Source organism: Vipera berus, assembly GCF_964194415.1.
Source record: "Vipera berus genome assembly, chromosome: 4".
Lineage (NCBI taxonomy): Eukaryota > Metazoa > Chordata > Lepidosauria > Squamata > Viperidae > Vipera > Vipera berus.
The window spans coordinates 51814510-52102867 of NC_138206.1; the positions used below are offsets into that span (position 1 = coordinate 51814510).

General features: G+C 37.4%; 2 protein-coding genes across 3 annotated transcripts; one reads left to right on the forward strand and one right to left on the reverse strand.

Moving 5' to 3' along the window:
* The first annotated feature begins 1572 nt into the window (after window positions 1-1572).
* Window positions 1573-28565, forward strand: BACH1 (BTB domain and CNC homolog 1). Its single transcript, XM_081327001.1, has 5 exons — window positions 1573-1714; window positions 12534-12831; window positions 18163-19530; window positions 23033-23239; window positions 25063-28565. Exons 2-5 carry the CDS (start codon window positions 12592-12594, stop codon window positions 25531-25533), a joined length of 2286 nt encoding a protein of 761 aa, XP_081183127.1. The 5' UTR covers window positions 1573-1714; window positions 12534-12591; the 3' UTR covers window positions 25534-28565.
* A 26636-nt stretch (window positions 28566-55201) lies between these two features.
* On the reverse strand, window positions 55202-214649 carry GRIK1 (glutamate ionotropic receptor kainate type subunit 1). Of its 2 annotated transcripts, XM_081326437.1 has the most exons (17): window positions 214395-214649; window positions 139776-139943; window positions 129029-129286; window positions 123059-123240; window positions 119172-119225; window positions 114754-114927; window positions 109216-109359; window positions 104282-104389; window positions 92974-93018; window positions 86654-86767; window positions 84899-85102; window positions 83421-83644; window positions 75341-75459; window positions 71240-71457; window positions 68999-69224; window positions 62764-63014; window positions 55202-55633 (listed from the first exon to the last, which is right to left on the reverse strand). In XM_081326437.1, exons 1-17 carry the CDS (start codon window positions 214477-214479, stop codon window positions 55478-55480), a joined length of 2730 nt encoding a protein of 909 aa, XP_081182563.1. In that variant the 5' UTR covers window positions 214480-214649; the 3' UTR covers window positions 55202-55477. The 2 variants fall into 2 exon arrangements, with proteins under 2 accessions (XP_081182563.1, XP_081182564.1); XM_081326438.1 differs by lacking the exon at window positions 92974-93018.
* Between the last annotated feature and the right edge of the window lie 73709 nt (window positions 214650-288358).

A 288358-nucleotide genomic window follows, 5' to 3' on the forward strand; every position in this document is an offset into this window, starting at 1 on the left:
GTTTTAGATTTAGATACCTTTTCTCTTTCCTCTTTTTGTCAACTGCCTTAGTTTTATGGCTGTTTTCCTGATAAAGTAGTAGGCAATAAACCCTTTATTGGTGTTCTAATACAACAAAGAATGTCTTTTTATTAACTTGCAGAAACCTGAACAAGTTGAAACTTTTATTACGCTTGGATCACAATCACATGCTCATGTTAAAACCAGGTTTAAGTATGCTTATATAGTAGTAGAACTAGTGTGATCCACGGAGACTTATATTAGTCATGGAATAGTTTTCTAGGGCTATAAAATTTATACTGCATATATTATACTGGCTGTTCATCATCAACTTGCTGTTTGTTAATGGTTTTGCAGTTTACTACTGCTACAAAACAATAAATATTACTGCATTCATTCTGTTACATCATTTGTATGCGCATTTTTATTGAGAATTCTGATAATTATGAAAATAGGAATTATGTTCAATGCTTCTACAAAAGCTGATCAGAGGCAGAGTGGTATAATTTTTCAATAGCTACTGGTATTTGGGAAACTGGAACCCCAGTTTAACACAAATATATTTAGACAGACATTCGAAATTGTATTAATACTGTTCCGTCATTTCACTGCAAACCATCTTATTGATCCAGATCTACTGGAATCAACCTCCCTCTTGATCTGCTGGAATCATATAGTAGATTGACTTCAAGTACTTGAAATCTGAGCAAGCCTTGGTCCCTAAAGTGTTTGGAAAGGCAAACTGAAACATAGGTAGTCCTCGACTTACGATCACAATTGAGCCCAAAATGTTTGTTGCTAAGCAAAAGATTTGTTAAGTGAATTTTGCCCTACCATCTTTCTTGCCACAGTTGTTAAGTGAATCATTGCAGTTGTTAAGTTAGTAACGTGGTTGTTAAGTGGATCTGGCTTCTCCATTGACTTTGCTTGTCAGAAGGTTGCAAAAGATGATCACATGATCCCAGGACACTGCAACCTCATAAATACAGCTGAATATTGGTCATGTGACCCTGGGGATGCTGCAAGGGTCGTGTGAAAAACAATCACAAGTCACTTTTTTTCGGTGCCTTTGTTAACTTTCAGTGGTCACTAAATGAACCATTGTTAAGTTGAGGACCACCTGTACAGTTGTAATGCCCTTTGGCAGCACTTGAAACATTGACAATTGCATCAACACGGAACAAACCCTGGGGGGAAAAAAGGTTACAGTACTGCTGTCATAGCTTTGGAATACGTTTTCCCAGAAGAAAGCTCTATCACTGATTCTTCTGCACTGACGGACAGGAGCCAGGAATTCTGCATTTCCCACACTCGAGGAGAAAGGCTGCCAACGCACTCCACAACCCCAACCGACGCGTTTACGCAGAACTGGCAGAGCATCCCCGCCCATTCAGAAAAAAAGGCTAGGGGGTCTCAACCACGCCCAGAAGGCCAACCGGGTGTGTGTGTGTGGGGGGGGGGAGGACGACGCGGGAAGCCAAAACAGGCACATGTGCGCATGCGGGGAACTTTAGCGCCAGGGAAAGGAAGGAAAGGAAGGAGGAGGAGGAGGAGGAGGAGGGAGGGAGGGATTGAGAATAGTGATGTCAGCTGGAATCTGCGTCCAATCGGCTCAGAGAGGGTGGAGGAGGCTGTGGTGTTGTCACCTGACTCTAGTCGGTTGGCCGAGAGCGTAGCGAAGGCACGGCGGAGCTGTCCGAGGAGGAATGTTTAGGTAGGAAACGCTCGCTTGGAGAGCTCGGGCTGGGCCGGAATGGGGCGGGAGGGGGGGGGGAGGAAAGGGGGAGGGAGACGGACGTGGGGTTTCGGCGCGCGGGCAGAACGGGCTCCCTGGATGGCAGAGGGACGGAAGAGAAGGGGAGGAGAGGAGCGGTAGAGCGCAGGCGCGCACGTTGTCGGATCGCTATACTGCCTGTCCGTGTGCCCCCCTCCCCGCGCCCCCCCCCCCCCGATTGGCTGGGAAAGGTCGATCCCGTTGCGGCCCGCTGAAGATTTCGCGCGAGGCGGGTGGCGGGGAAAGGCGGCTCTTGGTGGCGTCGGAGGTTTTGTGCGCTGGTGGTCTTTCGCTTGTGTCTAGCGGGAGCAATGACACCCACCAGTGATCTGCATGACAGCGCCTCAATTAAAAAAACAAACAAACAAGAGTGCCAGGATTGAGTTACCGCGCGTAAATTAACTTTACTGTTACTGTTGAGGATCTATCTATCTATCTATCTATCTATCTATCTATCTATCTATCTATCTATCTATCTATCTATCTATCATCTAGCAATCTATCTATCTATCTATCTATCATCTATCATCTAGCAATATCTATCTATCTATCATCTATCTATCTATCATCTATCTATCTATCTATCTATCTATCTATCTATCTATCTATCTATCTATCTATCTATCTATCTATCTATCTATCTATCTATCTATCTATCTATCGTACAAGCCATTCTAGTCCTCTTTGACATAACCGCGGTATAGATTCCCCGGGAGCCCTTTCGGCTATAAAAGAAGCAGATGTGGTCACTTGTTTTTGTGTGTAGTCTGGAGAAGTACCGGTAGTAAACCTGCCACTTTACAACCAGAGGATTAGTGAAAATCGCTGTCTAAACAAGAAGTTTCATTCAGGCCATTTCAACCAGCTTTGGGAAAGAAATACCATCAAATCAAGTTTTGATGGGCATGATCCTAAACACCTTAAGTTTCAATTCCTACAGAAGAATTCGGCTGCTTCCAAGGGGGTGCATGTGTCAGGCATGAACAGAAAATATTTTTTTTAACAGAAAGAAGGAAAAATTTAAATTCTTGCAGTTTTCTTAAAAGTTTGAAAAGAAAAGAAACAAATTACCATCATACTAAATGAGCACTGTGCAATGGGACTGGAGCTTGGAGATTTTTCTGAGAAATCGGTATATAGTATTACTAATTCAAGAACGTGGGTTCTAATTTAATTAAACTGTGAAGAAATTAGCAAAATATCTGTAGTGGGAGAAAATCTTTAGTCTAGCTGAAATGTGATTGTTTAAAATAATCTGATACTGTATGTTATGGAGATATGATCACTTGATTTATAATTAAGTGGAGACTGTCGAAACTTAATATATATGATCATTGCTTGGGCCACAAAGTTTCAGAATACTTTGTAAAAAAAAAAGATAGCAGATTCATAGAAGATTTGTCAAGAAACAAAAATAGGGCCCACTTCCTTGCATTTCTCCACTTTTCTATATTTAGCAGTTTCAAAAAAGCACTTAATTCTGACAGACCATATTTTGAATGATGTTCTCTATATTTTATTGAAACAAATCAATAAATACCATCTTGCTTGGCAATCCATAACAAATTCTTTTTTTGTTTACCAAAGAATCCTAAGACAGCAAGAGTTTACTTGAATTGCTACTGACGTTGATTAATGTGAAAAGAGTGATGATTCAAGATTTCATTTTGAATTAGCGTGTCAGCTTGGCTTGTATCTTGAATGGATGATACTGGAGGGACAATAACTTCTAACTTCTAGCAAGTGATTGATTGTACATAGCAAGCAAAGACCTGGCCAGCAAAACTGATTTGTTTGTTAAATTTATTTGCCGCCTATCTCACAGTGGGGCTCTTCTAGATATATTATAATTTCATTCTAGTCAGGTGAGTGTTAACTGCTGACTAAACTAATTTTTAATGAGTGTATCTGAAGGTGGGTGCTGGAGACAGTCTGTTGATATACCACCTGCCTCATTTAAACCTGCTCCCATCCCAAACTGGACAGCATAATCAAAAGACAAAGAATGTGTTTTGAGTAATTCAACATAACAAATAGCAATCCTTTTGTGAATAGCTACGCATTTCATTGACTTCATGACATTTCTCACTCTATTCTGTTTATTATTCTATCAACTTATATTACATATCTCATAATTGCACATTTGGATGATGCACGTTGTATTAAAACCAAACAAAAATACAATGAATAAAACAGTGGCAGCAAGGACAAACCCAAGTCCAGTCATAAAAGCACAAAATACAAAATCATAGAGTGCCCTTAGGGCACACATAACCATAATTTCAATTGGGAAAATGTGACTATCCAAGACCAAGCCAAGTCCAAAAACGCCAGGGATAAATCAGCCATCATTAGACACATAGACATTAACAACATCTACAGACTATCCAAAAGGGACGCACCTCTCACCCAGCAATTGGCACCCAGATCGGCACTCCAAGGTTAACATCAGACCAATCAAGTAAACAATACCCCAATCAAGACTCCGCTGTTTTTGGTGACGCTTCTGATCAGCTGCAGCACGCTATGGAGAGCCTAGCTCACAGGTCTGCAACCTGCGGCTCCGGAGCCGCATGCGGCTCTTTCAGCTGTCTCCTGCGGCTCCCAGTCTTCTGCTATGTGCAGTCCAAAAAAAAAAAAAGAAAAGAAAAGTGGGACTAAAAAAGTTCAACCAATCAATTCAAATATGCAGGGTAGGTGCATATCTCGCCTTGGCTCCACTCTTCAGTCAAACCTTGTTCTGCGCATGCGCGCATGTACGTGCATGCACACACATTTTTTGCGGCTCCCAGTTTATCCTTTTGTGAGGGAACTGGTTCCGAGTGGCTCTTTCACTGTTTCAGGTTGCTGACCCCTGGCCTAGCTGATACAGGCAAGGCAGGAGCACACACAGAGTGCGCTTTTTTTTTTTTGGACAGCGGTGGGTTTAGGGTTGCTGCAGCTGATCAGAAGTGCCGCTGAAAACAGCAGAGTGTGCGCATCTGCTATGCATGCGCTCACCTGTCAACTGTGCTCTCCATGCCTTGGATCAGCCGCAGCGCACTGTGGAGAGCAAGGCTAATGCGGGCTAGGCAGGCTATGCGCCTGCCCGAGGCACGGGGAAGGGGAAGATTTTCACTGCCAGACTCTTTAACTTCTTAAAAGTTTACTTGATGCAGAATGCACATCCTTTCCTTTTTGCATCAAGTTAAACAGTCTGATAGCGAAAATCCGATAGCGGGGAAAAAAATCTCAGTCTCATGCATGGGGAATCTGCACCAGCTGCCTCCCCCTCCCCCGCGTGCCTCAGGTCAACGCCGCCAGCTGCTTGCGCAGATCTATTAGGCTGCTGCTGCCACCCGGAGGCCTGGCCCACCCAGCACAAAGGAGGCGAAGCAGCCAGCTAGCAAGCCCCGCATAGAGGTGCATGCCCATGCCCAGCAAGCAAAAGGCCACCCCGAGTGAGGAAAGCCAGATCCTCATTGGCACCATGGCCCTGCAGTCCCAGCCAGGATTGCGTGCCTCGCTCTTCTGGGCCTTGGCCGATGGGGATCCGGCTTTCCCTGCTCGGGGTGGCCTTTTGCTTGCTGGGCGTGGGCGTGCACCTCTACGCGGGGCTTGCTAGCCGGCTGCTTCGCCTCCTTTGTGCTGGATGAGGCTGCCGCTCTTAGCGGCAGCGGCCTAATGGACTGCGTGAGCTGCTGGCAGCAGCAGCTTTGTGCGTGCCCACAGAAATGGCTCTGCATGCCACCTGTGGCATGCGTGCCATAGGTTCACCACCACGGCTGTAGGGTCACAGGAAACAAGTCTGCTTCTGTGACAGCATTTTAGATATATGAAGCTTACTATCATGGCTGTCTCCTCAGTAATTTCTTCTGGAGGTTAAACATATCCTTTAATAGTTCCTCATAGGTTGCCTTTAGTTTAGTCTCTTCACTATTTTTGTAGCCATGAAATTACTCTAATTTGTTTAAACTTTGGTGCTTAGAACTGGACATGTTATTCCAAATGGTGCCCAATAAAATCAGATCGGAATAGGGCAATTAATTCCTATGATCTAGACTCTTACGTTTTTAATGCATCCTTAAATAGTTTTTTTAGCATCTGCATCACACAGTAGGTTCATACTCAGCTTATAAACTATTACAGTATCCGCATCCTTTTCATAAATATGACTGCTAAGCTAGATCTTCCTCCTCATACACTCTTTCCTTTCATTTTGTTCTTTCTATTATATGGAAACTTTTACTTTTATCCCTATTAAATTTGGTTATTTTAGTCCATTATTCAAACCCAGCTAGATCTTTTTGAATCTTTTAAAGTGTTAGCTACTGTTCCTAGTTTTCTATCATCTGTTATCACTTCAACCCATTTATTCAATAAATAAAATACCAAACAACATAGGTCCCAGGAAAGAGTCTTTTTGCAGGCCACTTGATATTAATGTTGGACCTGATGTAGAATCATTTAGGATATATATCTGGGTGTGGCCATTCACTCAAATATGATTTCACATAATCATGTAGGTAAGGTTTACTATTTTATTAGTGGGGCACTTTGCTGAGGTCTATATACAATGCCTTTGGAAGTCTGTGGTTTATGAAGCTCGTAACTTCATAAGATAGGATTGTCTGACATTTGAGCACCCATTAACTGACGCATCCTTATCCAATATTTCCCATATATATATTGTTTAATAATCTTGAGGACCTTGCCTACCATTGACAAATTGTCAAATTTGTAATTTCCCCAGTTGTCCTCCTTTCAATTGGGACCATACTTATTCTTTCGCCTGTAAAATAGGTTAGGTTGAAAGTTTTAATGCGTATTACAGCTGAATGAGATTTCCTAAGCATTAGTAGGAGACTTTTAATTACTATATCACACCGGGTTTTTCCATGAATTGAACACATCTGATCTCTTAAATATGTAGATAGTCATGTCTAAGGAGAAATCAGATATTTTAAATCCATTAGTGTATTCTAGACCTTGCAGTGTAGATTGCAGTCATGTAGTGACTGCCTTTCAGTAACAGAAGGAATTTATTAAAAATATGTTTTACATTTTAAGTACCGGTATAAGGAGAAAAATAAGCAAAAATATTCTTGATTTCAAATTACTTGTCATATTAACTGAGTGCATTTAAATGTTAAGATGGTGCACTAGCCAAGTCTATTTTTCTTTTTAGTAAAATGCTGTTTCATGCCATGTCAGCATAACATAATGAATCAGCAATTCTTAGCTACTGCTAGCACTCAACTGGAACATATCTATTTGTCCATAAAAGGGAAGGTGGTTGGAGGTGGGGTTAGTTATTCAACAGTCATTTAAGGCTAATGCTCATTGTTAATCTTGAATTTATAAAGTGAGTATTTTTCTTTCATTATGAAATTAATATGCCGTGTCTATTATGGGAAAATAAGTTGTATCACAAAGAAAATATTTTTAATTTGGACTTTAAAAAGCAGGTAAAATAAGTATTTTTTTTCTTTTAATTTTGTAATTGTTAAGTAAGATTTCTTAACCAATAATTTCTTGGGTTTTACACAATTTGACAACGAGAGAACATTTTTTCCCTGGGCAGCAGTACTAAAAATTCATTAACCGTAACATCCAGTTGACTTTTGGGCAAACAGAAATGTAAAAGGTGAAAAGAAAATCAATTGCAGTACCTAGTATGATCTGGATGTCAAGCTTTTGTAATTAGGTTTATTGAAATATTAAGTCCTACTTTTCATGAAAAACATTGTGGAATATCTTCACAGAAACCTATGTATTATTAAATATAATTTGAATAGTATTTTTTAAATGTAATAGTCTTACAAAAGACTATGTTGAGCTTTGTAAAAAAACAAAAGAAAACTGCTATACAGAAGTTTACAGGATGAAACTGCTGATAATTGTTTAATCTTGGCAGAATATCTGTTGAGGATTTTTATTCAAAATATTCCTGGATTTGTATCATCTGACCACTGTTTATTTCTTTATTATTTATTTCTGCATTTTCTTCTCTGAATAACTCCATGGGGAGGATCTAGGTGGTTTATGGATACTTTTATTTATAATTTTGAATGCTGACACCAAGCAGTTGATCTCTTACTAAGTGATTATTTGATTTTAATACTGCATGATTGGGATTTTCTTCTGAACTGAATGGTTTATGGTGAATATATGCATGATCTTGCAATGCAACATGCTTGTTCAAAAATAGAGGTTAATATTTAAGCTTTCCAGTAGTAGACAAAATGTACAATACTTACAATAATCTATTATCAAATTTATATAGCTGCCCACATCCCAAAAAAATGACTCTGGGCAGCATACAACAATGAAGTAAAACAATAAATATAAAGCATTTATTATTAAAAATATAAATACAATCATTAAAATATTAAAAAACTAAAGGCACAGACGGAGTGGCAGTGATGAAACTATCTTCATGTTACTTATCCCACGGAAGCTACCGATGATATATCTAGATCTTGAGGGAATTCCAGGACATTAACAGGGATGGAGTTAGCCTCACTTTGGAGGAGAATGTTCCATTAGCCCAGACATGTCAAACTCGCAACGTCACGTGACGTTGTGCGACGTATCGGAACTTTTTCCCATTGCCGGCAATGGGATGGGCGAGGTTTCTCCGTGACACTCCAGCCCGTGGGTCGACAGTTTGACACCCCTGCATTAGCCGGTGGCATGACAGAGAAGCCTGCCTCCCAAAGCCCACCAAGTGCAAGTGTCTAGCCAATGCAATCTGCAGCATGCCCTCTTTGTCAGATCTAATGGGATGGGCAATTGTAATTGGGAAGAGGCAGTCCCTCAGGTAATCTGGTCCCCTGCCATGAATGGTTTTAAAGATTAAAACCAGCACTTTGAATAGGAACCAGAAGCAAACTGGGAGCCAGTGCATCTTACATTGTTTTGGAGGTACACATAACTGCCCTAAAGCTGCATTCTGCACTTGTTGAAGCTTCCAGATACTCCTCAAGGACAGACCCATGTGCATTACCGTAGTCCTATCTGGAGATGATTATGGCATAAGTGGTTGTGAACAGAACCTCTCAAACTAGAAACGGGTTCAAGTGGCTCATCAAGGAAGCTGTAAAAGCCCTCCTAACCACGTACTCTACCTGCTCTTTGAGCAAGAGTTGTGAGTTAATCCCCAGAAGCCCCAGATAGTGCATTGGATCTGTCTGGGCAATGTAACCCCATCCAACACCACAGATGGCATAATTCTAGAACCATCAGGCTGCAAAACCCAAAGCCATTCAGTCTTGTGGAGTTCAGCTGAAGTCTGTTGTTCCCCATCTGTATCCTCACAGTTCCAGTCACTGCGACAAGACATTCACGGGTTTGCTTACTTTGCCAGCAGCAGAGATGTACAATTGGTTATCATCAGTGTACCGATATCTCGCCCCATGTCGATGGATGAACTCACCCAGCAGTCTCGTGTAGTATTAAATAGGAGAGAGCACCAAATCCTGCAGCACTGCCGATGGGCTGAGTGTTGAATATCTACTTCCCAATCACCATCAATTGCAGTCAACTTCAGAGAAGGATAAATCAGCACAGCACGTGCCTCCCACCTCCAGTCTTCTGAGCCAATTCAGAAGGATACCATTGCTTGATGGTACTAAAAGCCAAGAGGTCAAGTAGGGCAAAGGTGGTTTCACAACTTTCATCTTACTCTTGTCAGGGGTCATCCAAAATTTATCCTGTGTCTGGACTTTTTCTTAACCTCAGGAATGATAACTGCAAGATCTCATATTTTTCTGGATTCTTCTTAGCCTTTTCTTTCATTTTTTTTATTTCCTGTGTCTTAGTAGAAGCAGTATAAAAATACAGAATACATCAAACCACTTGAGAATATGTGGTTAGCAAAGCATTCAAGATGGTTTCTCTTTTGCATCTAAGAGACTCTGAATATTCAATTTAAAGCAGGATGTGGGCACATTCTAGATTTTGTACATTACAATTATCTTTAATAATGATGGCAAGGAATGATAGGATTTGGAGTACAATGTCATATGGAGGAATATAAGGTCTATCTGAGGATAAGCATGAAAGTTGCAGTGCTCCAACGTGGCTACATTGTGATAAAACAAAATTCAAAACATTGATAGAACAAAATTCAAAACATTGAATTCGTTCTGTTTTATCAGAACCTTGAAATGCTTCAGAGATTCTGGGAAGTGAAATTCTGTTATACCTTGTTCTTAAACTTAGTAGTATAGTTATAAATCCATGCTGCTGATACCAGCTAGTAATATTGCAAAACAAAAAATATTGGTGAAAGGTCAGTTAGCAAGAAAAACCACACTCAGTCATATAAATCCTAGGTAACGCTGATAGAATAGAGAACTCTGGTCTCAGAGATGGAACCTAGTTCAATTTATTGATATTTTTGTATCATTGAGACAGAATCACAGTGGTTTGTTGTTGTTAGTTGCGAAGTTGTATCCGGCCCTTGGCGACCCCATGGACAACGTTCCTCCAGGCCTTCCTGTCCTCTACCATCTTCTGGAGTCCATTTAAGCTCACGCCTACTGCTTCAGTGACTCCATCCAGCCACCTCATTCTCTGTCGTCCCCTTCTTCTATTGCTTCTATTGGTTTACACTATATTATATTCTCATTCTTCATTTGTTCAGATGTTTAAAAACCAAGCCTGTGTTCAGATGACTGTTATCTCCCTAATGATTTTTCTTTCCATTTCTATGGTATAGGGTTTCTTTTGATGTTTATAAAGGGATTGCTGTGCTGGCAGGGAAAAGGAATCCATGGCATGACTATGCAACCTGCTCTCACTGGGGGCCAGGTTATTAAAAGCTTACTAACATTTACTGGCCAGTGTCCTCTCCATATGTACTGGGCCCAGCTAAACTAACACAAATAACATTTTCATTTTTTAAAAAAAATGTATCCCTAAACTCCACACCAACAAGATGCAAATGCATACCCCCCCACCTGCCAAATTTCTCAGCAAACCAACCAGTTCAGTATGAAGTATTTGCAAATAGCCGTACTGTGTAATAATCCCCAAGCCAAGAGCAAGAGAAGAAATTTGTTTTTTTAAGCTTATTTGTGCATATATTTAAGAGAAGTCATTCTGCTTTTTTTCCCTTTTTCCCCCTTGACAAACCAGTTTGTAATGCTGCGTTGTAATTCCACTTGCACAGTTTGTTCTGCATCAGCAACATTTATTTATGTAGATGATGCAGAAGGAAGAAGTGGTTCAACTGGCCTATAAATTGAAATACGTGTTTATAATTCACGTGATGAAAAGGCACACGCAAATTTCTCTTGATGGGAAAAACACTAGTGTTATTCCATGCTTGAAAGAGCAAGAAAGAAGATGATTGAGTATGGCTTTTATATATCTTCACTAGAAAACAGAGCAAAAGTGCTATTCCCATATCCGGCATTTGTTCAGTGACATAGTTTAACTGAAATGACAGATTTGTGTCTCACTGATCTTGATTTAGATTTAGAGCATTCTATCAAGTGGCACAATTCCTGATTAGGTTCTGCAATTCTGTATGGCAATATCTGTTCCTGATGAATAGATGGAAGAAATGACATTCAAGTGGCTTACATTCTACAAATGAGGTTCAGTCTTATAACATGCTACAATGACAATCGGCCTACTTACTGCCTGTTTCTATCAATTCTATCAATGATGCACCTACACTGCACAGGATTATTATTTCCCACATAGCTTTAGCCATTTTGGTTAGAAAATTCTGCTTATATAAAAATGTACTGAAGTAGAACTAGATATGAAACATTACTTCACTTCTCAGTGTATTCTCACCCAATATTACTCAGTGCTGCTCATTCTGATTACCACTCGAGAATTGTGTATAAAATATTGTGTCTGTTTGCATCTAAGTGAGTGTAATCTGCAGAATGGCAATACGTACAAGCATATCTTATTGCTGCACAGCTGATTTAGTGCAGAGGGTGAACAGCTGACAGTATTAGATAAGGTAGTTCAAAGACAAGTTGGGTTGCAAATGAAGGTTTATAAAAATTTATCAGACTTTGGAGATGTTTAAAAAAACAAGCCTGTGTTCAGATGGATTTAAAAATGGAAAACCCAGCATGCAGTTGTTGTTTTTTAAAAAAAAATTGAATAGGTTAACATTATTTATTTTATTTATTTATTTATTTTAATTCCATTTATATCTCGCCCTTCTCCGAAGACTCAGGGCGGCTTACAAGCTTAGCAGTAGCCTTCATTCTATGTATATGCCTGCTTATTAGGGCTTTCACACACACACCCCCAAGCGGCATTATTACAAAGTCAGCTTAATTGCCCCCAACAATCTGGGTCCTCATTTTACCTACCTCGGAAGGGTGGAAGGCTGAGTCAACCTTGAGCCTGGTGGGACGCGAACCTGCACTAATTGCAGGCAGCTGGTGTTTTTTATTATGAGGAAAGGACACCTCATAATTAAATAGAAAATATTGAAGCAGAATAATAAAAAGTGCACTAAAATAAGTAACAGGATACAATCTGATTAGGTACAAACAGCAGCAAGATTGAAACTGTTTCAATTTTAAAAAGCTAACATTACCAAGTTCCTACAATCCAAAGAAGGAAAAAAATAGTGGTAATAAGAATGAGAAGTTACTCCAGGCTCTGTATTCAAAGTGAAAAATCATATGCTTCGACTTGGGTGATATTAAACTTCTGTGAAGTGGCCTTCACCGTCAATTTGTCACACACTTTGTTGGCTTAAATATATTTAACATTTTGTAAATTTTATTTATTTCAGATCCGAAGAGGCGAAGCATGTTTTCCTCTGAGATCTTAATCAACATTTGTTATACAGAATGCCTTTAAGTGAAAGGAACAGTGTTGTTTTTGCATATGAATCTTCAGTACACAGTACCAATGTTCTGCTTAGTCTTGATGAACAGAGAAAGCAAGATCTTTTTTGTGATGTTACTATCTTAGTAGAAGACCAGAGATTTCGAGCCCATCGTTCAGTGCTTGCAGCCTGCAGTATCTATTTTCGTTCAAGAATTGTGGGTCAGTTAGAATCAGATCTTGTAATAATTTTACCTGAAGAGGTAAGAACATTTGCTTGTACTTATATAATCTTACTTTCTGCTACATTTAATGTTATTCAAAATAATATACATATTATTAGTAACTCAAAAGTCCACAAATTGTGCCAGAACTGAATAGGCAAATACTATTTCCAGCAAAACACGATAAATGTTCCATCGAAGCTAGACACTGTTCCCCATCTATCACAGAATTAAGGAAAAGAATTAATATTGTCGATAGTATTGTTATTTGTAAGATGTAAATGCATACTCCACATGTCAAATCTCTCACCAAATCAACCATTTCAGTATAAAGTCATTGAAAATAGCAATAAGTATAATAATCACTAAACTGAGAGCAAAAGAATACATTTGGTTTTTTTTTAAGCTTATTAGTTCATATTTCTAAAAGGGGTCATTCTGCTTTCCCCCCTTTTTCCCCATGACAAGGTAGTTTGTAATATTGCATTGTAGTTCTGCTTGTATAATTTGTTTTGCATCAAATCTCTCTCTCTTTTTTATATTAAACAATGCCCCCAGTTTCTCAGGCAAGTTCCATCAGAGCTAAGCAAAGCACTTGTGTTTTCCAAATCAGGATCAAAATAGGTGGGAGATAAAGTTGTTTCCTCTTCCTCAAACAGTTTGTTTCCAATTTTGATTCCTTCCTTACATTAGCTTCCTTTCACCAACCAGCTTTTGTTGTTGTTTTGTTTCTGTTTTTTCTTTCCTAATTGAATAATTTGCAAACAAAAGAGAGCTTATGTGGAAAGGAAAACCACAAGTGTGCCTCAGGAATTAAGAGAAGCTAAAGGAGAAGAATTACACAGAAGAACTATACAAGAATGAGCTTAATGTCCCTGATAATCACAATGAGTTGGTCACTGACCTCGAGCCAGACATCCTAGAATGTGAAGTGAAGTGGGCCTTAGAAAAGCTGAGCAACAACAAAGCTAGTGGAGGTGACAGTATTCCAGCTGAGCTATTCAAAATCTTAAAAGACGATGCAGTAAAAGTGCTACACTCAATTTTCCAGCAAATTTGGAAAACTCAACAGTGGCCACAGGATTGGAAAAGATCAGTTTACATTCCAATTCCAAAGAAAGGCAGTGCCAAAGAATGTTCAAACTATCGCACCATTGCACTCATTTCTCATGCTAGTAAAGTTATGCTTAAAATTCTACAAGCTAGACTCCAGCAGTACGTGGATCGAGAACTACCAGAAGTACAGGCAGGATTTCGAAGAGGCAGAGGAACTAGAGATCAAATTGCTAACATACGCTGGATCATGGAGAAAGCTAGAGAGTTCCAGAAAAACATCTACTTCTGCTTCATTGACTATGCTAAAGCCTTTGATTGTGTGGATCATAACAAACTGTGGCAAGCCCTTAAAGAGATGGGCATACCAGACCATCTTATTTGTCTCTTGATAAACCTATATGCAGGCCAAGAAGCAACAGTGAGAACTGGACACAGAACCACTGATTGGTTCAAAATTGGGAAAGGAGTCCGGCAAGGCTGTATACTGTCGCCTTGCCTATTTAACTTATATGCAGAGCACATCATGAGAAAGGCAGGGCTAGATGAATCAAAAGTTGGAATTAAGATTGCCGGAAGAAACATCAACAACCTAAGATATGCAGATGATACCACTCTAATGGCAGAAAGTGAAGAGGAACTAAAGAGCCTCTTGTTGCGAGTGAAGAAGGAGAGTGCAAAACTTGGGTTGAAACTAAACATTAAGAAAACCAAGATCATGGCATCTGGCCCTCTCAATTCCTGGCAAATAGATGGGGAAGAAATGGAGGTAGTGACAGATTTTATTTTCCTGGGCTCCAAGATCACTGCAGATGGGGACTGTAGCCAAGAAATTAAAAGACGCTTCCTCCTGGGGAGGAAAGCCATGGCAAATCTAGACAGCACACTAAAAAGCAGAGACATCACCCTGTCAACAAAAGTGCGTATAGTCAAGGCTATGGTCTTCCCAGTTGCAATGTATGGCAGTGAAAGCTGGACCATAAGAAAGGCTGAGCGCCAAAGAATTGAAGCCTTTGAACTATGGTGCTGGAGAAGACTCCTGCGAGTCCCTTGGACTGCAAGGCGATCAAACCGGTCAGTCCTAGAGGAGATCAACCCTGACTGCTCTTTAGAAGGCCAGATCCTGAAGCTAAAACTCAAATACTTTGGCCACCTAATGAGAAGGAAGGACTCACTGGAGAAGAGCCTAATGCTGGGAAAGATTGAGGGCAATAGAAGAAGGGGACGACAGAGAATGAGGTGGCTGGATGGAGTCACTGAAGCAGTAGGCCTGAGCTTAAATGGACTCCAGAAGATGGTAGAGGACAGGAAGGCCTGGAGGAACATTTTCCATAGGGTCGCAATGGGTCAGACATGACTTCGCAACTAACAACAACAACAACAACAAAGGAGAAGAGTTGAAACTACTCTTCGCCTTCCAGATAAATTTTTAAACTCTTCTTGCCCTTTGATTTAAATAACACAAGAGTACACTGAGAAGGAAGTATTTGCTGAGTCTTCGGAGAAGGGCGGGATATAAATGGAATTTAAAAAAAAATGGGAGGCATTAACTGTTGCTGAATTTCAGAAGAAGCATACCACTATGAAAAATAGAAAACATGAATCTATTTGGGAAAAGCAGTTTTGTAGATGGAAAAAGGGAAGCAACAGGAGCACTAAAAAGATCCTGAAAACGTATAAACTTACTTTGCTTTATTTAGGATTGAGTCAAGTAGTATAGAATTCTGAAGGGAAACAGAAAACCATATTGGATTACTAATATTCAGCTGTGTTTGTGTGAATGTATTTCTGTCTCTCTGTTTCTCTCTCACACACACATTAATATATACATCATTCTTAAAGCATTGTAGGTAAAACTATGAGTTACAGTTTTAAAAGATGAGGTATCGTAATAAATGAGTAAGTGCTACAACATCATCAGCAATAAATATTTGTCTTATTAAAGGCTGTTTGGCAGCAGTCTAAATCAGAGGTCCCCAACCTTTGGGGCACCAGGGACTGGTTACGTGGGGAGTGGTTTTGCCTCAGACTGGAGGGGGTGTGGTTTTGTGTGCTGCCTGCATCCTGCAGATGGGGCTTTGCTTGTTTTTGTGTGGCCCGGTTGCTGGAATGCCGTGGCCTGGTACTGGTCCATGGACCGGGGGTTGGGGACCCCCGGTCTAAATCAAAAAGTAGTTCTTTTCCACACACAATTTTCAGAGTTTTCTTTAGTAAGATTTTTTTGTGATTCATGAGATATAGATACAGGAATTCTGGCAACTTTTCAATTAAGAAAAAAATATCCCCATATACATTGAGAGATTTTTTATTTATTTATCAAATTTCTATGCTGCCAATCTTGTCAAGGGGCAACTCTAGGTAGCTTACAACCAAATAAAGAGAACAAGATAAAATATTAAAATAATAAATATTAGCGGTAAAAGTTTTCCTTCATACAAAATTAAAATAAACGTGATACTCTAGGCCAGGCTTTCTAGACTTCATGCAGTCCTTGACTTTATAAGCATTCATTTAGTGACTGTTCAAAGTCACAGCTGCACTGAAAAAGTGACTTACTATTGGTCCTTGAACTTACCACCATTGCAGCATCCCCACAGTCATGTGATCAGTATTTAGGTACTTGGCAACCAGCATGTATTCATAACATTTGCAGTGTCCTGGGATCATGTGATTGCCACTTGCAACCTTTCCAGCAAATTCAATGAGGAAAGCCAGAGGGGCTTAACACCCATATTATTCACTTAACAACAAAGAGATAATAAAAGAGATAATAAAAGAGGCAAAAGAGATAATAAAACCAGGCACGGCTGACTTAACTGCCTTGCTTAGCAACAGAAGTTCTGGTCCCAATGATGTTCATAAGTGGAGGATTACCTGTATTTAAATGTTTTGGCTCAGAGTTTCCATTTTAATCTTGTTTTGCATATCCATGACTAGTATTTTGGAGCTAATGTATAATACAAAATACATAGGCTCCAGTCTTTGGATTGTACAATTTATGTATTTGAAACACAGTTAATTTGTGTTCTGTACTTATAGAAGCTTTTCTAAATAAAAGTTTTCTCAGCTCTCCTCCATATGTTGTGGAGGAACCTAGTGAGGAAGCCAACTTGAAATGTCATTTGAATGTTTATTTGGCTTTAGAAAGAAGTTTGAATTATTTATTTTGGCAAACTATTCTGAAGAGCCTTGAAACAAGCATAGTGATTTTTTTTAGAAGTATCTTGTTTTGTGTTCATGTATTTTTATTAGAGTTTTTATGTAACATACAAATAGAAACAAACATAATAGGGAAATAGGGAAGGAAAAAGAAAAGAGAAGTAAAATACAAAGTACAGTTACAACCTTAATTTTTTTACTATATATTTTTAGTAAATTCCAACCATTTCTATAACAACAAACTAATCATCAAAACCCAAAATCAAAATTTCATTTGTTTCTGTTTCCAGCATAAAATCCAGCATAAAAACAAAACTGGATACATTATTTTCTTTAATTAAAGCGATTAATTTTCCCATCTCTGCCACTGTGATCAGTGTTTCCATCCATTCTTCCATGGTAGAAATTGATAAATCTTTCCATTTTTGCATATATACAGTTCTCGTTGCAGTCAACATAAATAATAACAAAGTTCCACTTTTTTTCAAGCTGTTTGTCCAGTAGTCCTAAAAAAAAACCCTTTTAGTTTCAATTGTATACGTTTTAAAAACCTTCTGAATTAAAACATAAATCTGGCCAGAATGTTTTTTGCTTTATCACAGATCCACCAAAGATGATAAAAAGTACCTTCTTTACAATTAAACTGTGTAACAAACGTATGAAATACTTTTGTATGTCGTTGACACTTTCTCAGGCATTAGGTACCAATAATGCTTCATTTTATAAAAGTTTTCTTTTAGATTATAATTCAGTGTAAGTTACAGTCTACTCATTGACACAGTTTCCTACTGTTTTTGCATTATATTGTAACCAAAAAATTTAGCTGTGGAATCATACAGTATTTTAATGTACTCATTTTCCAGGTTCAGAGTAGAAGAATCTAATTGGAATAATCTATAAAATGTATAATTTATTTTGTTGTAAGCTTCGGTCTCTGATTACTTTCTTGGATTTCTTCATACTAATATTGGTCAGAAATATGAGTAGGTCAGTTCTGAAATATAAAAGAGGTTTTTTTTTAGCTATACTTAAGCTTAATATGAAACAGGCCAAGACCAAACCTATCCTTATTTCTGGACAATTTTAATATTAATGTATTGTATTATATTTAACAATATATTTTTTCATTATGCACATGTCTTTTCTTCACCCGAACAGGTCACACTGAAAGGATTTGAACCTTTACTTCAATTTGCTTATACTTCCAAACTTATTTTAGATAAGGACAATGTGGCTGACGTTTGCAAATGTGCTGAGTTCTTGGGAATACATGACATTGAAGAATCTTGTTTTCAGTTCCTTAAATTCAAGTTTCTGGATCATAAATCAGGACAGCAGGAATATCCAAAGACAAAATGTTGTAAACCAAGTTGTCAGAAAGAGTACAGTAAAATGGGAAGTGTTGATGCTAGAGAGTTAGAAATCGATGAGTATGAAATCATACAAAATGAATGTGCTAAAAATTCTCAGCTGAAGGCATGCAGTACTGAACAAAATTCAGCAGTATCCCTACTGCAAGACAGTTCTAATCAAATCCATGACCCTGTATCAGAAAAGGATCAGTTTTTTAATGTAGAGTCCCTCTGCCCCAAATACAGGAAATTTAAAAAAGCTTTGGAAACTGATAAAATCCCTGTTTTAGAATCCAGTCCTGGTATTAATGAAATTCAGGTATCATCTGGTACTACTATTCATGAGGCTGAATCAAATATTACTGGTGCTATACAAAAACCTCTTGAATGTACAGCTGTGCATTCAGATGCAAAATGTGAAGATACTCAGGTAGCAATGGAAGAAAATGGAAAAGAAGACATCACAAATGAAATGGCCCCTCCAAATAAGAGTACTGAATGTTTAGTAGAAAAGATAGATTCTCACTTTGTTCACCATAATTCTTCTGCGGCTACTCATGGACTTTATTCTGCTTCTTTCTTAAATGCATATGATCCATACTGCAATTTAAGTGGTATACAAAGCAATACAGTGGTTGAAAAAAATGCCATTGCTGTGGGAGCCGAAAATTGCAAACCAATAAGTGAAAACACTGCTGAGGATCGAACTCCAAAATCTAATTTGTACGAGCAGGGAAATGTGAACAGTACATCGCCTAGCCATCGAAGCAGTGAGGAGAGAGAGATAGCAGAACAGTTAGCAAAGGGATTTTGGAGTGATGTTTACAACACAGATACAGCATATCAAATAAACCTGTCTCCTGCATTGCCAAAAGAATTTTCAGAACAAAGCTGTTCAGAAAAGAAAATAGAATGTCCTTGGTTAGGAATCAGAATAAGTGACAGTCCAGAGAATGGCCCTCCAAGAACTTTTACAACATTGAGCTCTGTCACTTGTCCCTTCATCAGTAATCTCAGTACTGAAGGCGCTAATGAAGTTACTGGTGGAGACTGTATTCCAGAACAACAACCCGAGCAATGTCCGTATTCGTGTGTGATAAATTTGGAAGAGGATTCTGAAACGGACACAGAGGGTGATAGTGAATCCTTTTCTGCAAGAGAACAGGAATGTGAGGTGAGACTGCATGTTATTCCTTTTTTCTTTGTTAAAAATTGTGCTTTTGAGATGTATGCAAACTGAAAAGAAGATAGCCCTGAAATTACGATCACCAACACAGTGGAAATTGAAAAAAATACCATGAAAAAAAAGATCAGAGATTAAAAAAAAATCAATTCTTATTTAGGCTGGGTTCTCCACTACATTTGCAGGATATAACATCACTATGACTCAAACTATCCAATGGAATAAAATACCTGTTTTTCAGTATTTTTGCTGAGAATTCTTGTACATTATCGTATCAATGTACTGTACATATTTATTTGAATATTGAAATATGCATTGGTTGTCTTACAAGAATCTTTCTATATAACTACAGGTGAAACTCGAAAAATTAGAATATCATGCAAAAGTTCATTTATTTCAGTAATGCAACTTAAAAGGGGAAACTACTATATGAGATAGACTCATTACATGCAAAGCAAGATAGTTCAAGCTGTGATTTGTTATAATTGTGATGATTATGGCGTACAGCTCATGAAAACCCCAAATCCACAATCTCAGAAAATTAGAATATTATGAAAAAGTGCAATATTCTAGGCTCAAAGTGTCCCACTCTAATCAGCTAATTAAGCCATAACACCTGCAAAGGGTTCCTGAGCCTTTAAATGGTCTCTCAGTCTGGTTCAGTAGGAATCACAATCATGGGGAAGACTGTTGACCTGACAGTTGTGCAGAAAACCATCATTGACACCCTCCATAAGGAGGGAAAGCCTCAAAAGGTAATTGCAAAAGAAGTTGGATGTTCCCAAAGTGCTGTATCAAAGCACATTAATAGAAAGTTATGTGGAAGGGAAAAGTGTGGAAGAAAAAGGTGCACAAGCAGCAGGGATGACCGCAGCCTGGAGAGGATTGTCAGGAAAAGGCCATTCAAAAGTGTTGGGGACTTTGACAAGGAGTGGTGTCAGAATCCATTTATATCACATTCATAAATGTATGTTTAAAACATTATCCCCCCCCCCTGGATTCTGCCATCTCCCGAGGAAGGAGGAGCGGATGTGGATTCAGCCTGCCTTAGGTTATTTCAAAGACCAAGGGAAACCTTTTGAACTGGGGGAACAAGGGAGGGTTAGGGAAGAAGGCATCTGGCCCGTGTCTCCATTTGAATCTGTAAAGGAAGAAGGCAATAACCGTAAAAGATCCAAAGTTCCCTTTTTTCCCACGAAAGGGATGACACGCAGTAAATGATGGGGGGCTGACCAAATAGGGTTGAGGGAAGGGGGGTTGAACCGGGAACTCTTTATAAAGTTTCAATCTGTAAAACGATACCAGGTCCTGTCTTGTATTTCCACAACCAAACATGTCCTAGTAAAAATTCCTTTTGGACTAGAACTGACTCCAAGAGTTTTTGTTTTCCTAAGACGTGAATTGGGGTGGGTCCTGACAAATGGACTGAGGCTGGAGTCAGTGCGTCAAGAGCCACCACACACAGACGGATCCTGGACATGGGCTTCAAATGTATTCTTCTTGTCAAGCCACTCCTGAACAACAAAACGTTAGAAGCGTCTTAACTGGGCTAAAGAAAAACAGACCTGGCCTGTTGCTCAGTGGTCCAAAGTCCTCTTTTCTGATGAGAGCAACTTTTGCATCTCGTTTGGAAACCAAGGACCCAGAGTCTGGAGGAAGAATGTAGAGGCACACACTTCAAGATGCTTGAAGTCCAGTGTGAAGTTTCCACAGTCTGTGTTGATTTGGGGAGCCATGTCATCTGCTGGTGTTGGTCCACTCTGTTCTGTTCCAGCCTACTACCGGCCCTGCAGAAAAGGCAGGGACAACCCCTTTACAAAAGGCAAAAGGCTGGAACTAAGCCTGCCAAATTTATTGACACAAAACAGAGCAAACTGAACAACACACGAACCACAAAACAGGAGCTATTCAAACGGTTGCCTTCAGCAAACCAGCCCTCCCACACATTCCCCTTTTAAACAGTTCAAGGTGTGGCTTCTCTCTGCCTCCTTCCGAGGTGCCCCATTGCCTTCCTCTGTTTACTCCTGATTGACTGCCTCCTGCGTCAGGCGTCCTTGAACAGGGCCAGCTGTGGGTCATCTTCATCCACACTGTCAGGCTCACACAGCTGGGTCTGCGTAGTAACCAGATGAGAGGAGCCTGGCTGAGAGCTCTGCGAAGCCTCAGAACTGTCCTCTGCAGGGTCTCCAAAACCCTCCTCCTCCTCCTCCTCTGAATCGTCCGACCCAACTGCCGAACCCACAGGCTGACCCTGAATCACAACACTCTGTGCTTCATTAAGTCCAGGGTCAACGCAGCCGTCTACCAGGAGATTTTGGAGCACTTCATGCTTCCTTCCGCAGACGAACTTTATGGGGATGCTGACTTCATTTTCCAGCAGGACTTGGCACCTGCCCACACTGCCAAAAGCACCAAAACCTGGTTCAATGACCGTGGGATTACTGTGCTTGATTGGCCAGCAAACTTGCCTGACCTGAACCCCATAGAGAATCTATGGGGCATTGCCAAGAGAAAGATGAGAGACATGAGACCGAACAATGCAGAAGAGCTGAAGGCTGCTATTGAAGCATCCTGGTCTTCCATAACACCTCAGCAGTGCCACAGGCTGATAGCTTCCATGCCACGCCGCATTGAGGCAGTAATTGCTGCAAAAGGGGCCCAAACCAAGTACTAAATACATATGCATGCTTATACTTTTCAGAGGTCCGATATTGTTCTATGTACACTCGTTTTATTGATTGCATGTAATATTCTAATTTTCTGAGATTGTGGATTTGGGGTTTTCATGAGCTGTACGCCATAATCATCACAATTATGACAAATCACGGCTTGAACTATGTTGCTTTGCATGTAATGAGTCTTTCTCATATAGTAGTTTCCCCTTTTAAGTTGCATTACTGAAATAAATGAACTTTTGCACGATATTCTAATTTTTCGAGTTTCACCTGTATATATTCAGCTTTCATAGTACCCTTGCATGATTTTTCAATGTTATGTTCTTCATTCAAACATTCTTTTAATCTATCCTCCTCATTTTTATATCTTTTATCCATAATTATAAACTGGAACAACTGTTCTTAATGTTTGTGGTGGCTTTGTTTTAGGACTTTGCAAAGATTCATATAAATAGAGGCAGGCATATTATTTAGCCAGCAACAACATTATTTCTTTCCAGTTTTGGCTTCCAAGGTCAGGGAACAATTCAATGTGATCATTCTAATAAGCAGGACTTAACTACTCATCTGTGGCAGGGAGATGGATTTTCACAAATCAAACATTTAAAGATGTACTAATGTGTTAATTACCTGTTATAGAATTGAATTATTGTTGTAAAGAAAAAACTATTATTGTGTTATGGAATGTTAGTGATATGACTTTGGAAATGTTTTGAGAGATAAACACTAAGTCTGATTGCTAAAGAATATGGGTTTAGAATTTCAGATTTGAATTCTACTAAGTTATGAAACTTTAATCAAATATCTGTATCTTCCAGGTAAAGCTGCCATTTAATCCACAGAAGATAATTTCACTCTCCAGAAATGACTTTCAGTCATTTCTGAAAATGCACAAATTGACTCCAGAGGAGCTGGATTGTATCCATGATATTAGAAGACGAAGTAAAAATAGAATTGCAGCACAACGCTGTCGTAAACGAAAGCTAGACTGTATACAAAATCTCGAATCAGAAATAGAAAAATTGGTATGTATGGATAGTTTGGGTGTACATTCTGACGTAGTTCTCTGAATTTGCCAATTTGTTTATTTCCCTTGCATTTCTATTCACTTTATTTGTATTGTTTTTATATTACGAGCTTCCATACTGGGATTGGAATTAGTAGGCGCCAAAGTGAAATGAATAAATAAATACATTTAAAAATTCAAATAAATCCTCGATTCTTTGTTATATTGGCTACATATATGGTTATCTTTAATTATGATAATAAACATTTTGGTTCTTTCTTCCCTTCCTTTTCTTTTCTCAATTTATAGGAAAATATTGAATATATTTTGCTTAACTGGCACTAGCTGAGTGTATCTGCACTGATTTCATTTGCTGTGGCCTGACTGAAATGAAATAGCTTACTTTGCTACCACTGTTTTTATTATTTTCACTTGCCACGACGTTTTTCAAAACATTTCTTGACTTGTAACTCATTTATTGACAAAAATCTGAAAAAACTTGCTCTGAGAGCAGTTTCTATATATAATATGTGTAATGTTGTTATTCTTTTGTTGAGGTAAATAAATGCTGCCTTTCACTAATATTTTTTGAAGAAATTGCAAGATTTTCTGGGAAAACAGTATTTTCCCTACATAACTTTTTTAAAAAAAATTCCATTTATATCCCGCCCTTCTCCGAAGACTCAGGGCGGCTTACAAGCTTAGCAGTAGCCTTCATTCTATGTATATGCCTGCTTATTAGGGCTTTCATACACCCCCCAAGCGGCATTATTACAAAGTCAGCTTATTGCCCCCAACAATCTGGGTCCTCATTTTACCTACCTCGGAAGGATGGAAGGCTGAGTCAACCTTGAGCCAGGTGGGATGCGAACCTGCACTAATTGCAGGCAGCTGGTGTTACTTAAGGAGGCATTAGCCCACTGCTCCACCAAGGCTCTTGTGGACCTGATTCCATGGGGCTGACAGCAAAGTGACAGCTTTGTTAAATAAAGGGGTGCTGATGATACTTGCCACCAGGGCTTTTTTTGTCATAGAACGCTCAGAATGGAGTTCCAGCACCTTTTTTGGATGGAACCTTGTAGGGTAGGCAAGGCGGGTTGTATGACGTGTGAGTTCCGGCACCTTTTTCTTTTACAAAAAAAGCACTGCTTGCCACATTATATAAGTTATAGTAGTTAAAATAATCCCCATATCAAAGTTAAATATTGATTGTCCAGAAAAGGAAGCAAACACAGGATGGAAGGCTGAGTCAACCTTGAGCCTGGTGGGATGCGAACCTGCACTAATTGCAGGCAGCTGGTGTTACTTAAGGAGGCATTAGCCCACTGCTCCACCAAGGCTCTTTCCTTTCTGATTTCATTATTCAAGGGCTACAAGAGACACGGTAGTGATGCAGTGATATCATGGGAAAGAATATTCAAATTTTTGAGCCCTTCTCTCATTTGGGGGTGGTTTTTTTGTTAGTAAATGGCTATTTAAACCTGTAATATTATTAAGATCTGGTTCACCTTTCATTTTGAAGAAAAATCAGAAAGATTGTTCAATAATTATTCGGTTAACTTGTCACCAAATGTTGATGACCAGTGAACTGTATGATTTATACTGCCGAATATTTACTTGGCTTTCCTTTTCTATGGTTAAGTTGTGTTAATACTGTGTATTCTTTTTGTGTGGTTAAGTTAGATTAATACTTATGTTTGAAACTGAATTGGTATGTACTCTAAGCAATCTTTATTGTCGCTGTTTTCCAATCCACAACAAACTGTAAAATATAACTTTGCCTTAGTAGAAACCCACCCCACTCAGTATTTCTGAACTCAGAACTTCTCTGTTTTCTTGCAGCAAAATGAAAAAGAGAACTTACTGAAGGAAAAAAATCACATTTTGTCAACACTGGCCGAGACAAAACAGAATCTAACAGGACTTTGCCAGCAAGTATTCAAGGAAGCAGCGCTGAGTCATGAGCAAATCCAGATTCTTGCAAAATACTCAGCCTCTGAATGTCCACTTTCACTTTTGGTTCCCGAGAGGGATCAAGTAGCACCTTCTGATATCTCATCTTCAGTACCATTATGTGTTGAATTATCTGCTGGTCTTTCTGTTATATCATCTAATGATCAGAATTCTAGTTATCAACATATCAAAGGAGGCTATGATGCAGGATATGATCAAGCACAAGAATTATGTCCAGTTCCTGTGAGAATATCAGAGAAAACACTGTGCTTGGAACAGTGTGTGCAGAGTGGTAGTGGTATCACAGATTTTTGTCAACAAATGACTGACAAATGCACTACAGATGAAAATTCTTTTTAAAATTCAGCCTAGCATGATTGAGGCCTGAGTCATCATCTGAGAAGGTAGAACTGCAGCTGCATTAATTTTGCATTTCATATCCATCATCCTCAATCAAACCTAAATGTAATTATGGGCTTTTCTCTAATGACATGCAAAACTTATGCAATATACTTAAGTGTAAAAGAAAGAAATCCACACAGTTTTGTTATTTCAGATGTCCAGTGCCATGGAAGGCAGTAACATTTGTTTCATCCACTACTTCACATTTATTGATAATTCCAATCTAGGGGTGTTAAAAATTTGATAGTAAAACAAAGCACTTCAAGAATCTAAATCTTTGAGAAAGTTAGGTCTCTGTGCTACAGCTGTACTTATTCTTGATAGCTTGCTGTCCTTCCATGAACTCCAGATGAAAATATTTATAATAGACTATGTTAATTTGTGCTTCCTACTTAAAGTTTGATGTGGTTTTCATAAGGATAAATGAAATGATCACATATTCTGGAAGGATTTTAACTTTTGTTATTAACTGTGGGACCAAGTTGGGTGTATTGGGAAAATCCTCTTTTAAATAGATTACTTTTATGGGTAAAGCTAATTGTAGCTGTTCAAATTCAGTAGCTTACAATTCAGTTATAAAAATAAGACACTTTAAAGCTTCAATAATTTAACTACTAAAAAAAAGCAATTAGAACATTTTACTGTAGCCAGTGCTGCATTGTATTAATTACAGAAAGTCTGTATAAATTCTGTAATAGTATAGTGCTCTTAATAATAGAAGATTTATCTACTGAACCTCAAATACTTTTCCTGGTTTACAAAATATAAAAGCCAATGGAATTCTTTGTTTCCTACCTCAGAACATATAAGTTTTTGTAACTGTGTTTGGAACACAATCATCTTTCTGTGACAATTTTTGCCTAACATATTTACTATTTGAGAACCCTGCAATCTTCTCTGGTATTCTGAGATATTGGTTAAGTTTAGCAATCAATTTAGCCTCTAGAAAAGTAAGTTTGTATTTCTAACATATAGCATCATTCTACATAGTAAATATTTGGCCAAATATACCATCCAAACAGTGCTACTAACAACCAGTATGTATTACAGAAAACTACACTACCTCAGAGTGATTTCAATATCATTCAAAGCTGCAGTGATGTTCACAAATACTTGTCACAAATTAGCATTAAGAATTACAACGCTTACAAACTTTTAACTTCATTGTGGAAGTTTCCTCTAAATATGCATGAATTCTTTTGCATGTATTCATTTCTCTTTTGATCATATAGGGAATGAGTCCTTAAAAGCCTTTAGCTGGCATTATATGTGTTGTGTGCATCTAACGAAACTCTTACTCTTGAAGAGTACAAATGTGTTTCTTTTCTGGGAATCACATTTTGATTCTTCAGGTCCACCTCATTTTTTTTTTGACAAATCAGTTAACAGTGCCAAATCTGTTGGGCATACAATATGAAAAACTATCCTGGAGAATTAACTTAAGCCTATTTTGAAACAATTGATACAGTTGCTTCTAAAGAAGTATGCGCTGTAAATTCTAAATTCTATGTTTATATAACTGGGTTGGCTAATTTTGTGACTGAATTCATACAATCTGGTGTTTGGGGCTTCTGTCCCTCAGAAATTTATTGATAAGGTATATGAAATAATGGGTCATTGATCAGGAAAGCAATGAAAAGAGCCTTTATTGCATCTTGATTTAAAAACTTCAATGCTTGTGAATGAGACTCCCAGGTTTAATTCCCATTTTTACAGGAATTGCCTAATTTCTACTATCTAATTTTGGGGTGGGAGAAACTGAGGTAGCTTAACACCTAAACAGCTATCTCTAGGAGATTATGTAGAGTAATATTTTTGCTTTGCGTGCAAACATTGAAAAAGTGAATCATCAACTTGAAATACATCAGTTATAAGAAACTCAGGTAAAATTTGAGCATTCAGTTCTGACTTTGAACAATATTTGCATCAAGGCATGTTAAAATAGTTTTAAATATTTTGGGCAGAACGTTAGAAATTCTAACCATAAAAGCATGAAGATTGTATAAAAACAACTCTTAATTCCAGTTGATTTTTTAAAAAAACTTTTCATAGTCCAGTGTTTTTAATGCAATAAAACTATCCTTTCTGATATCTTCATTTTTGTAAAAATTTGGCATTGTAAAATTGATGCATACCAACTGATTCATACTATTAAAGGAGAACTCTGGAAATGACGTTATTTATACATTTATATAATATATTAAAGAAACAAATATTGACTTTGAATAAAACTCTTTAAAAGTTACTTTCATATTTTGCATTTATCGTTTTTTAAAATAAATGTGTATTATTATGCTATCTGGGATTTTAAAGATTGTTTTGAAGTTGAATATTTACACCACACATAAATATGTAGGTGCTCACACAAATCTAAGCATGCCTATTTCATACATTTCTTCCACTGTTTCCTTTGGAGGTTATAAGAAATTTGGACATACTTTTAAAGCGACAACAGCTTGAGATATCATGAATTGCTTATTCCATATTTAGCAATGTGAGATATATGTTGATTTATTACAAGTCTCAATTTTGAGTCTGATTTGTTTAACAATTAGAAATATCTGGAGAAGAAATGAAGCATGTGTTTCTCCTGGTTCATGCAATGTGTAATTGTGTTAGCTAAACAAGTGTGTCAACGCTGCTAACATCGGATGTTCTTTCTTTGACAATAGATGGAAATGCAGCCATTTTCTCTATTGCTTTTAGAATTAGTTGCTCCTGGGAATGTGGATGAGAATCCAGCTAGTCATGACAATAATAACTTAAATCGTGGGAACCCAAGGACGTTGGGTCCAAAGCTGGCAGGCTGGAGAGCTGGGGAGAAAGCTGGCGCTTCAAGCTAATTGGGGAATGTGATTTATGACTGTTTATTGGAGGAGGGAATTGCACTTTGTTACTTTGTATCCAGCGAAGGGGAATTTAGTTTTGGGTTTCAACCGTGTAGTGCCCATACTTTGTTTCTCGAATAAAAGATTCTTTAAGGTAAACAATGCCTCGAAGTTCTTTTGAAGAGTTTCATCTGTCGGAACCATGACAAAAATTGCTAGAAGCAATTTTAATTTCACTTGGTCAACCTGTTACTATTCTTTGGAAACATTGCTGTTTAAAAGTTTTGACTGAGCTGTTTCATAACCTGCTTTTTATTACACTGTTAAACTCTTGTTAAGATGGTTCAGAACTGGTTAGTTGAAAGAAGTAGTGTATCATTTCATATTACAGCTTTTAAGTTAATATATACAGTGAGTCATAGAAATATTATGTACCAAGCAGGTAAGTTTCATATACTACTATCATATAGTACTGGTATTTTTATGTAAAGGTCAACATATGTAGGTCATATTTAGTAAGCAATATTTTTTTAAAAAAGCCATACTACTTAATCTCCATGAAGCATAGCAGTTCTGAAGGGCTATTGGTCAATGATGGAACTGAAAGATTTTATTAGATTTGTAAGGACTTTATTAGATTTGTAAGAGTTGTAAGGACTATTTAGTCCACAGAATCCAACTTCCTGCTCAATGCGAAGTCCAATTTTAAGCATCCCTAATAGATGGCTTTAATGTACCCAGTGCCTGGGAAAGAAAATCTGGCAAGGTTTTTTTCCTCCTTGACTAATCCATGCCAGCTTCTGGTTATAATTATGCTGTTCCCAGAATGATGCACTTGCATTATAATTGCAGAAGATCTTAGCACTAAGCTCAGCTTCTGGCATTTGATAAATTTCAGACCAGAAGTTAACCAGCACTCTCTTTTCTCCACAACGATCCTGCAAGCTAGCTATGCTGAGAGAGACTTGACTGTGAGGTTTAATGGCTGAACTAGAACCTGCGTTTCCATTGCCTTCTCCTAAATCAGCACCTTCACAACATACAACACTGTGTCACCTATTGAAACAGCAAATTTTGAAAGAAAATAATTCAGCCTGAATTTTAACATTTGAGGTGTAGTTTGATGTAAAAAATTCAGTATCTGGTAACGGCTGAATAAATACATATATTTTAAAAATATATGAGACTGTATATATATATATTGCATTACATTAAAACTTTGGACCTCAGTCATGGTGGGTTTCAATCAGTAAGAAAAAAAATTAGAGATTAAGGATAACTAGGTAACACATAAAATACTACACTTGATAAACTTTCAAAAGTAAGTTCTGTACTACTGCTTAGCTTTACAAATACTGAAAAAAGTTAGTTAATGCAGCTTAAATCTATGAAGAGTATATGAACCAGAGATTGAATTCTTTTGCTGCTCGACTTAAAGCAGGTATCTTTGTTGTTGTTGGTTGTGAAGTCATGTCCAACCCATTGCGACCCCATGGACAACGTTCCTCCAGGCCTTCCTGTCCTCTACCGTCTTCTGGAGTCCATTTAAGCTCACGCCTACTGCTTCAGTGACTCCATCCAGCCACCTCATTCTCTGTCGTCCCCTTCTTCTGTTGCCCTCAACCTTTCCCACCATTAGGCTCTTCTCCAGTGAGTCCTTCCTTCTCATTAGGTGGCCAAAGTATTTGATTTTTAGCTTCAGGATCTGGCCTTCTAAGGAGCAGTCAGGGTTGATCTCCTCTAGGACTAACCGGTTTGATCGCCTTGCAGTCCAAGGGACTCGCAGGAGTCTTCTCCAGCACCATAGTTCAAAGGCCTCAATTCTTTGGCGCTCAGCCTTTTTTATGGTCCAGCTTTCACTGCCATACATTGCAACTGGGAAGACCATAGCCTTGACTACACGCACTTTTGTTGACAGGGTGATGTCTCTGCTTTTTAGTGTGCTGTCTAGATTTGCCATGGCTTTGCCAAAGCTTCAGGATCTGGCCTTCTAAGGAGCAGTTAGGGTTGATCTCCTCTAAAAAAGCCTAGAAAAGAGACATAGAAAGTTGTTATGGCTATGTTTCACCATTTCTGGTGAGATCAGCACAATTGCATTTAGCCACTATGAGTATCAAATAACTTTAGTTAATGCTAAAATCTCAAGGAATTCTCTAAACTTACATGTTGCGTGGGAAGAAAACAGGCTAATTCTTTCCCCATCAATAGCATCCAAGGCCAGTCTTTTCTTAGATCTGCTACTATCACTGAAGTTTAAACATTTTAAACAATTTATTCTTCATGCTTCAACAATTGAAGCCAGTAACTAAGGAAGTAACGTTCTGGTATTTCAAAACACACACAACTAATGGGAAATGAGGTTTGTTGAGTCCCTGCATCCTTTTTTCTATGCAAAACAATGTTTACTTCAATTGTATGAAGTGTATTCAGAGGAGTTCATCCTTCTAAGCACAATGATGCAGTGCAAATTTTTAAAATGTGGTTCTTTAAATAGATGTTTTTTTTGTTCACTTCCTGTTGGGCAAAAATTATATAAAAGACTTCAGAATCTATATTTCAATAGGAGAAATCTCTGAAAACAGACAAAGTAACCAAACTTGGTGTGGCAAAAGAGGCTGGCAAAAGAAAGATCAAATTTGAAAATGAGTAAATCCAATCAGCTTTTAGTGTTTAAATAAAAAACCTAATGTTGTTTCCTGTGCTATTCATCATCTCCATCTAATTCTGAATATCTGAGGGAATATGTGTTTTAACAATGCTTAATGAATAATAATTTATTCCATGCATATGCTGCCCCAAATCCAGCAGCATGTAAATATTGCACAGCTGCGGCAGGTCTCCAAAAGGGACGGCGGCGGCTTGGGAGAGGTGCGTGCGCACCTCTCCCAAGCCGCCGTCGTCCCATTTGCACAGCTGCCGCATTCGTCCATGTTTGACGAACGCGGCAGGTCTCCGAAAGGGATGGTGGCGGCTTGGGAGAGGTGCGTGCGCACCTCTCCCAAACCGCCGCCGTCCCGTTTGCACAGCTGCCACGTTCGTCCATGTTTGACGAACGCGGCAGGTCTCCGAACGGGATGGCGCGCACCTCTCCAAAGGGGAGACCCGTTGCCGCACAGGTGCCTCCCATTTTGCGCGTGCGCAATTTTTTTTTTGCGCATACGCATGAGTGGATGCACGCGCACGCACTTTTTGCGGCTCCCACTTTTTTCTTTGTATGATGGAACCGGTTCTGAGTGGCTCTTTTCCTTTTTCCGGTTGCCGACCCCTGAGTTAGGAGTACCTCTCCCAGGTACTTGCCATTGGAACAGATTTAATTTAAGACCTGTTTGTCTCAAAGGTGCTTTTTCAAAAGGCAATTGGATTGTGTTTTTTTTCCTTGAGCAAAAAGAAGTTCCTCAAGAAAAAAAAAGTCCAATTGTCTTTTGAAAAACACCTTTGAGACAACTTTGTCCTGGATGACTGAGAATCTCCATAGACATTAAGACCCATTTGCTTCTCTGTAGGTACAGAAAAGAGTCTCATTGTTCAGGTTTCTATTAACCGTGGTTCCCTGTATCTGTAACTGATAAATGCAGAGCAGACCATGTTACATAGAGAAAAAGATTTCATGTATTTCATGTCTTTGGTGCATGGTTCTGTTTGGAGGAAAATGTTTGGGTTATTTTCTATATTTTATGCAGGTATAAATTTGTGGTCAGCCTTTGCACATGTACAAAATGGACTGCTGAGCTTTTAATTTTCCACAGTTTGTCTGTGTTGCTAATCTAGAACTCCATGAATAATGAGGGTCCTCTCTATCACACTAACATGACTTAAAATTTTGCTGATAGTAATTGGATCCGGTTGTAAATTAAAGGATGTCAGATGCTCCTTTCTGCCATGCCTCTTTTGCAACTCTGCTCATTTGAACAGGATGCATAATCAGGTTTTTTTTTAAATTTTGGCATAAGATTTTACTAAAAGCCTTTTCATGTTCATTGGCCCAATATCGCAAGCATACAAGAAATTGTTTCTAGAACCAGACAGATGTACTGTGTATTTGTTTGACTGTTTTAGCCAAAATACATGGCTTTTTTTTTGCAGTTGTGCCAACTTAAGACAATAGATGGCAGCAGACACTTGCTACAAATCACCTGGCAAAAAGCTCATTAACTCTGTTAGCTAAACCCAAGGGAGAGAAGCATTTAATCTTAGAAAATGCATTAATGAAATTAGCAGTTAAGCCGGTTTCCTATAAAAGCAAAACCATAATAAATTTTGATAATGTCATATCCAAAATTAGGAGAGCTGGTCTAGATTTGTAGCCTTCCAGACTGAAAGCAATATCTTTCTGGTTTTAGTGGAGCTGAGCACAACTGGAGACATTTAGATGATTTATTATTGTGCTTTTATACTCTATGGTACAATTACATGTTCAAGACAATTTGCAATATGAAGCAACTTAAGTTGTCAGCTTAGTATGCTATTTGCAAAGAATGTAGAAAAATACTGAGGAACAAATAGGGAAAGGAATGCTCGTTTTAAATTCAGCATGTCCTTTGCACATGATTGAAGGATCAATCACTTGACATTTTATTTGATTATTCAGTTTAGTAAAACATACATAGCATCATCACATTCCTGTGTACAGCTACACAAAACAAAGGAATTACTTGTAGAATTAAAATTGTATGCTTTTTGTGGAAAGTGGAAAGACTTTATCTCCGTTCTTGTTACAGCTAATCTCAAGCTATTAATTAGATTTGTATTTTTTGATTTATGTTCCAAAACTGGGCTGGTTTCCAAGTCATGAGCTAGATTGATGCAGACAACTTAGCTTGTTCTTCTGAGAACTCAAAATCAAGCAACCAAATCTGATTCTTGAATATGGCTTGTTAAAGAGGGGACAGATCAGAGATTCCAGTTTGAACGTACTGTAACACTAATCAAATCAGTGATGTTATGGTCTCATCTGAATCCTAGGAGTCAGAGGCTGAAGAATCAGACCTGACAGATTATCATCCTGAAGAGATAAGCAGGAGCCACTGAGGCTGGGTTCAGATAATGAAGAGTCAGCTTTTGACAGGGCACCTAGTCCAACAGCACATTGACAGCTATGGAGCAAGGAGAAAAGGTGATAAGCAAAGGTGATAAGCAGGTGTCTAATCATAGCAGTAGCTCCCATGTTTTACCATCTGGAACACTAACAGTACTCTTGCACAGCTGTCAATAGCCTAAAGATATTTTTTAAAAAAAAAAAAAAAACCTGATATAACCCATTTGAACAACCACATTCTTCTAAAAACCCATATATTATAAGACTTTCTTGCAAAAAGAACATAAGAGAGACTTGTGCTCACTGTTAGACCAGAAAAAATGGCCAGAGATAAATCACCAGTAAAATCTTCTCTGATGGAAAAATTGCTCTCTGAATCTGGCTCTGAATTGTCTGCTCTTGTTTCTCCTTGCCCTGCGTTTGGCCCCTAAATTTAACCATGGAAAACCTTTGTGGCTCTACTGCCTCCATGTACTTGCTCATGGCTCAAGTTTCAAGTGACTTGTGGACTTTGTGAACTTTCTAAGCCTTAGGTGTTGACTGGCTAATTGCTCATCTTATTTATGGTTGTTACCAATACATTTATCACATGGTAATAAAACTTTTAATCTTGTAATTGTTTGGTTTTCTATTTTCTTTTGCTTGTTATAGGATAAGTGGCAGAGATTTTCTGTATTCCTGAGCTGTCAGACCATCTACTTCAACCCCCTGCTCCAATAAACTATCCTGGACAGAGAGCCTTCCAACTCTCTTTTGAAAACCTCCAGCAAGGAATCCACCTCTATTTGAATCAGTTTGTTCCAAGGCTTAGGAATTCTGTTTAATTACGGTTTTTCACATGCCTGAAATGGTTGTGTTTTTAGTTTACCACAATGCATTAACTAGAATATTATCCTTTGAGATTTTTGTCTCCAATTTTTCATTTGCCACCTGATTTGTCTATACTTCTTGGACATAAATGCTAGTTGGTCTCCATAATATTAGACTTTTTTTTGAATAGAGTGAATTCCCTTGAAATTCCCTTGTTTTAAATCCCTTTGGTTTGAATTGTGAAAGCCCAACCTAAGACAAGTTAAAAAAAAACCAGAATGAACTTCACCCCTTCCATCTGGTATTGAACAAATAATTACTGTTTAGTGTTAATCTTCTCACTTAGATTAATTTTCAAACACATTACTTTGATGAAAGATTACTGAAGTTTGCCTTTTTTGTGAGTGGGTTGGAGAAATAAACTTTAAAAAACCCTTTTTTAAAAAAAAGAAAGAAAGAACTGTTTAGCTCTCTTTGTAGCAGTTTTCCAGTTTTAACTTTCCACAGACAAGAGACGTAATTGTACTTACAGTGAAAGGCTACACTTGAGAAGCCCAAGTATTTTGATTCCTGTATAGTTATTGCTACTTAATTTAATGAACACCTTCTAAGAAGTACCTGGTATCTCTATCTTCTCAGCTTCAGTAGTAAACACCTGGCCATTTAAGCAAAGCTCATGTTTTCATTTGTCATTAGGGAATTCTTGTATTGTTCAGCAGAGATGCTTACCTTATTAAGTGACATTTATAAACTGGAATGTTCACCACAGGATCACACTGGATAACCTTCCCTAAACTAAATGCAGTCAACTTCAGTTAAATGACGTTTGCTTCCTGCAGGTTGTTGTGTGTTCACTGCGACATTGTGCAGGAGAAAGCCAACAAGAAGCCTATAAGCCTATACAAGCCTATACTTGCATCCCTGTTGATTTCCATGCAAGCCAACTCTCCAAATTATCAATATATTGACTCATTTCAAAGCCAGCATGGCTTCTTTCCTGCAGATATCATTAGAGAAACATTGGTTGGTCTGTGTTCTCTAAGTCATTATTGATTTGTAGTCATTGTCAGAAACAATGAGCTTTATTCCTAAAGCACAGATGGCCACAAGAGTCAGTCTCCATGGGGACTACTGTCCATTGTTCATAACCCACAGAGGAGTTCATCTGCCATCTTTAAATATGTTAAGAGGTGTTTATGTCTACTATATACCAGTGGCTCTCAAATTATTTGAAGGCAGGCAATTAACACAACTTCTCTGATGGTGATGGACCTTTATAACTTATACAATCACATAATCTCAAAACAACCTTTCAAGTCCTTAATAATGTCCCTAATGGCATCTTGTGACTAAAAACAGGCTTCATGAAATAGAGGCAAGTGTATGAGTGGCCATACTCAATTATTGGCTTTACCCCATTGACTATAAACAATTATTTTCAATTTACATGGAAACAAGCAGTGGCATTTAAAACCTAATCCTTGGGCTTTTCTCCATGTCTTTCTAATACTCAGCATGGGTTATTAGGCCAAATCTTGTTAGACTAGTAGTGGGATTCAGCCAGTTCACACCACTTTGGCAGAACCAGTAGCTAATATTTTGTTACCCAGGCCCAGAATGGACTTCTGGAAGAGGCAACCACACAGAGAACCAGTTCACATATTTGAATCCCACCACTGTGTTAGATCAATGCATACCAGACACAGGTCCAGCCAGGGCCCCAAACTTTATTGCCAGTGAATCCAATACTCACCCTGAGGCATAAATAACTAAATCCTGAGGCATAAATAACTAAACGCTACCCAAGCATGATGCCATGCTTTCCCCTCAGGTGGCCTTGAAGACCAATATAGGAAGATTGCCTAACTGAAAAGGTAATATTTCAGTTATTCTGGACACATAGAAATAAAGCATGTGACCCTCAGTGCTTATATTACAGAGACATTCATGCTAGTCTCATCTTGCCACTACTGCATAAATACCCAGGGTGCATAGACAATTTTACCCCACCCTGTTACTTTCAGATATCAACCCTGCTATAATATGCAATGCTGTCAGGTTCTGTGAAGCAGTGCTCAAAATTTGTCACATCATGACTTGTGCTTGTAGCTCAACTTTATACACTCAATCTAGATAATGCTGCTAACATTGGATGTTCTTGCTTTGACAACAGATGGAATGGAGCCATTTTCTCTATTGATTTTAGAGTTAGTTGCTGCTGGAAGGGGGAATAGGGATGAGAGTCCAGCTAGTCGTAACAATAATAACTTAATCATGGGACATTGGGCCCAGAGCTGATAAGTGTTTTGGTGGGCTGGAGAGCTGGGGAGAAAGCCCGCGCTTCAAGCTAATTGGGGAATGTGATTTATGACTCTTTATTGGAGGAGGGAATTGTGCTTTGTTACTTTGTATCCAGGGGAGGGGAATTTAGTTTTTCAACTATGTAGTACCAATACTTTGTTTCTCAAATAAAAGAATCTTTAAGGTAAACAATGCCTCGAAGTTCTTTTGAAGCGTTTCATCTGTCGGAACCATGACACTAATGAGCACTGAGTTCAACATATTAGATTGCTTTATAACTGGACAGATATAGGCTTTTACATATGTTTATGCTTCTACATACCAGCTAATGCTCTTACCACTTCTTTTAGATACTCATCTTTTATAATACCTTTGGTTTTTAATTTATATATTCTTTATATCTTCTGTCACTTTAAAATTATTTTTAGATTTTCATTGTATATATGTGTCTGTATACAGTATGTATAAAAAGACTACCCTCCCCATACTAGTCTATAACATACTGAATATAGACAAATAGTTTTTGGTGAGCAGAAAGAATGGAAACAGTAAATTGAGAGGTGGCAGTAAGAATTACATATAACTCTTTTCTTTAGCCCAGAATGATTTAATACTGCTATTTTATGTAATTCCTTTGCTTTTGAATTGCTTCCTTTATATTGATGATATTGGGTTTTTGTATCTCAGAGAACTTAAACAATTTTGCTCTGGTTTGAAGGTATTTCCAATATTTGAAATCCAGTATAGATGGCCCTTGGTTAACAAGGATAACAGACTAGAATTTCCACTGCTAAATGATGCAGCCATAAAGCATGATATCACATGGCCTCATTACTTAATAACAGCAATCTCCATTTCTGCTTTTAAGTGAATATTGCAGGTTGCTAAGCAAGTCCCTTGCAGCTTGCAAACAGGTCAGCTATCAGATAAAGCATGATGTTCTGTCCCAGCCTACGTGAGTCCTTGTTATACTCACAAGGAGAAACCTCTCTTCCAAGAAACAGGTAGGAACCACAAAAAACAAACAATTCCTTTTATTCTCACAGACCTGAGTCAATGTCCAAGGCAAACAAACACAGTCCACAGAAACTCAATCCTCAACACAAATGGTTGCCTTTGGCAACCAGCACCTCCCACACCTTCCCTTTTATAATTCAGCCAAGGCGTAGCTTCCTAATGCCTTCTCCTTTGCCTTTGGAGCTGCCCCATTGCATTCCTCTGTCCTACTCGCTTCTCCTGCTTACACATTCTTGCATCCGGGATTTGTCCTAGCTGTTCTTCATCACTGTCCAACTCAGGCTCCCAGCACAGCTGTGTCTCAGCCTGAGCATGAGTAGAGGGGCCAGGCTCCTCGTCTGACTGTAAGTCTTGGAGCTCCTCAGAGCCTTCCTCTGACTCTAATGTCACTCCAGGCCCCTCCTTCTCATCTGATTCCTCAGACTCAGCTGCCGGATCCACTGGCTGGTGAGGAATCACAGCACATGGAGTGATGTGCAATGTGAGCAGAGTAGGCCAAGGGGTGAAGTGTGGGTGACCTGTGTAGCTTTTCTGTTCCAGCCTACGACCGGCCCTGTTGGAATGTCAGTGACAACCCCTTTTTATAAACAATAGGCTGGAACTAATCCAACCAAAGTTATTTGCAAAAGCTAAATGAAACAGTTCAAACAAAAGTGAAACAAATACAGACCAAGACTTTTATCAAAAGCTCTTTAAATGGTTGCCTTCAGTAATCAGCACCTCCCACACATTCCCCTTTTAAGCAGCAGTCTCAAGGCATGGCTTCTCATTGTCTTCTCCCGAGTTGCCTCATTGCTTTCCTTTGCTCAGTTCTGCTGGATTGCCTCCTGCTCCTAGCGTCCCTGAACAAAGCCAGCTGTGGATCATCTTCTTCCAATCTTTCAGGCTCACACAGCTGGATCTGAGGAGGAACAAGACAGGAGGGGCCTGGCTGAGAGTTCTGCGGTGCATCAGAACCTTCCTCTGACACCAAAGGCTCTCCAAACTCCTCCTCCTCCTCCTCTTCAGAATTGTCTGACTCAGCTGCCGAATCCACAGGCTGATGCTGAATCACAACAGTAGCATGGAATGACTGTGGCTGAGCTGGATGTAGCTGCTGCCAGGCAGGGCACAGTGCAAGTGACTTGCAACTTTCCATGGCAGCTTCCATATTGACTTTGCTTGTGGGAAGCTGTCTCAGAAGGACTGCAGGATACTGCATTATCTCCGTTCTGAACCATTCTTATAGAATTAATGTGTGCAAAATATTGTCTATTAATGTAAAAGAAGTTACAGAATTATTTATACAATAGCAAATTTAGTAAAAAAAACTTTAAAAGGCAACTTTTCAATATTTTATTAAATTTTCAGAATTAAGTGAATTTCACATTTTGTAGTGTATGTTCATAGTGTTAAAATGAAGCAGAATTGCCATTTAGCAACATACTGCATGTTACATAAAAGGCATTTAGCATACTTTAAATGTGACAGGTACTAAGCAGCGATGATCTTGCTTTGCCAGCTTGTGTGAGCATAATTGGTGCATATGAAATAAGCAATGGATTTATATTAATCAGATCCTTTGTTTTCAATTTGTGTGTGTGTTTTAGGAACAGCATTAAATTAATATTATATTTGAAATGGGTTTCAATATTAGTAGCTCGGGATGGTAGTTGGGCTATTCGTTAGATCACCGAGCTTCGCAATTTGGCTGCAAATGTTTTGTTTCCATTTGGGGGGGGGAACATCTCAATTCAAAGCACACTGAAGATGTCTACCCCCCCCCCCCCGAATGAAGATGAAACATTTGCAGAACAAATCGCCAAACTCGGAGATCAAATGGACAGCCTAACATTGTATTCAATTTTAGCTATATATTTATGAAAAGCAAATTCAGTTAAATCAGAGACTGTGGATATTAGCTTAAAATTATAAGAACAGGGTAAAAATTCCAACACAAAACAAATGCGTAAAATAAATTTTCATTTCTTTAGTGTTTTGGTTTTTGAACAAGTAAATGCTGGACATTCGATAGAAACAGCTTCTTTTTTGCTTGAACAGGATGGAACACAGATATCAGTAGCTGAAGTGATGGATCAGCAGCATCAAAATGGTGAGTGTCACATGTAAGAGAAGAGCAGGCAGAGCTGGGGGAAGGAGTAAAAAGTGTCGTTAATTTATAATCCTTACATTACCTCGACAGATCCAGTCCACCCCCTCTTGAATTCCATTGACCCTTATCTAGCTTCAATTTAGTGCTGACCATTTAGCTGATCAGACTCTTGTGTATTGTTTTTTTTTAATCCCATTTATATCCCGCCCTTCTCCAAAGACTCAGGGCGCCTTACAATCTAAGCACAAATCAATGTGCTTAGCAATAGCCTTCATTCTATGTATATGCCTGCTTATTAGGGCTTTCAGCCCCCCCCCCCAAGCGGCATTATTACAAAGTCAGCTTATTGCCCCCAACAATCTGGGTCCTCATTTTACCTACCTTGGAAGGATGGAAGGCTGAGTCAACCTTGAGCCTGGTGGGACTCGAACCTGCACTAATGGCAGGCAGCTGGTGTTACTTAAGGAGGCATTAGCCCACTGCTCCACCAAGGCACTTGGTTTCAATAAATCCTTAATGCTGCAATCTACGCAAATGGTCCAGATTCTTTGGGTTGGACATACTGAATGGTGACACCCAATTGAGCCTCGAATATTGATTGTAAGTTGTTGCTGTCAGAAGTTGAGTCAGCACATGATCAGACTCCATTTTTCAACCATTTTTATGATAGTTGTTAAGTAAGTCATTATGGTGGTTGTAAATTCAATCCAGCTTATCCAATGGGTGTTTTTGCTAACTTTTGCTTGAAAATGGCAAGAAATGTCATAAAATGTTATTTTTATATATCTATTATATTTTTAATTCGATGAAGAACAGAGTTGTGTTATTTGGGGGATCTCAACAACCATGCAATCATTGGAAGACAGGTGTGCAAATTATTATCATGAACAGTCCAAACTAATCCTTTGCAGAATGAAGGGGTCTTCATTAAAGGCTACAAATCCTAATCCAGAGTGTGAGTTAGAAAATAGATATTTTTCGAATTTCTTTGTCTAAAGCTGAAAGTGTGTGACTGGTCCAAAGTCACCAGACCAATTTCCAATCAGTGGCGTAGTGTGGGGGGTGCAGGGGGGGCGGGCCGCACCGGGTGCAACATCTGGGGGGGGCGCGCTCGCACTGAGCTGCTCAGGGAGCCCCAAGGGCTGCACAGAGTCGGCTTGGCTCCGCTCTCGAGCTGCTCTTTCTTGCAAAGCGAAACGAGTCCGGCAGGTGAGATGGGCGGCCACATAAACTGAATAAAATAAATAGAAGCGCCCAACTCTCCGCCCAGGCTCAGGCCAACCGCAAGCACCCCGCAGGCACCCCGGCAGGCTTGGCCGAGCGAAGACGGACCCGCCGGCCGGCTGGCCTAGCTTCGTGCGCATGCGTGGCTTTATTTAGTGGGGCTCATGTGCGAGCTTGAATGCAGCGGCTCTTGCAGGTCGGAGACCTGCCCAGCCGCCCTCGAGAGGGACCCGGAAGCATCCCGCATGCGCGCAACTCTTCTTGGAAAGTCTACGTCGCTGCGGGGCGCGTCTTTTCGGCGGTGCCATGACGTCACTGGGTTAGGGGGCGCAAATTGCCCCGGGTGCTGACAACCCACGCTACGCCACTGTTTCCAATCCTTTTAGTCCAGAACTTTGACCACTATACCACACATGTTGCCATGCTTTCTGTGCACAGATGTACACATGCATACAAACTAAGAATTCATATGTAAGTACACATGTGTCTAATTTAAAGTCAGTTTTGACTCCTGGCGACTGACTGCCTGACAAGCCCCTGCAGTTTCTTGGGCAAGGTTTTTTGGAAGTGGCTTGCCATTACCTTCTTCTAGGGTTAAAAGAAAGTGACTGGCTTAAGGTCACCTAGCTGGTTTTCGTCACTAAGGTGGGACTAGAACTCATGGTCTCCAGGTCTTTGGCATGGTGCCTTAACCTCTTCTTCAAACTGTCTGTCTGTCCTTCTCTTTCTTTCCTATACATCCATATACACACATTCCACAAACACACACAAGGCAGCCAGCATTTTTAATTCTTTCAAAACTAGTTTTTCCCAAATAAACAGTCATGAGTATGTTTAATATTCTGTAAGTTTATCATATGGAGACTAATAGATTTTTTTCCACTGTGAGGGGGAAAAATGCATCATCTTTTTAAAGACCCAGTGCTCATTTGCCCTTTTTTGTTTGTTGCAGTTATAGCTGAATTGTTATTTTAGAATCTGCAGGCTTTTTTGTAGGATAAAAAAAAGGCCCGGAGTCACCTTGAACCACAAGATGGGTGGCAATTAAATTTGATAACAATAACAATAATAATTTTTACTGATAAAATAATGTTTCCTAGTTTGGGTAATGAAACATCTGCAAGAAAATAACCAAGCTCAGAGAGCACCAAAGACCCCTGGAATTTTTTAACCAGCAGATGCTGTATTAAAGATATCAGATTTATAAATCTTTAGGTAGACAGTAGAGCTAACATAATAAATTATCAGTTGTTTAAAATGATCCTTTTTATCATAGACTTACAGAAAATAGGTGAGCAAAGGTGGTTCCTTCCACCTTTAAAGTATAAAATTCTCTGTTAGAATGTTTAAGATATGGAAGGTCTAAAATACAAATGAACAATATGAAGTATAAATGTAACAGATAATTTTTTAAGTCCGGGGGTTGCTTTTTAAAATGACATTTCTTTGATCTAGAAGACGTCTTGCTGTTATCACTGATATCAGTTGGTGAACTGATAATTTTTCCCATTATATTTTCATCATTTGCATAATATTACATTTATGATTTCTAATGATCAAAAGTAATATGCTATCTGCCAAATGCATAAAAAAACAAGAGTTTTCCATTACTTTGTGTGACAAAGTGAGCTTTTTTAAAAAATCCCATTGGCACTCATTGGAAATTTTGATAATGGTATCTCTGACACACGAAATAATTTTTTAAAAGAGTCTTATCTGAAGGGGGAAAAAAAAATCAAATCTATACACTGTCCTGTTCTGGTTTGGTTATTTCTGAATAAAAATAAAAAGACAAGATTGCACATAGCATAAAATTAGGTATTGATCTCCCCTTTTTACATACGAAAGAAATCACTTCTACTAATTGCTTAAATTATATGAATGAACTTCTGCAGTTATGTTGAAAACAATTGAAGGAATATAGAAATACAGCTCTATTAGCATCCACCAGGCTTTTTTGTCCCGCTAACTTTATTTTGCTGGCATAATAGCATCTGCTTCATTTCCAAGAGAGAGCCAATATGGTGCAGTGATTAAGGCAACAGGTTATAAACCAGAAGACTGATTTCTAGCCTATTGATTTTAGTCCTATATTATACACAAAGGCAACTTTGGGTCAGTCACAGTCTCGCAATCCTAGGAAGAAGATAAGACACTTCTGAAATCTTGCCAAGAAAACTACAGGGGCTTGTACAGGCAGTCACCAGGAGTCAGCACTGACTTAAAAGTGCACATTTACAACATTGGCGGGATGATTTTGGAACAGAGGCCTGGGCTTTGCCCGTAAAAAGAAGATTTCTATTAACTGTTGTGATAGAAAGCTTTAGAGTGGAGGTCATGCTAGGGCAATCATAGGCAAACATTAAGTATATAATGGCCGCAATTTTGTTCGCTCTTCAACAACTCATACCAAAGTTTCAAAAGTAGCAATAGCACTTAGACTTATATACTGCTTCACAATGCTTTACAGCTCTCTCTAAACAGTTTACAGAGTCAGCATATTGCCCCCAAGAAACTGGATCCTCATTTTACCGACCTTGAAAGATGGAAGTCAATCTTGAGCCGGTGAGAACTGAATTGCCGAACTGCTGGCAATTGGCAGAATTAGCCTGCAGTGCTGCATTCTAACCACCGCACCACTGTGTAGTCTGAAAACACAGCCTATTTTGGCACTAGAGCATAACCTTTGCACAAACTTGTACAGGTAGTCCTCATCTTGTGACCACAATTGAGCCAAAATTTCTGTTGCTAAGTGAGACATTTGTTAAGTGAATTTTGCCCCATTTCATGACTTTTCTTACTATAATTGTTAAGTAAATCACTGCAGTTGTTAAGTTAGTAACATGGTTGCTAAGTGAATCCGGCTTCCCCATTGACCTTACTTGTCAGAAGGTTGCTAAAGATGATCACATGACCGGAGGACACCACAACTGTCATAAATATGAATCAGTTGCCAAAATGAATTTTCGATACGAGACCATGGGGATGCTGCAATGCTTGGAAGTGTGTAAAACGGTCATAAGTCTTTTTTTCAGTGCCGTTGTAACTTTGAATAGTCACTAAATGAACTGTTGTAAGTCAAGGACTAACTGTAATTTTGTGCCTTGGGCTGTGCAATGACCTGGATTCAGTTTGGAAGATCTACTTTATGATGAGTTGGAGTTCAGTGCCTGACTGCAACTCACTACATTTTTTCCCCTGGGATTATTTTTTCCTGTTTGGGGTATATAGTGTGGAATGGAAACAGGCACTGCAGCTTTAAAGAGTCATATGAAAATTATAAAAGATGGAAATAAAACCTGACACATCACTTCAGAGAGTTACAGAGTCCTAATTATTTCTATAATATTAATATTCTATAATAATACAAGGGACGCGGTGGCTCAGTGGGTTAGAACGCTGATCTTGTCGATCAGAAGATCAGCAGTTTGGCGGGTCGAATCTCGAGTGCCGCGTAGCAGAGTGAGCGCCTGTTACTCATCCCAGCTTCTGCCAACCTAGCAGTTTGAAAGCACGTAAAAATGCAAGTAGAAAAATAGGGACCGCTACGGTGGGAAGGTAACAGCGTTCCGTGTGCTTTTGGCGTCCAGTCATGCTGGCCACATGACCACAGAGATGTCCTCGGACAAGCGCTGGCTCTTCAGCTTGAAATGGAGATGAGCACCGGCCCCTAGAGTTGGAAATGACTAGCACGCATGTGCGGGGCAACCTTTACCTTTACCTTTTATAATAATACAATATTAGTTTATCTTGAAAAGCTCGACCAGCTGGAATATATTTGGTGCTCTGAATTAAAATACGGTACCTTGTAGCCTGTCATTAAACAACATGTTTAATGAAAGAACATCTGACCATTTTGCATGAGCTTTCAATTACTTCTTCCACTTGCTTTTGCTTTAAAGGAAAAAAAGCGGAGCAGTGAAATTGCCTACTACCGGTAGAAGCAGGTCAAGGGGCTGTAACCTTCTTATGCTATACTGTAAATGTGAATTAAGGTCTGCTTTGAATTTTGATTAAGAACTCACAGTTCAGAGATTATCAGCAAACCAAGATTAAAATGATTTTAATCCATTCTTGAAAAATATCAACATACGAAAAAAGTTAAAGTGTGTCATTGCAACATAGCATTTGTGGAAGACTTTCTTGAATCTTGACTTGATGGCTTTAGTTTTCATCTTCTTTTTGTTTACCTGAGAGTTACTGTCAGGCATTTGGATTCATTTCACTTATTTAAATATCCAATTCTTTTGGTGAATTACCAGTTTAACAGCAGTAGTAACAGAATATTCTTGATTGTGATTTCTCTCTAAAATATATTAGAGCTTAGCTACAGGTGAAACTCGAAAAATGAGAATATCATGCAAAAGTTCATTTATTTCAGTAATGCAACTTAAAAGGGGAAACTAATATATGAGATAGACTCATTACATGCAAAGCAAGATAGTTCAAGCCGTGATTTGTCATAATTGTGATGATTATGGCTTATAGCTCATGAAAACCCCAAATCCACAATCTCAGTAAATTAGAATATTGTGAAAAGGTGCAATATTCTAGGCTCAAAGTGTCCCACTCTAATCAGCTAGTTAAGCCATAACACCTGCAAAGGGTTCCTGAGCCTTTAAATGGTCTCTCAGTCTGGTTCAGTAGGAATCACAATCATGGGGAAGACTGCTGACCTGACAGTTGTGCAGAAAACCATCATTGACACCCGCCATAAGGAGGGAAAGCCTCAAAAGGTAATTGCAAAAGAAGTTGGATGTTCCCAAAGTGCTGTATCAAAGCACATTAATAGAAAGTTATGTGGAAGGGAAAAGTGTGGAAGAAAAAGGTGCACAAGCAGCAGGGATGACCGCAGCCTGGAGAGGATTGTCAGGAAAAGGCCATTCAAAAGTGTTGGGGACTTTCACAAGGAGTGGACTGAGGCTGGAGTCAGTGCATCAAGAGCCACCACACAGAGACGGATCCTGGACATGGGCTTCAAATGTCGTATTCCTCTTGTCAAGCCGCTCCTGAACAACAAACAACGTCAGAAGTGTCTTACCTGGGCTAAAGAAAAACAGACCTGGTCTGTTGATCAGTGGTCCAAATTCCTCTTTTCTGATGAGAGCAACTTTTGCATCTCATTTGGAAACCAAGGACCCAGAGTCTGGAGGAAGAATGGAGAGGCACACACTGCAAGATGCTTGAAGCCCAGTGTGAAGTTTCCACAGTCTGTGTTGATTTGGGGAGCCATGTCATCTGTTAATGTTGGTCCACTGTGCTTCATTAAGTCCAGGGTCAACGCAGCCGTCTACCAGGAAATTTTGGAGCACATCATGCTTCCTTCCGCAGACGACCTTTATGGGGATACTGACTTCATTTTCCAGCAGGACTTGGCACCTGCCCACACTGCCCAAAGCACCAAAACCTGGTTCAATGACCGTGGGATTACTGTGCTTGATTGGCCAGCAAACTCGCCTGACCTGAACCACATAGAAAATCTATGGGGCATTGCCAAGAGAAAGATGAGAGACATGAGACCGAACAATGCAGAAGAGCTGAAGGCCGCTATTGAAGCATCCTGCTCTTCCATAACACCTCAGCAGTGCCACAGGCTGATACCTTCCATGCCACGCCGCATTGAGGCAGCAATTGCTGCAAAAGGGGCCCCAACCAAGTACTGAGTACATATGCATGCTTATACTTTTCAGAGGTCCGATATTGTTCTATGTATACTCCTTGTTTTATTGATTGCATGTAATATTCTAATTTTCTGATATTGTGGATTTGGGGTTTTCATGAGCTGTAAGCCATAATCATCACAATTATGACAAATCACAGCTTGAACTATCTTGCTTTGCATGTAATGAGCCTATCTCAAAGATTAGTTTCCCCTTTTAAGTTGCATTATTGAAATAAATGAACTTTTGCACGATATTCTAATTTTTCGAGTTTCACCTGTATTTTGAGGAATTAAAACTTTCTAATAATTCATGTCCTTATGCTATGTGCCTTGAAATAATTCCATGGGTTTAAATATTTTAAAAATCTGTCAAGCTTTGAATCTTAAAAAATTTAAAATTTTTAACTAGTATGGACTTCAACTCCCAGAATTTCCCAGCCAATCTGAGAATCTTGGTGGGTAAAGTCTCTAAAAATTAGAATGCTGCAAGCCATATGTCTTTGAAAAAATGAATGTATGAAGTCAAATTAATTTTTTACCAAATGTTTCTCCTATTCCATTGCCTCAGCTGTCATGGAATATCAGCAGCACAAGACTGAATGCAAATGTTAGCCTTTGATATGTGCATTTCTGTATGGCTACGTAAGAGAAAAACAATTCAGCTGGTAAGAAAGTCTCTGCCATCACAAACTCAACTAAGCAGTTGCTAACGATAAGGTCAATATTGTGTAGTGGGTCCGATGCAAGGAAGAGACGCCAGCTGGTGTGTGAGTTCAGCTCTTTATTGGAGGGGGGTAGTGAACTGGGGAATGAGGGTTACCTGGCCTCCTTAAATACCTAGCCAGGTAAGCGAACAGCCAATGGGGTTGGCCCTAGGTTTCCCGCCGAAACTGGGTTTCCTGCCAAAACCGTTCAGGCCAACGCCCCCTGGTGGCTGTTGCTATGCAGGTGCCTGCATACATAACAGTCAAGGCTGCTTTCTGCAGTCCTGGAAAAATCATTCTACTCACTGCTTGCCTTTTTGCCACGAAACATTTTACAAAATAAATGGAATTGTTAGTTTAGTTTAAGGGTTATACAACTCCATCTTGAGATAATTATCAGAAGACCTCTTTAAACAATTACATTGTTTACTTTGCCTCTTTGTACAAAAACCTGCAGATCAGATTCTCTATTGTTTCGTTGAAATTCTAGTCTTTTGAGTTAAATGAAAAACTGCCTTATATGAATTTGACATTTGTCTATATATTGCATGTACATAATTATATATTATTTTAAATAGCCAAATATTTAGGATATTTATATAATTTTCAATGTCTTATATTCATATTTAAATTTAATAGATTAGTTTGCTCCAAGTTTCTCCATAGGTTTCTTGCTTTTCCTTTATATAACGAACAACATTTGTCTTCATTTTTCAAAAGTTATTTTTCAGGCAATCACATTTCCCTCTAAATAAGGCATAGGAAAGAACATTAAAAAAGAAGTAAGGATAGACAAACCATACATATTCTGTCAATGGTATTTTAGGAAAAAATGTCTAAAATAAAGTTCACCCTTATAAAAGAACAACAACCAAAAAACCAGTTATATTATGTATAAAGATCTTGGAAGAATCTTCTTGAGACAATTTGTAATAGTCTTCCTTTTTAAAAATTACCTTTATCTTCATTTATTTATGGATAAATGAAGGGGGAGGGCGTTCTCTGTGGGCGCGCCAGAACTGTGGAACCGCTTGCCGGTTGAGCTCCGGATGGCCCCCGACCTTCGCTCCTTGCGGCGGGATCTAAAAACTTACTTATTTGAGCAATCCAGCCTGGTTTGATGGGGTTGGGGTTGGGGTTTTAACATGGTTTTTAATTATTGTATATATCGGGCATAATATTTAATTGTTTTTTAACTTTTGTACTTTGTCTTTTAATACTTATTGCCCTGTACGCCGCCCTGAGTCCTTCGGGAGAAGGGCGGTATAAAAATTTAATAAATATAAATATAAGTATAACAAATATTGGAATCCTTGTGAAGCCCAACTGTTTTTATTTCTAAAGCAAATAAAGTTATATGTAGAGACATTTACATATAGTATGAACAACTCTGGCAATATATACTGTAAGTGCAGGAAGCTACATATCAGAACAACAGTTCAGTTGCTATGGAGTTTGGATACTTGCAAAAATGAATTTGCCTTTTTGGTTTGTTTGGCACTGTTTGCATAACTATATAAAACACAGAGAGAAACATAATTTTTTTAAAGTTTTTTTTTAAAAGGAAACTTTATCTCAAGCTTTAAAAGATTCCTATCAACTACACTCCTTTATCTATGTAGCTTTCTTAGCAACATTATGGAAATACAGATTTTACAGATCGACCAGCTAACATCTGCTATGTGCAACTAGTTGCTAAGACACATGAAACATGGAAGAGATTCCAATATATCAAGGCAATAATTTTATTAGTCCAATTCAAATTTTTAAAAAAGCCAGAACTGCACTGGACAAGTTATTAAATTAAACAGAATGAAAAAAGGAAAGAAAGGTAGACACTTAAATAATGCTTGAAGTGAATGTGAAGTAGATCACAAGGCAAGTAGAAATTCTCATATTATATCAGAATACTCTGGACAACCATTGGAAAGAAAGCAATGCACTGATTGATCTGCTGTTTACTTTTTCTCCTGAAATTAGCCTAGATATATTTTATATAATGACATGATACAATTTCATGTAACCAACTATTTTTTAAGAGTTGTACTATTAGTATTTTTAAAACAATAATAAATCAAGAAAGCTCATCGCTCAAAATATATCATTACTTTTTTGTTTATGAAGTTTGAGGTAGAAAGTAATTACAAAGAAACACCCTCATTTATACTGTTTAGGCCAAGGGTGTCAAACTTGCAACGTCACGTGATGTGTCGCAATGTATCACGACTTTTTTCCATTGCCGGCAATAGGGTGGGCGTGGTTTCGGCATGACACATCCGGCATGCAGGCCGGCAGTTTGACACCCCTGGTTTAGGCCAATGCAAAGCAATTCAATTCAATTCACCTGCATGAAGAGGTTTACACTATGGAGATGATGAAATGACTCCATAGTATAAACTATGGAGGTCATTTATTCAAGAGAAGAAATGACATGATTAGCCCTATTGCTTAATCAACAAAGTTAGTACCCAGAACAGGCTTCTGAGTATGTTTTTAAAACAAGAAGCCTATGGTTGCTCAAAGTTATTTCCCAGTTTAGTTTAAATAAACATGCTGTTTCATTATCAACCAACAGGAGAGTTTCCCTATTCCTACCTGGGCATCTTGTAAGAAAAATATCCAACTTTACTATTTGTACTTTGCATCAAAACAATTCTACATTCAGAATTTTTTTCAATGCACTTTTGAAACGCATTTTTTGGGGTGTTGTTGTATTTTAAATAATTTTGAATAAAAATTTAGAAAAGAAAAACAATTCTACAGATGGCATCAAAAAGATATAAGAATAGCTATAAACAGCCACAATCTACTGAATCCAATGGAACTAATCTCTCTGTATCAGAGGAGCTTGATTGGCATTTGCACTTCATGCGGAATCAAAGAAGCAGTTTCTTAGAGATCAAATGCACAGCACATTTCTAAGAGACAAAAAAACTTTCCTTGCTTCTTTGGGAAAAATATTTGATCTGAACTGACGGGCATCACCATGAATAGCAAAAAGATTAGTTGCTTTTCTTGAGCTCTACCTTGTCAAAGAAATAACTGATCATGTGTTGTCAGCGGTTGTGAACTTTTCTCACAGTAATGGACTGAAACAATGAATATTCAAAGTGTTTATTCAAGAAGCAGAAACTGAATGTAATGACTTCATTTACACAGAAATAAGATGTTTGAATTTATGCTTCAGCATTTTCTTACTATAAAAGACAAAGTAACAAAATAAAGATATGTATTTAATAGTTTAATGAAGAGAAGGGTGAGGGGTGACATGATAGCAGTGTTCCAATATCTCAGGGGCTGCCACAAAGAAGAGGGAGCCAAGCTGTTCTCCAAAGCGCCTGAAGGCAGGACAAGAAGCAATGGATGGAAACTAGTCAAGGAGAGAAGCAACCTAGAACTAAGGAGAAACTTCCTGACAGTTAGAACAACTAAGCAGTGGAACAACCTGCCTCCAGAAGTGGTGAATGCTCCAACACTGGAAGTTTTTAAGAAGAGACTGGACAGCCATTTGTCCGAAATGGTATAGGGTTTCCTGCCTTAGCAGGGGGTTGGACTAGATGACCTCCAAGGTCCCTTCCAACTTATTATTATTATTATTATTATTATTATTATTATTATTATTATTATTATTATTATTATTATTATTATTATTATTATTATTGAAACTGCTGCTGTAGAACTTACATCCAAATTATGAGTAGTTTATAATATGGAAAACATAAAGGTCCCGGGTAAGATCAAAATATGACACTTTTATGCAAGATATAAAGATATAAATCAGTATATCTTTATGTATTGTTGAAACATAAACTGACTGACTTTCCGAAATCAAATCTTGGCACCATATTGTGGAAATTGAGGAACGTATTAATTTATCATGTAGCAACAGTAAGGAGTGCCAGTTCATTACTAGTAGTTCTTGAAAAAACAATTGAAAATAAAAAAAACCCTGCATCATTATTTTTTAACTAAATCTACAGTGTTTCTGGAATATTGTGCTTACATTTTTCATCTCAAAATACATTGTGTAAAACTATAAAAGATAAAAAAAGAATGAACAGTATATTTCCAAACTGAATATAACTTTTAAACAATATTGCTGTAGGCTTTGAAATGAAATCTATTGGTGACTGGTTCAGCAGATAAAGAGGAAAAAAACCCTTCTGAGCACAGTTCATTGTCACAAGATGTAATGCAGCTATTAGCTTAGAGAGTTTTGTAATGGAAATTAGATGCATTTTTTACATCAGGATCCATCAATTAAGGGATCTTTTTAATGCCAACTGACCTACTTTACAGACTAAAATACAATTATCATTTGTTAATCATGCTTTGTAATAAACTCTGTGTGTGTGTGTGTGTGTGCGTGTGCGTGTGCGCGTGTGCATGTGTAGTAGAAGTAAAGTTTACACACTGTAAAAAAACCTTCAGACTGATCAAGAAGCAGAAGGGAATTAACTTAAAACTGAAAAAAGTAAGCCATACATATTTAAATATTTTACACATTTGTGCATTCCTGGATATTTCTAGAAAAAAACAACAGTGGAAGTTGTCTTTAAACCCTGTGGCATGAGGATTATGAGTGCTGAAATCACCGATCCAGAAAAGTCTGAGTCAATATGCATAAAGTTAGCATATATCAGCACAGATGTGCATAGTTCATGCCCATGAGATAAGAAGGAATAATAGGACAGCATAACAGATATCTTGAATGTTAAGGTGGAGTGGATGGTTAGCGGTATTATCTGTTTTCATTCAATCATGTACTAATGTGCATAATGCATTACAAGAGCGTAGTCAAGTATTCAGCATCCTGTGAATAGGCTTAATCAGTCCTCTGTGATTTTTAGTAATCAACTAATACATATCATTCAAGTGCATTAATCCGGGGAGGGTGGATGCATTTTTCTTGAAGTAAAATGTCTGAAAATAGAATTGTGCCATGAATTTCAAAATGCTTTTGCCATCAGAATCAACTATTATAAAGCACACTGATAGACATATTGTTCCATGTAATGCACGTATAAGAGGCAGAATGCTAAAAATAAAGAGCAGAGTTCTCTGCCCAAAGTAGTCACTTTCACTAGCATAAATAACTCATATTATTATATTATATTATTATAACTCATTATATTATTTGGATATATATTTTGAGCAAAATTCTTGCCTTTTTAGACTGGACATTGTACCTGCGATTTACAAGTAGAAAATACAATAATTGTTGAATGGAGTATACGATTCCTTAAATCATATAGAAAGGGGTGATCATGGGATTAAAAAAGGCAGAGATTTATACTTAAAGGAAAAAAAAACTTTCAGTTTGGATCAGTGTAATTATGGTGGCAATAAAACAAACTGCTTCCCAAGGAAACGTTTGATTATAATAATATGAGAATGATATGGGAAAAATACATTTACTACAAATAGGAATTAAAAAATAATTTCCATATTCTATCAGGAATGAAACTGATTCAGTCAGGAACAATATTCCACTTAGTTTTTTAAATGTGCAAGGTATCCAAATTAGAAGAGACGCTTGTTCACTTTATACATTTTATCAATTAAATGGAACTCATGATTGTTTACCAGCTCCAGATTTTCCATTTGGAGAAGGAGGGTGTTTTTTATAAAAGAGTAATAAAAATGCCCTAGATCTCCTGTCAATATTATACAGAAAAAAATTACCAGATCGAAGCTGGTTTGCGGTTTCCCTATCAATAAATTCTATACATTTTATTGGTTACTTACAAGCAGTATGTCAAAGAAGGGGAACGTAATTTATATTTCTGTATGAATATTTATTGTTTTAAACAGAGATAACTATGTTAAAGTAGAAGATTCTTTTCAGGCAGTACTGCAGAAACCCACAGTGCTTACAAAAAGCAACGTAAGTTCAAATACTGGATCAGTTTCTATTACCTGATTTTCTGGCTCAATTTTGTTACATTTACTTAGTCTTCATTTCTTTGAAATTGCTGGATGAATATTTTGGCAGCACAGAAATGTTTGAACTCCTCTAAAAGTATATTTTTTGTGGCATAAAGGTCCCAACAAATAAATTTTTATTAAATATCTCTGTGTTTATTCAAAATTGCCTTGATAAACAGAAAACATTAATTTTGTCTGATCAAATTCAGTAATAATTTTATTGTTTGAGACATTTTTAAAAAATTAAGAAGTCACTTTCCTGTATTATAGGAAATATAACAGTATTTCCTATATAATAATCATTAATGAATATTGATAGACCTCCTGCCCTACTTTGCACCTCCTCTCATCTGTGGACTAATGAAACAACAAGTGACCAAACTCATCCATTTAGGGCAAGGGTGTCAAACTGCTGGCCAGTAGGCTGGTTGCATCATTCGGAGGCCGTGCCCACCCCAGCTCCAACAATGAAAAAAAAAGTCGCGACATGTCATGACATGTCACATGACGTGGCAAGTTTGACACCTGTGATTTAGGGGGTGGAACTGACCCTCCATGCTGAACAATTATCAACAATTTGTGTGGAAGGTTATAGGGAAAGTGATTAGGTAGCAATTGTAGAGGATCTTGGAGGAAATAGATTATCTGGATGTATTCAGCTGAATTTCATGTTAGACTATAGTACAGAGACTGTTAGTCATGCTTGCTTATAACCTTTGCTGTAGAGAATGGTGCATCCATCTTTGAGTTCCTTGACCTCTTACCAGTTTTGGGTACCATTGACTATAACTGTCTTCTGGACTAGCTGCAGAGGTTGAGAATGTGAGGTATTCTATTGCTGCCATTCACCACCTTTCTAAGTGGCTGCTGTCAGTCAGTGTTGACAGGTGTAGAATTGAACTGACATCCCTACACTTGTGGAATGTCTCAGGGCTCAATATTCTCATCACTTCTTTTAAGATCTACATGAAACCACACCTTATGGACCTCTTGGATTTGCAGCTACTGCTTGAAGAGCAGGTGGCAGCTGTGACTGGGAGACCCTCTGCACAGGTTTATCTTGTGCACCAATTACACTTTTTCCTCAAGTGGAAGGCCTCTTAGATAGTTACTTAGGCCTTGATTACCTCACAGATTTGATTATGCTTTCTACATGGGTATTATTTGATTATTGCATTGCACTCAATATGGGCCTGGCCTTGGAGACCATCAAGAGGCTACAGCTGGTTCAAAATGCAGCAGTGTGAGAAGTAATGGCACTTTTGCTTATGTTCATGTGTCACTGATGCTATGGAAGCTGAATTAGTTGCCATTCAGTTTCCAGGCACAATTCAAGGATTACAGATACTTGTAAACCACCCAGAGTTGCTGGGATTATTATTAGTATTATCCATGACATAAAACCTGGTACCTGAGATTCCATTTATGTCCAGGACAGGCACCTATTAAATGTTGTCATCTTGTGGGACTGGGGAAATGTATCATCTCCGTTGTGATCCCCACTTTCTGGGACAGCATCCCCCCCAGACATACAGACCACAACCTCTGTCTTGGGATTCTGGAAAGCTTGTAAGACCTGGCTCTCGGCCAAAGCCTGGGGTTTGTGGAGTTCCTGTTGTATAGTTATGGTTGTCTTAGTCTGGGTTTTCTGTTTTGTGTTTTTAACTATTTTTTACTATTTTTGTAAACTCCAGAGACTGCTGGGATGGGAAGTCCTAAAATATAAATAATGCAACAATAATTAAAGCCTATCCCGGCCCTGAGAAGCTCACAATCGGTGAATAAAAATGCTAAATCAACTCTAGACAACTGGGTGTCTGAGGAACCAACCATAATAATAAAACAAGTCTTGGAATCACTGAACTAATCTAATTTAAGATACCATTAGAACGTATTAAAAATGATTGCTAATGGGGATAGGTGGGTATATAGACACACATATATGTGAAGAAAGTTTCATGTATTTATATGATAAATATTTATGATTTCTGAAATGAAGACATTGATACTCCAGTCCCCAAAAATCTTTTTATTTATTTATAAACCACATACAGCAAAGAATAATGAACAGCAAAGGGATGCAAAATAGGTGATATTATTCCAAAAGTAAAAATGAAATGCTTTGGGGTGATTAGTAGTCTATGAGTCATATGGGAAGACTGAATTTGTTTTTTTATTTTCTCTGGAGTAAAAAGAAGAAAATCAGACTGTAAATTAAAATAGTTGTCTTTTCACAAGTGGGCATCAAGGTTTGTTTTTGCCTTTTATTGTGATATCTCTTACAGGGAAAATTGCATTTATTCAAGCCATGGTTTCTTTTCTAAGAGTCCGTCTCTGATGACAAGTAAGGATATTTGTGAAAGATGTACGCCCTTTAGTTCTTGATCTTTTCTTTAATTTCTTCTGATGTTTGAGTGAAATTCCAAGTTCCTCCATTATGGCATTAAAGGAAAGACACTGATAAAAGATAGGAGAGAAAAATTTATTGAAGTTAACAACAGATTTCCACAGTGTATTTATTAGAATTTAAACCTAGCTGTAAATGTGACAGTCATATCTTGTGGAAGTAATTATGGATCTAATGCTGATTAATTTGTTCACTGTTATCAATAAAAGAACCTCCTCTTAAATACAAATCATTATTTTGGTGGGTTGCAGAAAACTCTGATTCCTTGATCACTATTTGATTATCATCTTTATTGTTACAGATTGATTATATATTACTAACTTTTGGACCAGAAAATATAGGCAGTTCGTTCTTCAGGCTTCAATAGCTCTTGACTTAGCTATGATTTTCAGTATAGCTAAATTATTTTCCATCCTAACAGATCTCAGAATGTATAGTAAAAAATAAATAAAACCAATATAAATAAATAAAAAATAGCAGTACAACCATTAGAAAAACAAAAGAAAATTAAGTATATCAAGAGTACTTAAGACCAAAGCAACAGTATTACAGCAGTGTGGAAAGAACGTTTTGCTTTAAATCTGTATCATTCTACAAAATACAATGCAGGCCAGATTCTTGTTTCTTTGATAAACAAATTAGGAGTCGGTTTCAAGTTGCACTGCTCATTTTAAAGAGAAATTTTGAGATACAGCTGTATCTTAACAAGATGAATAGTTGTAAACAATTAAAACCATATATTAACTATAGAGATAGTCTTTAAACTGTAGGCCTTAGTTTTCCACACCACTTTTTAAAGATCAGAGTCCTGATCAATTAGTGCAGGGATGTCAAATTGGCAGCCTGTGGGCCAGATGTGTCACGTGCAGGCTACGCCCACCCCAGCTCCACAAAGGCAAAAAATGTCACAATATGTCATGATATATATAGTGACAAGATTGTTCATTGCCAATAGGGAATTTGTTTTTCCTCTCTTCCATCTGTTTTATTGAAAATGAGTTTTGTTGTTCCAAAAAAACCTCCAGTATGACTGTTTTTGAGGACTGGAGTAAAAAAAAAGCATCTTTACAGCCTATGGCAGCAAGTAGACAGGTACAGTATACGTACATGTATACATATACATATATGTATATGTATGAATAGACATATATATGTATGAATAGACAATTCTCATATTTATCTTCAAGAAAACACCTTTACTGTGTAGCACTCAACATGCTTTGCAAGCAATAATCCCAAATTCAACTCCTAGCAACTGAAAATAGGATAAAAAAACACTCTGGAGAATTGCTGCTTGTCAGAGTAGCAAGGCTTTTTTCCATGTTCCCATTATAAGTTCTGTGTAGAAGTCAATGTTTGTGAAAGTAGAAACCTCCATGGATTATTTTTTTTAAAAAGTCCTTATTGTTTTTGATAAGGTCATCCTCCCAAGAACATTATCAAATAATGTAAAGACCAGAAATCTGTTACCATCGCATAGTAAGACAATATTCTTAACACATAATAAGGTAAAAATATAGGACTTTCAAAATATTCACATCAGGGGAATGAAAACAACAAGAAAAGAACAATAAAGGAAAAAAACACCTAGGCTGCCTAGAATGTTCTAACAGCTGTGCTTTCTTGGGAAATGAAAATTGTGGTCTGACACATCTGAAGATACAAAAGTTGGGAAGGCTGCTGTAGAATACAGAAATATGCAATAAATGAGTTCAATGATCTAATGGTCAGATTCATGTTATACATATAAAATATGCAAAAGGTCATTCTTCACCCATATTTTTATTTATAGAAAATATTTTAAAAATATAAAAGATTATGACTTAACGATACATCTTCATTTACTTGAATAATGGTTGTATTTAGAATAGTTAAGATAAGCATGAAACCAGTACAGAAACTCATTGTAAAATCAAGCATAATTTAACACCTCAAGATAAAAACATAGATAAAAGGAGAAAGGGCACACAGAGAATAAAAAATAATTTTTTTTTTATTGAAAAGTTTTAACATACAATTTTTCTTTAAAAAACCCCCCCTCCCCCTCCCTTCACCCTCCCCCCCCACCTCTCCCCCCTCCCCCCCTCCCCCCCCGACTTCCCAGAGCTAAATACAAGGTATTTTTTTTTTAGAATAAAAAATAATTAAATGACTGAATCTGAAGACTAAAACAATAGAAATCAACAATAACATTTTTGAATGTTATTTCATATATTAACAAACATATTAACAAATCAAAGGACTTAATTATAACCTGAATTACCTTAAGTTATTACATTCAAATTCACACAAAGAGGAGGATCTAAACAATTTTATACCTGAGCAGTTGTGGTTTTTTTTTACCTAAAATGACCCTGAATGAATGTTTGGCGCTTGCTATCACATAAATTCACAATGATAAGCAAGCAAAAGTTGAGTTCATTTTAAAAGTTAAGCATCCTATTTACAATGCTGCTGAAATGGGCATGTTTACTTATTTGCAAATGTACTGTGCTTCCCCAACAATTGACAACTAATCATGTCACGAAACCATGAGGACATCTGCTCTACCCCCATCATTTTGTACCACAAGATAAATCCCTTTCCACTTTAAAAATAAATTTTAAAGATATATTGTGTACTTTCATACAATCCACTTGTCCTCATTTCCTGCCACGAGACTATGGTATTGGGAGTTAGAAGGTGAGTGAGCCGAAGATTTCCAGACTATCCACCACAACACAATCTCACACAGTGCTGCCGTTTCTGCTATAATCCTCACTGTGAAAAATGGGAGTTCCTCGTTTAAAACAAAGTCCTACTAAAACAGACACAAGGCCCGGGGGCCGGATACGGCCCGCGAAGTGGTTTCATGTGGCCCGAGAAGCCATCCTGGAAACAGTGAGGGAACGGCCCCCACTGTCTTGGCCCTGGTCCAGAGACCCTCCTTCTGCCAGAGACCCTCAGATCTGTCCCACTCCTTCCCAGGGCCCCAGAGGCACCCTTGATGCGAACAATGTAGAGCTGGCCACGCCCACCCAGTAGGCCATACGCACTCTAGCCACACCCACCCAGTAGGCCACGCCCACCCTGGCCATACCCACCCGGCCCCTTGAGGGCAACCGCAATGCTGATGCGGCCCTCAGTGAAATTGAGTTTGACACCCCTGTACTAAAACATGAAGAAGCTGGGCAAAATGCTATTGTAGATACAATCTATCTGTTGGGATTCAGTTTGATTTAATGTTAACCTATCCAGAAAAGTCTTTTTTCTTAGATTTTTTTTTTAAATTTTGTTCTTTTTATGTTTTTCTTTTCTTTTGTTCTTCCTGTTCTTTGTTCTTTTGCTAACCACCCAGTTTGAGAACAACATTATAGACAAAAGGAATCCATTTACATTGGCCACAACATACTCAATCACTAGTTGTACCATCATAAACCTACATTCCCAACAGCTGTGATTTTGGATTTTTGAACATAAATTTCTAAGTGCTGAGCTCCTGGCTCAGAGAAGGGAAAACTGTAGGCAGCACCAAGTTATCGATGCACTCTGGCGTCCTGTTAAAGATCTTACACATTGAAGCCGGATCCAATAAAATAGTTTCCTCGGCTAGATTTTAGGGAGGGTGTGTGTGTATATCTTAAAATGTGTTTGCAAGGCCTTATCACAAGTGTAGAAACAATAGCTTTTTGACAAAATGAACTGAAGCAGAACAAAAGAATGGATTACAGTATAAAAATAAAGTAGGTTATAAGATTCTCTGTAGAATGTTTTAGATATAGGATTAATTCTTGGCTCATCTAGTCTGTTTTAGTTATTCCTTGTCTTATAATCAGTGCAATATATTGGATCAGATAGCTATGATTCTTCCTCCTCCCCATTACTGCATGTATCCCTGGGACCATTAACAGGCTGCAATGTTAACAGGCTTTTCCAGGCTCTTGCTTGGAAAATAAAAAAAACCAACTCATTAATTTATTGGTAAAGATAAAGCTATATTGTTTTAACACCTCATTGTTACATTTACTCCAAAGGAAAAGTATGATTTTAATTAATTCCACCTGGAAAGTAAAAATGAAGGCAAATTATTCAACTTTGAAAAAAGATGAATCATACAAAAATAATCCACAGCAGTGACTGATCCCAACGGAAACACGGGATGCAAGCAGCAAGATACATAACTGTAACTCTGTAACTGTAACTCTGTGGGCGCGCCTGCCCTTTGGAATGATTTACCGGTGGAACTTCAGACCGCCCCCATCTGCGGTCTGAAGTTCCACCGGTAAAACCTGGTTTTTTTGATCTATCAGGCCTGGATTGAAGGGGTTTTGGCTTTTAATATTGTTTTAATTGTTGGGCTTAAGTAATTTAATCTATTTTAATTTTATACTATTTTTATATTGTATTTTATGCTGCCCTGTAAACCGCCCTGAGTCCTTCGGGAATAGGGCGGTATAAAAATTTAATTAAATAAATAAATAAATAAATAAAGTCCTGCAAGGCCAGCAGGCATGAGCATTCCCACTGGAGCAATGGAACAAGATTGGTATTTCTCTCCACATGGTTAAATAAATGATAAGGTGAACCTGTGCCCATGCATTGCATTACAGATGAGGATTCTATCTGATCTCTATTGGCTTTTTAAAATTCAGAGAGTTTCAGGCTATCCACGCTCACTTACACTTGTTCTGTACAGATTTTTCCATTTGAGGAACTATTTGGCATTTCCATGCAAGACCCAACTACCGTATCTGTACAGAAGTACAGGACGATGGTTGCTGCAGCACAATCAAAGCCCCACCGCTTTTAATAATTTTATCAGTGCACAGAGTGATGGGATTTTGATCACATTGCCCCAACTGTTGTATTTATTTCTTTTTATAATTGTTTCCCTTATCCCTATCCTGCAAACACCACTGCCCTGTTATTCTGGAAATTGTCATATTATATTGTCATACTATATACATAATGTTCTACTACAGTATGGAGCATGTAAGACATTTACCTAGATTTTCTCAAACAGGCTGAAGGATTAACTGTTTTATCTCTTCTTCCTACCCTATTTCACCTGCTAGGCTTCTATTGGAAGTACAACCCAAAAATCCTTGGGTACATGAAGAAATAGGTTATTTTGATCTCAGAGTTTTCTCCCCTTAATGTATGTTGTCGACAGAATTTGCTCTTAGCTAAACACACCTTTCCTTTATGGTAACTATACAGTATGAATTGAGGGTTGCGTTCGAATCCCTTGTTGTTCCCGAATTAATTTGCCACAGTCTAACTCTGTAGACAAGGTAGTTCCAGAAGTGGAGTTGGATGGGTGAGTTTGTTTACACTGTTGTCCATAAAAGAAACAAAAGGCCTTGTTGCATGCAGAAAGGAAAAGATGGAAGAAAAAGAAAAAATAATATTAACCAATGTAACAAAATTTTAAACAGAAATATCAAAACTTATAAGACAATATACTTATGGAAAATGAAATTTGTGAAACATATGTAATAATATAGAAATTCTCTAGGGTACATATGCAGATTTTACTGTATTATATTAAATGTGTCAATCTATTAAACTTTACCAACTTGTATAGCAACTACCTTCATATTTCTCATATCTTTTATTAAAATTTCATTGAAGAAAAGAATTTGAATTTTTACTTTTTTATTATTTTATTGTCTGGCAAGAATCAACCCATTTTCTCAGGGATACATGTACACAATATTTTAATCAATTTTGTTTTAATGTTGATTTCTGTCTGCTCCAGACTATTAAGAGGGTAACATTCTTGTATCTCATACAAGTCTGTAGCAGATTCAAACCAACCCCAATATGTAGGCATAAAAATAAGAGATCACTGCAATGATAACAAGCACTTATATGGAAAATTTTGAGGGCGACCCCAGGCTTTGCATGTTGAAGGTCAGATCCTCAAAAAGGCAGGAACAGAATGCCTTTTCCTGGAGGTGGGGAAGAGGAGGATTAAGGGATATTTAAGCCTTTGCAAACAGTTTGCCCCTTAACTTCTCCACCTCGAAAATAATAAAAAGAGCCAAATGGGATTTAGTGATTTCAAAGAGATACTGCAGAGACATGTACCCTGCTGTAAATTATGATATTTTCTAGCATGGTTTGGCCAAACATGGTTGTTATATGATTGGGGGCCGCACTCATTAATTCATCTTCATGCAAATGTGCACATTGGGACCCATATTATCATAGATCATAGTACCCTTTATATTATTTATTTATTTATTAAATTATATATATTATATACTCCCTGCATTCCCTCTCACATAAATATTTATTTTTCCATTCCACCATTCCAATGAACAAAGATGTTGAGGCTTCATTCTTTGCATCCTTCACCCTCCTAGCATCAATCACTTGGACAACAAGTGAAGACTGTACATCTTCAGATCAGTCTCCTGATATGTCTCTCTTCCAACTTAAGTTGCAACTCCAATGTTGGAGGAAATTGCTCATTGGGAGCATCATTCCTATGTGTCAACTATTTAAATTATACTTTTGCTTGCACAAAGAGTAGTTTGGGGTTTATTGGTAAAGATGATGCTTGTGTCCTTTTTTACTTAGCAAGGTCATCTGTTAAACAGAAAGGCTTGGAATCCTTTGTAGAAATACCACAGTTCCATTCCTTTTCTCTGCCTCACACAGATAATGCCAAAATATTTAAGCAGTGGAGGCTGAAAAATGCCGCAGTCATATCCTCACTTTGACTCTTGAAATTCTATAACTTCTTTTCAGCTGACCCTTAATTACTATCTAGTATGCTCCTGCAGATAAAAAAGCATGAACTCTGGATTTGTTTCACTGCGCTAGGCAGAAAGGTCTTATCGAGATTAACACTATTGTTATAATAATGATGATGATGATGCAATGACACGTCGACTTTGCTGACAGTTATAGCCTTATAGAAGTGCTCATAGCACCAGCAGGAACCTATTGTATAGGGCTGATCCTATCATTGGGAAAAGCCTGCTGTTGGGCAGAGTGGCTCATAAAAAGACACGAGTGGTTAATCATTACTCATTTCACTTATCTTCTTAGGACAAAATGCTTTAGGCCAAATCAACAGAAGGCAGCTTTTCTGGAACTCAATAATAAGGTAGAAGTGGGTTTGTGTGCTTGGCTGGATCCCATTCTTTTATGTGAAGGTATCTCCCAGACTGAACTCAGCTGGTCTTACCTGTTCAATGTCACTATTTTTCCTTGATTTGTAAAAAAATTCTCCAATAGCTACAAACACAGAAAGAACTAGTCCTGCTGCAAGTACTATGAAAATGCCCCCAATGTTTTCCACTCCGAGGGCACTAGCTTCTTTACTGTCCTCCTCTGGGCAGCCATTGCCTCGCCACCACTTTTCCTTCATCATGTGCAACTTTCCTTCCTCTTGTAACTGGAGAATGGCAATGGTGATTTTGTCTCTGTAAGGAGAGCCTGAAGGAAAAGAGAAGGAGTAAAACAAAATTGAATGTGGCAGGCTATATAAGACCATAGTGAAAAACAGAGTCACACAGAGGCTATCTTCCCCGCCCCCCCCACACATTTATTTGGTTTGTTTTTTTCTTTTTAATTTAGATTATAAATTCACCCAACTCAACACTGATTCTGGGCTGCAAGCAGTAAATTTTTCAGGGTTACAGTATTCGATAAGTACGGTAGTAGTAATAATATTAAATTGCTTCCCTTTGGAATAGTGAAAGTCTTATTGATATCTTATAACAATTGCTTTATTTACCAACCAGATTTGTAATCCAGTTACAAATGTACTTTATGCAGAAGTAAAACATAGGAGTGCCAGAGTTAGATGTTTAGATCTTTATCTAAGAATCTTACTGAAACAATTTTAATTATTTTTTTTCTACAGAGACAGGTTAAAAAAATGCTTTCTCACAAACAGATTATGCATATATTGACAAAATCTGGGTTGGTGACTTTAAATCAATTACTGTGTAATTATTACTTTAAAGATTTGAATTTGGTCTTTTGTAGTTCACAACAGTGCCATTATTCCCAGGTTAAGCAAGTTTTAATAGCTCAGTTTGGGCCACATGTTTTGGCCATTTCAAAGGCTCCTGAGATTCATGACAGGAGTTAAATTCTCAACATATCTTTATTAAAAGTTTGAGGATATTTTTAAAGTGGATAGTACCATAATAGATCAAACACGGACCACAGAATTGGAATCTTCACTAATGCCCTGTAAATGGTTTCAAGTTCTTAAGAAAATTTAAATGGTATTGATGGATTTGAGATTAAAACTGATTAATAAAAATATATATTTAGATTGTATTAGACTCCCCTAAAAATAGATTTAATAACAATAACAATAATAGAGTTGGAAGGGATATTTGAGGTCTTCTAGTCCAACTCCCTATTCAGGCAGGAAACCCTCTATCATTTCAGACAAATGGTTGTCCAGTCTCTTCTTAAAAACTTCCACTGTTGGAGCATTCACAACTTCTGGAGGCAGGTTGTTCCACTGATTAATTATTCTAACTGTCAGGAAATTTCTCCTTAGTTCAAGGTTGCTCCTCTCCTTGATTAATTTCCATCCATTGCTTCTTATCTTGCCTTCAGGTGCTTTGGAGAATAGCTTGACTCCCTCTTCTTTGTGGCAACCCCTGAGATATTGGAACACTGCTATCATGTCACCCCTCATCCTTCTCTTCATTAAACAAGACATACCCAATTTCAGCAACTGATCTTTATATGTTTATCCTCCAGTCCCCTAATCATTTTGGTGCTCTTCTCTGTACTCTTTCTAGAGTCTCAACACCTTTTTTACATTGTGATGACTAAAACTGGATACAGTATTCCAAGTGTGGCCTTACCAAGGCATTGTAAAGCGGTATTAACACTTCACATGAACTTAATTCTATCCCTCTGTTAATGCAGCCTAGCACTATGTTGGCTTTTTTAGCAGCTGCAGCACACTGCAGATTCAAAGCAAGGACATCAAATTTTCCCTATTGGAGGATTTGACTATGGCTGAAGAATGGTGAAGTAGTACTGTACATCTTTGAATAAGCAGACACAACCTCATAGTCTTGACCAAAATACCCGTAAAAAAGACCATTCCATAGTACCTCTCTGGTTAAGGAGAGGATGGGAGATCATTCACTGGTACTCTGGATGGCTGTTCCTCACAAGGCAACTGCAGGACAAAAATTTTCTGTGGGTTTGAGCACTGGGAACAAAGGAGAAAATCATGCTCTCAAACACAAGAGAGCCTTTTTAAGGACTCTGAGTCTGCTAACCTCACTTACTAATTACTTTTGGAAATTACCTGTTTAGCTATTTTAAGGCTAATGGAGATCTTTAAAATGACATTTCTGATGAATTTACCATCATCTAGAACAAAAGAAAAATTATAAGTATTTGAATTAAATGGCAAAAAAGCTGAGTTAGACTAATTTGAGAAAGTTATAAACAAATTAAGCAATCAGATGAATTTGGAATTTTAGGATTTTTGCTAAAAGATTTTGGAAATAATTATTTCCAATTATAATTATATAATAAATAGTACCTTTGTGGGAACTAAATTATTTAGTCTATCTTAAGTAAAAACAGAAATTTGAGATAAAGGCAAATTTGAGATTTTATGATTTTATATTTTGGACACTAGAGGAGACTAAGTATTTAGGCACAAAAGAAAAGAGAGTCTTGACTTTTGTTTTTGGTCAGCATTGGGACAAAAATGACCAAAAATGATATGACATTTGAAATATTCCAGGAGATATTTGAAGTAGGGGGACAGAAACTAGCAGCTCCAATGTCAGCAATATTGTCTGCTTCTATGGATAATTGATGTGGTGGAATGTAGTCTGGATTCACAGGAGGGAGGGGCTGCATTTTAGAGAAGAAAGATGCAACTAAGGTTATGTAGTTTGAGAGAAAGAAAGTTAAGAAGGCTACTCCCCAGCAATTCATAGTGTATATATATAGTGATACAAGTAGTTGGTTTAGTTGGCAAAATTTCTGTTTACAGGTGAGAAGTAATAAAGGAAACTGCTGAGAAGTGATTCCATATGTCCCTCTTGGTTCTTGAGGCCTAAAAGTTTATTTCCAAAAGATGTTAAATAAGAAATGATAAATGTGAAAGAGAATGTTCTAGAAGATTTATGGGATCAAGAACTAAAATAAATGCAAAAATGTTAGGATATAAGAAGTTGTTGAAATATTGGAAAATTTAAAAAATATGGATTATAGCAGTGCTTTTCAACCCGTGGTACATGTACCACTGGTGGTACGTGAGCACCTGGCTGGTGGTATGCAGCGTCACCTTCCTCCCCACCACCCGCTCCGCTCCTTCCCAGATCACTTGTTTGTGGGGAAGGCGGCAGCAATTGTTGTGTTGAGCCCCGTGGGCCCAACACACAAAGGAGTGGGGGAACCCCAGCACTGGGCTGCTACCTCCTTCCCAGCCTCCTCACCAGCTGGGGCCACCGTCAGGAAGCCGTCGACCCACGAGGAGCTCTCTGTGGACTGGAGCCCATTGGCAGAGGTCAGGCTCAGCCATACAGAGTTGCCAGCTGATCAGTGACCCTGGATGCAGCCTCCCAGGAACACGGAGTCGATGCAGCAAGGATGGTGCATGGGTGTGACTTTATTTCCTCCTGGAGGACACTCCCCAGGGCTGAAGGAGCAACCATGGTGAGGTGGGACCACCGATCTTCCCAGAGGGAGTGGAGGGGGGGGGTTGCAGGGGAAGTGTTTCTGCCAGCCGGCTGGCAGGGCCCCAAAGAGAGTGGGCCTCACCCGGGATGGTGTGCATGTCTGCCCCTGGCATGCCATGTTCAGGAAAGCAGGGGCATGAGACACAGTTCCCTGTGGCCGGGGTCCTGGGAAGGCTGCAGCAGGCTGGACTGCCTAAACAGCCCGCCTGTCAGCCAGGAAGGCGAGAGGCTGGTGGCAGCTCTCGGTGCAAGCCAGTCTCAGCTCTGCCTGCCTGTAGGTGAACTTTACATCAACCTTCCTCCTGCCCCCGCCCCACTTTGGTCTCCTTGTCAGGCACGCCACTTCCCTTCATCTTGGGGGGGAGAGCATTGGGGGCCCACCTCCCTTTCTGTCATTGGAGTTCTATGTTTACCTGGGGTGCCTTGAATGTGTGGATAGGCTTTGGCACCGGCTTTGCTGCATCAACCCTGTGTGCCTGGGAGGCTGCATCCGGTGGAGCGCAGGCGTCTTTGCCTCTTTGCTTTGTTCTGCTAGAGAAATGCCTGTCTTTCAAGAGAGGCAGAAGTGATCACCCTTTTGCAAGCAGGAAATCTTGCGGGTTTCCTCAAGAGGAAGGAAATCCCAGATGCGGAGGCAAGCCAGGGAGAGTGTTTGTGTTTGTGTGTGTGTGTGTGTGAGAGAGAGAGAAATCCCCGGCTGCAATTCCCAGGGAAGGAAGAAAGGAAGGAAAGAAGAAATGTAGGGACAATGGGAGAGAGGGAGGGAAGGAAGGCACCCAACCAACTCCCACCCCCCTCCAACAGAGACCCACAGATTTCCCCCCCCACAGGCACCCTGCAACCTGAGTGATGAGCTGGCCACTCCCCCCTCCAGACATTGACTTTGCTTGAAAAATTTGATCACATGACCCTGGGACACAGAACGTCACAAGTATGAATCAGTTGCCAAGCATCCGAATGTAAATCACATGACCTTGGGGATGCTGCAACAGTCATAAGTGTGAAAAATGGTCATAAGTCACTTTTTCAGTGCCGTTGAAACTTCAAACAGTCACTAAACAAATTGTTGTCAGTCGAGGACTACCTGTACTTTATCATTTTTTCCTTTCTTTTTTTTTGGTCATGTTTTTGACACCTTGCTGGGCGACTGATGGTACTTGGATATTGCCTTGTCCTAAAAGTGGTACAATGGGTAAAAAGGTTCAAAAGCCCTGGATTATAGCACAGAGATGGCAGTTAAAGTGGAAATATAAATGATAAGCCAAAAGTCATTATCTGTCTGGACAGTGTTTCCTTGGTGGATTTACAAAAAAGCTTTCCTAAAGCCTCGAAGAAGTCTTTGAAATGGGAAAAAAATGGAAGAGAGTTCAAATCATAGAACAACAAATAAATTAAATATCAAGCTTGTTAGAAGCAAAGGACGGGAGTACAAACTTGGTTTGTTTGACCAAAGTTAAAATAAAATATGTTTTTGTAAAACTCTGGGAACTCTTTAAGGACTTTTTGCTGACATCATGATTGAAATGTTGATGTGTATGGATATTACTGAATCAGTCATCTATATTTCTATAACTGTCTGGTTTGGTACAGCTACAGGACAGGTACAGACTTCAACGGATAGTTAGTACTGCAGGAAAAACACTTGCAACCAGCCTGCCTTCCACTGAGGACCTGTATACTGCACGAACCAGAAAGAGGGCTGAAAAAATATCTACAGACCCCTGACATCCTGGATATAAACTGTTTCAATTCCTCCCCTCTGGATGCTGCTATAGGGCACTTGCATGTCAAAACAATTAGACATAGCGACAGGTTTTTTTTTGCCTCGTACCATCACTCTGCTGAACACCTAATTACCACAGCACTGTCTTATGTCTAATGATATTTACCCTTGTAGTATGGTTGTATTACTATTATCTTTTTCGTCTTTTCTATTACCTTTTCCTATTAGCATCTTATGATTTTATTATTTTGTTGTTTGTATGTACACTAAGAGCTTATGCACTGGAGACAAATTCCTTGTGTGTCCAATCATACTTGGCCAATAAAAAATATTCTAGTCTAGTCTAGTCTAATTTAATTTGAAATTATAAAGGTTATAAAAGTATAAAAGTTATTATAAAGGTTAATAAAGAATATTAGTATAAAAATTATAGGAAGAAAAGATATTTGCAAGTGACCTTGTTGCAGTGCTTTTTTTGTAAAAGAAAAAGGTGCCGGAACTCACACATGTCATACAACCCGCCTTGCCTACCCTACAAGGTTCCATCCAAAAAAGGTGCCGGAACTCCGTTATGAGCGTTCTATGAGAAAAAAAGCCCTGCCTTGTTGGGTAGGTGGGGTGTGTGTGTTAAAGAATCACTAAATTTTTTTGTACTTGTGATGAAGATCAAACTCATTTCTTTAAATATTTTTTCCTCTTTTTCTTTTTTCTTTTTTTATTGCATGTTGTCCGTTTTATGAAATATATTTTAAAGATTTTAAAGAATCAGGATTAAAATTAGCAGCAGTGATGATGCTTTAAACTCTTAGTATTAAATTGATTAAACATCAGGGGGTAGCATAATACTGTGTGTGACCTATCTGCATTTATTTATAGGACATAATATAATTTTTCCTGCTTCTTAACCCACAAAACTCTTGTTGACACCATGTTAAATAGAATACATTTTATATTATGAAGCATTCCAAAGTGCTTACCATCAATTACCTTCCAATTATTATATGTATCACATTTCTTACCAATGGGAGTTCCTACGCCATAACCTTTTGAATCAATGAGTCCCCCAATCTGGGTGAGATTACAATTTCTCTGAGTGACGTATTCTATACTGGTTGATTCCATCAGCAGAGCATAATCAGTAGTGAGCACCCGTTGGATGCCTATATCATTGTTCTTCACCAGAGCCGTCAGTTGCCTGCTGCTCATAAATGCCCACATTTTCTCATAGGTTGATATTTTGGATTTCTAAGAAAGAAAGAAAGAAAGAAAGAAAGAAAGAAAGAAAGAAAGAAAGAAAGAAAGAAAGAAAGAAAGAAAGAAAGAAAGAAAGAAAGAAAGAAAGAAAGAAAGAAAGAAAGGAAGGAAGGAAGGAAGGAAGGAAGGAAGGAAGGAAGGAAGGAAGGAAGGAAGAAAGAAAGAAAGAAAGAAAGAAAGAAAGAAAGAAAGAAAGATTAAAATTGAAATATGAGTTTGGAATAATGAAAGAGAAACTTTTTTTCATTGCTAGAAACCGGCCTATGTGTGTTAGTCAAGCACAGGAAAAAACATAAGTTCCTTTCTACAAATTTTCAAACATTCAATAAAAGTGAACTGAGAAGTATGCATAGGAAAAGCTTCTAGGATGATATCAACATTCCTATGTTGATGCCTACAGTATATTTCAAGCTAGTGCCATTCTACAGCATATCATGTGAAGGAATATTCCTATCTGTTCACATTATCTTTAAATCACTTATTAATAGAAATAGCTATTTCAATCTGAAGTCTTTTTACAAATAAAAAACGATCCCAAGGCAGAGAATTGCTACTGGAATGATGAACATTTACATGTATCTTTAAATTATCACTTAACTGTAGAATTTACTGTACTTTAACTTTTATTGTGGTATTTAATCAAATTAATTTCAACTTAAATATTGTGTCTTTTATACAGGCAGAATATATAATAAGCATGTCTGTCACCATATTACCACATGGTAATATAAAGCACACATACACAAAGAACAACATACAGTGAACATTTTGATAGTTAAATAAGTAGTGATAAGTAAATAACAAAAGCAAGAATTGAGTCTTTATGCTGAACAGCATTGCTGATAAATAAGTAAATACAGTAGAAGCAAACCAGGAGAGAGAGAAAGAGAGATAACCTCTTCCCCAATAAAGCACAATATGGATTATCAGGGATATGTTAAATTCTGAAAATCTACTTGAAGACATTCATATTATCGATTCCTTTTTCATTATTATGGGATTCTGTATCTCTGGCCAGACTATTTACAAGCTCCCCAAATCTCTTGTGCTAAAAAAATTACACAAGGTAATGGCAACGGTAGTTCACAAAGAAGAAGCCTGTGAATAATCTGTTTTTGACTAGAAACTTTATGACCATGAAAATCAATCCTCTACTCAGATTTGAATCTGTTTTTTTTAGAAAGCCAATCCATCTCATTTAATTCCATGTTTAAATAAAACACTACTTTGCCCAAAGATTTTACCCAGCCTTTTCTCCCTATCTGCATATACAAATCTCAGTGAACTGGCTGATTGCAGTCTTCCAAAGTTCAGCACAATCTTTTCTTATTTCCAATTTAATGCAGTCTAAAACTAAAACCGTACTAAATAGAATATTAAATGCTTATACATTTTATTAGCAATATTTGTTAATGGGATCATGAGAAACAAGCTCTTAAGTGAGACTTTCTTGTAAGAAAGAGAATTTTCTACTTAATATAAAAATACAAAATATATGCACTTTCCAGATTTTAGGTTCAGGCCCTGAGAAATATAAATATAGAGAAAACTCTTGGTGAGACTGCATATTTCTAAGTGTATTTAATATTCTGAAAACTCAGAAATATTAAAATCAACCGAGATAATGAACTTAAAGAGCTGTTGTCTAAATATAATTTAAATGTGACATATTAATACAGTATATATATTTTAAACAGCTTATTTAACCTCTGTTGGGCTTTTTTTTCAAACTACGGCTTAAATCCCAAACTGATATTGGCCATGCCTCTTTATAAGGGGAAAGAGAAAAAAGTTGGAATTTTCTTTGAAGGCTGAGCAACATAATTTTGAGTAAACACTTTTAATTTTAAGGATCCAACAATCAAATATCCAATATGTATATCCAGGTTTGACTTACCTGAGTAATTTATTCTCATTATCCAAATGTACTATTCAGTATATAATGAATGATACAGTATAAAAGGGTCTTAATAATTCACTGACAAAAAGTTTTCACAGCATCTTACCTTGAAAAATGTCATGGTTGATCCATCTCTAACAGCTCCATATTCTATCCTAGTTTGTTTTGCTAAATCATCTGCTGAATCAATAGGTGATTCCATCCTCTCAACCGTTAAGAAGGCAGCCAAATTAGCAGTGTAGGATGATATTATGATTAAGGTAAAAAACCACCATATTCCTCCTACTATTCTGGTGGAAAGAGCTTTTGGCATCAGCTCTGATCCTGTGTGACACCATCAAAACAATTGTATTACAATAGGAGGGAAAGGAATTTGAAGATCATGCAATGGAATATTAGTTTCAGAAACATCTTACATTACAAATACAGAACAAAAAATGATTTGATGCTATCATTTAGATGTGTAGAGTAATGATAGACTCAGCAAATACTTTTCATAAGATGAATGCAGGACTAGATGACAAACAAATAGATGTCTTTGGATTAGAACTGCCATTTTCTTTTCCTTAATGATTAACGTGTCCCTTAATTGTTTTTTGAAGAAAAACAGCTGAACTATGATGATGGATATTCTTATCTGGTAGTAAGTTTTATTGGTGTAATAAATAGTACCAGGATCAAAATGAAAGAACTTTCAATATAAGGATATATTGCTTTTCCTTTATTGAATTCCTCAAAATATATAAAAATTAGGCAACATTAGATATAGCAAGGTCAGAAAAGTAGGTCAAGATAAATGCATATTATTTAATTATTAAAGCACTATTCCCCCACCCCACCCCTGAGGAAATATCCACATTTGTTCTAAGTATTCATATTGCTTCTTTCACCCCATAATATTAAGTGAGAAATTCTTTTGTACATACATTTGGGGAGAACCTCATCGTTTCTTTATTCTCAGAAAATATTTTCAATAAATGTTCAGTTTATTATGGGTTACTCAGGCATCTCCAAAAATGTTCCGGTGAAATCTTCCCAAATTGTCCCATAGACTGTGTCTATTTTGTTACAAGTGAAAACCGACTTAATATTACTGCAAACTAGAAATATGCAAAATGTTCCGAACTCAAGACACTCTGCCCCAAGCCTGAAATATTGTTTTAGGTGCAGGACATTCAAGCATGAAATGGGGAGTTTATATCATTTGGGAAGTCTTTGACACTCAAAATTTTAACTGGAAATTGGGCTCTGGATTTCAATGCAAATTTTTCAGATTTATATCTTTAAAATTGGATATTAGGAAGAGTATAAGCAAATCAGTTTGTCGAAGATGCCCTTGCTACCTTTAAATAAGCTTTCAACTTTCCTTTATTTGTTCCTCATTTCTCTGTTACATAGAATGAAAACTACCCTGCATCATATAACTTAGATAAAACAACACCCTCCAAGCTGCATCTGGAGCTGTGAGCTGAATATGGAGCATGATTTCTGATCTGTCAATTACAAGTGTAGAACCTGAACAACCCTTATATCAAGGGAATCAAAAATCCTTGAAATTGTTATTGCATTTCCAGTGATGCTAGAAATAGCATCAGCAATTAAACTTCCTCCTCTTCACAACCACCTCAGCAGGTGGTCAAACTGTTTATATGCTGACTACCATGCAAGTGTAAACTGCTCTGATTTGTTTACCAAACTTTGTTGGCACTGAGGTGCTATAAGTATGCCTTCTAAAACAGAGGTCCCCAACCTTTTGGACATCAGGGACCGGTTCCAGGTTCCGTGGAAAGAGGTTTTTCCATGGACCGGAGGGGGCATGTTTTTGTGTGCTGCCTGCATCCTTTGGATGGGGATTTCCTTGTTTCTGCAGACTGGTTGATGGCTTGCTGTGGCCTGGTACTGGTCCACGGACCGGGGGTTGGGGACCCCTATTCTAAAACAATATATCTTTATTTGTAAACTGAATATTGTATTTTCCAAATTAGATATTTCAGATCAAATCCTGTGTTACGTATGGTTTAAGGCTGCAAATTGTATTGATATAAGATAGTCAACTTGCCAAAATGATACGATTTCTGGTTCCAAGATAGATATTTTACACTGGGAAGTTCTGAAATTCTTACATTCATTTTTGCTAATTTTGAATTCCCTTTGATTTATAAGAAAAGCCCTTTGCTTGTGTGAAAAGAAAGAATGCATTTAATTTAGACATCTGTTTGTAGCCAACCATACAAGGTATCAGAAGATACCAAGAACAATCACTTCAACCACAGAAAAGCTGAAACCATACCATTGGCTGACAGAATGATATTTCCCTGGTTTTGATTAAATCCAAAATAAACAAATGCTTGATTTTCAGCAGAATGCAGACTTCTTTGAAAAATGAATGATCAGATATAATTAATCCTTACCATTGCTATGTAAGCATCCTTCCCAATTCATATTATGGGGAAAGAGGATTGATACTTTCTACATGCAACTCTCTTGGCATCAATTTATCTGCTAAATACATGAAACAAATTTGTCTGTCCTGTATGTGCATAGTTGTAGTATGTGCAGAAAATTGCTGTGTCTGATTTTTATGGTTCGTTATGGAATCTGATAAACTTATCTATTATTCTTAACAGGTTCATCACTGATTCTTACAAGACTGCATTCATTGGAGTTTGTAACTCTACTAATTTGCATGCTGAATATTGACGAGTAAGTACGGTATATTTACTGACATCTAAGCTTCATTGAATTCAAGAATGTTATCCTTGAATTGGGAATTGGGATTAATCATAACAGCTTCCTGGCTTAGAATAACAACTTCACTGTGGTTATACAGGCTTGTAAGGAGAAGATTTTAACTTGTTTTGTTTTCTATTTTAATTAATCTCTAATTATATTGCATGTTCAAAGAAAAAAATGATCTGATTTTAAAAATCAGGGGATGGTGGGGAAATAAATGTTACAAATGAATGACAATACTTGCTGAAGACTCTCTAGTGTCTGTTTTGTTTTGACAGACATGACAGCCAATCCTGATCCAGACTTTGCTCAACCTCTGTAGAAAAGAGAAAGTCTGATGATCACAACTTATAATTTAATAAACAATGCTTTTATGATTCAGCAGCTTTTGTTAACAAGAAAAGAGTATACCAACAGGTGCAGAGGTTAAAACCATTCGTCTCTTGTTCAAATTCTTCATGTTAATGATGCTGCCCTTATAGTCCACACGTACCACAAGTTTGTACATGGAAATATTTGCTGCAGTTTACAAATGTTTTGAGTTTATTTTTCCTTTTTAATGCTTCTTCAAAGACAAGCAGAGTCTGGTTGGGGCTGACTGTCATGTATCCAAGGTAGTGGTGACTTGAAGACACGACATCCCACAGTTTGTTGTGGATGTTGGTAAACTCCAAAAAAAAAGAAGATTATTAAGAACACCAAATTCAAACATAAAGTACTGTGAAGTATACACCTGTCCAGTAGTGAGAAACCTTACATGCTTTATTCACCAAATGAGAAAAAGAACTTACTCTAATGGATGAAATTAGATTTCCTCACCCTGTGTACAATATACTTTGGTACGTGTATCTTCCTACATATGCCAAAAAAGCTAGATGAATACAAGAAAAAAATGGCTTATTTTTTCCAGATTATAACAATGTTTTATACTAGCAAAACTTTTAAAAAAGTTGTCTGTTCTTGCAATTTGCTTAATGTGTGATCAGTATTGAAAGGATTCACAGTAACATAAACTTTATATAAATGTATATGTCATATGGAGGCAAAAATGCATTACTTCCAAGTCTCCCAGGGAATACCATACAGTATCAAAGGCATCATATTAATTTCACAGCCAAATGGGCCTTTTGTGCAATTTCTAGAATCAACTGCAATTGTGTGCGTCAAAGATTGGATCCATTTAGTAGTGACAAACATCTTAAATATCTGCAGAGAAGTTTTAATTCTGTTTTGGTAAGTAACAGAAGTCTGACCAATATTTTCAAACGAAGGGCTCTTTTCAGTAGGGTTCCAAGTTCATTCTCCCCAAGTGCATTGTTAAATCATCAGAACATAAACATATGCAATTGTATCTTTCCTTCCAAATTAGGCTTTCGGTTTTTTTTGCTATAGCTACCAATGGTGGAGTTTACCAGCACAGCAGCCCTCCATCAAACTGTGGGATATGTGCAGGAGTGAAGGGTAGCCACTGTACCTTGCTGCATGAGAGCTCCAACTCCAAACCAGAAACTATTAAGTAAAGTGAAATTGTTTTCCACCACATCTGAGTCAGGGTTGCATGGGTGGGGGTTATACCACTCGTAGGGTGTAAACCTGTGGTAGTTAACAGAAAGAGTAGGTAAACATCACATTAAAAATATGCCAAATACTGAACAAAATCCAAAGATTAACGAGCAAAAGAAAAAAAAGGAATCAATTAAGGCCATATTCATAAATATGCAATCACAGCATAAGAGATTCAAAGCAGATTTGCAGCGCAAAGCATTTTAGAATACACATTTCAATAAATGGACTAATTCCATTAAGTCTATTCGTCTTTGGCTCATAGCCAGCAAGTCAGTCCAAGCATCATGTAAAAATTAGGAAAATTACTTTCATATGACAACCTTCTACAATGCCCTTTTTTAGACTAAAAAAAAAGTAGACCAAGGATTGTAATTTGGAAGACACTGATAAAAGTAAAACCAACTGCAATATATCCAGAAATCAGGTCTTGATAAAAGTGCTCCAGTTACATGTCACTTATTTCCTCTGATATGAATTATTTTCTATGTCAATAATATGTGTCTGTATATTTCTGGAGCAATAAGAGCCTTCCATACAATAATAGTATTTGCCAACTATCTGTCAGTATTGCTATGTGCGTGGGTTGGATGCATGAAAGCAAACCCACAAATGGACGTGGCCTGTGTGCTGTTTGCTGCACATTCATTGTAGCAGATACTTTTCTTATTCTATTACAGGTAAAGTGAAACATGCAAGGTTTGATTCAAAACAATCGGGCAGTTTCAGTAGGAAGGCAAAAGACAGCAAACTATTCAGTACATGCTTGTCCTCTCAGCTGCATTCCATTTATGAATCCACAAAGTTTACGTGATCTCTTATTGTTAATGTTTTTTTAAAAAACCTAACAAATAGCACTCAGAAGTACATTTTCCCCCATCTATGACTTCCTTTAATTTATATTTCTTTTGAATGGAAATTATACAGTAGAACCATATTCAATGGAAATTATAGAACCATATTCGAACCATTTATTAGAAGAAAAAGCCTCACAATGATTTTTCACTCTATTTCAATTTAACACCGTTATTTTAAAACAATTTTAGCTTATACCACCTCTAAAGTATAGAAATGGGGAAGATATATGAATCAGGATTCTCATAGTTCAGACTTTATGTCTTATTTAATTATTAGGGTTCTTCAAACTTGGTTCTTGGGAAGAATGAATCAGTGCCATTCCAGATGCTACAATTCCCACTATCAATCATAGTTAACCGGACTTCCTGGTACAGTTCTTGTAGAAATAGCCAATGAATGACAGGCTCCCCATACCTTCTCTAGTTTCTTGAGATCCATTTGCCTGGAACCAATCATGTAAATATGGTTGTATTTGTCAAGATCAACTCTTAAGCTGCAGTATGACTTTGGTTTCCTGATCCATTAGCTCATCCAATTCCATCAGTTCTTACTAAGGACTTACTACAATTATTAAGGACAGAGCCCTTAGATTAACAGGCCTTCTTGGAATAAGAACTATAAATGTTTATGGCATTAATAATTTGATTGAATTTTTAGAATTGTTATGCAAAATTATTTTAAAATCAGCAATATTATTTTAAATTCTTTACCCACGGGTTATTGCAGACTAACAATTTCACAGTTGCAGGACATATTTTTCACAATTATAAATATAGCCTTAATTGACAATATTATGCCAGTACAATAACTAACTACTTTAACTATATATTTAAGCTTTGAATATATGCATTCTTGTTATATGCATTCTTGTTACTGAGCATTGTGTTAGACATGAAGCAATGAACGTAGATAATAACGAAGGTACTGATTGAAACAGTTTGTAGTTTAGGATGCTGTTAGTTAAATAATATAATCATCAGTATAATAGCTAATTAAAAAATCAAAATGAGATGGTTATTCAAGAAAACATGTCTTGCATGCATAATATGGCAAATACCATTTAAAAATACTCCATCAAGCTCCTGAATTTGAAATTCAAAATTAAAATAAACATTTTAATTAACAACATGGGATCTAATTATGGTAACAACAGGACTGTGCCAGCATTGAGGCAGAATATGCTTCAACTTAAAAGGCAATGTTGAGATTTTTAATCTATCCACCACCATTTACAATTTTATGTGCTCAGGTTTCCATGTCTATCAAACAAATAGCACTACAAGCAATATTGTGACTGGCTAAGCACGCCATGGGATCAGAAGACCATGGATGGATAAAATAACTAGTGGCACTATATATAAGAGTACCTGGGAAAGAAAATTTCATCATACCAAAATCCTGAAACTGAAAGTGAGCCCAGCTCTTTTGCAGAAGACAGGGACTATGTAAACTCTAGTCTGTAGGAGCAATCTTGTTAGATAAAATATATAATCTCTACCAACCAACTTAGGTGTAATCATAATGCATATATAGGGAGTCCTTGACTTACAACTGTTCATTTAGTGACCATTCAAAGGTACAATGGCACTGAAAAAGGTTACTTATGACCAGTGGTGGGATTCAAATATGTGAATAACTGGTTCTCTGTGTGGATGCAGCTTCCGAAAGTCCATTCTGGGCCTGGGCAACAAAACATTAGCTACTGGTTCTGCCGAAGTGGTGCAAACCAGCTGAATCCCACCACTGCTTATGACCATTTTTCAGACTTATGCTCGCTGTTGCAGCATCCCCATGGTCATGTGATCAAAATTCAGACACTTCTCACCAGAAAAGTCAACGGAGAAGCCAGATTCACATAACAACGTTATTAACTCAACAACTACAGTGATTCACTTAACAACCGTGGCAACAGAGATAATAAAATGGGGCAAAATTCACTTAACAAATGTCTCACCTAGCAACATAAATTTTGGGCTCCATTGTGGTCATAAGTCAAGGAGTATACAAGGGGACATGCTCAGTAGCGTTTTATCAGTATGTAGTATTTGAGGTTTGTGGAAGAAATTATTCAAAAACCTACAGTCTGCCTTTCATACAGAGAGAAAACAAATAATACCTTAAGTAAGAGATAGATTCTGATGGAATATTGGGTTTGAATGAAATTTCTTTTATTTACTGAACTCCCTTATATACTAAGTGAACTGTTGGCCAAATAAGGAAATTAAGAAAAACTAGGCAGAATCACCAAAGCTCAAAGAGACCCAAAGAAGAAAAGAAAGAGTAAAAAGCACTGAAGGATAAATGGCTACCCAATTCCTCAGTGGCCACATCTGTTGCGAAAATAAAATAGGAAATAAAACAAAGCATCCTGACAATTCCAATGATTTATTTGTTTGTTTGTTTGGCAGGAGAGTTCTTCTGAATACCATCTTGGTGCAAAAGCCTAAAGAAAGTAGAAAAAGTGCTGCAGTAATTCTATGCAACTGAGCTGGCCAAGCCTTCAGATATTGATATGTAATAGAGTAGTTATGCATCCATCCGTCCATCCATTGATTCATTGATTGATTGATTCATTCATTCATTCAATTTCTATAGCCATCCAACTCAGTCAAGTGACGTTAAACAGAAAAGGGAAAAAAAAGCTTGTTGAAGCAAATAAAGCAAAATAAAATAACGCAAAGCACAATATACAATAGTATATGATAGAAAATAATTGTGGAATTTCTGTGCATAATTAAAATCCTCTTTCCAACAGTTTTTTAAGAACTCAAAGAAAACATCCAAGTTCAAATTATATTGAAATTACCATTTTGCAGTATAGTATTTTATGAATTATTCTGCTCTTGACCAATATTCTGTACTTACAAAGTGTGATGCTGAAGAGGGAGACATTCCTTTCAGGACTTGAAAGGATGGGAACCATCTACTTTTATTATGCATATATACACATATACACTACCAGAAGTACAGGCAGGATTTCAAAGAGGCAGAGGAACTAGAGATCAAATTGCCAACATACACTGGATCATGGAGAAAGCTAGGGAGTTCCAGAAAAACATCTACTTCTGCTTCATTGACTATGCTAAAGCATTTGATTGTGTGGATCATAACAAACTGTGGCAAGTTCTTAAAGAGATGGGAGTACCAGACCATTTTATTTGTCTCTTGAGAAACCTATATGCAGGTCAAGAAGCAACAGTGAGAACTGGACATGGAACCACTGATTGGTTCAAAATTGGGAAAGGAGTCCGGCAAGGCTGTGTACTGTCGCCCTGCCTGTTTAACTTATATGCAGAGCACATCATGAGAAAGGCAGGGCTAGATGAATCAAAAGTTGGAATTTAAATTGCCGGAAGAAATATCAACACCTAAGATATGCAGATGATACCACTCTAATGGCAGAAAGTGAAGAGGAACTAAAGAGCCTCTTGTTATGAGTGAAGAAGGAAAGTGCAAAAGTTGGGTTGAAACTAAACATTAAGAAAACCAAGATCATGGCATCCGGCCCTCTCAATTCCTGGCAAATAGATGGGGAAGAAATGGAGGTGGTGACCGATTTTATTTTCCTGGGCTCCAAGATCACCGCAGATGGGGACTGCAGCCAAGAAATTAAAAGATGCTTGCTCCTGGGGCGGAAAGCCATGGCAAATCTAGACAGCACACTAAAAAGCAGAGACATCACCCTGCCAAGAAAAGTGTCTATAGTCAAGGTTATGGTCTTTCCAGTTGCAATGTATGGCTGTGAAAGTTGGACCATAAGAAAGGCTGAGCACCAAAGAATTGAAGCCTTTGAACTATGGTGTTGGACTGCAAGGCGATCAAACTGGTCAGTCCTAGAGGAGATCAACCCTGACTGCTCTTTAGAAGGCCAGATCCTGAAGTTGAAACTCAAATACTTTGGCCACCTAATGAGGACTCACTGGAGAAGAGCCTAATGCTGGGAAAGGTTATGGGCAAGAGAAGAAGGGGACGACAGAGAATGAGGTGGCTGGATGGAATCACTGAAGCAGTAGGCGTGAGCCTAAATGGACTCCAGAAGATGGTAGAGGACAGGAAGGCCTGGAGGAACGTTGTCCATAGGGTTGCAATGGGTCAGACACGACTTCAGAACTAACAACAACAAGACATTTCACTGCAGCTTTCAAACCTTGGGGCCTTCAGTTCTCAGTTAACGTTGCTATAACTAAGAATTTAGAAAGTTTAAGTCACCTCATCTCTGGAAGGCACCCAGATCAGGCATTTAGCACATAGAGAAAGGAGCAACCTGCATTACCAGCTTGCCAACTAGTTAGCATCAGCTATGGATCTACATTTGAAATTGACTGCAGTCCATACCAACCTATGCCATAGTTATGCAAAATTTTAGATTTCAGGGTATTTCCAAATGATTTATGATATTTACATTGCACCTGTTCCAGTTGGTTTCTAACAGCAAAATGGAAGGATGGAATGGAGAACTATCCAGTTACACCAAAAGAAAATGCCTCTTTGCCATAGGGCACAATTCTGAAGCCGACTATAAATATCAGGCAAAATTCTTCTAGGTATTGACTTTTATACAGAGATTATATTTCTCTATCAATTATTCCTGTTCCCAGCTGTACAAAAATGAAATACATTGCTTATTTAAAAACAGATAATCACCTCCTTTATAAATTGCAGGAAATATAACTTTAAATATTTTTAAAAGAAAAATAAATAATATTATGTGAGCAGCTTTTAAACGTGATGCCTAAGCCTATTATATTTCTTTTATTCACCCTAGTGAAAGCCTGAGGATGTTAGCATATTGTATTGAAGTTGTTATGTGGGAAACAAAATTGGATTAAAGTCTAATGCTGGTCACCAGTTGCAGCTGTGCACAAAATTATGCATATATAATTTCTTTTGGAGGTATTAAGAAAATGTCAGAATGAAGTTTTGCATAGGGTGCAGGATGTAATAAATTCTAACTTTCACTTGTAGTTCAAGGCACCAGGTAAATTATCAATTAATGTCTCAAATTGCGATACATCATGTGCTCTAATTCTGCCGTTTTAAAATTCTATCTTCTAAAAATATTTCTAATTCTATTTTTTAAAACTAATTTCACAGTTACTCATTTATTCTCCATAGTAGAGCCTATTAATCCATTATAATCTTGACAACCTTATGTAAAATGAAATGTAAAGGCAATTTGAAGGTATGAGTAGAAGGCTACTGCTTTTTATATCATTTGAATATGCAATCAGTAGATATATTTGTTATTAGTAGAATTACTTTTATTTTCCATTTCTCGATACATTTTTTATACATAGAATCCAAAATTCATATAAGGCGCTAGAAATTAAGGACTTTCAGAAAACATCTTCCACAGGAAGGATGAGAACATTAAATAAACTAAGAAACTTAATGACAGAGAAATCCTTGAACAAAAGTATCATAAACTAAAGCTGCCTTGTTTGTTTTTGTAGCTACATCATATAAATATAAGTGCAAATCTTTAACTATGAAGATAATTAAAAATAGCATTTAGAAATAAGAATGAAAATAATGTGAAGGCTTCTAATTTGACCTCACTGAATACTTTGCTCATCTAGTGAAAACTGTAAAGTGATCAATCTTCATCCATTATCGAAAGAAAACACTAAATATACAGGTTTTACTTTTTGGACAGTAATTGCATATCCCAAAACCCACTCCATGTCAGAGATATGGCAAGTGGGGTTTTTAATGAAAAGTTTATGACCGTGCCCTGAAAAAAAAAGTCTATCTGGGAAATTCCTATGTTTACCAGGACACACTTTGTAAGAAGCTATTTAGATGTTTAAAGTGCTTTGCAAATTGGCATGGCAACCTTTTGAGATTATTATTCATTTTAGACTTTTTCAATGTGGAATCCAGCCCTTGTTAGCAGAGGTTCCAGGTAACTGATTTTTATCCATCTTTCTCACAGTAGGAAAACAGAATAGTTTTCGGTCTTGCCTCATTACACGGGAAAAAAAATCTGGCAATGATGATCAGATGGTTATTAGTCATTGCAAAGCTGTTGATTTACAAATAGTCAAATCTGTGATTCACAGTACAGTGATCATAGTTCATAAGCATTTATTGCTGCAAATGGTAGTTTTCAAGAGCATTGTATCAGATTTACATGAAAATCAAGGCATTAATTCACTACTTGCCTTGTTTTTGACACATAGTGCTAAGCAGAATATCGGTCTAAGATATTTTGTTACCAATGTTCTTTCATTGCCTTACATGAAATATGCAATTTGGTCTGCCAAAAAATAATAGCCTGAATAGTACCTGTGCTTTTTAGAATCATTCAGTGCTACCATATTAAAATTATTTGTTCACATTTATTCAGTAGCTTTCAAACTTTTAATCTTCCAAGATCTGTACATGGCAATAGATTTTCAAGATGGACTCTACATTGCTGGAGATTCTGTCAAATATTCTACAGACAGTTTATGAGGATCAAATGAGGACCCAGACTATTGGGGCAATATGCTAGCAAACATGGGATATGTAGGGAGAAGTAAGGATAAGAAAGTAAGGATACAAACATCTTCCACCTGAGCTGGCATGATGTTTTTGTTCTTTTCTGTTATGAGAGGCAAGAATATCTAGACAAAACAGGAAATATCACAATCTACCTTATTATTATGGGATGTCTCTTAAGCTTTGTGTTAGAAATCTCTGTCATCCATCCATTTGAGCCTAAGGGTTCCTTGGAATATAATTTGAAAACCATGAACTAAAGTGTTAACCTGAGAAGGTAGTAATACAAAGAATGGAACCCAGACAATGGTGCAAAGAAATTAACTGAACCTTTAGTTGTGTGCCTGCTTGTCCATGGCAGGTAACGAAATCCTGGACTAGCTACTGTAGCTCCTATTACCTGATCCAGCAGGCCTCTTTCCTTTCTTTCTGCATGGATTGCAGCCATTCCAATAGCTTCCCAAATTCTTTATCTTCCATTACTTGCTTTTACAGTATCCAGCTTGGCAGATCACATTATTAGAGGGTAGTGGTGCAGAAAATGTAACTAGATTATCATTTCTGAACCAGGAATAATTTACATGCCGAGAGGTATCACTCAGAGACTTGGATGTGTTTTGCTATTACACACGTGGGGCTTTTAAACTCACCGTGCAATGACAAAGAGCACACAGCTGACTCCCAGGCAGGCTAGCAGCACATACATCCAAATATCAGCAGAAAGAGGGTTTAGAAAGGAGAATACCCCAGGATTTGTACCATTTGGCTTCCGGTACAAAATACTGATTCCCAGCGTCATGAATGGCTTTGAAAAGTCTATTACTTTTTCTCTTACGTAGGTAATAGTGAGGGGAGCAACTGCCAGGTCAGCTTTCTGGGAATACAAATTAAAGAATTAACTACTCATTTCCACTGTAGAAACAAATAAACATATTTTTATTGTATCAGTTACTCTCTCAAGCATCAGTATAGGTCAGACATGTCAAACCTGCGATGTCACGTGACGTCGCGCAACGTATTGGGACAGTTTTGGCATTGCCGGCAATGGGGTGGGTGCGGCTTTCATGTGACGCATCCGGCCTGCGGGCTGGCAGTTTGACACCCCTGGTATAGGTCAATAAATTTCAAACAAAAATGTTTTTCTCATTAAGGATTGTTGAGAAAGGAATGGAAATGTGTAAGATTATTGTATTCATGTCTATTCAGCAGTAAGTTCCATTGCATTAAGGGGCCTTACTTCCAGAAAATCACTGTAAGAAGGCACACTTATCTTGCTTTTATTTATTCAAAAACATATAGAGCAAGGATGCTTTGTAAATAATGTATTTTTATGATTACTGTATGTGATTTAGTGTTTCATCCTTTTAGGTGACTCTCGAGCGGCTATGATGAAGTGCTGCCGGTAAACACTGAGTATGCAGAATCCATTAAGTGTAATAGAAAAAGTGAAACTGAGAGATTCCAAAGTGATCTTTTTCAAGGGAAATTTTCACATAGAAATATAAATTTAAACTACAATTTACTTAGATTTGATTCTACAGCTCTTCATGCCTCCCAGTCCATATATAAGCTGGCTGTTTTGTCTGTGTTCGAACAGCACATAATGTTCATGTTGTAAGGAATGGGCTAATACAAAACATGATGCTCAGTGAGTGAGTATAGCCTCTCCTTCCCAAATGTTAACTCAACTATAAGGAGCACAGTCAATACTGATGGATAATAGGAAATATTGTCCAGCAAGATAGGAAGGACAACATTTTGGTCATCTCTAATCTAGAGAAGCAAGGAATATAAACCATTAAGGTGAATAAAATTATAAGAAAAAAAGTGGCCATCAGCCATTTCTTCCTCCTATATCTGCAGTTAAGGATAAAGAATGTTCAGAGTTCTTAAAATACATGCTTGGTTCACAGTAAGAGAATTGCATTGCATGTAAATTTTTAAGATTGGAGTTTCTGTGGGGGAAAAAAAATCTCCATTTAAATTTTGTTCTTGTAATCTATAGAGGAAAAATGGTATAGAGGTTAAGTATTTTATGTTTCTGTTAGTGATCGGTGTAAGTTTATGTGTTTCAGCTAGTGATCAATGCAAGCTGAAATGAATGACCAAGATGATGATTCAATCTTACGTGATCTATGAGTTCTTTGACCATCCCATTCCATTCTCCTTTGTCATTCTGGGCTCCGTATTTTCCATCCGATACTAGTTTTACTTCATAGATGAAGCCTAAAATACTTGATAACTCCTTCAATAAATCCAGGCAGTAACCTTCAAATCGATCATTACCATAAAGAGGTTTGTCAGATTTCCTGTACATGACATAGGGATCTTCCTGTATAAAAATACATGAGACATTCATATAACCAGCTATTTTTGAAATACAGAAAAAAATTAGTCATATGCTAAAATGTATAGATGCTTAGCTTAATATCAACATTTTATCTGACTCAATTATGTAAAACATTAATGCTGGCTTGATTTATTTTCTGAGGTCATCACATAACTAAATCTGATTAAGATAGTAAAAAAGAAAACCAGCTTTTCACACACTAAAAACTAACAACTGAAAATCTTAGTGTGTACTAAATCATACAGTTACTAGGATCATAGTCTGGTAATTTGGACCCACGTTATTAGACAAGAGCAAACTCAAAACCACCTTGAGGTTTCTTGCCTAGTTGTATATGGAACATAATGTAAGATAATTAAATAGAAAACACTGAGATATTGTTTTCTAAGATTAATATTAGTATTGTGGTATTAGGACATATTGCTGCCCAAGATGCAGCAGCAGGTGGCGACTCACACAGGTTAGGGTGCATCCATGTCACTCTGATAAATAACATGGAAAATCCTATATTAATCTGTCAGTTCCTCCAGTCATAAGAAAAAAGAATATTAAGAATTACTGATCTTTCATGAAAGATCATGTTGTTTTAGATCAGGGGTGTCAAACTGCCAGCCCGCAGGCCGGATGCATCATCAGAAGCTGCGCCCACCCAATTGCCGGCAATGGCAAAACCATCCCAATACGTTGTGTGATGTTGCATGACGTTGCGAGTTTGACATGTGTATTTTAGATGGATTCATCATTTGACATTGCAGAAAGTTATGTTTTTAGGACCTAGATACTATTGAGTGATTTCATTCATTTTAAAAACATAATAAATAAAATAAATTAAGTTCTAAAATAGCCAAAATTTGATGAGAGCATACTATATATGAGAATCATTTAAGAGTTGGATAATTTATGTGTTATTGACCATCTTAAAATTCTTTGTTGTTTTTGAAATGGACATAGCAACTATAGATATTCTTGGGCATCAGACTGTCAACCCCAATTTTATATATAGTGTACCACTATTGTTCAGAGGTACAATATAGACACATCTATTTCTTTTCATTTTCTTCTCAAGATTGCTCTCTCAAACTTGTCTTTGAAATAAAACATGAACACATTTCATCATACTCAAACTCTCAATGTTATAATGCATTTGCTTTAAACAAATAAGTGAACTTGGCTAAAAATTATTTGGAAACACAAGGAGGTTAGGAAGAAAAATATGAACAGAAATGTGGGGTTTATAAAATATAGAACAATTTCATCTGTGACAAGATTTAGATGATTACCTCAGAGTATACAGTATGTGCTGTTAAATTGTGTGTGTGACACCTACAAGTAATGCTTATGCTTACACTATTTAAATCCCCAGTTCTTGTGACACCATTACTATAGTACATTTTACTGGAGACATCTGTAATACAAGTTTATGATTAATAAAAAATGTTTTTAATTAAATAGGCTGTTAGCAAAGCAAATATTACGTTTAAGAAAAATAAAGACAACTGACAGAAAATAACCAGAAAATATGCCAAAACTTACCAAAATAGTGGTGACTATGAGTGTTCGGTTTGCCAGTGAATCTGTTATATTGGTAGATCGGTCTTTATTGCTGTTAGTCATATTAAGGCCACGGTTTGAGTTCCAAACCCCAATCTATATGGAAGAAATTGGATATATGACTGCTAACCAGTAATTTTAGGAAAATGTCTATACAAATGAATGTGTATTATGGATCTATTGTGGAAATTTTATTTATGATTCATATCACAGCAGCAGACTAAAACAGCAGCCATGACAGATACTAAAGGCATGGACCAGACATATTTGAAACTACCAATCTACAAGAATGATGAATTATCAACATAATCGATTACATGAAATACATTGTTGAGATGGGATTAATTATAAGGGAGTGATGTTAGTTGCATATTAGTTACCAGAATTACTTTTATCTCAGAATACACAAGTTTTACATATTGCTTTTGTCTTTTTAATGAATATTTTGAAAATGGAAAAAGAAAACCTATTTTCATAAAAGACACTAGGAGTATGCTAACAGGCATAATCACTAATCCTTCTTCTCTGCTGAAAGCATTATTGCTTCACTATTCTAATGATGGAATTAATAAAACAATCACTGATCAATGACACTTGGAAAATTGAAGCTGAATGGAAAAAAAAGAGAGATGATTTCCCAACCTCAGGGTCTTGAGCAATCTTCACAGAATATTATAAATAATTTGGCCCTTAAGAATTTCAAGGGAACATGACAATATCTAGTTGTGTGAATTGAAATTGCAAAATGGGAATGGCATAGTCATAATTTCATCTTTAAGTTTAATGGTTTTGTAATGAAGTTTAATGGAACTGTAGCAGAGGATCTATACTATAGTTGGCAGTTATTCTTTTTGTATTGTAAAGACCAGCTTCAGGGAGGATTGAGTAACATTAAGGGGAGAGGTGATTATTCTTGGCTATACAGTAGATAAGGGAGATCCAGCCCAGGCACTATTTTCATTGGCAGGGGAGCCTCCATTAAGGTTATTTACTAATGCAAATAACAGGACTGGAGGTCTTTTTGTTCAGATGAAAGTAATAATTTTCCATGACTGATATTTGCTTTGAAGATTAATACTATGATTTCATTAATGTCATATTTCAGTGAGTGAGTGAATTTTTAAAGATCTGATGCAAATACAAACAGGTTGAATAACCGTTTGTTATCTAACAAATAGGCAAACTACATAAGAAAGGGCAATTAATCTGTCAAAATTATTCCTAGGTGTTAAGCATTAGAAGAAAAACTGGAGCAAGGTATAAAGAAAGAAATCAGAAAAAGAGAAATGTTTTCAAAAACTTACAGTGAAAAATGACAATTAAATAGTTCATGATTAACCATTGAAGCAGATCCATCAAGGATCAGTCTATAGCAACATCCAGAATAGATTAATGAAATCACTTTTGGGAGGCAAATGGTAAAATTAGACAATGGACATATCTCTTACTCAAGGACCTTGTCCTCTGCTGACCGCAACTATGCTCAGATTGGCAAAGAGGCTCTGGCCATGATTATTTATATGGCAGGGATTTCACTCTCTACACTACTCACTTGACGATGTTTATAGTTTATATGTTTAAATACTGCATGCCTAAGGTCTTTACTGACATAGCCAGTTATAGACAGACTCATTTCTAAGCTTCCAAAAATTATATTTAAGTCTATCAAATAAGACACAGGTGAATCTACATTTTGTTGAACGTAGCATAGGACATTAGTAGATCTTCAAAAATATCATTATTTAATGTTTTCACCAAGAAAAGCACATAATGGCTGTCTTGACTGATCACAAAAAAGGTTCAGTATAAATCAAGTCAAATAAGAAAACCATCATTAGAAATCAATCAGATTATACAATGTATGTATAGAAGAAAATATAGTTTTTAACCAATTATTAGAATAAAAGAGACAGCAAAACTGCAAAAAAAAAATTACAGTAAACTTTTTAAAAAATAGGAAAGGGATGGAAAGGGCAACACAAGGCACAATGAATATAAATTAGAAAAACTAATGAAATGATTTCAGAATGCTGGAAGTATATTAGAGATTAGCAAAAGTGGAATTGAAATGAATTCTGTAAATGATAATGGCAAAACAAAATGATGAAAATATTCATAAATATTATGAGAAGGTTAAAATAATTTAAGGATGCATGTGTTGACAGTGTAACTGGAGACATGTTAAAATATGGGATTGTTTTTGCTTAAGGAGAGATTGTTCAGCACGTATGTCAAGGCTGTATCTATGCTTGATGCCTAGAAGAATGCTTTTATTGTTCCCTCACACGAAGCAAAATGTCACAAGGTTGAATGCATAAACCATAGACAGATTTATTTATTTTATTTATACAGTATGTCTGCTAATGAAGTAGAGTTTGGGCAGCTTATAGAATTTGCATAATAAAACAGAGTGCAAAATCACAATAAAGGTAATTAAAATAATGAATAAAATAAAGTCTGAAATTATAGAAAGTAGGGGCATAATATATAAGTTTTTACCTGTTTCTTGAAAGCTATGGAGGTGGGAGGGGACTTCGGAGGAAAAACTACTCCAAAGGGGAGCAGCTACAGAGAATGCTCAATTATTATCATTTTCTTTAAGGTGAAGATGATTGTTTAGTTATACCAGGAAAAAGATTTCTTGTTTGATGGTACCAATTACATCTGAGGATCAGTCTTAATGTGAGGTTGACCTTAATGACGCTTTTCACTCCCAGTAGCAGCCATCATGGTTTTACAAAGTTTAGGGGAAAAATACACAATCTCAAGATGGTGAACATACCTCCCATTCTCCTCCCATTTTCCCAATAACAGCAATCCTGTGAGGTAAATTGGGCTGAGGAAGAATGACTGGTCCCAAACCACCAGTCAGCTATCATGGCTAGTGGGACTACAACTCACAGTTTTACTGGGACTATCACCTTGTTCACAATTTAATTTATTACAAATAGACCTGACAGTGAATAATCCTGAGTCTGGAATGCCTAGCGATCCAGTAATCTAATTCCAAGATTGAAGCTGGGAGGCCAGAAGTAAGATTGGAATAAGATTTTGAATTTCTTTTCCACTGGAACAGCTTGCACTCGTTAAGTTTGGCATAATTTTGACTGAACAAAGTACAATCTGAACTGTGTTTTTTGCTCTTCAACAAATGATAGATAATTGAATTAGTTTGATTTAGAGCAAGTATATGATAAACAGGATTAAATAATGGAATTTTTTTTCATGAAAATGGAGTTGAAGGATTGTTGCTAAACAGCATAAGAGTAGTATATAATGGAAGTACAATATAAATGAAAGTAAATTGCACTTTTAGAAAATAATAAAACACTGACTAGGGAGAAAGACAAGGCTTGTTTAATGTATTTATGGATCAATGTATAAAGAATGCTTGTGGTGATGTTATGCTGGCAGGAAATGTGAATGTGTGTGTATATTTGAACATAAACACAAGTTATACATAAACTGGAACAAGTAAATAAATGGCCTGGAAAAGTGTCTACTAAGGATGGGGATATGGATAAAGACCTTTTAATACACTATGTGCAATTTTTTTTAGGAAAATAACAAGTAAGTTTGTAGTTTGATGACATGGATGAATGTGTGTCAAAGTTAGTAAAAAATTCAAGATATATAATTGTGTGCTTCTGTCTCCCTTGTTGCTGGAAGTGAGGCTTAGATATGTCACAAGAAACAAAAAAAATATTGTCAATGTGATGATAATGGGTGTGTCATCCATGGTTAAAAATGAATGGATGATGAATGAATATAAATTATGTAAATATAAAAATAAGTGGCCAGTGTGGGGAAAAATGGGATGGTTTGGTCAGATAGACAGAAGTTATGAATACATGAAGAACATGTGAATGAACTGAGGGGGGAAAAGAGAATATTTAAAAAAGTTGTGACTGGAGAGAGATGATGGGATTCTCAAAAGGAGAAAGCGGAGCAATGCACAAAGGAATACTTGGTCAAGGAGGAGGCCAAAGATGGTTTGCAAAGGTAACAAGTTATGTGGAGATGTTTTTTTCTGAATTAGTAAATGGTGTTATAAATAAGTTTAAGCTATATTTCATCTGTTAGTTGGCCTGTTAGTATCAAAATCTGATGGCAAACTCAAAGCAGAACTATATTTATTTTCTACTTCTACAAATCCAGAATAACAGTGCCATTGTTTCAGATAATTATTATATGCATTTATAAGAAATCAATTCAACAACCTGATTCTAAAACTAAGAACATTGTTATATCATAAAGTGGGTTTATTTGAAAGGAAAAGATACCCTACAAATATGTTCATTTTTTTTTCCAGAGAAGTATACCATTATACAAGAACCAGGCAGAAGAGAACCTCTGGAATCCAAGTTTCATATATCCTATCCAAAATGGCCAGGAAAGGGAGAATTGAAATGATAGTCCATTTATGAATGATAAATTAATGGTTGTTCTCTTTCTCTGAGCAGCAAAGTCATAAAAATAAGCAGATGCTGCATACTAACCTCGACCAATCTTCTAATTTCTTTGGTGCTGACCACCACAGCAAATCTCAGATCTATGCTTCCCAGCTACTTGAGATATACTGACTCAACAAGATGACTGGTTATTGAGAATACTGGGAAAATTATTTCCTCTTTCTCTCCATCCCTGGAAGCTAGATTTCTACTTCCCTCCATTTCTACCCAAAGGCACATTTTTTAGTATACCTTTTCTGTCGTGATCTCTTAAGAGTCTGATTTGCTGTTCTGCTAGGGATACCCTGGCAGTGATAAAACCACAATCTTCTGCATGTAAAGATTCTATTCTTTTGCAAATTGCCACCTTGTATTTTAAAATATTTTAGAATGTTTGAAATATGGGCAATGAGAAATTATAAAAACACCGCTATAAAAACAAAAAGCACCGGTATAAAAACTAAAACCAACCAGCACAGTCACAAACCGTAGAAGATAAAAGATAGAAACACAATACATTAACATTAGTGGGATCACAGTGTTGGTTAGTTTTACAGCAATGAAAGATCAGAATTGCGTTTGAAGGAATAACATCACGGATCACATCACTAGGGGGAATTCAGGCTTATTGCAGTTTAGTGACAATTCAGAGTGTATTATGTGAGAAATACTTCCCAACGCATGAATTGAATAAATACGAAATTAAATTAATTTACATATATTATTACATGTCAGATTATGGACGATAGTTATCACTGACAATAAAATATTAAGAGTATGCAAATTGGTTCTGATTCTGAATTTAAGGCTTTGCCTCAAGAAACCAGACTTATTTGCCTTCATTAATGACTCAAAATGATCTGAATCATTTACCAATTTGAATCTTTGCATTCGGCTTTAAATAATATTTTGTTCCTTATTATTAATTAGCTTCACAGTTTAATAATTAGGTATTTTATTAGGAATACAACTCAAACTAAATACAGTATACTGAGCCAATAGGTGCATCATGCAAAAAAACTTTTATTTTTTATTTCCTGATTTATTTATTTGTGGTACAAAAACATGTGATAGAATCATTCTGAGATTTAAGAAACAGGAAGTGATTCTATTTAATGACACCATTTTTCCCCCCAATATGCATGGGAATTTATTATGGATGCATTACTTTTCCTTCTAGTGAACAGCTCTCAATATGCCTCTTACATGGACAGAAATGTTCTTTGATCAAAAATAATTTACATCTATATTATAACTGATATTGGTTTTTATACACACACATGCATATATATTATATTAGTCCATAAGAAGCCAAAAATACTATTCAGTATCATCTACAGCTATGTTGCACTGATCAAAACATTTTTGTAGCTGCATTCAGTGCTCACCAGAACAAAAGGTGGATTATTAATCAAAGGAATCTGATCAGATCATTATAAGGTACAAATTGATGGTTAATCAATATCTTGAAATGCATTTAGCACCCTTTTTATTAAATCTTTCACTAACCATTACAAATCCTTGAAAGAGGAATAAGTTTATTCATTCATAAAAGCACAATGAAAAATTAATTTTGATTTTTGGCAGTACAGCTAATACTTTGGTTGACTAGGATTTGGATTAAACCAGGTTGATAACATCGTTTTCTAAATTGTAATAATCTTTATTATGTATTCATCCCAGTCTAATGTGTAGCAAGACTTCCTATAGGCTCAAAAATCTGTTTTGCACAGGAAAACACATTCCAATATATTGTCTCTAAACTGCAATTTAATACCATTTTTCAAAATCCCAAGGAACAGTTTGAGACTTGAAGCAACAGTTCCTTACACAGCTTGTCTAGATACAAACCTTCTTCCAAACTTTATATAAATGATTAGAAACTTCACCAGCAACCTTAATTTATAAAAGAACAAAAAAGAACACATAACAATTCTTCATTAAAAATAAAATGCAAAACTACTATAGTTGTATACTTAGATTGTCATTATAATTTTCTAATAGCATTAAGATTTACTGAGTTAATTATTGCTGGATTGAGACAATATTGGATTTAATAATTAATAGTACTCAACTTTCATGTATCTAAATTAGAAATGCCTTCATATTGATTTTATTTCAATTTCCCATATTTCTTCACATGCATTTTTCTTTCGGCCCTTTCTTTCAGAAAACTTCACAAAATGCATTTTGCTTATAATTAATATATGGATCTGCACTGGATCTGAGCATTTTTTTCTGTTCTATTCTTGTAATATATAAGTACTACAATACAATTATCATATATGGTAACAGGAATAATTTGGACAATTCTTTTCACTTTATAGTTATATAGTTGCTGTTGTAAACTAGAGCCAGATTTTGACATAACTGACTAATGAATGAATTCTTCTATTGAAAAAAAGTTGGCTGATCAATAAAGTAGCTAAATGAGGAGATGAATCAAACTAAGGAATATATATCAGATAGGGCTGAAATTGAAATTGAATTAAGCTTCCATTGATTATGTAGTTCCAACAAATTTGTATGTACCACATAATAAAACTTTGTGAGAAGTATAACATTTGAGTACTGCGGATATACAGATACTACTGTATGTATGCTGAAAGATCCTACCCTTGTCTGTCACTTTTTGAAAATAGGGAGGGAAGGGGATAAACAAGTAAAGTTGAATCCACAATGCTGAACTGGGTTCAAACTGGACTATATGGTCACTATTAATTCCAAAACCAGATCTAATCTTATGGGATTCTAAAGTCCATCTTGATAAAATAGTATAGCCTGGAGGTTTTGCTTATATATGGACCTCTTATTGAAAAATGTATGAACATCAACATATGGCATGATGTCACCTCATGAAAATATAGTATTTGTGAAGGATGTATATTTAAAGGGTTTAAGAAAGACCACTGTCCACTCAGCCTATACACACAGATATACATGCAGTGATTTACCAAAGTAATTTGGTAAAATAAAATATTTGTGTCTCTTGCCATGAACACATATCTTTTTCTTCTTCAGAGATTTCTCCGTATTGTATATAATTGTGAGCATTAGCTATGTGTGTATTTGTGAGGGATGTGGAAGTGGAACTGTATAAACTCCAAAAGAGACTCCCAAACCCTTATTTCTTATAAGGAAAGATGAAGTCTATAAGATCATTTTTACAATGCAAATATGCCAATAAAGGTAGTTTGCATAGGAGTAAAAACATGTATGGTATGAAATAACATAAACCAGACCTGATGCTTCCATTTCAAATATGGAGCTATATGTGGGCACGGCCATCTATTACATTAATCTGTGCATGTGTTACATAAATTGTACCATTACAATAAAGTGGCATATCTGAATGATATTGGTTTCAAGATTCAAATGTAGATCCATATACCTATTATTCAGTTTATATACATTTGACTGATCTTGGGTTTAGATTGTCAAAATTCAGTACGTGCCTCCAAGGTTAAGGATATGATTTCAAATTTGTAACCTTTGAACCTGAGCACAAGATCATGGACAACTCCTAGTTTCAGCTATTGTAGATCCTTGTCTACCTACACAATATATGCTGTGGCTTTGATAATTAATTAGAATTTTACACCAATTCTAAGATATAAAGGCATGTCAATTAAATTTACAATATATTTATGCATTTGGGCAGCTGTAAATATAAATTATCATAGACTGGAAGAAACCATTTTTCGCTTGTACATATATTATTAAACACTTAGATGTAAGTAAAAAAATATTGCATATCCATTTCCTTTCAAACACATAGCACATACTATTTATTAAAATTAAAGCATGAAAATAAGTAAATAGACTGTGTATTGCTAATACATTTATTTCTTTGATTTATGATTGATTTATAGTTTATATAAATCTTTGTATATTCCAATGCTCAAGGTAGTTTACAAGAATCTACAGGTTACCTATTACACACCGGGTTTGTGTTAATTTCAAAGGGTCATTTTTATTAATTTTTCCATATTTGTTTCAAAAGAGATTTCATTATAAACATAATACAGATGCAAACAAGTTTTGCTTTATTTAGCTGAAGGGAAATAAATGTCACTTTGAAAAAAACCAGGTATTAAATTATGACATTCAACAATTCAAAGAATATTTAGTGTTAATAGTATCAGTGGCAATAATATTCAGCCAGTGGCATATACTTTGGTTGAAATAGCAAGCACACAGCTCTTCAAAACTAGTTATAATGATTTGGATCCATTCTTTGGCAGTGAGAGAATAATAAAGGGCCAAAATATCAGCATGTTTGTAACAGGTTTTACAGGAAGACGTGTGCATAAATGCTTACATTGAGTGAAAAAAAGTCACCTGTTTCAGATTTTTTTAACATTTAGTTCCTAGTCATTCTTGCAAATTCATAAAGCTTTTAATTATGTAGGAGCTATCATATTTAGCTCCTCATTAAAAATAAAAGTTACACGAGCTGTAAGAAGTTCTGCAAGGTTTATATTAAAGACAAATGTTACAAGTAAACAATTGGATAACTTCACACTAGTGCTGTCAATTGGTACAAACCATGAAGTGTATATTGTAACAGAAATAGTGAAGTAAATAAGATATTCATAAGAGTGAAGAGTGTCCTTGCAAGTAGGGAGCAAGGCGGAAACCGTTCCAGACTGCACATGGTCTTTTTTCTTAATAAAAAAAATCAGATTTATGCCATATATTCAAGTTGTAGTACACCAAGATCAGGAACTTTTTCCGTATTTTGCAACTTCCCCCACACATACCATTTACCTATTATCGGTCCATTTACTTATTATCACTTCATCAATATACACTCTGATGGCTTCTTTTCTCTAGGCCTGCTTGAAAGACAAATTGCCTCAGAGTCAGTTCAAGAAGCTTTCCATCCTTAACTAGCCTACAGAATGCTTGCGGAATCAGCTAAAGTTTGTCTTTTTAAAATAGAACCCCCGGTTGAAAAAGCTGATGTTCAGAAACTATTCAATAAAAGGAAAAATCACAGAAATAGCTCACTGTCTGGGATACGAGGTAGAAGTGTTTTTGAAATTATTCTTTTGGAAATCGAATTGGCTACTTTTACAGTTGAGCAGCAACAATGAGAACTATACCATTCTCCATCCCAAAATATGTGAAATAAATTATCCCAATAAGTCAGCAACAAAAGTAGAAAGTGGCTCTTCTATCACATCTACCGTAGATTCCGGCGTATAAGACGACTTTTTAACCCATGAAAATCTTCTCAAAAGTCAGGGGTCGTCTTATACGCCGGGTGCTGAAACTTTAGGGACAGGGTTGGCTGGAAAACCTGGAGCGGATCTTCCATTTAGTCTGCGCAGGGAAAGCGGGACCAATTGGAGTAGAAGCTGCAGTCTGTGATTTTTTACAGGCTGGGGTCTGGGCTTCTTTCCTTCTAAAGTTTAAGAGCAGCTGTAGGCAGGTGGGGAATGCAAGAGCAATTTGAAAGGCAGGTGGGGAATGCTAGCAGAGCAGCAGCTTAGCTCTAAGGACACATTTGACTCAGGAACTGGGTGGGCTGGCTGAAAAACCTGGAGCGGATCTCCCATTTGGTCTTTTTTTTAAATCCCATTTATATCCCACCCTTCTCCGAAGACTCAGGGCGGCTTACAATTTAAAGTACAAATCAATGTGCTTAGCAATAGCCTTCATTCTATGTATATGCCTGCCTATTAGAGCTTTCACCCACCCCCCCCCCCCACAAGCAGCATTATTACAAAGTCAGCTTATTGCTCCCAACAATCTGAGTCCTCATTTTACCTACCTCGGAATGATGGAAGGCTGACTCAACCTTGAGCCTGATGGGATGTGAACCTGCACTAATTGCAGGCAGCTGGTGTTACTTAAGGCTCTGCACAGGGAAAGCTTTAGAGTGAATTAGGAAAAGTGAAAAAGTGAATTAGGAAAATAGGAAAATAGGAAAAGGGTTGCTGGAATTGGGTATGTGTAGTTTAACGAAGAGAAGGGTGAGGGGTGACATGATAGCAGTGTTCCAATATCTCAGGGGCTGCCACAAAGAAGAGGGAGCCAAGCTATTCTCCAAAGCACCTGAAAGCAGGACAAGAAGCAATGGATGGAAACTAGTCAAGGAGAGAAGCAACCTAGAATTAAGGAGAAACTTCCTGACAGTTAGAACAATTAACCAGTGGAACAACCTGCCTCCAGAAGTGGTGAATGCTCCAACACTGGAAGTTTTTAAGAAGAGACTGGACAGCCATTTGTCTGAAATGGTATAGGGTTTCCTGCCTTAGCAGGGGGTTGGACTAGATGACCTCCAAGGTCCCTTCCAACTTCTTCTTCTTCTTCTTCTTCTTCTTCTTCTTCTTCTTCTTCTTCTTCTTCTTCTTCTTCTTCTTCTTCTTCTTCTTCTTCTTCTTCTTCTTCTTCTTCTTCTTCTTCCTCTTCTTCTTCTTCTTCTTCTTCTTCTTCTTCTTCTTCTTCTTATTATTATTATTATTATTATTATTATTATTATTATTATTATTATTATTATTATTATTATTATTATTATTATTAAGTTTAATCCACTTGCACTGTTTTATGTTTACATGTTTGATGACAAACAGCCTTATGTTTATAAGTGACAGTTTTCCTACTAAGTACCTGCATGTCATAAGCATTTGAATTAAAATTACCATATTAAAATCAAATCTGATGTTTTTAAATTTTTATTTGGTGTGCGTTGGAAGAGGGGTAGTCTTATACGGCGAGTATAGCCCAAACCCTATAATTTAACAGGAAATGTAGGGGGTCGTCTTATACGCCCAGTCGTCTTATACGCCGGAAAAATACGGTAATCCTATACTGTAGATTTAAAGGAAACAAGGCTAGGCTGTCCAAGAGATTATAATTCTACACTTGACTCTGTCTCCAATTAGTTTTGATACACATAATTCTAGGCTAAAATTTTAGTTGCATGAAAATTACTAGCAGACTAAATCTAAAAAGTCTCAAATAACAAAACAAACAAATATTTCCTGTATTTATTGAAACTGTGCTACCCCCTTAAAATTCCTGCTTGATGTCAAATTGACCAGCAACTGTTTCCTCCTGTTTTGAATTCACTATCTCGAGATCAGATCAACAAGCTTCCTGAAAACATCAAACAATAAAATATTGATATGGGTTCTGATTTAACTTTTAGGACCTATTTGTTTCTTATCTTCCTTCTGTGGCTGGCTGATGAAGAGAAACACACACACACACACACACACACACACACACACACACACACACACGTCAGTATTTCTAATACTTCATAAAATAGGTTACACCCCATAAATCTTCAGATTACTGGAAAAATGGAGTAATGAAAAACAAAGATATGCCCCCCAAAGCAGTACAATCTATTAATCTATTTGTAATTAGCATGCTTTCAAACTGCTAGGTGTGCAGGAACTCAGGCAAGTAACAGGAGCACGGAGCTTGGGTTTCAAACCCAGGCTTTCAATCAATGAAAAACCAAATATATCAGCAGAAAATATTCTTATCTAATCTTTGTAGACAAAAATCCACTTAGGTGGCCTTTCATAAATTATTAAAGAAATGCAAAATGCAAAATGTATTTGTCAATAGAAACTCTCAATATCCACGAAATCAGAACAGGATTGAGTAGCACAAACATATTCAAAAACAAAGCATTGTTTGGCATCCTCTGAACTGGTCTGAACATTAGATAGTAGAGAGAGATGTAGCTAGAAATGGTTGCTAAATCAATAGGAAATATTTTCTGTTTTATCTATACTGTAAACTTCCACTGATTCACAACTATAAAATATGCTTTTATAAAAGGGGATTTTTAAATGGAAAGAAATATGAAAAGGTAGGAAATACTGTATTTTGAAGGGTGTTATGTCCTAGCATTTACAGAACAAATATGCAGAGAACTCACATATTAGGCATACATAATTTTTATTTTTATTTTATTACATTTATATACCGCCCTTTCCCTGAGGACTCAGGGCGGTTTACAGGGAGTTAAAAGACCAGCAATACAAAAGTTAAAACCAATTTAAAAAAGATTAAACTAACCCTGTGCAATTAAAACCCCGATTAAAATAAATTACTCCTCAGCCTGGGCCCGAGAGCTCGAAGAGCCAGGTCTTCAGGCCCCGGCGGAATGACCGGAGGTCGGGGGCAGTCCTCAGCTCCACTGGCAGCTGGTTCCAGAGGGCAGGCGCCCCCACTGAGAAGGCCCTATCCTTGGGTGTCACCCGCCGGCAATTAAGTATGTTACAAAGTTTCTTACAAAACAAGCGGCTCCATTCCACGATGAGATCCAAGTTTGGGATCACTCCATAATGGATCTTACCTTAGAACACTGGATCTTAGTGTCCAGTTGGATCTTATTCTTGGCCAGTGCATGACAGAGCATGAAAATAAACCTTTCACATACCTTTTCACATTTCTGTGGTAAACAGATTGAACTAAAGATGAATATGTATAACAATAATTCAGGAAATTACGAATGTGTAGAACTTATAGCTTATTAATCCTATACCTGGCATTTTTTTTAAATAAAGATCAGTTATACATCATTTTTCAGTCCTGCTTCATTGAAGAAGTGACTTTTATGTTTTGTGCCAATTGACAGCCCCCCTGGAGAAGCCTGTCAATGACCTTGATATGAAGAACTGCATACAACACAAATAGGTGAGATAATGCAGAGCATATGACAGTAATATCAAGTCTTGCAACCCCATCTAAAAAGGATGAACAACACACCATGTTGTGCCTTGTGTTGGATATTCTCTGAATTTGGTTGGGTTAATAGTATAAATAACAACCTTTGTTTAGAAGCTTTAAATACATTGGGGCATATTGGACCAGTTGAGGAAAAGCGCTATAATATACTAAAAAGCATCTTTTTTAAAAAAAAGCCACCATCAAGATAGGGCTGCATGGAGGAGTCTTATCTTCTATTACAATTGTTTTCTTGAAAGCCTTGTGAATAATTTCAAAGAGAAGATGGTGAACAATGGCAAAACTATAAAAGTGATAGCTTTTGAATATAACAAACCAGATCATGGCCTGCTGTAGCCAGCATAGAATAACTTCAGTATTTCCTTACATGGCCCAATGAGTGTATCAGAGCACCAGGGGGAGCCAGTAAACAATAGCAAAGAGATACCTAAATGCTTAACTCTTTGCTGTCAGTTAGTGATTATTAATTCTTGCACACCAGACCTGTACTGTGCCATCATTGCTTCCTGTTGTCTCCAGGAAGGACCCAGATTGTTGGGGGCAATAAGCTGACTTTGTAATAATGCCGCTTGGGGGGGGGGGGGAAAGCCCTAATAAGCAGGCATATATATAGAATGAAGGCTATTGCTAAGCACATTGATTTGTGCTTTAAATTGTAAGCCGCCCTGAGTCTTCGGAGAAGGGCGGGATATAAATGGGATTAAAAAAAAAAGCAACTTGTCTATGCAAGCTTCAGGCAGAAGACAGTACTGCTCCTCAAATATAGGTACTATTGATCACATACAATGGAATGTGGGGTTTACCATGAGCCCAGAGATGTCTCCTTCTAACCTTGGTAGAGAATATAGAAGGAACACTTTGGTAACAAATAAATAAGAAAATAAGACCATAAACCAATGTCCTGTCTTAGATTTTACTGTGTTAGCAAAATACTCCAAAAGTCATTTTCTGATCTTGGAAGAGTAAAAAAAAGCCTTTTGTTTTCTTATCATTTTGTTTATGATAGTTATAACAGTTTTGAAAATTTGAGGGGGAAAATATGCCTAAGATGAAAGATCAACAACATGAATGCACAAATCAATTTCTCCAGATAAAAAGAGTTGCAAACCAACTAGAAAAGATAAGTTTAGGTTGGAAATCTATTACATTACATTACACATTGTTCAAAAAATGTTCTCCATATATAGAAACAAATTTATTCGATTTGCTGATCTTGCACAAAGCCTCTGAAAAACAGGATTCTTTCAAGAGGATGCCAATGTTCTTGGGATAGCTTGATACAAAGCTTATCAAATTTACTTTTCTTTAAAATGAAAACATTTCCTTCTTTTTTAGGATAACAGAAATGGATGGGATAGTTCTATGCCCATGCATAATACTTTGAAAATTGTTCACAATAAGGCAGTTGTGAAATGTTACTATACCCATTTCAAATTGGCCCTTACCCACAGCCCAGTTGATGCTCTGGTGGATGCCTGGGAAAGGGCGGCCGCCGGGGCACTTGACTGCGTTGTACCCTTGCGACCTCTGACCCGGCGCAGATCCCGTTGGGCTCCATGGTTCTCTGCGGAGCTCCGGGAGATGAAGCGTCGGAGACGAGGTCTAGAGAGCGGTTGGAGGTCCAGCCGATCCGAATCTGACCGATTGCAGTTAAGAACCTTTATAAGGTCTTATCTTGCGGCGATAAGGACGGCGAAGTCTAACTACTTTGCTGCCCTTATCGCGTCCGCAGATAATCGCCTGGCCGCCCTGTTTAGGGTAACTCGCTCCCTCCTTAATCAGGAGGTGAGGGAGGATCCCTTGCGGGGACGAGCCGAGGAGTTTAGTCATCATCTGGCGGACTAAATCGCTCAGATCCGGACCGGTCTGGACTCTGACTGGGCAGAGTCTGATGTGGAGGAATCGGACGGTCTTGAGCATGTTATCTGGACTGAGTTCGACCCTGTTTCCCCTGATGATGTGGACAGGATCATGGGGAGGCTGAGCACCACCACCTGTTTGTTGGATCCGTGCCCCTCCTGGCTAGCTTATGCGGCCCGGGAGGGGACACAAGGCTGGTTCCATGCAGTAATAACTGCTTCTTTGAAGAAGGGTGTCTTCCCTGCCGCCTTGAAGGAGACGGTGGTGAGACCCCTCCTCAAGAAGCCTGCCCTGGACCCGGCTGTTTTAAATAACTATCGTCCAGTCTTCAACCTTCGCTTTTTGGCGAAGGTTGTTGAGAGTGTGGTGGCGCACCAGCTTCCTCTGTTCCTGGCGGAAACTGATTATCTGGACCCGTACCAATCGGGTTTCAGGCCCGGATACAGCACGGAGACGGCATTGGTCGCGCTGGTGAATGATCTCTGGAGGGCTAGGGACAGGGGTTGCTCCTCTGTCCTGGTCCTATTAGATCTCTCAGCGGCTTTTGATACCATCGACCATGGTATCCTGCTGCGGCGTCTCAGGGGGTTGGGAGTGGGAGGCACCGTTTTACGGTGGTTCTCCTCCTATCTCCTGGGCCGCTCGCAGTCGGTGTTGACGGGAGGGCAGAGATCCGCCCCGAGGCCTCTCATTTGTGGAGTTCCTCAGGGGTCGGTTCTCTCGCCCCTCCTGTTCAACATCTATATGAAGCCGCTGGGTGAGATCATTCGTGGTTTCGGGGTGGGGTATCATCAGTACGCTGATGATACCCAACTTTTTCTTTCCACCCCGAACCAACCCAGCAATGCCCTCGCCGTGATGTCCCGGTGCCTGGAGGCGGTCCAGGTCTGGATGGGGAGAAACAGGCTTCGTCTCAATCCCGCCAAGACTGAGTGGCTGTGCATATCGGCATCTCGGGTCAACCAGATTATTCCATCTCTAACGATGGGGGGTGAGGTGTTACCCCCCGTTGATAGGGCTCGCAACTTGGGCGTCCTCCTGGATTCACGACTCAATTTTGAAGACCATATAGGAGCCGTGACCAGGGGGGCTTTTGCCCAGGTTCGCCTGGTGCGCCAGTTGCGACCCTATCTGGACCGAGATGCCCTACGCACAGTCACTCATGCGCTCGTGACCTCCCGTTTGGACTACTGCAACGCTCTCTACATGGGGCTGCCCTTGAGGACCACTCGGAGGCTTCAGCTGGTGCAGAATGCGGCCGCGCGAGTTGTGATGGGGGTCTCCCGATACTCCCATGTAACACCTCTACTCCGCGAGCTGCATTGGCTTCCGGTTGCCCTCCGGGTGAAATTCAAGGTGCTGGTGATGACCTATAAAGCCCTACATGGCTTGGGTCCGGGATATCTGAGGGAACACCTGCTGCCGGCATCAAGTTCCCTTCGTCCAGTGCGCTCCCACAGGGAGGGTCTTCTCAGGGTGCCACCGGTAAGAGATTGCCAGCGGACGACACCCAGGGATAGGGCCTTCTCAGTGGGAGCGCCTGCCCTTTGGAACCAGATGCCAGTGGAGCTGAGGACCGCCCCCGATCTCCGTTCATTCCGCCGGGCCCTGAAGACCTGGCTCTTCGAGCTCTCTGGCCCAGGCTGAGGATTAATTTATATTAATTGGGGTTTTATTTATACAGGGATAAATTTAATCTTTTTTAAACTTGGTTTTTTAACTTTTGTATTTTTGGTTTTTAATTACCCTGTAAACCGCCCTGAGTCCTCCGGGAAAGGGCGGTATATAAATGTAATAAAATAAATAAATAAATAAATAAATAAATAAATAAATAAATAAATAAATAAATAAATTGTGAATAAGATAGAGCCATCTCCAAATTAACCTGCTTAAAAGTATTATGGTCTATAATGCTGCAGGGAATATATTTAAAAAATAATTTAAAGAATGATGGCAGAATGTAGGCTCAATTTAAAATAGTCGTGGTCTCTACCTGGCATAATGGTAAGTGTTAAAGGAAGATATTGTCCTTATATCTAAACTTGTTTATATTAGTATATGGAATAAGAAAAACAACACAATTTGCTTATCTTATCTTTTGCAGAAGAAAACAATAGCAGTCTTCCAATTTTATGGTATTTCATTTTAATACATTATTCTTGTATGTTTGCTGCCAATATAAATGATTTTTAATAATATGAAATGGGTCCACAGCAGTATTTTTTTCAATCTGAGAAAAAAAATAAATTTACATAGTATGCTATGAGAAGTTAGTGGTGGAGAAAAGCCTTGAATGTTCATGTCAATGTGATTTGGTCAGCTTATGGTATAGGTAGCAATATATCCACCTGTAGTCCACTAGGCCAGGGGTAGGCAACCTCGGTTCTTTTATGACTCATGGACTTCAACTCCCAGAATTCCTGAGCCAGCTATGCTGACTCAGGAATTCTGGGAGTTGAAGTCCATGAGTCATAAAACAGCCGAGGTTGCCTACCCGTGCAGTAGGCCTTTAAATATCTAAAGTCTTGCTGACTGTACCATCCGAGACATATTAGGAATACAGTGGTACGAAACTGGTTACCTTTTCCATTCCTTCTTCCTTCAGGCTGATGATATCCAAATCAAAATCTTTTCTTAAACCATCTGTTTTGTTGAAAGAAATCCGTCCTGTCAAACCATTCCAGCGGCCCTAAAAAAAAAGATAAACAGGGAGATAGAAATATGATTATGTGCAGTACGTATGTTTAGCCTCAGCTTTTATGAATCTATCAAAAATAGATGGGTAACTTCTATTCCTTGCTATAATTACTTTTGAAACTGATAAAAGTACCCTTGTTTGATTAATTCAGTACTTTTCCTTAACTTATCATTTCATTAATAGCTACGTAGTTACCCACACCATACTTTGGCTTAAGGGCTGCATTACTGTCTCTTACAGTTGCGGCTGTTAAGTGACTGTGTAAACAGACAGAACAAAAGAGCTGCCTGCCAAAGGTAGCCCGGCAGTTCCCTTCCATGCACAGAAGAACCTGAACAGTGCAGGAATGGAGCTCAGATCTTCAGAATCCAAACTTTGTTTCTCTAACCCAGTTCAGGAATTCCCTTCCCTTCCATCCACAGAAGTGAAGTTCTGCAAAGTTCCAAAGATCCAAACTTTCCTTTTGCACTCTGACCAAGGATTTACACACACCCTTCCTAGTGTAGGGAGGGGAGTGGAAACCCTTCAGCAGGTAGCAACAGTTTGGCTTTCTCGAGGGTGGGAGAGTGGGGGTGGGAAACCACATGTTCACAGGGTGCTTGGTAACACGTTGCCAAGCAGCTAGATCACCTTGGTAACAAGTTGCCAAGCACCCAAGGGGGACAGGGGACATTTTATGACATTGGAAGTGCTTTACAAATTTTTCCCAGCCGTTGTAACTTCAAACGGTCATTAAATAACTGGTTATAAGTTGAGGACTACCTGTAATAATGATATCAAACAATACAAACATTGAAGCCAAAAAGAAGATTATGGACTGATGAAATTGAAAGAAAGGAATTTTAAGGAATATTAAATTATCATTTATCACAATATTATTCAACTCTTGGAACCATTAGCATAATTTATGACAAAAAGTAATAGTTTTTGAAGTGACTTGAGATAATAATATCTCCATCTGCACCTCATTTATGGTAACATTACTACTGTACATTTTATATATCTAGTTTGATCTCAACCTCTTGTATCAAGGATTTTTATATTGATCCCAAATTTTCCATTTCATGTCACTAATGTTCAGTATAAACCATATATAATACTCATTCAATCCACATAGGTAGGACAAGGCACATACATGCCTTTTCTATTATTAGTTAGTCAGATATTTAGACTGAATTTGGCATTTTTATCCACCTATCAAGTCCTTACCAAAATCCTGGGATAGGAAGAGGTTCATTGATGGTGTTTTAAAAACACGATGGTTACATCAATGTATTAGAAATGCATACATATTTGACTAATATTTTTATTAGAAAAGTATATATGGAAGTATATATAACTGTGTGTTATTGTAATGACATACTGTATTTTTTTCCTTTGTTGTATTTCTATCACTTTTAGAGCACTTTTTATGTATGCATCTCCATTACTGTAACATTGTTTTGTATTTTGCTTCCCTTTTCTTCTATTATTAATTAAAAACAATTTTATATATATTTTAAGCATCGATGAAATTGAAAGAAAGGAATTATATATATGTATATAATAATTAAAAAAAGAAATTGACTCTTATGCTTCCACAAAGCTCTGTCACATCACAGCAATGTGATGTATCCCAGTTAGGTTCACACACAGAAAGACACATATAACGCACTGAAAGTTGATTTGATGATTACTTTTTGTTAGACAAATGGTTGTTCTAATACTGTTTAGGATGGATGTTCACTGAATTTCTGAAAACAAGGATATATAAAAATGCAGCACCCATACTACCCAATGTGTAAATGTGTGTCCTTGTTATTCTGACATGGAACACACAGAAAGCAGCTATGCACTTATATGATGAGAGCATAAAGAATGCACTTGTATTCACAACAGAATAAACTCTGCCTATATGTGTGTAGAAAGTGAAGAGGAACTTTACTCATCTGTGACCTTGTAATACTGCAACCTATTTATTCTGTGTAAGGGTCACAAAGAGCCTGGCAGCTCCTAATTCCAATTCCAAATCTTCATATGTTCATTAATTAAATAATCATATAAGTGTTCCAAACAAACAGACAAAATGACTGAATTTTGTCACAAACATGGGAAAATTGATTTCAGTATGGTTTTAAAACCAACGATTTGTTACAAATTATAAAGATGGTCTTGAAATCTGTTCTGCAGCCTGGTGTTTCTGTTTCTTCGTGTGTGGTGGGTTGGTGTTTTGTTTGGTTTGGTTTGGTTTGGTTTTCAGCATTCAGCTTTTCTTCAAAATCTAGCAAATTATCTTGCCATGATAAGAAAAAAATAGCCAAGTGTAGATCAAATGGTGAATATGATATATATCTTTATGTACAGTTTGTTTATTATTATTCCTCATTCAGCAGCTGTTTTAGGAAAATATTTTGAAGGGGACACATTTAGGAACAATTATTTAACTAAATGAAAATATTATACAATACACTGAAAAAGATGGCCAGTGACCTTATTATCCTGACCAATTTTCTGAGGCTAATTGATTTGAAAAGGAAAATAAATGTGAGGAAAGAGATTGCTATATTTTTCTTCTCAAAAGTGCCATCAGTTCCTCCATTTGTTACTTGGGGGGGGGGAAGCATGCTTGCTTTTGCAAGAAAATTACTGCTTTTTCTTAAGGAATATACTCATTTTCAAAGGGAGAGTGAAGCATTAAACTACTTTTAGATATCAAATGACATAAGACTCTGGGGAGGGGACTTTTGGGAAACGATGTATTCCCATGACTGATTGTATCTGAATATTGGTCTTAGGCAATATACAGTACATCATATCAATCCACATGAAAACTAGTATATGACCTACATATACACATTTCTGAAGCAGTAGGCGTGAGCTTAAATGGACTCCAGAAGATGGTAGTGGACAGGAAGGCCTGGAGGAACGTCGTCCATAGGGTCGTGATGGGTCGGACATGACTTCGCAGCTAACAACAACAACAACCATACACATTTCTCCTACATATACCAGAATGTTTCATTTGTACTATGAAATAATTGTAGGGTGTTTTGATTTTTTGTTTGGGGACTTTGTTTTTGTTTGGTTTTTTTTGGTCTTTTTGTGGAACTTGGACATTGTTAGATATCTGCAAAGCTACTATTTAAGTATATGTTTTCTAAAAGTTACAACTAATGTTCATGAGATGACCACTTTCTCTCAGCCCAAACCATCTCATGGTGTTGTTATGAGGAAAATAGGAGAAGAAAGGTATGTTGGATATGTTTGACAGCTTGAGTTATTTGTAAAAAGAATAAAGGCAGGAAAAAGATAGATGGATGGATGGATGGATGGATAGATAGATAGATAGATAGATAGATAGATAGATAGATAGATAGATAGATAGATGGATGTTTTCCAACCCTGAAATAGTGATGGTGGTGATTTCTATCAAGAAAAATCTATTAAGTCAGAATTTATGTTTTTAATATTGTGGACTTTATTTAGAAATATAAAACTTTAAAACAGATAGACTATTTTCAGCTAGGAAAATCAGCTTGCTGTATTTCTTGGAAGTTTATCAGGTACCCAGCAAATAATGAGTGTCTTCATAGAAATTGCAATTTAAAAAAATATAGATTCCTCTTTTGGTATTTCCTGTGCTGCATAGACAATTACTTTGTTCAATCTCTTCTATACGCAAACCATCAAAAAAGGTCAGTGAAAAATTCTGTGGTATTTAAAGTTTGTAATCATTCTAAGATATGTTGCTGCTGAAATACAGATCTGATTTATATACATTTGTCAAGTTAATATATGGACCTGTTAATAGTAAATATAACACAAATAGGACTTAAAAAATAATCTTTTATTGCAATAGAAATAAATGGATTACCTTTAGATCAATAGTACAACAGTACAACATACAATTTGAATGTGCCATTCTGTTTCTCAAATTTTCCAAACTGTATCCATATTCTTAAAATAGGAAATCTAGCCTGTGATTATTCCACCTCGTTATTCATAGCATCTGTAAAAATTTTAGTGCTAATGTGAAGAACTGTAAATTCTAAGGTCAGAAGGAAATCCATTTAGCAAAATAATATGCATTTATATCCACCCAAACACACACTTATACAAAATGAACTATCCAATTTCCCTCCCAAAAGTCCCATGGTATGAAAAGATTCTGAGGTAATCAAAAGAGGATCTAGATTTTAGCTCTAGGTATCCAATTCATCTGTAATAGCACTCAGTTGTCTATCTAGGTGTATAAAATCTAGTTGAAAACACTGCCATCTCAAAAGAGAAGGAAGGAAGGAAGGAAGGAAGGATTGAGTTTCCCTGTATGATATAACATACAGGGCAATTGATGGCAATTCTAGTACATAAGAATTGTAATACAATTGTAGACATATGCTGCATAAATTTGAATATTGCCTTCTTTGTGAGAAAGAATGAATGAACTTTTAAGAAAAAGTGATAGTTGAAAACAAAGCATTCATTTTCTGCATTTCAACAAATACATTCTTTTGAGGCAATTCTGAAAAAAAGAATACTTGTTTCAGTTTCTCAAGCTCACAACAAATAGAAATTTACCAGAAGTTGAAATTCAATAGTTTCTTGATTAATTCTGAGATCAGGATTACTGATGTTTTAAAACTTAATTCTTCTTTACTTTATAATGAACTAAATTAAATTTTGGCAATGCTTAACATGATGCATTGTCAAAGAAGGAAAATTGAGTATATCGGGACACTGAAAAGACATTGAACATTATGAAGAATATAGACCATATTCAGTAAAGGTAAAGAAAGCATCATTTTTGATGCCAAGAACCCATATATATGTATATATACCTCTTTTATCAGATTCATAAAATGAGTTCCAAACCGCCATGGCTTATGCCGGTGACACTGGAGGGAACTGACTGTCATTTGGAAGGCCCGTTGGGACGCTACTGCTACCATGTAAACACCATCATACATCAAAGCTGATTCTGTCTGTTTTGAGGAAAAGACAAACAAAAAACAAAAAGCAGGTGAGGGGTAGCATAATAATAATATTAATGATAATGATGATAATAATAATAATAATAATAATAATAATAATAATAATAATAATAATAATAATAATAATAATAATAATAATGTTGGAAGGGACCTTGGAGATCATCTAGTCCAACCCCCTGCTGGGGCAGGAAACCCTATACCATTTCTGACAAATGGCTGTTCAGTCTCTGTTTTAGAAATCTTTTTTTTCCCCTATGCTAACTATTCCTCCTAATTTTGTGTTTTCTGCCAATTTAATCTTTTGGGGTTTTTTGTTTGTACACTGAAACCAATTGTAAGACTTTGGGAAGTATACAGGAAAGCAGAAATAGAAAAAGTAATTGAAACAGCATACAAGAAACAGAGGTTTCCTAACTTTTACACTTTAAAACTTTACACTTTTAGCCAAACTGTCTTCAAAACCTTAGGAATGTTGGGGTCAGCTGTAGTTCCTGGCCAGTCTTTTTCATGTTATGAGGGCTGAAGAGTAGCTCATCTCTTCATACAGACAATTAATAAAAATGTATTAAGAGGCCTGGGCTTGTGGCACTTGTCTCACTGCTATATCCAAGTTGATATGGAGCTATCTATGACAACTCTCTGGATGTTGTCATTCAGCCAACTATGAAGTCATCTAATAGTTGTATCACTGCAATTTAATAAGTGATGCTGAGTGATTTTATTGAATAGTAAGTTCAGGCGCACAATATCTGTCATTTTTCAAAAATAGTAAGCTAATAATTCACAAAAAGGAGATTGGATTAGTGTCTCAAGTTGTGGCTTTTGTTGCATTCCTATCAAAGTATTCCCAAGTATGTTATTTCATAATCTGCTGGAGGAATTTGTCCAGTATACTGCAGATATCAAGCTGATAGGAGTGTAATTTCCTAAACTGGTCCTTTAGGATAAAATTCATCTCCCCCACCTCCAAATTTGGTCCCTTTGAGTTCTTGTAGACTCTTCATGACTGCCTGGACTTGTCCAAGCAGTTTTCTTGACAATAATTTCAAAGTGGTTTGCCATTGCCAAGTTCAGAGTGTGTGACTGGCCCAAAGTCACCCAGCTGGGTCTCCCAGTTTTTGGTCCACTGCCTTAACCACAATACCAAACTGGCTGTCTTTCATTCGGCTGTAATGACCTCCCTGAATTCATGTAAAGTAATTAAGTGTTCTTTTCACTTTTCTTTGTTTTCAGTTGTACATCTCTTCTTCACTACTGGCATAATCATGGCTAACTATGACTTCACTTCTTTTATGAAAGAAGACTAATGTTAAAACATTCTTCCTCCCCACACATTACCAATACAGCCATTTCTCTTTATAATAAGCTTATGTTTCCCTTGTTTTCCTTTTGTGTCTGTCATACCCCTTCAAGCCTTTGTTCTTTGACTATTTTTCAGAAGATATCTAAAAAAATATTTCCTATACATTACCTTCTCCCCACCCATCCCAAATTTTAGAAAGCCCTTTATCAAGTGTTTCCCATTTTTTTCTATTACAAATTTTGCAACTGTCCTTCAAGCATCTTGTTTAACTTTTTTAAACCTTTCAAGTTACTTTTCTCCATCACCCATTCAACTATTAGATCTGGCTTACCTTCCATCCAAAATATTATAAATGCAATCTTGAAATATAATATGGAAGGTGATTCTTCTCTATTGTTTCCTTCCTTACCATAACATGGGCAAGTTTTCCCAAGATTCCTGTCACTTCCTTTAACAAACTCCCTCTTTTGATGACAATTAGGTCAATGATAACAAACCACCTTAATCTCAAGAGTTTACGACCACAATGGCAACTGTGGATGGGCTATTTATCCACCCTTATAAATAAAGGGACCCTCCTTTAGCCACCCTTATCAAATCCACTAGACAATAAACTGGTGGTCTTATTTGTTAGTTTGTTGAATTTATTTGTCACCCATCTTTTAGCAAATGATTTTATACTGTGATTCATTTCTTGCTAGAAAAGGGTAAGCTGCTTTGGAGAGGAGTATTCTAACATCTGATGTATAATGTTTCCTAGATTCTTGCACAGTTGGACTTTGATTGGGCAGAGTTTGTATCCTGTCAGATAGAAAAGTGATCTTGTCTGATTATCTGGGAAGAGACTGAGCTTGACTTCTGAGGAAGTGTTCAGAGTCATTATAATAGTATGTAGGAGGAGAAGGAAGACAGGAAGAAGAGCCATGGGCAGGACTACCATCATATAAAGGCTATATTAGTCCAGCAGCCCCCCAACCTTTTGGGCACCAGGGACTGGTTCTGTGGAGAGAGGATTTGCCATGGATTGAAGGGGGCATAGCTTCATGTGCTGCCTGCAACCCATAGATGGGGCTTCACTGTTTGTGAAGACCAGTTTCTGGCATGCCATGGAACAGTGCTGGTCCACAGACCGGAGGTTGAGGACCCCTGTCTTAGTCCACAAAAAGAGGCATGCATGGGAAGCATTTCAGAAGGGGGCCTCCCTATTTTCTGGAAAGTAAAAAGAACAGGAAGGGGATGAATACTTTCAATCTTGCACAATCATGTTAATTTAATTTTAGAAAAGAGTTAATACTTATGAATGTGCTTTTTGACTGAAGTATCTTGAAAGGCTAACAGTTCTTGAGCTGATGAACCTGGTCACCTCCATATTAAATTCATGTACCTCCTGACCACCCAGAAGATGATACTCCATGTCATCCCTACGTAACACCTCTGTTTTGTGAGCTGTATTAGCAGTCAGTAAACTTCTCAGTTAATTCAAAATGTTAGTTGTAAAGCAGTTCATGGCATAAGGACTGGTTAATTGAGGATTCAAATAGTATCAAATAGTATTACATACATTCTAAAATAGTTGTCATTGATTAAACAAGGTCACCTGGTAGGTCTCAGAAATGGCCTTTTTCAACCATTCTCTCCAAGATTCTCCCCAGTTCTATTTAAGCAAGCCCTGAAATCTACCCTAAATTGAGTATTATAATCTCTTGTGTGATTTTTTTTGATCTTCTGAATGGTGAATGAATGAATATAGAGCCTTGGTGGAGCAGTGGGCTAATGCCTCCTTAAGTAACACCAGCTGCCTGCAATTAGTGCAGGTTCGCATCCCACCAGGCTCAAGGTTGACTCAGCCTTCCATCCTTCCGAGGTAGGTAAAATGAGGACCCAGATTGTTGGGGGCAATTAAGCTGACTTTGTAATAATGCCGCTTGGGGGGTGTATGAAAGCCCTAATAAGCAGGCATATACATAGAATGAAGGCTATTGCTAAGCTTGTAAGCCGCCCTGTGTCTTCGGAGAAGGGCGGGATATAAATGGAATTAAAATAAATGGAATTAAAAAAAATGGTTGGTGGCTTTTTTCCAGCCTTTTTTCCATGTGATTTCTTATTTTTAATCTTTTGTTGTTAGTGTTGTATTTCGTAAACCACCTACAAGCTGAGGCAGACTGTAGATCCAAACTCAATCAATGACTTTTTAGTAGAAACTTTCACCAGATGTAAACTAAGCTGAAATTTCATGCTATCATATTTGTCTTTGAAAATCTGGTGATCTTATAGAGAATAATCTTACCAATACCTTCTGCTGTCCTGGTAGATAACTTGCATGAAGTTATCCCTTGTGTTTCTCTTTCAATTTATTCTTACCCAAACATTCAGTGCAGGATTTCCTTCCTATGGTTTGTGAATTTCTGTGTAGGCATATGATTTTTTTACGCAATACATTTAAGGCTTTATCATAAATTATCCATGATAAAACAGCTGTAGGCCTAAGTTTAGACATTTGTTTTCTGGACCAGCAAGTCCCTGAATCAGGTCACTAATTAAAATTCGCTAACATTACATTGTTGAGATGAGAGCTTTACATTGTTTAATTGGTCTTTCCTTGTGATTTGGTTAAAAGACTAAAACCTGGAGTGAAATGTAGCATTATTTATTATTAAGCTTCACAGTTAATTTGAAAATTAATTGAAAAAGAAAAATGGCTTTGTTTTTTTGAGGCAAATTGTTATATAACAACCTACTGTTGTGCTATTCTGATTTTTTCAATTCTGAATAACATTTTCCTAAAGGGGAAAAATGTGGTAGACTACAAGTACAAAATAGTGTCATTTTCCCTGACATACAAAATTTAGTGAAAGAAGCAGAAAAGCTGCATGATTATCCTGATGAGATAATAACAGTATTGTGTAACAGCTAAGATAATCCACTTTGTAGTTACATGGCTATGCTAGCCTTGCAAATCCTTCCGGGAATTAACAGATTACTTCTCTGTTTCATTAACCTACATAGATCATTGCAAACATAGGTGATATGAATTTATCAGTTATCTTTAATTGCAGTACAACTCTGGAATCCCTTTGAAGTCTCAATCAATACAACAAATTAGTATTACATGTGAGCTATTCCTGTATTTTGTTATATCTTGCCTTTCCTCTAGAAGCACAAGGTTGAATTTGAAGACTGGTCCAAAGTCATCCAGTGGCATTCCATGGCTGAGGGTGGGCTTGAATCTTGATCTTCCTAACTTAGTCCAATATATTATCATCACACTATCAGCTCCAAACTTCTCACAAGTAAGCACAAAGTTAAGCATAATCCGTACACTGAGAATCACTTTGAATTGTTTAACAACATACGGTAGTTTCTTATTCTTTTTTTCTTTAGAATACTGGATGCAAGAGAAAAGACTTTAGGATATAAGAACAACATCAGACAGATGCATCTGCAAGTAGCCCTCACTTGCTGACCACAATTGGTACCAGCAACTTGAGTATTAAGAGGCATAGTCATTAAGTGAAACATCATGCACTTATGATAACAGAAATTCTTGGACTAACATTGTTTTCAATGCATTTGCAGGTAAACACTGCCTTGTACTCTAAAGAGCAGATTCTGGGTTGTCTCACTTTCTACAGCACTGCTGAAAATGCAGAACTGTTCAAAGAACTACAGAATTGTTCAAAGGCATTAAGGCTACTTTTTGCAAAATTATTTCCATTTATGGCTCAATTGTAGCCATCTATAAAAATACAGCATGAACTTCATCTACCTGAACTAGCCTCTCCTAACTTTCTTTCTGTACAAAACACTTTGCCCTATAGAAGTTTTGGACTAATTGCATCTTAAAAGGAATCAGTTTGCAGCCTGATTTCAATTGGTTTAACATGACTGCAATTGCATTGGTTCCAAAGATGCTCCAAATCCTATGCAGCTCGTTAATATAACCATATCTTTGCCTATGAACACAGAGCAGCTGCAATAATCTTCAAGTTATTGCTTTTTATCTCACTAACTCACTTAGAATTTGCTTGTCACTAAAGTAATATAACTTCTTGTTTCATTTCAGGTAGTGTTTTGTCACTTACAGTCATCATGCCATCCAGGAGTCCAGTCTCTGGCTTGGGTGGTGCCTGTAATCTTTCCATTGACCACTTATCAACAACAGAAGCCACTTGTGTATTGTCAATGTTGAGCAGACGAAATCCAGTCATATTGACTCCACTGTACCTATAGGGTTCCAGGTCTAGTGCAAACAAATCCTTTTTTTTGGTGATACAACAACAACAAAAGAAAAAAAACCAAGGTGTTAAAGATAAAAGGAATAATTTTGTATTATTTCAATCTAGTAGTATGAAAGTACCACACTGGGTTAAAAAGGTAAAGGTAAAGTTTCCCCTGCACATGCGTGTTAGTCGTTTCTGACTCTAGGGGCCGGTGCTCATCTCCGTTTCAAAGCCGAAGAGCCAGCATGTATGAGGTTTTAGGCTATGTGTATGTTCTTTTCCTTGATTTCTTGCCAAAGTTCCACACTCATCTTCTTCCAATTCATGTTCCCTTAATAATTTTCAACATTTAGGTTGAAATAATAAGAGGAAAGTACACAGTCTTGTGTCACTGCTTTGCCTACCAGGATGCAATCTATTTCACCATGTTCTATTAATAGTGTGACCTCTTTATACATAGATTTTACATGAGATGTTCTGGGATTCCTCTTTTTCTACTCACATTCCACAGCTTGCCATGGCCAACACTGAAAGTCTTTCTATAAAATGCTTCAGACAGAAAGCTACCCCTCCCTCCTGCAAAAGGCCAAGTCAGAAATTATTTTCCAAGTACTGTCAGCATGACAAATTTTGGGCAATATACCCTCAGGCTGACACCCACTGATGCCAGTGATGGTGTACTTGCCAATTGGGCCAGGTTAACCAAGCCTTCCTGCCAACTGTCTTGACATCACAACAAACCAATTGCCTGAGGCAGCAAAGCACGTCACCCAGAAGAGGAAATCAAGTTCAATACTTTTGTGAGATATCTTATTAGGAAAAGGTGTCTTCATTGAATCTGAAAATCTTATCTGTTGAAAATGTTCAAGGTTTAGAAATACTTATCTCAACTGAGCTAATATTTGGATATTGCAACCATGCTCACATCACAGGAAATGAACATTGACCCTTTGATTAAATTAATATATCATCACTATTGACATACTAGCCATTAATTTCTGAAATGATAAAAACGTGGAACTGAGGAAACCTCAGAGTGACCTCATCCAAGTCAAGGGTTGCTGAGACAGGATCCGATATATTTCTAACAAAACTACACCAATTACAAAAAAATAGATTTTTATGGAGGTTTGGGTATTCAAGTAAATGTAAAAGCAGAAGGAGCTGGCTCATCTTTCCTGCAGTTCCTGTGTAATATGGAATAAAAGGGTTATAGATTTGTACTATTGGAGAAGCATCTCCTAACATTTCATCTGGCACTTCTCAAAATATACATGTATTTCCTCATCACATGAAAGTCAAACAGTTGCAAGGCTTCCTCCATTAATCCTAAAGTAAAGGTAAAGGTTCCCCCACTCATGTGTGCTAGTCGTTTCCTACTCTAGGGGCCAGTGCTCATCTCCGTTTCAAAGCCGAAGAGCCAGCGCTTGTCCGAGGACATCTCCATGGTCATGTGGCCGGCATGACTAGATGCCAAAGGCGCACAGAACGCTGTTACCTTCCCACCGTAGTGGTCCCTATTTTTCTACTTGCATTTTTACATGCTTTCAAACTGCTAGGTTGGCAGAAGCTGGGACGAGTAACAGGCGCTCACTCTGTTATGCGGCACTCGGGATTCGACCCGCCAAACTGCAGATCTTCTGGGTTAGTAGGGCTTTATATCAATTATGTAGCTTCCAATTAATTATCCTTGTATTATTCTTTGAGCAGAGAAACTGAAATTGTCCAAAATAGAAAATACTATTTTCTATCAACAAATACCACCCATGTAAACTTAAAGCTGAAATAATACAGCTAAATGTGAAATCTGATCTTTGCCTTTCACAATTTCTGCCAAATCCCTACTGATATTGAATATATATTTTTGACCAAGTTTTCTAGACACTGCATATATTATTAAATCTAAATAATGATGAGCTGAATATGATTTATTAGATATCATAGATATTTGTGTTAACCCGGAACTCCAGATATTTGCAATATTATATTCTAAGCAAGGTGCCCTGGAATATATATGCCAATTTATAACATTTTTATAATAATGTTTCTGCTACAAACACACACACACACACACACACACACACACACACACACACACTTACACAAAGAGAGAGAGAGAGAGAATCATGACAAATTGATTGGTTCATCCCTTGAAAAAGTCAACAACATTATAAACAATATAATTTTACAATTTAGAAGCTCAGCATTTCTCTTGCCTGCTACAAGGGTAAATTATTGTCAATTTATCTGATGTATGTATTAGATCAGCAAAGAAGCAGTTCCATGTGATTTAGAGGTGAGCAAAGCAGGAATATAAGGACTAATTTATGTGATATTAATTTGTGTGACACATTTCAACATCATGTCATAAATAACACAACATGAAAAAGTATAAATCATTTGTTAGGGTGTGAAATTTGTTTCATGAAAAATGTCTTGTTATAGTAAAAATCTATAGTTCCAGTTATATTAATTTTCATGAAACAATATTATCAGTGTTGTCTGACAACTGTTTAACCATTCCCATTGTTTGGAATATTGTGATTGTTTAATAAATTATAATAATATATAATAAATTATAGTAGGCAAAGCACATTTTCAGATGATGGAAATCAGGCTTTCCCAAACTGTAAGGTGTTCCTCCCTTGAGGAAATGCAGACTTTTAATTATACTGCTACAACAAATCCACCTTTCTCAGGGTTTCATTATATTGTATTCATTGTTCAATTGTATTCATCTTGGTGTTGTGTATATTAAAATTACACTAAAGGAGCTCTGATGGTAAAAAGTTTAGGAACCCCTTCAATCTCTCTCTCTCTCTCTCTCTCTCTCTCTCTCTCTCTCTCTCTCTCTCTCTCTCTCTCTCTCTCCATCCCCGTCCCCACTCCCCCCTTCTCTCTCTCATCTATCTAGAGCTGCTCTGAGCAGCATATATTTAGCATTTTTATCCTTCATAGGCAAATAATACAATATGTTTAGTTTTGTTCCATCCATCCATTTATCCAGATACTACTGTATGCTCTGGCTTTAATTACAGGAAGCCCTCAACTTACAACAGTTCATTTATTGAACTGAATGGCATTGAAAAAAGTGACTTATGATGGTTTTTCACACAACCATTGCTGCATCCCCATGGTCACATGATCAAAATTCAGATGCTTGGCAACCGGTTCATATTTATGATGGTTGCAGTGTCCTGGGGTCATATGATCACCTTTTGCAACCTTCTGACAAGCAAAGTCAATGGAGAAGCCAGATACACTTAACAACTGTGTTACTATCTTAATAATTGCAGTGATTCATTTAACCACTGTGGCAGGAAAAGTCATAAAATGGGGCAAAAGTCACATAGCAACAGAAATGTTGGGCTCAGTTGTGATCATAAGTCGAGGACAACCTGTAGAACATTCTCATTTTTCACAATGATAGAAATAATTCAGTGAGGAAAGAAAAAGAAAAAAAAGAAATGGTTCTTTCTGTTTATTTTAAATGTCTTCTCAATGTGAGAATGTAACATTTATGAAAATTATTAATAATAATTTTAAAAGATATTAAAATAGGTTTTTGTAACAATATTGGTTTTTATAGTCAACTTTTGTTCATAAAAGATAACCCACTGATATGTACTAATTCTTTGAGAAGTTGCCTTTACTTTCATTTTGAAACATCTCTGCCTTCATTTACTAAAACTCTTGAATAATATGGATTGCTCTAAGACAATAACATACTGAAAACCTAAACAATGGTAGTGTTTTTAATCCAGTTAAAATATAAACAGAAACAATTAAGGATACTGGTCTGATTTTGTGACCCATCCCTCAATTTTAAAGAAGTCCTATGGAAAACCTAAGGAAGGCTAGTTCAGCGTTCACCCACTGGACATACTCCATCTACGTTGATTATAAAAGTGTATTGTTTAGAGCCAACTTGATCACATGTTCCTAGAGTTCCTAGTTGGGGATAATTACTCTATGACCAAATCATTACAAATTTAATAGACCAGTAACTTTGGTCTTTTCCTCCTGCCCAATATTTTCAAGGATATGCTACAGTATTAAAGTGTGAGTTCTTCACTGAATTAATTAGCAGATTGAAGAGAGATGAAAACAGAGTGAGTGAATTGCTGATTGTGATGGATATGCCAAGCCAAGATCTGACTACAAGCTGCTGTCATTTTTTAGCAGAATTTTATTTTTTGAAATTTACTATGGCTGTACATAAAAGAAGCTCTTCAGCTATTTCTGTGGTAATGGTACAAAGAGTAACTGAAGTATCTTACCAGAGTTGTAAAAAAGTAGTGATAATATTCAGTCATCATTCCCATGGAGAGAATCTGAGAAAGAACAAAGTGGGGAGATGAACCAAAGTGAAAAACACAGCACAGGTAATAATAATTGATTCTGTAATGCTGCAGTTTTTAAACTCTTTCAGACTGCAGAATCCATCAGGTGTTTTTTTAAAAAATTCTTCTGAGCCAGAAGTAAAGCTCTAATCATAGAAAATTGTCCACATTCACATTATTCTCTCTCTCTCTCTCTCTCTCTCTCTCTCTCTCTCTCTCTCTCTCTCTCTCTCTCTCTCTCTCTCTCTCTCTCTCTCTCTCTCTCTCTCTCTCTCTCTCTCTCTCTCTCTGCCTCAGTCTAAAGAATCCCAGTAAGTGGAACCCCAGGGTCTAATATATCAAACAACACTGTTACATTATCCTCATAGACTATGGAATAGCGCAAAGGAGTAATGCAGGGCAGTATGCATGAAGCTGAAGAATCTATGCCTATTTATTTATATTATTAATGGCTTTGCAATAATTATGATAACCACAGACAAGTCATCATCACCTGCTGTCCTTTGGATGAGGACTTTTTGATTTAACTTTAAGGTAAATAAATTGACCTGGAGTGTAGAAATATCAAAGTAAAAATCTTTGATGCAGTTCATGGTCAGCAGAATAAAACAGCTACCTGAGGAAGTGGCTTTTGAATGTCAGGATATAACAGCAATGATTTTAAATTTATTATCATTGCATTTACACTGCCAGGAAAAAGAAAGGGTGTCAGTGGAATTCCTTCCCCTACCAGGTGCTAAATAATTTGACTGGCTTTGTACAACAAGGGAAGCTGCCATTCGCTATTCTTCAGGTAGTATACATGTCTTGTTTGCTCTAAATTAGAGGCATAGAAATGAACACCAATGAAATAAGACAATATTTGAATCCTTAGCACATGTTGTATAATGTTCTGTATTATACTAATAAAATCAACATGAGAAATGTAAAACCCACAACAGGATGCTAACCTCCCATTATGTATGATTAAGTTAAGATTTGGAACCAGCTTTATTTAATACGTCAGTCAGCTATTTGCTGTTTTGAGGGTTACAACCGACTGCTTTCCCCAAATTAAACATTATTACTCCAATAAAGCTTGCTTATTTTTAGGTAAAGCTTCATCAAAGTAATAATGTTTAATTTGGGGAAAGCAGTCAGTTTTAACCCTCAAAACAGCAAATAGCTGGCTGATGTATTGAAGTCTGGGCTCCATCTACCGTGCAGACTGACTGTATTTTCATGATGACAGCCTTATACTGTTATCATGGAACAGTTTTTTTATGTTCAGGCTTTTAATGTAAATATATGGTAGTCCAGTTGACAGAACAATCAGATATTCTGTACAAAATACATAACTGGATAAGCCACAAAAAGATTCAGGAATATTTATAGCTTGGAACTCCAAAGGGTCCCTTTGGGTACTCATAAGATAAAACAAAGCTGAACGATGAGGTCTACATTTTAATAATATAATAATGATATCATGAATCATGCATATGCTTCAGGTATTATCAATCAATCAATCAAAGTATCTACCAGCATATACAGACCTTTCCTACTTTCTAAGGTAATTACAGCAGGTCACTGATTTTTGCGGCATTCACTTAGTAATCCTATATCCCCATGTAATGAAAGAATAATAGAGAGCATTTCTTTATTATCTACCCAGAGTAACCAATTTAATATAGGCATCCCATTTGCACTTTGTGGAAAGAGTAGGAAGGAAGCTGCTGTCATTCTAATGCACATAGAAACATCTAGCGATTGGCTTTGGGATGAAGTCACATTTTTCAGAGGTATTCTGTCAAGGCCAGCATGCTAATGATAAGCATGAACAATGCCAAATGGAGCAACATCGTCTTTACTTTCTGCCAGCCTCCATTCTGATAAAACATGTAAGTCTCCTTCCCTATATGGCTTCCTCAAAATGTTGCTTCAAATATGTTCTATATTCTCCATCTGAGTAAGTTTTGTGAACATACTATGACACTCAGTCATGAATTCTTTCTTGAATGAACATTCATAATTGAGTGAATTTTCACTGTATGCACTATCAATAATCTTGATAGCAACTTTTACCTGGGCATATGTTAAGATTACTAAAGGTTCGGTTTTTCAACATCTCAAGGTATTTTCAACATCTCCCTAATTGTTACAATATATACTATGAAATAATATACCGTATTCAGTCTGAGTTATCTTGAACTTTGCCTAACAGTTTATGGGAGCAAACATCTACGGAGAAAGACTCCATATGCAATGTATGCTGGTGTTGCAAAACAAACATGTAGACCAATGAAATTTAAAAATAAAAAATGTACATGAGAGTTAAAAAGTCTAGTTATACATGGTTTATATTAGTATTTTAGAATGATTGGAATTATTTATAAAATTAAGGGATAAACTATTTATTAGGTGATTAGGCTAAACAACTAATATTTGTTTCAGAATTTAAAATATACCAAAAGCTGAATACTGCTTTCTGTAATGTATAGCTTTGCTTATTTTAGATATCAATCATGTTATTGCTAACGCTATAGAAAATTCAATTCCTTTAGCTATTCATATTACCTTGAAAATGTACAGAACAGGTTAGTCTTGTCTAGATGATATATAACTTCGACACATTATGATAACCTTGCATCTGTTTATAATCACTGTCCGTAAAAAAATTCAAGAAGTTTCTAATGAGGCCTCTATTCTAGTTTACATTAGATAGATAAATCATTGCTGTTTATATGGGTTTTTATGTTTTTGATTAGCTTGATTTAAATCATTAATAATATTCTCAGCAGGCGTGTGTGTGTGTGTGTGTGTGTGTGTGTGTATACACACATCCCAAATGCTAATATTAATTAATTTCTTCACTAGTAATTTACAGCATTTTTTCAGTCATCAAACAACATCATGTGCTGACAGAACATCAGTGATGACACATGTTGCCTCAGCCATGCCTGAATAACTGCTTTGTGTACAAATAGCTTTAGTTTTTTCCTACAAATTCAAAGGTTCAAAGGATTCTAATAATACAAAATACAATAGGATTCAGTGGAGACAGCTAAACATTTAACTGTAAACTATCTGAATCTCAGAGACATGGGTCTTGACACTTTGATCTAGAGATAAGATTTCAACCACCTGTCAACACTTATTTGACCAAGAGGCCTCCCATTTTAATTATTGATTTTGCCCGCATCAGCCTATTGCAGTTGTGTTTATGTCGTTGATTGTTAACCTGCCACAATTTTGAACAAATTTGTTTGCAGCCTTTACCTTGCTCACACTAGCAGCTCCCAGGCAAACAATAACAAAATATAATTCTTCATAAAACAAGAAACTGTATCCATAAAATTGAAACCTAGGATATAGCTTTGGCAAAAATACATGTTAGGAGCATGCAACAAATTCTGGAATATTTTTAAACTTTTCACTGTCAAGCATGACCCCATGGGGGAACAAGTTATATATTAGGATAGCTGTCACTAGCAGTTGGACAAAATTAAGTTTGTTATTTATTGCCATCCATCATTTTTTATATCAGATGTCTGCCATACGAAATGTACAGAATCGGGTATTTAGATAGTGCTTAGGCTTATGACACGCATAATCTTTATATCTGTTGTGATGAGTGCTATCCCAGAGGGCAATTTTTCAGTATCTTCTACACACTGATCATAACTTTTAAAGGGATTTCTCCTTCAGTCAGGAAGACTGAAAGAATTTTCATGCTCTCAGAGAGCGATTATGGTAGTCAACAGCAGCTTAACACCGTCCCCGCCAAATAATTCTGTGCTTTCCCGCAACTGCAAACCAGATGACATGGGCCTTTCTCTCCTGCTTACCTGTTTCATGATTTCAGCTGCTGTTTCATGTGAACAATCAAATATCACAAAGAACTCTCTGCCCCTCTTCATCTCTTTGAGTAATGGCCGAGCATCTTTATTTCCAGAGGGCAATTGGCGTATTTTGATTTTAATGTTATACCTTGAAGGGGCTTTGATGAGCTCTTGCAGACGAATTAGACCTAGAAAATGACATCCAATCATTCATTTCTGGTTAATGAATTTTTGCTGCCATTTATATTCAGCATTTAAATTCACTGTCCTGCAATAAATTTCAGGTTTGCACCAACTAAAAGCTTAATTTGATAGACTGATCACATCTTTCATTGAGAAAATTTATAGATTCTTTTTCTCCCTTTTCTGAACTTTTATGAGATATGCTTTCAAACAAGGTTTTTGGGAAAGCTCTATATCACAGAGTTTTACTGGGGTTGTTGGAAATTTTTTTGTTTGGCTTTCTATATATTATTCAAAGTCTACATGGGGATTGGCCTTGCACACCCCTGTTTTAAATAATAAAATTCATTTAATAACAACAAAACCCCTCCCACTGGCTGGAAAATGCATCAATTTATTTTAGGGCTATATAGTATTTACTCTTTTTCTACATATAGACCTTATAGGACTATCAGACAAATACATTTTTTAGCTTTCCCTCTTAATTTATTTTTTCCAGCCAGTGGGAGGGGTTTTGTTGTTGTTGTTAAATGAATTTTATTATTTAAAACAGGGCGTGCAAGGCCAATCCCCATGTAGACTTTGAATAATATATAGAAAGCCATAGCCAAACAGTGGGAAGGACTATGACAAATTTGCTATCTTTGCATTAGGAATGGTGATTATCTAAGTTGTATATTTCATAATTTTATTTGACATAAAAAAATCAAAATTTAATGACAAACTTTGGAAAAATATTTCAGAAGCTCATGTGTTTCATATAAGTACACCCTAGTTTAAGTATTACAATAAAAAACCCTCTTAAATATCCAAGATCAATTAAATAGTAAATAAATGGAATAACATTTCATAAAAAATTCAGCAAGTGAACTGTTGCAATACTCAGCAATATTTTTTATTTTTTTAATTTTTTTGCACTTTTTTATTTTAATAGGGACATATAACTAACAGAAAGTGATAGCAAATAAAGAATTATCTATTGATTAAAATAAAGAAAGAAAAGGGGGAAAAAGGACCTAAGGATAGCAATGTAAAATTAATTGACTCTTAAACATTATTAATTGCATACTGTTAATATGGAAATGTTTTGCTTTCAATTTCTTTGCTGGTCAGTTTTCCCGAACACTGGCATGTTCCAAATGTTGTCTTTAGTACCATGGACAATGGCCCTGCTGCCTAGGGAATTTTGGAAGTTGGAATTGTATACACCTTGAAGAGGGCCAGGTTCGGCAATACCAAGATAGGCTGTAAGATGAGGGAGTCAGCCAAATGATGCCCCAGAAATCCAAGGTTCAAAAGGAGATATCAAAATGAAGGAGACATAATGGTGGTGGTTTTAGCAAAGGAGAAGTGGAACAGTCACTCCCAGGTTATAGAGGGAATGAAACTCAGAAAGATTGGACTTATGCGGTGGCTCAGTGGGTTAGGACGCTGAGCTTGTCAATCAGAAGGTCGGCAGTTTGGCGGGTCAAATCCCAAGTGCCGCGTAACAGAATGAGCGCCTGTTACTCATCCCAGCTTCTGCCAACCTAGCAGTTCAAAAGCACGTAAAAAATGCAAGTAGAAAAATAGGGACCACTACGGTGGGAAGGTAACAGCGTTCCATGCGCCTTTGGCGTCTAGTCATGCCGGCCACATGACCACGGAGATGTCCTCGGACAAGCGCTGGCTCTTCGGCTTTGAAACGGAGATGAGCACCGGCCCCTAGAGTCAGAAACGATTAGCACGCATGTGAGGGGGAACCTTTACCTTTTTAACAAGGTAAAGGATGGGACGTACATTTAAACTATGGCACAACTAGGTTAGAAATCCCTGATGTTTTGCTAGCTTTGGCCAAGGACAGAAACAGAGGGAATAAGGTGGTCTATACAAGGTGACTGTCGGTACCAGAGCTGACAAACAACTTCCCATTTTATGCATTACTTCTGTGAAATTTCTGTAAACAATTAAATAAGAAATGAAAACATAATGAGGTGCTACACAGGAAAAATAGTGCACAGGTATCAAATGCAGAAATTTAAAGTGGAAAGGATGCTGGAGAAAGTACACACAGTTGAATATTCTGTATATTTCCTCAAAAAGTAAAGTTGCTACCAAAAGTATTACTATTGCTATTACATCCGAATGCACACCTTTTTTTCAGATTGAGAAAGCTACTAAACCTAAACCTAAATGATATTCCAGTCCAAAAAAATAGAAGCACATTTAAAATGGAATTTGATTTTATTTACATGATACCTGCAGTTTCTAAAATGATATTTAATATTTTAATTTTATTTGTATCCCACCTTTACTATTTTTACAAATAACTCAATGCAGTAAACATATTCAACACACTTTCTCCACCTGTTTTCCCCACAACAATAACCCTGTAAGGTGAATTGGGCTGAGAGAGAGTGACTGGCCCAAAGTCACCCAGCTGGCTTTTGTGGCTAAGGTAGGACTTGAACTTACAGCCTCCTGCTTACTAGCCTACTGCCTTAACCACTAGAACAAACTGGTTCTTCTTTATTTTCTTCTTTTGCAATATTTAAAATTAAAATCTGATAAGAACTTTTGCAGAATTCTTGGGGTCACATTCAGTATCTTGGGCAGACAGATGTAGTCTAGAATCTCAAGCTGAATATTTCTAGCTTAACTGTAAGGAAGGGTGAACAATCTGGTTACAAACATGAATGGATCTGGTTTGCTAAATTCAGTGACTATATATAGGTAGTCCTTGATTTATGAGCCTAATTGGGCCCAAAATTTCTATTGCTAAGCAAAACAGCTGTCTATGACTTTTCTTGCCACAGTTGTTAAGTGAATCACTACAATTGTTAAGTTAGTAACATGGTTGCTAAGTGAATTAGGCTTCCCCATTGACTTTGCTTGTCAGAAGGTCGCAAAAGGAGATCACATGACCCCGGGAAACTGCAACCATCATAAATACATGCCTATTGCCAAGCATCCAAACTTTGATTGACTATGGGGAAGTTGTTATGGTCGTGAGAACAATGGTCCTAAGTCACTTTTTTCACTACCATTGTAAGTTCAAACTGCCACTAAACAAATAGTTATAAGTCAAGGACTATCTGTATAGAACTCTTTGGTTTGTTCCAACCATGCATGGAAATAATTCTTCCTTTGTGCATATATGTGCACATACATATTTAAGATTTTTTTCCTATTAAGTCAAAAGAGAGCCTGCAAAGAAAGAGTTTGAATACAAGCAAGAGTTGCCTAAAAGAACCCTTTAAAAATGGCAATTATGGCAATGAATCTTCAGCAGATTTGTGAATGGACCCATTTACTTTGCTTTGTATGGTTCCCTTTAACATCTGCAGCATAAGAACTGCACTAATAGAATGCAAACTGATGTATAAAACAGCATAAAGTATCACTCTAGTTACTCTGATGTGCCGGAGTGATTGCTCTCCTGCCAGCTATTGTCTTTGCTCAAGGCCTCAGACTGAACTGATAAAATTGACTTTTTTCCTGGTAGGCTGATTTTCTTCTTTCAGTTTTTAAACATCCACAAGCTAATAAAAAATACAAACCATTATGACTATTGAAGTGAAAATTGTAGAAGCACTAAACAAATCTGGTTTTGGCTGGATCAGGTTTGTGGGGCCCCTGAAAAGACTTTGAATATAAGGGGAGATATGCAAGTTGGCTGCAAATCGACAGCTTGGCTAACTTAAGCTTCTATTACCAAAGAAGCTCTTTAATCATTCCTGAAAGTTATAATAACAGAGAAATGCATAGTAATATCTGCTGTAATTACTGTTTGAGACTTCTTGGCTCAAAAATATCCTTTATCATATGGTGTCCTCAGGAAGAAAAATACACATTATAGCTGCTGGTAAATTTTAATGGGAGAAAATGGATTAATTAAGGAAAAGTCTAATCCATAATGCCTACAGATCTCTTTTCATATCTACAAATGTATTTGGTGGGGTGGCAAGAAAATACATTAAAAGGAAGAAGAGATTGTATTACTTTTCAGCCTCCTCCCTTATCCTTTTGGGTTTTTTCCCCATTTAGCTCCAAAAGTAAATGAGAGCCCGTCTGATGCAAATGTGATCTTGTCATTAGGATTAGAAGGGATCTATCCCTTTGCGATATGCTCTAGCTTTGATTTGAACAGGGCTTCCCACTCCTATATGTTGCATGCTGGGAAGGGAGAAGGTAGTTAATATCATTGGGTGGTTTTTTTTCCTCCTCCTGATAAATTTCAGACATGTTGTCCCTTGATATGGTTCCCTGATATTTCATAGCTTCCCGTTTCAAGAATAGAGTCTGAGTTTGGATTCAAATCCCTACTTTGGACTAAAGAAAAGTAAACAAACAAACAAATAAATAATATATAAGTGCTATGTAGGGAAAATATCATTAAAAGAATTTGATATTCCTAAATTAATCTAAGATTTACAATAGATACAAAAATGGGCCGACAAACCTTCAGGAAAAAAATAAAAATAGAACCTATGGATTACTTGATTGAATGTCTATTCCACTTTCCTCTATTGGCAGTGGTTAAGTGGTTAGAATGCAGTATTGCAGGCTAATTCAGCTCACTGCCAACAATTTGATTTTCACCGGCTCAAGGTTGAATCGGCCTTCCATCCATCTGAGGGTTAGGGTTAGGGTCTGAGGTCAATAAAAGGAAGACCCAAATTGCTGAGGGCAATTTGCTGACTCTGTAAACCACTTAGAGCAAACTCAATTTCATTGAGGGCCGCATCAGCATTGCGGTTGCCCTCGGGGCCAGGTGGGTATGGCCAGGGTGGGCGTGGCCTACTGGGTGGGCATGGTTAGAGTGCGTATGGCCTACTGGATGGGCATGGCCAGCTCTACATCGTTTGCATCAAGGGTGCCTTATGGGGGCCTGGGCAGGAGTGGGATAGATCTGAGGGTCTCTGGCAGAAGGAGGGTCTCTGGGCCAGGGCCAAGGCAGTGGGGGCTGTTCCCTCACTGTTTCCAGGATGGCTTTGTGGGCCACATGAAACCACTTCGCGGGCCGCATCCGGCCCCCGGGCCTTGTGTTTGACATGTCTGACTTAGAGAGTGCTGTAAAGCACTATGAAGTAGTATATAAGTCTAAGTGCTAGTGATAGTTATTGTGCCTCCAATTCATCCCTAATTGTGTAAATGGTTATTTCCTGTTTAGAACAAAGGACCTTATCCCCAGGCAAGTATCTAAAGGACAAATTTTCCATAAAAAGATATAACCAGCATCAAATAGTAATGAGACAAAACAAAAAGCATAATGAGCACAACTATAAATAATGTTTTTAAACAATAAGCACCTCCATGAGACTTCTGTGATGAGGTACTATGAAGAATCATGGAGGTCTCCTGGAAGCCTTGCAAGGTGTGGTGATGTCACAAAGACCTGACGAAGGCCTCACAAAGAGCAGCAGCTGCTTCAGCTGGGCATATTTCATGGGTAGCAAGAAGAAGACAGAGAAGGTCAGCTGGTGATAGTGGGGGCAACAGGTCTAGCATCAGTGGCAGAGTGAAGGGCAGCTTAAAAGGTAGAGATGAGTGGGGTAAGTGAGTGGTAAGTGATTTTTCCTTCTTGCAAGAGGTAGTTGGGCTGAGTGTCAATAATTAGCCCAAGGGCACCCATTGAATTTCTGTAGCTGAAGACTAATTCCAGCCTGGTCTTCTTGCAACCATAGTTGTTTATGGTGAATACAGCAGAAGAAGGCATAATGCTTCCACAAGTTCTGATCTAATAATTATGCAGGCAGAAAATCAGGAGTATTTCTGTTAATATAATATTTTTAAATGTTTTGCGGTACTTACTTGTACTGTCTTCATATACAACTGTTACTATCTTCCAGTTGTAATGTAGCACCAAATCTAAAACTGCCCGGCTGATGGCTGCATAGTCTGGATAGAGGTTGATGTAAAAAGAGTCTTTGAGATCCACTGTTGGATGTTTCCATCGTGTCTGAATATGTGGAACTTCAAGTGCATTGCAGATAGATTGTACTGCACTGACTGATGAGCTGTGGGATGGTCCAAATAGTGCAGCTACCCCCAGAGCAAGCTGGTCACATGCTGAGAGAGAGGGGAGGAGGAGGGAAAAGTAATTACCCAGCAGAAAAAAGGGAATTATGTACTTATCAGTGCTTCACTGTTTTAAATTAACCAATGATGCTTCCTGGTACAAAATTCATCATACAAAATAAATAAGAGAAATTAAAAAAATGGTTTTAAACATTACCTTTAAACTGGGCTGGATTCAAATCTTCCATTTTTGATGGAAGATATGAGTCAGCCAAGAATATAATAACATACTTATTAAATAAAAAAAATTATGAATGGCAAAATAGTTACAAATATATAACAGTGCAATAGCAGTGAAATAATTTCTAAGAATAAATACTTGGTAAATTGCTACCCAAGGTATCATAATTTGTTTTAATCTAATTATGGGAGTTCAGAAAAATATTCACTTTGGCAAGATATTTTGATTTTACTGAGATGTTTATGGAATTAAGAACAGAAAGTCATTGATAGGGCCCGCAACTTGGGCGTCCTCCTGGACTCACAACTCAGTTTGGAAGATCATATAGGAGCCGTGGCCAGGGGGGCTTTTGCCCAGGTTCGCCTGGTGTGCCAGTTGCGGCCCTATCTGGACTGAGATGCCCTACGCACAGTCACTCATGCACTTGTGTCCTCCCGGATAGACTACTGCAATGGTCTCTACATGGGGCTGCCCTTGAGGACCACTCGGAGGCTTCAGCTGGTGCAGAATGCGGCCACGCGAGTTGTGATGGGAGTTTCCCGATACTCCCGTATAACGCCTCTTCTCCGCGAGCTGCATTGGCTTCCAGTTGCCCTCCGGGTGAGATTCAAGGTGCTGGTGATGACCTATAAAGCCCTAAATGGCATGGGTCCAGATTATCTTAGGGAGCACCTGCTGCCAGCATCAACCTCCCATCGTCCTGTGCGCTCCCACAGGGAGGGCCTCCTCAGGGTGCTGCCGGTCAGGGAGTGCCGACGGGCGATCCCCAGGGGGAGGGCATTCTCTGTGGGCGTGCCTGCCCTATGGAATCAATTGCCGGTGGAACTCCGGATCGCCCCCGACCTTTGTTCATTTCGCCGGGACCTAAAAACCTGGCTTTTTGAGTTATCTGGCCTGGACTGAGGGGTTTTAAGGTTTTTTAAATTCTAATTTTAAACTTTTTAGGGCTATTGATTTAATTTAATTTTATTTTAATTTTTATATTGTACTGTTTTAATTTTGCCCTGTAAACCGCCGAGTCCTTCGGGAAAAGGGCAGTATATAAACTGAATTAAATAAATAAATAAAATAAATATTAATTATAGGTACACTAGTATTAAACATTGAATCAAGTTTTTAAAACGTCAACATCTAGTAATTTTAGTTTATTTAATCAGCTATGTTTGTTGAGAATTTTTCAAAAAAAGACCTAAGCTCAGATTTTTAAAACAATTATAACAATTTTTTATTGATCTAAACCCAATTTTGAATATAATATTTATGAGTAAAGGTTTCAATATATCTTGATGAACAGATAAGAGTAATTGCTTTATCATTTTCATGTAATCATAGATACACTAATTCCAATTAATTCTAATTTCTACTCTGGATTATCCTGTGTAAACACATTTTCTGCATTGTATACACACAGAAAGTAACAATATATTTAAAAAGAGTTTGAAATATCAGTGGAAATATACAGTTTTTCCTCACACACAAACATTTTTAGGTATAACTACGAATAACAATTTTGTCTGACATATTGTCTCCAGATATACCGTATATACTTGAGTATAAGCCGACTCGAGTATAAGCCGAGACCCCTAATTTTACCCCCAAAAACTGGAAAAAGTTCTTGACTCAAGTATAAGCCGAGGCTGGGATCTGCCGTTCTGCAAGCCTCGGCTCGATCCGCCGTTCTGCAAGCCTCCACTGCCCCATTCTCTCAATGGGAGGCTTTCTTCGGCTGCTTTTCTTTTGGCAGAGCCATCCATACTGGAGGTGGATGGGGGCAGGGCTGGTGCACGTTTTGCCTCTCTCGCCCGGTGGAGAAAAGGGGGCAGCGGGAGCCTCTGGGTGCCCAAGCCACGTCGGAGGGTCTCCAACCTGTGTGTGTGTGTGTGTGTGGCGGGGGGGAAAATCAAATTGGATCTTTTTATTGATGTATCGGTATTCGGTATTATTATTCGGTATTAGGTTTTTATGGATCAATTATGAACACCCGGGGTCCCTCTGCGACTTACGGGCGGAATATCGAACTTCAGAGCCGTCCTCTCCGGCTGCGGTGGCCTGGGGGAGGGCAGCGCGGGGCTCTAGGAGGTACTCAAGATAGTTGGGGGGGATCCAACCTGCCGCGGGGGGTGGGAGTGGGACTTTAGTCACGGACGGCGAGAGGAACCTTCGGAAGGGGAAGCGGGAACGAAGAGAAGATGAGGGTGGAGCGATCGGGGAGCCGGTAACTCAAGTTCCCCGAGTGGCTTTCAGCACTGGAGAAAATGCAAAATCACTCGAGACCAAACTCGAAGGAATCAGCTGCCGGTGGGAGCGAGGCGATCCGTGCGGTCCCGTGACAGCCAGTCGGGCAAGCAACGCGAAGAGCGGCAGGGCTTTATTTTTGCACCGTGGAGCTCCCTCTCCCCCTCCTCCCAAACTCCCCCTCTCTCCCCCTTCCCCCCACTTCCCAGAGCTGAATACAGGGTATTAACCGGCGGTGGAGGCTTGCAGAACGGCGGATCGAGCCTCTGTCGGCGGCAGAGGCTGGATCCGCGCTCCGCAAGCCTCTGCCGCCAGCTGGATCCGCGCTCCGCAAGCCTCTGCCGCCGGCGGAGGCTGGATCCGCGCTCCGCAAGCCTCTGCCGCCAGCTGGATCCGCGCTCCGCAAGCCTCTGCTGCCGGCGGAGGCTGGATCCGCGCTCCGCAAGCCTCTGCCGCCGGCGGAGGCTGGATCCGCGCTCTGCAAGCCTCTGCCGCCGGCTGGATCCGCGCTCCGCAAGCCTCTGCCGCCGGCAGAGGCTGGATCCGCGCTCCGCAAGCCTCTGCCGCCAGCTGGATCCGCGCTCCGCAAGCCTCTGCTGCCGGCGGAGGCTGGATCCGCGCTCCGCAAGCCTCTGCCGCTGGCGGAGGCTGGATCCGCGCTCCGCAAGCCTCTGCCTCCTCTTCTCCAAAAAGGCCTGTTGGAAAACTGCACAGAGCAGAAGCGGCAGCCAGGAGCCCACCATCTCTCCTCTGCCGCTCGCTCTTGCCGCTCCAGCCCTGGCGAGCCAAAGAGACGAAAGGCCCCGAGCGATAGGAAGGGGATCTCTGCCCTAGAGCGGGAGGGGGGAGGGAAAGGGGGGGGGAGGAAAGGCCCGATCGCTTTGTGTTGAGCTGGTTCAGCTCAGCCGGACTAGGCGGGGCTGCGGCTCCCAGCTGAGGCCGCTGCCGCCATCCAAGTCCGGCCGGCAAGAACTTTTTTTCTCCCCGCCCCGCAGCGACGAGTAAAGCGCGACTTACTTCCTCCTCCGTGCCCACGTCGCCTTCTCGCCTAACAATCCCAAGTAAGGGGCGGCCTCGGAAAGGGGCTCTAACTTTCCCCTACCGCTCGAACTTATCTTGGAGAGGAAGGCAAAATCGGGAGAGGGAAGAAGAGCGAGGACTGGAGCAGCGCTTGCCCGGCTTCTCTCCCCTGCAGGGAGCGGCGGGGTCGGTTCCGCCTCCGCCATGTTCTCTCTCTCGAGCCTTGTCCCACCCGCAAAGCGCCAGCGCCGCCGCCGCCGCCCCCTTCCTAGCCAGCCCTCAGCCGCTTCACAAGCACCCGTTGCCGGCCCAGTTCTATCAGACCCGTGCGGCGCCGCACGTACTCCGTTTACACGGCCCCCGTACTTCCCCCACACGTCCCTTCTCCCGCCTCCTTCCCATAACGGCCTCTACCTACTGGACGGCGCCTCAGCTCCCCACGTCCGCCGCCGCCGCCACCCTGACCAAACCCTCTCTGCCTGCGCGCGCCCTCCCTCCCTCCTCTCTGTCTCTAGCTGGGCGAGGCTTCCAGCCATCGCCGTGACGCTGCACGCCCAGCTTCTCTCTGATTTCCCTGGCCCAGTCCAGTGATGCTTGAGAGGGAAAAAAAAGCGAGCGGGCGGGCGAGGTGGGGAGGGAAAGGCGAGAATGACCGCTTTGTGTTACCTGCCGTGAAACCAGTCCTTGCAGGCGTCGCACTCTATCATGAAGCGGGTTACATCGTAGGGCAGCCAGACAGCGGAAAGAAGCAGGCAGGCAGGGCGCGGAGGTCCGGAGACCTGCCGACGTTTGGGGAGGTTTGGGGAGGTGCGTGCGCGCGCACCTCCCCAAACCTCCCCAAACTTCGGCAGGTCTCCGGACGGCGGCGGCTTGGGAGAGGTGCGCGCGATCCCGGAAGCACCGAAGCCTCGGTCGCGCGCAAGTCCTCGGTAAGTTCTTTTTTTTGTTCACTGGAGTATAAGCCGAAGTGGATTTTTCAGCCCAAAAAGTGGGCTGAAAAATTTGGCTTATACTCAAGTATATACGGTAAATGGATACCATTCTATTTTTTAAGAAGATTTGATTTAACTACTCTATAATTTTGACTGGTTGATGGATTGATTATGTGCAATCAATGTGCATTGAGTGACTTATGTGCAAGTCATTTTTGACTCCTAGAGACCACACTGATAGATTTTCTCCATGACAATCTGTCCCTAATCTGGTCTTTCAGGTCTTCCAATGGTGTATTCATAACCACTCTATCCACCTTTCTCTTGGTTGTGGTCTTCTCTTTCCTTCCATTTTTCCCAGCAGTAGAGCCTTCTCCAGAAAGCTAGGTCTTGGCATAATGTTTCCAAAGTAGGATAATTTGAGCCTGACTATTATTTTCCCTTCTTTTAAACACTCAAAACCCTCAGAAAATCAGCCTATACTATCGCTTTTATTTTGTCATCACAGCGTTGGGCTATTGTTTGCTTTTGTTGCCCAATTTTGGCAGTACAGTGAAAGAGTGCTATAGGATTGTATGTGCTCTGTGGGTTGTCATTTCCTGAATTGAGGGTATTATAGGTACTCATCTAGGACACCACCTGATTTTGTTCTTATGAACCAAGATCAGCCAGCATAATACAATTATTCAAGATGATTCAGAAACTGATTACAAGATGTTGACAGAGGATTGACATAGAACTGTTATACACCTAGAGCATATTAAATTACTTTGCTAATGTTTTTGGCAACATCAGCAGACTAATCTGATTAAAGTTGGAGGCTATGCATTTGTCCCTTCTTCCTTGAAAATTCAGAAGTTCTTTAACAGGCACAATGAAATAATAAGGGAATTTTCAAATTGTTTCTAATCCCAGAATCAAATTACAAGTCCACTCTCTGGTGATAGAAAATTGGCTGTGCTTGGGCAAACTTTTTTCTCTTGTGGAACCCATCAAATTCTTGTGGAGCCCCAGAGTTCTGTGGAATACAGTTTGAAAAGTCCTGCTATAATATATGTGTCGAGAATAAGATATTGAGTAAAATTAATGAAAATGTCAGTTTTCAATCTACACTGGGAAGATTGAACAAATAAGTATCCAGTATTAGATCTTTCCTATCCAACCCCAATCTAATGAGCCTGGAGGAGATTATAAAGATGAGTTTTATTTATTTATGTTTATTTTATTTGTTATTATTTTTAAGAGGTTTTTAGCAGAATAAAAGCAGTGCAAATTTTGAACTGAAGACAAACTGAATAGGGGGAAATAATAAGAAACTGAAAAAGAAAGAAAGAAAAAAAGAAAGAAAAATGTAGTAAAGAAGTGGCAATATTAACAGTTATAAGTACATTTCTATTTTTATCCTCTCTATGATGACATCATAATTTCCTTATTTTTGTATTCTATCCTTTCTAATCATCAAATCCACAAATCACCAGTTCCCTTTTTTTTCAGCAAAAAGTCCATTAAAGACTTCTGATCACTAATAAATGTAGTCATTAATCTTTCTTTAAGCAAACAAGTTAATGTTGACATCTTTGCTAATTCCATCCTCTTCACCAACCATTTATTTCTCCATTGTGGGTATTTCAGAGTCTTTTCATTTTTGCACATATAGTAGTCTCAAAGTGGTAATCATATATGAAAATAATCTTCCATAACTTTTTCTAATTGTCTAATAGTACCAGCAAAAAAGTTCTAATTGAATATTAGTCTTTAAAATTCTTTGTATCATTATATGTATCTGAACCGCAAATTTTCTGGCTTTTTTACAAGGCAATTAGTTATGAAAAAAATGACCCTTCCTAATTGTCCACATTTCCAACAAAATTTGAACTACCTTTATATATTCCAGATAATTTTTTTGGAGTCATATTCCAATGGTATATCATTTTATAAAACTTCTCTTTTAAATTATAATGTAATGTGAATTTCAATCCTTTCAACCACTGTTCAAATAATATGTTATAGCCAGAGTTCATACCCCTTTTTACGATATAGTCTATTTATTATTATTATTATTATTATTATTATTATTATTATTATTATTATTATTATTATTATTATTATTATTCCTATCTTTCAAATTTCAGCAAGTTTATAATTTTAGCAATTTTAATATTGAACAATAATTTAAATGTTACAGATAAGGTGTAACCTTACCTTTTGCTTCATTGAGACACTTGAGGTATACTTTAGTAGCCTAAAGATGCTCTAACAAATTTTTACTGAATGACATACAGAAATTGATAGTCTTTATAAATACAAGATTGGGATTCATATAATAGGGTAAGCTACCTTAAGTATAGCAGGAATATAGTTGCTGGCCTAGTATAAAAACATAAAATAAAGGAATAGCTAAGTCTCATGTGATTTATTATATATCTCCAATGACAACAAAGATAATTAAGGGCATATGATTGTACTTAAAACATCTCATAATTCTAAAGAAGTTCCTGACACAATTAAGTCATCAATAAAACCAATCAAGCAAAAGCTGAAAAAGAATAAGAGAAGGCTATATCTTCATTATGATACATACAGCAGGTATGTCTGATCAAATTAAGGTAATGTCTAGGCAAATGTTCTACATTAATGTTATTGCCAGTAAAGCTCATAACATTACATGGTTAGAATGGTTCTAATATATACTTAGAATAAAGGTATTTGGGATGTTTGAATTAAATGTCTGAACAATTTTTCTTAATATGATAAGGACATTGGATACACACATCCTAGAATCCCAAGATACTAAACTAAGAGGAATTTTAATTTTGTAAAGCTAAATTAGGAACAATGTCCTTCAAAATGCATGTTGTTGTTGTTGTTAGTTGCGAAGTCGTGTCCGACCCATCGCGACCCTATGGACAATGTTCCTCCAGGCCTTCCTGTCCTCTACCATCTTCTGGAGTCCATCTAGGCTCACGCCTACTGCTTCAGTGACTCCATCCAGCCACCTCATTCTCTGGGGGAAAAATTGAGACGTGCAATTTTATCAAGATAAAAACTAAGCTACTTTACAACCCTCACCCTAACTAATTATTCCTCTAATGAGAAACTAATAAAACTTTGAAATACTAAAAATAGGGATCATTCTTCAGATGTATTTATTAAATTTATATGCCGCACATCCCACTGTTTTATTTTATTTTTTTATTTTTATTTTAATCCCATTTATATCCCGCCCTTCTCCGAAGACTCAGGGCGGCTTACAATTTAAAGAACAAATCAATGTGCTTAGCAATAGCCTTCATTCTATGTATATGCCTGCTTATTAGGGCTTCCCACCCCCCAAGCGGCATTATTACAAAGTCAGCTTATTGCCCCCAACAATCTGGGTCCTCATTTTACCTACCTCGGAAGGATGGAAGGCTGAGTCAACCTTGAGCCTGGTGGGATGCGAACCTGCACTAATTGCAGGCAGCTGTTGAAGTGACAATTATATAATCATATATAATTGGTTTGATCTCAGAGCATAAATCAATAAAATAAGTAATCAGATATAAATTAGAAGGCACAGTGGCAATGCCTTCATGAAATACAAATGGTTTGGGGTGCAATTATGAAAACCCTTAATTTTACAGAGAGAAAAAAAGAACTTAGTACTGTTTAGAACTTTTAGAGTTCTACAACTGTAAAAACAAGAGGATAAAACAAGAATATGAATAAAACAACTGAAATAATTGTACTAGTACAATACATAGTATAAAATTGCAATAGCTGGCTCTTTAGTTTAGAAGAATAAGGTATGATTGGAATAAAAATAATCCAAATTGACAAAGGAAATTAAGTAGAAAATGGAAAAAAGATTATAATGGCTGATTTTGAATAAGATATATTAATCTACTATGTAAAAGCCAACTGCTCAACTAGAACAAGAAAATGTTCAACATTAAAACATTAAAAACAGTTCCATTATTATTAAGAATTTTGAATTTATAAATGATATGTTTTAGGAAATTAAATATATTAGAAAAATATTAAATTTTCAAAAAACAAACAATTTAAAAAATAAATCTAATAACAGTTCAATAGCACTTTAAAACAATAATGATTATGAATTTAATAAACTTAAGAATTCTTAGATTGAAAGCAATGAAATAAAACAAAAAAGTAAAGAGCAACCTATTACTAGCATTTAAAAACATATGCTGAATTCATGATAATTTTAATGAATTGTGCATATTGTATTAACCCCAAAACATATAACATTAATGGGTACTTTTTGTGACAAATTACATTCATGGTCCAGGAGACTTAAAACTATGAAAAATTATCCTTAAAAGCTAAAAGGATTTAAATCAGATCAATTTCTAACAATTTGCACCTTATATTTATAGTCTCAAGTCTTTAGTTAATGTTTTATAATCATTGTTTCCCAGGTTATAATTTTAAAAGTTCATTAGCCCAGACTCGGGCCCAGACTGAGGAGAAATTTTAATTTGGGGTTCTTTTTAATCGACTACAGGGTCAATTTAATATTTTTTAATTTGGTTCTTAATTTTTGTATTTTGGATTTTTAATTCCCTGTAAACCGCCCTGAGTCCTCAGGGAATAGGGCGGTATATAAATATAACTAAATAAATAAATAAATAAATTATTAACATTTCCTTTCCACAACATGAGATCCCAAAGCCAAGTGTTTAGGCCTACAAATATTTAGAAAATTATAGCAGATTATTGGCCAAGAGTGACAGCCTAGCTGCTCATTCAATAGAATTACAAAACTGTAATTTTATCTCCCTTCAATATTACTAATTTTTAATTTTTTTAACATGTTTATTATTTATTTGTTGCCATAAGCTTACATGGTACTTTATATAATGACATAAGCAAAAGTGAAGTACTTGCAATCAACAGAGAGTGGGCAGAGAGAAGATTAGATATAAAAGATATGAGGAGAACAATTGTGTCTTCACGCAGTATTTATATTTCATTCCCAAATTGTTAGACACGTTTAGCTGTTTATTATCTGGTTCCCCAGGATGCCTGACAAACAGGTAATTAATCAATTTATCTTTTTCTGGAAAAGGTAACAATACACCAAAAGTCTTGTCTCATCAAAAAACAAAATGGAGACTGCAGTATACAGAGAAGGGGGAGGATCTGTTTGCCAATTTATTCAATAAATAATGGCTTCTAAAGTTCTGCATACCTAATAGTTTTATGAGCCATTATATTTAACATGTTTGCCATGCTGTTGTGAGGCATGTAATTATTATTTGGCTTAAATGCAGTTTTTATTTTTCTAAAATAAAATGAGCTAAATCTAACTTTTTCCTTTATTGTTAATTTAAATGCTAAACCCTTCAGTTCTACTTTTAAATTTTATATTTTTGAGATTAAAACATTTAAGGCTGAACTTATAATGCAGACCAATCTTCTCCAATCTTGTAGAATCCAGAAGTGTTGGTCTTCATTTCCAAAATTCTTATCCAGCATAAATAACAGGATTTGGGGATAGACCTAAAGAATACCACACTTGGAAAAGTGAAATAAACTTCAGCCCATATCATTATGAGCAAGTCTATATTTTAGAAATCTTTCTGTCAATACTTTCATTTAATTAGAAGGGCTTAACTGAAAATATATAGCAAATCCTCACAACAATGCCATAGGCAAAGGGAAGTGTGTAGAGATTAAATATCTCTTTAAAAATAATATTTCTGGTGGTGAGCTTTAGGATGTAGATGCTATTAAGAATGCAAATTAAGGTTTAAAATCCTGACATACTCAAAATAGTAGAAAGAATTCTATTTGCAAGTAAGGAAATGTTTGAATTTCTGTCACAATCTATTAGTATCACAAAGCTAAATATTAGCCAAGAAAAGTTTAATGTGGCTTTCTAGATATTTCAATATTGCAGCACTTGTAACTACTTTAACTCTTACACAAAAAACTGAATCATTTCAGATAATTACACAATGCTCAGTATGTGTGCGAGTATTGGGAGAAAACTAGACATTTAATTAACTAAATGGAGTTATCATGTATGGATTAACTACTGCAAATATTGAGAAATTTAAGAGAAAAAATGGCCACTCAATAAGGCATACAGTGCTGAGATAGTTACCTCGTCTTGAGGCTTCAAAACTATCAAAGAGATTAATTCTCTGGATGTCATAGGTCAATGTAGTATTAGGCATCAGTGTTCTGTTTCTGTTAATATTGGTCACTGCAAACTTGAAAGCTAGTTCTTCAACATTAACAGGTGCATTTTCCATCATTTCAAATATTCCCCCTGCAAAAGTAGAGAGACAAGGAAAAAAAAGTTATCCTAATTCTAGTTTGCTATAAAATCAACACTATAGAATTCCTGGGTATCAAAGTATTCAATACATCAGCATTTTTTAATCTCAGCAACTTTACTATGCATGGACTTTACCTTCCAGAATTCCCTAGCCAACATGGGGACACCTTAAAGTTGCTGCGATTGAGAAACACAACACTAGACTGTGCACTAGTTAGAGCATGGCTAGAGGGTCATATGCAGCACACAATCAGCATCCTTGCTGTAACCTTCCAGAGCATTCCTAGAGTGATGGGGCCAAATATTTAAAATATTTTTGCACTTGGGGGTTGGTTGGTTGATTAAAGTACAACTTTCCTGCCCTAAACATGGATATATTTAAGCTTTTAAAAAATTGAATCCTTCTTTGAAAATGATTCATTTGGAAATGTATACTTTCACAGAATCACGAAATATATAACATGTATAGTTGTGTATAAGCTCACCCACACAAAAGCCGATTCTCAGTTTTTTACTCAAAATACCAGGGGAAATATGCCACTTGGAGATAAGCTGACCCACATTTTTCATTGTATTTTGCTTTAAAATGTGGGGGGGTCTGCTTATCTGCAGATTGGCTTGTAATGCAAGTATATATAGTAAATACAGATACTTTATTTTTTTCACCATATATACTCATGGATAAGCCCACTCATGGATAAGTCCAACTCAATTTTAGAGTGCATTTTGACACCCAAATTCCTAATTTATCCATGAGTATATGACTTATGTTATTTAATGTTAATCACTGAAGAATAAATGGAATCATTGATTCCCCATGTAAACTTACGATTGACAATTTATATTTCTCAGACAAAAAAAATTAATCTTGTAATATATTGCAATGGGCTTTGATTTCAGTATGTCCCTTGAATAAAGTAGCATAATCATTATCTGACACAAGAAAAAGATAATGGAATTGTAACTGTTCTATGCCTTAACTTAATAGTAGCAGTATTAATAATACATAGAAGAAAACAGTCTAAAAAGTTATGGACTGAATTTTCTTGCCTATACGTGGCTATAGATATATTTGTAATATTATTTCAAAAGGTGAAAAGATAAATTTTATCATTTATTGTTTATTTCTGTTTTTTTCATGCAGCACTCCAAGTGACTTACAGCAATTAAAAAGACAAATTATGAAACAACACAATTAAAATTAAGTAAAAGCTAAAATCAATACAGTAATGTTAAAATAAATTAAATTAACCAAACTTGATGAAAGAGAGAGCTTTTCATAATTTCCTTGAATATTGAAGATGTGGAAAACTAAGCCATTTCCTTTAGGAAAGTATTTCAAAGGCATTCACACCTCACCAAAGAAGGATTTCTCGCACATACTAAATATTCTGGCAGCAGCAAATTCTTCAAAAGGGGTTGTTGTTGTTGTTATTATTATTATTATTGTGGTGGTCATATCCTGCTTTTATTTTGTATAACTCAAAGTGTCATATATAATGCTCCTACCTTCATACTATAATTAGGTAGGCAAGTTGACTGACTACTTCTCAGTCAGGCCTGAAACTCTTTATGGCTTCAAGGGTCAACATCAGCCCTTTTATATTGTATCTGGTTGGCAGCTGGCTTACTAAACCCACTGACTCAGGAACAAGCACAGTTGATTCAACAGGCATATATGTATCACGTGTAGCCACTCTCTTTAAGTCCAAGTGGAGTCAATAAGCATTCCCACATTGTGAATCTGCTCTCTAGGGGAGGGAAACTCTGTTCAAATGTGTTTCACCTCAATTCCAAGTACATATTTCTCCTCAAAAACATTAATTTCAGCTTATTTTCCCTCATCCAACCCATTACTGAATTCCTACATTAAAGGTGTTGATTGCCTTTTTAGAAGTATGTGGTAATAAACTATAGAGCACCTCACCCCAAAGCTTTTATTGGCCATGCCTAACACTTTTACAAAGAAATAAACAATACAAAGGACAGGATTAGCCCTCAAATTGGGCTCAGCTCCTTTGAGCCATCATCTCCATTTTCCTTTTTGAAAATAAAGTACAAATGATTGGTTTGTGTGTTTTTGTCCAAATTAGAGCAAGGGATAACAACCAGCCTTTCCCAGATACGTGAGAACTAGCATGTGAAAGTTCAGATGCAAAGGGTCTGAAACCAGATTGGTCTATTACAATCACACCTACAGAGGTGTCGATAGCTCCTCCAACTGAGAAACAAGACGCTTAAGTATTTTTTTTTAAATTTATTTTTACACTGATATTAGATACTTTTTTATTGATTCAACCAACTATTCTATGTCTCTTTTGCTAGATATCTTGGGAATTTTGTATTCTTTTCTCTTCCAGGTTAAATTTTTGAAGTTGATGTCTAAATATTATCTAACAGAATTTTTCAAACAGTATGAACAACTGTATTCATCCATAAAAATGATACATGTTAGAGATTCATTGAGTTATGTTCTCCTACTTAACTGTTCATTATTAAGCTTCACCAGCAATATTTTTATTGTCTGGAAGTCTATGGTCTGTGGTTCTTTTAATGAGTAACAGACAAGTAGCTTCTGTCTGAAATGACATAAAACAAGTCATTACCCTTTTTAAAAAGCACTGCTGAGAAATTTAGGAACATTAATTATGTCAGTTGAGCCACTGGGAAATATCTTCAGGCTTGAAAGTCTAATAAAGCAAAAAACTCCAATAGGAATTACTAATCTTCAAATCCTATTAGACCATAGTAAGCTTTAAGATCCATTTAAAACAATGTCTGGTTCATGCCATGGCTCCAAGCAATCATTCTAGGACAGACTTACTCATTCAAAGTTTCATTTTATTCTGATTGTGTCCTCCAACAAATCTGAGTCACAGCATACTTTAAGCAGGGATTTGGTTCATTTGATTTAGATTTCAATAGGCCCAATCATAGTTCCTTGTTCATACAGTAAAATGTGATTTGGTTAATAACCTTTAACTTATTGAAAAATAATATTTTAAACTATGGGTATGTGTGCAACATAATTTGATAAAATTACTTTAAATGCTCATAGGATTAATGGAGGAAGCCTTGCAACTGTTTGACTTTCATGTGATGAGGAAATACATGTATGTTTTGAGAAGTGCCAGATGAAATGTTAGGAGATGCTTCTCCAATAGTACAAATGTATAACCCTTTTATTTCCATATTACACAGGAACTGCAGGGAAGATGAGCCAACTCCTTCTGCTTTTACATTTACTTGAATACCCAAACCTCCATAAAAATCTATTTTTTTGTAATTGGTGTAGTTTTGTTAGAAATATATCGGATCCTGTCTCAGCAACCCTTGACTTGGATGAGGTCACTCTGAGGTTTCCTCAGTTCCACGTTTTTATCATTTCAGAAATTAATGGCTAGTATGTCAATAGTGATGATATATTAATTTAATCAAAGGGTCAATGTTCATTTCCTGTGATGTGAACATGGTTGCAATATCCAAATATTAGCTCAGTTGAGATAAGTATTTCTAAACCTTGAACATTTTCAACAGATAAGATTTTCAGATTCAATGAAGACACCTTTTGTTGTTGTTGTTAGTTGCGAAGTCGTGTCCGACTCATCACGACCCTATGGACAATGTTCCTCCAGGCCTTCCTGTCTTCTACCATCTTCTGGAGTCCATTTAAGCTCATGCCTACTGCTTCAGTGACTCCATCCAGCCACCTCATTCTATGTCGTCCCCTTCTTCTATTGCCCTCAATCTTTCCCAGCATTAGGCTCTTCTCCAGTGAGTCCTTTCTTCTCATTAGGTGGCCAAAGTATTTGAGGTTTAGCTTCAGGATCTGGCCTTCTAAAGAGCAGTCAGGGTTGATCTCCTCTAGGACTGACCGGTTTGATCGCCTTGCAGTCCAAGGGACTCGCAGGAGTCTTCTCCAGCACCATAGTTCAAAGGCTTCAATTCTTTGGCGCTCAGCCTTTCTTATGGTCCAACTTTCACTGCCATACATTGCAACTGGGAAGACCATAGCCTTGACTATACGCACTTTTGTTGACAGGGTGATGTCTCTGCTTTTTAGTGTGCTGTCTAGATTTGCCATTGCTTTCCTCCCGAGGAGCAGGCGTCTTTTAATTTCTTGGCTACAGTCCCCATCTGCAGTGATCTTGGAGCCCAGGAAAATAAAATCTGTCTTTTCCCAATAAGATATCTCAAAAAAGTATTGAACTTGATTTCCTCTTCTGGGTGACGTGCATTGCTGCCTCAGGCAAGTGGTTTGTTGTGATGTCAAGACAGTTGGCAGGAAGGCTTGGTTAACCTGGCCCAATTGGCAAGTACACCATCACTGGCATCAGTGGGTGTCAGCCTGAGGGCATATTGCCCAAAATTTGTCATGCTGACAGTACTTGGAAAATAATTTCTGACTTGGCCTTTTGCAGGAGGAGGGGTAGCTTTCTGTCTGAAGCATTTTACAGAAAGACTTTCAGTGTTGGCCATGGCAAGCTGTGGAATGTGAGTAGAAAAAGAGGAATCCCAGAACATCTCATGTAAAATCTATGTATAGCTCAGGAGGTCACAATATTAATAGAACATGGTGAAATAGATTGCATCCTGGTAGGCAAAGCAGTGACACAAGACTGTGTACTTTCCTGGCCTGGGTGGGTGTGGCCTACTGAGTGGGCGTGGCTAGAGTGTGTATGGCCTACTGGGTGGGCATGGCCAGCTCTACATCGTTCGCATCAAGGGTGCCTATGGGGGCCTGGACAGGAGTGGGACAGATCTGAGGGTCTCTGGCAGAAGGAGGGTCTCTGGGCCAGGGCCAAGGCAATGGGGGCCGTTCCCTCACTGTTTCCAGGATGGCTTCGCGGGCCGCATGAAACCACTTCGCGGGCCGGATCCGGCCCCCGGGCCTTGTGTTTGACATGTCTGGTCTAGGTTGTCATGGGATTGCAGTTATATTGTTTCAAGTTTTGCAATTCTTCCCTTTATTGTTTTCAGTGGAAATTCTCTTTGTAACCTGCATTCAGTTTTAGAAAAAGATAAATACACTCTATGGCAGGGGTGTCAAACTGCCAGCCGACGGGCCGATTGCATCATATGGAGACTGCGCCCACCTCAGCTCCGACAATGCAAAAAGCATCACGATACGTCGCGACGCTTCACGTGACATAGCAAGTTTGACACCTATGCTCCATGGCAATAATAATCAGCATTAAATACAAACAAATGCTTAGTAGAAATTAATTCACAATTAATTCAAACAGACATTTGGTTAGTTTAACGATAGGCATTTACAGAATGTGCATAACAATATCCAATCAGTCTAGCTGGAAAATTTGACAAACATATTACGCTAATTAATCTCTAGATTAGAAATTACAATTTCAGCCTAAGATTTTAGCAACGCTCATCTGGCTGGTCTAAGTACTTTGGTAGATCACAGCAAAAGGGAAAAGTAATCAGTTATCCAATACCAACATGCTAATAAGTAGTGGTTAATCCTACCATTATGAATTATGTGCTAATTCTTATAGTCCCAGTCATCTTCAGTATAACAGAGAAAGAGGAGTTCAACCATGTATGGAAATTGCAAATGTATAAATCATGATCATCGTTCTAATGAACAATAGGTTAACTTTGATCTATATTTGATCTGTAAAGATCTGTACTTCAATCATTCACAGGCAATAAGGCAATAAGAACAGTAAAAAATTACTGTTCAAAATAGTGTCAGAATTTTACAGGCAGGGAGTCAACTTTCGCCTGTAAGCTGTAGCTACCATTCAAAAATGGAAGAAAGTGCTCAGTGATGACAAAGACGACAACTAAGGGGTAAAATTTTATTTAAACCTCTATTGTAGGAATGGTCAGGAATGAAAAAATAGAAACAACTGGCTTTCTTCCAATCTCAGCTCATCATTGGCTATGTGCATAATATGCTAGACTGGGCTTAGCTTGCTGAATTATAATGTCCAGTTTCTTGACCAGGCATCAAGTAATTTATGTACAGTTTATTTGTTCATGAACGATGTAATCTTTACATTCCATTTTAACATTAGTAGAAAAAGACACTTTAATACAGAATGCCCATGGTTTATCGTTTAAAAAGATACTCATTTTTTTTTATTATCAAACTTCTGCAACACATCTTTCAAAGTATTTTGATGCTGAAGAAAATAGTAGGTCCAGCAACAGTAACATTGTCCACAGCTATGTGGACACAAAATTTCATTGATGTAACTTTAAAGTAGGCATTTATAAAAGTACTGTAAAGAAGTAAATGCTTATAAGGAAAAAAAACCTTGTGCCCACTATAATACTATAATTTCACTATAAACCCAATAGTAGTACCAACTTGAGAAATTCAGATTGTAAAGTTTATAAATTATTGAGAACCTATATTTTCATTTAAGTGGCTTTCATCCCATCTTCCACTTCCAAAGCCAATGTATATTTGTCTTTTCCACATCTGAATGGACAGCTTGAAAACTTTCTCCTCATTTACATAGGAGTCTTTTCATTAATACTGCATAATTTGTGGTATGTAGTACACTCATATACTTTTAAACAGTACACATATCAAAATACACACACGTAGCTGGTTTTTCTACTGCAGCCTCAAAATGCCATTTCAACATTCAAATTAATATATTTACTAAATGCAGGATTGTGCTTCTCTATGCATGATTCAACTAATTTTATACAATTACATTCTGTATTATGCTGATGGACTGTGCTGTACAAAATTATCTCTCCCTCACACATATACTCGTACATACAGTTTTATTTATTCCTTCTGGATATTCAAAAAGTACAAGAAACTGTAATTTTGCCTTTTCCTACCCTACATTTTTAGGGAATGTGATTTGAAGGCATGAAAGCAATCTTAAATGGGCTTCTAAGATCACCTGCTATGAATCTTATTTAGAAAATGTGACAGCCCTTCTCACTCTGGTAAATCTCCACGTACTGAACTCAACTCCCAACTATTTCAGCCAGTGATTGCTAACTGGGAGTGACAGCAATAGTATTCAAATACATATGGAGAGAATCATGTTGAAACAGGCTATTTTATCCTTCCCTAATCTGTGGTGTCTAAGAGGTATACTAACACAGTGGCATTTTCTTTCCTCTGGCAATACCTAGACTAGTGCTGGTAACTATAGATCATCTTATGTACTTCCCAATATAAAATACAAGACTTTAGAAGTAATGGCTGAATATACAGTATCTATGGACAAATTACAATGTTCCTACACAACCACCCTCAATTTAAAAATCAAAGAGGTTATTTATGTTCTGCCATCTTTTATTTTACAGGTTCAATATCTGTAATTTTCTCCCTATGTACAGTATATCAAAGTCCCTGTGCTGCCTAATTATGGCAGATTGTGTGTGTGTGAGAGGGAGGGATGAGCAAAGAATGTCATGGGAGTATGCCAAGAGCACATATTACCTGCAGGGTCACCCAAGGCTGAAGGTCATCTCAGCTGCCCAGCTAAAGCAAACACACACTTATAGTGGGTGGCAGTGATACAGGAAGATGCTGGAGCCAGATGATAACTTTAGTGACAATGGCAAAGCCATCAATTCATACTCTGTGGGAGGCAATGGTAAACCACTGCTGTATTTTTTACCAAGAAAACTGCATGGATAGAAAATATAAATAACAATATAGTGCTGGATGATGAACCGTCAGGCTGGAAGTCATTCAACATGCTACTGAGGAAAAACTGGGAATCTTTTGGAGTAGTAATGGTGTTTATGACATGGCTAGATTAAAACCTTTGGGACAACTAGTTGATGATGTTACCATGTAGGAAAAGAAAATCCAAAGCAACAAAGATGGAGTTACAGTAGAAATGCAAGAAGGATGGACACAGGAAAGCTCAACACAGTGAAAGATGAAATGGGACAACTAATTGCATCAGAAAATTATGACAGACTGGGAATACCTACTCTCAGTCAGAAAATCACACTGTTTATTACTTAGAACATGAAAATGTAAAAAAAATCTGCAAGTCCAAGTACTAAAAGTCAAAGGGCAAAATGAAAAAAAAATGGGACTCAAATTAAATATAAAGAAGAACAAGCTAGTGGCAACAGGTAGAACAACGAACCTTAGAACTGACAGTTGAGATATCAAAATGGTGGATAGTTTATCTTTTAGGATCAACCTTAAGCAGTAAAGGAATATGTTGCCGATTAGCACTTGGTAGAGGAGCCATGAAAGCCTTGGAAAAGATATTTGTGTTTATACCTATAAAGATGAGGATCATGCAAACCATGATATTTCCTATGACCTTCTGTGGAAATGAAAATTTTACTTTAAAGAAGCAGGATATGAAGGGTGTTGACACTTTTGAACTTTGTTGAAGAAGCCTGGAAATGTCACAGATTGCCAAGAAAACAAATAAATGGATCATCAAATAAATCAATGAGGACTTCTCATTTGAGGCATAGATAACCAGGTTCAAATTATCCTACTTCAGACCCAGCTCTCTGAAAAAGGCTCTGATGCTGGGGAAGGTGGAGGGAAAGACAAGAAAAGGCTAACCACCAGGTGAACTGGCTGAGAAAATCTACCCATAAGGTTGTAAGTAGTAAAAAAAATAACTTAATGGCATGTAATCAATCTATCTATCAAAGTATTTATGAAGCAGTTTTCAGAGTTCTCCAACCCAGTCTTTGTGGTCTGACTACAGATCATCTTCATTTAGTGACTACAACTGGGATTAGCAACTTGGTCATTAAGCCAAGCAATCGCTAAGTGAAACCACAACTGTGGTTATATTACTTCAACTTTCCTTTGCTTTTCAGACTTATAAAGGTAATAAATGTGAGGACTGGTCCCAAAGTTTTTTATTATTATTATCATAACTGCAAATGGTCACCTTCTGAGGCATTCACTAAATGAGGGCTACCTATATTACCTTTAAGCGATCATTCAAAGTGACTTGTAGATTTAAGAATCATGATGGCATGTAGAATGTAAATCACTTACAGATCAAAGCATACTGCATGTTGTGTGTGGATGACAGGTTGTGCCAATGCTATAGTTGTGTAATTTCTTCCATAAGGTAATAAACTTACCAGCTTTTCCAAAATTAGTGAATGGTTTGCATTCCAGGTAAGCCTGACAAAGTCACAAAACCACATAAATATACAAACATGAACATTTAAAAATGCAAATACAAGTTCAATTCATGATAAAGAAAGGAACTGGAATGGAGAATAGCTAAAGCAACCTCATTGGGATAAATTCTTTCGTTGCAAGATAAAATATTTTGACAAGGTAAATAAGATCTTTTTTCTAGTTTAATTCTACTACTTAAAAATAGCAATTAGGGACTACCATCCACTGTATTTAGTTGTAAATCAAGCACAAACGGGATATTTACAATGATTACAGACTGTGCATGAAATGCTTTAATGATTCAGATTGGATCCTGTTCAGAGGGATTTAATTTAAGGCATATATAACCCTAAAATCAAATTATCTGCAACAGTTGATTGGATCTTATGTTTCTCCCACAGCTTTAATTTAGCCAGAGATTATCTTTATAATCTGACTCTACAGATTCAACCATTTCTTTCTCAAATCAACTGGTTGCTAGCAATATTATTTACTATTCCTATCAGTATTATTTTATACTATTACTTCAAAATAATCCATTAAAATGTTTTAAACAATCTTTTCTTTACCGACTCCACTCTTATTATTCTTTTAGCTTAATTTGCTAAAAATACTGATACATAACAGCTTTCTTAGCATTTTCAAATGATATTAGAAAACAGATCTATGAAAGACAGATCTTGCAAAATTTAATGATTCAATGTATATTATATTCAGGCTAAATCCAGAATGGAAATTTGATTCAATATGGATAACTACACGTATAGCTGTCACCTCATAACATAATTGGCAAATTTCACAGTGTTCTTCTATTGCTGAGAACAAAACAAATGCACTAGGAACTTCTCAGACAATGTCACAGTTAATTGTATAAATCTGTACTAAGATTAATTTTTAACCAAATGCTTTCCATTGTATGCTGTCTGCCAAAATAAAAGTAATATTTTGCATAATAACCAGAAGCCAGTGGAGCATCTTTTCATGATTCCCAAAGTCTCAAGATACTCGTTCTATCGCTGAATTATTAGCAATAATAAAATCCTGGCTGCAATTGTGATGATTAAAGATTAAAGCAGCTGGCTCTAGCAATTTATCACTGCACCCAAAAATAAATACATTGTTCTTCTCAAAATGTTAAATAATTTTGATGGAAAATACTTTGTTGCTGCATTCGTAATTTTTTTTGGCAGTATGAAATACATTCACAAGTAATATTGAAGCAAGCTATATAAAATGAATGCTGCCTGCCTGTCTATCTATCTATCTATCTATCTATCTATCTATCTATCTATCTATCTATCTATCTATCTATCTATCTATCTATCTATCTATCTATCTATCTATCTATCTATTATTCCCCAGATTATCACAGTTTGAGAGTCAGTGTTATCCAATGTTAAGCATTGGATGGACGAGATTTAGGTTCAGGTCCATGCTAATGTATGGATGTTTAGGGTTAATTTTGAATCAGTCATTCTCTTTAGGCACAACTTAGTTAGGAAGATTTTTGTCTAACACTTTTTTGCATACAAATGTACACCATGTAGAAATGATCATTTCTAGTATCTTAATTACTATGCAAAATTCTAAAAATTTACTATACTGTAATTGCTTGCAAACTAAATTCAAGCATTTTTGTAGGATCCCTGGTTTATAGCAAATTATTTTAGTGGCTTTTACAAAATTATTTTATTTTTCTTAATCAGAGGTCTACATTTGTTCATACATTACATAGTAATTAAAATGTTCACGTAAAAATGGGTTGGATAACACTGTCATTTACTGTGCCCTTTGCACTTGCTGGAAATAGCTTGTCCTTGGAAAATTATCCAAGTGCTTATTTGAAATGACTGCCAAAAATTAAATTGCTTCCAGTTTCTAATTTTGTACTCTTAAATAATCTCGAATACAATGGATTTAAATATATTTTACTTTATGTGTGTATTTGCTATGTAACTGCACATCACAAAATAAGTAATTTGCTTTAAAACGTACAAGAAACAATTTATGCCTAATGTACTTTGCTAATCCAGAGTTCAACAGTGCAACTGCAACTGTTAGATTCTGTTATGAATCAATCCCATGATCCTATGAATCAGGGCAGCATTACAGAAGGATGAGATTTGGGGGGCATATTTTAAAGAGAGTGTCTGATTCACTGTTCTGTGAATTGTTCTGTTCTCCATAGGTTACAGTTGGCCAGATGGGCATATTTTCTATCTTGATTAACTGCCATGGAAACCATTGCAAAATACTATTTAATATAATAATTTTATTAAAGATTACAACAATAGAAATAAACCAAAAAAGAAAAAAAAGAAAAATAGCTCCAGAAAAGAAATAAGAGAAAGATAAAAAATAAAAATTAATACAATAAAAAAGAAATATATATAAAGAAGCAACTATTCATTAGAAATACGAAGTACTTTAGTAATTTATCACTTTCTCTTAAAATACAACTAATGATCTCTTTTACCTATATCCTATCTCTTTTCTATGAATCTTTAAATCCTTATAGTTTTCAGTTCTGATGAAAGTAAAAGTCCATTGGTACCAGGGATAACAATGTATCTATTTTAACCTTGGTCAAATAAATCGACCTTATATTCTTGCCTTTTAGTTCTGACAATCTTGACCTTTAGTCCCTTCAAATAATGTCCTAGAACTAGATTTGTTTTCATAATACTCCAACCCTAATCTTTAATTCCCACTGGTATCTAGTTTTTAAAGTTTTAACTTATATTTAAAAAAAACCATTTTCCACACAAAAGATTCTTTGTAGTCAATTCCAAAATCTTATTTTAAATTTAGTTGGGCTCTTAATTCCTTTGTAACTTTCTAAAATCAAAGTTTTAATCATCCCTTGTTTATTTTCCAAAATTAATTTTAACTTTTTAAAACTTGTATTTAAAACATTTTTCACTAAAGATTGAAGGAAATTCAACCACAGAACTGAAATGTCAGTTCAAAAGATTCCTAGCTGAAAAGAACTTAACAAGCAATTTTCAAAAGTGATTAGACAAGAAAGTACGGTAGGCAAACTTAATGTCCTTTCAAAGGTGCTAACAATCATTTGAGCAAGATGGCTATTCTCTTGTTTCCCAGAACTGTCTTGTGGTTTCCTCTTGAGGGCAACTGTCTGGAGTACTTTGAACAATTTCAAGTCTTCTACTTATCCAGGGAGGAATTAACGATGAGCCAGTCTGCTCACTGGCTCTTCATTCTGTGCGATCACCAACTTAAATTTTTGCAGTCTTCAACCATTTTTCCAGAAGTTACAAGCTGAAAGTTTTTGAAAGTATTTCCAATTTGTTTTTTTTTTGCATTGGTTATGAGAAATCATCAATATCATAAAATTTGAAACCAGCTACACATGCATACAGACTAAGTCATAATATAATTGGTTTCGCTTTGTTAACCTAATCATAACAAATACATAGATACTATTCCACATACTATTCTATTTGTACTACTGTGCACCATTCTATCCAGATTTTAAGTGGAGAACTATTTGCAGAGTGTTCCCAAATTGAAGGGTCTTAGTTACTGACTTCGCTGGTAGAAGCAATAGGCAGCTTCAAGATTTTCTTTTTAAATTTTCCAGTACATCAGATGCAGAAGACTCAGGTTATTCCAGAAAATTTAAATGAAAGGTTTTATCAAGCAACAAAAATAAGAAATGTGTCTAACTGGCAGATCAAGAAATTGACTTAAAGCTGTTGTACAGAAAGTCCTCAACTTATGAGCACAATTGAGCCCAAAATTTATGTTACTAAGTGAAACATTTGTTAAGTGAGTTTTGCCCCATTTTACCACCCTTCTTGCCACAATTGTCAAATGAACCACTGCAGTTATTAATTTAGTAACATGGTTGTTAAGTGAATCTGGTTTTCCCACTGATTTTGCTTCTCAGAAGGGGATCACATGACCCTAGGATGCTGCAACCATCCCACATATGAGTCAGTTGCCCAGCATCTGAATTTTGATCATGTGACTACAGGGATGCTGCAATGTTGTAAGTGTGAAAAACGGTCATACGTCACTTTTCTTAACACCACTGTAACTTTGAATGGTCACTAAATGAACTGTTGTAAGTCAAGGACTACCTGTATTGTAAGACTGTTCAGTGACAAGGATCAAACCTTTTTTAAAAAAATGAATTTTTTTGGTTTACTATTTTTGGTCGAGAAAGCCTGAGCAAAAATTCAAATAAATGGATGGAAACAGAATAATTTCTTATTCATACATCTGTTTTAGGTAGAATAAAGTGTGTTTCTTAGATTATGATCTAAGAAGAGAGGGCCTCCTCAGGGTGCCTCCGGTCAGGGAATGCCGGCTGGTGGCCCCCAGGGGGAGGGCCTTCTCTGTGGGCGCTCCGGCGTTATGGAACCAACTGCCGGTTGAGCTCCGGATGGCATCGGACCTTCGCTCCTTCCGGCGCGGGCTGAAGACCCACTTATTTGAACTAGCTGGCCAGGCCTGATGGGGAACATTAGGGTTTTTTAATGGATTTTTACTGTTTTATTGTTATTGTATTTTAATCGGGCATTTGTTTAATTTCTTTTTAATTTTTGTATTGTTATTTATATATGCCCTGTTAACCGCCCTGAGTCCTTCGGGAGAAGGGCGGTATAGAAATTGAATAAATAATAATAATAAATAATAAAATACCAATGATCCTTTCAATATAATTTTAAAGGATAAAGGGAAGCAGGTAAAGACAACATCAAGCTACCATTCCAGCTGGATTTTCCATGCTACATTCTGTAAGAATAGAACTCTTTCGCAATCATATCTTTTCCGTTGGAGAAAAAAAATAAGAGAGAAACATATAGTCGTATACCCACTGCTGGCACTTGTCTATATTTTATTTCATCTTAAGGGCATGCTGTAGAATTTTTCCTTATTGTAGGCATTTCACACAACCAATATTTTATATTTTTGTCCCCAAACCTTCAGTAACATACTTGTGCCATGAGTGTTCTCACTACATCTCAGATCTTGGCTACTGTTCCTTCCAGCTAGCTAATAAACATATACATAACCCTCACCTCAACTGCACAAAGGCTGCTCCTACACAAACACAAAAAAGGAATTATATAGGAAGGATGTGGGAGAGATGAATTCATCCCTACTGGATTTTTTTGCATTAAATGCTCAAGTATTCTTTTGTTCTAGAATGCTTTGGTCCAAACTCGTAGACTGTATTAACTTTCCCAATTCACAAATATTTGTCTCAAGATAAAATAGTTTGAACATTAATAAGGCTGCTTAAAACTTTCTTCAGATTTGTATAATATTACTTTTATAGCTTTTCCTTATCTGATCTGGCAAGAATAAAAACAAGTAACAACTATTATTAATAAATTATTTTCCAAAAAGTTGAGTAAAAGTTGCTTTTTGCTCTCCTTCTTATTCTTAGACCTTTGTAAGTTGTATTTTTATACTGAGATAACTTTTCTAATTATAAACTTAGACCACTTATCCATTAATGGGTACAAAAATACAATTAACCATAACAAGAGTGGGACTAGAAAAGCATCAAAGTGTCAACTTTAGAATGAGCATGGCTACAGCCATTTTTTTCCTTCTCATTCCTAGTTGCCACATAGCACGGGGGGGGGGGAGTTTGCCAGGTGTTGTGCTAGACAAAACAGACTTTCTCTCTCCATGTTTCTCTCATGGGAACCAAGGTCATCAGCTGTTCCCGAGACTGCGGGCTGGGCATTCCATTAAAAGCCCGTCAACAAGCTGAATGAGGAAACGTAGTTTCTTGCATAGCTTTAGGGGTGGGATTTCTTAACTTTGTATTGGGGAACTGTTATGCATCTCTTCAGACTTGGTTTCACTTTTGAAGTGCCGATACTCTGTATCAATAAACATGTTCTTTGAGGAATTTTTCAAGCCTCAGAGCTCTGCTTTATTTATCTTTGTCGATTGGAACCATGACATAAATCATTTTATAGAAAGGCCTTTAACATTGATCAAGTCAAGCTGTGGAATGTGACTAGAAAAAGAACATCTTATGTGAAATCTATGTACAGGTCAGGAAGTCACATTATAAATAGAACATGGTGAAATAGATTGGCTCCAGGTAGGCAAGGCAGTGAGACAAGACTGTGTACTTGCTTCTTTGTTATTCAACCTATATGTTGAAATTGAAAACTGGATTGGAAGAAAATGAGTGTGGTTTTAACATTTCAGGGGGAAAAAACACAAAAATGCAAACACTTTGCAAGCTCTTATATTAAAAGTCAAGGAGCAAAGTGAAAAAAAATGGGACTAAAATTAAATATAAAGAAGACCAAACTAATGTCAACAGGTAGACCAATGAGCCTTAGAAGTGACAAGGGAGATACTAAAGTGAAAGTTAGACTCAACCATCAACAGTAAAGGAAAATGTGGTCAGGAAATAATATATAAAACTAGCACTTGGTAGAGCAGCCATGAAGGCCATGGAATAAAAATACAAGTGCTGTGATGTGTCTCTACCTAAAAAAATCAGAAATGTGAGAGAAATGATAGCCCCTGTGGTACTCTTTGGAAGCAAAAGTTGGACTGAAGAAACAGGATAGAAAAAGTATAGATGCTTTTGAGTTTGGTGTTTGAGACGGCTTCTGAGAATACTATGGACAGCCAAGAAAACAAAGAAATGAATCCTAGAATACCTAGGAGAGAGTGACTGGCCCAAGGTCACCCAACTGGCTTTGTGCCTAAGGTGGGACTAGAATTCACAGTTCCTAGTTCCTAGTCTAGTGCCTTAACCACTACATCAAACTGCCTTTCTATATTTCACATATGCTTGTATCATTAAAGGTAGTCCTTGAGTTACAATGGTTGCTTGTGCTGGTTGCTGTCATTAAGTGAGGTGATCATAAAATGCAATGTCACGTGACAGTGTCAATTAGCAACAGTAATTCCAGCAGTCCTTGTGGCTGTCATTAAGCAAGGATTATGTGGATCATTAAGCAAGGACTTGACATGACCACGACTTCCTATTTCCTACCAGCTTTCCCACTGACTTTTCTTGTAGGAAGCCAGCAGAGAATTTCAGAAATTGTGACCATGTAACTGCAGCTTGCTGCAATGTTGTAATTGTGAGCCAGGCATCTAGATCTCGGATTATGATCACATGACTGTGAGAATGCCACAATGACCAAAATTATGAGGACCCATCATAAGTAACGTTCATTCAGCACCACTGTAACTTTGATTGGTTACTAAACAAATGGCCATAATCCAAGGGCTACCTATCTTTACCTGTATCCTTCTACAGGTAAATTGATCTTTATATATATCTTTGTGTATATATATAATTGATTATATATATATATATATATATATATATATATATATATATATATATATATATATATATATATATATATATATATATATATATATATATATATATATATATATATATATATATATATATATATATTCTTTGATAAGATTAAAAATGCGAATCCCAGGCATATTAAAATTAACAAACTAAACAAACACTGGGATAGAATAAGAAAAACTAAAACAGTTTTTATTGCTAAAAATCAAGCTTTCGTTGGCTAACTGCCAACGTTGTCAGGATGGAGACGCTGGGGTGGGGAGATCACGTTTATACTGTTGGTGTCTGCACTCTGCTCATGGAGCGCATCACTGGTCTGTTTGTTGAGGTCTGCCATATTTCTTTGAGTTGTCGCACATCCATTTTTGGGGGATGTAGTTGTCTCTGGGTATCTGTTGTTAAAAGTGAATTGCTGATAGTTCCATGTGTTGTAGCCATAGCTACATGACGACGTTGGCAGTTAGCCAACGAAAGCTTGATTTTTTTAGCAATAAAAACTGTTTTAGTTTTTTCTTATTCCATCCCAGTGTTCGTTTAACCCTAACACACACACACATAAACATAAACATGTTTATGTTTATATAAACATAAACATACACACACACACACACACACATATATAATTTTAAATATAGGATTGCAGCTGTGATTGCTTACCACTTTATGTAGACCTACCTACTGAAAACTGAAATCCTCTTATCGCAAATTCTTCAAAAGAAGACGACAAATTAAAGACAAATTGATATTTAAAGAAATATATGCCTCTGCCTAATCCTCTAGGCCATGGGTGTCAAACTTGATTGTGTCACGTGACGTATTGTGACGTATTTTGCCCTTGTGGAGCCAGGGTGGGCGAGGCCTATGCATGGCACATCTGGCCCACAGGCTACCAGTTTGACACCCCTGCTCTAGGCCATTGTCTTCACAAGCAATCATAAACGTATCAGGTCCTAAGCAAATCTTCCTGTTTTAATGGAACTTTTGTAGGTATGTTATTGCATTTTGAGGACAAGGGTCACTGATACCTGCAACCCTGGTCTTGCTTGTAACACCAGTGTGGATGTTAAGGAACTTTTTATGGAGGTGCACTCATTTTTTTTCCACAGAAAACTTCAATCAGTCTTTCCAACTTCCCAACAAATTAGAATGGAAAACTTTTCCATTCAGCATGGCTGCTGGAGATGTTGCATTAGACGCATTAGACTTTAAGATCCTCTCTAAATCATTTATTTTGGGATCATTTCAAAAATCATTGGCTTTAGAAAGCAGCAAAGCTTTACAACTGCATTTTAACAATTTTGTTGAGATCCTGCTCCTCATCAATAAGGTACTTTTAAATAGTGTGTTGTTGAAATATAAACACTGTGAAAGTGTGGCCATGTATGGTGCCAGGAGTCAGAGGGGCTGCTGCCAAAAGGCTAAAGGAACGATGTTTCTTCTAGAGAGTTTATTCATTTATATAACATTCCTAGATAGGAAGAGCATATATGTCACACTGTGGATACTGCAGTCCCTGTGCAATTTTAAATGAAAGCATGTTCCCAGTCATATCTCATTACGGTTTGTACAATCCTAATAAGCAGCATTGATGCCTCTAGGAATGAAGTCCCTCATTTATGTCTAGCTTGACAACATTCTAGAAGACATATATAACACAATGTTAACATAGTCTTAGTCATATCTCTATACGCTCTTATCCCAACTCAGTATCATTTGATGTGTACCTTTAAGCTTCGTGTCAACTATTAATGAAATGTTGCCATATCCCCATATAGTAATTAATTCTTGCATTTTAGGCATACATGTTGTTCCCCTGATAGTACAAAAAATGACAGCATCCAAAAGCAACCTGCCAGAGTCAATAATTTTTATAAAATCAATTACAGTTTTATAAACTAGATTTTAAAATTGATGTAGCCTTCATTATTGGCTGGTAGGCAATTTGTGCAAGTCCACTTGAGATAAGCATTTTGAAAATATGGGCTAGGTATTAGTTTCACAATACTTACAGCAAATAACCAAGTATATTATCAAGAATATGTCTAAGGCATTATATTGATACAGAGGTCTCTTGAAAAAGCTGTTATTCGACATAGATGGAGACTGAACCTTTCAAATGATTGGTTCATATATCGACAGTAAGTCATAATATGCTTTGATTTTGGTTTAGTAGAATATATGAGATCAGGGTTATAAGGAGCTAAGGTGTGTAAATCATGGAGTGACTTGTGTAAACCAATTGTAGCTTAACATGATGCATGGTGTTGAAACTAACTAGGGTTAAACATAAAGAATGAGAAAGGTCACTGTGAAATCCTATGAACACATAGGCCATAGATTGGCAAACTGGTCTTTTACAATGAGTTCCCCAAATTAAATCAGCAATATCATTTTGCTTAATATGGAATCCAGAAAAAGAGATACACAGGACTCTACAACATTCTGCTGAATCCTGAAATTAAACTTCATTAGCTAAAAACACTCATGAAAGAAAGCAATGATGGATTTGGAGGGGCATTGTCTTAGCATGTTATGAGAACCTAGCAATTATGAACCATTGTTTTTCTTAGCCAATTGTGGCCCATTCAACAAATAAGGATTAACAAGATTTAATTTAATTTAATAATTTGATTTCTATACCGCCCTTCTCCCGAAGGACTCAGGGCGGTGAACAGGGCAATACACAATAAAAATATTATACAAAAATTAAAAAGCCATTAAACATTATGCCCTTAAAATTAATACATATTACAATTAAAACTATTTATAAAAACCCAACCCCATCCCGTCAGACCAGGCCAGCTTGTTCGAAAAAGAAAGTTTTGAGATCGCGCCGGAAGGAGCGAAGGTCGGGATAATGGTTTATTCCATGTATGTCAGGAACAGCCATAAGGAGGAATGAATGTAAGGGACAACAAAAATGGTCTTGTTTTTCTGAAAATTTACACCAATTTTACTTCTTTCCCAGATTTTAGTCAAAATATCATAAGTACATTCTTTTTTTGAGAAATAAGTAAATCTAAATTTTTTTTTCTGAGAAAGCAACATTATACTAGACATTATACTATATTAATAAAATCTTTGCAACTATGATTTTGGCCATTTTTTTTCAGTTCACCAAACTAGTTTTTGGGTTCACCTTCTATTCAGAAATCAAGTCAGGCTATAATTCAAAGAATGAGAAGTAAAACCAACTATCTACTATCACACTATATTGGGAACACAGGAGCAAATGCAGTCAGGCAGATATATCCAAAATATGGGAAGAAAATGTCACAAAGGGTAATATGGACAGGGAATATGGGACAATCACAGCCCAGGAAAAGAAATTTGGAAAGTGTAGAAATAAGAAACCTATTTAGAATAAGCACATCAGCATCACTCAAACATGACATTTCTTTTCTTACAAACACCAGCATCTAACTAAACACTACAAATACTAGCATTAAACTAAGCAAGTAATAGGAATCAGCATGGAAAACATTTTTTACGTAATGAAAGGAGCAGTTTAAGCAATGCTGTATTGCTAGATTCTCATTCAACCGAACTAACACCTTTCTGATTACAGCCTGCAATTTCCAAGGAGAAAGTCCCCAAAAGAATTGGAATTGTTTCCAAGTTAATATATTTAATGTAATTTAAGATTTGGCTGTAATGTGATTCTTCCCACACTTTATCTCTGCCAGAAGGACTAAACTGTAAATCTATGCAAACAAGCATTTTATTGAACAGCCTTACTGCCCAATATCTTTGCCAACATCTTTCTGCTGTAAGCACCTGCATATTTTTTTTAACCACTTTGCTTTTTCTCTTACTGCAAAGAATCTGATAAGGAGTTAAAAATGGAATCACAGTGCTAGGAGCTTCTCACCCTAAAGCACCTCTGCAGGATTACAATGAAAGTCTTATTTAAACTGTTTTGTGCCATCACAATTATAACATTGCTTCTGCTGATTCCAAATCCTTGCCCAAGAGTTATGAGCAGATTCAAAAGAGAATTTGCAGAAACTATGCTTAAAATTAATCCATAATTTCTATGACAGTAGCCCAGCAAACCATGCATGACCAGATATGATTCCTAGTAATCCTCCTTGCTTCCCAATATCCTACTGACATTTGCAGTATTGGGCAGTCAGAATTTTTCATTTGTTATGTTGCTTTACTGAAGTGAAGCAAACATAGGAAAGGTGGCCCTTGCAATGCAGTGGTTCTTGCCCTGTATGTAAATCAAGAAAGGCTGCTCTGTTTTCAAAAGACAGAGGTAGGTAAAATGAGGACACAGATTGTTGGGGGCAATAAGCTGACTTTGTAATAATGCCGCTTGGGGGGGGGGGAAAGCCCTAATAAGCAGGCATATACATAGAATGAAGGCGATTGCTAAGCACATTGGTTTGTGCTTTAGATTGTAAGCCGCCCTGAGCCTTCAGAGAAGGGTGGGATATAAATGGGATTTTAAAAAATGGGTTTTTTTGGACAAAACATGAGATCGTTATTTTGGTTAAAAGTTCTCCAAGCCATTTTGTCTCTTGCCAATCATGCAATACTTTCAGGTGCATTTCCGCATTTCCCAATACTCCATTTATCCACTTCATGGGCTGCTTGCCTCTTCTTATTCTATCTACCTTGCTCAGCATCATCACATTCTTCATAGATGCATTAGCCCTCTTCATATAAGGGCTTTGGTTTCATGATCCTTGCTTCTACTGAGTGTTCTATCTTGATTTCCAGTAGCATTAAACAGTTGGTTTTGTTGACTATCCAATGAATGCAAGGCATCCTTGGACGGGAGTTAATTATCTTACTCTAAGTCTTGTGTTGAGTGCATCCCTCCAATCTGTACATCAGAGGTCCATCAGAGACCGGTTCTGTGGAGAGAGATTTTTCCGTGGACCAGAGCGTGTGTGGTTTTGTGTGCTACCTGCATCCCATGGATGGGGTTTTACTTGTTTGTGTGGACTGGTTTCTGGCATGCCGTGGCCTGGTACCAGTCCACGGACCAAGGGTTGGAGACCCCTGCTATACATCTAACCAAGAATACTATTAACAACTTTTTCATTGGTTTAGATATTTTTCCTGATTTTTTTAGACCTCTCAGTGTCTTTTCTCTCATTGTTATTCTCTTAATCTCTTTTCCACATCCAGTTTCTGCATATCTAAGTTTATTAGTATTATTTTCACCAGTTTTGACTTCAATTTTTAGTTCTTTTGGTTTTGCTATCTACTGTATATAATGACATATATTTTAGATGTAAGATAAAGACCCAATAGTCTTCTAAATACTGCTGAACTAATCACATATCATATGTCCTGACTCAGAATAGTAATGAGGGATTGCAGATGGAATTCAGCAATTTTGTAAAGGGTATCTATCCCACCGCCTCAATTATTTGCTTCTCGCGCTACAGGCAGTCCTCAGCTTATGACCACAATTGGAAACCAAATTTCCTTTGCTAAGCAAGGTGGTTGCTAAGTGAGTTGTGCCTGATTTTTATGCCATGGCTGTTAAGAGAATCACTTCAGTTTTAAAGTGATTCCTTCATTGACTTTGATTGTTGGAACCCAACTGGGTGGTGGTGGTGGTAAATGCTGATCAAATGATATCAGGATGCTCCAAGCATTATAAATACATGCTGCTTGTCAAGCATCCAAATGTTTACTATGTGACCATGGGAATGTTGCAGCATTTGTAAGTGCAAGGGCCAGCCATTCGGTGCTGTTGTAATTTCACATGGTTACTAAATGAAAAATTATAAGTTTAGGACTCCCTTTCTTTGTTTTCTCTTTTTATGAGCTTTTGTCTAACCCAGGTTAGTCTAAAATCAGATACTCTACAAAGGTTGCTAATATTATCAGAAAAAACAACAGACTTGTTAGAATCTATTAATTAGCCACATTTTTCTAAGCAGCTGAATAAGAACTGTGAGTAATGTTGTGAACACTAATCAAAATGTTCACATTACGTTGCATATAAATCAGAAGCCCACCTAAAATGTCATGTTTTCAATAATTTCTGGCAGATTGTTCCCAGAACACTGAATCACTCCTCAGCCTCTCCTTCAAAAAGTTAATCATCCATCAAATAATTAATAATGGATTCCAGTCTGACAAATAAGAGAGAATAAAAGTACATGCTCTTAGAAATGCAAATCTAATCAAGGTGATTTCTATGTCTGTACATATATGCCTGTCTCTATAGCCTTTTCTTACTTTTTTACCCATTCTTCCTGACATGCAGAATAAAACTCTTTGTAATGACTCTTTTCATTACCAAATGGCTTTGGCTTCATTTCAAATTTTTTGTGATTACAAAAACTCTATTCTTCATATAGTATAAACCTCCATTCCTTAATTATGAAAGAAGTGCCAGATATTATTTTTTAAAATTAAATTATTTCCATACCTAGAAGATAAATATAGATACATTGTTAGCAATGAATACAGAACTCTAAGCAGCTTCTAGATCCAAATTCTTTTTTTCTTTTTTGAAGGATCCTTGGTGCTCTTCAAACCTGGTTGTTTTCTTTGCAGATGTTTCATTATTTTGGGTAATGAAACATCTGCAAGAAAACAACCAAGCTCAGAGAGCACCAAGCCCCCCTCATTTCAACCCTGAGCTACAAATATTCTCCTTTATTGATTCCTTTTCTATAAAACTAAAATAACTAATGTAGGATTCAGTCTGATAAAACTAAAATAACTAATGCAGGATTCAGTGTGATTCTTGACTCCAGATTCTACAATTTTTTTAAATAGAGCCTTGGTCTATCTGTGACTCACTATACAGTTTTTTTAGTAAGGGAAAGCGCTGATGTGACAAATATTTGGTTGTCATAAATTCCATGCCTTCTGTCAAGTGACAGAATCTTAAATTTGGCTCCACACTTCCTTGGCAACTAACAAAAACCTGTGGCTTTTTAGATGCTATTATAGTCTTTCCATTGGATCTCCATAGATGTCCATGGAAGGGACATGCAGTGACAAGTGTCAAAATATGTGTTGTGATGTCATAATGAAAATCCATTACTTACTTACTTGTAAGTGCAAATCTCTTCTGTAACACTGTGATATCACATCACATACTTCATCTTTTTCACTGTCAGGTTTAGCATAGGATAAAAAGGTAAAGGTAAAGGTTCCCCCGCACACACGTGCTAGTCATTTCCGACTCTAGGGGCCTGTGCTCATCTCCGTTTCAAAGCCAAAGAGCCAGCACTTGTCCGAGGACATCTCCATGGTCATGTGGCCGGCATGACTAGATGCCAAAGGCGCACGGAATGCTGTTACCTTCCCACCGTAGTGGTCCCTATTTTTCTACTTGCATTTTTACGTGCTTTCGAACTGCTAGGTTGGCAGAAGCTGGGACGAGTAACAGGCACTCACTCTGTTATGCAGCACTCGGGATTCGACCCGCCAAACTGCTGACCTTCTGATCAACAAGCTCAGCGTCCTAACCCACTGAGCCACCGCGTCCCTTAGCATAGGATACCTGTGGACAATTTTAGTTCAAGACCGGAAGTGAATAAATATTTACCCTTCTTTTCTGGGCCTTCTAGCACTGTCCATAAATACTCCAACACAACTAAAGAAGCCTTCAGGTTTACTATCTTTCTGAATAAATTGTATTGGGGATGCACACACACTAAAAACAGTGTTAACTCTCAGAAGCATAAGCTCAGCATGATTAAGGTAAGTTATCTATCTTTTCCATTGTGTTTTTGATATAGTTACTATGTTCTATTTTAGTTCATGATTCTCTAAGTTAGGTATTTAGGGTTTTTGAAATGCATCTCACATTATCACTCATTAGTCCATCCAAACATATACGTGGCTTTATACATGGATATATATTGTTTGCAATCATTATATACAGGAAATTACTTTTAGTCTCTATGTCCAGGCTAGAAGTAATGAAAGAACATTCTGCTAATCTCTGTCCTTGGGGAATAATAGCAACCAATGAACACAGATTTTTTAAAAGAAAAAAGAAAAAAAATCTTGCTCACTATCAGACTGTTAAATAAATTTTAAAGTAGGGATAGCAGGAGAGCAAATATAATTTATTTTATTGCTGAGGTTCCAGGAGTATACCCTCATCCTTATTGTAGATAAAAAGAAGAAAAATATTTCTGCCTACCATCTCTAATATGCTTCTATGTTCTCAAATAATGCTACAATAATTAAGAGCAGGAGTTATCAGCTACTTTCAGTCCAAAGCCACCTGTTTCATTCACTATGTGTTTGATAAAGACATGTTAGTACATACTTGGATAGCTTCACTATTTTAAATTAAATCTACCAAGTTCTTAATAATTCCCTGCAAGTACATTCTTCATGTCACAAATGCCACACTAGAGTGTTATGATTCTTTGTCACACATGGGATCATTTTTAATATGTCATTATTATTTGACTCTCCTGAGATAAATGAAGTAATCTGATTTTAAATAAGCTAGGCTAATTGTAATAATTAGTAATAATTTTAATAATTAGCAACAGATTTGAAGCAAATGTTTATTTCTTGAAGCATTTTTCACTAGTACAAAAAGCAGCTAGCAATGTACTAAATATTTCCTGCACTATGTCCAAAATATTTGATACTGTTAAACAGGAAATACACTCTATAACATGGGTATGATTTCAGCTAGGATCCTTTATATGTCTTTATATTATTAAAAAAAACTGTGAATGGATTGATTGCATCATGATGACCATGATTTATAGATTCAAACATTGAATATAAAAACAATTAGTTAAAGAGCACAACTAAATGAATGTGCATACACATAAATACACACAGACACAAATACAAATTCAGGCACACATGCACACACATCTTGTAAAATGAAGAGAAAGGAGAAAAATGCAATAGAAGTGAATGAAGTCAGTCTGATTTTGTGGAATAAGGGTGATGAATGCATGTGAGGAAGCAAAGGTGTAGTTTATTATGAATAAACGGCTAAAAGCTACATCAGAGTATAAATTGATTTAATGTAGACTGTTGTAGATGCTTATGAAAATAGGGTGTCAGTGGTTAGTGATAATTACATATACTTGAATGTTAATAGTTCAAGAAACAGGGACAAGATTGGCTAAAAGTACACATTTCTGAAAAAGTGCAGAAATATGAAAATATGCTTTGTAGAATGATAAAGTGAAAGAGGCTACAAGTGACAAAAATGTGCATAAACAATTATTCAGAAATAATGATAATTCAAAGTATGTAGTCAACAACAGCAACTGTTAATATTAAAAAATGCCAACAGAGAAAATGCACAAAAAATATTATTAAATAATACTTAACACAACAGGTTTTGGAAGTGGGCAAACAGGCACCTCCAATGCAATGACTGGAACTAAAAAGAAAATTGGTAATGTGATGGAAGGAATCTAAAGGAGGGGAAGAATGGAAGGACATTTTTAGAAAAGTTAGTGATATATCAAAGAGTAGAAGTGCTATAATGCTATAAATAATAGTGTCCAAAGAAATGTTGATAAAAAGAAAATCATAAATGCTATGAGATTGCTGAAAAAATGGCTGTGCAGGAGAAAGGCTAAACTATGGAACGGGCTTCCTAAAATGGACTGGCTACTACACACAACTTTTTCAACATGTTCTTGAAGACTGCATCTATACAGGATGATTGGAAGAATGCAATTATGGGTCCTGCATAGAAAGGGAATTCACCCAATTCAGAAAGGGAAATCAGTCGATTAAACAATTACAATATTTTAGATGGCAGAATTCTTTCTGAAAGGGGAAATTTAGCAATAACGAGAATTTGAGAAGAACAATTTGATTTTATCCTGAGCCGGTGATATTCAGACAGGAATTTTGCTCTTTCCAGAAAGTCACTGAGAAAAGTATGAATATGAGAAGAAAGCTTTGTTGTACATTTTCAGATTTAGAAAAAAAAAACACATTATAATGTGAATAGCTTACATTATGGAAAGTTTTACCTTAATACAGACTTGCACAATAAACTTTATTGTTCAGTTCACATGTAGCTCAGGACAAAAATTCGAAGATAAGCCTCTCATCTTGTAAAGACACTGCTCTCCTGCAGTCAAAATTCCTGCTGTTACTACAGTGCTATCTCAGTACTCGTTACTTAATTCCAGGAGGTGCATTGAATACAAAAAATTATGACTACCAAACAATTTTTTCCCATAAGGAATAATGTAATGAGTTATAGAAAAGCTGACACCAACAAGTTGACCAACAAACTATGAGTACCGGGACAAAATTTTCATGTCAAAATATGTTGAGTATCAAATTCAATGAGTTGGGTACCAAGGTGCCACTGTATACTGCACGTAACCTTTGAAATGTCTTTGCACAATTTGACAAAGAAGTGGACAAAGATGAAGGAAGATTTTTGCACCTCGATCCAACCTATCAAAACAGATCCAAAATTATGCTGGGTAAATTGTAATCTAATGGCTAGAAGATGGCTCTTTGAAACTGTTTTTTGGCTGAAAGGCTTTTGAAAATGTCACATAATTTTTCTGAATGTGGGTGGAGTTGGCTTGCTTTTTTCCCAATAATTTAATTTTGTTGTCAGTGTTTTAAATGTTGATCCTGCTTTGCCTTAAAGATTTGCAGAGGAAAGCCACAGTTATGTGAAGCAGTCCTTGGTGAAGACAAGGGAAAGAACATTAATCTTCTGACGCAAGGTTCTTAAATGTAAATGTTGTCTTGGGATTGGGAATTCAGTGAAGGAGACCTTGTATACAGGTATTTAGTTGTACCTTGTATTAGAATAATGCAAATGAATTACTTATTAGAAACTGAGAGGTGGGGGGGGGGGTCAAAGAGGGGCTGAAAAGAGAAAAACAGACAGAGAAAGTCAACATTATCCTGGTGAGCAAATATGTACAAAATAGCATGTAATGTTATACAATAGAAAGATTATGTAAGGTGGCAAAATTCACTTCTAATAATTAGACCTACTATTGAAATAGTACATTGCACATTAGACTTTCCTCAGAGTTGTAGAATCTTTATTTTAATCCATTTTTTTCTTTTCTTTTTGCTCTTCTTCTTTGCTTAGGTACTATCATTACATGCTATTTTACAATATTTTTTCTCTATTATTCAAACATGAATTATCTTTCTCCTTCAGTGATGCATCTTATGACTGACTCATTGCTAAAACATACCTGATTGCTCATTTAAATTAGACTGAACAATATATTAACACCATGCAGATACACTGTCAAATGTTTGTCCCTCTTTCAGAATGCACCAAGAATAGCAAAAGTATTTTTTTTAATGTAAAATATTTTAAAAGTTTTTAGGAATGTATTTATCTTTTTATAAATATTATCAAATTAATAAGCTTCACAAAATGATGTTTGTGTGTGTGTGTGTGTGTTGTAGTTCTACTTATACACCTATTGGCAGATAATAAAAATTATAAATGGAATTGAGCAACAATTACAAGAATTTCAATTATATAAAAGAATTCAAGACTTTCTAGCCAAGTATTTATGACAATAGGATGACAAGGCTGCCTTATCTATATTTTAATGTAAAGATGTTAATAGTAACTCCATTTCTTATTGTTCCTTTATTATAAATTACTGAATAAAAAGTTCAAGATTGACTTTATTTGTATGGATACACTTTAAAAGTTACAGTATATATGTAACTTTGAAGCAGTCTAGTCTATTAAAGTGTTTATACTGTATTAAATATCCCACTGTATTATTCTTCAGACAAATATCCTGAAAAACCTTTTCTTAAAGCATGATAACTACATATATCTATTTTATTTCAATTGTCATTAGGACTGTGCAAAATTCAAGGAGGTTTCAGTCAAGTTGTCCCATTGAAGCAGAATTGCAAACAGGAGACCAAGTTCAAAGTCCTTCACAGCTTCTTACAATATCCAATAGTACATTTTCCTTCCTTCATAATGTGGGTGGTGAGTGGTTTGATAGCCTTGCTGACACTACGAGGGGGGAACTACCAGTTGGTTTCATCACTTCATTAATCTCTGTTTTTTAGAGCTCTTTTGAGGCTCCATAAGGCTGACGCTAATGGAGGATTCATTCAGTGTCTAAGCTCACAATGTTTTTAATGTGGCCAGCCACTTTGCTCCCATTTCATATTTTTTTTCTCAAAATGGATGCTCTTACATAAAATCTTACTTTCAAATTCTATATTATTACACAAAGTTCAGGTCTCTCACTAATAAGTGAATAAGTGCCAGGCTAACACAGGTCCTGACCCAAACATTTACTGTTCTAAAGACTGGGTAAAGCAAGAGTATGAATGCAATTTTTCCATGCCAGACTCTTTTTTCCATGATCTGCTTTGTAGCATGTATCACACTTCATGTTTTTAACTTCAGTGGCTTCTGCTAAATAATTAACTGAGTACTGCCAACAAGCCACAACCCTGACACAACCAAGTGTGGCCAGTAATAAGGGAAACTGTTAGCAGGGTCAAGCCCCTTGGCATCCCAGGGAACTCAACTATCATTGAACGATTTAGCATCACAACACTGTCCTGTCTGCAATCCTGTTATTTCTTGGCTTAAAAGAGGTTCAAGAAATTATTCTAAAATATGAGGTAAAATTTGTTGATTGTTTCCTACTGATCAAATAAAAGAAACTAGCAATAGATCTTTTAACTGAAGATGTTTAACCAAGAAAATAATAATAATAATAATAATAATAATAATAATAATAATAATAATAATAATAATAATAATAATAATAATAATAATAATAATAATAATAAAGTTGGAAGGGACCTTGGAGGTCATCTAGTTTAACCCCCTGCTCAGGCAGGAAAATATACAATATATATTATTTTTTTTAATTTTATTATTTTAATTCCATTTATATCCCGCCCTTCTCCGAAGACTCAGGGCGGCTTACAAGCTTAGCAGTAGCCTTCATTCTATGTATATGCCTGCTTATTAGGGCTTTCACACACACCCCAAGCGGCATTATTACAAAGTCAGCTTAATTGCCCCCAACAATCTGGGGGCAAATATATATATATATATATATATATATATATATATATATATATATATATATATATATATATATATATATATATATATATATATATATATATACATATATATATATACATATATATATATACATATATATATATATACATATATATACATATATATATATACATATATATATATACATATATATATATATACATATATATATATATATATATATATATATATATATATATATATATACACAGGTGAAACTCGAAAAATTAGAATATCGTGCAAAAGTTCATTTATTTCAGTAATGCAACTTAAAAGGGGAAACTAATATATGAGATAGACTCATTACATACAAAGCAAGATAGTTCAAGCCGTGATTTGTCATAATTGTGATGATTATGGCTACAGCTCATGAAAACCCCAAATCCACAATCTCAGAAAATTAGAATATTACATGCAATCAATAAAACAAGGAGTGTACATAGAACAATATCGGACCTCTGAAAAGTATAAGCATGTATATGTACTCAGTACTTAGTTTGGGCCCCATTTGCAGCAATTACTGCCTCAATGCGGCGTGGCATGGAAGCTATCAGCCTGTGGCACTGCTAAGGTGTTATGGAAGACCAGGATGCTTCAATAGCGGCCTTCAGCTCTTCTGCATTGTTCATTCTCATGTCTCTCATCTTTCTCTTGGCAATGCCCCATAGATTCTCTATGGGGTTCAGGTCAGGCGAGTTTGCTGGCCAATCAAGCACAGTAATCCCACGGTCATTGAACCAGGTTTTGGTGCTTTGGGCAGTGTGGTCAGCATCCCCATAAAGCTCGTCTGTGGAAGGAAGCATGTAGTGCTCCAAAATCTCCTGTTAGATGGCTGCATTGACCCTGGACTTAATGAAGCACAGTGGACCAAGACCAGCAGATGACATGGCTCCCCAAATCAACACACACTGTGGAAACTTCACACTGGACTTCAAGCATCTTGCAGTGTGTGCCTCTCTATTCTTCCTCCAAACTCTGGGTCCTTGGTTTCCAAATGAGATGCAAAAGTTGCTCTCATCAGAAAAGAGGACTTTGGACCACTGAGCAACAGACCAGGTCTGTTTTTCTTTAGCCCAGGTAAAATGCTTCTGACATTGTTTGTTGTTCAGGAGTGGCTTGACAAGAGGAATACGACATTTGAAGCCCATCTCCAGGATCCGTCTGTGTGTGGTGGCTCTTGATGCACTGACTCCAGCCTCAGTCCACTCCTTGTGAAAGTCCCCAACACTTTTGAATGGCCTTTTCCTGACAATCCTCTCCAGGCTGCGGTCATCCCTGCTGCTTGTGCACCTTTTTCTTCCACACTTTTCCCTTCCACATAACTTTCTATTAATGTGCTTTGATACAGCACTTGGCGAACATCCAACTTCTTTTGCAATTACCTTTTGAGGCTTTCCCTCCTTATGGCGGGTGTCAATGATGGTTTTCTGCACAACTGTCAGGTCAGCAGTCTTCCCCATGATTGTGATTCCTACTGAACCAGACTGAGAGACCATTTAAAGGCTCAGGAACCCTTTGCAGGTGTTTTGGCTTAATTAGCTGATTAGAGTGGGACACTTTGAGCCTAGAATATTGCACCTTTTCACAATATTCTAATTTTCTGAGATTGTGGATTTGGGGTTTTCATGAGCTGTAAGCCATAATCATCACAATTATGACAAATCATGGCTTGAACTATCTTGCTTTGCATGTAATGAGTCTATCTCATATATTAGTTTCCCCTTTTAAGTTGCATTACTGAAATAAATGAACTTTTGCACGATATTCTAATTTTTTGAGTTTCACCTGTATATATATATATATATCATGTTATAATACAGTAGACAATCTTTGTAATTTTATTCTATTTTGCAGGAAAATAAAGCAGTTACAGTTTGGGTATACATTTTTGTTGTTTGTTTTTTGTTCTGAATTGTGTAACAACTCAAGTAAATTTGCCTCAGATATTTACATTAGGCCACAATATCCTACAAATAGCACTGCATTGTATCCTTTTATGCATAAACATAGGAAAAAAATGTTTCATTTTCCCTTTTCTTCTTGGTCAAGCTGAAAATACCTACTGTAAAGAAAGATGCATATAGAGGGATACAGGTAGAAAGGATTTTTTTTTAGATTTTTATCTCTTAGTTTAATAAATAAATCTTTATATTTTTCATATTCTTCCATATGCTTCCTAACGCCAGTCCCTTTTAGAGTGCAAGCCATTGTCTTGTTTGAAATTTACCAGCCTCAGGAATCAGTATTTCTTATTAATGAGAATATTCTCTCTGTAATAAAGTTTTGATTTCCTGCTGCCTGTAGTAAGTAATTTCTTATGTTTTGCTTTACTTAATACCTTTGAAATGCAGATCAGTTCAGCTGGTGAATAATTCAGTAGATCTATACTATCCGAATGCATCATATAAAACAGAACCATAAAACAATCAAATTGCTAATAGAAATTGTGAAGAATAACAATTACTGGGCAAGCAGTGATGATAGAATTTATTACTGGTTGGTGAAGAGTACTAGAATTGATTGTAGTGGATTTTGTTGTTTCTTTAAATGAAGAGAAAAACTATCATTAGTGATTTTTATCTAAGTTGAAGTCTACGAGTTTCAGTGTAAGTACGTAGCTTCTTTTTTCCTCAGGTAAAACATAACTTTCTGAATAGTCCTGGTTTTGCTGTGGTGACAACTTAAAAAGTAATATAGCTGCGGCAAATCTAACTACAGAAGTAATTGTGATGGCAAGATGATAGGTACATTAACAGATTAATATTAAAAATTACAGTACAGATTCCTTTATTTTCTATGGTTATAGTCTCAAATATGCTTTTAAAATGAAAAGTTTTGAAGTCATGATTTTGGTTCTGTGTCACTGGCTTAGACAGCATGCCAGTCAAAACTGGGCAAAGGTGCCTCTAGAACAAATTGTGATCCTGCTCCCTTACAGTTAGTCTGTATCCATCCAGGAATAACACTTCTTTGACAGAGAACACGAATGTACAAATTCTGTACCAGCCTGCTACCGGCCCTGCAGCAAAAGCAGGGACAACCCCTTTACAAACGGCAAGAGGCTGGAATAAAGCCTGCCAAATTTATTCACATAAAACAGAGCAAGACAAGACACCAACCATAAAACACGAGCTAAGAAGCAGGAACAATCCAAGCAGTTGCCTTCAGCAAACCAGCCCTCCCACACATTCCCTTTTAAACAGTTCAGGGCGTGGCCTCTCTGTGCCTCCTTCCGAGGTGCCCCATTGCCTTCCTCTGTTTACTCCTGACTGACTGCCTCCTGCGTTGGGAGTCCTTGAACAGGGCCAGCTGTGGGTCATCTTCATCCATGCTGTCAGGCTCACACAGCTGGGTCTGCATCGTGACCAGATGAGAGGGGCCTGGCTGGGGGCTCTTATCAAGCTGTCCAATCCCCTCAGCAAGCTCTTCAACACCCCCCTCCTCCTCCTCTGAGTTGTCCGACCCAACTGCCGAACCCACAGGCTGACCCTGAATCACAACATTACCAACCCTTACAGCCCCTAAGTTCCAGGTTACAACATTATCGGCATCACCTTTATGATCAATAGTGGAGATGTAAACTTAGCATGCTAAAGATATCAGCACCATAACTGACCCACCCAATAACTTCATATAGATTTTAAAGACCAAGGGACTGTCCTCTGTTCCAAAGCATAATTTGAAGAATTGTGACTAGTATTGTCAGATTTATGAAATTTAGGACTGAAGCCAAAGATGAGCAGTTTTTGATCCCAGAATTCAATCTTCAAAAGAAAACAAAAGAAACTATGCTATTCAATAATTCTGCTAGTAAATACAAAAATGGAAGAGAGAGATTGTGAGGTAATTAATTAAAAGTCAAGGGCCTGTCATCTGTTCCAAAGCACAGTTTGAAGAATTGTGACTAATAATTCTACTAGTAAATACAAAAATAGAAAATAGAGACTGCAAGGTAGAGAAGAGTGGACTAATTATTTTAATTAATAATGGACAATTATTTTTAATTATAAATTTAATTAACTTTCTAGATCCAATATGTCTAGAATTTTCTAGTAACCCTAGAAAATGTTAAACTGAATATGAAAGAATAAAGCAATGTGTGAAGGGAAAGGAATTGTAAAAAGATACGTGACGGTTAACCCAATGAAGTATGGCACAGATATTTGTGCACATGCCTAGTTTGGTAACAAGCCTGTCTTTATTTCATGAGAATGTCTGAATTAAACCTAAATCTTTCTACAGCACATGAAGGACTGCAATAGAAATACACCCATAATTTTAATGGTATTGGTTGTATTCACAAATGTGCTAGAACATTGAAATCCAGGCATTTATCTGAGCTAATATAGGAACTTATATTTTTCAGAATAACAGAGATTGCTTAACGTGCTTAATTTGCCTCTTTCCATATACTGATTTTAAAACAAAGGTTATTAAAAAGCAAGGAAATTCTTTGGAAACAAAGAACTCCTCTTCTCACTCTTCTTGCAACTGATGATGAAAAACCAAAGTGGAAGTGCAGAAATGTGGGACAAAATTCATTTTGGGTATGAATTAAATTCTTACTTAGGACAGATAGATTAGATCAGTGGTGGCGAACCTATGGCATGGGTGCCACAGGTGGCACACAGAGCCCTCTCTGTGGGTACGCGTGCCATCGCCCCAGTCCTAGGCCTTCAGCTGGGTTTTATAAAACCTTTTCGCTTTAGTCCTCCGCCGCCATGTGCAAAAAATTAAAAGGTTCAATCAATCAATCAATTTCAACTTCTTGCAGAAAAAAAAGATCTCACAAAGTTGGAATTGATTGATTGAACTTTTTAGTCCCACCCAGTTTGCCATTACCACCACAGCCATGCCCACTCAATGGGCCATGCCACCCAATTGGCCACACCCACCCAAAGGGCCATGCCCACCCGGCACCCAATGATACATAAGTGGGTTTTGGGTTGCAGTTTGGGCACTCGGTCTCTAAAAGGTTTGCCATCACTGGATTAGATCCTAACTTCCCTAAGGATTTCTTTGCTCACATCTCCAATCAGAAAGCATGCATTCTTTGTTTGAAATTATGGGCCACACAACCCCAGTGGACTCTTAGTTTCTTTAAATATACTACTTATTAATTTTAGGATTTATTGAGGTAGTAAATTTAAATGGACAGAAGAGATTCTTAGCCAGTCCACATCTGGATTTCACACACTGAATGTGTAACTAACTTTTTGTAGGGTTAGTTTTTTTAAAAAATAATAATAAATATATATTTAAGACATACCATAACAATCTCCATTTTCTTCATGAAATACTTTTCTAACAGGGTTTGAGTACCTTGGGCTGATGTAGTTGTTCTTATACAACATTCACAATGATCTGAGTTGGAGGTCCCAGATCTAAAGGTATATTTTTCATAACGATAACCCTTGACCCAAATTAGAAAGCTATATTTCCCTACTCTTCCTAAAGTACCATTATTTGTCTCATTTTATTGACCATAAAGTACTTTGTATTTTAAAAATAGTTGTGGGATGATCCTTTATTGGCTTGTTCTCCGAGATTTGCTTGGCTAGAAGCATCTTGCCCCTTTCCACCTTTCTCTCCTTCAGCAACAGACTGGAATGGCACTTTGCTCATTCCAAATGATCGATTCTGGCACCCAAGCAGAAAGACAAGGTGCTGACAGTGGATGAATTTAAGATGCTTTTTGAAACCCTCCCTGCTCTGAAGTGTTGTCTGATAGAGCTCAATACAGTGTACTGTCCAATATGAATTATGCATCGGCAGTTTATTCTCGCATCATTATCCTTTTTATTTTGCTGGGTCTGCACAGATAAGATTGAATCATGCATCCTACCTTGTTACATTTATTATAACAGAAAAATAGAAACATTTTCTTTGTCATTTTGTTAAGAACAAAAAGAATAAGAAAAGAAATAAGAGCAAAAGAAAAAATAAATGCATTTGCCATATGGATTCTAATCAAGCACAACACTTATAAAAAGCTTATTGACTTTTATCAGACTATTTCCCTATTTATGCACTAAAACAGAAGTACATGAAAAAAAAGTCTAATGGTCACCACTAATAAAAAAGGAGCTTGTACACATTTAATGTATTCCTTTCTTATCATGTTCGAACCATCCTCTCAAACAATCTAAAGGTCATATTGTGTCATGAAAGTTCATCAATTAGTCTAGGCAGTAGATTAGTAAGGACAGAGGGGAATGCTACAGAGGGGAATGCTATCACTTCCCAGTACAGGAAGTCTTCAATTTACAACAGTTCATTTAATGATTGTTTAAAGTTACAACGGCACTGAAAAAAGTGACTTATGATTGTTTTTCACACTTGGCATCTGACTCATATTTATGACGATTGCAGTGTCCTGGGGTCATGTGATCACCTTTGTCAACTTTCTCACAAGCAAAATCAGTATGGAAGGTTCATTTAACTGATTACTAACGTAACAATTGTAGTGATTCACTTAACAATTGTGGCAACAATGATCATAAAATGGGCAAAACCCACTTAACAAATTTTTCATTTAGCAACAAAAATTTTGGGCTCAATTGTAGCCGTAAGTCAAGGACTACCTGTAATTGAAGTGGTGAAGAAAAAGGAGGAGAAATAGAGCGCTATGCTATCTTTATAACAAAGGATTGATGTTTGATTGGAGACATATAATTTTGCTCTGATTTTCAACAAGTTTTCATAATAGTTTCAGCCTTAGGTTTTTATTTTTTCTCTTTTCCAGGGTTCCTGGAAATCAAAAGATTCAGAAAACAGTTCTTTGAAAAATTCTATTCACATCCAATAAATTTATTTTCAATTGAATGATTGCCTATCAACAAATTTCCTTTTACAAAGAAGAAGCGCAGATTAAGAATGTTTATAAAATCAATGTTCAAAAACTAAAAATAATTACAAGATTTTGAATGCAAGGAGAAATCAATCTTCTGTAAAAAAAATCTGGCTGTCAGATAACTCACTCAGTAAAATACCTTTGTTTTCATCTGACAGGCAACAATCAAGAATATATCAGAATAATTATGTTAAATAATGGCAAGAGTTTAAAAGATGGATAAATTTTAAGTTATCTTGGCTCAGATCAGTTGCAATAACCATAATGAATGTACTACCTAAGATAAACAGTCTACTCCAAATAGTGCCAATTAGAATTTCAGAGGGAATCTTAGTAATCATAGAGTAAGAGATAATTTTTGTAATTACACTTATATTAAATAAAATATTCAGTCTTTTTTATTTATCTATTTCCAGAGTGGCAGTTAGCAAATGTATCTCATAATTAGAAAGAGTCTGCTTTGTCTTCCCAATGTGATTCACAAGTCATAACTCAATGCTGAAGATATACTGTAGATATTGCCTTTTTTGTTTCCATTATTTTAATCTAAACTAGCTCAAGCCAACTTCAATAGGTTTGTCATTATCTGATACCAATCCCTACATGTAAATTAAAGCTAAAGCCTCCTTCACATTGACTCTTACTGAATACATGTCCATGCGTACATAGTTTCTTTGACTGCAGTATGGAAGTATTTGCCATTCCATTTTTCCAAGATGTATTTTTTCCACTTACAATCTATAGCCCTACAATTCTGTGATTTTGTCATAGCTTCTCATCTAGCTGTTAAGGTCAGACCCCACTTAGCTTTTCTAAAACCAACCCATTCAGGCAAGGGCTGTAGTTGCTGTGACAGTCATGAACAACTTATAATCTATACTATGAATATAGTATAGTGTAGTTGCTGTGACAATCCTGAAAAGTACTATATTTTATACTATGGATAAATTTATAAGAGTCATGAAGCTACTTAAGGCCAACATTACTCAAGTTAAAATAAGTCAGCAAATATTTCAAAATGAGCATTTACGTGGAAGCTGAATTCAGTAACAATTAGACAACATTGGACAATAGAATAGAATAGAATAGAATAAAATAGAATAGAATAGAATAGAATAGAATAGAATAGAATAGAATAGAATAGAATAGAATAGAATAGAATAGAATAGAATAGAATAGAATAGAATAGAATAGAATAGAATAGAAGCTGGAAGGGACCCTGGAGGTCTTCTAGTCCAGCCCCCTGCTTAAGCAGGGGAACCTATACCATCTCAGACAAGTGACTGTCTAGCCCAGGCATGTCAAACTGCCGGCCCATGGGCCGGATGCGTCACACCAAAACCACGCCCACCCCATTGCCAGCAATGGGGAAAAAGTCTTCTTAAAAATCTTCAGTGATGAAGTGCCCACAATTTCTGGAGGCAAGCTGTTCCATAATAATTGATGTATATTTTAGCATATGTGATGTTTTTTTCTTTTAAGAATGAATATTTTATGTACAAATTTTGAAATGTGTCTTTAAATAACATATTTCCCGTCAAAGAAAAGATAATAGCATATTGATAAAATGTTCACAATCATAGTGCAATAACATCTTAAACTGTATTGATTGATTAATAAGAGAAGGGGTAGCAGGTTAATACATAGTCTCCTATTGTTTGTTTGTTTGTTTGTTTGTTTATTTATTTATTTATTAGTTTTCCAATATTACAATAGTATCTTTAAAAAGCAACGTGGTGTCCGGGTTACAATAGTTCCATTTCAGACAAATACATATTATTACAAATCTCCAAATTGTTGTAACCAATACTTCCTCTCTCTTTTTTCCTTTAATACATTCTATCTCTTATCTAAATTAATATAGTTCTCATTACTATCCATCAGTCATTTAATAGTTTTCTTATATTTATCAATACTTTAATATATTTTATATTTTAACATTCCATCTTTAAAACACAAACACCTTATATATTTTTCTAGCTTTAATTTTACATTGATATTAAAATTAAACATTTAAGATTTCTCATTTTCATATTGCTAAATAACCTCCTTTCCCTTTACACAATTTTCTCCAATACCTAATAATGTGATACACTTCTTATTTATCTCATTTCCATATCAATATTAGTAGTACGATATTAGAATAGTAGTCATTAGAATACCAATTACAAGGAGGAGAAAGAGGAGGACAATATAATATTCTTGTTTCTCATTTGTAGTTTCCTCATATTAAAAATTAACCAAAATTTCTTCCGTTTCAACATTTAATACATCCTCTCATGTCACTACATCCAAGTATATTAGTTACATTCTATCATTTTAAACATATATACATCTTAATCCATATCATTTAAAGAACTCAATATTTCAATGTTAGTATTCATACATCTATATTTTATTTTTATTTTTATTTTATAATTAGTCAGTATTTTTATCTACTCATCAAAACAGTCTCTCATAATCCAAGTACAATCCTATCTATTTTGGTATTATCTATTTCAGACCTCTTAAGAATGTCCATATTTCTTCAATCTTATTCTTGCTTTCTTCCTTTGCCATGTCATTTTTCGCTTCTTTGCCTCGGGGTCATCAAAGCATTCTTGTGTTGTTATATCATATTGAAGTGTCCCTCCGGTCTCCACTTTTGAAGAATTGAGGAGTCTGTTAACAGCACCAAATCTTCTCATTATTTTCACTTCTTGATATAATTGTCCTGGTCTGAATAAAAATTTCCCCACCTGTTTTCCATTATAATCTTCAAAAGACTGTATTTGTTGAATATTTAATTCTTCTGCCAATGTATTTGATTGTTCAATTTCTTCTATTAAGTTCTGTCCCAATAAAATATTAGTTGTAGTCACAGTTTGAGTTTGTTTCTTCGAGATGCTTTCTAATTCTTTTCCAAAAGCTCTTATTTCATCGCCAACTGTAGAAAGGAACTGATAAGTTTGGTAAGATATTTCCCACATAGCATAGATTTGTTTTTGAAACTCTTCCATAGTGAAATTTCACATCTGGTGTTCAAGGTTAATCTTATCTTGTTTTTCTTAAATATTTTCTTGATTTTTTTTAAAGAGAAAGTCAAATTGCAATTTCAGGTTTAGCCACTGGGTGTTCCCCAAGTACTTTGAAAATTCTTTTTTTTTAGTCCGTTTCTTTTTTCAACTTTTTTTTTAAAAAAAAAACACCCCTGGGCTTGCTCACCACTTATTTGAAGGGAGGATTGAATTCCCTCCTCCCTCTCCACAGGGAGGGAAGGTACTTAGCAGCTTATTTAGGTGAAAAGAAGATTAAGGTATAAGAGAGGAATCTTACCCCCGTTTCTTCCACGCTGCTTTAATGTTGCCTGATGGTAAGTTTGACTTTGGCTGTCTGCAGCCTAGTAACTGGCCATAGTCTTTTGTCCACCGGTACAAAGGGAATGCAGGCACTAACTGGGAGGTTGCGGCTCCCCCGTGTTTCTGCAAAAGCCCCTTCTGTCTAGTCACCCCTCCAAGACAACTCTTCGGCCCTTTTAGGATCCCCCCCAGCGATGCAAAACTGGACGTGGAAGATGAGAGCCGTCCTCCAGACGTCCATGTCGGCTGGCTTGGCAAACCGGAAGCCTCTCTTTTTTTTTCCCTAAATGCCTAGTTGGTGGGATTTTAGCTTTTACAAAAAAGACTTTTTCCACATCTATGATTTTATATTTTAACATAAATAACATGGAGGATAAAATATGGCTATTGAGCTGTCTAAGTGATCCATCCTCAAAAAGATACCTTTCCTTGAGATGAATTAAGAAAACTTTATTTCATACATATAAATTGTAGACAATGATAAATTTTTTAAAGTAATTGCAGTTCCAGTGAATTCACACTATTACTTAATTGGGGAACATTATCAAAATCTGCATACCAACTGTAGCCTAAATGTAGCAGAATCTACTTTACATCTTAATGTATACCATATTCGCTGCCTTTTTTAAATATTGTAAATATGTCTAAAAAATGCCAACTAAAATTAGTAGTCTAATATATGAAACTCTGAACAATTCCTGTGAAAAGTTCTTGTGGCTTTTCAGACAATGTAAAATAACTGAATCCTAAATTTAGTAACATTGCATACACTGAAGTTAAGATCAGTGGTGGGATTCAGATATGTGAACAACCAGTTCTCTGTGTGGATGCTGCTTTCGGAAGTCCATTCTGGGCCTGGGCAACAAAAAAATAGCTACCGGTTCTGCCGAAGTGGTGAGAACTGGCTGAATCTCCTCACTGGTTAAGAAACTGTATTATCTCATTTTATTGAACTAAAAGTATATACTCTGTACAAATATGCTTAAATACTGAAGCCTGTCCTTGAATGATTAAATGTGATATTGCTTTTGACAATCCTTAATCTGGGGTTTAACTTGGGAGCTTTTTATTATTTCTTCTAAAAGAAGATTAATGACTACAAATCCTCACTAATGGTATCTTCTAAGGAGGTAACTAACTATTTTTACATAAAGGTTTGCTCCACTGATCATGGCATGATCAAATTCAAACTAGATTTTACATAAATCCATTTGGTAATTACTTCAAGTCCTAAGGAACATTCCATTTTTAAAGAAAAAAACTGATAAAAATCTGTATCTTTCCTTTCCCTGAAAATCATGAATGAGTAAACTAAAGAAGACCAGCAAAGATTATATTACTCTCATAGTGTCTAATAGGCTGCTCTGCTCTTTAGAAATAAACAAAAATTGCTGGAGAATATCATAAAATTTATCCTGTACTCAACAATAGCAATAAGGAATCATCCCATAGCAGATACATGTTAGTAAAGCCACAAAGCTAGCTTTTGCTGACACATCATTGTAGTAATAAAATTGGAAGCTTGCATAATTCATAATGCAAGCAAGAAACAATCAGAAGGTCCATAGGCTAAAAAAAAATAACCAATTTCCCCTTCCCACTAAAGCCGGTCAGCTTTTAAAATGAATACCGAACAATAAACAGGCTTAGGTTGCAATCCTATGGGACCCTGGGGAGGACCTGAGCGAGAGAAACACTGGCCCTTGAAGAAGACCATTTGACTTCATAATTTGTAATCCTTTTCCTCAGTCTTCTATGACCTCCATCTACAGTATATAAGCCATCAACCTTCATATACACCAGGGGTGTCAAACTGCCGGCCTGCAGGCCAGATGCATCATGCCAAAACTGCATCCACCCCATTGCTTGCAATGGGAAAAAAGTCATCATACGTCGCAACACGTCACATAACGTTGTGATTTTGACACCCCTGATATACACTAACCACCACTGACAAACTTTGATGTTTAGAAGGGAAGAGGGATATGTGTTAAACTATACGGAGACATCCTCGGACAAGCGCTGGCTCTTCGGCTTTGAAACGGAGATGAGCACCGGTCCCTAGAGTTGGAAACGACTAGCACACATGTGCGGGGGAACCTTTACCTTTTGTTCTGAACCCGCCCTCTTCTGGCCTTGTAAAGGCAAACCCCTATTTAAGAAGAAGAGACTGGAGAGCTTCCAAGGCTAAAAGGCATCTGCCAAGATTTAATTACGCAGTTAACAAAAACACAAGAGCTTGTCTTCTCAAGCGGAAAAGTTGCTTTCAGCAACCAGCCCCTCCCCAAACACTCCTTTTATAGAGAGCTCAGGGCGTGGTCTCCCTGTGCCTCCTCCCGAGGAGTCTCACAGCCTTTCTTTGTTTGTTCCTGCTCGACTGCCTCCTGCGTCGGGCGTCCTTGAACAGGGCCAGCTGTGGGTCATCTTCCTCCGCACTCTCGGGCTCACGCAGCTGAGAAGAGGTCCCCGGCTGAGGACTCTGCAAAGCCTCCAAATCATCATCAGCCGGTTCGTTTCCCTCCTCCCCCACATCTGAGTCATCCGATACATCGGAGCCGGCTGTCGGACCCACAGGCTGGCCCTGAGTCACAACACCTTTATATAGTTTGCATACTAATACATGTACATATATGTTTGAATACTTCCCTCTAACGTGAGAGAAAAAGTGTGTTATTCTCCTCAGAATTTGCCTCAGACCACTATCAGCAGCATCTCACTGCTAAAAAATATTTTTCAGTAAACAGTAAGCTGGTTTAAACCACATCCAAATTAATCCCCATTGTGTCATGAAGTGCCTTGGAAAGATTTCTGACAAATACATAAAGAGAGTAACACTTAGACGGACAGAGGAAAGTGCTCCCAAAGTCTACTAAATTTTTATCACTAGAAACAGAGTTCCAGTGACAGACACTTGTTATACAATTTTTATGCCTATTTTTTATGTATGCTCTATGCTATCTAGAGGGGCAGGGGGAGTTATGAACTTTGAGGAATTATCATCTGTCTTCCCTATATTGATGTTGCCATATATCAAATCAGGTAGGTACCTACTGAGAATCAACCATCTTGAAAACCTGCCTATAATTTAAAATACAATGGAGAATTAGACATTTTAAAATACTCCACTGCTTAAAAACTCCTAAGAGTAGGTCTCAATTCATATAGAAAATCACCAAAAAGTAGTTTGTAGCAGCAACTCTTTAAGAAAATGATTTTTTTCTATATAAGTGACAACTTCTCCAATCGTTCGTTACATTCCTATTACCTACCACCCTTCACAAACTCCTTTAAACTATTCCCTCTAAGTATAGAAGAATTTTACCAGTTAATAATAATAATATCATAAAATTATAAAACTGGAATGGACATTAGAGTTCAAAAGTGGAACCTCCTTCCCCTTTTCTCAACAACATCTACCTATCTGATTATCTCTAGCAGGGTGGGCTCTCAGTGAGAGGTCAATACAACTATCCTCCACACAATGCATTATTTTTATTGTTTTGAATATGATCCCTAATTTTACTTGATTAAAATGGGATGTTTTTAATCTGATTTGTATCCCGATTACATATTGTGAAATTATGTACAATGAGAATCAATGATTAGAGCAACCATATGATGATGTGAGAGAGAAAGAGAGGGAGGGAGGGAGAGAGAGAGAGAGGCAGGCAGGCAGAGGGCTGGCAGTAGAGACAGACAGACAGACAGATTGAGCCTCTTCCTCAATATATGATTCTCTAGAGCAGGGCTTTTCAACCTTTTCAGCCATTGTACCACCCCACCCTGCCAATCCTCAACAGAAATGCTCACAACAATGAAAACCTCGGACAGCAGGAAGAGCGCTGCCGGGCGGGCAGGCAGGTGTCTTGCTCGGCTGTGGCTTGGAGGGCACTTTTTTTAGTGCCATTGTAACTCCAAACAGTCACTAAGCGAACTGTTATAAATTGAGGACTACTTGTAGTTCATCACTTTTTTTTTTGGTCATCAAGTTTTTGACACCTTGCTAGTTGACTGGTGGTTCTCAGATGTTGCCATATCCTAAAAGTGGTACAATGGGTGAAAAGGTTGAAAAGCCCTGCTCTACGGCTTCACTTTTCACCTCCAAGCTGGTGCCACTAATGCACCCTCTGCTAATGTGATTGTTCAGCCAATTGTGAGTGCATTTAATCAAAGCCCATTCTCAATTCTCCAGTTCCCCTCTGTCCAACAACTGGGAAGCTTTTCAACAGAGAACTGTCTTTCATAATTTTGTAACTCCAGCTCTATATATCTGAATGGAAGTACTTAGTCCGATGTTGCTGGGTTAGGCTAAGTGATAACAGCTCAGTCAACATATTGTCTACTTATTTTTCTTTGAGGAAATTTGAGTTATTTTAGAATAAGACTACCAAACATTCCAAGCCATATAGCGTAATTTTTTTCACTGAAATATAATGAAAAATTAGTGTCGATGTCTTCTTGAGACTAAGCAGCTACAAACGGCTGAACCTCCATTTAATCTCCATTACACCACTATACCACTATCACAAAAATATGTCTTTTGCCAGAATTGCAGTAAATCAATGTTTGAAATAAGCAGTTATTATGTTAGAAATGACTATGTCCCACTTGTTGAAATATAATGCTAAATCTGTGGTGTACGTGCTATGTAACCTGGAAAAAATATTCTCTCATATTTATGTATGCATTGAAGCAGGTTCAGCCAGACAGATATTTGAACAGGAAGTACATTAGTAACCCATCAAAGTAAGCAATTTTGCATATTATTTGGAGGAAAGCTCAGTTTTCCACAACATCTTGTTACTGACCTTAAAGTACTGTTTTGTGAACAAATAAAACAGTGCTAGACTAATATGAAAGACATTACAGTTTAGCAGATAACTGTTATCTATGGTGAATTCACTTTTTAATTCATTCTTTTTAAAATGAATGAGTACTAATTATTTTATCTTTTATTTTATCACATTTAAACGTCAATGCAGTGTTTGAATTGTTCTTTGGGGGGTTTGACATTATTCATGAATGCACGGTTGTATTTTTTATAATTTATTGTATAGCTGTGATGAAAGGATTTATCCTATGTAAAAATTGCTAGCCTTTTAAGGTTCCATAAGTGAGGTTCTTTCCTTCCTTAGCAGGTGTTATTATAATCTCGTGTACACCTCCTATAAAATTCAGTTTAAAGCTGCAGTTAAAGTGGAATTTAAGTTGCAGCTTAAAGTTTTATGTTGCATGTTCTTCATTTACATCACAATCTTATGCATGTTTATTTAGAAATCTACGCTGCTATTTTCACTTCCAAGCAATTATGAATAAATTTGTGCTGATGCCCATATCTCATATATTTGCTACTTTCAGGTTTCCTAATTGACAATAGCTTATTCTTCTTCACTTAGCTTTTGCTTCTCTTGAGACAAAAACCTCAGAAATTACGGTCTTTTGTTACCAGGAAAGTTGAACCAGTTCTAAATCTTATCTTTTAAATTAAGCTGTTGGGTCTCCAAGGAATCTATTCCTGGATTTTGAGCTCATCTGTGTTTTGTACTTTGGGTTCATTTTGCTGTGTTATTTTTCATTGCCCTAGCCATCACCTGCATTATTTTCATTCGCCCTTATCTGATATTACCAGCGGCAGTATGTAACTGTTCATATTTCTTTCCATTGCTTCTTGCCCTTTCTATTTTCATTTCTGCATCTCAAATCCACCTATTACTGTAGCCTCCACAGAAACATATATTGTAGTATTTCTAGTGCTCATGCTACCTAATGAGTTTGCTTCTTCTCTTAATTATTTGTCTGCAAGTTGGTTTAAAGATTCATCACAATCACTATATTATAAAATCTTATGTACTGGTTCCTAATTAATGCATTACTTATACGGAGCCAATGGGTACATGAATTTTGTTTTTGTGATTTCCTCGAAGTCTTAAAATGCGTTTCATAGAAGTCTTGGGGGAAGGATTCTTTGGCTACTCCAAAAGTGAAAACTGGACTTTATCCCATTTAAATTAGGGAAAATATTACTTTAAGCAGGCACAATTTGTTTCTATGCAGATTTACTATAAAGACATGGGAAAATTCAGAGGGACCTGTATCTTGACAGTTGCAACACAGGCTTGAAATCCCCTATTATAGCATTGGCTTTATTTATTTATTTATTTATTTATTTTATTTTATTTGTATACCGCCCTTCTCTCGAAGGACTCAGGGCGGTGAACAGGGCAGTACATATTAAAAAAACAAAATACAAAAATTAAAAAAGATTAAACAAAATGCCCACGAATAAGTTAAAACACATTAAAAAGTAGATTAAAACCGTGGACTGTTTTACCTTATTCTGAATTGAGCACTCTTTCCCCATTTGGAATCTTTAAGAATAACATTTTCAAGTTAAAGTAATAACATCCTTGCATGTGATTGAACCCATTTCTTACATATTTAAAATGAGTAGGGTTGCATGTTTTGTAACAAAGTTACATGGAAATGTAGTACATAATAATATTTCATCCATTTTCTTATTCTAGTATGTCCCAGGAAAATAATTTATTGCAGTCATTTTTTATTTTATTTGTATTTCTTCAAACAGTTTAAAGCAGCACAATAGATGAAGATGATCCATTATTTATCTTCATAATACAGGTAGTCCTTGAGTTACGAACATCCACTTAGCGAATGTTCAAAGTTACGACATTCCCTGCCAAAAGTACTTACGACCGGATGCCAAAATTAGTGTGTTGCAGCATCACAGTAGTTGTTCGCACTAATGAACGACCGCAGAGATGCTGCAACATTTACTTTGGTACCACACTTGTGAGTCCCAAACTGCCCAAGCTCACCTTTTGTGCAGCCTTGGATATCAGAGCCCTTGTCCAGCCAGGCAGAAAAGTGCCGGGCCGGCCTCTCCTCTCCCCTTCCCTGCCGGGCCTGAGCCTCTCTCACAAGTGGGTGTGGCGCTGCCCCACCACTAGCTGAAGTGCTGAACCCACCGGGATTTCACAAATTGCACCACTGCAAAGCTGAAGAGCTTGGCGTGCCGGCGCCCGGCTCCCCTTACTTTTCAAAAGCACTCCTTTGCTGAATTGCAAGAGGGGCTCCTAAACAACCTGCTTTCAACTCCATCATGTTTGTCTGCCACTGTGGAGCTAGAGAGCTTGGCATGCTACCTCCCAGCTCCCCTTGTTTCGTAGTACTTGCTCCTGTTTGGATGCAAGCATGAAGAAATCACCCAGAGGAAGCTGGCTGCCCCTGTCTAGCTTATAGATTGGAAAGGAGGTGTTCTGAACCAGCCAACTACCGGCCTTGTAATAAGGCAAACCCCTGTTCAAGCAGTAGAGACTGGAGAGCGTCTGAGGCTGCAAAGCGTCTGCCAAGTTTAATTCACAAGCAAAACAACAGAACAAGAAACCAAAAGCACAGGAACTTGAATCCTCAAGCGGAAGGGTTGCTTTCAGCAACCAGCCCCTCCCCAAACACTCCTTTTATTTAGAGTTCAGGGCGTGGTCTCCCTGTGCCTCCTCCCGAGGAGTCCCACAGCCTTTCTTTGTTTGTTCCTGCTCGACTGCCTCCTGCGTCGGGCGTCCTTGAACAGGGCCAGCTGTGGGTCATCATCCTCCGCACTATCGGGCTCACGCAGCTGAGAAGAGGGCCCCGGCTGAGGGCTCTGCGAAGCCTCCAAGCCATCATCAGCCGGTTCGTCTTCCACACCCTCCTCCTCCCCCTCATCTGAGTCATCCGATACATCTGAGCCGGCTGCCGGACCCACCGGCTGGCCCTGAGTCACAACAGGAGGAGGCTTGGGCAGCCCAGTACTGCCTCCCCTCCCTGCAGTCTTGCTGCAAGTTCTCCTAAATGGAGATTTCGTAGATGTGCGGGGCGCAGCAATGCCTTCGCAGCTTTCTATAGTGCAAGTTGGCAGAACCACCTTGCCCCTCGTTGCAAGCATGACTCTGCCAGTCTGGAATCCCATTCACTGCCTCCACCTCTAACCTAGAACTGGAGGCAGCCCAGGAAGGGCGGGAAGCTGACCACAAATATCTGGGTATTTATTTATTTATTTATTTATTTATTTATTTATTTATTTATTTATTTATTTATTTATTTATTATTTAGATTTATATACCGCCCTTTCCTGAAGGACTCAGGGTGGTTTACAGGGTATTTCAAAGAAAATCCATACAAAAGTTAAAAACAATTAAAAAAGATTAAATGAAACCCTGAGAGAAAATAAAAACCCCAGTTAAAATTAAAAATTAAAAATTCTCAGCCTGGGCCAGAGAGCTCGAAGAGCCAGGTCTTCAGGTCCCGGCGGAATGAACGGAGGTCGGGGGCAGTCCTAAGCTCCGCGGGCAGCTGGTTCCAAAGGGCAGGCGCGCCCACTGAGAGGGCCCTATCCCTGGGTGTTACCCGCCGGCAATCTTTAACCGCCGGCACCCTAAGAAGACCCTCCCTGTGGGAGTGCACTGGACGAAGGGAGCTTGATGCTGGCAGCAGGTGTTCCCTCAGATATCCCGGACCCTCGCCATTTAGGGCTTTATAGGTCATCACCAGCACCTTGAATCTCACCCGAAGGGCAACCGGAAGCCAATGCAGCTCGCGGAATAGAGGTGTTACATGGGAGTATCGGGGGACCCCCATCACGACTCGCGCGGCCGCATTCTGCACCAGCTGAAGCCTCCGGGTGGTCCTCAAGGGCAGCCCCATGTAGAGAGCATTGCAGTAGTCTAAATGGGAGGTCACGAGCACATGAGTGACTGTGCGTAGGGCATCTCGGTCCAGGTAGGGTCGCAACTGGCGCACCAGGCGAACCTGAGCAAAAGCCCCCCTGGTCACGGCTCCTATATGATCTTCAAAATTGAGCCGTGAATCCAGGAGGACGCCCAAGTTGCGAGCCTTCGGTAAATGCTGCTCTTTGCATTCTATTGCCTTGTGACCGTTAGATAAGCAAATACCATATAATACTGGTTCCCCTCCAAGGAGAATGGAACAGGGAATACCTTCCATTGCCTGACCACTGCTCTTGGCTGTGCTGCTTAAAAAATGCTGCTTTGCAAATGGAAAAAGCAAAAGAAGTTCATGGGACTAAAAAAAAAAAAGTTCAACCAGACCTTCCAACTTTGCGAGATCTTTTGCAAGTAATCAGAGTGCTTAAAAATATAATGGCAGCTTAAGGAACATGATAGATTTTGCTCTCTTAGCAATAGCAATAGGACCTTACAGTGCTTTACAGGACTCTCTAAGTGATGCTACAGAGTCTGCATATGCCTCCAATAATCTGGGTCCTCATTTTACTGACCTCGGTAGAATGGAAGGCTGAGTCAACTTGAAGCCAGTGAGACTGAAACTGCTGAACTGCAGACACCTGTAGTACTGCATTCTAACCACTGTGCCATCACTACTCTTGGCATAAGATCTTACCTGAATAATTCAGGATGGTTGATCACAAGGGATTGTTTGGTGCACTAAAGCAGCTTCTGTTTCTCACCGTAACTTCCTGGATTTAATATCATTTTTAGAGATGGATGATATCAGTAAATACATGCATACCTCAGAACTACCTAAAGCATAATTGGCTGAAATAAACCATGACAGATCCATTAATACACCAAGATACATATTTATCACCAAATTGCAAACACACTATTACACCTGTTAGCATTTGAATGGAAGCTCAATGTATACTTGTATGAGAAAAATAATTGCATTTTTAAAAATATTGATAGAATTCTTCCTCTGGAGCATAATGGAACTTGATTTCAGTATGTTATATAGTGACAAAATAGCTCTGACCACATTCTTGCATATTTTGTTTTCTTGCTTTTTCTGGTAGAAAGGCTTTCTGCGTTAAATGCCAGATAACATTTAGAAAAGAGAAGATTCACAAATTTAATTGCTGAAGCACTAAGTTCAAATACTGAATTGTGCTACCTATTGACTTCCCCTTCAGATTTTTATGGGGCTTTGAAGAAGTAGAAGCTTCTTAAGATTGAAGGAAATGCCAAGTTGGGGAGAAATGAGTTGGAAACTCTCAGATTCAACTTAGATTACAAAAAGAGATTCATATACAGTACTGAATTCTTACTGAACTGAGAGCTATTTCAAGAACTTAATACTCCCCTGTGACTTGAATCTGGAGTGCAAATCATAGCCCAAATCTTAGTAAGGCAGGATACCTGTGTTACCATATGAGAGTAAAGTGCTAAGGTTTTCTGGATTTTGGCTGCCCCAGTTTGACAGCCCTATATATAGGATATAGTATTTAGCCATGTATGATGTCCCAAAATATTCCAAAGTATTTGGCTGGTCGTATATAGAGTTTTTCGTATGACGATTACTCCACTTCTCTACTTATGATAACATCGTTTTACATGGAATTGACATCAAAAAAATTCACAAGGGATGCAAAATGTCTCAGGCAATCTGGAATCCATTGGGGGGGAGAGAATAATGTAACTGATACAATATAATCATGTACCATTTTTGGAATTTGTTCAGCTGAATTTAGTACTGCCACTTAATCAACAAAGTGACCATCAAGTTACAAACCACATAGGTACATAAAATATATGGACTTCTAGCAGTGATGGGATTCAAATATGTGAACAACCGGTTCTCTGTGTGGATGCCACTTCTGGAAGTCCATTCTGGGTCTGGGCAACAAAGAATTAGCTACTGGTTATGCCGAAGTGGTACGAACCAGCTGAATTCCACCACTGATTTCTAGGGAAGAGATGGTGGATTGAAAACAGCTCAGTGAAAAGGAGAGCTGCCAACTGAAATGGAATGAAGAGCTGGTGAATGGATTGGCACTTTGTAATTCCTCTCTGGGCAAGGATAGGACTTGAGATTACCCAAAAGTGCTCCTGCAGCTGCTCCTGCAGCCTGCAAGGGTCTCTGGCACATTTTGAGCTCAGGAATGTATAGACAATTTGCTTATACTGTAGTTGGACTTTTTAAAGGGACACAGAATTTGCATATTTCCTTTTCTAATCACTTTCAAAAATTGCTTGCTAACCACTTTTCATCTATTAGGAATATTCAGATTAATGTTAGTATTTCCTTTACTCCTTAGCAAAAGTTTTAATTACAACTTTAAGAACTTAAAACATTTTTAAATAAACAGCAATGGGGTTGTTAAAACTTTGATTTTAGAAAGTTACAAACACATTAAGGATCTAAATACATTTGAAATAATTTAGAATTAATTTTTAAAATCCCTTTCATGGGAAAATGCTTTTATTTTGATTTTAAACATAAGATAACTTTAAATTGGATATTAAAGAGAGCTAAATAAAGATTATACTAACATTCAAATTCAACTTACAATTACAGAATAAAGCAAAATATTTTAATAGTGGACATTCTAGAGCATATTTTTGAACAATGGATCTAGAAATTAATTTTAATAGTGTTTGCTTCTTGAAATAGACTATGTTTAAAAGATGTTATGGAAGAGAGACACATTTTACCTGACATGACTGAGACTGATTTGAAAGTAAATGTAAAATCAACAGGTTACAACGATGAAAAAAAATGTTACAAAAGAAACTGGCTGATGTCTTAATAATTAAAAGGAATATACAAATAACAAACCAAGACGGTGACCTGGATAATTTATCTATACAGCATTTGCAAAAGAGGCTTTTAAAGTTTTGGAAAAAATGCAAGGACAAAAAAATGAAAAGAAATCAAATTCTACAACAATTGATGACACTAAAGACCAATATTGTTAGAAGTAAAAAGAACGACTATAAAATCAGTTTATTTGATCAAGATTAAAATAGATATGTTATTATCTCTAGTGGCTTAATGGATTTTTTCTGAATTGAAACAATGAGGCTTTATGAATTTGTTTATAGATATGTTATATAGAATATATATGGGATGTATATACATGTAGATATACACGTACATGCATATATTTTATATATAGTATATGTACATAATGGCTATTAAAATCACCATTAAAATTGGGCAAGATCTTCGTGAATTATAAAAACGTCTTTATAATTAGTTTGCAAAGTTACTTTAAAATGAAAATATACTGCCACCCACCATCCGAAATAATTATTAAATAATTATTAAATAATTATTAAATAACACCAGCTGCCTGCAATTAGTGCAGGTTCGCATCCCACCAGGCTCAAGGTTGACTCAGCCTTCCATCCTTCCGAGGTAGGTAAAATGAGGACCCAGATTGTTGGGGGCAATTAAGCTGACTTTGTAATAATGCCGCTTGGGGGGTGTATGAAAGCCCTAATAAGCAGGCATATACATAGAATGAAGGCTACTGCTAAGCTTGTAAGCTGCCCTGAGTCTTCGGAGAAGGGCGGGATATAAATGGAATTAAAATAAAAATTTAAAAAACAATTTCACCCTTTGAATATCCCACTTTAGTCTTTAAAAATAACCCCTTAATTTACCCTTAACTATCCTTAAATCTTTCCTAGTAATTTTTTTTATCATTAAACAACCTTCCACTTAAATTTTTATGGAATTTTTGTGGTTTAGGACTTTTATAGCTGATTGTTATAAACCTGCCCACCAGCACAGTAAAGATCTTGAGACAGATTTTGATTTATTAAAGAAATCCAGGAAATGAAATCTCAGAAGAAGACAGGATGGAAACAAAAGATAAAGAGGAATTATGAGTATGAGCCTTAGGAATGGGCTTGGTGCCTTGGTGGAGCAGTAGGCTAATGCCTCCTTAAGTAACACCAGCTGCCTGCAATTAGTGCAGGTTCAAGTCCCACCAGGCTCAAGGTTGACTCAGCCTTCCATCCTTCCGAGGTAGGTAAAATGAGGACCCAGATTGTTGGGGGCAATTAAGCTGACTTTGTAATAATGCCGCTGGGGGGGGGGGGCGAAAGCCCTAATAAGCAGGCATACACCTAGAATGAAGGCTATTGCTAAGCACATTGTGCTTTAGATTGTAAGCCACCCTGAGTCTTCGGAGAAGGGCGGGATATAAATGGGATTAAAATTTAAAAAAATTAAATTAAAATTAAAATTTCTACTTCTGCAACAAGGGTAGCAAAATGTCAGTGCCTCTCTATGCTTTCTGTTTCCAGGAACTCTCTTGCAGTAGCCTTTTTTCAGCTTAAACACAGCTTATGGGGGAGCAGCAAGTCAAGAAGGTATCCCAGAAACTTTGACCATTTTGCAAAGCATTTTTTAGAATTATATACTGACTGGGCAGAATCTGATTAAATAATGGAGGACACAGCTTGAGGATCATATGGATTTTGATGAACTTTTGATCCAGTAATCCTTAATAATTATCACCCAGTTCACAGTCCTCCAACCTTTTAGAGAAATATTGTTGGATGATGGAGAGTTCTTTCCTGTGATTGCCAGAAGATCTAGAATTTATTCATTTATTCATTTAATTTATATTCTGCCTTTATTATTTGTATAAACTCAAGGCAGAGAACATACCTTAATTACTCCTTCCTCAACCTATTTTCCTCACACACAATAACAATCCTGAGAGGTGAGTTGGGCTGAGAGAGAAAGTGACTGGCCCAAGGCCAACCAGCTGGCCTTCACGGTTAAGGTGGGATTTGAACACACAATCTCCTGGTTTCTAGCCTGGTGCCTGAACTACTAGACCAACTGGCTCATATACAATACAGTTTCTGAGATATAAATATCAATCTGGAGCAGTGTACACTTTCAATTTAATCATGATAGATATTTTGATATTCTCCAGAATACCATGTTTTAGGTGCTTCAGGTTTAAAAATAGTAGAAGACATTGTACATAGCACACTGTACAATTAGGGTGACAAATAATAATAAGCCAATATATTTTTCAGTTTACATTGAATTTTCATTCACCATGATGGAAAATCCAGCAGAAGTCTGTTGCATGCTGCAATAACTAAGTGGTTTCACAAATGGCTAACATAATCTTATTTATATGATACCCACAAGTTAATCTACAACATGGTATTAAGGATAGATTCTTTTCAGGAAATTGAAAGTTTAGAAAAAGAATCATAGCAAATTATTATCTAGCAAATATTTGGGCGTGTTGCTGGCGTGGATGGCAACAAGTATCTTTTTACAGATTTGAGCAGCAAACCAATTAAATCTTTTGGGACCAATTACATTTTGATGTACTCATTTATGCCCTAATTACTTTAATGATAATATATTCTATATGGAGCTGCCTTCAAAGTGAATTGCTACCACGACACTATGGATTGGAGGCAAGCCTTCAGAACGTATGATATACTATATTCACTGTTGGGTGCCCATTTCTGAGATCAATTCAACTGTTAATGACTGAAAACATTAGTGATTGAAATGTCTTTCTGCCATGTGCACCTCATATACTATGCTCAATAATTCTATCCTTGTTCAAAATGCTATCTCTAAATGAAATATGGAAGACATTTATAAAGCCTTGGCAGCGTAAAGTTTTCTTCACCAGATGCAAGAATGTTATTGCTGATTGGCAAGAAGCTAATATGTCTATGAGTACAAATAAAACAGTAAGTCTAAACAGAATGAAATAAAAATTTAAAAATGATAACAATTCACTTTTGAACTTCAGATAAGTAAAAAATAACAACTGGAAGCAGCAGAAATTTGTGACAAAAATTATTTTGTGTTGCTAAATAATTATCTGGATTGACAAATGATGGTGTTTTTTTCAGGCCCAAACAAATGGAAGATAACTTAGTTTTTATTTGCTCAAATTCAGGTATAAACAGTTTCATTTCCCATTTTTTTCTACAGCAATTAGCATTAAGAAACATGAGAAAATTGTGGTGTATTGCTAAGGAGTAGGTAAGCAGCAAGTTCCTTGGACTAGGAATAAACTATAGCTGACACATTGATGATTTGGTCGATAAACACTTGCTTTTGGGAAGAATCCCATCTCAAAGAAAAAGCCCATTTGCCTCTGATTTATATTCACACTGCAATAGATAAATGCCCGTGCCATCCTGACTTTCTCATATAAAGATATTTTCATCTATACTACAAAACTAGTTTCCTTCTGTGTGCTGTTTTTTTTAAGTCTGTACTTTTTTTAAACCTGATTAATACAATTCTACTGTGACCTATTAAAGTAAGAGAATATCACAGTGTCTTCTTTAGAAACTAGGGTGTTTTTTTTGTCTGTTCAATATACTTACTTTGCTTAGACATTAAAGAGACACATACTTTTCTGTGGTAGCCATTTTTATTCTTTCTTTGCCTAGGGTCTGTATATTCATTTTTAAAATATTTAACTTTTATTGTGGATTTTATATTATTTTTTATATTTGTGTTTTTATTTGATTGCTATACTCTGCCCAAAGTCACTTTTTGTGAGATGGGCAATTATACAAATTTGACATTATTAAAATATTAAAATTATTTTAACAAGTATTAAAATACTTTTTTCTGGTATTTTGCCTTTTCTATCTTTATCCAAGAAAGAAATGGTAGGCCTGGAACATTTCAATTAATCATTCGTCAGTTGCAATTCATGCACTCTGGTGAAATGTGACTGCTTGAATCTGTCTCAGATGGTCAAATCTGACTTGTAAGATTGGAGAATTTACAGCAAAGCTCTTCCTTAAGCTTTCTAGAGCCTCTGGACATTCTGTGAGAAATATATATGTATCTCACAGCACAGATGCTCTCTAGATGCTAGTAGTTTTGCATTAATGATGGTGCAAAACACTTCAGAGGAAGGTGAGAGAATAGAAAGTAAGAAGTGAAGTTAGAATATGATTGTTCTGTGTGTATTTTATTAGCACCAGTCCTTATTGCTATTTGCAGAGCATGGGCAACAGAAAGAGAGATTAAGAGCTAGATGCTTACTCTTTCATCTAATTTATCTCTTAATACTCTTTATCCATATGTGTTTTGGGATATTACAAAGACACCAAATCATCTTATATAGCAAAATCAGAAGTAATTGCTTTCCTTCACAAAGATTTATTTTTGTACAATGCAACACAAGTGCTTTAAGAAGGACAATACAGCCATAGAAGTCAAGTTTACAGTGACACAATGTCTCAAGTGTGGTAGAGATCCAATCAGATGTGAAGAGTCTTGTAAAACAATAAGATCTTCTAAAATAAATATGAAATAATTTAATGGCTGCAGACAACAAATAGCTACAGACAACTCTGTTCCCAGAACTAGGATTATTGTGGTTTTAATTTATTAGTTGAGCCCTATTGTATTATTTTTTGTACAATTTATATTATTTATTCTTCTAGTTGTTTCAGTCTAGACTGTTTTTGTGTTGTTGTTTTTTCTACCCAGAGACTTCCAGATAGAGCAGCCATTTTAAAATGAGTTAATTAAATTACATTAAATTACAGTGATCAGGTGGCACTATTTGAGATAGCTAAACTTGTATACTGAGGAAGAACATTCCCAGTGGATGTTTTGTTTATTAATTTAGTTTGTCCACCATGGCAAAGAAGACACATTGAATTTAAATTCTCATTCATGGAGGAAAGTCATGCAGATCAATGCTATCCAAAAATCAGGCGGCATTGAATAGCACCTTTACAGACTAATGAATGTTCTAAAAGCCCCTGTTGATCTGCAAAAGTGAAACCATTCTTTTTATTATTATTATTAAGCAACAGTAATTCAATAGGAACAATAAGTAATAATAAATACCTCAGACTTATGAAAAATGATTTTGAACAGGGCAAAGTCTACTAAATGTAATAATGTTAGCCAAAAACTAGGGGAAATGCCTGATAACAATGAAATCATGGAAACTGTGTTATATTGTGTATTTGCTAGATTGTGACTTGCCTTTCCTTCAGGAACTCAGGGTGGTATTAAAGCAATTCCTCCTCCATTCCTCGACAACACAGGGAGGCAAAGCAGAGCTAAGAGAAAATGGCTAGCTGTAAATTACCCAGTGGGGCTTAGAGATCAGTCTAAATCAGCTGGGCACTCATGGATGATAGCTTGCCTTGGGTCCCACCTCAGAGTCACCTTACATTTAATATATCTCATATAAAAATATTTATATGGAACTGCATCCCATTCTTTCAAATAGCTCAGACTGTATCTTAATTTTTTTTAAAAAAAATGGAAAATCTATTATGCAAACTGGAGCAAATGAAAGATCTAGATTAAGATCAGGTAGATAAGCAGAACAAGATAAATCAGCATTGTTCTGATGTCTTTCTAAAATGCCAAAGTGCATTTCAGCATAAATATTGTGCCCATAACAATGACATATGCCCATTTACCATATAATAAAAGCAAAATCATATCAAAAATCACATGCAATTCTCCAATCATTTTAGTTCAAAAAAAACTCTTGGCAGGTGAATTGATCTTCAGCAACATAGGTCTTTATTGCATTATTTAATTTTATTATATAAAATAAAAACAATTCTTTTTTAAAGAAAAATTGTATGTTAAAACTTTTCAATAAAAAAAATAAAAACAATTCTACATTATGTAATATTTTCACTAGAGTAAAAGGAGTCATTTCAAAGTCTAAGAAATAGAAACGAAGGTAAAGTTGATTTAAATTAGAACCATTTCAATGATACAGGCTTTTCCCTGGATCACCAATTGTTTTTAGTTTTCATATATAAAGGAGAGGCTCCAATATACATAATCTGTATTGGCATATGAAGATCATGCAGGCTAAAGAGAACAAGCCACTTCCCCAAAAGAAGGGAGACTACCACTATATTTTATAATGGCTGGGAAGGGCTAAAATCTAGTAAGAAACGGGCAATAGGGTGATTTAAAGACTGATTAGGAAGAAATGCTCTGGACTTTACATGTGCACAGCATCTCTGCTATTCATTAAAGCAGTCAACCTATTTTGGTGGCTGCTGCACAAGCCATTTGTCCTTTTTTTCAGCATCACAGGGAACCCCTTCCCCCTCCCAAAAAAATGGCTGGTAACTTTACTGAACCACAAAAGAGTGCTGAGCTTAGGGTCCTACTTCCAAATCATCTACAAAATTTGCAAAGTCTGCCAGGCAACCCAAAGAATTCTAAGCATGAGAAGGAGAAGAAACAACAATGATGCCAAGAAAAACCCTGTACGCAGATTTCCCATTAAACTAGAAGATGGAGACTCCCAAGAAGCTCACAGCTTTTCTTGCTAAATGAGCCGTAGCAAAAATAATAGCTGTCATCTCCAATACTTTAAAACTTAACTGCTTCTTCTCTTTTTTGAAAAAAAGTTACTGGAAATTTAGGAGCCCATGCCTGAAGATCTACTTCAGTATAAAGGAGATGTAGTCATCTTAATCCAGGACAAACCCCACAAGAATAGAAGTGGCTAACCAGGAATACATTTGCGCTTGCCAATATTTAAATTAAAGTTAGGTCCACTATAAAGTCTTTTTTTTTCACTCAGACTGGCCTGGAAAAAAAATCACAAATGAATCTGTAATTAAGACTTGATTCTTGTCATTCTAAAGTCAGTTGTAGACTTATGTTTACTACTCACCTTGGTCAAATAGTTTGACCAAATAATTTGCCCTTAGAAAAAATTAAGACGTTTTGAAGGAGACGGAATACACAAAAGCTTTACATGTAAGTTTGACATAATAGGAGGCCATGTAACCTTTTGGCCAAATGGATCACTTTAAAGACTTAAAGGCTATGAATGCAGCAGTTTTCTTTAAGTATTTGGGAAAAGGGCAGAATTTATTATTTTACCTGTTATACTTTTATGGCCTTTAAAATTTTTCATGAGATGCCTAAAAATCATTGGAATGGGCACATAATTTCACCAAATAAGAAGGAATTCATTAAATAGCTCAAAAGGCTCAGAAAACACCCAGGTTTTGAAAAGCCATACGGACCTTTTCATGAAGCCACCACTGAAATATTTACATTTTTGTTGCAGTTTTCTTATAATGGAAACGTAGCATTCTAAATAAACTGAAAGCCGTATCCATACATTTTCTGTAATAGGTTATGGCTTTATAAATAACAATGTGAACAAAAGCATGCTGATACATCTAAGCTAGGAAGGGGATGGCTTTCTAAACAAGAATTAAGGCTAATTGTACCTGAACAAACCAAGATTGTAAAAAAAGCAAAAGATAAAATGATGGTTCGCTATTGGCTTAGGAATCCTAAAATATTTTGCGACAATAAATTGGATTTCTAGGTGCAGATATCATGCAAAATGCAACAAATAGTCCAGAAGGCTTCTCAGCTGGATTTTTGTACGCTCAAGCAATTACTATTATTAGCAAATCTATAATTTTATCTTTATTTACAGGCATTTATTTTTAAAAGTAGTACATAAATAAATATAATAAATGACTGAAGGAGTTCACATACTAATTTGCATTTGATATATCATCTCCACCCATCAAAGTGTTGCTTTAAATTAACAGAACGGAGAGAGGGGAAGATTTCCCGGTGATTCTACTTCGATTCTGCTAACATCATATACATAAAAGGGTTACAGCTGACATAACCAAAGGCCATTCCCTTTGGGACTGTCCTGCTAATTAAGAAGAAAACATTATTTCTAGTGAATGTTAAGGAGAATAATCATGTATTGTGGAGCTGAAAAATTCTACAGCTAAATCTGAAAGAGTTCAATAAATATCTTCAGTAAGGAACATTGATTAATACTGAATTTTTAGAACTATGGGAAATTCATGTAGTAATTGTTCTTTTATCTGTTCAATTTTAAACCATATTTATTTGTTGTTTGTTTGGATACTATGTTACCCAATAACCAAAGCTTTCTGGATAATTCATAAAACAATAAATGAGGGCAAAGGATCCCAGGGTAATGTTGCAGGATCCAATCTTGGTCAGTCACAGGGACCAGAGACTTAGTCTCTGTAGAAAGAAGTTCTCTGAGGATGGGCTCCAGCACAAGTCCAAAAGTTCAGAAGACTAAATCTTTGGTCCTGGTGACTGGCCAAGATTGGGTCCTGCATCATAAAACAATGCTTAAACCCCATCAAAATGGTATTAAAAATTAAATAGTGCAAACAGCTACACATCAGTACTCAAATAGCAGCAAGATGTAAATAATCCTTAACTGACAGATTTGTCCATCACCATATCGATCAGCTTAGGAAGCGTTTTCCAGAACGGCCACAAAGTGAGGACTTCATCACAGGTCCTTGCCTCAGGCTGCAAACCGGCAGCCAGGCCGGTCCATGCATAGAATTTGAGTGTCAAAACAGCCAGAGCAACGGGGAGATGGCCATAGGGGAGCAAAGCCTGGAAGTGCAACATGGGTCCCCTGACGGAGAAAGCCAACCTGAGTACTACAGCTGCTGTGCTAACTCTGCAAAACAAACTGACTCTGGGGTGCGCCAACCTGGAAGGGCCAGCCAGAGATTGCCGAGCCAACTTGAATCACTTGAACTGAGAGACACTGGTCTTGCCCGACGGGCAAGCCAGTAGGCCAGGAAGTGCCTGGGTCCCCCAGGCGTTCCACAAGGACTTGCAAACCTCCTGCTTATCTTCAAGATTTTGTTCTGAAATAATGAAGCTATAATGTTGTATGTACCTTTATTGTGCTGCTACCTAGGAATCACCTGTATTAGCTAGGATGGAAACGTTTTAACTCACACTATCGTTATACCTTTTGTAAACTGTATTGCTGTAATTACTTTTCTTTTGTTGCTATAATGTTTGTGCATTCTAGGGGGGAGGGGTGTAATGTATTGGGCTTGTTTTGTTAAGGGAACACCACGTGGGTAATTGCTGAAAGGTTGCTTGAGCAGGGAAGCTGGCTAACGGCTCCCAGCTCCTCAGACAACCCGTCTCCAGCGCCGCTATTGGTTGCCTCTAGGGCGGCAAAAGGTTGCCTTAAACCTATTGGCCGCCGCCTAGGGGCCAGGGTATAAATTGCTGCATTCGCAGCCCTGTTTCCCAGTTCAGATCCTGCAAGCAATAAACGATGATCTTTGCTGAACTCACTCGCCTCGTCTTCGTCATTAAGCAACGAACCCAGTACATAACACCCAACAGAAAGAAATTTCAGCCTAAGGGTTTGGCATTCCGAATCTTCCGACTGCTCTGCTGGAACAGGAAGTCCTCAATTTTCTCATTTCTTATACTTTCTTCCTCCTTCATAACTGGTCCAGGTGACCACCAAAGTTGCTTAATTCCCTGACTAACATTGTTTGATCATCTAACAAGACTTTACATGAACCATCAAGTTGCATCATAGAAGATGCCATCACCACCACCAGGCTACCTTAAATAATCTACAGATAGACATTCCGCAATTATTATTTTCTGAAAGAATCCCTCAGTTTTAATATTTTTTTTAGTCCCTGCAAAAAGAGGGATAAAAAGTCATGCTCATTGAAAAAGTGTAAAGAATTTCTTCAACATAAGTAATAGGAGTCAACCCAGCCTTTGTTCAAATCATCTTATTTAAAAGCTAGTAACTCTACTGAAGCATTCCTCCCATGGCTGCAATAAGAATAAAAGAAAAAGCTCCATGTAGCTTGAATGTCTTGAAGAAAAATCATATATCAATTTTGTAAGTAAAGATAAATCAAAGAAAAGAAATAAATACTGACAGATTCTTACCCATATCAGAATTTGCTGGCAGTAAAATACAGATTGCTCAGGGCTTTTTCAAATACTTGTCTATGAATAAATGCATATCCATAATCTATTGTTTAAAATATGCTAGACTATGATTTTAATAAAGGTTAGAAACAACTGTTTTTAAAACTAGCTACCATTAATGTATGCCTTGGGGATTCTTCTGGGGGGGAGGAGGGGTGAAGAGAGATGCACAAGAGCACTGCAGCAACTTTTGCTGCATCGTTCATTTGAGAGGGGCCTTGCAGAGTTCCTGTTCAATTCGGCACAAACATGGTAGCAATCCTTTATAGATTATCGGAATAATTCAAACATTTTTCCAACAGCACTCATTTTCAAAGCCACTATTTGGCTTATAAAGTTTAAATGGCATCAACAAAGAAAGGAGAATGTGAAATAATGAGGCCATTTACTTCTTAAACCCTTCCATATTCATAAATTTAGCATAAACTAGGACAAACTGATCTTTGAGGTCACAGTTCAAAAGCCATCCAATAAAACTAATCTGTTCTGGGACAGGATTTTTAACATTATTTTTTAAACTGCTGAACAACCTCTGGACTAGTCAGTCAAATCAAGCATTTCTAAGAAGATTAAGGCAGTTGCTTAAAATTTTTGGAGGAAAGATTTAACATTTATTACAGTCCAGCATGTTTTTCAGTCCTTAATGGGAAAAGAACATATTAAAAAGGACTGTGTTCTATCACAGTACACAAAATCTACTATCAATGACCCATATGGAATCAGATATAAAGATAAAGGTTAACCTAACAACTTCATGATAGTTCCTGATATTGATCTTAGGAGAAAAAAGTACTATCTTTAGAGCAGTGGTTGATGCACAATTATTGATGAGAAACGTTGTATATAGAAATGTACTATGTTATGGGTTATGAATTAATTCTTCAACAAGGCAAAAATATAAAGCAAGTTGAAAATCTACATCACCTGCAGAAACACACTAAAATTGGTCATTTCTAAGGGATGTTGGATAGATTGGTCAAGTCTGGTTTCACTCAATAATTTTTTCTGCTTTACCAATATTTTATCCTGCTTCCACTTGTGTTTGCATTTTTATTTCTAAGTAAAAGCATTTTTGCAGCAAGTCATTTTTGTAAATTATTTTTCATCAAGATATGGATTTTTAATTTATATGAATTTTTGTGAGTGAATATTTTTAGAACCATTTGGGAATGGTACAAAATCATGCTGCAAAATTTATAACATTATGAATATCAAAGGATAATCACGTTTCAGTTCAAACTAAGCTGCAAATCAGGCAAATTTCGTTCCCATTCCTAATTGCCTTCTATGCATTTGCCAAAGAGCTCATGGGACCACCAGATGGCTCGTAGCCCAGCCAGAATGTCATAGATATGTTTGCTAGCTCCATGCTTTATCTGTGTGTACATACAGATGCTCCTGCTACAACTGGTGAGCTGCAAAAATCTGGAAAAGTATAGGGAGCAAATCTACTTTGTATAAATGCATATTTACAATATACACCTTTATTAATAATACATACAATTCAGCTGACTCCTAAAAATCAATCATTGATGCAACTGATGACAAAAAAAAATCATTCTTCTGTGGCTTTATAATTGTCATTTATAATGTGATCAAGTCCCAGAAATTCATGTCAGAGATAACTAGAGAATCCTATTTTTCATAGGCTTAAAAGCAAATCATGCCCCTTCAGTCAGAAATTTTTCAGTTCTGCATTTAATTTCTCTTTAGTTTTTAAATTATCTGTCATACATTTGAATATGCAATGAGAATTTCATACACTATGTTCCATCTGTATTTTTTACATGAATCTACCAGATTTTGGATGATGATAATAATGTCAACTACCAAATGACATTAAACAGAAACTGAGAACTGTAGCTACATGAGTTTTTGCAATTCAGGTCTGGTCCCTTCCTTTTATATGTACAGGTGGTCCTCGACTTACAACAGTTCATTTAGTGACTGTTCAAAGTTACGACGACACTGAAAAAAGTGAGTTATGACCGTTTTTCACACTTACGGCCATTGCAGCATCTAAAAGAGCAACTTCCTGAAGAAAATTCAAGCTACTAAAATATGAATCCCGTAACATGTGTTTTTTGTATATATGAGAATCAAACCTTGTCCCAAACATCTTCATAGTACTCCATTGTGGCAGTTTACTTTTTTATTATTATTATTTGTTATAATAAAAGCAAGAAAAAATAGTACCAACTTTAAAGAAATGCAAGATTGCCCTAATTTTGAGAACAATTTTTCATACAATGTTTAGTGCAGGTATTCGTGGCATAAAAGAGTAAAATTCATTGCTAACTCAGTCTGAGAATTCTAAAGAAGATAAATTTGATGCCAGTATCAACATTTTACTTAAACATTAAGTGAGGCAGAAATAGTTATATATGAAAATATTTCCGTTTACACTTGCTGTACAGAACTGAATTAAAGGTGTAAATCAGGGGTGTCAAACTCAATTTCATTGAGGGCCGCATCAGCATTGCGGTTGCCCTCAGGGGGCTGGGTGGGTGTGGCCTACTGGGTGGGTGTGGCTAGAGTGCGTATGGCCTACTGGGTGGGCGTGGCCAGCTCTACATCGTTCACATCAAGGGTGCCTATGGGGGCCTGGGCAGGAGTGGGACAGATCTGAGGGTCTCTGGCAGAAGGAGGGTCTCTGGGCCAGGGCCAAGGCAGTGGGGGCCGTTCCCTCACTGTTTCCAGGATGGCTTCACGGGCCACATGAAACCACTTCGTGGGCCGTATCCGGCCCCCGGGCCTTGTGTTTGACATGTCTGGTGTATATTATTCGCATCACGTATAGTGCTATATAACCCATATTGAACAGAATGAGAACTATAAGAGTCAGAAAATCAAATCAGTTTTTAAAAAAAAACTAGTGCAGCTAATTATTAAGACTATTTTATTTTATTTATTTATTTTATTATATTATTATTGAGAAAAAAGTAAACCAATTGCTAGGCAATAATAAGGAGTACTTTAAAGTGTTGGTAAATAAACACAAGACTACCTACCCAATGTATTTTAATCAAAGCAGAAAATCTGACCATATAATTGGTGATATCTGTGTTTTCTTACAAGCTTCGTAGGAATGAAGAGTACTGTACTTTTCATGTCAAAGCAGCAAATATATGAGCATTGTTTCCCTTTTAGTCATTTGTATGTACAAGAACATCTAGAGGAAGGAAAAGGGAGAGCTACTGTATATAAATGAACACGATATAGGAGAATTCCAGTCCAGATAAATAGATTTCTGAGGATGCTGTTGCCTGGTGGCTCAGATTGTCAGTGCTCTGCTATCACTGAGCATCTATCAGAGGAAAGTGAAGGGATGGGAGTTCTCAAATAAGATGTCAGGTTTGTTAAATCACCTAGCGCTGTGCTGATCTTCTTATTCCGGCTGCTGAACCAACATGCAGTGTGTGTGTGTGTGTGTCTGTTGTGTGTGTGTAACTGATGATCCAGCAGAGGGATCTGAATATAAATTCCGCTTTCAAACATTCACATTTGTTTTAAAACATAGCCTGCAATGTTGGGCAATGTGTCTAAATAAACTGAATTTGCGTTCAGTGTTTATTACTGCAGAATGTCTTTCTGGGATCATATTACAGACACACTAATGTGCTATGTGTTTATCATTTCATGTGTGAAGAAGTTTAACCTTCAGTGGCAACAGCCCGGAAGCTTACTAAGCATTCTTAGTACCACGGTCAGAAGTTCTCTGGACCTGCATTTCCCAAACTTTCCTGTCCCTGTTTCCTCAATAGAAATACTCAAAGAAGCAACAGAGAATGGCAGCAACTTCCATCTGCTTCATTTTAACTCTGTCAAAAGGCAGCTATACAGATTGAATTCAAAAGCAAAGGAGATGGACAGTGAGCAGAGTAGAAAGAAAATGGTCTGAATAGCAATAGCATTTAGACCTTATCTACCACTTCACAGTGCTTTATAGCCCTCTCTAAGTGGTTTACAGAATCAGCATATTGCCTCCAACAATCTGGGTCCTCATTTTACCAACATGCAGAGGACATCTTACTTTAGCAGCTACAAAAAAAATAGAAGAGGCACCAGAGATCAATGAAACTAACGCATTTCTCCTTATTCCCACAAAATTCCATCTTAGATATGGGAAATTGTGCAGATAGCACTGGATGCATCATCCCCAGCTACAATTTTTCCTCTTCATGATGAAGAATAGAGGAGGGGTCACCTAGAGTCCTACTTATTATCTCTATTCTGCTACTATTAGGAACATTAAAAGTTTACAGGTAGTCCTTGACTTATAATCAACCATTTAAAGACCATTTAGAGTTACAATGGCTTCAGAAAGGGTGCTTCATAGCCCATAAAGCACTTCCGTCCATCATAAAATGTCCCACCAACTCCGCCCAATCATGTGACTGCATTTTAGGGACTTGCAACCAGCTGGCATTTGTAATAGGTTATAGCATCCCACAGTCATAGGACCACAATTTGTGAGGTTTTTTTGCTGGTTTCTAGTTTTTTTTAACAGTTTCAATTAATAACTTCTGTAAAAACAGTTGAAAAATTGAGTCTGGTTATGTACAACTGAAATTATGGTCTCAAATGTGGTCATAAGTTGCGGACTACTTATAAAGTCACAATATGGTTTCCAGTAGCTCTGGAACAATCTCTGGGGGAGGGGTGTTCTTTTGGATAGAAATATATAGATAATATACATACTTGTTTCTTCATTCCCTCTTCTTGTTTTTGCCTGCCTTTTATTTTATTTGTGACACTTAACTGTTTTTTTTTAATTTTTGAGGATATTTAATAAATAAATAGAGATGTAATGTGATGCATTGGTTAAGGCATTAGACTAGAAACCTGGAAACTGTAAGTTCTAGTCTTGCCTCAGACCCAAAGCCAGATGGGTGACCTTGTGCCAATCACATTTTTCAACCCTAGGGAGGAGGCAATGGCAGACCACTTCTGAAAAGCCTTGAGAAGAAAACTGCAGGAATTGTTTGGGCAGTCTCTGAAAACAGACATTAATTGATTGATTGATTGATTAAATAAATAAATAAATAAATAAATAAATAAATAAGTTGGAAGTGTGTTGGGGGCAAAACAAACTAGAAATTAGCCGTGATGATTTTCCGAAGCCCTGCATTGTGGATTTGCATATAGACTATATCTGAGGAACAAGCCAGGGCAGGGTATTTTGGGGAAAAAATATAATTTAAACTATGTCATAACACACAAGCCTGAGCCTCACAAATCTTTGATTCCATGTTGCTTTTCCATAACATTCATAGTTGTCAAAGAGTAATGCCATGGTAGCAGCATTACAAGAAAATAATAATTTTCCATTGCATAACTAAGGGAAGAAAATAGTAAATTTAGTGACTGATGACACTGTCCCCAAATTATGAGTTCATCCTTGGTCACCCATCATGGAATTGCAAGTATGACATGTTATTGGAGAGAAATGATACCCCAATGTGAGCGACTGTGTTATCATGCTTTGAGCCTTACCAGCTAGCTTTCCTGACTTAACTATTTATTCTATACTCGTTTCATAAAAGAACACAAGTTAATATATTTCCCTTTTTTATATATTTTTTTCACTTTTTTCCCATTTCCACCTTATTTCCCTTGATATTTCCTTTAATAGTGGAAATCAGTCTCTGAGCTTCCTTGGACAAAATTTGCATTGACTGTGGCCTCTTTTACTTGCATTTTTCTGCTGTTACAGTATATGCAATTCTTTATTTTTGTTTTCTTAATTTTCCTTTATTTGTTTGTGTTCTAATTTCATAATAAACATTTCATCATTTTCTCTTCTTTTCTTGTCTATCATCTGAATCATGACATTAGGCTGGGATATAAATTATACATACATACATACATACATACATACATACATACATACATACATAAAGGTAAAGGTTCCCCTGCACATGCGTGCTAGTCGTTTCCAACTCTAGGGGCCGGTGCTCATCTCCGTTTCAAAGCCAAAGAGCCAGCGCTTGTCCAAGGACGTCTCTGTGGTCATGTGGCCGGCATGACTAGACGCCAAAGGCGCACAGAACGCTGTTACCTTCCCACCGTAGTGGTCCCTATTTTTCTACTTGCATTTTTACGTGCTTTTGAACTGCTAGGTTGGCAGACATACATACATAAATGCACTAAATTTAGTAAATAGCAATCTGATAAATGCCACTTTGGAGAACAAAAAGGAACACGCTTACAACATACTTGAAATTTTGCAAGAAACTATTTTCTACTTCAGATTTAATCAAATTAAATCAAAATAACAGAATAACAGAAAAACAGAAAATAACAAAATAACAGAGCCTTGGTGGAGCAGTGGGCTAATGCCTCCTTAAGTAACACCAGCTGCCTGCAATTAGTGCAGGTTCGCATCCCACCAGGCTCAAGGTTGACTCAGCCTTCCATCCTTCCGAGGTAGGTAAAATGAGGACCCAGATTGTTGGGGGCAATTAAGCTGACTTTGTAATAATGCCGCTTGGGGTGTGTGTGAAAGCCCCAATAAGCAGGCATATACATAGAATGAAGGCTACTGCTAAGCTTGTAAGCCGCCCTGAGTCTTCGGAGAAGGGCGGGATATAAATGGAATTAAAAAAAAAAATCTAACCCCAACAACAATGTAATGTGTAATTTAAAAGTACTTAACACTGATTTTTTTTTTAATAAAATCTACCACCTTGTAATGATATCATGTCACAATGGTTAGCTTGTATATTAATTTTTATTCTAAAAAATAAAATTACAGACATCTGTATTTTTCCTTGTGCTGGACAATAGGAGACTAGATTCATGAATTGGACTCTTCTGCAAAAATCAAAACTGTAAATCAGAACCTCAGGATGACCAGTGAATCTGTGCACATCCATATTTTGCATAAAAGTTTTTTGTATTCAGAAAATAAATAGAATTGTATTCCAGTCTATCTCCTTGAAATATCATAGCATGCAAATGATAACATCTGAATGCTTTTCCTGCCATGAACAAAAATGAAAATTGCTTAATGCTAAGTCAAATGTATTGAGTGCATGAACTCTGTTTTTGTTTTTTGTAATATCCTTGAATATCTATGGGCATATAGTTATATAGACAAAATATATGTTATTGCTGGCAATTGCGTTGTAAACACATCTATCAAAGAAAGCCTTTGTTCAATGTATTTGGAAATAATAATATGTCAGATAACTTGCTGAAATCAAAATATTATATAATAAAAATGCCACACTCTTTATATTTATCAGTATTCCAATGTAATTTTCCTTCTTTCCTTTAACAAAGCAAGCACCATTTGATATGAGTAGAAGCTAGAAAAATGCATTCAATAAAGTGTAGTTTGGATACTTATTCCACTACTAGGGATTCTACTTCTTGCAAATATTTTAATAGTTAAATACATTCTATATAGCTTTGGGTTAATCAAAGTAGTTTGGGACTCTTAAACCAGGGCCCCCCAACCTTTTGGGCACCAGGGACCAGTTCTGTGGAGAAAGATTTTTCCATGGACCAGAGGGCGCGTGGTTTTGTGTGCTGACCGTGTCCAGCAGATGAGGCTTTGCTTGTTTGCATGGCCTGGTTGTTGGTATGTCGTGGCCCAGTGCTGGTCCAGAGACTGGGGGTTGGGGACCCCTGTTCTAAACTATGACTATAGGGTAAGGATTGGCACTTATTTTTAGTACTATCAAAACCTTACATATGTAGTTCTAGCACCTTTATCTTCTACAATTTTCAATTGGATTTACTTTCTAAATTTCCACTGTATTCAGAGATGATTTCTCCAGTGAAGGATTGTTTCATTAAGATGCAGAAAGATTTGAACAGAGATTTCTTCCAAGAAGTGATCATTTTATCAGCTAGAATGAGTGAGTCTAAGAACTCATTCTCAAGTACTTTCATTCAGACATCTAGGAAGGCTCAACCAAACCTTAAGAAGTATATATGGATCATTCTAAGATGGCGGCACCTGGACCAGCTGCCTCTATGGGGCAACTTCAGGCCCATTTAGGCAGAAATCAGCTGTAGGGTGCAGAGCCTCACAGTCCCTCAGCTGCTGCACTACTGTGCAAAACCAGAAGGCTTGAAGTCAGAGGTTTTAACCAAGAGGCACCTAGGCCTCTAAAATCCTTTGAACACTCACACTTCTAAAAGGAGTTCAACATAAAAATGACATGTGATAATTTTGCTGATATTTATGGCTCATATGCATGCACTTCCCACCATCTGTACTCACATGCTGTATAAGCATATCAAACACTGTATTGGCATCTGTTTTAATTCATATTTCTTTGAATGCAATGAGATTAGGACGAAAAGGAGTTTAACCAAGTTTTACATGGTCACAAGATCTGGAGCTTGTCATTTTATCTAAAATAGGACTGACAATAGTTACACATAATGTAAAAAAATTAGATAATATCAGAAAGCACATCTTGATTTTATTCGGAGAAGCTACAATTTAAAGCTATAATTTAAAATTGGATGCTTTAGTTGGAACTAGCTAGCTGGAAATAGGAACCAGGTAATTTCCATCTCTACTTTATAGAAGAGACGCAAAAGAAATACATTTATATATTCCAAAAATTTACATCATTAGCTAAGCCAAATTCTTCTGTTCATAAAAAAAAAATCATTACCCAAATTACATGTCTGCAGTATAAGCAGAACTGTCATTTTTGGCTCTGATTAGATTTCACTTTGTGTAGTTGCAGGTGCACTCCAGGATTCTGAACATGTGTATTCTACATTTTCCTTCTTCTTTCTTATCTTCTTTTGCTTAAGACATTTACCAAATTGGCAGAAGTCTTTGCTGATAATGTGACAACCCATTGCTTCTTAGGGCTGATTAATCTATCAACAGCAGCTACTTTTGATAGTTTATAGTCCTGAACCTAGGAGCACAACTGAGTCCAACATTTCCGTTGCTAAGCAAGACAGGTGTTAAATGCATCATGCCACATTTTGTGACTTTTTTCCCATGGTTCTTAAGCAAATCACTGAAATTTTTAAGTGAGTCATGTGGTCATGAAGTGACTTTGCTTGTCAGAAGCTCCCTACAAAAGTTGCAAATTACAGTCTCAGGGCCCAGAGACACTGCAACCATCATAAATACATGCCGGTTGCCAAGGACCCAATGTTTGAGCACACAACTTGTGGGGATGCTGGAATGGTCATAAGCGTGAAAACTGAAAGGTCACTTTGTTCAGTGCTGTTGCAACTTTGAACGATCATTAAACAAATGGTTATAAGTCGAGGACTATCTGTTATACCTCCTGAAATCACACATACCTTTAATATTAGCTGCAGAACAGCAACCATGGAAAAGAGAATCCCCCCATTCATCTTATAGAGTTAAAAAATAGCATCTTATTTCTTTATTTCATAGGATCCTTCAACAACCAATCTATCTGCATATATATATATATATATATATATATATATATATATATATATATATATATATATATATATATATATATATATATATAGAGAGAGAGAGAGAGAGAGAGAGAGAGTATATATATATATGCAGTATATATATATATGCAGTAAATATATATATATATATGCAGTATATATATATATATATATATATATATATATATATATATATATATATATGCAGTATATATATATGCAGTATATATATATATATATATATATATATATATATATATATATATATATATATATATATGCAGTATATATATATATGCAGTATATATATATATGCAGTATATATATATATGCAGATAGATTGGTTGTTGAACGATATGTGTGTGTGTGTGTGTGTGTGTATGACAGAGAGACAGAGAGTGCATGTGTCTGAGGCTGAATTAGTATGAGAGAGATTTCAAACTAATGGATGGACACAAACACTGCAAAAAAATAATCAATTGAAAAATAATAAAACTTCACCTTTGTTCAAATACAGCCATTTTACCCCTAAGACTAAGCAAGCTTTTTTTAGACTGTAAGAATCAAAAAGATAAGTGCTGATGAGTTTTTCCCCAGAGATAAAGAACATGGATTTCAAGGATAACAAGAACCTGCTTCTCTCTAAGAATAGCTATAACCAGTCTCCAATGAAGCTCTGCAATTTAGCAAGAAGTAGATTGCTGAGCTTCTGACCTGCCATTTTCACGTTAGGATAATCAGGAAAAGTCTTCATAGCAATTTTTGTGCAATAGATAAATTTAAGTAGTTCAGGTGCTGCAATGTTAACTCTTCCTGGAGTCATATAAAATTATTATTGCACATCAAGCTTTAGTTTAATTATACAAAGAAGTTCATTGGCTTACAGGCAATATCATGAAAGTAACTACACAAGTATTCTCATAATTGAGCTTAGTTGTAAAAGCACTTCAGTATTAATTTTAGAGCCATTTTTATAATTTAAATTTTTTGAATGTCTTTCATATTATCCACTGTAGTCAAGATTAAAAGATATGAACATTATATATATAAGGTAAAGGTAAAGGTTCCCCCGCACATGCGTGCTAGTCGTTTCCAACTCTAGGGGCCGGTGCTCATCTCCGTTTCAAAGCCGAAGAGCCAGCGCTTGTCCGAGGACGTCTCCGTGGTCATGTGGTCGGCATGACTAGACGCCAAAGGCGCACGGAACGCTGTTACCTTCCCACCGGAGTGGTCCCTATTTTTCTACTTGCATTTTTACGTGCTTTCGAACTGCTAGGTTGGCAGAAGCTGGGACGAGTAACAGGCGCTCACTCTGTTACGCGGCACTCGGGATTCGACCCGCCAAACTGCCGACCTTCTGATCGACAAGCTCAGCGTCCTAACCTACTGAGCCACCGCGTCCCTTATTATATATATACACACATACATACATACGTATATGCATACACATACAGTTCTGGCATATTAATGTTTTTCTCCAGCCCCAATCTGTCTGAAAGCTATTTAGAAAGGAAGACAAATATTTTTATAGTTTATAGGGCAAAAAAGAGATCATATTCCAAGACTTAAATATGTAATATTCAATTTTTTCAACTATTAGTACTCAGGTTGCTACTTGTATCATCATTTAAACTCAAAGAATTTTTTAAGGTCTTAAAAAACATAACAGCTCTGGCCTTCTTGTATCTTGTTTTAACTTCTGTGTGCACATGTGCACACAGGCGCACACACAAACACACATACAAGCTCCTTCATATCAGTGTTGACTCCTGGCAACTATCTGGGCAAGTTCTTATTCCATTTTTTTGGGCAAGATTTCAAAAGTGGTTTGCAATTGCCTCCTGCCTAGATCAAGAGAGAGTGACTGGCCCATAGTTTCTGTCCAGCTTCTAGCTTGATAACTAAAACACTATCCCAACCTGGCTGTTTCTTCATATCTCACACTTATTTTCTTATTCTATTTTATTCTGATATTCCTTTATTGTATTTTATGCTACATCGCTTCATTATGATCCATGATTATAACACTAAACGTATTTATGAGGGGTCCTTGGTGCTCTCTGAGCTTGGCTGTTTTCTTGCAGATTTCATTACTCACACTGATGATGTTACCCAGTTTGGTAATGAAATGTCTGCAAGAAAACAACCAAGCTCAGAGAGCACCAAAGACCCCTCATTTCAACCCCGAGGTACAAATATTATCTTTTATTGGTAAACTTATTTCTCCACTTACTATCCAATACTCTCATTTCTCCTTAACTTCATCAAGAATTCACATCTTTTCATTGAATTTATCCTAGTACCCTGAGAACACATTTTTCAGATGTAGCTTCACAGCCATTTAAATTATATAGTAAGACACCTAGGTCAGATTTGCAGACCATTAGTCTACCCTATTTACAAGTCAGTCAGTTCAAAGAAACAGAATTTAGAAAGTTGGCTTCCCTTTTTGCAATTTCCTAGTGCCCACTTGATTTTCTACCTACATTTTTGATAACTACCTATTCACTCTCTTGTTGACTCAAGAAGCTCACTGTAAAAAGAATCCCCCTCTATAAACTTTGTTGGGTTTCCATGGAGCAAAGTTTGCTCTTTTTCTTAACCATACAGTGGCATATTCATGCCAAGGAGGACGAGTAATTAGGTAAGGAATCAAGATAGTGTATAAATAATTGGCTTTCAAGTTAACAGTATGGCAATTGACAATCTCTTTATATTTCAACTCCAGCTCTTTCAGTCGCAAAGAATAGGTTATGTAGCCATTTCTGTTTCATAATTTTCAAATGACCATGCTAACATCTCATACCAGTCAGAAAGTTATTTTAATATTCTAGTTATTACATCGTTTATTCATAGTTCTGGTTTCTAGGTTGTTTCCTGAAGCTGGCATTTTCAAAAGGCAAATATACAGTAAATATTGACACGGCCAAAGGGAAATGGCTCCTTCTTGGTGACTTCGAAGTGAAGAACGGTTAAACAGATGGCACTCAATACTTGTTTATTTTGAATTAGCACAGAACAGCTTTCCCAGTCTGGTGCATTTCAGATATTTAATTACTCTGCCCCTGGTGATGCTGGCAGGAATAATGAGAATTGTAATCTTATAAGGCACCTCTGAAGGGCTTCAAGTTGAGAAAAATGAATTTAAGATATGACATGGGCACCCACAGAGACATGTGTACATACACAACACACAGAGAAAGAAACTTCATTTGCTAAGTCTGCCAGCCAACTGCCTCTGAGCTTCTGAGTAACTGAATAATAATAATGAGAAACAAAACCACTCCAGGAGGGAATCAGCCACTAAAACAAAACTCCTGGGTAAGAGGGACTCGGGCAGCCATCACTGAGCAAATGGTCAAGTGTACATGCACTCTCTGCTGGCCTGAGCCAGCCTCTGCTTCACCCTTGGACTAGCAGCCTGCCCAGGGAGTCACACTGCAGTCCAGCGAGAGCAATTATAACAAGCAAAGAGTGTCTGAGAGCTTGGTCTATATATATCCAGAGAAAAAGAGAAAGATTCAGGTATTCTGCATCAGTTTCCTGTTCATTATGTCTTTGGCGCAAAGTGCCTGCGGCCAAGCTGGAGTGGACCCAATCCTCCCACCCTGTGGGCAACCAGACAGCAGAACAGACAACTGAAGCTTGCTCTCCTGGTGCTTGTCTTCAGGGGGAAACAAAATGTTTCCGTACGGATAGAGCAGCCTGAACCAAAACACTCCAGAAAAATCCCCCTTCACACGTTCACGAATCCTCCCTGCCCCTTATGGGACTCACCGATCCTGAGCACTTGCTGGGAAGTCTGAAGGACGCCCAGGCGAAGGTAAAGGAGGAGAAACAAGAACCTCCTGCTGGCTTCCATGGCGGAGTCCCCGGGTTTCTTCGCAAAGGGTTCTCCCCGCTTTCTTCACGCTCTGGCTGGGTGCATGCTTCAGCCTCTCGGCCACATTTCTTCCTCCCGCTTAGACATTCGCTCCTCGGACTCGGGCTGGTTGGCGGCCCCTCATGGTTTCCTTTAATTCTCTCTCTCTCTCTCTCTCTCTCTCTCTCTCTCTCTCTCTCTCTCTCTCTCTCTCTCTCTCTCTCTCTCTCTCTCTCTCTCTCTCTCTCTCTCTCCCTCTCTCCCTCTCTCCCTCTCTCCCTCTCTCCCTCCCTCCCTCCCTCTCGTGAGAGTGAGCGCCTGTATCCCTCCTTCCTTCAGCCCATCACTCCCGCCGGCGTCCCAGCCAGGCGAGAGGGACTGCAGCGGGTCTCCTCTAGTCTAGGGCAGCGACCCATTCGAGGGGAAAGTTGCCTCTCGGAATGCCCGGCGTGGCTCCCGCTTCGCGGCCAAATTGGGGAAGCGAAGAGGCAGGAGGCGAGTTCTCACGAGCAGCCGCTGCTGGCAGCCCGTCCCAAGCCTTCTCCCAACCCCCGCGCCCCTTTTCTCAGCTACTTTCTACCTCGTGGACCCAGAACTGATTGGATCGCCGCTGTCTCCGGGGCTGGCTCTCCTCTCAGGCACGGTTCAAAAGGGACCCGGTCAACTCGCAGCTGGTCAGCTGGAGAAGAATGAATGAAGCCTCTCTGGTGACGTCAGCCCGCCTGGGAGCATCACATGCCGCGTATACACACATACACTCACACACACACTCACGCAGACATTACATTTATCGTCTCGCTCCCAGCCATTTATCATCAAGCCTCTGTTTAAAACATAGCGTCTGTTGCTGGGACTTAGGCTGAGATTTGCCCAAAGGAACATAATACGGGACGATTTCAGAGGCCGTCACTCGGAGGAGATTTGAGCATCTTCAGATTGAATTTCCGACCCCTGACACGAGAAAGACTGATTCCGGGAAACCTTGATAGTTATTGGGGATGGCGTAAAGTAGGATCATATGTCGCTCCCGCTTACTGTTAGGGTACTTTAAAAACAAAAACAAAATTAGGGACATCTCTGTATCTCCCTGAAAGAGGAGAAATCAAAGTGAAGATGCCTTCTCCTAACCGGGTTTTTTCCCCTCTTCATAGAATGAAATTTTTATATCATAACAGTTCCTTTGTCAAATAATCACAACTCTGAGCGAATCGCTGAGGGAAGAAAAGTGAATGAGATTTCTGCACATCTCAAACGTGTTTTCCAATAAAGTATAAAAGAATAAGCATATTATACTATAGCATATTCAATAAAGTATCATTAAAGTGTTTTAAAAACTATATAGGACAGCATCTGAATTCAGGATCTGAACTGACAGCTAGTAGACCAATACACCTAAGGAATCCACTGGCTTCTAAAGCCATTGCTTCCAGGATATTTTGATAAATATTTACAAACAGGCAATTATGCTTTTCACTCAAACTGTTCACAGCATTCCAAACCATTATTACAACAAGTAGTGATACCATTCAGTATGTCAGTCTATCCATCAGTAATGAGTTGGATCAAAAGGAAACACTGAGAATGATTTTATTTGCTTGCTTAGTTTTTATTATATGTTTAAGCCACCTGTTAACAAGAATTTTCTGAGGGGACTGGAAACAGAAAGAAATATCACATGTTCCCCCTTTTACCATAGATAGAAATTGTATTGATGAAACAGGAACAATATACATATCTATTTCAATATCTATACATATATACACAGAGATACATATGTATCACTACTATTCCAACATAAGAACATTTTTAAAAATTAGGGTGTCAAAGTAAATACATGATGAAATACTGTAATAGTTACTTATCCAGTCATTGATCACTTAGTGTACACTAATTCAGCTGTGTGCAACTTGTCTTTCTCTCTCCCTCTCCTGTCTTTATCACTTTTTTCTACTGCTTAAATATGGAGAATAATAAAAAAGCAAGTATCCATCTAAAGCAGGGGTGTCAAACTCAATTTCACTGAGGGCCGCATCAGCATTGCGGTTGCCCTCAGGGGGGCAGGCGGGTATGGCCAGGGTGAGCGTGGCCTACTGGGTGGGCATGGCCAGCTCTACATCATTCGCATCAAGGGTGCCTATGGGGGCCTAGTCAGGAGTGGGACAGATCTGAGGGTCTCTGGCAGAAGGACGGTCTCTGGGCCAGGGCCAAGGCAGTGGGGACCGTTCCCTCACTGTTTCCAGGATGACTTCAGGGGCCACATGAAACCACTTCGCGGGCCGGATCCGGCCCCCGAGCCTTGTGTTTGACATGTCTGATCTAAAGTATTAAATACTTAAATTAATGCCATGATGTTTATTATCTTTAAGGAAACACAGTATGCATATTGTGGCCTTAAAAATTATGCATGCAAGAATTTGATTTGCCATTTAAAAAAATAATCAAGTTTCAGAATCAGCCTTCCACACAACTCTTGTGGACAAAGCAGAGGAACACATACTGAGCTCAAATTGTTCTTGCAAACTGCCTTTATGGTGAGAAATGTCCATGGCTCTATAGTATAATCTGTGAAACTATCACTGCTAGCAGCTAGTCTCTCACCTGATGCTGAAGCTTATTTTTTATCTATGTGCCTCAGAAGAAAGTGAGTCTCATCTACAAAGCTGGAAGGAAGAAGTCCTGAGATATGAACACTGCTTATATCCTTATCCTTATATCCTTACGCCAGGCTTTGTTTGGAGCAGGATAAAGCACAAAAATGTGGTGCGTGGAAATGCTATAAAGCACCATTCTAGATCTTCTAAAACCAAATTAAAAAACAACTCCAAGTTTGCATTAGAGTAAATATTTCTTGCAAATGCCTCTCCCCCAAAAGGGAGGGGGAAAATATGACTGTAGGGCATGTCAAACTCGCGATGTCACATGACATCGCATGACGTATCGTGACTTTTTCCCCATTGTCAGCAATGGGGTGGGCACGGTTTTGTCGTGACGCATCCGACCCTTGGGCCGGCAGTTTGGCATGCCTGAATTGGAGAAATCATTGATCTTAGTGAAACATCAAAAGCTTGGAGCATGACTCCATAAGGAAGCTATAGTTACCTATTTTAAAAATCATTAAAGGAACAGCTGAGCAAAAAGATTCCACTCGGTTCTATTTAGGTTTATAAAAAAATATGGTTTTACGAAATGCTAATATCTTATTCCATTTCTTAAAGGCACAATGGATTTCAATAAGGCATTTTATTTCTACATTTTAATCCTGACAGCTACATTATGAGTACCCGGGATATTGTGCATAAGCAGGGAGATTATCACCAAAGACCCAGCCCAGTTTACAGAACTTCAGTGATCACAGAGGCATGGTGAGACCTTAATGGCAATTGCAAATTTGAATGGTCAAAAGGCAATATGGTCCTGAGAAATTTTGAATGAAACATTGAGAATGTGGAGACACACTGTCCACCAAAGGAACTGTTATGATTGTGAAGTGTGTACTGAATACTGCATTCTAGGTCTGTTTTCATTAAATCATCACCTGTTTAGCTGTGGGTTAACTTGATTGTGACTTCAGCTGTTATGATTTCTAAAAACATTTATGACTTAGTATGCCATGCAAACCACATCATTACAGCTGTCTGAAAAAAGCAATATTAAAACTAATCATAGCACATGGTCTGATGGCTTTTGATATTATGGGGAATAATATTCAATATTCAGTGAATATTCTAGAAACTGGATAACAAGAAATGTAGATTAGCTAGGGAAGCATAAGTGCAGAGAAGAGAATAAACAGTACTGTCAATATTTTAAACCATAATTTTATGAGCAAATCATAGTGTCTTGTTAGCAATAATGCTAAGTAATAATTGCTTACTCTCACATCATAAAAAAAAAATCCAGTCAATATTCTGTGCCTTGATTTGAGGATCTAGCTCAGGGGTGTCAAACTGACGGCCCGCGGGCCAGATGCGTCATGGTGAAACTGCCCACCCCATTGCCAGAAATGGAAAAAAAGTCACGATACGTCATGACACGTCACGTGATGTTGCAAATTTGACACCGCTGATCTAGCTCATAAGTTTATAAACTTGCACTAAGAATATCATTACACACCCTCTCTATGGCCCATTTCAGTCTCTTTTAGTGTCCATTTCTGCTTCTATTTATAGTTTATTATATTATTTCAATTGGGTTATATTAATAATTATTTTCACATCTTATTGATGCCCAGTGGCTTTTGGAGAACTCTCATTACTTCCATTGGGGAAGCTTAATGATTTTATTATATCCCAGATTACTTTAATAATTAAGCTTAGAGGCAATACGTTTGGCAGCATAGAAAACATTCTTATAATAATACTGTCCATTAGCAGCAAATCTTTTAATTTTTAAATTTCCTTCTGCATTTTTTCTTGAGTTGCTTTGCATCATCTAGCCAAGTGCGGCATGTGGTCCTTAGAAATGCAAGTAGCCACTTTATAGTCTGCCATTCAGATCATGCCAGATTTTGGCTTAGGCTTGTAGTGAACAAAATTGTCATCTTTTTAACTACAATATTCATGTAATTATCTTTCTGCAATTCATCTGTTTCAGCTTGTGATGAACAAGGTATAAAAGAATCTATATCCTAAGCTGTTCTTATTCAACTATAATGGATTCCTCTATTCTTCAACCTGAGATCCACAGATGTATTGGACTGTAATCTCCATCTCTCCCAGACTACATTGTACCATAGGGGAGAAAATGTCTTTGGCAACTATCAAAATAATTGGCATGAAATCGCTGATGTACTTGCTTGAGCTAAGACTGCCTAAAAGATGAATGGGAGGTATGGAGGGTAACTGCCTCTATGTGAATCACTAGTTGCTGCTGTATTCCCCTGCCCCCCCCCACACACACTGCAATTGCTTATTAAAGTTTTACACATCCATTGTCAAGAGCAGTACTTGCCTCAGCTGCCATAAACATACTGACAAGCAACCCACTATAACCCAGTTAAAAACTGAGCAGTTAAAGATTTAGCATCTCCACACATGCTATTTTTTGTTGAAGTGGGGCAAGGGGGACTGTTAAACATGTTATGTGAACCCAGCCTACTTAATTAGAGTTAAATGGAAAATATTGTATTGAACAGATTTAAGAAACCGAATTAGTTATATATCAATAAGGCTAATAAGAGGTTCACGTCTGATTCAGCTTGGTAGCTGGTCTCTCTATGCAGAAATGCAAATAGTTGAGAAAGGGACTAACCAGAATGTAAAGACCAAAATGCTGCATAAATGTCACCACCTCCTTGTTCAAGTGACTCCTTTTTTACATTAGCTTCACTTTTCAAGAACTGAGGTTATGTCTTATAGGTCAATACATTAACACAGGGATGTGTTTAATTCCCCTCCCCTCCCCTTCCCAATTTTAATGGCCTCTTGTTCATTATTTCCCTTTTGGTCATTTCTGCCAATGAACCAAAGTCACAGACCTTCCATTCCATGGTTGAAGGCTAAGTTCCAGGTCAGGATCCAAAGACTCAATTTGTAGGAGTTCTGCCTATGCCAATATGAATTTCAAACATTTGTGAAATCCTACTAGTAATTTCCATGAAATTTTGAATCAAAGGCGGTTTGTGTGGAGTTATCAGTATCCTGAATACTCCTGTTACAAAGGCCAAATGATGATTACACATTTTTATTTCCACTGCTCTCCTGACTTGATTCACAATGGGGATGCATGGATAAGTATCAATTTAAAAGTCAATCACCATACTATCCACTTCATTGGCATAAGGCTATCTTTCTCAAGCAGAAAATTGAAATGCAAAATGCAGTGACTGGACTAGCAATTTATTTTACTCCCTAAATTCATGTAGATGTGCCTGCATAAGGGACCATAAGAGAAATGAATAAATATACATACAAGAAATATAAGAAATTAATTGCTGAGTATGCGTATCTATCTATCTGTCTATCTATCTATCTATCTATCTATCTATCTATCTATCTATCTGTATATCTATCATTGAGAAGCATATATATTTGTAAGACAACATTAGAAATATTCAAGTATTATTTAATACTGGGTGTTTCCATTGAGAGTTAAAATATAATCAAATCTAATGGTGAATCTTCCTGAAGTTGGCATCGTCAAAAAGTGAATGTAATTCCATTGACTCAAAATAGCTACTATAGTACAGCTGGTATGTGACTGATACACATCTCTGACCCAAGCTAATTCTGTAAACAGGAGGACGAATAATTGTGTTCAATTTTGAATTATATGTCAAGTTATATAAAGTCATTCAATATCGGAAATATCACAGAGACCAAAATAGTGATCCTTTAGATGAGTATAATATTTATACAATGAACAACTTCACAATGCTGTTTCCATTCCCCAATCCCTCAAAAACAGTTTGAAGAAGATTCACAAAGAAAATGCAAAAAGCACTGCCTAACATTTCCATATTAATAAATATTCCTCTTCCCACTAACGTGCACAAAAGAGAAATAAAATGAAAAGCATGCTCCCTCATTGAGCGCCCCCCCCAGTTCTGTATTTCAAGTGAACAAGGGTAGAAATCCATGCTTCCTGTTGAAGCCAAGGATCGGAGAGACATGATGAGAAGAAGTTCCTGCAAATACAGTAGACAACTGGATTTTAGAGCTTTAGAGAACCACAGGGTTTAAAAAAGAGAGTGATTATTTTTACTGTTACTTTCAAATGGACCAGAGAAAACCCAGAAAGAAATCTGAGATAATTGCTTATTTCAGTCAGAACCAGCACTGCAGAGCCAAAGTGGTATGGAGTTACATTTCAACCAATACAGAATGGGAAGCATTCTCAACTCATGTACTGTAATCCAGCTACTATTATGTGTGACTAAGATGCATTTAGTACATTCAGTGGAATATGAAATAGGATTATTTTTGTCAGACTGAGCCTGCTAATAATATTGAACTAAGCATATTGAGAATACTTAGCCATATATCTCAAATGATAAAACATAGTTTTATTGGACTGTTATTAGAAACAGCAACATATTAAGACAGATGAGCTCATTTAAACACAGCACATGAAATAAAGTTCATTTTTTATGGTATATTCAGATATTTAATGCCCTGCTTTGGAAGTTTAGTTGGAAAAACTCTCCTCCATATTTTTTTTTACTCAGTTTAATGCTCAGTTTCTGAAGGAGATTTTCATTTTTCAGATTTCAGTTGAAAGTATAAAGTTTTCAATGAATTAATACCAAGTTTTGGCTGTGTTATTTTGGAAGAGCATATTTTAAATCATATAGAAGTGTGGATGGTTTGGGTTTCAATTATCTTCTTTGTTTAGAACAGAACAGAACAGAACAGAACATTATAGAATAGAATAGAATAGAATAGAATAGAATAGAATAGAATAGAATAGAATAGAATAGAATAGAATAGAATAGAATAGAATAGAATAGAATAGAATAGAATAGAATAGAATAGAATAGAATAGAATAGAATGGGAAGTCAGCTCCCCAGAGAAGGAAATATTAAAAGGGCAGAAAAATATATTTCCTCAAAAGGATCTTAAAGAGGCAGGAAAGCATGTCCAGTTTTTCTTGATAACCCCAGGTCTCCCTCCGGCAAGCAGAAACCAGTTCTGTACAAATGCAGATGTAAATCCAGGAAGGTTGCAAGCCCCCAGCTGGGAGATTAAGAAGACAAAGACACCTAAAATCTACATACCCTGGCCCCAGGGAAGCAGAATATGAACTTTGGACAAAATAGGAATAACCCATCACCATCAGAATACCAGAAGGGCAAACCCAGACTCAGGTCCAAAGTTCATGACACAGGAAATAGCCTCAAACAGGAACAGGAAGCAGTTCCAAACAAAAGACTCCAGAGGGTATAAAAACCCATTCCCTACATGTGGTCAGTTCTTATTTTCTGCCAGCCATCTTCCTGTCTGGTTCTCTTCAATAAACTACAACCTTCTTCCCAAAGCAGTTGCCATGTTTATTCCCAGCTTGGATGAACCATAATGAAGACTTGTCTTCCAACAATAGAATAGAATAGAATAGAATAGAATAGAATAGAATAGAATAGAATAGAATAGAATAGAATAGAATAGAATAGAATAGAATAGAATAGAATAGAATAGAATAGAATAGAGCTGGAAGGGGTCTTGGAGTCTTCTAGTCCACCCCCACCCCCGCTCAAGCAGGAGAACCTGGTTAATTGTCCTCACTGTTAGTAAGTTTCTCTTTAATTCTAGGTTGCTTTTGAAACACTTCAGTGTTTATGATCATGCTAAACTGACATAACCTTGAATTAACAATGTTTATTTGGAAAACATGAGCAAAGTGTGAATTTTAGTAGGATCAGATACCCTTGTTGTTGCCAAAAATGGAGAGTAACAATATATTTAAAATACATTTTGATAACAATTGTAGATATGATCAAGGAGCCCTTTTCAATGCAACTATGCGTATCTTTTTAGGAAAATATTTGATGGATTCAGGTAATTGTTGATGATGTGAAATTCAATATTTAATACGGGTTTATCTGTCATATTTTTATGGTACAGTGGGTCTTTCTGGATAAAAGTTATTTTATGTATTTCCATCTGTTTTTTGTACATTTTAATCTTATTTTGAATTATATACTAGTAATTATGAAGTAAACAGCAAAAAAAATAGAAATGAATGCAGCAATGTTACATGATCCTCAAAAATAATTCTGCAAGAACTAAATAAATACATTTATGTCCAATCCTAACTACTGTACTTTAAAGCTTTGACATTACCATTCAAGTCTCTGGCCAGTTCTTTATAATTCCCTGGGCATATTTAAAAGTAGTTTCTCAATATGAATGAGAAAATAACTTGTGCAAACAACAAGAAAAGTCAAAACTGATCAGGAATCTTATGGCACTTTGAAAATGATCAAATTTATTATTACCTAAGCTTCCATTGATTATTTCATTTTATAAGATAGCTAGAATGTAGTTTTATGAGAGAAACACAAAATGCATCAGGTATTGCTGGAGAGATATCTTGAAAAGAGAGGAAGCAAGCAGAATTATTTCAAATAATAATCAGCTCATCGTTAAGATGCCATGAAGCTGCTCAGGACTAACAAATCTACCTCTGTAAAATGTATATCAAAATGTGCTTCCTGTCACTTTCTTTCCCCATCACTCTTTTCCATGCCCATCTCTTTTCCAGAAAATAGCTAATGTGTCTTTTCCCACCATTTAATCATTCAACACTCAGTGCTTATTTGGGCATTGGCAAACCCAGGGCTTTTTTTCTCATAGAATGCTCAGAACGGAGTTCCGGCACCTTTTTTGGATGGAACCTTGTAGGATAGGCAAGGCGGGTTGTATGACATGTGTGAGTTCCGGCACCTTTTTCTTTTACAAAACAAGCACTGGGCAAACCTAAGAGTTACTTGAATTAGCATGCAATAATTTCAGAAAACTTTTACTGCATTTGGAAAGTTGCATGATTTGGAGGAGCAACCCTGGGTTCATTTCTCAAGATTCAAGTCACACACTTTGTGGTCTTGGGAAAAGTCAGACAACACCCTGGTAAAAAGAATCAGAGGCAATCCCAGCTTTTTCTAGTTAAAGCTCTCTTTTCACTTGAAAAGGATTTCAGTGTCCAAGACCTTTTGCATGTGAGATGTTCTTTTGGAAAAAGCTCCCTGCTACTTTTTCTTATCTATTCTTAGCACTGCCAGGATTTAATCCAATGCATCAGTAAAATATTTTGAATACTCTGAGAATGTTCAAACAGCCAAAGGAACCTGATGCTGAAAACCAAATGTTTGCAAACTCCTCTTGCAAAGGATTAATCCAATTGCATGAAGAGTGGTGTTACCCATAATATGCAGCATTATCGAGATGCTTTATGTGATTTGTCAGATAGATCAATGTTAAACCAATGTTTACCAATATAATTGCTCCTGTGTAAGTAGCACTGCGCATACTTTTTTCTACCTTGAATCAGTAATCTAAACAACAAAACTGATTACTTAATTCCTGTTTAATTAATGTAACAATATTAGTTAATTCTTATTTGACTAGCAAAGCATACTTTTAATCAGATAAGTTGTCTTTTAAAACCACATTGTCTCTGGTAAATTACCAGAATAGCTGATTAAAGGAAAGAAAATGCTTTATACTGTATGTTGATGCTTCTGATAATGCACTACAGTTTTATTTATTAGCATATAGCCATATTTCCTTTAATAACCCCAAACCATGCTATGTTGCCGAGGTTCCAAAATATTGTAGTTCATCTATGCACATCTACTTTTCAAACTAAAGAAACTTCCATATTTCTGTTCTGTACCAGCCTGCTACCGGCCCTGCAGAAAAAGCAGGGACAACCCCTTTACAAACGGCAAGAGGCTGGAATTAAGCCTGCCAAATTTATTAAGATAAAACAGAGCAAAACAAGACACCAACCATGAAACAGGAGCTATGAAACAGGAACTAATCAAGCGGTTGCCTTCAGCAAACCAGCCCTCCCACGCATTCCCCTTTCATACAGTTCAGGGCGTGGCTTTTCTCTGCCTCCTTCTGAGGTGCCCCATTGCCTTCCTCTGTTTACTCCTGATTGACTGCCTCCTGCGTCGGGCGTCCTTGAACAGGGCCAGCTGTGGGTCATCTTCATCCACGCTGTCAGGCTCACACAGCTGAGTCTCCGTGGTGACCAGGTGGGAGGGGCCTGGCTGAGGGCTCTCATCAGCAAGATCTTCAACCCCCTCAGCAAGCTCTTCAACACCCCCTCCTCCTCTGAGTCGTCTGACCCAACTGCCGAACCCACAGGCTGAACGTGAATCACAATTTCCAATGCAGCATGGGAACTAGACTTGAGGGGGGAAATCTTTAAATAAACCATTAGCCAACATGTTTACTATTTGGGGTATATTTAACACAACTCTTTGCTACTACGTAAACATTTTAATGGATTGGTCAAACAAAAACAGGTTTTTTTAATTAAAATGATTGTGGTCAACTAGCAAGCCTACTGCTGGGAAACTGATTATACACACGTGCACCTTCAGATGTAATTAGCACCTTCTCTTATTTTTCAACTCAGAGAAGTCAAGTCAAAGTAATGGTCATGTGCAACTTTATCATTACTGTTCCTCATTCATTTCAGGTTTTGTATGAAAGGGGGGGGTCAAAATGAAACCACACACATTTGTGTGAGCTCTGAATGTAATATGAAAAAGCTCAGGATTTTTACCAAAGGGGAGATCAAGAGACAAAATGTACCTGATTACATCGTCACAAAAATGCATACAATTTCTCATATAAGACAATGTCCACTTTTAACTTTTTTTCCCCCTCACTTGCCCATTTTCTTCTCCCTTACCAACACTTCTTATTTTTCAGCTTCCTACAGTTATGTGAACAAGATTTAGCAAGAAACCAATGAGAAAAGGGCCAAAATCATTTCCTATTATACTCTATAGAATGAGTTTCCAGTGATAGCTGAATTAGGAACTTAAGTAATGAAGATGGATTTTTTTCCAATGGGTAATTTCATTTCTTCAACGTCCAAGACTTAATTAATTACATTTGTTATGACTGAATCAATTCATTGGCAGCTTCTCTTACATGCAGTCCTACAGAACTGCAGAGTCATGGCCAAGACTTGGGGCAGGAATCCTATGTTCATTGGCATCCACAGGAGACTTGTATTAGCCAATGGCAAAACATATGTGATGATGCCATTATGCAAATAATACGGTTTACATATTTAGATGATGCATTAGGTATGGGGATACAAGCACAGTCTTGCAGCATTTATTTGATGGCAGGACTAAACATGTGACATTATGTTGGCATCACTAGTGCAGATACCATTGACTGGGTTGTCTAAGATAATTAGCAATCAGTGTTTATGACATAATAGCAAAGCTGTACGCAAATATCAGCAACCATGAGACTCCCAAAAATGTATGGCCAGTATCCAGTAGGAAAAAAACAGTTATAGTAATTAGGCAGAGAAAGAGGAGAACTAAAGTGAAAAATGGGGACAGAGCAGCAAGAACTAGATCAAAGTATGAAACAGATAAAGAACTTCAGCAAGAATGACTTCCATATATACAATACATCACACAACAAGGGAAATACAAACATTTACAATATGGTTTCTAAAGTGGTTTAAATATTTATAAACAGTGCAAATTGGTCTGAGTACAGAAAAGAGAGAAAGCTAGGAATTAAATATCTATCTTTTTCAAGCAGCTTTTTTTCTCCTTACTTTTTTAGTACTCATAAATAACAAATAATAATACAGTGAAGACTTTAGTATTAAGTTCAAAACTATATTTTTTTCATATTACAAAATAATTCTGTGCATTTTGCCACATCCTATCAATGTCATATTTAGCATTCATTGTATAATTTAAGCAAATTTGTTCATTTATACCTGGTTTCTAATTATTTGTATTTTCTAATAAAACAGTTCCTGGGGGAAAGAGAAAGAAAGGTGTAAGTCATAGCACAAGAATGACAGCTGTTTAGCAAATATATAGTGCATATGTAACATGGGTCACAAGCATCTGTTCTGTGGATAGAATTCTTAAAAGTGTTGCATAAATTCCAACTTCTGTTTAAATTGTTATAACATTTTAATTGTATTCATATTTGTTTGTCCTGATAGAGACAACTCTTTCAAAGAACATTGGTACCAAAATATTTGTGAGCTGGTGTATCATAGCGGTTAAATAATTATACTTTGTGCAAAAAATCCTAGAATCAAATTCCAAATCAACCCTGAAGTTGATTATTTTGGTCACAGACAACCAAATAAAAACATTAAGAACAATACTAGTGGAAGTATAATGGGATTAATGAATTTATAACTGGCTGACCAACCACATTTAACATGTAGCCCATAATGGAACTGCATCTACATGGAGGGAAGTATGCAGTGGGGTACCCCAAGTCTCTGCCCTAGGCCTATCTTCATCAATGATTTAGACAAGGGCATAGAAAGGAAATCCATCAAATTTGCAGAGGATACCAAGCTAGCAGGAATAGCCAATACTTCAGAAGAGAGGTTCAAGATACAGAAGGATCTTGACAGACTTCAACACTGGGCCCTATCTAACAAAATGAAGCTCAATGGTGAGAAAACTAAAGTTCTACATTTAGGCAAGAAAAAAACAAACATACAAGTATAGAATAGGTGGTATTGGCTCGATAGTAGTAACTGCAAGAGGGATCTTGGAGTCCTAGTAGACAATCAGTTAAATATGAGCCAGCAGTGTGCTGGAACTGCCAAAAAAGCCAATACAGTACCAGGCTGCATTAATTGAGGGATAGAATCAAGATCACATGAAGTGCTATTACTATTTTATAATGCCTTGCTAAGACCACACTTGGAATATTGCATCCAGTTTTGGTTGCAACAATATAAAAAGGATGTTGAGGCTCTAGAAAGAGTGCAGAGAAGAGCAACAACAATAATTAAGGAACTGGAGGCTAAAACATACACAGAACAGTTGCAGGAATTGGATATGTCTAGTTTGTTGGAAAGAAGAACTAGGGGTGAGATGATAGCAGTGTTCTAATATCTAAGGCACTACCACAAATAAGATGGGATCAAACTATTCTGAAGGCTGGACAAGAAGTAATGGAGGGAAACTAATCAAGGAGAGAACCAACCTAGAACTAAGGAGAAATTTCCTGACAGAACAATTAATCAGTTGAATGACTTGCCTCCAGAAATTGTGGGTGCTCCAACACTGGAGGTTTTTAAGAAGAGATTGGACAACCATTTTTCTGAGATGACATAGGGTTTCCTGCTTAAGCAAAGGGTTGCACTAGTAGACCTCCAAGGTCCCTTCCAAATCTGTTATTCTTTTATTCTGTAAATATATACATTCTTGAGAAATAAACTTTGAAAGATAGAAATTTACCCTTTAAAAATGTATATGTTCCTTTATATCACTTTTCCCATATTCAAAAGAACTATAGCTACAGTATCTAATTTATTTGCCACCCATATTGAGGTTGACATGACTATTACCTTTTTATGCTGGTAATACAGTAGTTCACACAACCTTTAGGTTACCCTCAGTTTATTTCGTCTTTCCTTTAGATTAATCTACATTCTGTCCATTCAGTTGCATTACTTCATGAAATCAGTGACACAATCTCTTGATGACAGTTTTGCCATTTACAAGCCAATTCACTTGAGGTACTCTCTGAGCAAAATGAAAAGATTCTATTCTGTTCTATTCTGTTCTGTTGTCATTTTTCAGGTCTGTAAATACATTACAAGAAGTTAGTGGCAGTACCACTATCAACTGAAAATAAAAAAACATGTAAAAATATTGTAATGATAGGGTGGTGTAAGACCTCAGCCATTTTCCGTGCTGGTGCCTAGCTATTCTGAATTCAAAATGCAGCCAGAGAAACTGTCAATCTCTGTTTTAGTAATTCTGTCAAGAGCAGTAGCAGCCCCTTTCATAGATCACTTTGGAACTCTTGTGACACTTAATTATCCTAAATTGAACATAATTGAAGCAATCCATTTGATATAGGTCATCCCAGCTGTGATAGTGATACATAATGCAGTGTTATAACAATAATAAAATGGCTTTGAAAAGTGAGAAATCAATCAACACAGTTATTTTTAATCCCTTGGGTTTCTACACACTTTCTTTGTAAAGCCTAACAGTGCTATTTCCTAATCCTTTTCTCTTGCTCAGGTGATGCTTTTCTCACCTTATGCAACATAAACTTTACTTTTGAGACTGAATCTGGCATGTTGGCAAGAAAAAAGAGGAAGCATAAATGCTATTATTTTAATTTCAGAACAAAAATTAAAAAAAACTTTCATTTCCCTTTAAGAAAATTCTCTTCACTTGCCATGGTTTGACCAAAGTAAGCATTAAAAATTTGAATCTTCACCTAATTAAACAGATACAACTAATTTCAATTTTATTACACTGTTTCATTATCTGAACAATATCCAAAGCACTGAAGTTATTAAGTAGCTTAGCAAATAAGTAAAAACATACAAATAACTTAACTAAGACTGTTTTATCCCTCTGCCTTATTCTGGATTGTTTCTTTCACAGTAGAAGCCCAAAATGTAGTGGGGCAGTTGTATTTGTTTTCACCAAGAATAATCCTTGTGCAACATAAGTGAAAGTAGGTCTAATACTACAGACACCATTAGACACCAGAAACTGAACTATCTCAAATTTTACATTCCTGTACTGTAATCGCAAATATCTTTCTCAAGTGTGGGTCCAATATTAGCAAGAGAAGCTGAGAAGTGTCACAATTTCCTCCAGAGAGGGTTCATAAAGAGAGGGTGGAAGATTTCAAGCTCGTTGGATTAGAAGTTTTTGAGCAGCATCTTCTTGTAGAAATGGAATGGAGAGATTCTTATCTCTTAGAAGATCCTAAGGCTTACAGTTAATATTCAACTGCTGAGGCCTCTTGATCTGATCTGGAATCAGCACCAGTTTACTGAATGTTGATAAACGTACCTGACTTCAGCTATAGTTAAATTGAACACATTCACTTTTGGCTCAGCTGTCATTAGCTATGCAACCTATTTGTTTTAGTTATCCTGCAGTTTGAACAGGTAGTTTCCCACTGACAGGAATTCTTGTTTCTCCCTGGCTTCCATTTCCTTGGATCCCCTCACTTCTTGCTGAGTCACTTTATCTTCTCGTCTTACCACCATGACACCAGGCATTGTAAACTAAGAAGACGTTCGTTATTAGCAGAAACAGGCAAAAGCATTCCTCATGAACCCAACAGTTCAGTGCAAACTTGGACTGAATATAGCAGTGTTTGAGGAGTGGACTCTGACAAATCTGTTTAAATTCAATTTCATACTTCTAGTTACAGAAACACTCTCAGTTCATTAGCTGCTTGTTTAACAACCTTGCCTAACCAGATGCTATTTCTTTTAGACGTACTATTTAAGATTTTGATTTGTTTGGGTATAATTTTTCTTGAAAAGAAAGCAACATCAGGTAGAGCTGGAGGGTAAGCCTCACTTCCAGCATTTTTTGTCTGTAAAAGCTGAATGAACAAACCCAAATTGCTTTGTATTAAAATAAAAGTCAAAAAGTTATAATAACTAATAGAATATTGCACATGGAAACATCAGATTAGACTGAATAAATTAAATAAAACTATATAGAATTACAGCATGTTTATTTAGACTTCTATTAGACTTGCATCAAGTGATCTTAACAAAATGACCAATAGTTATACATTTCTAAATCAGTAATTAATAATCATCTAGTCTAATGTTAAGCTTTTCAAATATTAATGCTGGGAAACAGAAACATGCTGCAAGACCCAAATTTGTTTCCTGGCTTTTAAGAGAAGCAGAGTAATTTTTAGAATTTGGTGCTGGAGCTATGAATTGATCTCTGAAAATGAATTCACAACTGTATTGAAACAGTGCACTTTGATTTTAACTATCTTAATTCCATTGAAGTCACTTGGGTTGTTCCTTATAAACATATGAGTTTATCTGATTAATCTCAGGGTGAGTTAATAGAGACCTATACTAATCTCATAATTTTTCACAGTCATTTTTTTGGATAAGATAAAATTATTGTAATAGGTGGGAAATCCAAGTCTGTTTTTAATCTCTCATTTTTTGTGACCAATTTATAGACTACAATTCATTTATACACTGCTGCTAGTACTATGAGTTCAAAACTCTTTGAAAACTGTGAATGCAGGTGTAAAGTATTGGGATTTTTACTTGAACTGATTCACGTGTTTGTTTGAATGCTGCCTAAGGTTGCTCAATGGTGTGTCTGTGTAACGGTCACTGACTAAGCCAGACTTGTTGTCTCCAAGAAGATCATTGGATGATTTGGGGCGGGAATGGTTCCTTTAAACCTATTGGCCACCGCCTAGTGGCCAACCATATAAGTAGCTGCGCAGCAGCCCCTGTTTCAGTTCTATTCCTGTTTGCCTCAATAAAGCTTGTTCCTGTTTGCAACCTTCCGTCTCACTTATTGCCTGCAAAGAACCGACTACACAACAACAGGGACACCTCATCTTTTTTTCTATCGTATTTGGACCATGGTATTGAGCTGTCTAGGAGTAGGACTAGGGGTGAAAAAACACTATAATTCTGTGGACAGATCTCTTTTTTCATATTTACTTTCATCTATTTAATAAATCAGAATAAAGAGAAAAACTAAAACAGCAAATAAAACATTAAAAAAAACCAGAGCAGTAACAAAACAAAAATCACAGATAGGAGCTTCTCATATATGTATATGATTGTTAGATCAGAGTCCAATATAGTATGAACATATTTAATTGTAATCACCTATGTCTGTAAGCAGCTTATTTATTTATTAGTTTTTAATCTCATATATAGTAACATCAAGTCTTCAATCCTCTGAGTAATTGGACCATATGAAGATACAAAATAAGAGTATTCCATATGGTCCCAGGAAGGAACATTTATACTAAATAAAGGTTTCAAAAATGATTAGTCAAAAGTTATGTATAATAGTATGGTTTGAGATTTAGGGGATCCAGTTAAGCTGATGCCCTTCTTGCTTCTTTCACTAAGTTCAATATTTTGGGTTGGAGAGATAGAGTCATAGTCAAACATATCTAATTATTTACAGCATCTCAACCTAATGTATCTTATATAGCTCCTATGAAGCTCAAATAAAATTCAGGCTCTCTATGATTCAGAAGTCCAACAGTAGCATTCAACAAATCTGTTCTTGTCTCTCAAGTGCAATAGTTTTATGGATTTATCCATAATTCACTTGACAAAGGGAAGTGTTACTATAGATTTATACCTTAATCTTATATTTGCCAGCATTATGATCCCCGAGCTCTGAATATAAATTGAGATGTAATATGTATTTATTTGTTCCATTTGTATGCTACTAAATCAACTAGTATTTATAATAACAAATGCAATGAAAGGAGCTAAGGAAGGGGGGAAAATGAAACATCTATGGTAACATCGAAAATAAAAAAATGATACATAAAGTAGATGTAGTAATAACAATTATTGTGATGTAATAATGAAAGAAAGTAAATGAAAATAAAATGAAGTTAGTGCCAACAACAATGCATCATTTTTTGAATAATATCAATCATCACTACAGGAGGATCAAGCAAATTTAATCTGGTTACAATATGTAATCCAAATCAGCCTCTGGTATTAAACATTTGTTATAATTATCATCATCTAATGTATTTTGCAAGGGAATGGGTGGGGATTTTATTTGATTCATTTGCTGCTAAATACTTAACAAAATTAGCAAATGAGCTGTAAAGATAATCTAAAAATGAATGCTGTAGGAAAAATTTGTCCAACTGAGCAGAGTGATTAATTCTTAAAGAATGAGAGCTGTATTTGTCCGGCAAGAGAGAGACAAAGTCCAACATCTATACTAGACAAAATATATTTTTAAGCTCGACTAAAATACCACAAAAGCAAAAGCAAGCACACAAAATGTGTGCAGGCGTTCATTTTTTCTAGAACTATTTAATAGACAAGATCTTTAAAAAACAGTAAAAAGTAAAAAAATCTAAAAAAAATAGGACAGATGTTTCAGCCATAAATGTCTATAGTATAGTTTAAAGTCAGAATAGATGAAGATTGCAACCTAAACATATTAACTAGTGAATTTGGACAACACAAAGGCAATTAGCCCCCAAACTATCTCCTTTGATGAATCATATAAATTTCTGGCATGGTAAACTGTGAAACTTTTAGTCTTCCAGTGAACATTTAAATAAAGTCAAGCTTTATATGCTTCGAAAATAATCTTTTTCCTCACATTTGTAATAGTGTACCCTGAGGGATCTGGGTCTTCCTCCAAGTACTGGACTAGGACAGGTTGAGTCAGGAAGTCAATACAAATATTGGTGGTCCAGTGCCTGGTGGGGAGGGCTTGTTCTGTTGTTGTCTTGCTATTTTATTGGGTGTTGTGAGCCACTATCACTATCTCCGATAGGTGGCCACATACATTCTACAAATGCATATATTTATATTTTCCTGTTTAGCCTATAGGGACAATCTTGGACATTATCTCTCAGAACAGTTTGTTGACACTTTATTATAAGGCATGCTCCAAATGTTTATTTGTTTCTGTAGTAAGCCAGGGAAATTATTTTTTTTCTACCCAGTTGGGATTTTCCCAAGACCACAGACGTACTTATAGAAGAATAAAAGAAGTAGATTATACTACCTCACCCCTTTGTTCTAGCAGAGGAGATCTGTTATTTGGCAAGAGTGCTACTGGAGTCCATGGTGAATCTCAGTGTCTCAAACATTTAATTAAGATTGTATAAGTTAAACATATGAAAACTATATGGCCCAACACCATGCTTCTTTCTTACATCTTACATCTACGACACATTACAAACAATGAAATTGCCATTCATTCTTTTATTCCAGAGTAGTTTTAATAGTCCAACAGCCTGTTCTCAATGATGGGATTTAGACTGATTGCCAGATGAAGCCTAAAATTACACAATCAACATCACTAACTGATTTTTACTTGTCTTGAGGAAAATTCAGCACACTACTACAGTTTCTTATAATTTCTTCAGGCTTCATTCGCATACATTTTCATATTTATCCCAACAGGAACTATCACGCTTGATGTTGTCCTCTAAGTAATCAATACTTTTTTGCATAACAAAGCAAGAAAGCTGAAGTTTTCCTGAGATTCAATATTATTGTCAGATAGATTATACTAAAAAGACAATATTATACCATATAATCTATAGTAGGTTTCAGTGTTGTTCTTCCAGGCATGTTTGTGATTTCTTTTCTTGGTTTGTAGATGTGATGGTTATTTATTTATTTTATTCTGCTGAAATGTGACATGACTCCAAGAAACCTTGGTCAGCTCAAACCATAAAAAACAAATCAACAAATATACAATTAAAAAAATAAAGCATTGCAGTTCTAATGAACCACAACCAGCATATCCGACAACAGGCTCCATTTATCCCAAACCAAAGCCATATAAAATCACTGATTATAGTAAAGCAGCCTCAGATTTGATAACAGGTGACCATCTATGGGAACTATGGGAACATACAGTACATGTGGACATAGAACATACTGATTCAGCTATAAAGCTTTTAATAGTAAAATATTCATGGGTAAGACTCTTATTTCACATCCATTGTTCCCTGCAAAGTTCATCCTTCATTATATAGTAAAACTGTGTTAATAATAAAATGGGAATGTATTTATTTATAAATCAGATTTATATAGCCGCCAATCTCACTGAATTGATTTGCTGCAAGAAGTCATTTGAACCAGTAATATGCCAATTTTTTTTAGCGCAATGCAACAAACACTCTTCCAGTCTCTGCATTCTTGCCATATAGCATCTATCTTTTCACAAAAACCATACTCTTCCATTATGTGAAGCAAACCAGAACTCATTACCTTCTCTCGTTCCGTAAAATGGAATGTGGGTGAACCATTTTCTCCCTTAGGAAAGGTCACAAACTACATGCAGTGTTAGTACTAGAAATGAGAGATGGCTTTACAGTATCAGCTAAAATAAATTTCTGCTGCAGAACCCAAAAATTCAGTTTTTAATAAACAAGCATTTGAAACCACCTGAGAAATAGTGCACACTATGCATCATTTAATAGTTTGGCCCACAGAAATTTAATTTCCCGTGTTTATTTGCCCTGAAATCATGTCTAGCTTCAGGAAACTATTCTGCTTAAAATATATTCACAGCTCCTGGAGGGTGCTGCCCAAAATGATGAGAGCAGGCTATTTCCAGACAAGACAACTTGTGCAATTACTCTGCTTTAATCATGGAACTTTACAACTGGGCTAGACAATATCACCCTTATTTATAGAATCCTTTACCCTTTAAAAGTGGAAAGGTGGTGACTTTTCCTGGTTTTTTTTTTAAGAAAACAATTTCCAAAGAAGGATAATACAAAGTAGATGGAGACATACAAGCAACCCTGATTATTCATGGGTTCATATTTGTGAATTCCCCCACCCACTAAAAATTAATTTCTAACCCTAAAATAAATACTCATGATGCATTTATGGTTATTTGCACACATGTGCAGAGTTGCAGAGGTTTTGAGCCACCATTCTGCACATGTCTGTTCCCATGCTGGTAATTTTGCTTCTTAAAATAACCCCCAAGCCCAGGCCTCTAAAACACAAGAAAGTTGTGATTTGCCTTAGAGAGAAAATACACATGTTAGATAAGCTTTGTTCAAGCATTAGTTAGAGTGCTTTTGGCTGTGAGTTCAATGTTAATGAATCAACAATATGGAACATATAGAAAAAGGAGGACGAAATTTGCCAATCTGTATATGAGGCTGCTTTGTAAAGTGCCAAACTAATGTCAATAGTATGTGTTGAAGCTATGGAAAAGCAACTAAATTTATAGAGTCATAAAATGATGGCCAATAAAAAAAGCATAATGGACAGAAATTTGTGGTCATTTTACTCAGGATCAGGAAAATGTTAAACCCTTCTTGACTAGTGCTTGCTCACTTTCATGTTTCAAGAAATAAAATGTTAATAGTGTGAAAATGTTAAGCTTGCAGGTGAAGCTGTTTGTGCAGGAGGCTGTGCAAGAATTTAAAGAATAGCTGGTAAATGCTATACAGGGAAAAAATTATGTGGAAGAGCAGGTTTTCAACATTGATGAGATGGCTTGTTTTACAAGACATGGGCAAACAAATGTATTTAATACAAATTATATAAAACCCTGGCTTAAATCATTCAAAAGACCAGCCAATCTTCTTATTGAGCACCAGTGCAAACCCCTATTGATATACAGAATCTAAAATCCACATGCACAAAGGAAGAACTTGAACTGCATGCCAGTCCATTGGAGATGGAACAAAAACTAGATGACATCTGAAATATCCTGGGATTGGCTCAGAAGTTGAATGGTATCTCTGGTGCAAAAATCTTGCCTTCAAGTTTTTATTAATTTTAGATAGTCCCCCAACTCATTGCCATGAGGAAGCCAAAAGTGCTCATCCCAACATAGAAGTTCTTTTCATACCACCAATTTTTTTGTCTCTCATCCAACCCCTTGATCAGGGCATAATAAAAGCTTTCAATGAGCACTTCATGAGGAAACTTCATAGCAAGCCTTTCCAGGCTCTCAGTGCCAACAAGGAAATCACCATGATCAACTCCTGGAAGTCAGTCTATGACTTCTTGACTACGTTGGCACAACTGGGACAGCATCAAGCAGATTACTAACTGTTGGAAAAATGTTTGGCTAGGCGCTGTGAAAAAGTGTTGAAGGCTTTGAAAATGTGACAGGAAATAATAAAGAACCATGTTATAAACAAAATGTATCACACGGCAAATAAGTTGAGAAGGCTTTGTCAACGTAAAGGAAGACAACATGGAGGAAATTCTGGTGGAGAAGAGTGTAGAACCCAGCAACCAAGACCTGCATGAGATAGCAAACAAAGGATTGGAGTCAGCAAAGACATGGATAGCAATTAAAGTCAGCCTAACACTCCAGAAATTTTCCCTTTCACAACACCCAAAACATCAAAATTAAAATATTATTTGGAAAAAGTGTTCAATGGAAGAATATGACCCTACCATTAAATGCCATCTCAAATTTGGGGTTGTGCTAGTGAGGTGTTCTGGCTTTTTTCTTTACGGTTAGATTTTTGGGGGTTGTTGTTTTTTGGTCTCTTTTAAATGTTGTTTATCTCTATAGAGACAACCAATCAGTCAGTAAACAACAGCCTAATCAAGTAACTACCAAGGAGAAAACCACACCCCCATCAACACGGACAGGGCAAGCTACTATATATAAACAGGAAGAAAACCCTACTTCCTTCCAGCACTAAATATGTTACCTAGTCTGGTAAAGAAATGCAGGCAAGCAACCAAGCTCAGAGTTCATCAAAAACTACAATACTCTATCTCTCAGATTAATATGGATATCAAAATTCTAACAGAATTTCATTTGACATTATCTATAATTATATAACTAAGTTTTAACAATTACACTACATTCACTTTATCATAAGTCACCTAGAGTTAGTAGGTAAAAGTGAGCTAGACAGCTATGTAAATGTAATAAATCAATCAATAACTATTTCTAGGAACATTTAATTCATTTTATATAAATACTGTATAAGTAATGTCTCTGGCTAATTCTTCTAATTATCTGCTTTAGTCCAATTGTGCTATATTTAGAGATTTCAGAATGTTCTCTCTCTCTCTCTCTCTCTCTTAATTGATAGGACATAATGGGGACAGATAAGGAGATAAAGAGAGGCAAGGTACTGAAGTCTAGAGGGAGGGTGTCCCTTGATATGAGTTATTTGTCACCCTCTAAATTGACCAATTTCTCTCATTATTTTTGTACAAAGAAAAAAAAACAGACCTCAGCTACCTCGCATCATCTCTTTCATTAGAGAGAATAAGGATTGAATAGAGATAAATTCATACGGTGGAAAGAATGCAAAGTGAGATATATACTATAATTAGGAGTCCGTTTTTTATAAGAAAATATTCTTATATTTTCTCTTATAAAGAGAAAATCAGGTAAGTACTATGAAGTTCAGAGTTTGAAGAGAAAGAAAGATTAAACAGAGAAAAGAAAGAAGTAATGAAACAATATCACTCTGACATATTACAGACATATGAAATATGTTTGTTAAATAAGACTGTAAAGTCTTTTTTTTCCTAACTTCATATTTATTGCCTGTAGAAGCCAACACATTTATCTATAGAACAGCAATGTATGAGAAGCTATATTCCTACAGTGAGGTGATGAAGAACAGGGTGCGCTGATACCATCACATTCTCACAATTAATATCAAATTCATATCTCAGCTGGTAAAATGTAGGGACAATATAACTACATCCTTTGTTTAAGTGCAAATAGGCCTCATGTGGACCAGGAGGAGGAGGAGAAGGAGGAGAAGGAGAAGGAGAAGGAGGAGAAGGAGAAGGAGAAGGAGAAGGAGAAGGAGAAGGAGAAGGAGAAGGAGAAGGAGAAGGAGAAGGAGAAGGAGAAGGAGAAGGAGAAGGAGAAGAAATATTGTCACATTAAATTGAGTCTGGAAGCAAATTAGTAATCACTGATATCAATATAAAATGTTAGTAGGTATCTAGATCTTGATATTCTGTACTAGATAAAGACTTTCTATGAGTTAATTATAGTAACAGACAAAGTGCTTTGAATATTAACTTCACTGTTGTTTAACCTGTGAACTATCTTTTTCTGTCATGTGTGAAATGTAAGACAGGTCAATTTGGTGGCAAATAGATGTACAAACTTATAAATTTTGGACCTTCTTTACATGTGAGGGAAGCTGTGATGACCCAGGGCAACGCACAGGGGCAATGCAGTCAGCTGGCAAATCAAACCACCCTTTAATTGCTCCAAATTTTCCCCAAATGCTCCCACGTTTCTGGAAAGCCCCAGAACAAACAAGGCACAAACACCTTCAGCAGACTCTGGCTGCAAGTAGTTTCACATACAGTTAGATTAGAAGAGGAATTTACTCGAGGCCATGCAGATAACACGGAATAAAACATACATCCAAAATCTAATGAATCTGTGGAAATACAAGCTTGCCTGAGCAGTTTCAGAAGACAAGCCAAAATACAATCCAAGGTCTTTGAACACAAATCAAGTTTGTCAGCCAGTCCAATGGTCAGTTTCAGGGTTTCCAAGCAGAAATCACAACCCCAAACAAGAGATCAGAGAGTTGTTTCTGAGATCAGCAACAGCACACAAAACTCCAAGAAATCAGCATTTGTTCCTGACAAATGCCCCTCCCCACAGCATCTGCTTAAGTCTCAGTCTCCAGGTGTGCCTTGTGGAGAGGGGCGTGGCACTCTCTTCCCGAGTAGTTGAGCCTACCTGCGTTGTTCCCTCCTTCTCTCCACTCTCTGTTCTCTAGGACCAGGAGGGTGTGGCCCTTGCTCATTGCCTGAGCTCTGTCTCTTATGTTCATCCTGTCCCAATCCTGAAAGGCGCTGGGTTGCCTCGGCCTGCTCTTCTCCACATATCTTCAATATCTTCATTAACGACTTGGATGAGGGGATAGATGGGGAACTCATCAAATTTGCAGACAACACCAAGCTGGCAGGAATAGCCAATACTCCAGAAGATAGGCTTAAGATACAGGAGGATCTGGACAGACTCGAACACTGGGCACTATTTAACAAAATAAAATTCAATGGTGAAAAAAGTAAGGTTCTACATTTAGGCAGGAAAAATCAAATGCACAGGTATAGTATAGGTGGTACCTTGCTCAATAGTAGTAACTGTGAGAGAGATCTCGGAGTCCTAGTAGACAATCACTTAAATATGAGCCAGCAGTGTGCTGCAGCTGCCAAAAAAGCCAACACAGTGCTAGGCTGCATTAACAGAGGGATAGAATCAAGATCAAGTGAAGTACTAATACCACTTTACAATGCTTTGGTAATGCAACACCTGGAATACTGCATCCAGTTTTGGTCACCACGATGTAAAAAGATGTTGAGACTCTAGAAAGGGTACAGAGAAGAGCAACAAAGATGATTGGGGGACTGGAGGCTAAAACATATAGGGAATGGTTGCTGGAATTGGGTATGTGTAGTTTAATGAAGAGAAGAGTGAGGGGTGACATGATAGCAGTGTTCCAATATCTCAGGGGCTACCACAAAGAAGAGGGAGTGAAGCTATTCTCCAAAGCACCTGAAAGCAGGACAAGAAGCAACGGATGGAAACTAGTCAAGGAGAGAAGCAACCTAGAACTAAGGAGAAACTTCCTGATAGTTAGAACAATTAACCAGTGGAACAACCTGCCTCCAGAGGTGGTGAATGCTCCAACACTGGAGGTTTTTAAGAAGAGACTGGACAGCCATTTGCCTGAAATGGTATAAGGTTTCCTGCCTGAGCAGGGGGTTGGACTAGATGACCTCCAAGGTCCCTTCCAACTTCTTCTTCTTCTTCTTCTTCTTCTTATTATTATTATTATTATTATTATTATTATTATTATTATTATTATTATTATTATTATTGACATTCCTCTGAAGCCACAGACACCCCTCCCTCGACCTCCATCGGCTCCAGTTCCAGTGCATTTTCCTCCACAGATTCAGGCTCCGATGCAGGCATGACAGAGGCTATCATTGCAATAGATTTGTCAGTGTTTAACTAGGGGGGATAATATGTATTTTGTCCTTTTTTAATTCACATTTTTTCCAATGTTTTTGTTTATTTTGTTTTGCCTTCGTTCATTTTTTTTATTTTATATTTTAACCTTTTGAATAAAATAAAGTTGTTGGGAAATCCAGACCAGTTGCCAAGTGCCTGGATCATGATTATGTAAACAAGGGGGCACTGCACCAACTGGAACTTCCAGAGACAGTTATAACTACTGCTTTTTTGAATATTGAATGAATGGTCATTAAACGAGGACCACCTGTATTACAGAGAAGAAAATGCTACTTCTAAAATGATATGAATATGTTGGTTGAATCATATGCATATATTATAACATAAATCAATCTGTTTCTTCCACCTCAGTAGAATTATTGTTTCAATAAATTATATGCAAATGTGTATAGATATACCTATTTAATTTCACTCCTCCCACTGTTTAAATCAAGAGCAAGTTGTTGACAAATGCACTTAGAGAAATAATAATGCTAAAACCAGTTGTTCTTGGAACTGATTTTATGCATACATTTGGGGAAAATTTTTTAAAAAATTGTAAGATTGCATAAGTCTATGATCGATTGAGACAAATAATTCAAATACCTTCATGGTGCTAATTAAGCTTTAAATTTTCATGACTCACAGGTCACTTCTATTTTTATGCAATGTCCTTTCAAGTGCAGTAGTTAAACTTAATGAAATGCTTAACAAAAATGAGTCTGGAAATGAATATTTGTGGCATGGAACATTTTGTTGTCGATGAATGAGCAAAAGCAGAGAAGACAAAGTTTGTTATCTATGACAGAGATGCTGCTAATGCTGCAATTCTAGGCAAAATTATTATTTCAATCACCTACCTGGATTAGGAAAATTATCACCATTTTGAAAGACTCCACTCTTTTTAAACTAAACCATCAATATGAAATCTGACCTCTATATTCAACGTGAAAGGCAAAAGTGTTATTGTGGTACATATGTTACTAAAGGTTTTATGTAGGTTAATGGTTATGGAAAAACTGAGACTAATCTATTTAAGTTTAATTTAGCTTGTGCCCATTTTTAGAAATGTTTATTTCCTAATTAATCTAAAAATGAAGTATTTATGTGTGCCATCCCCAAATCATTTTAGTCCTTTCATTGGTTCCATATCCCCGGTCCAACAGAAAGATCAATTGTTATCATAGCTGCATAGATTAAAGCCCATTTATTTCCTTCACATTTTACATCCTCACCATTTAAATGGTTCTGTTACACGACTGAATTCCAAATTTTATTTTGTGACAGGAAACTTGAAAATATGATTAAAAAGAAATGATTGGATAGGCAGTACCAAATAGCCATAATAAAGCGAAATGCTTTGCCTGATGTGAAAGCCTAGAGGATGGAAATAGTTTAGGAGTAAAAAAAATTAAGTTTTAAATCATTCCAGATGGCAAAGATCTCAGCGTATTTGAAAGACCATTCGCAACAGAGATATATTGTGGAGTGGAAAAAATGGATTGATTATATCCAGAATAAATATGGGACTAAAAAGTTTCACTTAGCATTTGAATAAGTATTGATGTGATATTTATATGGCTTGTAGTTATTTTATAAGAGTTAAAGTGCGATAGATTTAATAGTTTATTGTTGTTTGCATATGGTAGATTATGATTGTTTCTACTTTTATACCTTGTATTTAGCTCTGGGAAGTCGGGGAGGGGGGAGGGGGAGGGAGGGAGGTGTTGGGGAGGGTTGGGAAGAGGGGAGGGGGTTGGGAGGGGTTTTGTTTTGTTTTGTTAAAAATAAAATGTACTGTAAAACTTTTCAATAAAAAAAATAAAGCGAAATGCTTTGCCTGATGTGAAAGCCTACAGGATGGAAATAGTTTAGGAGTAAAAAAAATTAAGTTTTAAATCATTCCAGATTCCATCCCAAATCAATTTCTTTGGTATTTCTCACATCTCAATATTTCTTCATAGGTAACAGTAATGGGAGGAAATCAATCTTACCTCAATAATAATAATAATAATAATAATAATAATAATAATAATAATAATAATAATAATAATAATAATAATAATAATAATAATAATAATAATAATAATAATAAATTAATAAAATTGACATAATAGAATCCCCCTATCTGAATAAGAAAGATACAAAAAGTCTATAATATATACGCCTATTTGTCCATTCTGGCAATACAACATTAAATTTTGGTGAAGAAGTCATTCATATAACTGAAGACATAAACACTCCTGATGATGATGGGTGTCAAGTGCCAGGGAAATCAAGAGATTCAGGCAGTTCAAATGAGTATAAAGATTTATTGTAAGCTTAAGCCCTCTTGAAGAATCTGAACTATTAATGGTCAAAACAATTTGGTGGTAGATAAGGAATTCACGGTGGGATGGACTTAGATCCCTTGTGGGGCATGAAGGGACTCTTGACTGATGATGCATTTGACCCCTCCTGCAGCTCAGCCAGGTCATCTGCTACAATGGCATTCAAATAGAGAACAGAAATAAAAGCTGTTCAAGTCCGAATACCTTACATGCTGGTGTCCTATTAACAAAATTTGCAATGAAGCTGCCAACATAATGCCTTGTTTGTTATTAAAAGACTGATCCCGTAAAAATCTGTAGTACTATTTAAAAGAATTACTATACTTAACTCTCAGCTGAACCAGAAAAAATAACAAGAATGTTGCACAGAGTATGAGTGATCTCAAATGAAAGCTGAAGTGTTTTTTAGAAGAAATAAAATTAATAGAGAAACTAAATGCTATGGATGGTTCCTGTATCTGAAATTTTAAACTTCTAATTAATGCAATAACTGAGAAACAATTGGCAATCCTATCTGTGCCTGTACTTCTATTTTTCCAAATCAAACATCTTAACTGTTAGTTCAGATCAGTGAGCAAAAAGTATATAATTCAATGCAGATAGAATTATGCTTAAGCCCATTCCTCATAAATGACTCAGTTGGTACTTAATTCTGAAACCAATTGGCCAGAAAAATTATACTTTGTGAAAAGCAAATATGCAAATTAAACTTAAGTCCCTCGGCTTTTGAATCCTGAAACAGCAATTCTTTGGCCAGCTTATTAATATGTATCTCCCATCTACAATTTTTCCCCTCATTCATATACATAAATATATAGACATAAAATATAACTATATGAACTATATGTAGACTGAACTGGACACTGATTCATTGCATAAATGATCTACTGAGTGATATCATTATGGATGATGGAGACATTCTTCATCTTGCAATTACCATATTTTCAGATATCTTCTTCCAGATAAAATAGGTTAGATGCAGCTCATTCAAATTAGATATGCCTATTAAAATGAAAGATTTTTAAAGTTTGTTTTAGAATACCCACACATACTGGCTGTACTTGAATCTGGAAGAGTCAGCAACAAGTGTCCAAAATTATACAGGAAAGAAGAAGAATATCTCAAAGTTAGGCCATTGTTTTATCAGAGTAAAAAATGTATTCCAGTTTAAACCTTTATATCATGAAAAACGTAACAACACTGTCATTATATACAAGTCAATTAATACAGTTAGGTAGATGAGAAATTTATCAAGCATTACACAAGTATAAATTTATACCAAGTAGTTAATACAATACTTTGTATGCAACAACTATCACTATAAATATAGAAATAGTTCGCATCAAAAAGGTGTGTCTCTATATTGTACGAAAACCTGCTTGCCAATCTCTCTGTGCTTTATGATCCTCTCTTTCCAGAAAGGGCAATTCTTTTTAAATTAAGAACTGAATCAAACTATCTTTCCCCAGGTACATCTGATCAATCTTAGAAATCATCAAAATACATTATATTGGTTGCACCATAGATCTGAACTATCACTTGTGGGGAATATCAAGGTTTGATAGTCCTTGCTTCTTGTCTAGATGAAACCACTGTGTGGAGTCATCCATCAGTTTGGAGCTTGGTGTCATCAGGATATGGATGGTACCCAACTATACATCTCAACCCAGGCTGCAAAGTTAAAGCTGTCAGTGTATTGAACCAGGCATAATCATTGAAATGTGATAAAAGTTTGACATATTTATTATTATTTTAGTTTTAAGAGAGATAAGATGTTGTATGGAGTTTAGTGGATACTTTGGCATCTTCAAGCAACACTGATTCCAGTACTATAACTAATGTGCTATATATGCACTTTAAGAACATCTGTTCCTATTCAAGAGTTATTGGATAGAATTAAAAGGAAAGCTTACTCATTTGTTGCATTCAAACACTCATTCTCAGTAAAGTGACTTGATTCATCTTACCCTATGGTCCATTCATCATTATATGCTTAATATTATACTTAATTCTCAAGCTGTTGGCTTTATTTAATTGATGATACGTCTTTAATAATTGGGTAGTCCTGATTTTGAATTATGGTATTCAACAGAACCATAGCAAAAATTAATTAGTTCATATTATATCATGGGTGACTGCCTATATTACATAGTAATAGCAAAATTTTACATTTGCACCCGTACACACAGCTTCTATGAATATAATATATATACTAGGCCAGGTAAGGAAATGAGGAATACCTGACCTTTATTTCCTTAGCCATTGGATGTCACTGTTTAGCTATAAATGGACTGGTTCCTGACAATAATAATTAAGCACAATAAGCACAATTCTTTGTCTTCTAAAACCTACTTCAGTAGGGCGAACTCTGAGAAAACTAACTGAAAAGTTGCTTCAATAGGGAAGAAGCTGTTGCCAAATGGGAGAGGACAGAAACTGGGTGGTTTTCCAATTTTTTGCTTGGTGCAAAGAATTAAACTCCAAGAAAAGGGATGAAGCCAAGTGTGATATTGATTTATAGAGTTATGAAAAGGTAGCCACGGGGGGGGGGGGGGTTAAGTCTCATTATTGTCCCTTTATTCCTAAGGCAGTGTTAAGTTCTACTTCAGGAGTTAATTTAACCTGGAAAGCATTGAGCAATATGACTCTTAGTAGTGTTCAGTAGTATTGACCATAGTGTACTTCTGGACTACTTACGAATAGTTGAGAGTCTGGGGTACCATTTTGCAGTGGTTCTGTTCCTATTTCAACTAACACCTAAACCTAATAAGATAGGAAATAGACAGATTTCAGTTCCCAGCAATATTGAAAAATTATATTTGCAGGCCTCCAATTCCCTAATTTAATGGAAATGGGGTACTGCTATTAGAGTCTTATAGGAGCTTCATATTGAATTGACAAAACTAATGAAAGAGTTTGAGAGACCTGTAAAAAACTCAGTGCCACTCCATATGGTTGTTTTAACTGTTCAGTCATGTCCGACTCTTAGTGACTTTATAAGCAAGTGCTCTTCATACTACCTTGTCAATCCTTATAAGGGTATATTATTTAAAAATAATATATCATTATAAAATAAGCATCTGAATATAGATATATGTCTGATTTCCTCACTTCTATGTAAAGAAACAGTGGTGAAGCATCAATTTCAACCTTTCCATATTTAGGACTTGACAGGCTGTCCCTGCCTTCGTGCTAATACAAGGCCTATTTATCATTGTCTTTGTATTCTTCTACTCTTTGGACCTTAGTTCCAACATCCCACTCTCTAAGCTATTAATGATGGGTAGTATTCATTTTTCCTGCATGTATTTCTTCTTTCCTTTTCTGCCCTGTTAGGAGTTTTGTCAGAAACTGTCAGTTTAGATTGATGGAACTTCTTTTAACTTTAGCTTGAATTTACACATTCAAGTCTAAAGTTAATGAATTGAAATATGTTCATTCTGAAACCATTAGGGAAAAGACAGATGAAATGTAGCTGATCTTTCTTAATTGTGTCATCTCTGTTGTCTGTCTCATTGTATGTTATTCATTGGGAACATATGTTGTTGTTAGCTGCGAAGTCGTGTCCAGCCCATCGCGACCCCATGGACAACATTCCTCCAGGCCTTCCTGTCCTCTACCATCTTCTGGAGTCCATTTAAGCTCATACCTACTGCTTCAGTGACTCCATCCAGCCACCTCATTCTCTGTCGTCCCCTTCTTCTCTTACCCTCAATCTTTCCCAGCATTAGGCTCTTCTCCAGTGAGTCCTTCCTTCTCATTAGGTGGCCAAAGTATTTGAGTTTCAACTTCAGGATCTGGCCTTCTAAGGAGCAGTCAGGGTTGATCTGCTCTAGGACTGACCAGTTTGATCGCCTTGCAGTCCAAGGGACTCGCAGGAGTCTTCTCCAGCACCATAGTTCAAAGGCTTCAATTCTTTGGTGCTCAGCCTTTCTTATGGTCCAACTTTCACAGCCATACATTGCAACTGGGAAGACCATAGCCTTGACTATATGCATTTTTGTTGGCAGGGTGATGTCTCTGTTGTCTAGATTTGCCATGGCTTTCCTCCCCAGGAGCAAGCATCTTTTAATTTCTTGGCTGCAGTCCCCATCTGCGGTGATCTTGGAGCCCAGGAAAATAAAATCTGTCACTATCTCCATTTCTTCCCCATCTATTTGCCAGGAATTGAAAGGGGCGGATGCCATGATCTTGGTTTTCTTAATGTTAAGTTTTAAGCCAACCTTTGCACTCTCCTTCTTCACCCGCAACAACAACAACAACAACAACAACAACAACAACAACAACAACAACAACAATAATAATAATAATAATAATAATAATAATAATAATAATAATAATAATAATAATAATAATAATAATAAGAAGAAGAAGAAGAAGAAGAAGAAGAAGAAGAAGAAGAAGAAGAAGAAGAAGAAGAAGAAGAAGTTGGAAGGGACCTTGGAGGTCATCTAGTCCAACCCCCTGCTAAGGCAGGAAACCCTATACCATTTCAGGCAAATGGCTGTCCAGTCCCTTCTTAAAAACCTCCAGTGTTGGAGCATTCACCACCTCTGGAGGCAGGTTGTTCCACTGGTTAATTGTTCTAACTGTCAGGAAGTTTCTCCTTAGTTCTAGGTTGCTTCTCTCCTTGATTAGTTTCCATCCATTGCTTCTTGTCCTGCCTTCAGGGGCTTTGGAGAATAGCTTGACTCCCTCTTCTTTGTGGCAGCCCCTAAGATATTGGAACACTGCTATCATGTCACCCCTCACCCTTCTCTTCATTAAACTACACATACCCAATTACAGCAACCGTTCCCAATATGTTTTAGCCTCCAGTCCCCCAATCATCTTTGTTGCTCTTCTCTGTACCCTTTCTAGAGTCTCAACATCTTTTTTGCAACGTGGTGACCAAAACTGGAAGCAGTATTCCAGGTGTGGCCTTACCAAGGCATTGTAAAGTGGTATTAGTACTTCACACGATCTTGATTCTATCCCTCTGTTAATGCAGCCTAGCACTTTGTTGCCTTTTTTGGCAGCTGCAGCACACTGCTGGCTCATATTGAAGTGATTGTCTACTACGACTCCAAGATCCCTCTCACAGTTACTACTATTGAGCAAGGTACCACCTATACTATACCTGTGCATTTGATTTTTCCTGCCTAAATGTAGAACCTTACTTTTTTCACCATTGAATTTCATTTTGTTAGATAGCGCCCAGTGTTCGAGTCTGTCCAGATCCTCCTGTATTTGAAGCCTATCTTCTGGAGTATTGGCTATTCCTGCCAGCTTGGTGTCATCTGCAAATTTGATGAGTTCCCCATCTATCCCCTCATCCAAATCATTAATGAAGATATTGAAGAGCACTGGGCCCAGAACAGAGCCCTGGGGCACCCCACTACACGCTTATTTCCATGTAGATGCAGTTCCATTGAGGACCACATGCTGAGTATGGACTGTCAGCCAGCTACGAATCCATCTGGTGGTGATGCTATCTAACCCACATTTTTCTATCTTATCAAGTAGTAGGTTGTGATCTACTTTATCAAATGCCTTACTGAAATCCAAGTAAATTATATCTACAGCATTCCTCTGGGCCACTAATTTTGTCACTTGGTCAAAGAATGTAATAAGATTTGTCTGGCATGATCTGTTTTTGACAAACCCATGTTGACTTTTAGTGATGACTTTGTTTGCATCAAGGTGTTCGCTGATTTGTTGTTTGATTATCTTTTCCAGAATCTTCCCAGGTATTGAGGTCAGGTACTCCCATCTCTTTAAGAACTTGCCACAGTTTGTTGTGATACACACAATCAAATGCTTTAGCATAATCAATGAAGCAGAGTAGATGTTTTTCTGGAATTCCCTAGCTTTCTCCATGATCCAGCGTATGTTGGCAATTTGATCTCTAGTTCCTCTGCCTCTTCAAAATCCTGCCTGTACTTCTGGTAGTTCTCGATCCACATACTGCTGGAGTCTAGCTTGTAGGATTTTAAGCATAACTTTACTAGCATGTGAAATGAGTGCAATGGTGCGATAGTTGAACATTCTTTGGCATTACCTTTCTTTGGAATTGGAATGTAAACTGATCTTTTCCAATCCTGTGGCCACTGTTGAGTTTTCCAAATTTGCTGGCAAATTGAGTGTAGAACTTTTACTGCATCGTCTTTTAAGATTTTGAATAGCTCAGCTGGAATACTGTCACCTCCACTAGCTTTGTTGTTGTTCAGCTTTCCTAAGGCCCACTTCACCACATTCTAGGATGTCTGGCTCAAGGTCAGTGACCACCTCATCATGGTTATCAGGGATGTTAAGCTCATTCTTGTATAGTTCTTCTGTGTAATTTTCCCACCTCTTTTTAATCTCTTCTGCCTCTGTTAGGTCCCTGCCATTTTGGTCCTTTTTCGTGCCCATTTCTGCATGAAACATTTCCTTCATCTCTCCAATTTTCTTGAAGAGATCTCTGGTTCTCCCTATTCTATTCTTTTCTTCTATTTCTTTGCACTGTTCATTTAAGAAGGCATTCTTATCTCTTCTAGCTATTCTCTGGATTTCTGCATTCAATTGGGCGTATCTTTCTTTTTCTCCCTTGCCTTTCACTTCCCTCCTTCCCTCAGCTATTTGCAAAGCTTCCTCAGACAGCCATTTTGCTTTCTAGCATTTCTTTTTCTTTGGGATGGTTTTAGTTGCTACCTCTTGTACAATGTTGCGGACCTTTGTCCATAGTTCTTCAGGTACACTGTCTATCAGATATAATTCCTTAAATCTATTTGTCACTTCTACTGTATATTCATCAGGGATATGATTTAGTTCATACCTGAGTGACCTAGAGCTTTTCCCTACTTTCTTCAGTTTAAGCCTAAATTTTGCAACGAGAAGCTTATGGTCTGAGCCACAGTCAGCTCCTGGTCTTGTTTTTACTGACTATATAGAGCTTCTCCATCTTTGGCTGCAGAGCACATAGTCAATCTGATTTCTGTGTTGACCGTCTGGTGATGTCCATGTGTATAACTGTCTCTTGGGTTGTTGAAAAAGTGTATTTGCTATGATCATTGTATTCTCTTGGCAAAATTCTGTCAACATGTGCCCTGCTTCATTTTGTACTCCAAGGCCAAACTTGCCTGTTATTCTGGTTATCTTTTGGCTTCCTACTTTAGCATTCCAGTCCCCCATGATGATAAGGACATCATTTTTTGGTGTTAGTTCTATAAGGTGCTGTAGGACGCGGTTGCTCAGGGGGTTAGGATGCTGAACTTGTCGATCAGATGGTCAGCAGTTTGGCAGGTCGAATCCTGAGTGCAGAGTGAGCGCCTGTTACTCATCCCAGCTTCTGCCAACCTAGCAGTTTGAAAGCACATAAAAAATTCAAGTAGAAAAATAGGGACCACTACGGTGGGAAGGTAACAGCGTTCTGTGCGCCTTTGGCATCTAGTCATGCCGGCCACATGATCACGGAGACATCCTTGGACAAGCGCTGGCTCTTCGGCTTTGAAACGGAGATGAGCACTGGCCCCTAGAGTTGGAAACGACTAGCACGCATGTACAGGGGAAACTTTACCTTTACTTTGCTATAGGGCTTCATAGAACCAGTCAATTTCATCCTCTTCAGCGCCTGTGGTTGGGGCATAGACTTGGACTACTGTGATATTGAATGGCTTGCCTTGGATTCAAACTGAGATCATTCTGTCATTTGGGGGATTGTATACCAGTATTGCTTTTCCTACTCTTTTATTGACTATGAAGGCTACTCCATTTCTTCTGAGGGATTCTTGCCTGCAGTAGTATACCTGATGGTCATCTGAATTAAATTCACCCATTCCTGTCCATTTTAGTTCATTGATTCCTAAAATGTCAATGTTCAGTCTTGTCATCTCTTGTATGAACACGTCCAGCTTTCCTTGATTCATAGATCTTACATTCCAGATTCCAATGGAGAAAAAATCTTTACAGCATCAGACTTTCCTTTCACCACCAGATACATCCACAGCTGAGCGTCCTTTTGGCTTTGGCCCAGTCACTTCATTTTTTCTGGCACTACTAGTACTAGCCCTCTTCCCCAGTAGCATATTGGATGCCCTCTGACCTGAGGAGCTCATCTTCTAATGTCATATCTTTTTCCCTTTTGGTACTGTCCATGAGGTTTTCATGGCAAAGTTACTGGAGTGGGTTGCCATTTCCTTCTCCAGTGGATCACGTTTTGTCAGAACTCTCTGCTATGACCTTTCCGTCTTGGGTGGCCCTTCATTGAATTACGCAAGCCCCTTCACCACAACAAGGCAGTAATCCATGAAGGGCTGGAAACATATACTCATGCAGAAAAAATACTACACTATCATCATGTGACGAACATAGCTCTTGAATATATTCTGTATAGATGTCCCACATTGAATCAGCATGGTATTTTATCGTGTATTCCTTATCCTATGGACTACATAGTAAGAACTTCACATGATGGTAGATTTTTCACAACTAAAAACAGGAATTAATTCGCAAACCTAATGCTTTGCATTTCTTATATATCGACAGATAGTTGAAGTATCAGATAATGGGAAATCCTACCAGTGACTGGAAGAGGCTGAACTAAAAGGCAGCACTGAGGCACCAATCAAAGCAGCACTAAGCACCAGATTCATAGAAGCAAGGATCTACCACACTAGATAGGATTCACAATGCAGACTGTTGTAGAGAGATCTCAGAGACAGTTGAGGACATAATGGCAAGGTGTAGGATGCAGGCAGGAAGAGTATACATGAAATGACACAATCAAGTAGTTGCATTATGTACAGGAACATCTTCACAGTGTATAGACTAGACCAGGGGTCAGAAACCTGAAACAGTGAAAGAGCCACTCGGAACCAATTCCCTCACAAAAGGAAAAACTGGGAGCCACAAAAAATATGCAAGATATGCAAGGCGAGATATGCACCTACCCTGCATATTTGAATTGATTGGTTGAACTTTTTTAGTCCCACTTTTTTTTTGGACTGCAAGTGGCAGAGGACCGGGAGCCGCAAGAGATGGCTGAAAGAGCCGCATGCGGCTCCGGAGCCGCAGGTTGCAGACCTGTGGACTAGACCCTGCTAAGTGCAGATGGGAGATTCCACAAAAGCTCATAGAGAATAAGAGGACCGATTTCCTGTGGATCCAGATAGGCAGGTATTAGCCAATTAAATAGACATCAAAGTAAGAGATAAGGAACAGAAGATAGCCGTGGTATTAAATATAGTAGATGGCTATTAGATTAGTAGAAGATTCCACCTCCATCCCATTTATGCATTAATATTTTTATCTGTTTTAATATTAATTTTAATATTTTAATGCCTGAAATTTAAAATTTTTAATCCTGAAATCTTTTTGTTGAGTTATTTGTGGTATTTAAGCCACCCACTGTTACTTGGTAGGGAGATGGGCAGCATACAAATTTAATAAAGAAATAAATTTAAAAATTAATACAGACTAAACTTAAAGAAAAATAAATTTATTTATATTTCTTATTTCTTAACCCTCTATCTTCCTCATATTTCCATAACAGAGCAATTCTTAGTGGTATAGATCATTTTCAGTCCTAGATTACTATATACATTTATAATATCTATAATATGTGGACATAAATAGGAGTCAAAGGATTTTTTAAGAGTTAATTCATTTTATTCTTAGAATGTAAATATTGCAAAGAACTCTTTCTGAGACAAAGTGTACTGATCAAATAAAATTAAATTATCTATTACATTTCTCTCTAGCCTGCCTGATATTTTTATTAAGAGGTGTTAATAAGTAAATGTGACAGATCTGTCTGTAGGAGGAATAGAAGAATATGTGGCCTACCATCTCTATTTCATGCCTATCACAAGGACATATATGGTAAGAGAAAGACATGTTACTATATCGGCCCTCTAGAACAGACATGTCAAACACAAGGCCCGGGGCCCGGATCTGGCCCATGAAGTGGTTTCATGTGGCCCGCGAAGCCATCCTGGAAACAGTGAGGGAACGGCCCCCACTGCCTTGGCCCTGGCCCAGAGACCCTCCTTCTGCCAGAGACCCTCAGATCTGTCCCACTCCTGCCCAGGCCCCCATAGGCACCCTTGATGTGAACAATGTAGAGCTGGCCACGCCCACCCAGTAGGCCATACGCACTCTAGCCACACCCACCCAGTAGGCCATGCCCATCCTGGCCATACCCACCCGGCCCCCTGAGGGCAACCACAATGCTGATGCGGCCCTCAATGAAATTGAGTTTGACACCCGTGCTATAGAAAAACTGATGGTAGGATGTAAAATTACATCATTGTAAAAGCTCTTTGTTTCTTCAAGGTTAGTTAATTTAAAGTTAGCAGGCAGGGCTAATAATGTGCTAAAATGAAATGAAGGACATGTTTTTTTCTTTCTCTTTCTTTATGCTTCTCTTTTTTCTCTCTTTTTTTAAAGCAAAAAATATTCTTTTCCTATGGTCTTAATATTAATATTAAAAAAGGCATTCTTGAATTTCACTCCAGTCATCTACACCTGCCCACATCAGGTTGATGGGGGATGGTTGGAGCTACAATAATGCTATGCATTATTAACAAATAATATATAAGACATTTTCACTAAACTACCTTGAGTAGGTTGATTAAGAAAATATTCTTGCTCATGAGCAGAGAAGAAACTTCTGTTCAGTTTCCAATGTGGACAATATTACCTAACAGAGAACAAGATTTTGTGTAGAACCTTGTGTAGTTTCTGTAGATGTCAAAACAGGCTTTTAATTTTATTCTTAGTCATATGTTGATTGATTACCTCCACAGTCAGTACCCATTAATACTAATCAAGCAATTGAGGTATAATACTTCAATGGGGATTAGATGTAATAATCACTACCAGCTTTTTGACTCTATTCAGAAAAAGTTTTCATTTCTTTCTTTTTGTTAAATCAAGAATGGTTTTAATTTAATTATTCTGCTGTTTTATAATTATGAGTAATCTAAGTTTCTTTTGCAATACAGGTAAATCCTCACCTAACATTCGGCTGCTTAGAGACCATTCAACAGACTTCCCCAGAGCTATTTATGACCCGTTTTCACAGTTACAATGGCCACACATACCATTGCAGTCGTGTGACCCCATTTTGGGTGCTTGGCAATTGACAATTGACACTTACAGACATCTGCAGCATCTTCTGGTTACATGACTATGATTTTCAGTGGGCTTTGCCAGTTTCTGTTGCTCACTTCTAATTTCTGGCAAAAAACACCCATTGGGGAAAATGGACTTGTTTAATGACTACAGTATTCACTTAACTATTGCAATGTTTGCTTAATGACTGTGGTACTCACTTAATTACTGCTTCAAAAATGGTTATCAAATTGAATGTGATCATGGTGTTCTGCTTAATAGCCATCATGACTTATGACTGTAATTTTGGTTGTAAGTTGAGGATTACCTGTATCTCAAAAGGGTTTATTACTTTGGGTTTTCTCCGAAGCGTTTGTACTCTGCTGAAAAGAGTAAGAAAGATGATAAGCGGTCTGGAGACTAAATCATATGATGAATGGCTAAGGAAAATATGTTTAGCCTAACAAAGAAAAGGCTTAGGGGAGACGTGATACTTCCAATACTCAAAAAGCTGTCACAAAGAAGAGGGCATCTATTATCCAAGCACTCGAGGGTAAGATGAGAAGAGTTGCTTCAAAGCAAGATGGACAGCAAATAGATTTAATAAATAAATAAGCAATGGGTGGAAACACATTATATCCAATCTAGAAATAAAGAGGAATTTCCTGACAGTGAAAATAATTAATCAGTGGAAGAGCTTGCCTCCCAGAGTTGTGGGTGCTCCATCACTGGAGGTTTTCAAGAAAAGGTTGGACAACCATTTGTCCAGGATGGTATAAGGACTCCTGCCTTGGACTAGAAGACTGCCAAGGTCCCTTTCAGTCCTATGATTCCATGATCTCATAGACAATAACTCAGCCTGGATTAGTTGATTAGGCACATCAAGTCAGTGTCAACTCTCAGAGATCACATAGATTTTCTCCCAATCTGTCCCTAACTCGATCCTTCAGATCCTCCAACACTGCATCCATCATCATGCAGCTGAGTCCAGCCACCTTGCCACTGGTCACCCTCTTTCTCTTTCTTTCCACCATTCCCAGCACTAAAGACTTGTCCAGAGAATTAGGTCTTTGCACACGTCCAAAATATGATAATTGAAGCCTTTTGTGCTTCCATGCTTTGAATGTGAATTCCGAACTGAATTATTCAATTATCTATTTGTTTTCTTCCTTATTCATAGTGTTAAATAGCAGGTTCTTTGGCGCAGGAATGAAGACGTGTAACTGAGTACAGGGTAACTCATAGTTTATTTTGTGCAGAAACTGAACTGGGGAAATGGCTGCAACTAGCCGCAATATATAGTCTAGCCCCTAGGCGACAGCCAATAGGTTTGAATCAACCATTGCCGCCTGGACATAGCCAATTGCAGCACAGGAGACTTGTAGTCTGGGTTGCTGGAGAGCCGTTAGCTGCTCCAGCAACCCACGTGGTATTCCTGAAGAGCCCAGTACATAACACCCCTCCCCTTTTAGAACTGACCATAATAACACCAGTTAGTCTCAACAATTATCAAGACTCATTATCCAAACACACTAAAGTAAAAGTGATAATAATAATAAAAAACAAAAAACAATGTAGGTTACAATGTTATTAAATAACGTCTGAATGAATAGGCTTCAGAGATGGCACTTTTAGACAGTTACATCATAGTACTAGTTTCTGTAGTATAGTGGAAAACAGGAATTGCGACAATATATAACTCTTTATTTTACAACGTAATCTGCAAGATATGAAGGAGGCTTGTGTGCCCTAGAGGAACGTCTCGGAGTTTCCATCACTTTGTGGTCTACCAGCTTACCCAGTGGGCTGGGTAGACTTGTGTCCCTTTGTGCTCCTGAGTCAAGGGGATTCGATGCACACTGGCTGGCCTCTCCAGGTTGGCCCACCCCAGAGTCAGACTGTTTGGCAGAGTAGGCACAGCGGTTGCTGAAGTTTGGTTGGCTTGCTCCTTCAGAGGATCCATGTTGCATTCCAGGGCTCCCCAGTTCTCCCTCCAGTTCCACCTCAGTTAAGAAGGAAAAGTCCTGATAGTCCATGTGAGGACTGGCTTGGCCGCAGGTTTGAGGACCTTGGAGGGACTTATGATGCAGTCCTCACTTAGTGGCTGTTCTGGAAACTGTTTCCTGAGCTGATCAATGTGTCATCTGACAACGCACCCTCCCTCCAACCCCACTTCATAAGATAGGGGTCCGGATGCCTTGGTAATTTGATCAGGAACCCACAGATTCCCATGACCATAGTTCCTGGCCCAAACCCAATCGCCCATGTGCAGCCCCCTCGGGGGTTTTGGTTGAGAGGCTTCTGCTGCCACTCTATCTGGATGCAACCTGTCCAGTTTAGTGATCAAACACCTCCCCCAATGTAGTTCTGCAGGACTTTTGCCTGTAGCAGTGCAGGGTGTAGAATGCTGGCAGAGTAGAAAATCTGCCAATCTGTGATGCCAGTCACCTGTGACAATGCGCTTGAGTGATTCCTTGGTTGTCCTCACCATGCATTCAGCTTGACCATTAGAAGATGGATGAAAAGGTGCAGGCATTGCATGTCTGATGAGATTAGCTCTCAGGAAGGCCTGAAATTCAGCAGCAGTGAATTGGACCCCATTGTCTGAAACTAAGACATCTGGCAACCCAAGTGTGGCAAAGAATTTTCTCAGCACCTGGATGGTTCTAGCAGTAGTCATGTTAGGAACTGGAATTACTTCCAGCCATTTGGAGTGGGTATCCACTACTATAAGGAAGAGCTGTCCCTGAAAGGGCCCAGCGTAGTCTGTATGGATCCTAGACCAGGGAGTGTGCATTTCCTCCCACCTGTGAACTGGAGCCTGTGGCATTTCAGGCCTAGATTGCTGGCATGTATAACAACCATGGACTTGACCCTCAATGTCCTTATCAAGGCCAGGCCACCAAAGGTAGCTTCTAAGCTAAAGCTTTCATTCTGACAATGCCTGGATGGCCTTCATGTAATGATTGTAAAACCCTGTCTCTTAGGGAAGTGAGAATTATGACTCTGTTTTCCCATAAAATGTACCCTTTATGGGCAGATAACTCATGCCTCCTGACAAAATAGCTCTGAAATTCTGAGCCTGGACTTTTATCCAACCAGCCCGTGTATACCCAAGACAATACTCTACTAAGGTCTTTTACGAGATCTTATCTCGTGGCAATGAGGACGGCAAGGTCTAACCACTTTGCTACCCTCATCGCATCCGCAGATAATTGCCCGGCCACCCTGTTTAGGGTGACCCGCTCCCTCCTTAATCAGGAGGCGAGGGAGGAGCCCTTGCAGGGTCGTGCCGAGGAGTTTAGTCAACATCTGTTGGACAAAATTGCTCGGATCCGGACCGGTTTGGACTCCGACTGGGCAGAGTCTGACGATGAGGACATGGGCAGTCTTGTTAATGTTATCTGGGAGGAGTTCGATCCTGTGACTCCTGAAGACGTGGACAGGATCATGGGGAAGCTGAGCTCCACCACGTGTTTGTTGGACCCGTGCCCCTCCTGGCTGGTTCATGCGGCTCAGGATGGGACACGAGGCTGGCTCCAGGCAGTGATAACTGCTTCCTTGAGTGAGGGTAGTTTTCCTGCCACCTTGAAGGAGGCGGTGGTGAGAAGAAGCCTGCCCTGGACCCAGCTGTATTAAACAACTTTCATCCGGTCTCCAACCTTCGCTTTCTCACGAAGGTTGTTGAGAGCGTGGTGGCGCATCAGCTCCCTTTGTTCCTGGAGGAAGCTGATTATCTGGACCCGTACCAATCGGGTTTCAGGCCCAGGTACAGCACGGAGACGGCATTGGTCACGCTGGTGAATGATTTCTGGTGGGCTTGGGACAGGGGTTGTTCCTCTGTCCTAGTCCTATTAGACCTCTCAGCGGCTTTTGATACCATCGACCATGGTATCTTGCTGCGGCGTCTCAGGGGGTTGGGAGTGGGAGGCACTGTTTTTTAGTGGTTCTCCTCCTACCTTCTGGGACGTTCGCAGTCGGTGTTGGCAGGGGGGCAGAGGTCGACCGCGAGGCCTCTCGTTTGTGGAGTTCCTCAGGGGTCGGTCCTCTCGCCTCTCCTGTTCAACATCTATATGAAGCCTCTGGGTGAGATCATTCGTGGTTTTGGAGTTGGGTATCATCAGTATGCTGATGATACCCAGCTTTTCATTTCAACTACAAACCACCCCAGTGATGCCCTCGACGTGATGTCCCGGTGCCTGGAGGCGGTCTGGGTCTGGATGGGGAGGAACAGGCTTCGGCTCAACCCTGACAAGACTGAGTGGCTGTGCGTGCCGGCATCTCGGGAAATTCAGACTATTCCACCTCTTACTATGGGGGGTGAGTTTTTACCCCCCCCCCCCCCGTAGATAGGGCTCGCAACTTGGGGGTCCTCCTAGATTCACAGCTTTCCTTAGAAGATCATATAGGAGCTGTGACTAGGGGGGCCTTCACCCAGGTTCGCCTGGTGCACCAGTTGCGGCCCTATCTGGACCAGGATGCCTTGCGTACAGTCACTCATGCGCTCGTGACCTCTCATTTAGACTACTGCAATGCTCTCTTACATGGAACTCATTGTAGCTCTACCATGAGCTTAAGTTTGGGTTTGAGAGAGCGTTGAGCCCTGGTGTGGCATATGCTTCTATGGCTTCTGAAAAACCCCACACTAACTGGACCCTGGGCCCCAGTACCTCTCCTAGTCAGTTCTTCTGACTAGTATTTGGGTGGCCGGTCTCTCTGGCGGGCTCTGCAAACCACTGCGATGTGGCCTGTCCTTCCTCAAGCTCTGCACGTGGCTGATCGAAATCTGCAATTGGTGCGAAAATGGTTGCCACCGCACCCCTTACATCTCGGTAAGAGAACTGCCTTGTAACTGTCATCTCCATGGTGGCTGTTGCTGTGTTGTGTGTTGGGTTGCTTTTGGAGTCGGTTGATTTCAGGTTCTTCTTACTCAGAAGATTCTTTGGTGCGTTTGGAGTCCTCAAGGTGGACTGTTTCTTCAAACTTTGTCGATTTGGCGGGCTGTACTGTTTGAACTGCGCCCCCGGCGGCTTCGTTGGCCATCACTTCATCTTGTGCTTCAGAAAATGTTAAGTTTGGCCTAGTAAAGAGTCTCTGCTGAAGCGTTCTGTCCCACAGGCTGCAGAGGAGCTGGTCTCATAGTCGGTCTTCTAAATTTGAAAATTTGCATAGGTGTGCGGCCTGCCTTAGGCCTGCTGTGAATTTCGAAGCTGATTCACCAGGTAGCTGCACTCTTTGGTCTAACTTGAACCGCCAAGCCATTTCAGACATCTTGGGCTGAAAATGCCCGGTTAGCTTCTTTTTGAGATCTGCGTAGGAGACCACTTCAAGCGGTGTCGGCGCGAAAAGGTTCTCAGCCAAATCAAAGGTTGCTGGGCCGCACACGCAGAGTAGCGTTGCAGCCTTCAGTCCTTCTTCCGCGATCTGATTGGCCCAAGTTTTCTATTTGTGATAAATATGATGGCCATTCCTCCGGGAGTTTCACGTCGAATTCTCGCAGTTTTCTGACTTTCGGCATTCTTTCTTGCTGGTTCCTGCGTTCTTCTGAATCCTGCTTCCAGGCTCAGTGAATGAGTCCACTGAGCACGAGGTCACTAGCGTAGCTTGCTAGCCGACCTTGAGGGGGGGAAATGCCTTTTCCCTCTGGCATGCGCTGCCTTTCCCTCGTAGACTTCAACTCTTTATTCAATGTAGCAGGATCCCATCCTCATCACCACTGTTAAATAGCAGGTTCTTTGGCACAGGAATGAAGATGCATAACTGAGTACAAGGTAACTCATAGTTTATTTTGTGCAGAAACTGAACTGGGGAAATGGCTGCAACTAGCTACAATATATAGTCTAGCCCCTAGGCGACAGCCAATAGGTTTGAATCAACCATTGCCACCTGGAGATAGCCAATTGCAGCACAGGAGTCTTGTAGTCTGGGTTGCTGGAGAGCCGTTAGCTGCTCCAGCAACTCATGTGGTATTCCTCAAGAGCCCAGTACATAACACATAGTATTCTCATCAGTCTTCTCCGAAACCAAAGTATCAATATTCTTTCCATCCTGTTTCTTCAAAGTCCAAATAACCCCCCTTACTTGGCTAATATTAAGCTAATATTTTCAAACTGGGATTATCCCAGAGTGTAAATTGGTTGTGATTAAGTATAACATTTCATTCCAACAAACATTTATTGGAATATGAATAGAAGAACTTCAATCCTTGTGTATCCAAGATGAATGACCAAAGCAAAGAAACTTAACTTCCAAAACTGCAACCCACAAACCATGTTTGGTTTACATAATTCCAGAGGCATATGAACTCTTTCTTTTCCAGTGTTCATCTTTACTGCCAAATTAAGCCAAAGGAAGATATTGCTGCTTTGTATTGAGAAGGAATGAAAATGCAGTACCGTATTGAAGCACCCCTCTTTTTCTCCCTCGCCCCCCCCTTTAGTTTTGGTATGAGCCTGAAAAGTGCAATAATTAAATAGTAACATTTTAATTTGTTCATTAAAGTAATGTGGAAAGAGATACATATGTCTCCCACAAGTTTGCTCTTTTGTTCAGAGTTGTTAAAGCAATAGACATTCTTTCACTGAGGTATTTGTTGTTGTTAGTTGCAAAGTCGTGTCCGACCCATCGCGACCCTATGGACAATGTTCCTCCAGGCCTTCCTGTCCTCTACCATCTTCTGGAGTCCAGTTAAGCTCACGCCTACTGCTTCAGTGACTCCATCCAGCCACCTCATTCTCTGTCGTCCCCTTCTTCTATTGCCCTCAATCTTTCCCAGCATTAGGCTCTTCTCCAGTGAGTCCTTCCTCCTCATTAGGTGGCCAAAGTATTTGAGTTTTAGCTTCAGGATCTGGCCTTCTAAAGAGCAGTCAGGGTTGATCTCCTCTAGGACTGACCGGTTTGATCGCCTTGCAGTCCAAGGGACTCGCAGGAGTCTTCTCCAGCACCAGAGTTCAAAGGCCTCAATTCTTTTGCGCTCAGCCTTTCTTATGGTCCAACTTTCACTGCCATACATTGCAACTGGGAAGACCATAGCCTTGACTATACGCACTTTTGTTGACAGGGTGATGTCTCTGCTTTTTAGTGTGCTGTCTAGATTTGCCATGGCTTTCCTCCCTAGGAGCAAGCGTCTTTTAATTTCTTGACTACAGTCCCCATCTGCAGTGATCTTGGAGCCCAGGAAAATAAAATCTGTCACTACCTCCATTTCTTCCCCATCTATTTGCCAGGAATTAAGAGGGCCGGATGCCATGATCTTAGTTTTCTTAATGTTTAGTTTCAACCCAACTTTTGCACTCTCCTTCTTCACTCGCAACAAGAGACTCTTCAGTTCCTCTTCACTTTCTGCCATTAGAGTGGTATCATCTGCATATCTTAGGTTGTTGATATTTCTTCCAGCAATCTTAATTCCAACTTTTGATTCATCTAGCCCTGCCTTTCTCATGATGTGCTCTGCATATAAGTTAAATAGGCAAGGCGACAGTATACAGCCTTGCCGGACTCCTTTCCCAATTTTGAACCAATCAGTGGTTCCGTGTCCAGTTCTCACTGTTGCTTCTTGGCCCGCATATAGGTTTCTCAAGAGACAAATAAGATGTTCTTGTACTCCCATCTCTTTAAGAACTTGCCACAGTTTGTTATGATCCACACAATCAAAGGCTTTAGCATAGTCAATGAAGCAGAAGTAGATGTTTTTCTGGAACTCTCTAGCTTTTTCCATGATCCAGCGTATGTTGGCAATTTGATCTCTAGTTCCTCTGCCTCTTCGAAATCCTGCCTGTACTTCTGGTAGTTCTCGATCCACATACTGCTGGAGTCTAGCTTGTAGGATTTTAAGCATAACTTTACTAGCATGAGAAATGAGTGCAATGGTGCGATAGTTTGAACATTCTTTGGAACTGCCTTTCTTTGGAATTGGAATGTAAACTGATCTTTTCCAATCCTGTGGCCACTGTTGAGTTTTCCAAATTTGCTGGCAAATTGAGTGTAGCACTTTTACTGCATCGTCTTTTAAGATTTTGAATAGCTCAGCTGGAATACTGTCACCTCCACTAGCTTTGTTGTTGCTCAGCTTTTCTAAGGCCCACTTCACTTCACATTCTAGGATGTCTGGCTCGAGGTCAGTGACCACCTCATTGTGATTATCAGGGACGTTAAGCTCATTCTTGTATAGTTCTTCTGTGTAATTTTGCCATCTCTTCTTAATCTCTTCTGCCTCTGTTAGGTCCCTGCCATTTTGGTCCTTTATCATGCCCATTTTTGCATTGAACGTTCCCTTCATCTCTCCAATTTTCTTGAAAAGATCTCTGGTCCTCCCTATTCTATTGTTTTCTTCTATTTCTTTGCACTGTTCATTTAAGAAGTCATTCTTATCTCTTCTAGCTATTCTCTGGAATTCTGCATTTAATTGGGCGTATCTTTCTTTTTCTCCCTTGCCTTTTGCTTCCCTCCTTTCCTCAGCTATTTGCAAAGCTTCCTCAGACAGCCATTTTGCTTTCTTGCATTTCTTTTTCTTTGGGATGGTTTTGGTTGCTACCTCTTGTACAATGTTGCGAACCTCTGTCCATAGTTCTTCAGGCACCCTGTCTATCAGATCTAATTCCTTAAATTTATTTGTCACCTCTACTGTATATTCAACAGGGATATGATTTAATTCATACCTGACTGGCCTAGTGCTTTTCCCTACTTTCTTCAGTTTAAGCTTAAACTTTGCAACAAGAAGCTCATGGTCTGAGCCACAGTCAGCTCCTGGTCTTGTTTTTATTGACTGTATAGAGCTTCTCCATCTTTGGCTGCAGAGTACATAGTCAATCTGATTTCTGTGTTGACCGTCTGGTGATGTCCATGTGTAGAGCCGTCTCTTGGGTTGTTGGAAAAGGGTGTTTGCTATGACCATCGTATTCTCTTGACAAAATTCTATCAGCCTGTGCCCTGCTTCATTTTGTACTCCAAGGCCAAACTTGCCTGTTATTCCGGTTATCTTTTGGCTTCCTACTTTAGCATTCCAATCCCCCATGATGATAAGGACATCATTTTTTGGTGTTAGTTCTATAAGGTGCTGTAGGGCTTCATAGAACCGGTCAATTTCATCCTCTTCAGCACCGGTGGTTGGGGCATAGACTTGGACTACTGTGATATTGAATGGTTTGCCTTGGATTCGAACTGAGATCATTCTGTCATTTTGAGGATTGTATCCCAGTATTGCTTTTCCTACTCTTTTATTGACTATGAAGGCTACTCCATTTCTTCTGAGGGATTCTTGCCCGCAGTAGTATACCTGATGGTCATCTGAATTAAATTCACCCATTCCTGTCCATTTTAGTTCGCTGATACCTAAGATGTCAATGTTCAGTCTTGTCATCTCTTGTTTGACCACGTCCAGCTTTCCTTGATTCATGGATCTTACATTCCAGGTTCCTATGGAGAAAAAATCTTTACAGCATCGGACTTTCCTTTCACTACCAGACATATCCACAGCTGAGCGTCCTTTCGGCTTTGGCCCAGTCGCTTCATTCTTTCTGGCGCTACTAGTACTAGCCCTCTGCTCTTCCCCAGTAGCATATTGGACGCCTTCCGACCTGAGGGGCTCATCTTCCAGCGTCATATCGTTTTGCCTTTTGGTACTGTCCATAGGGTTTTCATGGCAAAGATACTGGAGTGGTTTGCCATTTCCTTCTCCAGTGGATCACGTTTTGTCAGAACTCTCTGCTATGACCTTTCCATCTTGGGTGGCCCTGCACGGCATAGCTCATAGCTTCATTGAATTACGCAAGCCCCTTCGCCACGACAAGGCAGTAATCCATGAAGGGGACTGAGGTATTTATTGATACACAATAAACCATAAATACATTTTTCTAGTGGTAAGACCTGCTCTTCCGCCTGTTCTTCTGGACAGGTTGCTGAACCTGTCTGCAAATCAAAGTAGCCTTTTCTCTTCTTTTGGTTATTTACTTACCATTTAAATGAGGTTAAATAATGCAACAAAGACATAACTTAAATGTTTATATTTTAATAATTGAGGGACTATACAGCAAGGAATGTGAGTTTTAAACACAGTTTATTGCTTCCAAAAATTGCAAGTTGTCTTTAAGTAGCGTGATCATTTTTAATTGTATATCTCCGATGCAATTTAAGCAAAAGGAAAGGAATAAATTATTAAATATACTACTACAAAAATATGGAAAATGCTGGAAAGAATAATTTATTCATTATTACCAGTACAGTCACCTGCTTGCCATAAGTGTCCCTAAGCATTTTTTTAAAAAAATAATCTTAATTTGCTATTATAAGAATCTCTTTTTATTGCTTGATCTCTCAAAGGCTGGGTGTTTTCTAGCATTACAAAATACAGTATTAATGGAACTGGAAATACAATTAGCAATGTCTTGCTAATATTCATGGCAGACATTTGGGCTATTCTACCCTCTGTGCCCACTATTTATAGCAGAAGGTAGCAATGTTTTCCTTGTAATTGTAGTACATTATAGGTGTCACCTTAGGACTCAGTCTGCTTGTTTGGCTAGCAATGCTAACTGCTCTGCCAACAGTTTTTCCATGAATTAACTGTCAAACAGAGAGTGGTTTTTTTTTAGTCTCTGTTCAGCTAATAAACAGAGAACAAGGATGAAGAACATTTCTGGTTGTGTTATGGTGCTATCAGAGAAAATTAAATAGGAAGAATATAAATAGTGAAGAACTCAGCAGCAAACAACTAGAAATATTTCATTACACCTTTTCACAAGTCAGTGTTACTCTGTATATACTATCATACTCATTCAATACACGGGATTCACTACAGAACATATGAATGCACTTCATCAAGAAATTATTGAAAATTACTGAAAAATACAGACACAGCCAGCTCTAGCTATGGTAATTTTGATAATGATTTCTGAAGCTGCGTGGGGAAACCTTCAGTCGGGACATGAAATAACTTCTATGTGTGCTTGCCTTTCCATTTTTGCCTTATTTCGTCCTGTTAACTTCTCTTACTTGCTATTTCACTTTTTGTGCATTTTCAGTATGTAAGTCCTCACATATTCACTGAAAAACAACATAACATAAATCTGATTATGGGAAAAGAAACAAGGGCAGTTGGAGCGAGGCCAACCTGCCCAAGAAAAGTGACAATGTAATTTCTGAAAAAAAGGTGAGAAGGAAAAGAAAATGCAAGGATTTGTTCTTGAGTAAGAGCAATTTCTGAACTTCTTTGACTATGCCTTCTCTCTCTCTCTCCCTCCCTCCCTCCCTCCCTCCCTCCCTCCCTCCCTCTCTCTCTCTCTCTCTCTCTCTCTCTCATCTATCATCTGTAGTTCCTGCATTTTTCATAAGCTTGTCTAAATGCTTCATTTATGTTTGTGAGGATTGGTTTCAAAATTACTTAGCAAAATATGCAATTGGATGGATATGTATAGACTTGACAATAGCAGAGCCTATGCTGGTCTTGTTTCTGCATTGAGATCTGAAGGAGGATGGAGAATTAATCTTCAATATTGCCTTAAGAGCTGTTGTTTTAAGTATAAGTCAGGAATCTTTAGTACCTACCCAGACACATGAAACTGTGATCCTAGGTTTGGTTCCATCAGCCATTGATTATTACCTTGCCTACATTATCACCTAATTGGAAGCTTGCAAATATAGACGATATATTAATAGCTTTGAAGGAATTAACTGATTGATTTCAATACTAGATATGACCATTTATCTCACTACTTGCTTGTTTTATACTATGCTTATCTATTCTGTTGGTGTTGAAGTAGATTATATTGTAAGTTTGATGAAATCCTTTTCCCCCCATTCATTATAAACTGATGCTAAAGACCAAAATTTATATTAGTATTTTAGAATTTTAATTTGGTGTGTGCTTATGTATAAATGCAGTACAAAATTATTTTTCACCTAGAATATTAACCCTGTATGGTAAGCTGTGCTGAGAGTTATTGGCCAGTTATTCTGGCCAAAAGGCATCCAATGAGCTACTTTCACTGAACGTGGACTCGAACATGGGTTTCCTCACTTTTACTCAACATTTTAAGCACTAGACTCCACTAGCTTTTATACTAGGACACTGAATGAACTAAATAAATGTGAAGTAGTGGGTCATGATTTCATGATAAATAAAGTTTAAATGGCAATTATAGGGGTCAAAATGTCCAAGAAGTATGGATATTTACTGAGTAAAAGAAAAATCACTGTTGAGGTGGGGGGTGTTAGTTTGCCATGCTTAGAATGCCATTGTTAACCAATGACTATCATAAAATAGATCAGATGGCCATCCAAGCATTAAAAATTTCAGTCTGCTCTTTTTTCTCATGAGCAGATGGATTCTCTTCACAAAAATAGAGCCCTTTATTTTATTTTATTTTTATAGTTCTTTTCTGGTTCGGCTATCTATAATATAGAAACTTTATTGCTATTCAAAGGTCAACATTCTGTTCCCACAAGTAACTACCAGATGTCTCTGAAAACTTATAAGAAAGGCATGAGAATAGTAGCCAGTCAAGCATCTGCTATTTAAATTACCTTTGAACATGGAGCTTCACTCACATTGAAGAGCTAATGGTACTTTGCTATTTATTCTTCATACACTTTTCTTACTATTCTTTTAAAGGACTTCCCAAAACAATACCATTCCTACTCTGGTAGAATAAAGAATTCCAGTATACTATTTTGTATGAAATTGTACCATATAAAATTAACAGCGATCTGAAAAAATAATATGATAATTTTTATGTTTTATAAAAGTTGCAAAAATTCCATTCCATAGGAGTGATGGTACTGTTAGATGCATTCTATAAATAAGCCTATTTGAGATACTTTGGTTCGAAAATTATTGCCCTGTGATGCAGCATTTTGTCCAGTTAAAGATTATAGGAACAATAGTTCTAGTAGTATACTAGACAGCCCATGACCCACTTGAGTCATCATTTTAGAGATATTTCCTTACCAGATGGCAGAGTTTCTAATGTTGTGGAAAAGTTAAAAATTCAGAGAGATATTCAAAGATATATCTGCCTTGAAAGTAACCCATCTTGAACTATATACCACAGTCAAACATCACATAAAATGTTTTATGACATTTTGTATTGTAAAATGCTTTATGATAATACTGTAGATAATCTCTTGTTTTCCACCATTGAATTGATATGTCCATTCTACTTTTACAACAGTCTTATAATGGATGTCAACAGAAAAAATGCATAAGAATTTCCTCAGAAAAAAGGAATGTACACGTATTGACAGTATTATTTTTCTTTTACAAATACTTTGCTGTAATGAGTATTAAATATAAAAGGAAGAAGCAATGATTTGTGTGTCCTATTATATTGCAAAATATGTCAAAAACATAAATATCTCATACGGCTATCTCCAACTAAGTATAATTTAACATCTAACAAACAAACTTTTTACTTATTATATTGATTGGAGTATGGGATATGTCTAATAGAAATAATGTAATCATAACACACTTTGTCCAAAACACTTCCCAGTGTCCTTGAATACATGAGACAAGTAAATTGACTTTGTTAGTTGGTTTGAAATAAACATAATAGTACAATCATTTCCAACCTGTTACTCTCAGGTTTTTTGGGGGAGTGCAACTTCCAAAATTCCCTGTCATTGTATGTCTTGGTCATATTGGTTGGAAATTCTGGAAACTGCTATCTCAAATTATATAGAAGATACAGACTGGACAAGACTGTTCCAACAGATGAAACTTAGTTGTGAATACATAAAACCTTTTGCTTCAGAAGCAAAAGAACTGAACTCAGATAAGAATATTTCAGAATGGTTGCCCTCTATCAAAAGCATTAAACCAGAAAAAAGACCTTTGAAGCAAATGGAAAATTCTTCTACTTCCATCAAAGTTTAGTTTCATCACAGGTCGTGGGATCTACTGAAGCTCAAGGGAGATCTGCTTTGCTTATATCCAAATAATTGCAACCCTGAAAAGTGCTAGCTATGTGTTACTTTGGTACATTCCTGGAAACATTTTTTCTGCTGGGGAAAAAAAAAGATCATGGAGAAAAGAATGAATTGTGATCCATTGCTTTAAAACATATAGTGACTAACCAGAAGAATGTTGATCTTTTTTAAAGATGGACGCTTTTATAACACCTCGAGTCTTAACATAACGAAAAACTGTATCTGAAAAATTGTAAGGGTCTGGAGTTTTGTGGGGGGGGTTACTGTTTTAAATTGCTTCTCAGCACGAGAGAGAGAGAGAGAGAGAGAGAGAGAGAGAGAGAGAGAGAGAGAGAGAGAGAGAGAGAGAGAGAGAGAAGGAACTAATGCAGTTTGCCAATTGATGATGAGATTGTAAGAGTGTCATTAGAAGGAATAAAATGGCCGTACATTTCAATTTATAAATAAATATAAATTGACGCGGTGGTTCAGTGGGTTAGGACGTTGAACTTGTCGATCAGATGGCTGGCAGAAAAGCGCTGGCTCTTCGGCTTTGAAACGGAGATAAGCACCAGCCCTTAGAGTTGGAAACAACTAGCACGCATGTGCGGGGGAAACTTTACCTTTTATAAATGAAAGTTATCATGTTTGTGTAACTATATCCATATCAAATATCATTATATCTATCTACAGATATACATACCTACATACACACACATACATACATACAGTAAATCTATTTATACAGTAAATAAACATAAATGAAATGAATATGACATTTAGGAATATACATACATAATAAGAAAGTGTTATTTATTATTGCTGTTTGGGAACACAGTGATTTCAGTTTTGATAGCATATAATAGCAGAATGGTGGATAAAGAAAGGAACAGATATATTCTTTCCATCCACTTTAAAAAAAGCTAAGGTTATTTGAAGGGAAATAATCTATGCCAACTCTAAGGGGGGTCAGCTGAAAGAAGCAATTATTCTCTCGATAAATGTGTAAAACTACATTCCTAAGTGAAGATATTTTTTTAAAGATTTCAATTCATTATCACACCAGGACCTAATGCCTGCCGGGGGGGGGAGGGCCTATAAAGAGGACTTTGAGAGTAGCAGTTCCACTAAGATCAGATAGTACATCATTGAGTGTTCCAGCTTCCAAACTTAGGTTGTCTAATACTGCCCATTGTTGCCTTGCTGCCTAAATGGCCACTAAAATGCAGTCATCATTCTGAGTTCCCTATCGTCTCAGATTGGAAATGTGGCACTGGGAGAAATTTTTGCATAAGAACTCTAGGGGAAAAGAGATATTAGAGGAGAGTAAGTAAAAATGAAGGAATTGAATGGATAGTTGATTAATTAATGCCTTACTTGTATGAAAGGCCATAAGAAATTAAACTTGAAAACATTCTCCATTTAGAGGGCCTCCAGTCCAAATCCACTCTGCACAAAGAGAACTGTGAGCTGGAGGTTCAGAGGAAGAGCCTCCCCATAGTCTTTTTCAGTAGGGTGAGATGTGCCATGTTTTGTTGACATTATATTAACTATTCCTAAATTCTTAAATTTACATTAGCCCACAACAATATTATGCAAATATTATATATCTTTCTTTGTACCATCCTTATTTAATATTTTGGGAGGTGTGGAGAGACTGACCAATCAATTTCTATCCTCATGTAATTTATAAAAGCACAAGCAAATACAGAATAAATAATCAGAAATGTCTAAGATGCCCTAAAGGTAAAGGTAAAGGTTCCCCCGCACATGTGTGCTAGTTGTTTCCAACTCTAGGGGCCGGTGCTCATCTCCATTTCAAAGCCGAAGAGCCAGCGTTTGTCTGAGGACGTCTCCGTGGTCATGTGGCCAGCATGACTAGACACCAAAGGTGCATGGAACGCTGTTACCTTCCCACCATAGTGATCCCTATTTTTCTACTTGCATTTTTATGTGCTTTCGAACTGCTAGGTTGGCAGAAGCTGGGACAAGTAACCTAATGCCTTTTAAGCCCTGTACCACTAGCTCAGGCTGATAGCGTTCAAGTTGAACCACATCTAAAAGACTTTGCTCATGCCTGTTTTACAGAGAGGTTTCATTGCTGAAGAAGTGCATGTAGTCAAGATTCATGACAATATGTTTCTCTATTTTATAGAACATAATAGAAAATCATCATATGTGGTTCCAGTAGTTATCATAAGCATTAAATTTAATAAATATAGTCCTTGACTACAGACCACAATTGGGACTGAAACTTCCATTTCTAAGTAATGCAGTCATTGACTTTTTTGCCAAAGTTGTTAAGCAAATCACATTATAATGCTGCAACCATCATAAACACATGCCAGTTGCCAAGCGCCCAAATTGTGGTCACATGTTTGCAGGGACACTAGACAATCCTAAGTGCATGTCATAAGGCCATAAGGTCATAAGTCCATTCCTCTGCTCATAAGTCACTTTGGGGCCATTGTAACTTCAAACGGGCAAATGGTGGTAAGTTAAGGATTGCCTTTATATTTCCCAAACTGTATTAATTACTATGTAATCTGACTTTGTCAAAGATTGAATGCTGTTCCACTTATATCTATCTAGTGCTCCAAAAGCTGGGTTTATGTTCTTTCTTCCAGTAGGCAAGGGACTTGACTCTCCAATGTTTAATTCATGAACACTTATCTTCTGAATGTAACATCATTGCGTATATGGAACAAAAGGAATCAACTCATGAAATATCTGCTTCTGTAGCAGTGGGATAGCAAATTAAATTATCACCAGTAATGGATACCCAACTCTATTTTCTACTAAAAACAACCTTTTGCCAGAAACACAGAGCAGTAGTTCATTGAGGCCAAGAAAACAAAACATTATTTCTATTTCCATTCCAAAACAAAGAAGGCTAAACTGCTGTGCCACAAATCAGACAAATAGCTATCTATTTCTTAGACTGTTACTTCTCATTCTGTCCTATTTCATATTACTGTTCCACCCTTCATTTCACATTAATAGATATAACCATCCCTGAGAAAATAAATGCATTCTAGATACATTTGTCTTGCTTTATATATATTAAGAATGCTTATAGAAATGATTACACTGATGCCAGGAAATTCAGCACTTTTGTTTGCCCTTTGGACCTTGATCCAATTGTCATACAACAAAACCATTGCGCTAGAGCAGCTGTTGCATAATCATTATCTGTTTAACGCCCTTCGACACAAGGAGAAGCTAAACCAAAACTGGATTTGGTCAGCTACTGACAAGCAGAAAGAATACAAGGGGTGAATACAAGGGGTGAAAGCGTAGCTTTCTATCTGCCACATGAAAAAGGAAGAACTTCCATTTCCTAAGGTTTTCTGAGCAGTAGCCATGTTCTTTTTATTATATTTATGTTAACAGCAGAAACGATGAATAGTCTTCAGCGCTGCAGTATTTTTCATCTGATACATAGAATATAATCCAACTGTGGAAAGTGATTCAGGCAATTTATTCACTAATAAACTGATCAATCTTTCAGGTGCTGTTTCTACCAGTGAGTATTATGAAGGTAAAAGTGCTAAATTCTTATCCCATATAATATTCATAGAGATACAGCTGACATCCAAATACTGAGAACCCTAGGTTTGTTTACAATGGTGTAAACAGTTTAATAATCTTAGCACCTTCCAATTTCTATTTTGAGCATAGGCAGCAGTACTGAATCCAGTTACTTCTCAAAGTCTGCTTGAGGCTACTGCAGTTATGTGAACCACTATGTATAGGTTAAGATAGAAACAGAAAACTGATGGTAGAAAAATACTTAGTGGTCCATTGAGTCTGCCCCTTGAGGGTTTTTTTTGTTTTTTGTTTTAATTTTCTTTTTAATTAAATAATTATTGTTTTTATTTTATCTTTAATTTTTGTTCGGATGAGGGACACATGTTTATCCCAAGCATGTTTAAACCCAGTTACTGATGATACCCACTACCTCCACTGGAAGTTGGTTCCAAGCTTCCACTACTCTTTCTGTGAAGTAATATTTTCTGACATTACTTTTGATCTTCCCTCCTGCTAATTTGAAGTTATGCTCCCATCTTCTTGATTTTTGCTAACCAAGATGATGGGCTGTTTAGAGTGGATTAATATGCACTGAAAAATATATACAGCTATAAAACAACTTTCATACGGAGTAGGAGAAACTTTCTGACTGCTTTGTTTATTGCAGACAGGTCAAACTTGCAACGTCAAGTGATGTTGCAAGATGTATCGGGAGTTTTTTGCCATTGCCGGCAATGGGGTGGGCGTAGCTTCTGGATGACGCATCCCGCCCATGGGCCGGCAGTTTGACACCCCTGGTTTATTGTATTGAACTACGTTTTAACTTTCACAGCTGTAGAAACCTGGAGTTTTAGTCCCAGTTAGGCATAAAGACAGCTGATAACCTGGAATCAGTCACTTTTTGTCATCCCTAGAAAGAGAGCAATGGCAATCCACATCTGAAAAACCTTGTCAAGAAAATGGCAAGGATTTGTCCAGGCAGTCTCCAAGAATCAGACATTTAGACTGAATGATAGAACAGATAATTCCCTACTCCCACATCCCATTAACTTTGTTTGCAAAATATGAACCCTACAGCCATAATCACATGGTGGTTTCATTGATCAGCATAAAGCATAAAATATATTTGTGTTGTGTTCTTTAGCTTTTCTTTTTTATGCAGTCTAATGCTTTTTATATAACGCTTCTGTGGATAACAGCTGCCTTAGATATAGAATATCTTTTTTCTCTGAAGAAATATTTTCTTGGGATGCTACTTCATGCATCATAGTCTACTATATTTTTTCACTGTTTTTCTGAGCAACATTAGGTGATATTTGTGATACAGAATTCTGTGCAGATGGTTCATAAGTTTAAAAAAGCAATCATCAAATTATCTGCACCTCTCCTCCTCTAAATATTAAAACATTAAAGCCGAAATAATGTTGCCTTTCTAAAAAGGCAAAATCCTAAACATCCCCCCAAAACATGAAATAGAGTGTCAACAGTATGTGACATTAAAGGTTTAACTATGTCTTAATTTTATGATCTTTCTGAACACTTTTTCAGCAATACTACATATCCATGCCAGAGTAACATCAGTGTGTTCTTTCAGCTGTGTGCATACCACAGCAATCCTGAATCCTGAAATCTGCACAATGAGAGGTGCACAGAACTGATCCTAGGTCCTGTAAGGAATACATTTAGGTATTTATGGTAGAAACTAATGGAGATGGAATGATGAACAGGCTGGAACCAAGCCGATATATAAAGTTGAGTGTGGTATTTTTATCTGAAGAATGACAAAACATGGATAAGCTGCTTTTTCTTAGGCAACCTAAGGCTGATCCTTACTGAGAGAGATATCTAATTGGGAAAATATCTTTGAATAATAGATACAATGCATTTATTACTCAACTTCAGCAAGAAGCTGAGGTGTTCTTTGAAATTTTAATCTCCTGGCTCACACATATGAAGTGTTGTGAGGTCTTTTTTCCAGTTTTGTGGGATTTTTGGAAAAGAAGAGTGCTTTTCATCTTATGAAGAATATTATGGTTAGTAATTTGAGGAGGATAAGACAAGATAAGCTGGCTCCCTCCTGGGCAAGTCACAGCTCTTTGGGGGTTAAAGGGTAAGCACACTAAAGAAGACAGCCAGACAGGAAAATGGCCAGCTAGGAAATAGAATGCTCTGCAGAAAACAGAACATTGTCAGGTGATGTAAATTCCACTGTGTTTAATGGGTTTGCTTAATGGCTGTGTTCATGCATGTGTATCCATAGTTGACCTAACCATGGTTTATTCACTGACCCTCAGACAACATACTGAGCTAATCTGAAGGGCTGGAGTTAAAACTACACACAATTGGTTAAATTGTACTTCAATGTGTTGTGAGTGTGTTTAAGATTTAAATTGTGAATATCCTTAAGAATTTCAGCTTAAGCTTACAGATACTGTATATATGTATATATATGTATTACAACAAAGGGAAGGATTCACTCCTCATATCTTTATTTCTTTAACCGACCTGAATCTGGATGCCAATGTGTGATTTGTTCCATGGCACCTGCAAAAATGATTATTTAGACTCTGACCTGTATCATTCCAGAGTATCAACAAGGTTTAGTTTAGGGTTGGTGTGAAGATGTGTATAATGTTTGTTAGACAACCTTTCATGTCAAGACATGGTAGCAAATGTTAGTAATAACACACAAAAAAATAAATGTTATAAATATACCTAGATGGAAGTTCAAGCTTTCTAACAAACTTCCAAATATATGGTTCATTCATGGATGGTTTAATGAAAAATCTTAGTAGTACTATTACTGACCACTGCAAGTATAACTTGATTTTAAAATGTGAATTGCTTGACTATCTGGAGAAGAAAATGTTCCAGGTTTTTATGGTGCCTGATTATAAGAAAAAAATATAAAAAGAAAGTATAGTATGGTTTTGTGAGAATTCCATTAAAGAAGAATCAGAGGATGAGAGGCCATCAGAGTTCCCACGTGATGAAAATAAAGCACTAAAGAGAAGAGAAAAAGATATCAGAAAGGCTATGTCAACAAATTGATCATTTCAATTGAAGCAAGTCACAAGGCCAAGGTTTCATCCAGCAGTCTTGCAGTGAATTAGGAATGAAGCAGAAGAGCTATTGCTAAGAGTAACCTAGAAACAAAATATATTGTTTTCAGAGTTGACCTTTTTAATTTATGGCTGCCGTCTCAAAAGTAAATCTTGTTGAGTTCAGTGGGGATTCTCTCTAGGTAAATGTGCCTTGAATTGTCTTTTGAATGAGAAATTCTTATTTGTACATTTAAGAAACTATAGTGGGAAGAGGGTGGCTGATGATTATGTATCTCGCTCCTGGCAGTCAATCTAGATTTCAACTCTGATACTGAGATTATTGACAATTCATTTATTTGGCCAGCTATGGTGTTACAAGCCAATGGTTCTAAACAGCAGAACCATTTTATTATCTGGTGAGAAGAAATTCATTATTATCTTTCAGCTTCTTCAGCAACAACTTTTGTTTGCTGGTGTGTGCTTAACTGTTAGGTAGTACACAAATGTTTTCTTGGTACAGTTTCACAAATATCCCAGCTAAACAGCATCTGCTAGCTTTTAGACTTAAAACATCACTTGTTCATTATTCTACTTAGCAACCTTTTGGTAATATGTAATTTTTATTTATCATCATTTTGCTAGCTTCAATAACCTTTTAGTATGACAACTCCAATTTTTCTGGGATGGAGATCCAATAATCAATTCTGAAAAATATTATCACAGATGCTATGTCTTAACTTACAGAAGCTTTCAATATGTAACTTCATCATAGAATCATAATACTATTTTTTAAACTGGGAAATTCAAATAGTAACTGAAGTGGCATGCATCTCAAGAGCAAAAAGTTAGCCTTCAGCCATCTTTATTCACCAAAATGACTGGAAGAGGTTAGCAACTTCAGTGCTCAGTGTTTAGAAAGTTGGCATTAAATAACTAAAAGCCAGTCCTACCATTATGAAGTATGAGTCTCCATGTTCAAACATCCAATTTTGATGCCACGAAAGAAGAATGGTGTTCATTGAACATCTTATTTCTGTGGAATTTTATGATTTTAGATGAGAGGTATCAGAGGATACTCCACTTCAGAGAGAAAGTTGTTTGGCCCTGGCTATGTTTCTGAGCTGCATGAGGTCATAGAGACATTATTATGAGGCAATGATGACAGACAGATGAGGCTAACACTTTGAGAAAAAAGCTAAAGAAAAATGAACAGGAAAAAGTCAGACAACACTATGACCTTGAAGAGGCTGTTGAGTAAGAAAAAAAAGTTAAAGAGCAATCCATGGAAATGAGGTGGACTGATCTGTGTTTAGTGGAATAATGGTTCTTTATGGGCTGGGAGGAAAGTGACAATTTTCCCTAATCCCTCCCCATTTTTTAACCTGATGTTTCTCTTCTATAAATGTTTTCTTTCCCTTTACTCTCCTAGGAAGCAAGACAAGATAGCTTTTTGAAGTGTAGTAAACAACTTATTTATAGTGAAAGTATACGGGAAAATTGGATTGATTGGTCGATTTTTAAAAATGGCCAGAATTCATCTGTTTTTTATTCCCTACCAATATGACAACAGTAACAGTGCAACATTTAGGTCGCCTGAGCTTCCCACCACCCAACACAGAGGACTTCTCAAATCTGGCACATCTAATGTCCCTTCAGTGATTTCTTAAACAACAGTGGTCTGCTCCCTCAGTCCTTTTGACTTTCTCAGCAGGATTATTGGTATTCCAGCTATCCATCTCTCTGTCTGTCCAGTAGCAAGATAACTCTCTGAAAACCCAAAAGAATGGAAACAAAGACACCAGAAAGATTACCTTTGAAAATGGGCCACATCCTGACTGGGAATTGGAGGGGGGGGATTCCAGTACTTCCCTATTGGAGAAGCCATTGGGGCAGTAGTTTGAAACATACCAACTCCTCCATGCTACTCCTTTTTCTTCCTAGCCATGGTATCCTGAGAGGCACTGTTATTAGGGGTTTCAGAAGTATTCAGAAGCCATGTTTCCCATGCTTTCCCTCTCTTGTTTAAAAGAAATGTTATAGATGTAATCAACAGCTAATGAAGGTCAGTGATGGAGGATATTTATTTTTATAATATAAAACTTTTTTCCTTGTCACACTGAGCCCTGGTGTGCCCACATTTTAGACCTTTTCTTGTGTGGAGTAGTTAGAAAGCTTTAATTGGACAGAATAGGTGCCTTAATCCTTGAACTTTACTTATGGAGGCCTTAAAATCTTCAAACATATTATCCAGTGTTTCCTGTTGTAGGATGACACAGCATACAGGGTGGAGGTACAAAAACTACCCATATGGTGTTGTAACAACAACTTGCACCTGAACATCGGCAAGACGAAAGAGATGGTGCTAGACTTACGGAGGAAAAAGGAGGCACCTGCCCCACTTTACATCAGGGAGGACTGTGTGGAGAGAGTTTCCTCCTTTAAATTTCTGGGAGTCTATCTCTGTGAAGATCTGACCTGGAAAGTTAATACAACCCAGGTGGCCAGAAAGGCCCAACAGAGACTTCACTTTCTCAGGGTCTTGCAGAAGAACAGGGTAGAACAGCGGCTTATGACCTTCTTTTACCAGTCTACTATAGAGAACGTCCTCTTGTATGGTATTGTGGTTTGGTATGCTGGTCTGACAGCCGCGGATAGGAAGGCATTACAGAGGGTGGTGAGCACAGCACAAGACATTGTGGGCTGTCCCCTGACACCACTGGATGACATCGCCAGGGCTCGCTGCCTTGGAAGAGTGAGGAAAATTCTCAGGGATGATTCACACCCTGGACGGTATCTCTTTACTCTTCTACCATTGGGTAGGAGATATAGGAGTATAGCCAACCATACCAACAGACTGAAGAAGAGCTTTTATCCATGGGCTGTTAGGCTCTTGAACGGGAAATAATTTTATAAATTTTTATGCATGATTGACTTGCGAGGCCGGTGTGTTGTGCAATTAGATCACTTGGTGTAATAAGATGGAGGGTTTGTGTCACTGTAAGTTGAGGGTGGGAGCACGAAGGGAGGCTCAGCCAATCTCAATGTATACATGGTTGTACTTTGACAATAAAGGTTCATTCATTCGATAGGACAAATGTTAAGGTATCCTTTCTTTCTGTTAAATCCTGCTATCCTGTCTTAAATAGTTCGATAATATCCTGAAATTATAGTAGTCATGCCTCCTTGAATCTCTTATTGTAGCATTCTGACTGAGGAGATAACCCAGAAGGCAAAGAAGGAAGCGAGAGGTTGTAATCGGGGTGACTTTGGCATGCCCAACATTAACTGGAATCTTTCAGTTGCACACAGACATACAGTGTCTTTGATTTGATATTAAAACTAAAACTGATATAACATATATTAAAGCTAAAGTTCTAGACTTCAAACAGACACACTTTACCAAAATGGGGGAGTAGCTAAAACATAAACTTGAAAGGTGGCATAAAGTGACAAGAATCAGTGGTCAATGGACGCTGATAAAATCTACCATCTTAAAGGCAACTAGTCTCTATGTGAGGCACCTTAGTAAAAGCAAAAGAAAGGGAAGCCACTCTGGTTCACAGCCAATGTACGTAAAGGAGAAAAAAAATAATCATATAACAGATATGATAACAGCAAAAAGCAGAGCTGTTTCACAGAAAGAGCAATGAAAGCTTAGAACCAACTTCCAGCTGAGGTAGTAGGTTAATCATCAGTGAGTGTAAACATGTTTGGGATAAACAAATGTTTATCATCCAACAAAATGTGAAAAATAAAATAAATAATAATAATAAAATAAAAATAAAATGTAATTATTAAAATAATATATAAACAAACAAACAAAACCTCAAAGGGTGGATCACTGGGCCTTTTCTTGCTGTCAGTTTTCTGTCTCTTTCTGTGTTTTTTCCAAACTAAATAATTAAAAAATACAGTTCCTTCTTCCAAGAAAATTATTTCTCACTTCTCCAAAGAAAACAAAGTTTCATTATACAAATATGCTGAACATCATGAGGAGTCTTTCTATGTAATATATACAGGCTCAGTGGGTTAGGACACTGAGCTTGTCGATCAGAAGGTCGGCAGTTTGGCGGGTCAAATCCCAAGTGCCGCGTAGCAGAGTGAGCGCCTGTTACTCGTCCCAGCTTCTGCCAACCTAGCAGTTCGAAAGCACGTAAAAATGCAAGTAGAAAAATAGGGACCACTACGGTGGGAAGGTAACAGCGTTCCATGCGCCTTTGGTGTCTAGTCATGCCGGCCACATGACCACGGAGACGTCCTCGGACAAGCGCTGGCTCTTTGGCTTTGAAACGGAGATGAGCACCGGCCCCTAGAGTCGGAAACGACTAGCACGCACGTGCGGGGGAACCTTTACCTTTACCTTTTTACTGTCAAATAACTTGCTCTACAGTATATATAAAGGTAAAGGTAAAGGTTCCCCCACACATGCATGCTAGTCATTTCTGACTCTAGGGGCCGGTGCTCATCTCCGTTTCAAAGCCGAAAAGCCAGCGCTTGTCCGAGGACGTCTCCGTGGTCATGTGGCCGGCATGACTAGACGCCAAAGGTGCATGGAACACTGTTACCTTCCCACCGTAGTGGTCCCTATTTTTCTACTTGCATTTTTACGTGCTTTCGAACTGCTAGGTTGGCAGAAGCTGGGATGAGTAACAGGTGCTCACTCTGTTACGCGGCACTCGGGATTCGATAAAATGAGCAATGAATAAAAATATATAAAAATTAAAGATATATATATATATATATATATATATATATATATATATATATACGTACATCTTTAAAATCTTGAAAGTTTCAATAAACAAAGGTTTAGGATTAAAGGTCAAAAGCCTCTTTGTAAGGGAGATAGGCAGTTATCTAGATGCTAGATAAGATAGACAGACAGACACATAGATCACATGTACATACATACATATAGTGACAATTTTTAAAACATGAAAAACATAATATAAATGCTCAAATCAGTCAGTTTCCATCTTTTAATGAGTTTACTTTTTCTCAAAATTTTCCTAGTTCTTTTCTGTATATCTCCACCCCTTCATACTGCATCTATCCTTTCCCCTCCTTTCCAGCAGGTAAGGATGACAGTGAGACCTTGATGCTGGGAATCATTTGAATACTTGCCACTACATCATTTCCAGCCATAGTGTGAAAGCTAGTTGTTCTGAATTACAGTAGGAGGCAGGAAAACAGTTCCTATTCCTTCTATCGTGAAAAGAAATTGCTGGCAAAAGCTTCATTTTGTCATTTCTTATTTCCAAGCAAGACATTATACCCCAAACTATCTCAATTAATTTGAATGTTCCAATTCAGGCCATCACAGCACAGGTCAAGAAATTCTTCCCTTGAGGACTCACATTTATAGTCCAGTGCCTGCAGGGATTGTACCTGCATGTGTCAACATGGTATACAGTAGCTGCAGACTCCATGTGATCTAGAAATCTAGATTCTGATTTACATGGAAGCGTCTCCAGGTATGGCTGTGCTGTACTTGTCAGGATGTCAGCCGGGAGGCAGAACAACCACTGACTTATTTGTTGAAGCAAACAGTAATTAGAAGGTCTGAACTCAGCAATGTTTATTATTTAAACCAATAAAATCACTGCCATTGATCGCTTTGAAATGTAGCTCCCCTTTACTAGTTTGCATTTAATGGTAAATCATGCATAACGTGGGCCTCATCTGCATGCTACATTCCTTTCCCTCCCTCATTCTCTCTTCCTCTCACACACAAACACATACATATTCAAGTACCTCTTTAGGTAAGATTATCATCTTAATGTCATACACAGTCAGCTTCCTGTGTCTGAAGGATATATATATATATGTTAATACTTCCCTTCATTGCTCTCTTTGTTTAGACTTGGAAAATAGCAACAGTGGGTGATGTGATTGTTATTCTTTCCACAAATATTGCAGCAGATGGCTGACATTCTACACAATCTAGGTGTGTACAAGTCATGAATGAGAGCAGCTAAATGACACAAGCATTGTTTTTCTTGGTGGAGCCTTCCCTAAAATAGCCATTCCAGAAAAGGGATAGCATTTCACCAATTGCAAAATCAGTCATTAAGTATGCAATTATAGGTGATCATGTGAGCTTGAATATCTTAACTCAGCCATTCAATGAAAACCAATCCAGGCTATGTCTTGATTTCCAAGGACATCTTAATGGAAGTTAAGTTAGGCATGAGGAACTGAATACAACATTAGCAATTCTAGCTTTGTAACTCCCACATTTGCAGTGATTTGACATCCCAACCCCCAAGCTTAGAATGTCATTGGATTTGAAAGCAAATGCAGTAAGTGAATTAGCGGTGGCAAGGATGAGGGAGACGCGTCTTCGGTTCAACTGTTTATTTAACATAGCCCGGACAAAAACAGAGCGGTACAACATGCCTTTTATAGGCAGCTGTCAAACGGGACAGCGAATCAGGGGCGGGGGTTTTCCCGCCGAGGGACCTTGTGCCAATGGTCAGCTGGCAGCTTTGACATTTCCCCAGTGATAGCGCAAGCGCGTTGGCTGGGGGAAACCCTGTCAGCTGGCCTTGCCAAGCAGCCGGTATTTTTGACAGCTAGCGTCTGCGGCTCAGGCGCATGCGCCGGTTTGACAGTTTAGCGGCTGCTGCCGTTTTGACAGCCCGCGGCTTCGTTGTTTTGACAGCTCGCGGGCAGGGCGCATGCGCGGCGTTTGACAGCTGTCAAACGGCCGCGTGTAGTGGATTTTGACAGTTCGCGGAGCGTGACTGCGCATGCGCGATTCCTTTGACAGCTGTCAGTGCGGCCGCGTGGAGTGGCCTGTGACAGCTGTCATTATTGGGGATATGCTGCAGTAAGCTTACATTTGAAGGTTATTAGTGCATTTGAGAATCATAACTGACAATGTACCAGGACATCAGTAACTGAACAGAAAATTGTATCACCTTTGACCCGTTTAAACTTTTTTGTCGCTGTTTTGCCAGTTAGATGACAGTACCTAGCCACACCTGCTTAATCTTAAAACCTTAAAAAGTTCGGATTTGATCAGAACCTGGATGAGAGGTAACCATAAAATCCATATGGTAGAAAGAAAGCAAACAACAACAACGTCCCAGAAGAAGAAGGCAGAAGCAAACTATTTCCAGATTGCCAAGAGAACAATACAAACATGATCATGAAGTCATGAGCTGTCAAGCTTGACTAAAAGCAGACTTGTTTATCTACCTTTCAATATCACCATTACAGAATGGTGTTGCAAAAGGAAGTAAGAATGAATATTGTACAGTGGGTCAGTTTACAAATAGTAATGGATTTATCTGTGGTTTCTTTTTAGATTGTAAGTTTTTCACTTTTTATAAAATGGTAATGGATTTTGTATGCCTTCTGAAACCATCAATGAAATGGAGTAAGCAAGATAATTTTATTAATGAACAAACTAACTTTGATGGCTGATATAAATAATAAACACTAGCAATTGTTAAATGTTTGACCTGATTCATGTTCACTGGAGGAGGCCATCAATAAGAAGAAAAATGCTTTGGGTGGAGAACTGTTAGTACTACCAATCTAAAGGTTATTGTGCATCTATTTGTTTGTTCCTTCCTCGTTACAGGTAATCTTGACTTACAACCATTTCTAACAACCATTCAAAGTTACACAGCACTGAAAAAAGTGACTTTCGACCAGAGCTTGCATTTACAACTGTCAGAGAGTCCAAGCAGTCATGTGATCACCACTTGTGACCTTCCTAATTGATTTTCAGCAAGAAAGTCAATGGGGGAAATTGGATTCACTCAACAAACAAAGTGATTCAATTAACAACTGTGGCAAAAAAGGTCATAATATTGAAGATTTACATAATAACTGGTCACTTAGTGACAGAAATTCCATTCCCAATTGTAGTCATAAGTCAAGCGCTACCTGTAAGTGATTTTCAAGAGTAAGAAAAAGGATGAAGGAATCTAGGTGTATCTTTTGGAGTGGTCATGTGTGTCAAAGTGATAGGCAAGACTACAATTATAGTAGCCTTACCTCTTTTATATGTGTTTGATATATATGTGGTGCACATGAAAAGAATTGGGGCTTTGCCTGGTCACACCTGCTCCTCTGATACTGTTGATCATTAATGAAGAAGCTCTTGAAACAGGGGTGTCAAACTGCCAGCCCATGGGCCGGATGCGTCATGCCAAAACTGCGCCCAACTCATTGCTGCCAATGGAAAAAAAGTCATGATACATCACAACATGTCACATGATGTCGCAAGTTTGACACCCGTGTCTTGAAAAAATCTGTGGGAAAACATAGAGTTACACAAATGGAAAAATGTAACTTTCAGGATTCAGTATGAATGAAGAATCCCATGATGAGGCAGGGCAATTATACAAGAGAGGCATCATCAGTTTGAAGACTGAAATTTTCGATTTGCTACTGACTGTATATCATCCTGGAAGTACTGCAGATTCATGTATCAGTTATGTAGGCATCCTTACCATATTTGTAATCTGAAAATAAGTCAGTTTGGCAAAGCATAAAAGACAATATCTGAAACTGAGTTTGTACCAATAAATAAATAAATAAAAAAGTTATCAAACATAACTTTTTTATTTCAGCTAGAGCTTTACATATACAAATCTCAGTATATTTCATCAGCTTCTAAAATGTTTTCCAATGTTATTTTGGGCTGCAGGCAAATCAATTTCCTTAAAACCAGAATTCTGCCAAACTGATATTAACATGTACAGGTGAACTTCTTTGTTTATTGTTTATTTATTGTTGCAGCTAGGATTCAGAAACATGAAAACTGCCCTATTAAGTTTAAATTTATATTTCCATTAAGCCATCCCTCATAACTTACAGTAAATTGTTGTTGCTGTTCTAAATCAAGTGAAGTTTCAGATATTTAGATGGAAAATAAAACTCCCATTTGGATGAATAAGTTGGCTGTTTCAAACTGATCTGTGAGACAAAGACTGTTCTTGTTCATAAATACAAACACACAAAAGCAGCACTTCCAGCAGTTCACAAACATACTGTAGGGCTTGTCTGATGTTAGCTGAGTCTTACATGAGCCAAGACAAATATTGTTTGTTCAACAACTCAAGGACAACATCCCTTCTTCCAGCTGTTGCAACCAAATTTTGTCCCAGAAGGATTTATTCTGTGCCTGGAGAGGAAGAGGGGCTGTCCATTATGGAAGTAAATAGGACTAAGTTGTTTATTCAGGGCAGAACAATAGCTATAAATGTTAATCCTTTACATCCTCCTAATTTGGGAGGAATTTTATTCTGAATCAATATGCATGAGAGATGAATCATTTGTATTTAAAAATAATTTCAAAGGAATTCATTGTGTTATCTTAGCAACTCTAAACATAGCTATACTCAAGTTATTATTTGCCATATGAATCTCATACCTTATTATCAGTATTGAAATGTAAATATATTCCCATCATTTGCATTTGTCTGTTTTTATACAATGTAAAGCAAGAATCATTGTGAAAGCAAGCAGCCCCTTCCATCTAGAGAAACCTTGATCATAATGCTACTTCTCCTTTAAAATTTATTTAAATTAGCAGTACTTGTTCAGACACCATGCTTCATTTTCTGAATCCATAATGTAGTTAGAAAATAAGCCCACATACAGCTTATTTTCCTATTACTTCCAAAACCCCAGAGTAGAATTTCAAATATTTCAAACAAGGCAGTTTATTTTAGTGACTTAGAAACTATCCCCAAATCTCTGCTTCTCTTTAGTTCTTTAGCTCCTCAAACCTCCTCCTCCTCCTCCTCCTCTTCCCCCCCCCCATTTGGTGTATTTGAGATTTTAAGACTTTAATCCCTCTTATTCTTGAACTTTATCAGCAACTCTGGAAAACATTTTAACTGATGATTGTGTTTTAAAAATTTTGCGATAAATTATCTTCTAAGGAGTCATTCATTGACATTTTCTGTCCCTACCGCCTTCCCGTGGATCATTTCAAAGTATTTGTCTGAGGAAGGGTAAACAGGAAATGGCACTCATAACAAAAATATTTCTAGGTTTATTAATATTGTAGCACACCCTAAAAATATTTGCACTGATGTGAGAGCTTTGGCCAGTAAGGCTTCGCTGTACTGTATCCACTCTTTTTTTTGGGGGGGGGGAGAAAACTGTCAGCGGGTCCGATCCCAACAATTACTTGCTATCTTCACATGTAAAATTTTCAGGGAATAGGTTTTCTCTGAAATACCAGAAAAACAAATTCTTGGTGCTGCTTCATTATGAAATTCTGCTGGTCTCTGACTCAACAGACTTACAAATTCTTAAAATAGCAGGTTTCAGGATGATAAATTTTTGTATGTAGCAGCTGCTGGCTGATAATGCTGGCTGATAAGTCCATTCCTGAACTTTCAAACAGTTATAGATTCTAGGTATTGTTTAATAAAGTGCACCCCCACACACTATGTTCCACATTTCCTATAATGCACTCTCAAATATTAGTGCATACTTTAAAAATGATACCAAAGCAATGACACCAACTTCATACATGCACAAGGTCTGATTTTTCCCCAGACTTCTGGCCAAGCCTGTAAAGGGATGCAGCTGTTTTAATAGTCATATTCACTTTAATAAGAAAACTCCTTAAAGCAGCAGCATCTTTTCTCGGGCAGGGGGACTTGCTCAGAAGCCAGAAATAAGACTGAGAGAGATGCCGTGCTTGCACAAATTCCAAAGTTACACACAGCTATGCTACATATGTTTATCATCTGTTTTACAAAGAAATATCGCAGAGACATGGTTACATAGGTGTCTGTACAGAATGACCAGGGGTGGGTGAAGTGTGAAGCATATGTTGTGCTGCAAACTGGAAATAATATTCTGTGTGTCATGACATTGTGACATGTTTTCTTTTTCTATCATTTTGGTTTATGGCAGATTTGTACTAGATGATTATGAATCTAGAAATCACTATCGTATATGGTCAAGTGTCCAAACACCACCTTAACTGAATCCATTCTCTTATGCTCTGTAGCACACTGAGAGGTGTAAATGGAAAATGGAAAATGTTTCCTCAAAATCAACACTTCATGGTTATCACAGCTTTCTTGGAAACTCAAGCTTTTTCTTAGAGAACTTCCATTTAACTGCCTGCCTGGGTGAACACTGATTAAAATTTAAGAAGTTCACATCATAACTCCATATACCATTTTTTTTACCTAGGTATAGTTTACATAGTTTACTCCTGAAAATCTGAAATGGTTTAGGGTTTCCTGCCTGAGCAAGTGGTTGGACTAGAAGACCTTCAAGGTCCCTTCCAACTTTATTATATTGTTGTTGTTGTTGTTGTTGTTGTTATTTTGAAGCTGTTCAGATAGTCCTCCACGTATGAGCAAAATTGAGCCCAAAATTTCGGTTGCTTAGCAAGACAGTTGTTAAGTGAGTTTTGCCCCATTTTATGAGCTTTCTTGCCACAGTTGCTAAGTGAATCACTGCAAGTTGTTGAGTTAGTAATGCGAATCTGGCTTCCCCATTGATTTTGCTTGTCAGAAGGTTGCAAACGGTGATCACATGATCCCAGGACACTGCAACAGTCATAAATATATGCTAGTTGTCAAGTGTCCGAATTTTTATCACGTGACCATGGGAATGCTACAATGGTCATAAGTGTGAAAATAATAGGCACTTTCTAGTATGTCCATATGTCCTGGCTACTGAGCGAGTTGCTCTGGTTACCAGTCAGCTTATGGATACAGTTGAGGTTTCAGACTCATTTAGAAAAACTCTTTATGGCTTGGACCTCTGAGGGCTGCCTATCTCCAACTTTTTCTGCCCAACTGGTAGATTCCAGGAGAGTGGGTACGTTCTGTTAAATATTGTCATCTTAGAGAACTAAGGAAGCGTGCCTTCTTTGTTGTAGTTATTGCCTTCTGAAACAGTACCCTCCAAAGAGGGCGGATAGCACCCTCTCTCCTAGGGCTTCAAAAAAGTCTGAAGAACTGGTCTCAGGCCTGAGGTTGATGTCCTTGTGGAGGCCATGGTTTGGTTTGATGTCTTATTGTTTGATTGTTTTAGTCTAGACTCCCTAGGTCAGACATGTCAAACACAAGGCCCAAGGGCCGGATCAGGCCCGCAAAGTGGTTTCATGTGGCCCACGAAGCCATCCTGGGAACAGTGAGGGAACAGCCCCCATTGCCTTGGCCCTGGCCCAAAGACCCTCCTTCTGCCAGAGACCCTCAGCTCTGTCCCACTCCTGCCCAGGCCCCCATAGGAACCCTTGATACAAACGATGTAGAGCTGACCACGCCCACCCAGTAGGCCATACGCACTTTAGCCATGCCCACCCAGTAGGCCACGCCCACCCTGGCCATACCCACCCGGCCCCCTGAGGGCAACCGCAATGCTGACGCGGCCCTCAATGAAATTGAGTTTGACACCCCTGCCCTAGGTGGTTATATTTTTTTAACTGTTTTTATTATTTTGTGTTGTATTTATAAATTGTTCAAAAATCTATGGGAACAGGCAGCTATAATTAATTAATTATAATGTGTACTGTACTGTACTGTAATATATAGCATGTGTTTTGTGTACCGGTATATTTTCATTCATGTCATATGGTAACCTGCAGAAAGAGAGAGACAGACAGATAGACTAACGGACAGACAGAGAGCAAATCTTACTATTAGAGCTTGTAGTTTGTATTAACTTTTTCTTTCTAACATGTATCTATTTTGTCCTGAACATAGCCACAAAGATAGGTTACTCAGAAATTTATTGAACATTGAGCAGGCAAATGCTGAAAGCCACACTATAAGTTTCTTGGCAAAAACTGGGAAAATCCAATAATTTACACTGCACCCAAAATTGCCCTTTGTTATAAACTCAAAGGTTGTTTATTCATCAGATCCCAGGGCCTTTACTCATATTTTTATGTAAGAGGTGTCATTTAGCAAATAGAACTTAGAAAAGAAGCATAATCAGGCATAACATACAAAATCAAATATCTTACAACTAAAAGACACTTTTAATGTCTTTTTCCCATTTACCAAGTTTTGTCATATTTTAAAATTAATGCATGCCTTTAATACACTTGCTCTGGAATTGTTCCCTCTGTTAAAGTTGTACTGGCCATCCATATACACTAATCTACTTTCCCTCCTGTGTTTTTTGAACTAATCATGACCCGTCAAACAGAAATATCAGCAAAATATTGTGACCCATTAAGCCAATTTTCCCTAACCTTGGTCATTTTAGCTGCATCAACAACCATAATTCTTAGCAATGACTACGTTAGCTTCATATACCTGGGAGCTAAAATCCACAGCTCTAGGGATTGTTAGGTTAAAAAAAAGAAGCTAAATTAGGGCTTGATAAACTTTTTATTTTTCAGATTGACAAATTTAAAAGAAAAACTAAAGAAAATAGCTATTAACTATAATATAGTAGATTTTTTCCCCTTCAAAATTCAGCAAGAATATAAGGAAGGACATTTCAGCAGATTAAAAATTCATCTGCAAGCTTTCAGTCTTCAAAATGTGACAGCACAAATGCTTCAATGTAACTGAAATTTGTATATATGGGTGTGTGTATATATATTTTCCACTATCTGTATATAAGCATGCATTTCACGTCAAAATATTAGGAATGAACATTCATCCTAATCAAGAGAAAGCAGGAGAAAACAGATTTAATCTAATTTTCTTTCCCTGAAAACACAATACCTCATGGACATAGTCTGACAGTTTTGCAGCAAATACAATGAATGTCTTCATAGCGTTACATGTTGCATTGCTAAGTAAAGAATGTTATCTGCCCAAAGAGCATGTTCCTAGATGAAAATCTGCTTCTACAAATCAGTGGCATTGACGGGATCTATAAAACTGTA

What these genes read in the sequence shown, in the direction of transcription:
- BACH1 (XM_081327001.1), top strand. Translation starts at nt 12,592, where the DNA reads ATGCCTTTAAGTGAAAGGAACAGTGTTGTTTTTGCATATGAATCTTCA. An exon ending in TAATAATTTTACCTGAAGAG is followed by an intron (nt 12,832 to 18,162) that starts GTAAGAACATTT and finishes TCACCCGAACAG; the next exon opens with GTCACACTGAAAGGATTTGA. An exon ending in CAAGAGAACAGGAATGTGAG is followed by an intron (nt 19,531 to 23,032) that starts GTGAGACTGCAT and finishes TGTATCTTCCAG; the next exon opens with GTAAAGCTGCCATTTAATCC.
- GRIK1 (XM_081326437.1), bottom strand. Translation starts at nt 214,479, where the DNA reads ATGGAAGCCAGCAGGAGGTTCTTGTTTCTCCTCCTTTACCTTCGCCTG. An exon ending in CCAGCAAGTGCTCAGGATCG is followed by an intron (nt 139,944 to 214,394) that starts GTGAGTCCCATA and finishes CTACTTTTGCAG; the next exon opens with GGGGAATATTTGAAATGATG. An exon ending in TATATAAAGTTTGGAAGAAG is followed by an intron (nt 86,768 to 92,973) that starts GTTTGTATCTAG and finishes TCTTCCATATAG; the next exon opens with ATTGGGGTTTGGAACTCAAA.